Raw genomic sequence first — 202943 nt, 5'->3', positions numbered from 1 at the left:
ACATAGTTCACTGTACTACCATCTTGCACAATATTTGGTGGAAAGATTCTGGTTTACTTTGTGTCTATTACTATTTTCGTCTGTAGGGATCGGCTTAAAGGGGGCCTTTTTTTACCCAAACTTACTCATGACTCGTTTTATTCATTGCTCTTCAGCTCCTTTATACTACCCAATTCCTTGTTAAGAACCTCATGAGAAGGCCATGCTTTAAAGTGTGCCCCTCCCCCTTTCATCTACACCAGGCATCCCCAAACTGAAGCCCTCCAGATGTTTTGGCCTACAACTCCCATGATCCCTAGCTAACAGGACCAGTGGTCAGGGATGATGGGAATTGTAGTCCAAAACATCTGGAGGGCCGAAGTTTGCGGATGCCTGATCTACACCCATTCCTCTTAGGTCTTACAGGGTAGAGTGTTTAGGCAAATCAGATGGCGGCTTCCCTTTGTAATACACACTAGTCCAGAGCCCTTAAAACAAGACACGTATTTTTGGTACATGCACAGATTTTTTAAAATGGACTACTGCAGAAATTAAAGCCAACAGCAAAATAAAAACAACTTTTAGATGTTGGCTACATACAGATATTTTGGTGTTCTGAAAGGGCAGCAAGTTTATTAATTATTACAGTAATTTTTTAGTCGGGGAGAGGTGATCACGGGATTTCCTGCCACAAGCGCAGAAAATAATTTGACCAGCTTTGGATACTATGCAACTTGACTTGGGGATGGGGTGGAGAGATTTCTGCTCCGCCTGAGGCGACAACATGCTTTGTGCTGTTCCTGTTCATAAGGAAGAAACCTCATTTTCAAGAGGATGCTCGGAAAGGGGGTGGCTTTAGTTTCTGTGATGCTGGTCCAGTCAGTTATCCAGTAGATCAGAGCTCATTTAAGATCTTGTAAGTCGGCCACCCAGCACAATTGTCCCACACTCAAGTAAACAGTGGCATTACTTCCTCGGAAGCTAGAATTCCCACAATACAGTATATTTATTGTGGGCTCTTATCTTTAAAAGATGAAAACATCCCACTAGCAGGCTCAGACGTATGGATAACGGGTTAATGTTCTGACGGTGAGAAACAAGCCACCAAAATAGAGGTTTCGTAGTCTGAAGTCCACATTTCCTCAAGACAGCAGGCATGAGGCCAGATATGGGGAATCTAGCGCTCTGGATATTAGATTACTACCCCATCATTCCTGGTGATTTTGCCATGCTGATGGGATTTGGGAGTCCAGCACCACAGGTTAGCCCGCCCCCCCTTCCTTTAAGATGTCTTACTGGAAAACATCCCCTAAGCACAGTTTTCTGTGTCTATTGATGGGTCGCCCTCTAGGAAGCACATCTTCAAAGTGATGACCACCCTGTGTTTGCCCCCAGCACCTGATATGCAGGGATATACTTTCGCTGAACATTGGACATTCAGTGGCGAGAAAAACTTTGCCTGTTGGGTTTTGTCTGTCCAATGCAACTGTGGAATGGAAGCAAGCCTCTGGGAAAAGAGGCAGCCCTGCTCTGTTAATTTAACACTCTCTAGCATTTAATGTTGGGTGTGGTTTGTAGGTGGCGCAAATCAGAGATTCATGCTGAAACTCAGGGGGGAACGGATACTGGTGTGGCAATAATAGGAAATGAGATGCCAGACTTTGCAGCAGCGCAGTCCCCATGCACGTCGGCCGCAGAGGACTCGGTGAAGCAACAGCATGGAGCCTGCCGTCGAAACGAAATGGATCCTCAAAGCTGCTTTCCTTCTCTGCATTGGCTGGTGTACGTACTGGAGCTCTACTTTGGCTTGTGGGGCAGGTGTACTGATCCCAAAGGAACTGGCTTTGGCTTGTTCCTGTGTCTTTAACAGCAAGTTGATCTGCAGCAACCAGCAGGTGAACCTGTTCTCAACTTTGAGAAAAGTAGTGCCACCTGCTTACAACTGTTTTAAAAGGCACAGGAAACGGGGATGGGGTTTTTTTTTGTTAAAGTTGGAGCCATCAGGAGTGGGGCAGCTGGTTGGGCTGCAGGTAAACTGAATCAGGGCTAACAAGGGGGGCAGGGAGGGGGCTGCAGTGTTTTAGACATTGACTTAAATAAAAAGGAACAAAAACTTATGGTGCGTGGGAAGGATTGCTTAGTCAAGCACTGAAATAAGTATTTTTAAAAAAAAATATATTTCTAGTGGTATTAAGTGCATACTAAATTATAACCCCACTTTGCATTTATTTTGCCTGTATTTAAAGCCTGTCGCACCAATCCATTGTAGTTGTTACAACAGCCCTGATCTCTCCATATTGTTCGGGGCGGTGCATCGAGTTGTTGAAAGCTACCTTGAGAGATTGGGGCTAACAAAAAATGTGAGACCTTCCTACCTCTCACAACCCATATGAGGCTAGTTAATACTGCCCCACTGTGCAGGGCTGTTACCAGGATTACAGAGGCTGGCTCAAGATGTTCAGCAGACGGCCACTTCATAGACTACTGCAGTATGTAACATGTGGGGCTACCCTTGAAGACTACCCAGTACCTTCAGTTTATTCCAAAACAGGGCGGTGGGTTTGAGAACAAGAGCTGCGTGGTCTTGCAAAACATGTTGCTGCTCTTCAATGTTCACTGGCTTTCCAAATTCTGCTGAAATTGTTGGGCTTAACATAAACAGCCCTATACAAATTGGAGCGTGGAATAAGGATGCCTGCTTTCACTTGGCCCTGCCTGTTCGCTAAGGCAAATGTATCCTGACTCAGGTGCCTTCAAACCTCAGAAATCAACAGTGGCAAATACAGGGACTTTTCTGTTCTGTAGCCACAGCCTTGAAACAGCCTTCCCAGGTGTATTTAATCTAATCCACCCCCTGCAACATTCATCCAGGGCCATCTCCTAGGTTTTAGGTCAGGCATCCCCAAACTTCGGCCCTCCAGATGTTTTGGACTACAGTTCCCATTTTCCCTGACCACTGGTCCTGTTAGCTAGGGATCATGGGAGTTGTAGGCCAAAACATCTGGAGGGCCGCAGTTTGGAGATGCCTGTTTTAAGCAATTGTCAAGGTTATTTTATTCACCCAGGCTTTTAGTAAACAGAAATGTCGAGTTTTTAGTGATGCCTATTGTTTTTAAATTTGTGTATTCTTTTTCATCGCTGCTTTATCTGGCTGCTTTTACTGTATACCTTTTTTATAACCTGCCCCCCCTATTAATTGAGGTTTGATTGTAAGCCGCCTTTGATGTTTCTTCAGAATTGAAATGTGGGATAGAAATGCTTACGTAAACAAATGAGATGGTGGATTCCTGAGGTGGTCGAGTGGACTGTACCACTTGAGACCGCAAGTATAATGCTGTATTTAAAAAAAATAAAAAGACAAAAAAAAGCAGCCCTCCATCTGGACACACACAAAACTAGACCTGCAGGGGAAAGCACGAGTTCCAGCTCTTTCTCCCTAATGCAAGGGTGGGGAACCTCAGCCCACGGACACCAGGTCAAATTTCCCCAAAATCACACCAGATGTCATATGTAACACCAGCATAGCTGCCAAGTTCTCCCTTTTTTAAAGGGAAATTCCCTTATGCTGAATAGGCTTCCTCGCGAGAAAAGGGAAAACTTGGCAGCTATGAACACCAGGTGCGGGGCAGGAAGAGGCGTGGCACCTCCTATCCCTGCAGCAAACAGGACTGAACTCTCTGTGCATCGGCTGAAGGGTGGAAAACTCAATCCTGCTTGGTGGAAGTCCCTGAGAAGGCTCCTTGCGCATGGGGCACATCGTGCACCTGAACCCTGCGGAAAGCAGGACTGAACTCCCCTCCCCCTGCCCACCTTTGACAGATGGGCAGGTCATCCCCCTTGTCAAAGGCGGCTGGCGGAACGGGGGGCTATGGGAGAGAGAAAGAGCTGGGACCATTGTCCCCAAAAGCTCTACTAGACGGGCAGCTTTCATTTTGGTCCAACACTGATGGCGGAAGAGGGCAGCGGATGACGTCGTAAACACACCTCCACTTCCCACCATCCTGTAGCTGCTTGCTGCAAACACCCACCCACCCACACCAAGCATCTTATGTCTGAAGCTGTTTCCTCAGCCTACCAAATGGTAGGACCACCTCCACCTTGGCATTGGCATCAAACCAATTTTTAAGGGCAGCTGGGCTGCCTGCCACTTCCCCAGTGGGGTCACTGAGGGCATCTTGTGCAAGGGAGCTGACACGACTTCCTGGCCTCTGGCGGCTAGAGTTCCTTCAGGGAGCCAAAAGGCCGCCTCGCCGCCACAAACCCTTCCCTTTCTTTTTCCACTGTGTGCATTCTGATGCATTCTGTGAAGAAATAACGTGTCCCCCCGCTGGCACGCTAGGGAAACTCGTGGGGATTCAGGGCATTGCGAAGGTGGGGAAGAGGCCATAAGAATGGGAAGGAGAAGAAGGGTCAAATGACTCATCCAGCCATCTCTTTGTCAACGGAGAAGCCGTTTGTTGGGGAATGTCCAAATGTGGCCAACTTCCTCCCGGCCAGACATGTGGGTCAAGAGCCAAATGTATGCACGAGGAAATAAAATATGAAAACTCATACGCTAAAAGCAGCAGCGCCTGCGACGGGGGTGGGCTTGCATCCTGCTGCAGCCAGGCTATCTCCAGGAATACCGGGCATTTTTGTAGCCTTTTCGAGCAACCAGAGCCCATTTACATAGGCTGTTTTGTTGTAAAACGTACGCAGAGAGCTCGAAAAGTTGGTCGGCAGCACTATTCTTTCTCCCTCCATCCTTATTGCTGCTGGGAGAGAACGGATTGCCTCAGGGAGCTTCCTGCACATGCAAGATTTGAACAACCTGTGGAATCAAATAATTTGTAGAGTTGGAAGAGACCCTGAGAGTCCTCTAGGCCCAACCCCCCTGCAACGCAGGAATCTCAACTGAAGCATCCGTAACAGATGGCCATTCAACCTCTGCTTAAAAATCTCCAAGGAAGGAGAGTCTACAACCTCCTGAGGGGGTCTGTTTCACTGTGGAACAGCTCTTACTGTCAGGGGAAAAAAATCCATCGTTCAGCCATTAGGTTACGCCAGCTCCATGTAGCTCTCTTGGAAAGTGCCAACCACAGACCTTCCACCCCAGCATTCGGAAAGCACAGACTTCATCCAAGCAGTCAGAGGTTCCCTTGTTTCCAAAGAGCAGCATGTGAACTTCAGCTTCCTCATCTCAACTGCTGCTGGCTGTTTGTGTGTCTTTCCCCCTCCTTCCTTGAACCTTCCCTTACTATCTGCCCCTTCCATCCACTTGCAAGCTTCCCAGGCCTTTTGTCTCCTTTTTCTGGACACCTGTTGCTTCTACCTGTGGCCACTTGTCCATGTTTCCTAGAGACAATCCAAAGATTTAACTGCCAGAGACCCCTGGGAACTGGCTCCAGGCTCCCTCCCTGCCCATTCACTTGCCTTTTGGCCCAGTCTGTATAACTGTCCAGCATATAACTCTAGCAATTTCAGTAACAAGATGTAAACAAGGTTTCTCCCCTCTCCCCGAAGGAACAATGATTTACCAGGGACTGGGGTGAGTCAATAGGGACAGACAGCTGCAGCATAGGCATAATATACAATATTCACGGTGGCAAAATGTGTAATAATATATGGACACTTGGGCCTGTTTATTCAATTGGAAGCCTCCCAACTGCTTCCCGCCCCGCCACCCCAAGGCTGCTTTCAGGTGGGGCTTTTAACAAAAATGGTTTTAAGCTCAGCTTGGAACTTGGACATCTTCCACATCTGGAAGAGCAGGTGGCAGCTTGTGAAAAGGAAATGTATTCTTAGCAGTGTTGCTGCTCCAAACGCTCTGTGCCATAGCATTCTGCTACCATTTTCCACTCTAGGTTCTGCAGTCTCTTCGGATTTCAACATCACCGATACAGAGACTCCCGTGTTTTTCCGAGGTGACAAGGCCTCTCAGTTTGGCTACCGTGTCGTCCAGACGAGAGCGGACGACGGCAGGTCCTGGTGAGAACCAAACCGTTGCCGGTTAATTTTGTTCAGAGCAGCCACAGGCCCGTAAACGGTCGTTTTCTATAACTCGCTTCCCTCGTGCAGGTTGGTCGTAAGTGCCCCCATGTCAGGCAACCGGATGGGATCGCTTTTCCGCTGCTCGTATGATACAGAGAAGTGCCAGCCAGTGGTTCTCCACCACAACAGTAAGCTAAACATTTGTGTGCCTCCATTCCTCTGAAGGTGAGAGTGCCGCATCTGATAATTTTATCTCATGAGAAGAGAGAGGGAACTCTTGAGGGCATATCTGCACTACAGACTGATACAGTCCCTATTTTCATCAGTTTAATTTTGGAGGGTATGCAGAATAGCTAGGAACACTGTGTGTGTATTAATATCCATGAGACATGGGGACAAAGTCTCTTTATCTTTTATAATTATATATGTCTCAATTGTATGTCTGTCTCTTTTTTTCCACATGCCATCTCTCCTTGTCTGAAACAAAGATACCTCTGGAATATCTCTGGGACTTTCGCTGGCTGCTGATAAATCAGACTCCAAAATAATAGTAAGTAAAACCAGAATGGAATCAAATAGCAAAATAGTGCAAATCCATGGGTGTGCCTGGGTTTGCAGTGTCTGTCACTCAGAAAGGAGGTGAAACAGAGCCTGCCCCTGCCTCAGGCAGCTGATTCAGGGCGTAATTAAAGGAGAAAAAAATCATTTTAAAATGTATTAAAATTGTATTTTTACTGTCAGGGATGGGGAGAGGAGCTTGTGGGATTTTCTGCTTCAGGTGTCAGAATAACTTGACCAGCTGCGGGTGCCTTGAAACTTGACTTTGGCTTCGGAGAGAAGATATTGAGCTCAAGCAGAAAATGCCCTGACCTGGCCTTGAGGAGGAATTTATCTCAATTTGGCTGAGACAATCTAGCAGGCATCCCCAAACTTCGGCCCTCCAGATGTTTTGGACTACAGTTCCCATCTTCCCCCACCACTGGTCCTGTTAGCTAGGAATCATGGGAGTTGTAGGCCAAAACATCTGGAGGGCCGCAGTTTGGGGATGCCTGATCTAGAGTCACACCCATATCATACATTTAAAGCACAGTTATGTCACTTTAATAGCCTTTGCTCCCCTGAAAGAATCATGGGAAATGTAGTTTAAGGATGCTTGGAATTGTATCTCTGCGGGGAATCTCCTAACAACTCTCAGCACCCTTGCCAAACTACAGTTCCCAGGATCCTTTGGGGGAAGCCATGGTATAAGAGTGCTTTAAACATTTCAATAAATAAGTGTATGGTGTGGATATAACCTAGGTGAATCGGCTTAAGAGACAGGGATCTCATGGCTGTTTTCATCCTTCCTATCCACACAGGCCTGCGGCCCAACATGGGAGCGTGGATGTGGGGACTTTGATTATCTGAATGGTGTCTGCTATATCATGAGCAATTTTAACCAACCTGCCAAAGAGATCCATCCAGCTTTCCAAGGTAAGATTGGGAGAAAATTAGCTTCACATGCTTCTTAGCATATTGCATTAATAAGCTAGGTTGGGGATCATCGGTTTGGTCAAGGGGAAGAGGAGACAGTCATGCGCATGAAGTTGAACCAAGGTTGTCACACGTATTGTATCCTTTTAAGTGCTGCAGCACAGTGAGAAATTCAATATGTGCAGTTTTTCACCATTGCTGCATCTGCACGCCAGGAGAAAGTTATTCTGCAGTTCTAGCACCCCAAGATAAGCTTTGGCCCACCCCATATTGTATTTATCAGGCTATCCCCTTTGAGTTCCATGGCAATTCTCTCCAGTCAAACCATTCTTTTTGTACATTTCTCTGTAATACACAGTGGCCCAAGATGTCAATTACAAATAAGGAATTTTGACCACTGCAAATCATACTTGCACACCTCCAGAATGGTGTCTTCTACCTGCATCGTGTCTCTCAGAGGTCACTCTCCTGAAAGTGTGGATGTTTGATTTGGGGTGACTCACAACTTAGTTTGGGGTACATGTCCTCGGTTCCTTATTCATTTTGTTTGTTTTTGACTATTATTGATGTGGGCTTGTACACCTGGCAATGCCATGTCCTGGGTTGGACAAAATTCTGGAACATCTCATGTTCCCTTGGAGGTGTGGCTCTGTGATTTGTGGCAGCCCAAAGTTTAATTTGGGATGTTCAGATGCAATTCGTGATTTTTAGTTGTTACCCGAGATCATCATGTGTTAAAGACCATTGTGCAAAGGGTTCTTGACTGGAGAGAAATGTTGTGGCTCCCGAATGGGACAATCCCCACATTATGGAGACCTGCACGGTTTATTTTAGGATGCTGGGGCATATCGGCTTCCCTTCCTTGTTGAGGCTACTCATTTGTCTTTGTTTTGAGATGTCGTGGGAATGCAACCCATTTTCCACACCCATCATGCCTCTTGTCCACTCAGAGTGCACTGTTGGCGTGGATGCTGTGATCTTATTTGACTCCTCTAAGAGCATTTTGGATGATTCCTTTCGTACAATGAAGAACTTCATCCTTGAGCTAATGGCTTCTGTTTCGGAGGCAGATGTGCAGGTGAGAGCAATAAGGAGCTTGATGGCACTGCATGTGGGAAGTGACTGGGTGGGTGGGGTGTCGTTGGGATTTGCTTCTTAGGTCACACCCCCTCCATAGTTTCAAAGCACTCTTATAGCATATTAACAGTCATGACTTCCCCCAAAGAACACCAGCTTGTTAAGGGTGCTGACAGTTCTTAGGAGACCCATAATTCCCCTTTGTAAGATTTCAAAGAGGGTTCTCTCCCAGCCCCACCTGGAGATGCTGAGGATTAAACCTAGACTTTTTGCATGCAAAGTAGATGCTCTACCACTGAGCTACAGCTTTGAGTTTTACCTGGTCACAAGCCCTGCCAAGTTTGAAAGGAACTCCCATGTGGCACCGCTCTTTCTTCATCTGCTGCCCTTCATTCTGTAATCCTTCCCCTTCACTGCTATTACTGACCTTTTGGGCTGGGCTGCCCTTCTCACGCCCTCTTGTTACTACTGCTTACTTTAGAAAAATATATTGAACTAGCTGGCCCAGCCACGCGTTGCTGTGGCTCATCCCTGTGACTACCCCCACCCTGTTCCGACCCATGACCTAATCTGCCCCCTCCTCCCCCCACCCCCCGGTTCATCCCCCTGTCCCGACCCATGACTTATCCCATCCCCTTGGCCCAGTCTGCAAAGCCGAGCCGAGATGCTGTGGAGAGGGAAGCTTTCCTAGCTGCAGAACCAGTGAAGCCGTCGCTAGAGGGCACTGTTTTGCAACCTCTCCTGTGCTCCCAGCATCCCCAGCTGTCTGAGTTTTGTGTTCGGGAACAGTGGGTTTTACCTGCTTTACCTGCCATAGCTGTGACATCTATCTACACAAATAGTATGCAAACCCTCGCATATCCACATGTGAAGTTGTGTCCAAATTTGAACGCAATCGGTCAAGTGGTTTCGGTGAAAAGTGGAGACCAACAAACAGGTCCCTTTTACATTTATATATATATATAGATGGTTGGGCAGCAGGTGCTGTGAAGTGAACCACTGTGTCAGCTAGACTTATTTACCCAGAATGCTTCTGGGCCATAGCTGCAAAGTCTCCTGTATTCCCTGGGAAACCCCCGTTTTTCCAGCCCTTCCCAGCTGGAAAAACGGATTTTTTTTGTTTTTCCCCGGTTTACTTACCGGCTGGGGGAGGCTCCTTCTGCACATGTCTGGAGTCTCTGGACATGCGCAGAAGCAATTTCTGGTGTGGCGGCCATTTTGGAACTGGGCGGAGCATGCTCAGAAGCGACTTCCAATGCTGCTCTGCCCAGTTCCAAAATGGCCGCGGCGCTACTTCCGGTCTGCCGATCCCTTATTTTTCCGGCAGGAACTTGGCAGGTATGTTCTGGGCAGCACATGGCAGGCAGCTCAAGGCTGGCAGATGTGGTGTTATGCAGCACATGCCACAGTTTCCCACCACTCTAACAATTGCCACTCCCTATCTGGTGTCATTTGTCGGAGAGGAGCTCTTGGGCTTCAAAGTCCTGAATGTTGACTAACGGTGCCAAAGGGTGGAGTGTGCTGACTGTATTTTCATTGATGACATAAGCCATTCTCCAAATGATATTGATTCTTCACATGTGCATCCGAACTCCCCACTGCATGGGGAAAGAGGTGCAGTGCAACTTTCAGTTGTGATGTCTTCCAGTTTGCTGTGGTCCAGTTTTCCACTGAAGTCCACCTGGTTTTTGATTTTAATTACTACAATGCATTTAAAAGCAAGGTGAAGGAAATAGTCGACAGAATTCAACATGCCAAAGGAAATACTCACACCCCGACTGCCATCCGCCATGTGGTGTGAGTACCAGGGAAATGAGTGTTTGGGTTGGAGGAAGAGCCAGGTGCCTTTTGCCCCTTCAGACCCAAGCCAATTGCTGCCTCCTTTGCAGGGACAAAATCTTCTTACCCGAGCTTGGCATGCGACCTCACAGCAAGAAACTCCTCATTGTCTTGACCGATGGCATATCCAATGACAAGAAAACCACATTTGAAGTCGCTATACCGGCTGCAGATAAGAAAGGCATCATCCGTTATGCCATTGGGGTATGGAGTTCAAAACCATTATTGAGGCTGCAGTATGTAGATTCTGTGGCTGCACCATGCAAGCAAACAAGTGAAGGATTGGTACCTTGGGGAACCAAGTGCTGAGGTTATATATGGCGGGGAACCATTGGTAACGGGGGAACAAGATGTGTGTTCAGAAATTCCCTGTTGCTTGTTCCAGGTTGGCAGCGATACGAGAACAGATGAGCTGAACACAATTGCTTCGTCACCTAATAATGTTTTCGAAGTTGAGAGCTTTGATGCGCTCAGTGGCATTCAGAACCAGCTGAAGGACAAGATCTTTGCCATTGAAGGTCAGTGTCACATCTTTGCTGATGCTCAGTTTTGTCCAAGAGCTATAGGTGTGGAAAAGTAAAGGGAGGGTCCAGGCTGTAAAGAACTGAAGAACCTAACAAGGGAATAAAGTTTAAGTTTTAAGAATTCACAAAATAACATGGGCCACTGTGGAACAGGGTGAGTCGTTGTGTCAATCATTATTGCTAATGCTGAGGCGTCCAACAGATTCGCCGGACACTGTGCAACCTGACTCTGCCCAGCCATTTGCAAAGGAAGTGCAAATGTGGGGGTGCCATCCATGCTGAAGCCCCACAACAGAAGTACTTCCTGTACGAAAGATATTTCTTCTCCCAACCCCTGGAAAACTGCATTTGTTCTGCTCTAACATGACCATTTAGAAAGGGCAGATTTTGAGGCCAACCTTCCTCCTCTCCTTGCCCCCCCCCTCCATTCTTTACCTCTTGCCTGTCTTAATTATCTTTCGTTTCTCAAAAAGGGACCTCTGGAAACTCTTCTGGCAAATCGTTTCAAAAAGAACTTTCTCAGGGCGGATTCAGTGCCCTCCTCACTCCAGTGAGTAGAAACTCCTGTCATAAGAACATATGCTTTTGCTTAGGGTATTTATATCCCGCTTTTCAGGCAGACCTCAAAGAGCGGTTTACAAAAGACCATCCGAACAATGAGAGAGAGAGAGAGAGAGAGAGAGAGAGAGAGAGAGAGAGAGAGAGAGAGAGAGAGAGAGAGAGAGAGAGAGAAATAAAAGGGAACAATAACTTTGTTTTAGAACAGGGGTGGCCAACTTCCAAGAGATAGAGATCTACTCACAGAGTTAAAAACTAGCAGTGATCTACCTCCTTTTTGGGGTTCAGGTCAAAGCTGATGAGCTTTTTTGCTTTTTTTAGGAAGGAGGAAGGCCCATTTTGGGGGGGGTTCAGGCTGAAATTGTTGAACTTTTTTTAGGGAGGGGAAAGCCATGTGTTTTAGGAGTCCAGGGCAAAAATGTTGAGCTTTTTTGGGGGGAGCCAAACTTGTTGAGCTTCTTGGGGGGCTCCAGTGATCTACCACAGATGTCCAGTGATCTACCGGTAGATCACGATCTACCTGTTGGACGTGCCTATTTTAGAAGAAGCTATAATTTGCTTCCACTCCCTTCAGGACCCTGGCTTCCAATGTTATGAGAGACAGTGAAAACGTAATCCAATTCTATTTTCCCATTCAGTTATGCATCTGTTGTAAAATTTAAGCTGGTTCCTATGAACCCAGAGAAATGGATCTTGACCCAGGGAGAGCTCAAGGATCCAGGCAAGCAGACGAATTTAAGCGTCTCCTGCCCACCAAATAACAGAGACCAAACCAGGACGTACGAAGCAAGGCACTTTTATTTTAACTGTTGCAACAGGGTCCTTCCTCTCACACAGGAGAACAAGGAAGGAACCCCAAACAAAGATGTCTTGCCCTTAAAAAGAAATTTGAAATTGGTTTCAGCCCACCCCCCAGAAGCATCATCCATATGTCACAGAAGGGGTGTAGCCCAAGACCCCCCTCCCTAGATTCATCATAGGTACATCATGAAAGGGGAGGTCTGGTGGCAGTAATCTGAGCAGTCTGGACCCTGCCCCCTGCCCCCCAAAACCTAATCAACAAAATTGAGAGATATTTACATTTCCCTGTTTCCCAGCCAAGTTAATCACACCCTTTTGTCTGGCAGTCAGGTATCAGGATGCCAGGGATTATCACTTTAATTCCTGAGACAATGAGAAGGTTCCCCCCACCCCACTTCTTCCTTGCAGAGGAACACCTGGTCAGAGAGAGAGTCAAAATGGTGTCAGAAAGGCCTGTCTTCCTGTGCTGCTTCAGACATGTGCCTGTACATTCATGTACATGTTTTATGAACAATTATTATATATATATAGATATGACCTCAAAATTCTTATAACAATTCCCCATTTGGGGCTATAATTTTTCTTAAAAATTGTTGCCCCACAAAAGAATAACCAGATGTGTTGTTTTAGTACTTTGGGAGAAGCATTTCTCAAAAATGGTCTATGTATTACACTTAACAGGATGGTCCACCAATATTGACTGGAAAGTGCAGTTTGCTTGTTTACCCTTTTGTGTGTTCTCAGGTGTCAAAAGCTAGCTCTCCTCTGGTTGCACACCTCCAACGTGGCACAACAGCAACAATCCCTGGTGAATCCCCTTAGGGCTTTCATATTGACCATGTCGCCTGGCACTCACCATAGCTGCCACAGGTTTGGACATGTCATGAGAGAGATGCCTTTGCCTTGGGCTTTCTATGGGCCTTTATTATAGGCTCTGGCCTTGCACTGTAGGGAGTTGCCCAGTTGCTCTTAAAGGAAGAAAGCTACTTGCACCTTGGATACACTTGCCCAATTAGAACTGAAGCCAAATTAAAATTTATACAGCCCCATAAAACATGTCCAAATTAGTCAAATTTAACTCTAAAAGGGATCATTCCTGTTAAATCAAGACATAAATACCTTCATTTATCTGGTGTTTCATGGATCTTGGAGCTTATTCTTGGTAAAATGAGTAAAAACAAATTTAAAAAATGTGTAGAGAAGGTTGGCACACTGCAGAGTGCCAGGTGGGACAAGAAAATGTGGTCATAAGTTGATCTAATCTAAATACTGAACTATGCAATATCCTGATCCTTTAAAAGGCATACAATGCATGGCAATAATACAAAAAAAAAAACATTGGGACACTATACATTTTTTTTTTTTAAAAAAAAACCCAACAATTAAACACAAAATTGGTTCACCTCCCCCTCCTTGTGGAAATAACATACTGTCAGACATAGTTCAATGTTTCTGTCGAATATCACGCAACATAAGACCTAATAATTATATATCAGTTGTATGTCTTGAGGCCATCATGATCTTGAGACAATTCCGGCTGCTTTTAAATCCTAGGGCACAGAGTCTTGAGGTCAAGGAGAGAGAATGTCCTTGCAATTCACTTTCCCCCTTTGTCCCAAAGTCATTTGACACATTTCAGTATTCCTATATAACACATAATGCACAAAACCTTCAAATTATTAATTATACGCCATTTGTATATCTTGAGGCAATCAGGTGAACTTGAGATAATTCTTGCTGCTTTTGCATGTATCTCCAACAAGGGGGTTTTCTTGTCTGCCTTCGAGTCACTGGGAGGAAGTTAACAGTACTTCTATAACAGCACTTCTAAACCTTGCTGAAACGTTATAGCTTTCTAGGTCCTCCTTCTTAGGTTGTGATCAAAGAGAAAAAATGTCAATTTGGTTTCCTGTAAAACATCCTTTTGAAAATAGGCCTGCAGGGGGTTGGGGTCTGAAGATATAATTAGTTAAAAAATAATAATAATAAATAGTATAATAATGATAAAGTCAAGAAAGGGGAGAATATTCTAGAAATTTCTTCTTGGGAAGCTGCAAAGAATATAAGATCATAGTTAAGCATTTTATTCATCTAAATATTATTATTATCATTCATATTTAATTACTGCTGTTATTGTCTGCTCAGTCAGTTTAATTTACTTCACCTAGTTTGGCTGTGGAGGAAACAAAGGACAAAAATTTTGTTAATTAGGACACAATCGATAAGTTATTAACATTTTCCTTATGTGGTTCTGAATTCTCTTTGAGGTTCACGTATCTTGTTTGAAAGGGATTATTATTATTATTATTTACAGGAAAGAATGACTTAGATGCTACATTTGTATGTACAGAAAGAAAAAGTAGAAATACCAAAAAAAAAAAGATACAAAAATAAAACAAAATAAAATTTAGATTACCACTCACACAACAATTTTTACCTGGTTATTGTTAGAATAATTTCATAGACATAATGGAAAAACTGATATAATAAATGGAAGCAGATTATTTATAAGCTAAAGAGAAGCGCCAAAGAGAAATGAAATTACTGTTTGTATCTCCTCACTCCTCACTTTTTTTTTTTTTTTGCTGTGGAAGAAAAGAATTGGCAAAACACTCAATCATTGCTACATTAGAAAAGGGAGGGTTATATTAACATAGGGTAATGCTTCGGGGTGAAATGCAAATGGGAGATAAGTATCCATCCTGAGTACCTGCTAGGAAAGAAATGGAGCCTTTTGTTTGCATAGTCTGTCAACTGGTAGACAGCAATTTTCTATGAATTTCCAAGTGTGGAGGGGCTTGTTTAGGTGGCGTCCCCCCCCCCATTGGGAGATAATTTTGCATTAAGGTTCTGAAAGAATTTCTCCACACCCTGAATCTCAGTATTCTGCTGGAAAGGGAAAATTATTTCATGTGAAAATCAGTCAGGAAATGTTCCTAAAATGTACAGAGTTTTGCATGTTGAACTGGAATTGGCAGCTTCTAAACAGTTGATGGTTCTCAATGGTTCTTTATCTATTTATTTTTACATAAGGAAATTTAAATTTAAGTTTCATGTGCAAAGCATAACCTTGAACCTCTTAATTAATTTATAAACTACTCAAGAGACAGACTTATAGTAGTACTCTGCTATTTATACCTGTGGAAAGAATCTGGCATGTTAAGATTTTTGGAACTTGGCAACCACTTAACCTTGATGGACCAGTAACACACATGAGGTTGTTTTCCCTCAGTGGTTCAAAGCTTTACATTAAGAAATTTGAATAATATTTCATGAGCAGATTATAACCTTTTCGCCCCTTAGTTAAAACCTCATTTTTCTCCTCTATTTTCCTCTTCAAGCTGACATAGCCTCTGTGCATGTACAGAGTTCATGATTCGGCAGTCTATTGTACCATTTTTTAAAGTGCTGCACCTCTTGACAAAATTACCATCTGAATAAAGGAAGGGAAGGGGAAAGAGTAGATTTTAAAATAGGGTTAGATTTTACACAGAAACTCACTTTTCAGTGCTTACAAACACATTTTCTCTCCCTCCTTTTTGCAAGTTTGGAAAGGGTTGGAAGGGATCTTGAGTAATCTAGTCCACCCCTTCTGAAATATGGGGATCTCAACACTATCACTGCCCTTAGGATACACATACATTTGAGTACAGACGCCTGACTGGGAAGGAAACACAGGCTATGCCCTATCACGGAAGCACATGTGTGTACTAAGGGAAAAATAAGGAAGGGGAAGATTAAAAGTACCAACGTTATATAGAAGCCTTTAGCAAACCTTAAGATTGGATAAACAGTTTAAGAGGGAATTTACTTCCTTACTAAAACCATTCTGTCCATTTGAATCAAGGTTAAAGTGACTCAGATAGACATTTGCTGGCTATGGATCCTCTACTTTTAATAACATTTCCCTAGAAGGAACACCATATTCCATAGTCACATGGTGAAACATTACATACAGAGCACATGGCTCCCTTGTGACACAGACCTTAAATATTATGAGTTCACAAACAAACATTTTCAAGGTTACAATCTCCCTTTTCCCTTCCCGCTCCCCCTTTCTGTACAGAAAGGGGTAGGTATGCACATACACCCCACTTTTACTCTCTAGAGAAAGATTGGGAAATGTTCAAGACTTTCATATGTGCTTAAACTTTACCCCCTTAATAGAGAAAGTGATAAAAACTTATATAATCACTCCACAAAAACAACAATTACACTCTTGTTCCAACTCTGAAAACCAATAATCTTTCCTTGCCAGAAAGCAGAGCTGGGCTGAATTTCAACCCATCACCACATCAGACACATTGCCTTTCACATAGCTCTAAAATGGGGGTTAGAAGGGACCCTGAGGTCATTTAGTCTAACCCTCTAAGATACAGGATTCACAAGATTTGAATGAAAATACCAACTTTATATAGAACCCTTTAGCAGATGAGTTTTTTTCCTTAAGAGGTGATATCAGGAGCCCAACACAATTGAAGTTAAAACTAGACTCAGATAGACAATTCCTGGCTAAGGAAGCTCTACTTTTGACAAACAATTCACCTTTATAGGAATAGCTGTTCAATTTTCCTTTAGTCAATATTCCTCTAGTCACTTGGAGGAAGACTCCCTTTTAGAGCCTCTCTCAATAACAAACATTTGCACACCTCATGAAGTGAACATTTTCAAGTTTCAAAATATTTTCAAAGCATTGAGCAAGCATTTTCAAACTTACTACTCTTATTTTCCTTCATCCTGCCCCCTCTTTTTACTTTTGGAGAGGAAAAAATGGCCTTCTACAGCCTCTTTAAAACAAACCTTTACACACTACCTCCACTCTTTTAAATATTTGCCATTGTTTTTGGGTTGATCAAGCCCTTACATAAGATTATTTAAGCAAGCTTGCCTTATTATTATATTATTTTAAACTATGCATGCTTTAAAAAAGGCAGTCTGTGGGTGTCATGGCCAAATTTTACACAAACCCCTAATTTCCTAAACCTGGATTATATCTCTCATTTACTTTAAGGGGAACAATGAACTATAGCAGACACAAGGATCAGACGCACATACACTTCACAGACAACACAGACAACATGTAACATGCAAACATATATAATTTTATACCATAACATACTTTGTAGGATTCCTCACAAAACTTTTCTCATTCAGAGTTCACCAGGGTTAATTTTAAAGCGGAGATTCACTGTATGTTAAAGGAACCTCCTGGTAGCCATTTCCCCTCATCTGGGTGGTCCATAGTAAAGCGGACCCAGTGTTTTTTTCTTACAAAGTTTTTGCAATTGGTTCCCTTCAAGCTTGTCCGCCCCGGGGATTTCGTGCCAATTTAAGAGAACGAATTGGAGTGGACTTTCATCCTCAAAGTCCTTACCGGAGCCAAGCCTCAGTTGTGCTTTGCCTCGGTTGGGAGTCTGGGAAAGGAATTCCTTAGAGTGGGTTGCACCCATTTTACTTAAGCCTTTTTATACTGCAGTTCGGGTCCCCGACCCTGTTCCTGGACACTCTTAACTTCCCGAGTCTATGACTCACCCCCACGTCCTAGTGGTGTTCCTGCCTGCCGTTCGCGTGCACTAACTACTAGGCGGCCTGGTGCAGCTAAAACCCTATTGGAACCCTCCCACTGGTCATCAATTGCCTGAGGGTTCCACAGCAACTTCCCTGCCTCTTACACACTAGACTCATATCCTACTGAACGCTTGCCTACGCAATGTCAGGTCGGAACTGAGGAATACAGAGATACAGAGTAGTAGGAAAGGAACGGGCGCACTTGCAATCTCTGGTCATGGGTCATACCTAACAAAGGTCGCCATGGCAGGGGGGCGTCTTCACCCGAAGATTAAGAGCAGAGGAATAGGAAACAGAGCTGGGATAGCCAGATTCCCAGATTGGTAGAAAAGCGACAGTTTGCTCAGACTTCTGCTCAGTTTGGCAGAAGGGAGCTGGGACAGTCTTTCTGAGCTCTGCGTTTAACGTAAAGACTGTTGCCCTGGACCTCAGTTCTACCTTGTAACTGTGCCTGGCAGCCTTGCTGCAACTAAGGTCCAAAGAGGAGAGTAGAAAAGGATAGTCCAAGTGGAGAAATAGATTTTTAGTTGCTGTGGTTCTTAGCTCACCCAAGGTGTCCCCTTTTAATACTCACGACCGATCCTTTCAGTCGAATCCCGTTGTCTCCAGCTTCCAACTGGTTCCTGAAAAAAAAACAGCCTTGTCCCTTTAAACGTTGCTTCGTCCTGGGGGTCCCGCTTGGACTCTCAATTACTACCAAGTGCCTCGGGTCCTGAGGTTGGTTTACCCCCCTGCAAAAGAGGCAAGGGCGCGCTGGGCTCCCCTTCCTCAGTGAACCCGGAGCTCAAGGCAAAACTGGGTCCCCGAAGTGGTCGCCAAATTGTTGTAAAATTTAAGCTGGTTCCTATGAACCCAGAGAAATGGATCTTGACCCAGGGAGAGCTCAAGGATCCAGGCAAGCAGACGAATTTAAGCGTCTCCTGCCCACCAAATAACAGAGACCAAACCAGGACGTACGAAGCAAGGCACTTTTATTTTAACTGTTGCAACAGGGTCCTTCCTCTCACACAGGAGAACAAGGAAGGAACCCCAAACAAAGATGTCTTGCCCTTAAAAAGAAATTTGAAATTGGTTTCAGCCCACCCCCCAGAAGCATCATCCATATGTCACAGAAGGGGTGTAGCCCAAGACCCCCCTCCCTAGATTCATCATAGGTACATCATGAAAGGGGAGGTCTGGTGGCAGTAATCTGAGCAGTCTGGACCCTGCCCCCTGCCCCCCAAAACCTAATCAACAAAATTGAGAGATATTTACATTTCCCTGTTTCCCAGCCAAGTTAATCACACCCTTTTGTCTGGCAGTCAGGTATCAGGATGCCAGGGATTATCACTTTAATTCCTGAGACAATGAGAAGGTTCCCCCCACCCCACTTCTTCCTTGCAGAGGAACACCTGGTCAGAGAGAGAGTCAAAATGGTGTCAGAAAGGCCTGTCTTCCTGTGCTGCTTCAGACATGTGCCTGTACATTCATGTACATGTTTTATGAACAATTATTATATATATATAGATATGACCTCAAAATTCTTATAACACATCTCAGTCAGTTCCTCTCAATCTTTCATTCATGAGTTCTGAAAACAATGGATTTGTCTTTTTGCCATGCAGCCTCCCCCCCCCCCCATTTTCCTTTGGGTAGACTTACTCATGAATGTTTTCTGCTGATGCACAGAGTCTGATCACCATATATAGGGAAGGACTCAGTTTCTCCCCCTCCCGATTGGTTCACACCTGGGAATGTTGTTCCCTTTGTGTGTACCGGCATGTAGTTTGACTGTTTGGTTCAAGTCCTTTGCAGCTCTGTGCTCTACAGGTATCTTCCTGTAGTTCAGCTGTTCCTGTTTGTAAACTGATCTGGATTTAAATCTGTACACTGGCGTGTAAGGGATAGGGTTCGTAGGAGAATAGCTTTGAACTCGATGAACATTGAATAAATTTAATAAATTTGTGTTGTTTTTTTAAACACCACAATAATTCTATGATTACATGTAGAACAAACACCCTGCTATTTTTTTATGCAGAGTGGGGAAATGCTTTTTGCCCTAGACCAGGCATCCCCAAACTGCGGCCCTCCAGATGTTTTGGCCTACAACTCCCATGATCCTTAGCTAACAGCACCAGTGGTCAGGGATGATGGGAATTGTAGTCCAAAACATCTGGTAGGCCGATGTTTGGGGATGCCTGCCCTAGACTTTGCTGTGGTTTAGTCATTAATTGGAGAACTGAGAGAGGTGCAATTTGACTACTCATGTCTGAAACAGAGTGGGCTGGGGAGTAGAGCTCAGTTGTTGTTGTTGTTAATTCAATTGTTATATCACCCTTTATCAAAAGGTCCCAGGGCTGTGCACAACATTAAGAACACATTTTACGGAGCACTACAAAAACATACAGTAATAATAGACAGCATAATAATAATATAATCCCACAGTTTTAACAAGCCATAGATTATTTAATGACCAAAGACCTGGGTAAAGAGGAATGGTTTTGCCTGGTGCCTAAAGACATGTAATGATGGCGCCAGGTGAGCTTCTCTGGGGAAAGTATTCCACAGTCGATGAGCCACCACAGAAAAGGCCCGTTCTTGTGTTTCCACCCTCCGAACCTTTCGGGGAGCGAGGACATAGAAAACGGCCTCGGATGACAAGTGCAGGGGCCAAGTCAGTTCCTATGAGGAAAGGCAGTCCTTCAACACCGAGAAACCACCACCACCCCTGGGACTGCAGCCTGTACTCCCCTCACCTCCCAATCTTTCTTCACGCCTCCATTCCTTTTTCCTCCATCCTCTTCAGGGACATGTGGTGACTGGAGCTGTTGGTGCTCACACTTGGTCTGGGGGTCTGGAGGAACAGTCTTTGGGAGACCCTCCCCAAATCAAATTCCTGAACATTTCCATCAATGACTCCTATCTGGGTAAGTGAGGCAGCTTCTCCTCTGCTTCCATATCTAATGGCCTGCCAGGAGCTAACTCTTCCAACCAGATGTCCAAAACCTCCTCTTTCTTTGTCTCTGACAGGCTATTCGGTGGCTGTAGCTCAGCGTGGGCAGAAGCAGTTCTACGTAGCTGGGGCTCCGCGATACCAGCATGTTGGAGCTGTCGCAGTCTTTGAAAGCCAGAGTAAGCTCTTGGTGGCCTCCCCTGAAGGGGATCAGGTAAGAGGCAGACACTGGGGTGCAGATCGGTCTCCCATTCACTTCATGTTGGGTGTGCAAGTTGTAAGCTGCCTTGGAAGTTTAGTTTTAAAGCAAGGCAGGCTACCTTAACTAATCTAGAACCAGCAGAGAGGTAGGAGCACAGGAGCCAGTCTATTGGCCCATGTAGTTTGGTACAGTACTGTCTATACTGACTTGGCAGCAGTCAGCTTCAGGCAGCGGGTATTCCCATCCATGCCTAGAGATGCTGAGGATGGAAACCTGGGACCTTCTGCATGCCAAGCAGGTGTCCAATAATAATAATAATAATAATAATAATAATAATAATAATAATAATAATAATTTATTTATACCCCGCCCATCCGGCTGGGTTTCCCCAGCCACTCTGGGCGGCTTCCAACAGAAATATTAAAATACACTAATTTCTTAAAGATTAAAAGCTTCCCTAAACAGGGCTGCCTTCAGATGTCCTCTAAAAGTCTGGTAGTTATTTTTCTTTTTGACATCTGGTGGGAGGGTGTTCCACAGGGCGGGTGCCACTACCAAGAAGGCACTCTGCCTGGTTCCCTGCAACTTGGCTTCTTGCAGCGAGGGAACCGCCAGAAGGCCCTCGGCACTGGACCTCAGTGTCCGGGCAGAGCGATGGAGGTGGAGACGCTCCTTCAGGTATACTGGACCCAGGCCGTTTCCCCTCATTCTCTTAGAAAGTTTACTTCAAACACATGGAAGAGACAGAGGGAGTTGATAATTGAACAACTTGTCAAAAATCACTGCGCAGCTGCTAAACAATAAGCAGACATCATATTGATAGTGACTGGGAGTAAATCCTGTGACTATTAAAATCTGAAAAGGCTCTATTCCTGTGTTTCTCCTTTTTCTTGTGCCCCTTCTCGGACTGTTCTTTATTTGATCGCAGATTCCAGTTGACTAACTGATTAATTCTGCCGTGGGATACTCCTGTCAGTCTCAAACTGCTTCACACCAATATTCCAAGAGGGTTTGGGGCCTACATCTTTTTTTTCTCTCTCTCTCTCACGCACACACACACACTCTCTCTCTCACACACACACTCAGGGCCAAACTAGACATGAAACTAAAGATATGAGTGCCATTAGCCTGCTCTGCTCTTAAAATCTAAATAATTGGTGGGAAAGCTGTGATCCATGAACCTCATTAAACCTGCTAGAGTTGACATGGGCGTAGCCAGGTTTTTTGTTGGGGAGGGCCTTTTGTTAGGGAAGGCATAACCTCAGTCAGCTAAGTATTTTTTTATTGGGGGGCAGCTGCCCCACCCTGTCCCCTTTTGGCTACACCCATGCCTCTCAATTTGGCCCATGAACCTGTTTTGGCAAAGATTAAGCCCGCTAGTCTAATTGGTCATCTTCACTTCTGCCAGTGACAGTGTATTTCTGTTTATTTCCAGGTGGGTTCTTACTATGGGGCTGAAGTCTGCTCTGTTGACCTAGATGAAGACAGCAATACTGACCTTGTTCTGATCGGGGCTCCCCATTATTACAGTAAGAACCAAGGTGGGCTTGTTGATGTCCGCTCTATGAATGACCAGGTGAGGAAAAGTGGTAGGGTTGGGAAGGGTGGTTGGGTGGGAAGAAGGGGCCAGGAGGAGAGTGGGCCAGACTTGCTCACATCTGGAAAAACTGAACTTCTGCTCCATCCAGCTTTCATGGGAAATGTTGGGATGCAGCTCAGCTTGCTGAGTGGTTTGCACAGGGTTAATGCAGATAGAGAGGGGAATTTTAAAGATTCCCAAACTGTCTCACTGTCCTTGGATCTCTGTGCGGAACTTTCCTTTGATGTTAGACTGATAATAGCTGATTGAATTTCCTTCTTTGCACTCTTGCTTCTGTAGCTGATGGGGGAAATGACATCATAATAGAATAGGATTGAATAGTAGAGTTGGAAGGGACCATGAGGGTCATCTAGTCCAACCCCCTGCATTCTTTTGCCCAACATGGGGCTTGAACCCATGACCCTGAGATTAAGAGTCTCATGGTCTACCAACTGAGCTATCCCAGGCCAGGAGCCAAGCATGATTCTGCTGCATCTCCAGATTTAGTTAGAACTAGGAAATCTTTTCTACCCAAGTATGTCTTGCCTATAAAAAAAACCACCCAGGCCCTTCTTATTTTGCATACCAAGTGTCTCTGTGTGCGACTGCAACCAAGGTAAGCTTGCTCTCTTAACAAGGACTTGGAATGCAGTCAGTTTCCAAGCTGTGTGCTAACTCTGCAGAGTAAAATCAACACTTTTTGTTTTCAAGAAGAATTTGAAGGCCAATCTCTTTACTTCTTCCTGTGATTGGCTTCCGTTATACCTTTTCCCTGTGCACAGTCTCTTACTGGGGCCAAGCTAGATGTGATATTGCAGTGTTTCCCAACAGGTGGTCCGGGGACCCCCAGGGGTCCGCGAGCTATGCCAGAGGGGTCCGCAAGATGCTATTAGAATAAAAAATATATTAAATTTATTTCGTATGATAACAGATTTTTTGTTTTGGCCGCTTCCTGCATGAGCAGAGTCTAGCGCAAAACTAGAATTAGATGAGGCAGTAGTTCTGCTGTATGCCGTTAGGTGGCGCTTTACAAACACTACTGTTTTGCAAAGAGGCAGCGCGCGCATTCTAAACGCTCACCTCCCCAAGATGCTTTGCGCGCGTCGGCTTCATTTGTGCGCTACTGCGCAGGTACCCTGTCTTCTCCATTCCTCTCCCTCCTCCCTGGCGCGCACTGCCTCTTTGCAAAACAGTAGTGTTTGTAAACGAAGCGTTGTTTTCGCGGAAGCTACAGTTCGCGTAGTTAAAAATGGACCGTTGGTTAAAAAGTGGTTCGTTAAAACGACAAAGGCCTACAGATGAAGAGGAAGATAATGCATTTGATGTTCAAGCAAGTAAGTCAATTAATGGGAGTCCTTGTCACAATAGCTGCTCGATGAGGGGTCCTTGAGAAAATTTTGTTGGGAACCCCTGTGATATTGTGTGGAAGCAATTAACGCATACATTAAAAAATAAATAGCCACCAGGGAGGGAGGGAGGGAGGGAGAGCAGGAGTCACTTTGCTACAATGATCTCTGTCTGAAGCTGCTCTTAGCCCTGTTGCTGCTCTGAGACGTGATTTTTCATTGGGGCCACAGCAGGGGATTGAAAGGATCAACCCTTCCCAGCACACTGCAGAGCTGTTTCAAAGTGTTGAAGTCGTCATGGGTTGTATCCAGCTAAGTTCCACTCAGTGTAGAAATGGATGGATCCAAGTAAGGACTAGCATTGCGCAACCTCTGCCCACCCCCTCCGAATTTTAATTGTTTTCTTACAAGTCAATCACGGTACAAAATTGGACCTTAAATTGTAACACCAAGGCAGAGGCTGCCATCTTGAGCTCATAGATGGAATAAGATTTAACTGGGGGACTCAGGTTCACTAGTAAACATCATTGTCAGGCCCCAGGAGGCTGATTGAGGTCCATTTAATCCAGGTTCTGTGTTTTGGTTGTATTGCCTCATTGCTTTTAGAGAATGGTCTTAGCTTATCTTCCCACTGTGTCTATTTTTTTTTTTAAAAAAAAGAATGTCATACTAATGCTGCTTTAACTGCTGTTCCTTGTTCCGGTTATTGATTGTTAAATGTTGGAGTCGTTTTAATGCCAAATATATTTGCCGCCTTAAAATATGGTTATGGGAAGTTGGAGAGGGTATAACTATGTTACAGTAGTCAGTAGTAAAGGTAAAGGGACCCCTGACCATTAGGTCCAGTCGTGACCGACTCTGGGGTTGCGCGCTCATCTCGCATTATTGGCCGAGGGAGCCGGCGTATAGCTTCCAGGTCATGTGGCCAGCATGACAAAGCCGCTTCTGGCAAACCAGAGCAGCACATGGAAACGCCGTTTACCTTCCCGCTGTAGCGGTTCCTATTTATCTACTTGCATTTTGACGTGCTTTCGAACTGCTAGGTTGGCAGGAGCTGGGACCAAGCAATGGGAGCTCACCCCGTCACAGGGATTCGAACCGCCGACCTTCTGATCAGCAAGCCCTAGGCTCAGTGGTTTAACCACAGTAGTAGTAAGTGACATGTCTCCCGGCAGGGTCACCTTGTTTCCCTCCAAACGCTTCGTGGGGAGCCTGGCAGCAGCTTTGGCCATTTTGGAGCAGCACTCTGCGCTTTAGGGGACATAAGCGGGGATAGCTTTGCAGATGTGGCGATCGGAGCCCCCATGGAGGATGAAGATCATGGGGCCATTTACATCTTCCTAGGAGAAGCAGGCGGGCTGAAAAAACACCACAGCCAGGTGAGCCTGAGGATCAAAAGTGCATATATTGGAACAGCAAGTGCATATATTGTCTGCTTAACTTGTGTGTGGCAAGGTGGTCCAGTGGTTAAAGAGCTAGGCCAGGGATGGGGAATGTGTGATTCTCTTGATGCTGGGCTACAACTCCCATCGTCTCTGACCAATGGCCATGCTGGCTGGCTGGGGAGCACAGGTTTCCTATTCCTGATGCAGGCAATGCAGATTCAGTCCCTCCACATCTCTCCATTGGATTTTTATGAGCCGATTCCTGAATCCGTCTCCACTGATCATTGGTGAAATGGGAACAGTAAAGCAACAGAGTTGTTGGAAAGCAATTGCAGCCAGGTCTGGGTAGAAACCCAGTTCAATACATAATCTCAATAACCGCTCCCTTTTTGGATGGCAGATGTGATCCCCATACCACCACCCCCCAAATATTGGGCCTAGATCATCTTTGCAGAGATTAATGCAGAATCTGTACTTCTATAATAATAATAAAAACCAAAATAATAATAGATGTGACAACTTGCATCCTGTAACTAAACAGCACATTTTATAAATTCTGGCTGTTGTGGCACACACACATACACAGAATGTGTGCTTCTTCTTTCAAAACTATTATAGTTTGTCCTATGCAGATTTAATTAATGAATCGTTTAAAGAACTTAAAACAGAATTGATTAATTGGCTAATATTTTCTTAATTGGAGAAATGGGCAGGTGGAATAGCTGAACTGAGGGTGTGTCTACCTCATCTGCTGAGGATCCCTAACCTTCCTTGTCCCCCTTATTTTCTCTTTCTCTCTCCCTCAAAATATTTAGCGGATTGCTGCCAAGTCTCTCCCTCTGGTGCTCCGTTATTTCGGACAGTCCATGCAAGGCAGAATGGATCTGAGCGAGGATGGATTGACTGACCTGGCTGTTGGGGCGCTAGGAAGCGCGGTGCTGCTTCGGTAAGAATGGATGAGGGCAGTAATGGGTGTGGGTTGTGGGTAGGCCACAAAGGGCGGGACATAATTGCAATGTGTGTTCCCCAACTGCCTCCAAATTCTGCATCCTGAACTAGATTTTAAAAACCTGCACAAACCTGTTCCGTGTACTCTGGCCAACTAGCCGTCACTTTGGTGCACCTTAATGGCCAGCATTTTTCTGAGCATGGCTTGGCCTGCTGTGACAATTGCTACACCTTCCTGCCAGCTGTGATGCTGCCCCCATGTGGTGGGGAAGAAGAAGGTTCTTAATACATCAGGCTGCTGGGAGTGTGGATACGTTAGCTGGAGTCTATAGATGTTGAAAGACAAAGCGTGCTGAATATGAAGCACAGAGAGCTATGTGGAGTCTGCATGGGGCACTTCCTGCTCCAGGAAGTTAATGTGGGACTGGGTTCCAGACTGGGCCTGATCCAGGACTGCTGGCAATTTGGACAGCTGCTGGTTTGAAAAGACCTCCCCTTTTATCCCCTGCCTCCCAGATCTCGGCCTGTTTTCACAATCAACTCTTTGCTGACTTTCTCACATCGCTGGATCCCCTTGGATGACCCTAAGTGTGGAAGCGGGAATGTTTCAGGAATTGCCCCCCGTGGGAAAACCAGTCTTTGCTTCACCCTAAAACTTGTCAGCACAAAATGGACACACGGTAAAGGCGCCATCTCAGTTCTCCTTTTGCTTAGTTATTTTTCTCATTCTTTTATGAGTCCTCTCAGTGTTATTTATTTTCTGTGGACTTGTTTGTTCCTTTCCCGTCACTTATTCTCTCTGCAGGGGCTCATGATCTTATCCTTTTCCTTTAGATCCCATTCTCCCAGCCCAACTCTTGCTGCTTATTTTCTCACTTATTTTTCTTATCCATTCCCTCTTGCATTAAAAAGTACGTTTAAGATGAACAATTCTTTCTGTCTTTCATTTTCTCAGTGATTCTCTCGTTAAATTCATAGTGACTCCAGAGACTCGTTTGGCGCAGGAATGGGGAGCCCCTGGCCCTCCAGATGTTGCTGAACCACAACTCCCATCGGCCCTAGCAAGCATGGCTATGGGTCAGGAATGATGAGAGCTGGAGTTTGGTACATCTTGGACAGCCAAAATGTTTAGTTCGTTCTGCTCCTTTGATCCAATTTGTTTGTATGTTTTGGAAAGAAAATAGGTGCCCTGCAAGCTGCGATCTCATTTACTCTCCGGTCTGATGCTAAGCAGTCTCCGTCACGCCTGACGCTAGAGAATGAGGCTTCCACATTCTCAGACACCATCCTGGTTGGAACTAAGCCAATCTGTGTCGAAAAGATTCTCTATGCTCCGGTAGGTTGAAATAGGGCATCCTGGGTAATTGTAGTTTGTGTGTGTGTGTGTGTGTGTGTGTGTGTGTGTGTGGTGTGTGTGGCAGTGCTAGGAATATCTATTGCAGAATTATCTCAGCACCTCACCAGACTTCAGCTCCCAGAATCCTTTGGTAGAAGACGTGACAGCTACAATGGTCTAAAAGTGATACAGTATATGACACACCTGCTGGAGAAACACTGGTTTTTGGAAGCTCACGGTATTTAGAAACACTGGTATGGGAGTGATCGCAGCATTTGCAGGGAGCAATGTATTGGCTGGATGGAAACTTGTGATTCTTTTTTTTTTTAACTGTCTTCCAGCTCTGCCTAGATGATTCCTTCTCTCCACTTGTGCTGCAGGCAAATGTAAGGGCCGAGGGCGAACCAGATACCTCTGCAAGGAACCTACGCCCTGTCCTGGACCCTGGAACTAATTTGTCCACTGAGATCAAGGTCTTATTTCCTGGCCATTTCCCTTCAAGCCCATCTCCTAGGACAAAGCCTCCTCCATCAAAGGAATGGCTCAGCCCAGAGTATTTAGTACAGAGTTGCTTTGTTTACTGGGCAGCCCTCAAATGTTCCAAATAAATGAACCTTGCATAATCTAAGCAGATCTAGGCCTGGTCAGTGCCTGGGTGGTGGAACCTTTTGCATGCCACAGGGAAAGTATTATAAATTGTAATAATAAATACTGAATGCACAGTGGAAATAGAAATCAGTTAGTTTGTTTAACAATGATGACCAAAAGAAATACAGTGGTACCTTGGTTCTCAAATGCCTTGGTACTCAAACAACTTGGAACCTAAACACTGCAAACCCAGAAGTAAGTGCCACACTTCCATTTTGAGTGTTACTCTTCCGATTTGAGTGTTACGCTTCTGATTTGAGTGCCACAGTTCCATTTTGAGTGTTACACTGAGTTCTGTCTGTTTTTGCTATTTATTTTGTGTTTTTGTTTTTTGTGGCTCTTTTTTTGTGACTGTGTAGAACCCAGTTCAGCTACTGATTGATTCATTGTGCGACTGTAGTACATTGTTTATCGCTTTCATTTTATGGATCAATGGTCTCGTTAGATAGTAAAATTCATGTTAAATTGCTGTTTTAGGGGTTGTTTTTAAAAGTCTGGAACAGATTAATCCATTTTGCATTACTTTCTATGAGAAAGCATGCCTTGGTTTTGGAACGCTTTGGTTTTGGAACGGATTTCCGGAACGGATTAAGTTTGAGAACCCAAGGTACCACTGTAGATGAAAGGATAAAAGGGGGGGGGTTATCACAGAGAACTTGTATGCTTCTGTAGACTTTACCAAAATATTTATTTATTAATTAAAACGTCTCAACCACGCTTCATTCAAATATATCTCAGCACAAAAAACCCAAAATGCAATAAAAGCAAAACATGACCCTGGTCTGGCCCAAGCAGTGACTCCAGCCAGGAGACGGGGTTCTTGCCTAAGGTCAGGTGGCGTCTGTTGGCCACAGAGGCGTGGGGTCCCAGGGTCACGTACTGGTAATCCCATTTCAATAATTAGCCAGGAAAGTCAGACCAAGGAGAAGCCACATTCCAGCAGGGACAACGCCAGACAACCTGAGGTTAGAGTCCAGGGGGCAGGAGCAGGCCAAGCAGAGTTAGGGTTGCAATGAGGTTAGCCCATAGCTGCCAAGTTATCCCTTTTTTACAGGGATTTTCCCTTATGCTGAATAGGCTTTCTCGCGAGAAAAGCAAAAACTTGGCAGCTATGGGTTAGCCAAGCAAAGCAAGAGGGTAGATCCAGATAAGCAAACTAGCTAGAAGAGAGAGGTCCCAGCAATCCAAGCAGGTAGCACCACGGATAGCTCCAAGTAGCCTCCCGGTGGGAAACCAGACAAGACCTTGGAACACCCTCGGATGCTCATTTTCTTTTATATTGCCAGGTTCCCTTCAAGCAAGACTGCGGCCCCGATAAAATTTGTGTAGCTGATCTTCGAATCTCCTTTAACTTTTCAGGGTGAGTAAGTAGCCTATTTTGTGCCTACGAGGGTCATCCCAGTATTTTTTGCTGCCCTTAGATGCTGTGCCTCCGGACCCCTTCTCGGTTGGTTGGAGCGCGGTGCCGATAGCGCCGAGGTTGCAGGTTCAATCCCCGTATGGGGCAGCTGCACCTTCCTGCATTGCAGAGCCAACTCTGCAATGCTATGATTCCAGTGGGGCCCAGCCACTGACCTTCACCAAGGCAGCAGCGCTTGCGAACATCGCAGGAGGGGAGAGTAGTGCTGTTCTGCTCAGGCCCTGCTTGTGGGCTTCCCCCAGGCATCTGGTTGGCCACTGTGAGAACAGGATGCTGGATGTGGAGGGTCACTGGCCTGATCCAACAGGATCCTATGCCGTTACTCTGATAAGGAGCCAAGAGATGCAACCCTGCCATTCTCTCGGATGTCGCATGGGATGTTGGGTTGTGACTCTTGGCGAGTATGAAGCAGTGTAGAAGCCAAGAAATACACCAGAACATGTCTGGGTGAACCTCTTTAATCATGTGCTTGCCAGTTACTTTAATGTGCAACCTGAATGTTTCTCCCAGAATTCCCCATACACCAGGGATCCCGAGAGCCCCTCTTGGATCACACAGGTTATTGGCTTTCTTCGGGCACCTTGAGCTGAGGAGTGGGAGTCAGGTGATCTGCTTCACCAGCTAGAACAAAGTGACATTTGTCACTAGTGGTGTGAAGGTGCCCATTTTACAGAGTGAGAAACAGAGGTGAAGAGACAGAGAAACTTAGGGACATGGGAAGCTGCCTTATATTGAGTCAGACCACTGGTCCATCCAGCTAAGAATTGTCTACACCAGGCACCCCCAAACTGCAGCCCTCCAGATGTTTTGGCCTACAACTCCCATGATCCCTAGCTAACAGGACCAGTGGTCAGGGATGATGGGAACTGTAGTCCAAAACATCTGGAGGGCCGAAGTTTGGGGGTGCCTGGTCTACACTGACATGCAGGGTTTTGGACAGGGTTTTGTCTCAGCTCTAGCTGGGGATTGAACTTGGGACCTTCTGCATGCAAGGCAGATGCTTTAACCACTGAGCCATGTTGCCCAAAGGGAACTTCCAGCTTGCCCAGCGTCTAACTAGTGAGTTCCCGGCGACTGAGCAAACATTTCTCTCAATAAATTTCAGGTCAAAAGGTCTTAAACTGAGTCCAAATTTCATACTGAACTTAACGCTGAAACTAGAAAACGTGGGAGAGGCAGCGTACAACCCGCACCTTTCATTTTACTACTCTTCTGTTTTGTCCTTCCGAGGGCATTCTGTTCTTCAGGTGAGTTGGATGAATAATTAGGGGGCGGGGGAGAGTAGAAGATTGGGAAAGGTTGGAGGCAGAGGATGCCAGGGATTCTGGAAGACAGCTGAAGACTTGTGGGCAAGGAGATGAGTGTCTGATAATAATAATAAGATATAGGCCCAACTACCAATTTGTTGTTTATAAATCCCTCCTCCAATTATATATATATGTAGTGTGTGTGTGTGTGTGTGTGTGTGTATGTGTGTATATATATATATATATATATATATATATATATATATATATATATATAAGTTTCTGGAGACTTAAGCCCTGAGCATATTATCAGGAGATAAAGCAGAGAGGTTTGATGGCCACCTGTCATGTATGATCTAGTTGAAATTCCTGTATTGCAGGGGATGGGATGAGATAACCTTTGTGGTCCCTTCCAACTCTACAATTCTATGAAAGTTACAGAGCCTTGTATATTTTCCAAGGGAGGGGAAAGGAGCTTGTGAGGGGCAATTCTGAAGGGTGGGAGGGGAGTTGACTCAAGGGGGAAAGGCTAAGCAAGTCCCTTGGTCCCTGGTTCAAGACTGCAGCCTCCCTTGGCTGCTGTTCGTTTAAACAACCAACACCCCTTGAAAAAAAAGTGCATGTGACCCCATGTGCAGTTTCGCCCAAGGTGGAGGTGGTGGGGAGCCTCACCTGTCTTAAGCCCTCTTGCCTGTTAATTCTGTTTTCTGCTACTTTGTGGTAAAGAACAGAAATCTCTATTCCCCCTTTGTAATCCGTTTGTGAATTTACTTATGATGATTCATACACCCCCTCCATCCCCCATTCAAGTCCAATTGGCGTCTCTCCCCGGCCTGCCAAATGCATGGACCCCAAGGAAATGCGTCAGTTCGTCACAGCTCCTGCCGCTTCAACCCACCAGTCCTCAAGGGAGGCACCCAGGTAATGGGTGGAAGGGGAAGCCTGAGAAAATCAATGTGCAAGTGAAAAGGAATAATTGGGCCATGAGTGAGACATTGAAAGTGTGTGTGTGTGTGTGTGTGTGTGTGAGAGAGAGAGAGAGAGAGAGAGAGAGAAAGAGAGAGAGAGAGAGAGAAATTTAAGAACGTGAAAACGGTACAAGAAAGAGAACAGTGTGTTAGATTGTTGTATGTGATGCAGTTATAGGCAGGGCTGCTGTTGTTCCCCAGAAGCACAGAATTCAGCATTGCTCTTTCTATTTTGGCTCTTAAACACACACACACACACACACACACACACACACACACACACACACACACCGGTTTCTCATCCATATGCTGGGGTGGGGGATCATGACACTGGATGGCGTGTGTGGTGACATCTAAGAAGCCAGAGTCTTTTGCCTTTCCCTGTGACTGGTAGAAGCCAAATCTGTTATGTAAAATAAGCCAAAGGGAGCAGATGGGCTGCGTCTGTGCAATTCATTTTGGGTTTCCGCCAGGGCCAATTCAATAGGGCGGTGAGGTCAGATGTTTGCTGGCACTCCAAGACCAGCAGAGGGCTCAGCTCCCCAACAGCCCCTCCGTTCTCTTCTCTTTGCACAGGGAATTCAAGAAGCTCAGGAGCAGCATTGAGAGAATATTTGCACACCATGCGTCTTCCAAGTTAAAGGGAGGCATGGAAATCGTGGAACTGGTTGCCTGGCTTAACACAACATTTAATTTGGGGGTGCTGGGAGGGTGGGACGCAGAGAGCACACTTTCCTGTTGATACCAGATGCTTTTGACTCTGGACCAATGGCTTCACTGGGGTTTTGAACTGTCTCCCCCTCATTCTAGCCAACTCTCAAGACTTAAATGATCCAACACTGGCTCGATTCTACTGAGAGTGTCAGACAGTCAAGAAATTATCAGTTTTAAGATGAGAATAAATATATCTAGAGGTCCGGCATCTTCTAACCTTCTGGACCTGTGTGATCTATCAGCTGTGCCACCATATTGAAAATGGGCCTTTCTTAAACTTTATTAGAAAGTTTAAGAAAGAATGATGGCGGAGTCTCCTTCTTTGGAGGTCTTTAAGCAGAGGCTTGACAGGCATATGTCAAGAGTGCTTTGATGGTGTTTCCTGCTTGGCAGGGGGTTGGACTGGATGGCCCTTGTGGTCTCTTCCAACTCTATGATTCTATGATGAGGGTGGGTAACAGAGCCGAAATGGAAAACTCAGCCATTTCTTCCTTTTGTTCTCTCAAGGCCGTACTCCAGATTTCCCTCCGGTCCTCAAAAGGCGACTCCTGGAATGACACTTTTGCTTACTTCCACATCCGAGCACACAGGTAGCGGAAAGGCACAGCATGTCTTTGTTTGCCTCTGCGACTTCTCCTTCCCCATCACTAACTTTCCTTTTGCTTCTGGCCTTTCAGTGAGAATGAGAACGACACACTGAGCGACAACGAGGCCACAGGCCGGCTACCTGTGCTGCACCGAGTCGACGTCATCGTGAAGGGGTAATTGAACACACACACACCCCCTTGTTCCCTACGGAGAGCCATGAGGGAGGGTCAAAAGGAGGTTGCGCATTTTGGACCTTACACAACAAATGGCCTCACATACCAGGAAGGAACCATAGCACAACGGAAATGTGTGTGTTTTGCACTCCAAAGGACTCGAATTCAGTCTCTAGCATCTCCAGTTGAACAGCGGTGGGGAACTTTAGGCTTGGGGGCCAAATACTTTTCTGTCTGGCCCTTGGAGGGACACTGTCCTCCTTTGCAACCTGTGTGGTTTTGCGTGGCTGAAATATTGAACCCTGATAATGCCTCGTTTGTCTGGGCGAAGGATAGAGATGAGGGTGTGAGTGTCCATAGAAACCAGCCAATATACTATAGATTTACCCCGGTTGCCCTGCCTACTTTTGTCTAAGCCCCCTCCCACTATTGACATGGGGCCTTTGGGAGGTTCCTCAGAAGGGAATGTGGCCCCCAGGATGAATAAACCCCCCACCCCCAAGTTAAAGGGGTGCCATACACATGCGTCACAAAACCTCTTGATTCCTCTTGGGAGCAACAAAATTGATAATGTGTTCTAGCACTTGGGGGGAAAATTGCCAGGGCTGGGGGGTGGGAAATGTTCACCCCTTGGAGCCACAGAGAGAGTGAAAAATTCAGAGTGTTGTACAGCCTGAAAAGTCCCACAATTTGTCATGATTTTTAGCAAATCCAGAGTACCTTTGCTCTATCCCTGGCATCTTCCTGTTGTTGTTGTTGTTTAGTCGTTTAGTCGTGTCCGACTCTTCGTGACCCCATGGACCAGAGCACGCCAGGCACTCCTGTCTTGCACTGCCTCCCGTAGTTTGGTCAAACTCATGTTCGTAGCTTCGAGAACACTGTCCAACCATCTTGTCCTCTGTCGCCCCCTTCTCCTAGTGCCCTCAATCTTTCCCAACATCAGGGTCTTTTCCAAGGATTCTTCTCTTCTCATGAGGTGGCCAAAGTATTGGAGCCTCAGCTTCACGATCTGTCTTCCTGTTAAGTTTGGCAAAATGTTCCGTTTAATACTGGACGTGATCTCGGTGACCTACATAAACATTTGTCCTCCCCCAGGCTGGCGTCCACGGCGTACCTCAATTTCTCCACCAAGATGCCAGAGAAGAAGACGCTCATGCATGCCTTTGAGGTAATGTGTCTTGTTCTCCCTTCTGTAGACAACCACACAGTCCAAACACCAGCCCAGCCTTCTGTCGTTTCTTCCTGTGTCCGTACTTTAGAGCAAGAATGGGGAACCTGTGGCCTTGAGATGTTGGTAGATTACACTTCCCACCTTCCATGACAGATGGTCATTCTGACTAGGACTGATGGAAACTGGATTCAACTCTAGCTGGAGTACCAATGGTTCCCCAGTCCCCAGGCCCTCTAAGATCTGAGGAAGAGGCCCCAATTCCAGGTCCTTCCATTTGCGACCTGACAAGGCAGGGACCCTTCCTTTCCACAGAAATGGGTTTTTTTACAACAGTTTTTGACCACCTGGTCAATAACTTCTATCATCTTTCGGCTGATCTTCCAATGGCCCCCCCTCCCCCAATTTCCTCTTCTGTTCTGGCAGGTTAGAAATTTGGACTCGACCGCTACTCCAGTCAACGTGGCCTTTGAACTCCCCTTCAACACTGAAGTCGGATTCTCCTGGAACGTAACCCCATCCCACAGGGATGTGGTGAGTAAAAGATTTGAGGGAGGGGGCGCTCCAGAGGGGGTGACTTATAAATTAGAAGTTGTGTGAGGTGGGATTTCTGGACAATTGGGGGTGGGTGGGAGCGGGGATAATGGAATGAGAGCTGAATAGATGTGGAGGGGAGGGTGCTTTGGAGATACAGCTTGTTTGTAGCATATATAATTATTACTATTATTATTCAAATGTTTATAATCTGCACTTACATAAGCTATATGAGAATGGCCTTCAGCATATAAAATAGAAGAAAAATCAATCCATATATGTTAGGGGGAGGGAGTACAGAGTACCCCCCCCCCATAATCAAAAGTAGCTCCTCACAGAGTAGCGAAGGAAACACAGACTCTGGGGAGGTAAGTCAGGACACGGAGAGAGAGTGCCCAGGCTCAGGCAGGATGAAAGAGCCCAGACTCCACAGACGGGAGGAGAGAGAAGGGGACAAGGGGGAGAGGGAAAACATGGAACACAGACCCTTTCCTCCGGTTCCGGAATTACAAAAAAGAAGAAAGGGGAGGAGATTCAGTGTCCCGCGCCTTATATGTTGGGGGCGTTCGCGCCGAGGGGCACTTCCGGATTCTGCATCGGACTGAGACGAAATGTTTCTGCACCTGCTTCACTGTACATATCAGCACTAATAAACACGTTATGGAAAAGTAACCTGAGGAGCGTTGTAACTTGAGAGTAGTCACCAGAAACCTCTGACAATATATATCCGTTAAACCTAATTAACATCAGTAATACTGGCTGCTTAAAAAGAGAAGCCCACTTTATGAAAGCCTGCCTAAATAGTACAGTTTTCGGAAGACGTCTAAAGGAGGGCAGAGACAGTTCCTGAGGAAGTAGTGGGGAGTTCCACAGGGCAGGGCCTACCCCACTAAAGGCTCAGCTCCTAAGAAAGGCTGTCTGGACCTCAGGGGGGGGGTGAGGAACCGCCAGAGAATGAAGTGCCCCCTCAGGTGGTCCCCGTGATCAAGGTGGAGTATGAGGGATCAGGCAGTTCTTAAAGTACTTGGGGCCCAAGTTAAATCAGGGCTTTGTGAATTAACGCAAGAAATGTGGAGCTGGCAAATGAACAACAAGCGCAAACTCTCTCAGCAGTGGAATAGGATGTTGCCAATAATTGCCCCAGTGAGGTATTTGACCTCTGTGTTCTGCACAGCTTCTGGACCCAGATACAAGGGCAGACCCACAGAAAGTGAGTTACAGTAATCAAATAAAAACCAATGGTGAACTCAGACAAAATGCTACAGTCTGCATCTAAGTGGTATCAGCAGCTGGGGTGACCTGCAAGCACTTCTGCAAACAACGGCAGCAACAAAACCTTAAGGGGGGACCGGAAACCCCCAGAGGCAGCTCAGCAGATGTGAAATGCTGACCTACCGTTGAGTGAGGGTTGGGGGGCAGAATATCCTGGGAGGGAGCATGGCTGGCTAGAATACAGGAGTGCAACCTTTACCACTACAGAGTATTGCCTGTTTTCTTCCAGATAAACCAGTCCACATGTCTGATAATACCCTCGCTCAGAACAAGACACAGGGCTGAAGACCTCAAAGGACCCATCACAGTAAGAACCTGGTGGGAAATGCAGGGTTGGTTGGCTGGTGGTGGTGGTTCATAGAAGGGTGTCTCTCTTGCCCAGGACAGACACACAGCTGCTTTTGGAGTGGAAAGGACTTTTAGTAACCCTAAGGTCCTTTGCTTTGTGTGTTTTGACAGAGAGGGTGCTTGGGGGCCACTGTCTGCTCCAGGTTTCAGTGCCTGATCGCCAATCTCTCTCGGGGAGAGTGGGTCAAGTTCAGATTTTCATGGAATTTTAGCATAGACGACATCGCTAGCAAGGTGAGTGGTGCCCCCTTCAAATGGTAAGGAATATGGTTGGAGGGGAAGTTTCCATTGGAAGCTTGGAAAAATAGGACTTTTTTTTTTAAGGATTACTTTTCCTAGATCAACCTCCACACCTGACCATTTATTTATCATTTGTATTTCTTTTAAAACATTTATATACTGTTGTATATTGGACAGAGTGAAAGCGCTGCACAAAATAGTAAAACAATAAATTGAATCGGACACTCTGAAGCAGCACCTTGCTTTTGGAATCTCCCTGCTGTTGATATTTGGCAAAAGGCCTCCTTTTATTGCTGTTCTTTTAATTGATTGCAGCAGACATATAATTCAGTTGCCTATATCGGTTTAAAAAGTTTAATTGGTTTTGTGTTTTAATGCTAATTATTGTACGTATATTAGGTTGTTTTTTTTAAAAAAAAATATTGCTTTATGGGTTATAGCTGTGTTTCTGTGCATTGTTATATATGTACCCTGCTTAGAGAGTTCTCTGAGTAAGCAGTGTGTACATTTTTAGAAACAAAACAATAATGCACAATCCATCATAATATTAAAGTCCTAATACTACAGTAATCACAATCATGGACAATGCACAGGCCAATATTAGCGGCCTGTGTAAAGTGTTAAGTTTTCGGCATCTTAAAGAATGCATAAACATTCTGGTGGGGTGGAAAATAATGAAAGAGGCCTCATTTGTATTTAGCTGGCTTTGGGTTTCTCCCTGTAGCAGGTACAGAGAAGCTTTGGCCCTCCAGATGTTGCCAAGTCTTGGCCAGGTTTGCTAAGGCTGATGGGAGCTGTAGTTCAGCAACATCTGGAGGGCCTGAAGAGTCCTCACACCTGCCCCACAGAGTAGTGCCAGGGAGAGGGGAGACATTGAAGACCAAATGTTATTGATCTGTTTAATTTGCCTATCGATCCTACAGCTGACGGCCCAGAAACTCCGTCTTCGGAGCGAAGCCTCTGCGGTGGTTGATGAGACCAGGTTTTTTCAGCCAGAAGAATTTCAGTTCAGTCAGGTAAACTTGCAGGGCATGGTTATGTCATGGACGCTGTGTGTGCCTCACTGTGCAAATAGTGGAGCTGGTTACGGAACACAGAATTCAGTTGCATTGAATCATAGAAATGTAGACTCAAAAGAATTGTAGTGTTTGAAGGGATCTCCAGGGTCATATCTAGTCCAATCCTTTGCAATGCAGGAATCGGAGCTCAATAATCCCCAACAGATGGCCATTCAACTTTTGTTTAAAAACCTCTAATGAACAGGTTTTTGTGGGCCTCAAAAACCTGTTTTCAGTGCCCTGGAATGTCTGAAGTAACATTAGGGGTGCCTCTGAGGATGTGCAGAGTTCTTACTCAGCAGAATCAGCCTTCCCAAATCTGGAATGCCACACAGTAAGGTATTGCTTTCCCTGATAGGCTTTGGTGACATTTCAACACCTGATCATACTAGCAAATTCCTTTTTTGGGGGGGGGGGTTCAAGTCTGGCCCTGAGGATTTGAGGGGCACTGCTTATTGTTGTGGGCAAGAACTCTTGAGTGCTTTTCCTCTCCTTTGCAGATTAGCACTGAAGTTGAGCTGATTTCACCATTCAATCCCATCCCAATCATTGTTGGCAGTACCATCGGAGGAATCCTGCTCTTAGCCATCATCGTGGCAGTCCTGTTTAAGGTAGGCATCTCTCACTTTTGCCATCAGACAGACCTTAGAAGAGATATGGGATGTCCTGGCAATACGTAAACCAGTTTCTTTCTCTCTCTCTCTCCCCTCCCCCCTTTCCAGTTTGGATTCTTCAAACGCAATCGAGTGTCCTTAGAAGATGAAATTGCGTCAGGACCAGCTGGGTCCGGTGAGCAAACTCTTCAAGCAACCAACTAGCTTACAAGGGAAGGAGGAATCATGTGGATCTGGGAAGCACGGCCTAAGGATTCCCTGGGGAGAGAGAGGAATGGGATTTGAGAGGAGGAGTCTGGGATCCAGGTAGAATGCTAAACTTAAGAAAAGGTATGTTTTGAAGGAAAAGCACAAAGTCTGCCTGGGTACACCCTAGCAATTTTGGCTGCTTCCGGACAGGTGGCTCCTAGCACTAATAAATCATTGCTGTTCTGCTGTAATCTACAAGAGGATTTGCAAACTGATTTCTACGTTAATTGGGTTATTTCAAGTTGCCTGAGTTGCCATTTAAAAACAAAAATTCTGAGTATTCCTTAAAAACAACACAAATAAAAACGACTTATTTATTTATATAGCACTAAACTTTAATTTGTTTTTAGGCACGATTGCTCATTGCTACTCCCATGAATTGTCAGAAATTAAAAGGTTGTGTCCCTCATTAGCTATGCTTTGGAGTAGCCCCGTTGAAGTTAATTAATACGACTAACTTGGGTCCATTGATCTCAGTGGGCTTACTCTGTGTAAACCTTAGTTGGATGTGTTTAATGTTTGTGTTGGATCAGAAGTGTTTTATAAGAGAAAACAATGCTGCTAAAACGCTAGCGAGTGGAAAGTTTAGGTGGTTTTTTTTTGGGGGGGGGGAGATATCACCATAGTGTGAGACCACTTGTTAATTTAAGCAGTATGTACTTAAATTAGGAAAAAGAGATGGAGGCGACTTTGGGAAAACTCTTATTACAATATGCAGATACCCAGTGGAATGTGTTAGACAGAATAGGTTAGGTGCAAGTGTCTGGAAATATTTTGTTCTCTCTGTACCAAGACATGTTGCTTCTGCCGTTTTGAAACGGAGGAAGTTGAGGCACAATGAGCTCAGCAGAATGTCCACATAAATTAAAAGGAATATGATTCAGTCTTGTGTTGACATCTTCCTGCAATTTTCACCCTGTGCACCAAACAGCTGCAGTTTTCATAGAATTTCAGAGGAACCTGCTTTTCCTTCCTGCCTACCAAATTGCTAAATAGTTTAATTAATATGTAATTTTCTGAGGACTCCTGAGCTTAAGAGAGCCAGCGTGGATGCAGTGGCTTAAGTATTGGACTAAGACCAAGGAGACTCTGCTTCTGTTGGGCCACAAACCTTACTCTGCTTCTAGCTAGCCAACTTTGCAGGGTTCTTGTGAGGATAAAGGGTAGGCAGGCCATGTATGCAACTTTTGACTTCCTTGGATAGGGTAAAAATAATTTTGAAAATTAATATATTGTTAGGTGGTAGCTGTTCTGTGCTCTCAAGCTCCTTCCCAGGGGGAAGAAAGGAAAGGAAACCAGGTTTCTCTCCTACAATGCTTGTGAGTTGTTCTGGAAGTTAATTGGCTCCCTGCAACACCCCCCCCCCCCCGATTTAGATCAGGGGTGCCCTCCAGATGTTGTTGACCAGAACCCCTCAGTTCTCTTCTTTCAATCCCAGGCCGAATGAAGCTGTATAAAAATAAGAAGTCAGGCTTTTTAAAGATTTTATTATAAAAATGGAGGCCAAGGCACACCTGTTCACATGACCCCTTGTCACCAATTCCAAATTTTCAATCACCCAATAACTTAATCACCCTTGTTATATTTTCTTGGCATCGGCTCTGAGAAGGGAGAGGGAGGTTTTTCGAATGCGCACTCTGCTGCTGCTGCTGATTTGTGTTTTGCTCCACAAGTTCGCACGTGGGTATCGTCACAGCGTGGGCAAGCGCCACCCAGAAAGGTGGCCTTCTCTGGTGATGTATTTGCAGGAAAAAAGCCACATCTCTCTCCCACCCCAATTGTAATAAAGTTCTGATGGCCTGTACCCCAATCCCCCCCAGGAGTCTTCTCACTCATCTATCTCCATGCGCATGAAAACACTTTAAGTGCCAGGTCTTCACTTAAGCCCTGATTTAAGATGATGATTAAGCCCTCCATATGTCTCTCCCACTGGGAGAAAGGCAGGGAAGGGGCATCGCCAGATCGATAGGGATAACTGGGGCTAGATGGAGGATTTAAACTGGTCAGGGCTTGATGTCCTAATCCAGGCTTGCGCTGTGTGAAGTAATATTTTTTATAAAAGGAGAGTGCCTCTGAACAGGTACAGAGTGCATTTCCTTCACCCCTGAGAAATCAGACCATCGCCACATACCTGGGATTAGGAGGGAAGAGTTTTCAGGTCAGTGGGTGTGGCCTGCAAGCACCTATTTTTTAATTTTTTAATATAAAAAACCCAACAATTAAGCATGGAATTGAGGGATGTGGGGAGGATTAGAGAGGGGCCAAGCAGGTTGGAAGGAGTGAGAGCACCATCGAAGGCGGGTGAGTGGGAAAGGAAGGAAAAGCTTTGGCTCTGAGACTGTTCCTGGAGAGGGACGCCACATTCCCTTCCCAGCAGGTCCCTTCCTTTGGGTATTATAAAGTGCATTCGTCTTTTAATACTTTTATAGCTGCCCAAGGTAGGTCAGCAGCCCACAGCCCAAAGGAAGGCCAGGATCCCGAAGGCCAGGACGGGGGCGGCCTTTGGGGCAGCTGCCCCACAGATGCACATCCCCGTCCCTGGCCTCTGCCTCGGGGAGGGAGGGGGGGAGGTGGCAGGGCCCTCGCAGTGCAGCCAGTGATGGGAAATGAAATGCGGGTAGCCGGCGTCGGACTCCACGCTGCCGCCACTGAACTTCCAGAACTGGGTGTCCTTGAAGAAGTAAGTGTTGCCTGCAGGTGAAGAGAGAGGCAAAGGCAAAGTTGAGAACGGAGGGAACAGGTTCAGATGCAAGCAGTGAGTTATGCCTACGGCCAGCAGGGGGAGCCAGAGAGGCTCCATCTGCACTTACATACATGCAAACACACACACACACCGCCCAGAAGTCTGGGAACTGTAGTTTGTAAAGGGTGCTGAGAGTTGTTAGGAGACCCCTATTCACCTCATACAGTTCCCAAAGTGGTTTAGCAACCAGTCCCTCTTCCCAGGAAAATACAGCTCTGTGAGTTCAATAGGAGTCTCCTAATGATTTTTTTAAAATATATATATATAAAATTTAATTAAACAACTTTAAACATATCAGACTTCCCATATGTAGGTGCTGGCTGCTCTGGTTTTTGCATTCCCCCTCTGCACACACAAAGCAATATACTCCCATTTCTGTAATATTTCTGGCTACAGGCCTATTGGACACACGGGTCACACAACAGCCTATGTAAGGGGGACTCCCTACAGGGAGCCAGCCCCCATCATCCTGACGTCCACCTCATCAAGTACAGAGAGCACCAGTGGTTCTGAAACAGCCAGAGGGGGAGGAAGAGACTCGGAGGGGGAGAGAAATCAGAGTGAGGAACAATGGGGAAGCTCGGAGGCGGAGGGATGCAGGCAGACGCTTGGGGATACTGCAGAGCCAGGGAACCGACTGCCGAGGGAGGTAACTGAAAGGGCATCGCTCCTTCCGGCGCCAGAAATGAGGAGAGCACCGCAACGCAGGTCAAGGGGGCGGCGTTTTGGGGTGCCCAGACTACTTTGCTGGCGTAGGAACAGATGTACGCCATTGCCGGATTCTGATTCGGGATGAGAGGTCATGTTTTAAGCTGTCTCTACACTGTAAATAGATAGCACAATAAACTTCTTTGAAGACAAACTGGACTCAGACGGAGTTACTCTAAGTAGCCACAACGCCCCCCTGACAGCCTCTTTTAGAATTGGTTATATCAGAATGGCAGGCTTTCTTTAATTACCCTGGAAAGTTAAGAGTTCCCCATTACCACAACCATTTCCTTCTGTTAGCGACAGTCAGGGCAGTTAAAAAACTGCGGTCTAATTTTCTTCTGTGAATTTTTATTTGCAAACCTGTCCAACAAAAAAAAGCATGTGTCTTCCCCACCCCTGCAATTATTGTCAGGGAAACCACAGCCAGGAACAGACACATTTGATACTTTCCGAAAGGGAGTCGGTTTCAATGGAAACATACCCTCGTTCCAGCTGGTGATATCATCCAGGTCATTAGGTACTCCTTTCCAAAGGCTGACAGGCTTGGGGTATCCCTGTTCCACCCGACCCACCCGGTCATCATAGCGCCAGTACTGGTCCTTTTCGAAGAGGTATGTCTTGCCATTGTGAGGCCACACAAAAACAGCACCCACGACAGTGCGGGGAGGGAGGCCGAGATCGGACACAGGACGGGGGTAGCCTGGGTTCACCTGAGTATTAGTGAAAACCCAGAAGCGGGAACCTGCGGAGAAGGAGGAATGAATGAGGAAGAAAAAGGATTCATTACCAGAAGAGATTCTAGCAGCCTTATGTGAAGGATTTCCACAGAGCACAGACTACTGTATTTGTATCCTACACTCCCACCTTCCTCTCTAGTCCAGACTCCCCAAAGTATTGCTTACGTCGCAGTCAGACACAGTGAATTAATTGGGCTCTATCCCCCTATCACTCAGCAGTCCCACTCCCTTGCTTTTTGGACTGAGGAGAAATCCTGTTGCAGGCCTGTGTTAAGAGGCAGTATATAACCCCTTCAACTCAACCCCTTTGTAGAACCTGGGTCTAATAGTCAAGGCTAAATAGACATTCACATTATTTACAAATTGAATTCTGCTCGGAAGCATCCGAGGTTGGGTGTGTGTGTTTTAAATACACAGTTGTTTTCAATTTATAGTTTTCAACAGTGTAAATGCAAGGAACACTATCAGCGTAAGTATGTCAGATATTACGGCCCAGCACAAATTTTTATATGTATGCAATGTTTAAATAAAATTAGAAATGGTTTGAAAAGGAAAGCTTCTTCACAAGATTTCATCTCCCAGGATGGTGAACATGTCCACTAAGCATTTGCACCCTACAGCAGTTGTATTAGTAGTATATGCCACTACTCAGAATTCCAAGCTCAACCTCCTTGCTGCTGCAGGTTAATACTTAAGATTTCACAGTTCTTGGATTCCTGCAGCTGGATCCAGGAAGCCTCCCAATTTCCAGGATCCCAGAGAAGAATCCTGATGGGAAGTTCGTTCTCCCAGTCCGCACCCTTCTTTAAATATTCGACTCCACTCTACACTTCCAAAGAGACCAGAAGCCCCGTTGTCCATTGTCAGTGTGTCACACTCACCAATGAAGAACACAATTTGGCTGTCATTGGCCCGTTCATAGACAGCACCAATGGCCTTGAAATCCTGGGGAAGTCCGTTCCAAAACCGCAGCGTCTGCGCCGGCTCTAGAGAAACCAGGTTCTGGCTTGGTTGCAGCCTCCAGAAATGTTTTTCTGCAAAAGGGGTTATATAGGGTGCTATTAGCCAGATCAGAAACCAAATAACAGCCGCCTCTCCTAAACCCACCGTTTGAAAACTCCAGAAGGCAAACAACATGCCACAGAATAATAATAATAAAATAATAAATAATAATTTATTATTTATAAAATAATAATAATAATAATAATAATAATAATAATAATAATAATAATAATAATTTATTATTTATACCCCAGCCACTCTGGGCAGCTTCCAAAAGAAAAATGAAATAAAATAATCTATTAAACATTAAAAGCCTCCCAAAACAGGGCTGCCTTCAGATGTCTTCTAAAAATCTGGTAGCTGTTTTTCTCTTTGACATCTGATGGTAGGCAGGCGCCACCACCGAGAAAGCCCTCTTTACAAATGGCAATCAGAGCATTGTTCTTTTGCAAGGAGGTGGCACGGGGGAAAGTGTGTGCAAAGAGCACAATTATATGAACACTGGAGCATCAGAAGCTCCCTTCTGTGGCTGAGTCAGACCAGGGGGTCCATCTAGCTGCCTACACTGGCTGGCAGCAGCTGTCCAGGATTTCCAGTGGGGTTCTCTACCTGGAGACTGAACCAAGGACCAATGCCAAGCAGATCATAGAGATACGACTCTTCTCCAAGTAACCTGTGCAACCATTCGCTGTGTTTAAAAAGTCAATATTATTGGTAGCTGCTGGAAAAGGATCGCCCCTCCCATCAAACTAGCAGGAAATGGTTGCACCGCAATTCTTATGCACATGGAGTCCTCTGGATATGTTGCCCTGCAGTTCCAGTGGGCCAAATTACATGTGATTCTGGAAATCAAAGATTTGTTCTCCCAACAAAAAGTTCGGGTGCCCCCTGCCATAGCTGCCAAGTTTTCCCTCTTCTCGCGAGGAAGCCTATTCAGCATAAGGGAAAATCCCTTTAAAAAAGGGATAACTTGGCAGCTATGCCCCCTGCCCGCTCCTAAGCCAGCTAATCTGGAGTGTGTATGTGGTGTGTGTGTGTTGCTTTACTTACTCTTGAAGAAGAAAACTTCCCCACGGATGTTGGCGATAGCATCAAACTGGGCCTCACAGCGATCAGGTGATGGTGGACGTGGCCTGAAAGGGAGGGTGGGGGCTCAGAATTGCTGCTAACTGGGGATTTGCGATATCAAGATCTGGCTGGTTCTTACCCTATATTCTTCTACGCATTCATCACTTTTGAACAAAGAGTCTCAAAGCAACTTTAAACTACCCAACTGGTTACTTAACTCTGCAGCTCACACCCAAAACAGTTCACTGTACAGACAACTCTTCTTGTTCCCCTCGCAAGCCTCTCCTTGATTTTTTGCCTGTGTGTCTGCTCAAGTCTGAGTCCCAAGTCTGGCTCCCTGCTTCATGCAGCTCCTCCTCTTGTTCCTGGGACCAGTTTGAGGTTCCCCCATTGAGCAGATTAACCCCAGTTTAGCAGATCGCAGTGTGTCAAACACCTGTCTGCAACAGACCTTGACATTTCACAACTCAGCTATCAGGATGTGCTCTCGGCATTTCAGTTTCTTTCAGCTCTCCCACCTTCCCAGTTTACTGTTATATCCCCTGAACCCCCTCCATGCATGATGCCCACTTACCACTTTAGCAAAAGTGGACTGTACAAATAGGCTAGCTGGCCTTGAAGGTACTAATAGATTATTTGTTTCTCACCTGCCCCTGGAACTAACATGACTACTCTGGAATTTCAAGCAGACCTGTTGTGACATCACAGAAGTTCAGCCAATGACTATAGAGGGCCACCAATAAGCAACACTGCAGTCTTTAGGTTCCCTTTTCCTCTTAAGAACCTTGTCAGCTAGGTCATTGATATGCTCCCAAATACACAAAAAGGGAACTGAAAGCAAGAGAAAAATAAAACAGCTTCCTCGAGGCAAGTGGGCTCATTACTGAGCTGGAATTTAAGCCTAGGAGAGACCCAGATTAAGGTGCACCAGTGTAGCTGTTGGCCTATGTTGGATCTCATCAGGAAGTACTGGTAGGATATTGGGCTCTGGGGGCCTGAAAGAATCCAGCAAAGTTTCCCCCATCTCCTGCTTTCAGTCATCAGATCCTATATTCACTCTCTGACCTGACTGGCCGGTGCTGTTCATCTCCTGTCGGTTGCCCAGCCAGTATGCTACGACAGGCATCCCCAAACTGCGGCCCTCCAGATGTTTTGGCCTACAACTCCCATGATCCCTAGCTAACAGGACCAGTGGTCGGAGAAGATGGGAATTGTAGTCCAAAACATCTGGAGGGCCGAAGTTTGGGGATGCCTGTGCTACGACAACCCAAAGAAAACTTTGCTGTTGACTAGGCTTTTTGGTTTTTCTGGGTTTCTGTGCCATACCTAGTCCGTACTCCCTCACAGTTAATTTAGCTTCAAAGCCTACAGCAGGGGTAGCCTAGGTAGTACCTTCCAGATGTTTTGGACTATGACTCCCATCAGCCCCACTCTTCACAGCCCATGGGGTCCAGGATGCTGTGGGCTATAGGTCAGCAACATCTGGAAGCACCCGCTTCTTGTGGGGTTTCCATATGATAAGGAAGGATACTCACCCTTGTGTGGGTCTGTCGGGTGGCAGGTCGGGGATTGGGAGGTCTGTGGGGACTGGAAATTTTGGGATATCTGAATCTGGGTATGAACCTGACGGACGCTTACCTGCAGGCAATTAAAAAACAACAACAACGGGGGTGGGGTGGGAAACGAGTCAGAAAAAAACATGAAACAGGCATCCAAGCACAAGGTGTTCTCTGACATGGCAGAAAACGGAAGAGAGAATACATATGCATTCAGAAGGATGATGGAATAGAGAAATTGAGATACTCTCTCTTTCTAGAGGCAAAGTATAGATGGCCTTGCCTCACCTTACACAACTCTATGACAGGATGTCAAAAATAGACGCTTACAAGAAAATGAAGCAAGCAGTGACATTATGAAAGAAAAAGCAGAAACTGAGACAGAAGAAAGAGAGTGACCCCAAAGGGGTGGCATGTGGAGAAATCTATGCCCAAGACACACCTGCTGTGCTATCTGAGGTCACCTTTGTGCCTGAACTCAATGGATGATGTAGGCCTCCCCGTCTCAGCTTTGGAAGGTGCCCAGATTCTTGTGGAGGCTGGAGAAGTTCGCTAGGCCGGCCTTGTATTTCAGCAGTCGCCTGGTCAATATAGGCAGCTAGGAATTCTATGCAGGCGAGTGAGCTGGCTTGACAGAGGAGGGGCGAAGTGCTCTTTCCCTCCTCTGCTAAGCTCGCTCACTTACAATGCTGATCTAGGCCTTTAACCAGCCAGCGTGGAATTTACACCTCCTGCTCTCTTAGTAGGTTATTTGGGGGCAGGGTGTCGGCAAATCAAGCTGATAACTTTTGGCAAGGCTGCACTGGGTGTATTTGACTGCAGCCTAATTGCCAACTGTGTGTCTATGTGTGTTGGGGGGTGTTATTAAAGGATACTAAGAAAGGAAGGAAGGATGTGGCTGGAATAAGGAGAAGAAACGCTAGCCATCGAGATGGGAAGACAGCAGATGAAAACAGGAGGAGATTGGCTAGTCTCTCACCATAGATCTGTTCAATCCCCATGGCATCATCCTGTGGCAGCTGGTAGAGCTCAGGCCGCCCAACAGGCCCCTTGTAATATGGCATCATGATAGATTCCTTGATGGAAGAATGAGACAGCCCCAAGGCATGGCCAAATTCGTGAACTGCTACGGCAAAGAGATCTGTCCCTCGATCTGATATCAGGAGAAAAGGAAAAGGTTACACATGGGCTTGGCTTCTTCTCCCTGTCAGACTAGACTCTCCAATCAGGCGTTTTATTGTGGTGTATTCCTCAGCATGTTCTCGACACAACAACAGCACATCAGCGAAGGGTTTGTTCTGCTTTTGTTTGTGCTGTGATGTATCCCCAATGCGTCCCCATTCTTGCTATCCAGAGGAGCTGCAGCGCAACAAAAGCGGGGGCAAAAAAATACACCAAAGCATTTGCGGTGTGAAAAGTTACGGGATTTCAGCAGGAAGTTACTGGAATGAAAGGAAGCGGGTGCAACAGTCTTATAACTTTTGCAGGTGCAAATGGTATCAAAAGGCGGGATCGTGTCTGACCTCCTAGATCGCAACGTGAGCGCAAATCATCATGAAAACACACAATTAAAAGGATGTCTGGAGGGAGACCCTGATTCTGAAGGTACCTGGATACTTGTTGTCCGGGTCATGTATCCATGTCTCTTCATCATCGAAATGAGTGTCGCCAGAAATGGGGTGTTCTCCGGGGAAAAAGGCGTGGGCCAGGGTGCCTCCAGGCCCATCGAAAGGGTAGCTGTCTTCGTGATAGGAGCGGCTGAAGTCCACCACAATGTCAGCTTGCCCAGAAGTCTCCTCTCGGAAGGTCAAAGCTGAGGAACGGCTCCAGGCCCGGAAGGCAAGGGAAATGAGTTCCCGGACTTTATAGGGGGACAACTGGGAGGCGCGGGGGAAGGAACGGATGCTGCCGTGGGAAAAGGAAAAACGAGGGAATAAGGGAGAGGAAGGCAACAGATTGACAGGGTTGTGAGCAAAAAGATGGAACCCTGGGTTCTATCCAATGTTGGACCTACTCAGAAGAGATCCATTGCAAATGATAGGTATGACTAACTTAGGCCCATTAATTTCAGAGGGCTTACTCTTAGTTGGATGCAACCCATAAAGTGAGGGTGAAGAATCTTTGGCCTTCCAGCTGTTGCTGAACTACAACTCCCATCAGCCCTAGCAAGCATGGCCAAGGGGTAAAGAGGATGGGAATTGGAGTTCGGCATCTTCTAGCGGGCCAAAGATTCGTGACACTTGCCCAAAAAAGGTAGGAAAACGACAGGATGTCTAGAATAAATTAAAAATAGTGGGGAATGGAAACAAATCGTTTATAGTGACACAAGCCAACACCATTAAAATATTTTAGTGCAAAACCACAGGAAGAAAAGAGTAACAGGAAGTGAGATGTGGTTTTACCCACTCAACCCCACCCTCTGCTTACTGCCATGTCAAGCTGGTCTTTGTCCAGACACTGTCGCTGAGAGCATAGCGTCTCCTCCTGCGCCGCCGACGCATCAACTCCGAGGTGCCAATAATGTCAGGAAGGGAACAGCGAGGGTGGGTCATCATGTCCAAGGTCTTCTGGTCTGCAAAGGAGAGGAATGTAGGCCACATCCACACCATGCTCTTAAAGCAAGCATGAGACAATCAGAAAACGTCTCGGACCTGCGCTTTCATAGCACACAACAAGCAGAAGTGTGGATGAGCCCTAAGACTCAGCTAAGATTTTATGGTTGTGGGATCCATTTTCCCCAAACCTTTCTTGTCCAACCACTTGGAGCTCTCCATGGTGCTGCCCACCTCTCTTGCTCACTTTGGGGGGTTTTGATTCCTGCTTGGCTGACGTTGCCTATCTGGGCCTGGACTTTACCTTCCAGAACCTGGCGTGACTTTGCCTCCTGGATCTGCAACTAGTGGCTTGTCGTCCCTGGATTCTGGGCCTAGCACTTACCCTCACTGAAGCTAGAACCCTGTCCTCCAGCTGAGACGAGCTGTGCTCCAGAATTCAGCTCCCAATTCTCGTTGGAGCACCAGGCGTACTCCTGAGGAGCTCTGCCAAGGTCCCAAATACATCTTTTCTGCTGGTGACTACATTGACTACGCTGCTCTGGGCCCAACATCTCATAGATCAGGGGTGAGGAACCTTTTCAGTCTGACAGGCCTGATCTTTAGACACATGCTCCTGTCAAACTTTAAGAGGTGCATATGGGCTCTGACCACATGGATCATAATGGAAAACATGACAGACAGCTGCGAACTGGCTACGTGTCGTATGAGACAGGCCCTCATTGCGGAGGCAAGAGCAATCTACACCCGCTTAGAGACGTTTTTACTTACACTTTCCCTGGTGTGAAAGGCTGAGATCTGACACCCAAGAGACCTGCCGGAAAGAGAGATGGCAACACATCCCAACCAACACTGAGGGTGGGGAGAAGGTGTAACCAGATTCAAGTTCACCCAGTACATACCCATCGTCCCGGTCACAGGCAGCCCTGCAAATCTCTGCATTGTTCTGATGGCGCTTTTCAGTTCCTCTGGGCTTTGAAGGCGAGCTGCTCTTGGGTCTGGTTGAGGGAGGTAGCCGTAGCGGGTTAACCACTCCTGCAAGGATAGAATTAATGGGGTTTGTTAGTCAGTAGGTGGGCTTCCTGGCAACTCTTGGAACTGTGAACTATGAGAGGAATTGAGGAACTCTCAACATCCTTGACCAACTGCACTTCCCATGATCCTTTGGGGGAAACCATGACTGTACAAAGTGCTATGATACCTGTTTTGATGTATAGTGCAGATGGGGCAATACTTGGAAAACTCAATTTTAAAAAACTCTTGCTTCCTTTTTGCAGCTGGTTGGTAGATCTGGGGGTTTGAGTGAAAAAAGCAAAGTTGATGAAACAAGCCTGAAGTCTTGTTTATGTGAGTAAGAGCTGTTCAACAGTGGAATTTGCTGCCAAGGGGTGTGGTGGAGTCTCCTTCTTTGGAGGTCTTTAAGCGGAGGCTTGACAGCCATCTGTCAGGAATGCTTTGATGGTGTTTCCTGCCTGGCAGGGGGTTGGACTGAATGGCCTTGTGGTCTCTTCCAACTCTATGATTCTATGATCCTATGATTCTTGTATGACCCTGCTCAGGGCTTTGCCTAAAAACAAAAGTGCACACAGGAGACCTGGGCAAGCTGCCTGCTCTTTAGATTGCGCCAAGATCTGCAGAAGGTTCCTAAGCGCCTTCTGCTCAGCATGCTTAGAAACCTCCCTGTGCCCCATAAGACAGAAATCCTTAGAAATCCTTTGCAGACCTTGGTGTTCAATGTGACCAAGATCTAAAGAGGTGTCTGCACACCTGTGACACTGCTGGGGGATGGAACTTGAGTGTGTATCCCTGACCCCATCTGTGATTTTCAACAGTCTGTATTCAAGTGAATGCAGGATCAGAGCTTAAAAAAAAACCCCATCACATTCTATTCTGATTTAAAGAACATGGAAAGCATGAATGAGGACTCCCCCCCCCAATTATTTCAGTCCATGTTTGGTCTTCTAATTATTTTTTGTGACTGAGGAGGACAGATATTCTTGAGGGGATTCCCAACTTCCCCTTCCTTTTCCCTGAAGTGAGTGGCGCCTTTCTTGCTACTTGAGGGGAATTGAGAACGAGGAAAAAGAACTCTTTATGCCTGCAGAGGCTTGGACTCTCTGAAGGGAAACAAACAAACAAACACACACACACATACCCCGTAGCAACCCTGTATCTTTCTTAACTAAATAAAGAGGAAATGGCTTTTCCTTTTTAAAAGATAAAACCTTCTCAGGAAATTAGCACGCAAATAGTAGCCGGTGAGACTACTGCATGGTGAAAGAAATTGGGGGTCAGATATATAGCCCCCTACCCCCAAGCCATCTGACTCCTCCAACCATCACCAAATTAGAACACACCTTCCGCACGCTTTAAAACCACAATTTGCCCAGTGTTCTAAATCACATGGGGGGGGGGCAGCCTTCTTGGTGCCTTGCAAGGTGCTCGGCCCAGAAGTTGTCCCCACAACTTCTGCATTGCAGGGGGTTGGACTAGATGACCCTTGGGGGTCCCTTCTGAATCTACGATTCTATGGCAACAGTGGGATAGGGCTAAAGCACAGCCCTGTAGCTCCTCTCACTGCACCCGATTCCTTCACCTATTCTGAATAAAGGCACCATGCTTTCCTTCCTCTCTGGGCATATCTGAACTACAAAGATATGTATTAGTCTGGGACCAGCTTCATGGCCAAGGCTTCGCCCAAAGTACAGTGGTGCCTCGCAAGACGAAATTAATTCGTTCTGCGAGTTGTTTTGTATTGCAGAAATTTCGTCTTGCGCTTTTCCAATTTAAACAAATCAAAGCAAAAAAAAAAAAGCAAAAAAATTCATCTTGCGAAGCACGGCCATAGAAAAATTCGTCTTGAGAGTCAACAAAAAGATTGCAAAACACTTTCGTCTTGCAAGTTTTTTGTTGCGCGAGGCATTCGCCTTGTGAGGTACCACTGTATCTTGGAAATGGCAGTGTGTGATTAATGAGCTGCAGAATTACAGGTCCCTGGAAGAAGGCAATTTCAGCAAACGCTGGCATGCACCTTAAATCAGCCAGCCAGGTAGGCACTCCAAAATGCCCTTCCTTTTGACAGGAAGTCAGTGAAGAATGAAGAAAGAAAGAAAGAAAGAAAGGGACGAACACAAGAGCAGGAGAAAGAGTGGAAGAAAGGGGCTATTCAATGAAACCAACCGCCAGGAGATCCCAAACAGAGAAAAGGACGGTTTCCCCAGGACATTATTATATTTACTATTTTTGAAACTTGCTGTCACAAGATCGGGGTGATGACCTCTTTCAAAGAGGACTAAACAAACTCATAGGTTTATAAATGGCTACTAGTCATAATGGCTAGCTACATGGGGCCAGCCTGGTGCCCAGAGGCACACACGAGGCTCAGAGATAGTGTGACTCTGAGTATGAATTGCTGGGGCTTAATAGGGCAAGACGTCTGCAGTCTTGCTTGTGGGGATACAGGATGCTGGGCTAGATGCTTTGCCCCCTTGTTGCACCTCCTCAGAGCAGACACACTGAAATCAATGGACTGAGGATGGTCGTGCCCTTTGATTTAAATGGCCCTTCTCTGAGAAGAACTATAACACTGGGAACAACCCACAGTCTGCTCCAGCAAGGGTGTTCTTCAATTCTCAAAGAAAATTGTGAAAATGGCAGGCGTGAAACAGGGAGCCGGACACTTGACAAGCTACCAAACTCTTGCAGCTTCCTAAAGGTAAAGGTAAAGGACCTCTGGACGGTTAAGCGACGATCATCTCGCTTTCAGGCCGAGGGAGCTGGCATTTGTTCACATACAGCTTTCCGGGTCATGTGGTCAGCATGATTAAACCGCTTGTGGTGCAATGGAACACTGTGACGAAAACCAGAGCGCACGGAAACGCCGTTTACCTCCCCGCCGCAGTGGTACCTATTTATCTACTTGCGCTGGTGTGCTTTCGAACTGCTAGTTTGGCAGAAGCTGGGACAGAGCAACGGGAGCTCACCCTCTCGCAGGGATTCGAACCGCTGACCTTCCGATTGGCAAGCTCAAGAGGCTCAGTGGTTTAGACCACAGCACCACCCACGTCCCATGCAGCTTCCTTGGCTGTGTACAAACTGTACCTTTAAAGTACATTTGAGGTACGTTCTTTGTCCTCAAAGAATTCTGGGCACCTGTGGTTAACCCCTCGCAGCCTTGCAGTTCCCAGAAACCCTCAACAAACTACAGTGCCCAGAATGCTTTGGGGGAAAGAATGTGCCTTAAAGGCATACGCTTGTGTATGTGGCGTTTGTTCTGGAGGTTTCCCTGAGGAAATTGAGGACTCAAGGGGCTCTCAAGCCTCTATATGAATGCATGTGTATAAACTTCGTGAATCTGCCAAGAGTGTCCCTTGAGGAAGTTTTCCACTGCGGCTCTCAGAGTTCAAAACAAACTTTTACTCGCATAATTTGTCTCGTGGGCCTCTGAGAATGGATTCAACTGAAGGTGTTGGGAGTTTCTATTATGTTTTGCATGTTTATAAGGACTCTAATGCTTTGTATCCAAACTGGCTTTTGATGAAGTTTTCCTACAATGGGCTTCATGATCTGTCAAGCTTGTCTAAGTCTGTGCACACACACACACACACACACACTGCTAGATACAGTATACATCACTAGGGAAGGCTGGAGCCACACAGTAGTTTGTGCCAAACTCCAACACGATGGGAGAACGGCAGGCATCTGAGCGAGCAAACAGCATGGGTGGCAGATGGTCCAGGCAAGCTGCTTAATGGAGGAGAGATGCACTTCGCAGAGCACTTTGCCAAACTTCTCTGTCGAGTGTCCCCCCATCTCTGTTAAATGCTGTTACCGTGAGGTTTAATGAAGGAGGGAGGTGCTTCAGAAAACTTGTTCTCTGAAAGTGGGTCTGCTCATCCTTTAAAAAGGCTTGAGGCCAGCAATATCAATAGTCCCCTTTCCAGGCATGGTTCTGAGCAGTTTCTCCCAGAAAACCTGCTCTTTAGCGCTAAATTGGAACAAACAGCAATCCGCGGGAAACCCAATTTGTTTCCATTCACCGCTAAATGGCAGGTTTCCCAGGGAGAAAGAGGCACGGCAAACAGGGGTGTGGATAAGCCCTTGGTATAAATTCAATAACTGACACAGTTTTTGGGGGGCAAGTCTTCAGAGAAAGCCTAAATTAACAGTGGTGGCTTGCTGAACCTGTGCCCCTTGTTCACACAAGGAGCAAGTGATGTGGAAACTGTTCTGAATTGCACACCACTTCAGCCTGCTGTGGGAAGGGGAGAGGATTCGTGGATACACACAACAGAATGAAGCTTTCGTTTGTTTTCAGTTTGAAAGATTGGGTTGTTGTTTTTACTGTATTGTGCATGTAAGGTTTATACAAGCTTTTGCTGCCTTTCAATATTAGCTGACTACCCCATGGTAAGGTAACCAATAAATATCAATATGAATAAACAAATCACAAGCAAGCAAACTCTGTCCTGTCCACAATGACATGCCCGTCAACATGTCACTGTGGAAAACCGGGATGCGTGCTCCTTGTGCAAGTCACGTGATCTGTGCAAGACTGCGGCCCCCAAAATGGGATGTCCCAATTTAATCGGGGCAGTTAAGGGGTATGCAATGACTGGCAGTGGCTCTCTAGGGCAGGGGTCAGCAACCTTTTTCAGCCGTGGGCCGGTCCACTGTCCCTCAGACCATGTGGTGGGCCAGGCTATATTTTGCGGGGGGAAATGAACGAATTCCTATACCCCACAAATAACCCAGAGGTGCATTTTAAATATTCTACTCATGTAAAAACACACTGATTCCCAGACCGTCCGTGGGCTGGATTTAGAAGGCGATTGGGTCAGATCCGGCCCCCGGGCCTTAGTTTGCCTACCCATGCTCTAGGGCAGGCACCCCCAAACTTCGGCCCTCCAGATGTTTTGGACTACAATTTCCATCATCCTTGACCACTAGTCCTGTTAGCTAGGGATCATGGGAGTTGTAGGCCAAAACATCTGGAGGGCCGCAGTTTGAGGGATGCCTGCTCTAGGGTATTAGACATGGGTCTCTCCTGGAGATATCAGGGGTTGAACCTTGGATATTTTGCAAGGCGGATGCTCTGTCACTGAGCTCCAGCCCTTGGAGGAAGAGTGACGGGAAAGCCTTCTCTGCTCAACACTTTGCTGTCGGTCTGAGCTGACAGCACAGGGCTAAATGGATGGACAGCCTGCCTGGCTTGGTGTACGGCTGTTTCCTACGTAGTCCCAGAAGGGGATGCTGCAAAGACTGAGTGCTGATCTAATGGGGGAGCCCCCAGCAACATCCTCTGGGCTGGAGGGTTGGCCTGAGTGAGCTTCACAGATTCCCGATTCACCACAGCCCCCTGCCCTGCTCAAAGGGCCTTTTGTTTCGTTCCCTGAAGGCTGCTGTGGATTCCAAGAGCCGCCCCCTAGTTTCTCTGGACCCCCGTGACCTCCCCACAACCAGCCCTTTTGCACCAGTTTCCAGGATGGACTTTTCTCCTTCTGTGTATCCATCTATCTACACAGAGGCGCGAACACACACCCTGCTGTTTCCAGCTGGTGGGATATGGGTGAGTTGCCATTTTCTCTTAGAAAGGTCAAGCGGCTGGCGGAAATCATCTTCCCAGAGGAAGCACAAAATAGGTAGCCATGGGAACCAGTGGAAGGAATCCAAACCAAGAGCTGCTAGATCCCAAGATCTACTAGTTGGAAGGGATCCCCCCTCTCCAAAGAAGTGGGGCAAGCATTTTTTTTAAATAAAAAAACATGGTGCAAAGAGGAGGGAGGGTCTGACTGAAACCTGCCTGAAAGTGTATTATGAATCATTTATAATAAAAGCACTTTTGAAAATGTGCCGAACACTCTGCAATATTAATTGCGTTCATCGTCACTAATGGAGCCCACAAGCAGGGAAAGGAGGAAATTGTTCCCCAGCAACTGGTACTGTTGAGTGGTACACTGCCTCTGAACATGGATGCTCCATTGAGCCACAGCTGTTAGACCTGCCCTTTGCGAATTTTTCTGCTCCCCTTTTGAAGTCACCTAAACCAGCAACCATCATCCCATTTTGCAGCAGATAATTCCACATGCCAATTATGCGTTGTGTAAAAAAAGCAAAATAATCGTGGAAGAGGAAGAGAACAGAGCCCACCAAGTCTGGTTTGGTGTGTAAAGCTCTACAGGTACAACTCATCTAGAATATGATCCCACACAGCCAGAGATTGTTGGAAGTGCAAACAGCAGAGATCATTTCATTTGTGACTTAAGTGTTAATCCTGTTAATGTTAAAGTCAACTAGCCAAGAGGGGGGTGGTATGGTGTTGCTTAGCAACAATGCAGAGTGGCATGATCCTCCCTGTATGTATTGTACAAGATCTGAACCAAGAAAGACAAAATCTCTCTGTTCTTTTTATTACACACTATTTCTCTTCATTCTGCTCAGCAAACTGTTATCAGAACTTTTCTCTCTGAACTCTGTTTGCATTACTTAAGTGGCTTTGCTAAGAGGGATTAGGCACATTGCAAAATGTAGTTGTCTACAAAAAGGATAGCAGGAGGTCACTCAAGAAAGTGAGCCGAGCTGCATGTTGCAGGTATTGGCAGTAAAAAAAAGAGAAAGAAAACAAGAAACCCAGAGTCTCTAGCAAGTTTGATTTGGGGAAGATGGGGGAGGGGAATTCTATTTTCAGTTATGGCAATCATGCTCAGAACATGAGGGGCACGAGCATCCAACGGGTACATTTTTATGTGGCCCTCAATTTTAGTTTCAGTTTTGATTGTCTCGTGTGCTGCTTGAATGCCATAAAAAGTAATTTGAGAAAAGCACTCCTCCACAATCTGTTTAATGTGGTTTGTTCATCTGATTCATAGATGCAGGAAACCTAAAAGTTGTTGTTTGGGGGGGCGTCTAGAGAAAAATGCCCCAAGTATGCCAAAAGGAAATTTAAGGATATGATGCACACATGCCTGCCACTATTATTTTATTACTTATTGAATTTATAAACCACCCTATACCCTGGAGGTCTCAGGGAGGTTCACAGAAAAGATCCAACATTAAAACCACAATATAGATCTATAATCAAAATAAAAATAACAACCCAATAACACCCCTCCCCTGGAAAAAAAAGATGCCACTAGCATCTTAATGGTTCAAAATCCTATAGATACAAGCTTGTCTGTGCACTTGGCTCACACTGGTACTACTCTTGGAAAAGAGGCTGATGCAGGAGAAAGATATTAAGACAGCACTAGACTTCTGAACTGATCCTGGCAGCTAGAGCCACGGCTGAGATGTTTCCACTTCGTTAAAAGCAACAGAGACTTTCAAGTTTATGTCCCACTTTTCCTGGCAAGGACCTTGTATCTTTAACAATTTACTCCGTTGAAGGGTTCTGCCTGGCACCGATCTATTCAAAATGCAGGAGTCCTGCCGCCCCCAAATTTTGGTGGCAACTGTGCTCAAGCAAGCAAACGCTTTCAATGAGATAACCCTGGCAATACTGAGGAAAACTGGGCCCTGGTTTTCCATTCCAGGAAGTGCAGGTGCACATAGTGGTGCGTTCAGGGTAGGACTTTAGGGCACAGAGGCAATGAGCAGAAACTACCGGTAAGTAAAATGAGCAGGAAAGGTAAAGGTAAAGGGACACCTGACCGTTAGGTCCAGTCGTGACCGACTCTGGGGTTGCGGCACTCATCTCACTTTACTGGCTGAGGGAGCCGGTGTACAGCTTCCGGGTCATGTGACCAGCATGACAAAGCCGCTTCTGGCAAACCAGAGCAGCGCACGGAAACGCTGTTTACCTTCCCGCCAGAGTGGTACCTATTTATCTACTTGCACTTTGACGTGCTTTCGAACTGCTAGGTTGGCAGGAGCTGGGACAGAGCAGCGGGAGCTCACCCCATGGCAGGGATTCGAACCACCGACCTCCCGATTGGCAAGCTCAAGAGGCTCAGTGGTTTAGACGACAGCGCCACCCGCAGGAAGACACCTCCCAAATTGCAAATCTGGCTTGTATTTTGGAGTAGCTACTGGGAAAGAGCCATAGTTTAGTGGCAGAGCATCTGCTTCGCTGGGGATTGAACTTCTGCTTGCATCTGCAGGTAGAGCTGCCTGAAACCCTGGAGAGCTTCTGCCAGTCAGAGTAGACAGTACTGAGCTAGATGGACCAATGAGAAGACTCAGGACAAGGCACCTTCCTGCATTCCTAAGTGACCCTCAAAAAAGGAAGTTCGAAGAGTGAATGGCAACCCCACTCCTGCCTCAATAGCAGAAGAACAATTATTTGGCAGCACTAGGAGTCCTACCGGTATGTCTGGAAGCAACACCCTAAGGCACATTACCAGCTAAAGGGAGACCCCCCCCCTGCCCCAAAGAATAAGTGCATCATCGAACAACTGTACTTTATGGCTATAGATAAGGGGTGGGGGGGACAGGATACAGAGATCAGATTGCACATTACCAAGAGGCGAAAAATTATCCCTAGATAACTGAGGCAGGGGGACACAGGAGGGAGAAAACAGGGACTAACTAAAGGGATCGATTATTTCCTAACTGCAGGCAGTTTGTAACACGAAACCTCAAGGAAATGGATCGATTTTATTTATCCCTCTTTCAGGGGCAAGAGATGAAGAGAAAGGAGCACCTCCTTCACCCCACTCCCAGAGACTTTGGGACAGAGTTCAGTTCCCACTTATTGCGAACCCCTGGGCATATTAATTTTTTCACAAGCATCGACAAGTCCTTCCACAGCCCCCTCTCATTCCAGGCACCAGCTTCTTCCGAAGGGGGTCCTGGCCAGCATAACTCCTCCCCAGCTTTAACCCCTGAACCCTAATGATCTCCTAGAGAATCTGCTGTCCCAGCTCCCCTCTCCCCATAAACACCAGATCCCCCCCCAAAAAAACCTCAGGAGTCCTGACTCCTAGCACCCTTACCCTAAACCCCCAGAGCCCGCTCTTTCCTGAGAACCCAGGCTTCTTGGACTCACCAACCCTCTGGTCATCTCCTGGGTGCTGGATGGAGCTGCCCTGATCTGGGGGAAACTCGAGAGGCAGAGAGATGCCAAGAGGAGCAGCATCTTTGCTTTCCTGTTGAGGCAGTGATGCCTCCAGCTGCAGCTCTGGCCCTATACATACAGCAGCTCCTATTTCCCCGCCTCCTTCCTCTTCTCGGTTCTCTTTCTCCACTCCTGCTGAGAAAATCCATCCCATTCACAGTGCATCCCAGTTTTCCCCCAGGGGAAGCCGATTCAGAGGGGGAGGGGGATATGGAGGGAGGGGGGGACAGGAACTCTTGGGTTTCCTAGAAGGGGCAGCAGGATGGGAAGTGGGGCTCTGTGGTTTTTGCAAGGTGAGTGTAAGCTACTCGGAAGAGTTACAGTAGCCACAGGAAAATAAAAAAATTCCTTCAGTAGCACCTTAAAGACCAACTAAGTTTATATTTTGGTATGAGCTTTCGTGTGCATGCACACTGTGCATGCACACGAAAGCTCATACCAAAATATAAACTTAGTTGGTCTTTAAGGTGCTACTGAAGGAATTTTTTTATTTTGCTTCGACTCAGACCAACACGGCTACCTACCTGTAACTAGTAGTCACAGGGTTGGAGTCTGCAGTCCTAAATACTCTGGGTCAAGGGTATAGTTGTCACCCCACTTACCTGGGAACAAGCCCCGCTGAATTCAATAGGAGTAGCACTGTGGGTTAAACCACAGAGCCTAGGGTTTGCTGATCAGAAGGTCAGCGGTTCGAATCCCTGTGACGGGGTGAGCTCCCGTTGCTCGGTCCCAGCTCCTGCCAACCTAGCAGTTTGAAAACACGTCAAAATGCAAGTAGATAAATAGGAACCACTACAGCGGGAAGGTAAACGGCGTTTCCATGTGCTGCTCTGGTTAGCCAGAAGCGGCTTTGTCATGCTGGCCACATGACCTGGAAGCTATACGCTGGCTCCCTCGGCCAATAATGTGAGATGAGCGCACAACCCCAGAGTCGGTCACAACTGGACCTAATGGTCAGGGGTCCCTTTCATAGCTGCCAAGTTATCCCTTTTTTAAAGGGATTTTCCCTTATGCTGAATAGGCTTCCTCGCGAGAAAAGGGAAAACTTGGTAGCTATGCCCTTTACCTTTACCTTTTAAGGCGTAAGGTTGGTTGTCTTCTGTGGGTCTTCCTTCTCAGTCAACATGAGACTTAAGGCTTTTCCAGACTGGTTGTTGTTGTTTAAAGAGAGGTTTCTGCAACATGTCATTGACACGGTAACAGTGCATTAGTGCTGGGTTTATACTGGACTGTCTACACATCATTCTGCTTTATTACTTGTTCTGACAACTGCATATTCCCTCATTGCAGGGGGGGGGGGTTGGTCCCTTCCAACTCTATGATTCTATGATCTAGGACTTTTGATGCTTTCCCATATTGTTGTCCAGAGGGACAATATTGTGCAAAACACTCATGTGAACATCTGTGGTATGATTTCAGCAGAAAGCTATGGGGCATGCCCCAGTTTTGAAAATGATGCTGTACCTCCAGTTCGAAACTTTTGCTGGCGCAAAACAATATTGAAAGCGGGGGCATGATTTGCTACATTTATACCCAAGCCCTTCCTCCTGATGGAAAACAGACACGACAAAACATTTAAAAACATACAGCTGACCTGACACCATCATGAGCACAAATAATCATAAATGCAGAATAATAATAATAATAATAATAAGTCTGGAGGGAACCTTATACTAAATGCTGGTTTGGTTAAGCAAAAGTCAGGACACCTGGGTTCTTTGTGCCTGTAGAGGAGGGGAGGAAACAGTCTAGACCAGGTCACTGCCTTTCACCAAACTGAGTCAGATAACCAATTCACAAATCCCCCACCCTTAGTTATCACGCCGCCCCCGCCCGCCCCCCCCGTTTCGCTTTGCTTCGTTTTGCAGAGGAAACTAACACAGCACATTCTCACCTCCCTTTGCTCAATTTCTTCCTAAACTCGCTGTTTAATTTCCTGCTTCACACCTGGCTACCTCCTGATGGGACTCTAGGACATCCTAATGGAGAGAAGCTTAGAGGTGGGGGAGGAAGGCCGGGTCTGCAAGAATATGGAAGCTGCAGGGATGAATGGGTCCGAGTACAAACACCGGATTTGAAAGGCAGGTGAGTCATTACACACACACGGCAAAAGTTGCAGGAGTTTGATCCAGCATCAGCAACTGCCCTCCAGTGACAAATATATTTTAGCACAAAGCAAAAAGGTCTTTACAAAATACTCACGTGGAAGGTTGCAGGAGGAACATTTAGAAGAACTGATTACACACCCCTGAAACAGCCGCGTTGCACTATTTGGGGAGAGGGCTCCGTATACACAGACGCCCCGCGGATTCACACGTGCATGCAAATCGTTTTATCTCAGAGGCCGAAAACACCAGAACGGCCCGCAGTGAGAAGTACTGCGGTCTTGGAAGTGATAGAAATGCCCGGTCTGTCACCTCCTTTGGCTCTTCCCTACATTTCACGTTGCCTCCCACGTGTAATTGAACGTGTGCACGTGGCCACTTTCCCTTTAGTGGGTCTTGGTAAGGGCCTAAGAAGGCAACCTTTGCCTGAAACGTCTGTTCTGTCCTTATAGGACTTGCCCCCGCCCCCGTTTCAAATATTGGGGCTTAGCTTTTGAAGCTGGGAAAGAGATGATGAGAAGCATGTGCAAAATGCATTTAGGGCACCCCCGCGTAGAATTATGGGGCAGGACTCTGACGACACTCAGGACTCTCAAGCTGCTTTGTTTTGACTTTGGATAGGCTGCAGCCTGACAGGTCAAGTGCAAGGAGGAGTACGCTTACCTTACGAGGCAAAGAGGAGCCAAGCAATGGCGTCTTAGTCAAACATTAACAATGGCATTAAGAAAAAGGAAAAAGAAATCTAATCTTGACAAAGCAAAGCAAGTGAGTAAGCTAACTGCTTCCTCTTGCTCTTGTGTTTTCCAGAAGACAGAGGGACTTGCATTAAGCAGATGGCCTTGGTTGGTTGTTGTTTAGGGTCCTTAGCTCTATTCAGGCATGATTCTCTCCTCATGATAATGCTGCTCTGGCGAGAGAGCATATGCTGGTCTTTCCCCTGTTTGGGACTCTCCTACAGAGACAGGCATGTTCAAACTCTTTCCAAGGTTTGAAGGTGTGGTGGTGGCCCAGCTATTTTTGGCTTACAAACAAAGGGACTCGTGGCAAAGATGAGCCAATGACCAGCCTCTCTACTCTCTAATTTGCACAAGGGCAGCTGGGGAAATTCCCCACAATGCCCCGAAACAACATTATGTCAGGGGCATTGTGGGAAATCAATGTGGCAGCTCCCAGGCTCTGCCACCTCCGTAAGCGCCAGTGGTCTGCTGAGCTTAATGGCTGAGCTGAGTCCCTGCAGGACAAACTCCACGGGTGTTGCTTATTCTAGAAAGAGAAAGTTTCACTTGTTGAGCTTTTGCCTCACGAACCTGCGAAAGGCAGAAGGAATTTTGACGGAACAGAAAAGGTCATCGTAATGCAGGAGCCTTTCTTTACAGTTCATCTTGCCAGAGGCGGTTTTAGGGGAGTGAAACTGGTTTGAACGTGCTGTAGGGGGAGCCACAAAAAGCCAGTACAGTAGTAGAACGGAGCGTGGGGGGGGGGGCGCCAGATTTTTGCGTTGCACGGGTCACCGCTGAAATTTGAGAGCCCAACATCTGCCACTGATCTCGCTTTGCCTGCTGCCAACCCAGGTGCCCTACTGCCACCTAATTTAGAAACAACTGCATTTTGCTTCTGGGTTCTGAGGTCTTTTGCATAATTTCCTTCCAGTTAAAGCATTTCATTTCTGAAACCGGATGTGGGGCCGGAAAACAGCGCCTGCTTTCCCCATCACCTGAAAAGCTATCGTGGTAGATGTTGCTGCAGCGTCCTGTGGAATCGGAGGCGATTGCAAAATGAATCAATCCAAAGTGATAATGCCCGTGTCTAATTTGCCATAGTGCAGTGTTCATAACTGTCACAGGATTTGAATCCTACCAGCCCCTCCCCCCAAGCAAGCTGCCCAATGTTGAGTCCATCTAGCTCAGTATTTACACTGAATCAAATCTCCAGGGTTTCAGAGAAGGGACATTCCCACCCCTACTTGGAAATGCTGAAGATTGAACCTGGGGCCTTCGGTGTGCAAGGCAGGTGAAGTACCATTGAGCTACAACTGGCACAGTATAAAATCCAAAAAGCAACAAGTTGTGCAGCCAGCCGTGGTGAGGCTATTGACTGCTTCCCTGTAGTTGCGGATTCTAACCATTGCTGTACAAACGACTGCATATTTCTTGCACTGTAAAATAGAGAAGCTCAGATACTTACGTATAAAGTAAATATCTTCTTGTTGTATACAGAGGAGAAGCAGGAACAGGAAGGAGCTTATAGAGAACACCTAAATATGCGTATGATTAGCCCACAAAAATATTGACTACCTGACTTACCCGCATGTGCCTGTTTTGTGGCCTTCAAGGGAGGGAAAAACAGCAACACCCAGTTTTTGTAACCACTCATCGCATGTTCGGTTGCTGATGTGAAAGAGAGGGCAAGGCTCTTACAGCTTTACTAGTTGTAGAAGAGGGAATTTACATTTGTCGTGGAAAGTCCAGCTCCCTCTTCTATATGACTGGTAAGCTGCAGGAGACCTCACCATTTTGGCCAATGAGGCATCCTTCAGATGTTGTCGGATTACAACTCACATCATCCCTAACCATTGGCCGTGCTGGCTGGGGCAGGTGAGAGCTGTAGTCCAACAGCATCTAGAGGGCACTGTGTTGGCTACCCCAGCCAAGTCCTTTGGGGGACAGGCCTCATTCACTATCTGCAACACCCAGGGCAGCAGTTCATAAATGTACTGTAATTTTTGCTTGCTTCTGTATATAGCTGTTCAGACAGTAAAACTTTTTGGGGGGTGGGGATTGTATGCAACCAAGTTTTTCTTAGGTCGACCTACTGAAATCAAAGTTCCTAACTTTGGCTGCGTACGCACTATGCCTTTAAACCATATTTCTCCATCTCAAAGAATTGTGGCCTCTGAGCCTGTTAAGGGTTGCTGGGACCTGCAGCTTTGTGGGAGACTACAATGCCCAGAATTCTTTGAGGGAAAGAATGTGTATGCAGCCTCGGTCATGTTCATTAATTTCAGTGGAGCTACTTTGAGTAAAACTTATTTAAATACTACTCTTGGGGGGGGGGACAGACCCAAAACTATTGAAAATAAGTCTTCCCCGTTCCTGCCAATAGACAAACCATATACAGGTGAAACTCGGAAAATTAGAATATCGTCGAAAAGTGCATTTATTTCAGTAATGCATCATAAAAGGTGAAACCAATATATACCGTGTTTCTCACATTTTAAGACATGCCTATAAAATAAGCCATGGCACGATTTTCATGCGTTGAAAAAATATAAGACATACCCCGAAAATAAGCCATAGTGCTAAGTGCAGTTCTGGAGGGCCTCGCCAAAACACCCAGCAGCGTGCGCCGCGTGGAGCCCCAAGGCAGCGGGACCCAGCAACGTCCGCAGCGTGCGCCGTGTGGAGCCCCGAGCCAGCGGGACCCAGCTGAAGCGCCGACAAAGCGCCCGGCAGCACCACACAGAGTGCCCCGAGCCGCAGGAGGAGGATTCAAAGTGCTACAGAGCACTGCTGGGTCCCACTGGCTCGGGGTGCTCCGCGTGGCGCTGCTGGGCGCTTTGTCAGTGCTTCAGCGGGGTGCGCTGTTGGGTCCCGCTGGCTCAGGACTCCACGCGGTGTGTGCTGCGGGCCCTGCTGAAGCGCTGACAAAGCACCCAGCAGAGCCATGCGGAGCACCCCGAGCCAGCGGGACCCAGCAGTGCTCTGTAGCACTTTGAATCCTCCTCCTCCTGCGGCTCGGGGTGTTCTGCACAGCGCTGCCGGGCGCTTTGTCGGTGCTTCAGCGGGTCCTGCTGGCTCGGGGCTCCATGCAGCGCGCGCTGCTGGGCGCTTTGTCGGCACTTGAGCAGCAGCAGCAACTTACCAGTTAGTAAAAAAAAAAAAGACACCCCCCCAAATAAGCCATAGGCTTATTTTCTTGACTAAAATAAATATAAGACGGTGTCTTAAAATGTGAGAAACACAGGTAGATGCATGGCATACAAAGCAAGATATGCCAAGCCTTTATTTGTTGTAATTGTAATTATTTGTCGTCCCAGAGCAGGTCACAACAATTTAAAATAAAGCATTAACAAATAGTTTAAAACAAATAGCAATCCCCAGAAGAGGGTGGCGACCAATGAAGTACACAAGAGTAGGGGGGGGGGGGACCATTGAAAACTGGAGGGCACCATGTCGAGAGGCACTGGTTTAAACATCTGTAAAGTATGTTGTGCTCTTGTCTGTATTGCAGCAAATGAGTGAGATGGTCTCCGTTCGTACCTCCTACACGCACATTTCGAAATATGTCTGTGCCAGAGACCTCGCAATAGGCAAGGTGAGTGGTGGGATAGGGTCTAGACCCAGCCCTCTTCCTTCCTGCATTGCAGAAACCTAATTGCTGAAGCCGATCAGTCTGGTCAGTCAATGCAGCAGATTCAGGAGCTAGAGCTCCCCCTACAGGCTTATTCAGCTCCTTACGTTTTTCTTCAGATCATTTAAAAGGAAAAAAAAATTATACAGTACTGTACTGTATCATTTTATGGCCTCTTACGTTGATTGTATTGTTGTTCACCGCCTTGATATTTCACATGAGTGGGCAGTTTATGAATATTTTTATTAATAAATAATGAGCAAACAGGTGGTTCTCTATGCCTCTTCTCAAAGACTTCCAGTATGGGATAAAATGAATCTGGGAGAAATTTTTGTTTGTTTTTTTGGGGGGGAAATATAACAATTTGGTATGCAGGAAAACACGTCCACCCCCAGATTTGAGGGAGGAAAGTGTTGGTGTTTCACTGAGTGCGTATTCTAGGATTGCCAGTTGATCAGAAAAGAATATGCACACCCTCCAACATTTCTCTGATGAAAATAGCGACGTCCCATTCCATAATGATAATTTTACTGTTTATACCCCACAAATCTTATTGGGCTGCCCCAATAAAAACATAATAATGCATTAAACATTTTTTTTTAAAAAAACTTCCCTATACAGTATTGCCTTCAGACGGCTTGGGGTTTGGATAACTCCATACCCTCCAACATTTTTCCAATAAAAATAGGGACATCCTAAGGAAAAATAGGACATTCTGGGTTCAAATAAAAAAAACAGAATGGCTTCTCTAAATCAGGGGACGTCCCTGGAAAATAGGGACACTTGGAGGGTCTGGAATATGTCCTTTTTCGGCAGTTGGACATGCAGAAATCAGGCAGTGTGGTGATTATCAGCATTTTACTTATGTACATACTTATTTACATATATTGGTTGGCTTTGAATGTTTTCCTCTGCCACAGCTGCAGTCCCTGGTCAAAAAGTTGGCAACTCTAAGGTATCCCAATATTAAGCAATATGAAATCACAAGAATATATTTTTTTTAACGTTGAAGGACAACGCTTCAACCCGAAGTAGACAATAGGGTTGCCATTTTTTTTTACCAGCCCCTGCTCCTGTGCCTTTAATAACAGCTTGATCTACAGACATTAGCATGTGTTAATGCCATGATTAAAATGCATCCTGTATTATTTAAACATAGTTCTAATTTGTTGGCACCCCTAATAAAGCAGAAGCACAAAGGACAACTTGTGTATTTGGCAACTTAGTGAGTCAGTGCTTGTTAGAGACATTGAGGCTTAGGATATACAGGTATTGTATCCATCCTGGGGTGATAATGCTTATCTCCATGCCATAAAAATGTCTCACTTGCAGAAGAGTGCCCCCCCCCTTTCCCCCCACCCTAGGTGGTTGGAAAACCCACAGGGGGAAGCAAGTTTACCAGCATTTGTTGCCCTAGCAGAGAGCAAAGGACAGATCCCACTAAAATCCCTGCTTGCTGTCAAATTGATCTGAATAAAAAATTGGAAGGGCTTGTAAACATCTCACACTGTGGCACGTATCTTATCTTGGCAATGTATTCACGGAAATTATTTCTCTCATTCCCATCTTCTCCCTGGAGGAGGTGAAGTGGAAAGCCTGGAGCCATGACTATCGATCTATCTAGTGTGTGTTTTTACTGAGGTTTTTTTTTAAAAAAAAATTCATTGTTAAAGCTCTGGTGCCTTGAGCAAAATGGAAGGCCTGAAGGAAATGTGCATTTTGCCTTTAGGGGGCGCTGTGTCAGGTGTGCTGGAGCAGATGCTTCTGTTCCATATGCACTATAAGCCAGACCTCCTGTCATTGGGGGAACAAGGGTGTGATTGCTGTTGCAAGGCTAAGCCCGTTTGCACTTCCTAGCAAATGTACTTTTGTCTGTAACCTTAGGCTGCAATCCGATGCACACTTCCTAGGGATTTAACACAGTAGGGCTTGCTCTAAGGCACGCTTAGGCAACCCAAAGTCCATGGGCCGGATATGGCCCAATCGCCTTTTCAATCCGGCCCACGGACGGTCCGGGAATCAGCGTGTTTTTACATGAGTAGAATGTGTCCTTTTATTTAAAATGCATCTCTGGGTTATTTGTGGGGCGTAGGAATTTGTTCATTCCCCCCCAAAAAAATTATAGTCCGGCCCACCACATGGTCTGAGGGATGGTGGACCGGCCCACGACTGAAAAAGGTTGCTGACCCCTGTTCTAAAGTAAACATGCACAGGATTGCACTGTTTGTGGGTTAGGAAAAGAACGGTGATTGCTGGGTTCTCTGAGAAGGAAGTGAGAACTAGTGAGCTATGCATTAATTTTGTTCACTCATTAATTCACGATCCGAACAATTATAACGCCCAAAACATTCAATGGCCTTTTCAACGTATTTGTGGGAGCGGGGTGGGGTGGGGTGGGAATCTTATTGGTTTGTTTTCATTTTGTATTTTCTGTTCCTATTATGTACTTCAAAGTTGTGAACTGCCCTGCAATCTTTGGTGGACAAATAAAATAAATAAGTGAAAAGCTCAGAGCCGTTTCCTGAGCACTGGCAGAGGGTGGGAATCAGCAAGGTTTGCTGTTGGATGTGGTCAAGATTAGATAGCCTCTTAAAAAGGATTTGCTGTGGCTGACTTTGAATAGCTCATAATTGCTCTAGTGGTGTGTTCAACACAGGTCAACCCTTCACGCATGCACACGCACACATTTCTTTTAATCCAAAGGATTTGTGCCTTGCTGAGAAGTCATAGCTCCGCTCTGTTCTGTGGTTGTCCACTTCTGGTTTCCGTTTCACATTGATACTGAGAGAGGAGAGCGGCTTGGGTGGCGACAGATATGGAAGCCAGTTCCTATGAGGAATGGCTTCAAGGAGCTGGGTATGTTTAGACTGGAGATTATACATTATAGCCATATTGAAATACACCTGAAGGGCTGTCGTGCAGAAGAAGCAGGCAGGCTGGTGCTCTGCTACTGCAGAAGGCAGAACCAGTTTTGGTGGAAATGGCAGGGAAGCGGGTTTGAGAAACTTCCTAGCAGCTAAGCACTGTTGGGCAGTGGAACAGATTGGCTAGGGAGCTGGTGGTATTTAAGCTGCATGGGGTGTTAGGGGAGGGGTAGTATGATATCTCTGGTGGTTTGTCCACCTCTGGTCCCCACCCTGCACTCAGCTCTCTCACCTGTGGCTCCTCCAAGCTGTCGGCCTGCGACAGTGACCACACCCTGGAAACGGCTTCGACTGGCCGGCTAAACCAGGTGAGGGCAGCCGATGGGTCTCAAGTTAGGGACTTCCCCTGCACTCAAAGACAGGCTCTGGTGGATTAGGCGGACGAGACCGATAGTGGGTCTAACAGTCAAGAAGGCAGTTCTGCATGTGCTGTAGAATAAAGGGCAGATTCAGCTCATCATCCTGGGAAAGTAGCCCATCTAGGAGAAGGAAAACTCTGATCCTACAGCTCTGCTACCTTGCAGGATATCTTTGGGAGAAGAAAGGGCTTTGGAGTAAACTCCACTATACAAATCCGGACTGGAGTCCCTAAGATGGTTGGATGGCTCCTTATGTGCCTCCTCCTGGCGGCTCCTGCAGCCAAACATATTGCTCTGCTTTCCTTTGGACCACATCATTGACTACAACCCCCATGCTTCACGGCTATTGACCATGCTTGCTGGGGTTGATAGTAGTTGTGGTTCAGCCACAATCTGGAGGGCCATAGGTTCCCCACACCTGCTCCGGAGGAAGAATGGCATGTGGTCTGAACCTGAGGGAGATGCTCCTAGGCTCCGGGGTTCGGTGGAGACTTCTGTGCAGTTCTTGGCTGAATTAAATATATGGCATTTGTCTGCTGTTTGCTGCTCAAGGTCTGTTCCTTGTCCCTGATGGTTGAGCTTCTGTTCTAGCTGCATCACATTGTCCTAGCACTCAAGCGACCATGTTTTTGTACCTGGGAAAATGCAACCATATTTTCCCAGCCAGGAAATTTTTATTATTATTATATTTATATACCTCCACCCTTCATCAAAAGACCTCAGAGCAGTTCACAAGATAAAATATCCCTTGAGGTTGCTGGAGTGAGGAGACAGGTGTAGCTGCCCAAGTGTCACGGGCGTCTTTTATTTCCCTCTTCTTCTTTTAAAACATATTTAGTTATGAACAACGGAACTCTTCCCCTTCAGCCTGGCTGATTGTGTGTGTGTGTGTGTGTGTGTGTGTGTGTGTGTGTGTGTGTTGTATGCCATTTTGCCCACTTTATTTTTTTCACTCAGGAAAAAAACTATTCCAATTTACTTTTTTCAACCTGCTTACTATTATTATTAATATAAATTATATATTTAATAGGGAAGGGTTTTTTGGGAAGGTGAAAATTTGAAGCTGGGATTGCTGGGTTTATACAGAAGACAATAAAGCTGGCTTGTTTTGAGAGCCAAAGCAGTCAACCTCACAAGCCCTTTAGCCTCAGAGTTCAAATCCTAGTTATGCTGTAAATGTACAGGTGCCCTGAAGCATTCGCTTAATTCTCTCATCATCAGCCTCCAGTCTGGAGCTTGAAACTAGTAATACTGCTCTCCCTCACAGGGCTGCTGTAAGGATCACAGTTCCCCAAGATTTCAGAGAGAGTTTTCTCCCTGCCCCACCTGGAGATGCCAAGGATTGAAGCGGGAACCTTCTGCATGCCAAGCAGGTGCTCTGACAGCCACCGCTAGTCACAGAGCAGAATAGAGAGACAATCCAATAATCTGATTCAGAGCGAGCTAACTTCGTACGTTCATTTGTGATGGTGGGTGATCACTTAGGAAACAGGCTATATAAAGACACTGAGTCTTTCTCTTATTTGTATCTGACAGGGGTTTGTAAGAGAGGCAGGAGGATTCCTGGACCAGGTCCCTGCTGGCCTTGTAGAACAAGTTGGAGGCAGAACTGGGTAGTTGGAAATTTCCCAGAGCGAAGAAGGAGGAGGGAACAGGAGCGACAGGTGAGGACAGGGGAGGGCGTGAATGAGAGGAGGAGGAGCCAGCGGAGTGGAAAACCTCACCTGTCACAACCTCTGGGAGGGTGGAGGCAGGAATCGGGAAATAAACAGCGAAACCCAACCGAGAGTTGAAGGAAGGTAGAGGAGGAGGAGAAGAAGAAGAAGCAGAGAACCCAGGGCAAGCTTGTTGCTTCTTCCCTCCCGAGCTTTCCCTTTGTTGCCTCTTCATACCTGGATACCTGGAGGAAACGACTTACCTGCTTCTCCCCCTCCCCCAGAAGGCATCTTCTCTCATGGGAGAAACTGGGCCCTGGTGCCCTGGTTGCTGACTGCCTTTCTCCCCTTCCTTTTAACCTCCTCAAAGCCACAGCCCTGCCAGCGAAGGTTGGCATCCTGGCTTCCAACTTCTCCCCACTCTAACCCACTGGATCCCCCCCCTTCCCCTCCTATTTCTCCCCAGCCCCACTCCATGGCAACCACCACAGCTCCCTCCATGTACCCTGAGGAGGAAGCTGCGCTTCGGACCCCTTTCCCTCTGACCCCACCTGCCCTGGGGGACGAGTTCTATCCCTTTGGGGGCGAGCGGCAACAGACGTTTGGGGGCGATGTGGCTGCTGGGGACGGGGACCCCGAAGAGGCGGACTTGGGGTTGTTGCTGCAGAGGAAGGAGCAGGACCTGCTGCTGGCAGCTGAGCTGGGGAAGATGCTTCTGGAACGCAATGAGGAGCTGGAAAGGCGCTTTGAGGAACTAGCCAAGGAGCACATGGAGACCAAAGAGGTAAGGGGGCACAGCGGAGTGTGTGATTTGGCGGGGGGGGGGGAATGTCAGGCCTGGTCCAGGGATTCCCTTCTCGGTCAGAAACCTTCCTGCGTGGCCTTGGGTCTCTCTCTTTCACTCAACTTAGCCTACCTTGCAGGGTTGTTGTAAGGACAAATTGGGATTGCCGCCATTTATGTCACTGTGAGTTCTCTAGAAGGAAGGTGGGGCAATAGTGGCACCTGAGTTGGCGACACACAGCAGCTGTTGAACTCCAGCAGCTCTCTGCCCCCCAAAGAATTCTGGGTTGTTGTTGTTGTTGTTGTTGTTGTTGTTGTTGTTTTGCTGTGGGTGCCCCATCCTCTTTCCAAAGCGACACTGCTGCTGTTATAACATCCCTCGAAACCCAAACTCGGGGTTTCCTGACTCCTTTGCCTTACACATCACACATGGCTCGACCATGTAGGAAATCTCACATATCTCCTATAGAGCTTGGGGACAATCCTACATGCATGTGGGAACTGCTGTTGTGTGAACCTGCGGCGGCATGCTGTTTATTACATAGAAGCTCTTTCGTAACATGCGAACCACAGGGACAGAGGAAGCGGGATTGTACCAGGTCGGGCCATGGGACCATGTAGCTCAGCATTGCCCACACTGACTGGCAGCAGCTCACCAAAGTTTCAGGCAGGGGGCCTTCCCATTCCTACCTGCCAGGGTCTGAGCCTAAGACCTTCTCTGCCAGAGATTCTTCTGTTCCCTGGATTGCTGAGAAATTCCAGAGTTAAGTTTCATCGCTCTAAACCCGTTTCCCCTCTCAAGTAATCCCCAAGGTCGTGGCCTAGGGTGAAGTTGGCACAGGCAACCTCTGGGCATGATACTTGTGGCAGCTGGTCGAACCAGTCTGGCACAGAGCAGGAGGGCACCGTGGAGGCGAGGTGGAGTCGGTGCTGACAGAGTGGGTATAATTAGCCAGCTAGAGGGAAGGAAGAACAGAGAGTGACCAAGTGTAACTGAGGAGGAGGAGGAGGAATAGAAAGCGCCCAGCATGAATCACCCACAAGGAACCTCACCCACCAGCTGTACCCTCCTGAGGCCCATATATTTCTGTGTTGCTTACAGAAACTGGGTGAGAGGATGCCAGCCACTTGCATATTTTTTTATTTGCCTCAAAGGTGGAGGCCCAGGGTTGAAAGTGGGCAATTGGGCTGGAAAGTGAAGCCAGAAATTGTCCCAAGACCCTGTCATTAATAAGAGTTGCTGGCCAAATCCACAGCAGAATCCAAGGTGTGTCCAAATGGAAAGGAATCCTTTGGAAAGCTCTCCCTTTTTTGGGTGTAGGCATCTGTCCTTGCTGTCGCTGGGGGCACTTTCTCAAGAAACTTTCTCAAGCAGGACTGGCTTGCTCCAAGAGGGGAGTTTATGCACAGGGCTTGTGAATTGTGAACATGTGAATTGCCTTGGCTTTCTGGATCAGACCAGACTGTTCGTTTACAGCAGGGGTAGGCAACCTCAGGCCTGTGGGCTGGATGCGACCCAATCGCCTTCTCAATGTGGCCCATGGACGGTCCGGGAATCAGCATGTTTTCACATGAGTAGAATGTGTCCTTTTATTTAAAATGCACCTCAGGGTTATTTGTGGGGCCTGCCTGGTGTTTTTATATGAGTAGAATATGTGCTTTTATTTAAAATGCATATCTGTGGGGCATAGGTCACATATATATTATCATTATCATTATTAAACTGGAATTTCTAATCCAGATTTATATTTTAGCCATTAGCTACAATACAGCACATAGTTGCTGTTATGTAATTTCAAATATTGTTTGCATGCCACCCCAATCTCCGAGCGGCACTCCAGGGGTTCCATGCACTTATCCAGGGTTCGTGTTTCATTTGGGAATGAGACACAGCAGAGACTGTGGTGTCTTTATGATATATGATTTATTTCCTCATATATACATCCTGACCCTACGATGGAGGGGCCCACAGCATCAACACCCCAAAAGGGTCTTGTTTCTCCCATAGCCATGGCCTTGGATTCAAGCAGAAATCAAACATCATGTTCTCTCTCTGCTTTTTCCAGCCTACAACCTTTTCCCCCTAGGTCACATCACACCCAACCCTAAAAACTCTTGCTTTTGTCCTTCCAACTATTTTAAGAGTTGAAGGAGGGGCCCCACCCTCTCTTTGCTTTCTTAATGGCTCATCGCCTTTCATTTGTTTTCTTAATGGCTCCTCTCCCAGGCGATTACCTGAGAGCGAAAGTAGCCCGGTTCAGCTTTTAACACTTGTTGGGTCCAGGAATTTAGGGGAGTTCTGGACCCACAAACCCATATAGATATTTTAGACTACCTTTAAGGGCCCAAGTCCTCTCAAGGTGGCTTACAAGATAAAAACAGAGTGCAGTATAGCACAACGTATTTTATAAATAAAACCAGCGATATAGTATGAAGCAACAATTGGCCCCAAAATGTTGAACCCAGTAACAAGATATGACTGTCAATCCAACAAGTACACTCTGTGAGAAGGCCAAAGAAAAGAAGGCCAAGATGGATCTTCAGAGCTTTCCAAAAAGTCCTGCAGTGAAGGGGTCTGTGGGACCCCAAAACTACCTCCAGACACCAGTTCAAGAGCTTTCCTGGGATTAGCAGAAGGACAAGTAAAGTAAAGTAGAGCTGATAGTGACTTCAGCCAAAGTACCGGGTAACATTCCTTAGCCTTTTCATGCAAAAAAAAAAAAGCATGTGGGACAAGATAGAACCTTGTGACACTCCAAAGTATTGGCTTTATATTGGCCAATCACCTCCTTAAAAGTGGAACATGCTAAATTTCTATATCACCACTTATATAATGTGATGGCGAGTAAATAAGGCATCAGTTAAATATATTGCTAAAGGCAGGAGAAATGAAACCAAGTTTATGAGTTTCCTCAATGTTACTGCTAGCAATTTAAAATGTTGTAAAGGTAAATCAGTATTTTAGTTCTTCAGTTTGCTTGGGAGAGATTCCCCCCTCTCATTCTATGAAGCGGTGGCATAGCTGCCAAGTATCCCGTTTCCGCTGGGAAAACCCCTTTTTTCCTACCGTTTCCCGGCGGTCTCCCGTTTAGTTTTTAATCCCGATATTCTCCCTTAAATTGGCTTCTGCCGGCGGCCATTTTTCTGGTGCCGCTTTGCCCTTCTATGGGCACCAGAAAATGGCAGCACCGGCGCCGGAAGTCGCTTCCGCGCATGACCGGAAACGCGTAAAAGCGACTTCCGGTGGCGCTTTGCCCTTCTATGGGCATCAGAAAATGGTGGCGCCGGCGCCGGAAGTCGCTTTTACGTGTTTCCGGTCATGCGTGGAAGCGACTTCCGACGCCGGCGCCGCCATTTTCTAGTGCCCATAGAAGGGCAAAGCGCCACCGGAAGTTGCGTTCACACATCTTCCGGTGTCGCGCGCTGCCGATCCCGGATCTTTCCGTCCAGGACTTGGCAGGTATGAGCGGTGGAGCAAAGAAGATTTTCAGTTGATGGCTGCCCTGCAGCAAGAGGTAAAGACTGAGAAAAATCTTTCTTTTCCTCGGGAGCCGGCAGCCCAGACAACCCAGTGAGTTGATCAGGATTTATGAGTCAATTTTTATTCCACTTTGTATTTCTGGACTTTCTGGAATTTCTTTTTTGGTTTAAATGTTTGTGAAATGTGAGTTCGAACTTTATTGTTAATAAGACTTGAAGAATGCAGCCAGCTTGTTAAAATGGAGTCGAGAAAATAAACTGTGATCATATTCCACCCCACGTGACAAGTTTTGACCTTGGCAGGATTGAATTATGTCAACAAAAAAGTGTTCCCCTGAGTTCCAGCGGTCTGTTTTGACCTTAATGTGGGAAACAAGAATAGTGCTATGTCAAGAGGAGACACGACGGCAAGAGTTACAGCAAAAATTTCAGATGGTGATGGCAGAATATGATTTTTTAGGAGATGAAGCTTTTGACACTGAAAAAGATGAATGTGAGAATGACAATGATGATGACTGTGATTTGGAAGGAAAAGATGAAGATGAGGACTGTGATGATTCAACACAAAATGAAGCACACCACGAAAAAAATGATGACTTTACTCTACAAAAAGTTGGATGGAGTGCCCTGCTTTTGAGGGGGGCACGATTGGTATTATTGGAACTCCAGAACGCCCACAGGGAAGAAGGAAAAAATATGCAGAGAAGAGAAGAAATTCAGGGGTCCTGTATGGTGGCCTGGATGGCAAAAGACTGTAAACAGGGGGTGGGGTGAAGGGAAAGTGATGTTGTGATTACATGGATGGATTAACAGGTTTATAACTGGTCTGCTGATTATGGAATTTGCTGGATTGGGGGGGTGGAGCCGGTAATTGGGGATGTAAGATTAAATTGAGAATAAGTGTGCATGCACACGAAAGCTCATACCAAAATAAAAACTTAGTTGGTCTTTAAGGTGCTACTGAAGGAATTTTTTTATGAATGTAAGAAAAATTTTTCTGTTTTGTATTGTTTTTTTCTCTTTTTTTGCCCTTTCTTTTTTTTCTTTTTTCCTATTTCTATTTTTCTCTTTTTTTGGTATGACAATAGATGGTTGGATGGATGGCCTCCTGCGTACTGCCCTGGTTTGCTGGAGCTCCCTGGTGGCAGGGGGGGGCTTTGGGGTCAGGGGAGGGGGAGGACAGAAATCCAAGCATAAAATGGACCATCTCTGACTGTTCACATACATGGGATACTTCTGTGGCAGGGGAGGACCCATGTGGGTGGGTAGGAAGGAGGTGGAAAAGGTGTTTATGTATGTACCGTTTTTTTTTGTTTTTTTGTATTCTGTAAAATTAATAAAAAGTATGTTTAAAAAAAAAAAGAAGATTTTCAGTTGATGGTTACCACAAGAGCAGAAGTGAGGCTTCTCTGGTATCTTGCCAAACTTGGCTTTCTCACCAAAGATAGCATCAGTTGGGATTGAGCCAAGTAGGGTGGAGGAACCTGTCTGTTTCAAGTTCTTTCCATTTCTCACCCTTGCCACGATCTTAAATTCAGTTCTTCCCATCTCTACATTAAAAAAAGTAAGAAATCCAAATGAAAATTCATCTGAATTTTACATGTGACCTGAAGAAGGATTGATGGGGAAACCACTCTGGGAATTGTAGCTCTGTGAGGAGAATAGGGGTTCCCCCCAAAAAACTCTCAGCATCCTTAATAAACTACTGTTCTCAGGATCCTTTGGAGGAAGCCGTGACTATTTAAAGTGGTGTGATACTGCTTTAAATGTACAATTTCGCTGTGGCCACTGTGTTTTTATTGCATATGAATAATTTTATCCCTGCTTTTTGGACGCTGCCCTGGGGCGCTTGCATGAAAGGCATTTTAGAAATGTTTGCACTCAATAATCAGTGTACAGCTCCCTGTTATATTTGGCCCTAACTCTTCTCTCCGGCCTCTCCCAGCGACTGGAGCAAGAGAAGCATGAACTCCGCCTGCACCTTGAATCCGGAAGGGCTGAATTTGAGACTCGCGTGGCGGAGCTGGAGACTGACCTGACTACAGTCCGGGCCCAGCTGGGGCAGAAGCGCATGGAGCAGCAGGACACTAGCCGGGAGAGCTCGCAGGCCGTCCTGGACCTCTCAGAGCAGAACCAGCGCCTGGTAGAGCAGCTTAGTCAGGTAAGGAGAGAGGAGATGCAGCTCACAGAGATTCTTCGTCTGTGAGGGGAAGAGAGGCAAGAGGGATTGGCTGGGAAGTTGGCCGGTACTTCTCCTTTTCCTTACTTAAGGGAAACCTGTGCTTTTTAACATTTGTGCGACGGGCAGGAATTCCTTATGTGGAGCTCTCGTCAACTGCTTCCCCATGCTGGGAAGTGCTGTGTCTGTTGAATTCACATAGCATACCCTCCAACATTTCTCTGATGAAAATAGGGATGTCCTATTTCATCATCATCATCATCATCATCATCATTTTATTCTTTAATCCCCGCCCATCTGACCTCCACATGCAGCTGCTGGGTGACCTTGGGCTAGTCACACTTCTCTGAAGTTTCTCAGCCTCACTCACCTCACAGAGTGTTTGTTTTGGGGGAGGAAGGGAAAGGAGAATGTTAGCCGCTTTGAGACTCCTTAGGGTAGTGATAAAGTGGGATATCAAATCCAAACTCCGCCTCTTCTTCTTCTTCTTCTTCTTCTTCTTCTTCTTCTTCTTCTTCTTCTTCTTCTTCTTCTTCTTCTTCTTCTTTCAGGTGTCTTCTAAAGGTTTTCTAGTTACTTATCTCCTTGGCCTGGGGGGTCACATAACTGCATACCCTCCAACATTAATCCAGAGAAAATAGGGACATCCTCCCCGCGATGTGAGCTCCCGTTGCTCGGTCCCTGCTCCTGCCAACCTAGCAGTTCGAAAGCATGCAGTGCAAGTAGATAAATAGGTACCACTCCGGCGGGAAGGTAAACGGCGTTTCCGTGCGCTGCTCTGGTTCGCCAGAAGCGGCTTAGTCATGCTGGCCACATGACCCGGAAGCTATATGCCAGCTCTCTCGGCCAGTAAAGCGAGATGAGCACCACAACCCATAGTCGTCTGCGATTGGACCTAATGGTCAGGGGTCCCTTTACCTTTAAGGAAAAGCAGGACATTCCGGGATCCAATCAGAAACTGGGGTGGCTTCTGTAAATCCAGGGCTGCCCCTGGAAAATAGGGGCTCCTGGAGGGTCTGACATCGCACAGCATACCTTAGCCAACCTGGTGCTTTCTGGATGTTTGGAACAGGACTTCATGGGAGTCATCGTTCAAGACACCTGCAGGGCACTGGGTTAGCAGACGCTGATTTGGCAGTTACGTTGAATGCTTCACCCAACATGCCACTGATAAAGGCTTGGGAACAAGGCCACCAATCCAGATTTATGGGTGCAGTTTGTGTGGGTGTGGTCTTGTATGCAAATCACTAGTGGGGATGTAAGCCAAATATTTGTGGGGGCCTGGAATATGTTTGAGTGTGTGGGGTGGTGGTCCTGTGAAAAGCTGGGGCAGACGGGAGGCTGGATTGCCATCTTGTGTACATTCAGAAAAAAGCATGTGTCACAGCCTTACCGGGAGCTGCACAATCTCAGCATGCATGCAGGCAGGTGTGTGTGTGTGTGTTGTATGGTGCAGATTAGACACTTCTGCAAAATGATGACTCCCTTCCTGCACAGAGCTAGTCTGTGAGGTGGTCTGTCTTAGCATTGTACGCTTCCTGCTATTGCTGATGTTCTATGTGCAGAGAGGGGTTCTTTTGTTATTGTTTCGGAGGAGGTGAGAATACAAGGCAGCTTCCTGCTTCCATGCAAATATTAGCTCACCAGCGCCACAGAAGGAGGGACAGAGGTGCACGCCATGCTTGAAGTCCCAAGATAGAACAAGGAATTCATTGAGTCAAACAAGCCATGTGGGGTGAGATCACACTGCCATAGCAGCATCACCCAGACTGGCAGGTTTCCAGGAATGTAGGAAACTAACCGCGGGGAGGAGCTGCTAATGAGGTCAAATAAATTACGAACACTTACGAAGTGTTCTGTTTGCTGCAAAAGTCGGGTACGTGCATAATAATGAATCCAGATTAGACTTTTTTAAAAGTCAAGGGATGTTCCCTTCTGCCCTTACGGGGCTCTGGAATGGTCACTTTGATGATTCCTGGAACTTGTAGAACCAGTTAGGGCACCAACAGAGAGATGTTTGTGGTGGGGTGCCTGTTCTTCAAGTATGCAGGGCTTTTCCCCCCCTCCATGGTCCACATGACTTAATTGACATCAGAGCACCACACCCCCAACCCCCAGTTAATTTGAGCCAAGTTTAATTCATTTACAAAACCCCGAACAACTTGGGCCCAGGGTACCTCAGGGACCAACTGAACTCTTTTCACACCAGCCTAATGCCTGATGCAGACAGGACTAATCTGGATGGACCATTGGTCTGACTCAGCGTGAGGCAGTTTCTGGCGTTCTATTTCCTGCTGTGTGAAACAGACAATTAACAGCACAATACGTACTAACTATGTCTGATCAGAGGTTAGTCCAATTGAATGCAACCGAGGCTTATTCCCAGGTGTGTAGGGTTAGGATAGCAGCCTACATTGTTCTGAAAACTGGCTCCCAGGAAACATCATCACCAACTCTGGTAGCTCTTCTTTGTTTTTAAAGGTATATGCTATGTTTCTCATACCCTCCAACACTTTGAAGCCAACATCCCTGATTCCATCTTCCTGGACACCATCTTCCATTTTTTATCATGACAGCACAGCAGCCATTTTGGTTGCTGTGATCTTGTGTGATTTTGCGCCCCAGTTTCCCCTTTTAAAAAGTGCTTTTGGGGGGCATGGCACCCAAAACTGTGCATTTTCAGGCACTGCACAATAAAAAAAGAGGGATGCCCCAGTTTTTTCCCGGGACACTTGTGGGGTATGCTTTCTGCCATTGCTGGCATCTCATGCACCTTGCAAAATATCAGAAAACTTCGTTGTAATAAAATATGTTGTTTACAACTTCAAGGATGTGTTTTCCTTTAAACTTCAGGTCTCTCGTCCCCAACATGCTTAGGGGAGCCTGGGCAGGGGAGAATATAGTACACAGATCACAGAGGTGTGGGGGTTTGCTGAAAACTTCATACCAGAGGGAAAAGAGCTCTTAGCCTGAAGGGAAGGCACTCTGCATATGTTTGGTGGCATCCTCTTCTCTAATGTCACTGTATACATACCACTCAGACTGAATATTTGGTGGTGAAGGTGAATGTGCACCATACATATGCTCAGATGCAGATTGTACTTCATCACAGCCGAGGACTGAGGTCTAGTGCCGAAAAACAGGTTGAAGTGTCATTTTTTTGCCAAAACTTAACACCTGTCAACTATTCCAAAGGTCACACACCTGGAGCAGCGGCTGCAGGAAGAACTGGCCTTGTTGCGTGGGGAGCATCGGACCTTGTCCCTTAGCAGCGCTGAACACGCGGCCAGGACACAAAGCCTGCAGGCTGAGGTAAGACAGGAGATCTTCAAACTGGCAGATGGGGGAAGGAAGGCACTGGGGACAGGGAACTACTACGTTTCCCCCTCTAGCCCTCTTCAAGAAGCTGTCTCCGAAGCTGAGACCGGCGGGTTTACTGTGGAATAAGACAATGGTGGCCGAAATCCCAGTCCTTAGTTTTTGAAGTGATGCTGGGCCTTGTTGTTCACAGAAGCGCTCCTCGATTTCCCACACCTGAGTCCTAGTTGTGCAGGGGGCTAGCTGTGGCTGCTTGTGGCTACTTGGATCACCTGAGCAAAAGGACGTTCTGCATACACTCACAGAAAGCGGGTAGCATCCAACTAAAATGACCCATTGAAACTAATGGGCAATTGCCTCCATTTGTTTCAATGGATCTGCTCAGCGTACCATTAATGTTGGAGGCAGCCCCTTGCTGTGGAGTTACATGCTACCACCCAGCCTCACCCTGCCGTTAGGTTAGCAAAATGGCTGCCTTGAGATGTGGGCCATTTTGTGTGCCATTAAAGGGTGGCATTTATAGGATTTGCTGTTATTATTATGTTTTTTCCCTAAGGCTAGGGAGTGGGGTGGATCATAGATAGCTCAGTCAGTAAAGCATGAAACTCTTAATCCCAGAGTCGTGGGTTCGAGTCCCACGTTGGGTGAAAGATTCCTGCGTTGCAGGGGGCTAGACTAGATGACCCTTGCGGTCCCTTCCAGCTCCACAAATCTTTTATTTTTATGTCCCTTCTTTGGCAGGAAAAATACTCTGCTTACCTGGCCCAACAGAATAGGACACAGGAACCCCCTAGGAGGAGGTGCTACCGGTAGCTCTGAACCACAACCACTTGGTGGATCTGGGAATGAAGATCTTTGACCATTTATTTGCTTTCATGCACATTCCATGTCCTTTCCCCTAGAACCTTATGTTACAAGAGCGGAAGCGTGATCTGGAGAAGCAGACCCATCAGCTGCGGGAGGAGAACGAATCGATCCAGGCGCTGGTAGACACACTGCACAACAACCTCCTCCTCCTCCGTAACGAGAGCCGAGAGAAGGAGCTGCGGGTAACTACTAAGCTGAGGGGCTCATTGAGGCTCAAGGGTGAAAATGGGAGGTGTGGGGCAGGGCTGGCCCCTGGAACTCTTCTCAAGCCACACCCTGACGGTTTCCACCCTATGCTTGCCCTGGTAATGCCTCTTGCTTGTCTGGATGGAGGCTAGAGAGACGTGTGAGTGTGAGCCGAAAAAATCCTAGTGCACAAAGGTTGACGTAGACATTCATTGCCCCGCAATGACTTTTGCTCCGGTCAGGAGATTGCCTAAAAAGGAAACGCAGCTTTCTGGCTGGGGAAATTTCCTCACCCTTGATGCTGGGGGACAGTCAACCGAAAATAAAGACTAGGAACACGTGGCTTGTGTGTAAGAGAATGAGGAAGGCGTTTTCGTGGTTAATGCAGAGAATGAGGAAGGGAAGGACTCATTGGTAGGCGCCCCTCACAGAGGCACGCTGTTTCTGTGCCCCTCCGTACCCACTTCCTGTTTCTCCTCCCAAGATGCAGCAGGTTGAAGTGGAAGCTGAGGAGCTCCGGGCCTCCAACCGTCGCCTCCAGCATCAGGTCAAGGAGATGAAGGAGGAGATCCGCCTGCACGATTTAGACACTTCATTCACCTCCATCCAGTCTGAGATCGAAAGTAGCTTGGAGGATGCTCCTGGTGCACCGGGGAAGGCCCCTAAGGTACGGGAGAAAGGAAGTGGTGGTGGAGGGGCATCTAAGTTCACCTGTTTGTGTCACGGGCAAAGTTTCCAATGCCAAAAGAAGATTGCTGTCCATGTGCCAATTTGGGAAATGTACACTGCTGGACATACTGATCTTCACCAGTCTTTCCCACACAGCGCAAATTCAAAAACATGTCTGTTTGGAAAGGCTGAAGCATACAATCTTTTCTTCTTTCTTTCTTTTACTAAGTTTTTTTGGGGGGGAATAATGCTTGCAATCCAGAACGAAGCTGAGTTGTTTTTTTTTAAGTGGGTGGGAGGAGGAAATCACATTTAAGTGCAAATTATATCCTCCCCCTCCACTCCAAAATGCTTAGTTAAGGATGCTGTTAGATTTATAAGTGGGGGGAAGGCTGTGTTTTCGTAGCATGATAATACAGGGTTTATGGGCTCAATGGAACATGTACAGAATTACATTGCGCGATATCTTTAAAAACAACAACAACTAGAGTTGTAGCTAATGCTGGTTCTCCTCAAAGTAGACCCATTAAAACCGATGACTCTTAAGTTAGCCTTGTTCATTAACTTGTGTTCTAGTAGGACTAGAATTGGATCCAGCCCTATCCCTCTTAATACCAGTTTCTGGAAACTGCAGGAGGGGGGAGAGAGTGCTCTTGTGCGCAAGTCCTGCTTATGGCTACTGTGAACTCCGGATTTTGGACTAAATGAGCCTTTGACCTGATCTAGCGGAGCTGTTCTTGTGATCTTAACAAATCTCCTACTTCACTGCTCCCTTCTAGCCAGTGACCTGTGGCTTAGCTTTATGTCCAACCTGTAGGGGTTGTGGTTTGTTGAGCCAAGAACAAACTTTGGCTTCAGACTGTGGTTTGGACATAGAGGTAAGCCAATAATTATGGCTTGCTGCTCCCACTCACTGCTGGAGAGGAGTACATTTATAGTACCCCTTTATGTCTTACCACAAGTAGGGATGTAAGCACTGTTTCTTTTTCACTACAGTTCAACTTCCAACAAAACCCAGGTTATTCATCTTGTTGGCTATGGCAGAATTTTACATAATTGATTACATTATTGTTACGTTATTCCACACCATTCCTTTCAGGGCAAAGGAAATGCAGCGCACGTCGGGGTGGGGGAAGAGTTTTCAATTGTAAATAGTTTGTGGATTGAAAACAACAGCAAATGGTCTTCACTGAAATCATTTCTGTTGCGGACATGGGATGAATGAGCAAACATTGGCAATTTCTGCCAGAATTCTCTGACATTCCTCACTATGACACAAGAATACAACCAATATGTAAAGTTTATCTCATGGCTGGAATTTTTTTAAAAAAACCTTTAAAAAGGAAGGATTTTTTTAAACCCCACGCAAATGTGTAAAAGCTTTGTGTTCATGAACTAGTTCACCAAATGAAAGTTCCTTAAAACTGACCAATGCACTTACCCAGCTGCAATCTTTTGCCTACATCCGTGTCACCTTGGACCAGTGATTTAAGGGTACAAACCTATGCACAGTTACCTGGGAGTAAGTCCTGTTGAATTCAGTGAGATTGAATTCAATGAATAGACATGTATAGAACTATGTTGTACAATGCATTTCGAAAACATTTCAATCAATCAATATACTTTATTCGACCGATAGTCAGAAACAAAAAACATTTCTCAATACAAAGATAAACATATAAAACTGAAGGCATCAGAGGGATACATAAAAATATAAAACTGAAGGCACCAGAGGGATACATAAATGGGGTATGACCGTGCTACTAAACCTCCTACAGATAACCCACATCAAGACATTCTCGATTCTAAATATGTACATGGCTTCTGTTTGCAGTGCTGCAATTAAGCTCAGTTACACTGCAATCCAGTGAACATGGGACTTACTCTCAGGGAAACCTGCATAGGTTTGCAACCTTAAGTCACATGTCCAGAGTCACACAGATGGGAGGTTTGTGCTGTATGAAGAATTCCCATGAAAATATGTTCAGGGCATTTGAAGACTTACTGTCCTGTATAAGCAACTGCTGTGACTCACCTTCGAGTCAGTTGCGTCTTAGTGTCATTGAGATCTCTTTGGTTTATGGGAATGTATTTGGATTTCTTTGTCTGCTTTAGCTGATGGCCAATGGCACCTGCAATGGCTCCTGGCATACCCCCACAGCGGCAAAAAACTCCTCAAAGAGAGTGGAAGAGGAAGGAATTGACTATGCCAAACGGGTGTCAGCCTTGAGTCACCAGGAGCAGGATTTGCTGAGGCAGAAAGAAGCAGAGATCATGAAACTTCAGGATCAGGTAGTGTGTGCTGTGCTTTCCCCACCAGAGGATGCTATATTGTGGAGCGGCATGATTTTCCTTCTAGAAAGTATTTTTAAAATTTCTTTTCCCGTTTTCAGATTACACTACAGTATGTAGAACTCTGCAATTTAAAGACTGAGATCAAGAGCCAGAGGCGACTGTATCAAGAAAGCAACCGGGACGAAGCACTGAAATTAGCCATAGTAGATCGAGATGAGGCCATAATAAAGTAAGTTGATTGCATATTTATTCTCTCTCTCTGTGTGTGTGTATAAAAGTATATATGGACACACATATACATGCCTACTAGGCGCTGTGCCCCTGCTCACTTTGCCCCTCATCCTGCCCCGCTTGCCAATCCCCCCCCATCTCTTAAATCTTGCCAAAACCACCTCCTCCGTTTATGCCTGCTTGCTTCTATCTCCCTCCATCATGGGCCCAGCAACTCTCAGAAATCTGTCATCAGATCACAGTGCTACCTGTTGGCAGACACATGAACTGCCACGTGACGACAGCCTTACCTTTTTATTCTATCTAAGATATATACTGTATATTCCTGCGTATAAGACTATTTTTTAACCCAGGAAAATCTTCTCAAAAGTAGGGGGTCGTCTTACATGCCGGGTCGTATTTCTTATACGGCGAGTATATCCCAAACTCTATATTTTAACTGGAAAAGTTGGGGGTCGTCTTATACGCCGGAATATTTATCTCTGCTGCTATTCGGAACCACAGTACCAGCCACAGAACATCTTATTCATAATGGCTTCTTCCTTCATCAGTGATCAAATTATTGGGGTGGTGAAGTGAGGGGAAGGCAGAAAGTACCTGACGCTCTCCAGTTTCTGTCAAATTGCCTCTCCCAAACACTCAGTTCTCTTCTAAAAACCGTTAAAAGGATGGTCACAAAAAATAAGAAAACCAGACAAGTTACCCTGTAATTCAAAGGAGCGTAGGAAGCTGTTTTCTATTGAGTCAGACCACAGGCTCTTCTAGTTCAGTATCATCTACTTCAGGGTCTCCAGCTGTTTTTGGACTACAACTCCCATTATCTCTAGTTAGCAGGACCAGTGGTCAGGGATGATAGGAATTGTAGACCTAAAACAGCTGGAAACCTAAGTTTGGGAAACCTTGGTCTACTATGACTGTCAGAAGCCTAGAGGAGTTGGAGATTGCCTTCTGCACACAAGGCAGATGCTCAGTCTTTCAAGCACCGCCACCTATTTTTTGGTCAGTGTACTTCATGGCGCTTCCAGACTGGTGCTATTGATTTGGTGCTCTTGCACAGCAAACCTGCTTCTCTATAAATTTGGATTTTTTGTGATAAAGGATTTGATGGGGAAATTGCACTGGAAAGTGTAAGATAGTAACACAACATCACGTAACCTCCTTGCAAACAAATCAGAGCGAATGCTCAAAAATCAGCAGCTTTGGTCCCGGAGTAAACCTGCTGCATTCATTAAATATCCTCAAAATACCTACTGTTGTTTGAGAGGCTGCAGTGTTTACTCCCACAGGTTAATGAGTAACCTTAAAGGCAGGGAATTAACTCAAATGATCTTAATCGGTTCACAGCTGTATGCATTTCCCTTCTGCAACGTTTTAAAGCAAATGTTCTAGCTCCAGGAAACCCTTTCTGCACTGAGCTGTCTTCAGAGGAAAACCCTGTATGTCTGTTATTGTAACCCCTGTGAGCCAGAGAGGATTCTGGGAACCTCCTAGAACACTCATTCCTTCCATTTCTCGTGTAATTTGAGAATCTACCCTGGAGCACTAAGAACACTCCTTTACAGCTGTCCAGTTTAAGGGGTGATCCTAAATGGTGGCAGACATTCAGGAAAGTCCGGTCCGGCAGCCATTGATGAAGGGCTCCATGTATTACCCCCACCCCCACTGCAGGCAGTAGAGAAAGGGGAAAGTTTTTAAACCATAGAAGTGTGACATCTTCAGGCTGAACTGGGAACTGCATGTAAAACTGTTCCTTAATTAGTTACAGGTAGGTAAGCCGTGTTGGTCTGACGTAGTCAAAACAAAATAAAAAAAATCCTTCCAGCAGCACCTTAGAGACCAACTAAGTTTGTCATTGGTATGAGCTTTCTTCTATCTGAAGAAGTGTGCATGCACACGAAAGCTCATACCAATGACAAACTTGAGTTGGTCTCTAAGGTGCTGCTGGAAGGAATTTTTTTATTTTTTGTTCCTTAATTACTGAGCCTTCATCCTGATTTGCTTCCACATAGCTTACGCAGAGGTTAGATAATATATCCAGTCCTTATTGAGCATTTATCCTGATTTGTTTGTGGGGTGGTTATTCGACAAGGAACGTGCTTTCTGATTTGCTTGTGGAATGTTTACACGTCTTCCTGTTAGTTGATCATTCGTTCGTCCCACACTTCTCAGTGCATTTCTCTGTCACTTTCCAAACAGCAAAAAGATTACTGTAATTCTTATTTTAAACTGGATTGCTTGTGCTGGGGGCGGAGAGGTCCTTTAACCCACTTCAGCTAGGCAAACCTAAATGTATGGTATGTGCTTGAATCCCTCCCATGGAACAGTGACAACCTGGAGGACCTTGTAATGTACGAGGCTGTGATCCTAACCCCACTTACCTGTGAGTAAGAGCATTTCCAGACTGTCACTATTTTGGGGTGGGATTCAATCACTTACTGGGAAATTCCAAGGTGATTGGAAGGGCTTGCACAACAAACTCACTTCCCAGAAATGTCAGGGCTTTTGCAATAGGGTAAGCGAAGGGAAAATGAGCTGGAAATTGTGGGATAACACTTGCTGTGATGCAACATCATCTAACCTCCCCCAAACCAAATCAGAATGAATGATCAGTAAACAAGCCATCTGAAAGCACCCAGTGAATTCACTGAGTAGACATGGTTAAGCTTCCAGCTTTGTTTATCTTTTTGTGTGTGTCTCTATCCGCTGTCTTATCAGGAAAGGCGAAATGGAGTTGGAACTGGCAAAAGTCTCCCTGGAACGGGATTCCATGAGCCAGCAGCTATTGCGTGTCATTCGCCAGAAGATGGCCCTTTCCCAGGAGCTGGAAGCTTGGCAAGTGAGTAAGAAAAAACACCAGGAAAATATATATATATATATATATATATATATATATATATATATATATATATATATATGAAATTTAACCCAGAACATTTTAAACTGCACCAATTGTCCTTCCAGTTTATATGCTGGAAGCCGAAGGAAGCAGCCAAAAGGGCCCAGGGAACGTCATAGTAGCAAACGCAACATTTTTTAAATCTCAAACTGCAAGTCAGACAGCAGCTTTTTGGCTCCTGCCATGCTTAATAAATTCCAGATCTCACAGTGACACAAATGGGATGAGCGTGAGAATTTCTGATTCTCTCCCTGCATTCACAATTTGTTCCAAGTTTGCTTTATGGATTCATTCCAGTTCTGAACAGGGGCCGAAAAGAAAGGAAGGGAAAGAGACCGTGACAGGGTAAGAAGAGGAGGAGAAGTAGCAGGAGCAGCTGGGAGAGGACAAATAAGAAGAACAGGGTAGCAAACACAAAAATTTATTTATTTTATTTGTTTATTTGTTTATGGGATCTTTGTCCCATTTTTTCAGACAACGATTGTCTTCCAAAGCAGCTCACATCAATTAAAAGAGGGGAAGAGCCTCTACTGCCATCAGGCTCACAAACTTGGTCGCCTCGCCTCGAAAAGGATATTGTAGAGCCGGAAAAGGGCAACCAAGGGCCTGAAGCCACTGCCCCATGAGGAAAAGTTAGAATCTATGGGGCTCTTTAAGCTTAGAAGAAAGGAGAGGCGTTTTTCTTCCTCTCTCCTAATGTTAGAACTTGAGGCCATCCAATGAGGATGCACAGTAGGAGATTGAGGACAGGAAAAAAGGAAGTATTTCTTCACACAGCGCCTAGCGAAACTGTGGAATGATGTAAGGAAGGCCACCGATTTGGATGGCTTTAAAAGAGGACTAGACAAACTCACAATTTAGGAGAGCTGTTGTGGTTACATCTGCTTTTCTTTCCTGCCACACAGGATGATATTCAGTATATCATTCACCAGCAACTGCTGCAGAAGCACCAGGAAGAGACCCACCCCATCACTTCGTCGCCCAGAAGCCCGGCGGAAGGCAAGAACCCTCCTTTCTATCGCCGTGGCACCAGCATCCCCAATGGCACTGGCTTCTTCTCACTCTTCCGGAAAAGCTGAGGAGCTGGACAGGTGGTGGAGGGAATATAAACGCCAGAACTCATTGGTGGCGGAAGTGGCAGCTGTCGATGAGACCAAGACTTGAGGTGGCCAGGGCTGAAATGGCTTCTGGGCCTCTTAGCAGCTTGTCAACTAACTCCAGGCCAAAGGAATTTGTTCTCCGGTTCCATTACGTTGCTCATAATTGATCCCCTGTTCACACTCTATACACACAGAGGATACTCACATGTGTTGTAATAGGAGCAGAGCCACACTGCCGGTCCCAATAGCGGAGAGTTGAGTGCAGAGATCTGTGAGTGTAAAAGAACCAGCATGCAAGACATACTCCTTGCACAGATCTTGTGGGTAGGTGGGGGGCTAGCCCAGAACATGATGTCAGGGCGGGCCCAGGAGTTTTGTTTACAGGCATCCACACTCAATGTGCGGATATCACATGTGTATGGCTAGCCTGGGGCCACGATGTCAGGGGTAGGGTCAGGGGGTCCTTTTGTACTGGAGATGTGCTTTACAGGTGAGAGAAAGGGAGAGAGAAAGACAGGGAGATTGGAATGTCCATTGCAGTAAGGCAGAAAGCCCTATGTATTAGGAAGGAAGGGGAGAGAAAGAGAGAAGTTAATAAGGAATATGGGGTGCTGGCAGTGGAAGGGAGTAAGAAAGTAAGTAAGTTGATAAGAGTAAGTTGATGAGAAAGAAGGGGTGGATAGGAATAAAAGGTAATTAATAATGACAAGAAGTGCGGGGTTCTGCTACACCCCACTTTTGCCCTTTGGGCATGCCCACTTTGAAACGTGGCCCCCGGAGTGCTGGCCTTTGGGCAATGCGGCCCTCAGCCAGAAAAAGGCCAGCTGCCCCGTTTTACAGACTTCTATGCTCAGTGCGCAGGCAGGAGGTGCAGGATAGGATGCTGGGAGCTGGCCCAGCAGTGCAACTCTGTTCCTATTGCAACACGTGAGCTGGGTTCCTAAGAACATCGGAAGAGCTCGCTCTGCGGGATCAGGCCAAAGGCCCCTGTCGCCCAGTGTTTTGTTTTCCCAGCAGCCAGCCAGATGCCTGTGGGAAGCGTGCAAGTACTACTACTCTCCCTACTTGAGGACGTGGTATTTAGAGGCATCCTGTCTCCAGCAATGGAGGGAGGTTTCATGGCATTTCTCCGTCAGCGAGACTGACACGCTGAGCTGTCCATCTGAGTTTTAATGATAGACCAATTCCAGCACTAATGTGACTAATGTGGTGACAAGATATTTCCTTGCATTTTAATAGTCTGCTTGGAACAACTGTGGGTTCCAAGTTACGCCCTCAGATCAGCCGGTCCTGTCAGTCAGGGCCCTAAGTACCTAACAAAACGATTCATCTGAAATCGGGGCACTTGTATCCAACTGGCGATAAGAGTTACCACAGGCCACCACCACCGATTGGATGGCATCAGCAGGCCAAAAAGCTACAGTGGGGCAACTAAAAACAATCACATGATTGGATGCCGTTTCCAGTGCCAGTGGAATTGCTCGCCATATAAATAAACTAGCTTATTTTGCACCTCTCTTCATCTTTTTTAAAAAAGAAATACCTTTAACTTCCCAATGCCAGCTGGCCTCTCTGTGTTCCAGCAGATGTTCCAAGTTTGCCCAGCGAGAGCCATGATTCAGCTAAGTGGATTTTTCTAGAGGACCTTGCAGATGCAAACCTGCATTGTCGACATCGTCCAAATTTCCTTTTTGTAAAAAAATAAATAATAAATTCACTAGTCTTTTACTCCCTTTCAGACTTAAAAGCTCTGGGGCTGGGGCCGGCTAGAATAATAATATTTCCCTCCGTAGTGAGTGGGGGGAAATTAATGCTGACTTATTAGAAGTCTGGGGATAAATGGCTGACAAACTGTTAGCCACGGGAGATTAGCGGTACTTGATCGCTCTGAACGTTCTAACTGTACTAGCACTTTACTTCCCTGCGAAACCCTGGTTTGCTGTTTTTGGGGCAGCTTCCCATGCTTTCTCGTGCACTGACAGCCACATCAACCCCATACGTTTAAAGCACAACAGCATCCCCCAAAGAATCCTGGGATCTCAGTTTGTTAAAGGGGCTGGGAAGTATAGTTCTGCCTGTGGGTGGGCAAACTACAATGCCCAGAATTCTTTGGGAAGATGGCTCAGTGAGTAGAGCCATGATACTCTTGGGGTTGTGGGTTCGAGCCCCACATTAGGCAAAAGATTCCTGCATTGCAGAGGGTTGGACTAAATGACCCTCGGGGGTGTCTTCTAACTCTACAATTCTCTGTTTCTAGAAATTTAAATGTGCTTTAAATGTACTGTATATTCTGAACATGACCGAAAATGAGAGGTTCTGAAGGCGTGCCTTTCTCGGAGATTGGGCTTTCCTAAACCCTCTGTATTCAGTGGTGGAGCCAGTTACTATGAGGAGGAGGCATAAGGTGGAGCCTTGCAAATATCTCTTACAAACTCTGCACACCAGCAGGGGCACAATGACGCCCCTTCAGTAGGCGGCAGTATTACCCACGGCACATTAGGGGCCTCGCTTTATCTAGATTTTCCTTGCTGTTCATTGGGGGGGGGGGAATGATGAATAATCTGTGCCCGGTAGTGGATGACTTGTGCATACATTTATGCAAATGAACAATTATTACTTTGTCACGTGGGCACACCCAGCAGAGGGTACTGCCGTACTTTCATCTCCTTCCACCCTTTCCCCTTGCTGTTGCAAAAAATGGGGGGGAACCCCCAAACCGATACTATTTTGCCAGTTTCACTTTTCAGCTGCTTAGGACAGGCAACAATTTGCAAAGCAAAGCCGCTGGGAAGAGCCAAGACAAGAGAAAATATTTATCTACGAAGCAGAAGATGTATATTGTTATAGAATATTTTTGGCTGTATATTTTGTTAATACAAATTTAATACTATTCTGTTTATTAAATAAAGAAGTATGGTTCTTAAACCTCACGCCTCCCTCGCTGTCTGCTCTTGGGAAGCAGGTTCTTTGGGAGGGAGGTTGCGGCCTACTCACACAGAGCAGGGAATGCTGGGAAGCCTAGAGAAGGTTGGGAACCAATAATTCTAGGAAATTCTAAGGAAACAGTGCTTAAGTTTGCAAAACTTTATCTCAGCCAATTTGTAGTCAGGGATGCCGCCTGGAAGCTGCACATGCTCAAAGTTGTGAGCTGGTGACATGCTGCAACATTTTGTTATTTGGGGGGGGGGCTCACTTGTACCTTCTGAAAGCCAACCTGGAGAGATTAACAAAAATGCTGTTTCTGTTTTAATAGGCAGACTGCTTTTTCCATCACCCCTCAGCAGTGGGGGTGGGGAATAACTACGGTATATTTCCTGTTACCATCAGATTGAATTTTAAACCAATCTGATCAGAGTATTATTCTTTGGCGGTTTGTTGTTGTTTAGTCGTTTAGTCGTGTCCGACTCTTCGTGACCCCATGGACCATAGCACGCCAGGCACTCCTGTCTTGCACTGCCTCCCGCAGTTTGGTCAAACTCATGTTCGTAGCTTCGAGAACACTGTCCAGCCATCTTGTCCTCTGTCGTCCCCTTCTCCTTGTGCCCTCCATCTTTCCCAACATCAGGGTCTTTTCCAAGGATTCTTCTCTTCTCATGAGGTGGCCAAAGTATTGGAGCCTCAGCTTCACGATCTGTCCTTCCAGGGAGCACTCAGGGCTGATTTCCTTAAGAATGGATAGGTTTGATCTTCTTGCAGTCCATGGGACTCTCAAGAGTCTCCTCCAGCACCTTTGGCGGTTACTCGTAGCCAAGAAAGATTGTCTTTCATGAACACGGTCTTAACAGTGAGTCCGTAAGCGGATCCACACATCCTTCCACAGTGGGGACATAGGTTTCCGGACGGGAGTTGATCATGGTGAGGGTTTGCCAAACGTGCCTCCCTCTTAGCACGTTTCTCCCTTTCATCCTGAGTTTCATCCTGAGTTTGAGTGTCCAAATACTGTTCTCCAATTGGAGCGCTCGCGGGCCAGTGTTTCCCAGTTGTCTATGTTTAGACTACATTTGCCTTGAGAGAGTCTTTAAACCTCTTTTGTTGACCAACAGCATTACGCTTTCCATTTTAAAGTTTGGAATAGAGTAGTTGCTTTGGAAGACGATCATCAGGCATCCAAACAACATGACTAGTCCAACAAAGTTGATGTTGAAGAATCATTGCTTCGACAATGGTGGTCTATGCTTCTTCCAGTACACTGATATTAATTCACCTAACTTCCCAGTTGATGTGTAACATTTTTCGGAGAAACTGTTGGTGGAATGTTTCAAGGAGTTGGAGATGGCGTTTATAAGTGATCCATGTTCCACAAGCATACAGTAAGGTTGGTAGTACAATAGCTTTGTAAACAAGCATTTTGGTTTCCCTGCAAATGTCCCGGTCTTCAAATACTCTGCCCTTCAGTCGGGATAAAACTGCAATCAGAGAGCTCAAGCAATGCTGGATTTCCGCATCAATGTCGGCCCTTGTGGAAGGATAACTGCCCAGGTAGGAGAAGTCATCGACACTTTCCAACGTTACAGCATTGAGTTGGTTTTGTGGCACTGCAGAGGGGTTGTTTGGTCAGAGTATACTTTCACTTTTAATAGGACTCCAAGCCTGGGTCATGGACTATTTTAATTTGCATTCACTTAAACTAACATGAGCAAATTTATTTTTTTAATCTGCCAGGGAGAGATGGTGCCCCTTGTTCTAGCAAAGAGGATCCCTTGGCTTTTCCTTTCATGCCCTCCCCACTGCACACCAGCTGTGCCCATCTGGGTGGCATTTTTCTACCCGCAAGTGGGCCTAACAAGAGAACAATACGAGCATTTCTTGCAGCGCTGAGGGGGCGGCTGCAGTTGGCATCTCAACCCTGCAGAGAGGAATGCAGAACAGACAGATGAGGCAGATGGACAAAGTAAACAGAGGACGCAGCTGCCAATCTTCCAGCCTCCCCCCCCCCCCGTGCCCCAGTGGTGGAACAGCAGTTTGCGATGGAGTCCTGGGCCCTCTGAGAGACGGTGTGGTTAACTAGAGGGCAAGGAGAAGTGGCTGGAAGCTTAAGAGTCCTCCGAAGACCATTACTCCAAAAGAGCAGAGCACCTATCTCCCAGTCACTTCTCCCAAGGAAGTAGGGAGAGTTGCATCGCTGTATCACCATGCAAGGAAAAGCTGCACCTGTTGAATTTCTGCCTGCTGTGCAGCTGGGGCCTTGTAAGAAAAAGAGAAACCACAACAAGCAAACAGAAGCACCACCCCAATTCCAATCCTACTTTTCCATTCCCTACCTGAAGCCCCTCCTACTGGACTTCAAACCCTCCACACACACACCCCTTTATCCTCCTCACTGTGCTTTGTTTCTCATCAGCGCCGGCATTATTTTAAGCCATATATTATCTGTATTGGACTGGCTTTGTTTATATGCACAGGGGTGTTGCTGGTGTAAACATTAAATTTATTAGACTTGTTCGTTGCCTGTTACACGGAGGTCTCCAAGCTGCATACCGTATTACCAAATCGTCGTCGTAATTATAAATTTAATCATGAATTGAAATTAATTTAAATCATTGAATTAAATATCATTAATTTAGTAATCGCCTTCCCCCGTCTCCTTTGATCCGTAGTGCTAAATGCAGCACAGCTCTTGACACTTTTCTGCTCGGAATTTAGCCCCCCTGCTGCCTCGTTAGGTCTACTGTATATTTCCCGGCCGCGGGGGGGGGGGGGCGGCGGAGTGCGGAGTTGAACGTGCTCATTCCCTGGCAAGCCGATCCTATGCCCGATTGGCGATTGCTCAGAAATAAATATGCATTCAGCGGGATTTGCTCATAGCTGCCAAGTTTTCCCTTTTCTCGCGAGGAAGCCTATTCAGCATAAGGGAAAATCCCTTTAAAAAAGGGATAACTTGGCAGCTATGGATTTGCTTCCCCGAGTGCACCGGGCTGCAGCCTTCACGGACTATTTTCAGGCTGTAATCCTGTTGGGGCACTCGCCTCCGCAGAAAAGGGCCCTAATTAAAGTATGCCCGGCTTACTCCCGAGTAAACCTGCTGAAGGCTCTCGGGCTGCTGCACTGACCCACCCACGAATATTTATATTTTTGCTTTACGTCTATAAATTTCCATAACCCCGAGGACTGAGTTAAATTCTAATATAATAATGATAATAATGATAATAATATGTTTAGTCGTTTAGTCGTGTCCGACTCTTCGTGACCCCATGGACCATAGCACGCCAGGCACTCCTGTCTTGCACTGCCTCCCGCAGTTTGGTCAAACTCATGTTCGTAGCTTCGAGAACACTACGAACATGAGTTTGACCAAACTGCGGGAGGCAGTGCAAGACAGGAGTGATAATAATATAGGTTGCTTAAATTGGCTTCGATGGAGCTCCGATCCCCAGCCCGCCCTGTCGCCCTTAAGCCCCGCCCATTCTTTATTGCCGCCTCTCCCCACTTGGAAGCCCCGCCCGCCAGGCACCGCCCATTATAAGCCGGACCCCGCCCCCGGACCCGCCCCCTCCCGGCTGATTCCAATCGCGCCCTGGCGTTCCATCGGCCCGAGCGGGCGCGAGAGGCGGCGGCTGCTGCGCTTGGGAAGGAGGCGGAGGAAGCGGCGGCAGCAGCAGCAGCAGGAGGGGAGAGGCAGGAAGGAAGCGGCAGCCTGCGAGCTCCGCGGTCATCTGATCCCAGCCCAGCGTCCGGCCGGGAGAGGGACGGAGGGCGGCAGCCGCACAGCAGCGAGACCCGTCTGGCCTGGGGGGCCCCCGCGAGAGCCTCCCTCCCCTTGCAGATGCGCCCTGCGCCCCTTCCCCAGCCTGAGCCTCCCCTTCCCCCGATCCTTCATTGATTCCCGAGATCCGGGGTTTCCTCGTGCTTCCAGACCCGGCGCATCTCTCCCTCTCTCTGCTTCCCTGCTTCCCTTTCTTGCCTGTTTTCGTGGCTCTCCTTCTCTCTCTCTCTACCCCGCCCCAGCGAATGTTAGGAAAAGAAAAGGCTGCCAGGTCATTTGGAGAGAAACTTTAAGGTCCTTCCTATTGGCTTCGATCCCTTGGGTGGGGGCGAAACTCCCTGCTTTATTTGACCCTCGTTCTCTCCTCTAATTTTCTCTAATCTCCTCTCTCTTCTTCCCCACCCCAATTGAAAATGTCTGGTTGTCACCCCTGTGCTTTACCATTTATTCTGGGAAACAGGAAGGCTTTTGGAAGGACCTAAATTCCCCTTCTTTTCTGGTTATATATATTTTTAAATAATTTCTGTGGTCCTTAATCAGTTCATTCCTTTTTTCTTTTTTTTTGGCAGAACCACAAATTTTGGTCTGAGGATTTGTGTTTTCCCTTCTGGGTTTCCTTTTTTATTATTATTTTAAAAGCCACCTTTTTGAATAAATCTTCTGTCCTGTATTTTTTTTTAAAAGCTCTGAATTACTTATTTCCTTTGGAGACCCCAATGTCAAGCTTTTTGTAAACTGCAACACCCTTTGGCACCCCGCTGCTGAATGTGGGAAAAACAGCTCCTTTGGAAAAATATATATATTCTGTCATTTCCTGATGCTTTTTTCACCTTCCTAATCTTTTTGCTCTGCCCCATCCCATCAGAGGAAGCCTGAGGTCTTACTAAACTGTGGGCCTGTGCTACATCTGTGGACTGCCCTCTCTTTTAAAAATCCAAAAAACGGCGGATACGCTTTCGACACTGCATTCTACAGATTGTTGACATAGGAAGAAACTCTCTTGGCAGGCTCAAGCGGGTTCCTTTTTGTCATTTGACTTTAAGGAAGCAAAGATCTGGAAAGAGAAGCTTGTAACATCTGCGCTCCAAAAAAACAAACCTGGAGGGACTTTTGGCAGAAAGACAGCCTTAAACTTTCCCATTTCCGAGGAAACAACTGCGTTGTCAAATCGACCTGATCTTGCATTTGGAAGTTTTTCAGGATCTTCTGGACACGGGAGGCAGTGGGGGGAAGAGACTGGCATGCTCAACACTGTGTCCTGATTAACTGCAATGGGTCATTGAGGCAGAATAAATTTCCCACTGGAAAGTGTGGGAGTAAGTGGAGAATCCCTGCAGGGAGCGTGAAAGACACAGGAGGAGGAGCTGACCTAGCACATGAATGGCTGCCAAGGATTATGACCACTTGTTCAAACTACTCATCATTGGGGACTCTGGTAAGCATTGGCTCTTTTCCCGTTGTTCCCCAGGTCTTCCGTTTTCTCTCTCTCCCCCCAAACCCACTTTTTCATCTTATATTTGGCTGTTCTGCTGTCTTTTTCATTCCTCTTTAACTATGATCCTCTCTTTAAACTTATCTCATTCTTTTCAGTTTTCATTTCCTTTTAACACGTTTCTCCTTATCTGTTTTTTAATAGTCTTGGTTTCTTGCATCTTTTCCCTCCTTTGGTCAAGGCAGAAGCCTTGTTTCATATACACTGTATTCCAATTGGCTGATATCGGTTCAGCATTCCCTTCCCCCCACTTAAACCCATTCCTTGTCATTCTTCCTCTTTGTATTCTTGGTTTTCGTTGTCATTCCCACAGCCCTTTCCTTGTTTCTCTTTCATACCTGCAAACATTCCCATGCAAAATAAAATTGCACAAGGTAAAAAAAAAAGGTTACTTTTTAATGAATTTGGAAGTAACTGTGATAGGATTGATAGCGCTCTCTTGCCTTGTAACTTTCCCCCATTAGTATCTGGCTTTATATTGCCTTCTCTCACTGTTTTAGCATCCCATAATCCCGTGGAGACTTATCTTGTGGGAAGCTTACTCACAGTGTACCAAGAGCTTATTCTGGCTGCATGGCAAGCTTGCAGAAGCAGTTTTTTCCACGAGTCTCCGTTGTGCTAATTTATAGGATTCCCAGCATCCTTTGGGGCCTAGTTGCGCCAACCTGTGAGGGTTGCCACCTAGAAACATTCACACATAACTTTTTTCAGGGGGGGGGGGAGAAAAACAAGGTGTATGAGTTTGCCTGAGCTACTACTTGGTAGGAGAAAATTATAGTACTTGTACTAAAGCTAACCAAGAATGATGCTCCTCAAAATGGCTTCCCAGAATGCTCCTGGCTAAGTCATTCTGTATACCTGGGTATGTTTCCAATGCTCTTCACATTCATTCAAATCTAGCCTGCTGTGCTTCAGGCCCTGGTCAGCAACTTGCTCTCTTTGCATCTTTCTTAAGACCGTTTCAAACTTCAGCCACATTCATACATTTAAAGCACTATGATACCACTTTAAATAGTTATGGCTTCCCCCAGAGAATTCTGGGAGCAGTAGTATGTTAAGCATGCTGAGAGTTACAAGTCCCAGAGTTCCATGGGAAGAGGCATTAAAACACTTCTGAGAATTATAGTCCTGAGAGGGGAATAGGGGGCTTCCTAACAACTCTCGGCATGCTTAACAGAGACCATGTATTCCCCGGGGGTACGATTCTCAGGGTGGTTTAACAAGCAATGCCTCTTCCCAAGGAATTCTGGGAATTTTAATTTGGGGGAGAGGAATAAAAAGTCTAACAACTCTCTACAGCCTTAAACTACAGCTCCCAGAATTCTCTGGGGGAAGCCACGGCTGTTTAAAGCAATATCACAGCCTTTTAAATGATAGAATCATAATGGAAGGGACCACAAGGGTCATATAGTCCAACCCCCTGCAATGCAGGAATCTTTCACCCAATGTGGGGATTGAACCCACAATCCTGAGTCTCATGCTCTGCCAACTGAGCTATTGCAGCTCAAGTTGGAATATACCCCCATTGAAAGAATGGACCTCGGTCATTTCCATAATAGGTTAGTCCATACTCATTAGTATGAGGCTGGATACAACCCTTAGTAGCTTGTGCAGGGAGGGCTCCTAGTTGCTAAGCCATTGTTTAAAATGGGGGTGGGGAGCTTGTGTCCTCCCCAGATATGGTTGGACTCCATCTCCCATAAGCCAGAGCTTTCACGGCCAATGGTTGGGAATGATGGGAATTGTAGTCGAGCAACATATGAAGGGCCTCAGGTTAGCTAGCCGTGATTTTAAAGCAGTGCCTATTCACTGGGTGCATATACAACATGGTTAAGAAAGGCCTTTTAGACTTCAATTCTACACCTACTTATCTAGGAGTAAGCCCAACGTGATTCATGGGACTGACTTCTGAGAAATGCTACCTTACTTTTTAAATCCCCTCCAAAAAATGTTGCAAACCATTCTGTTCAACCCATGTAGGGCCCCGTCTCTCCAGTTGCCCTGCAGTGTTTTTTGAGTCCTGATCTCCGGCCATCAGGTCAAAAAATAAAAAATGGAACCAAAGCTCATAAACTTTGCTATCGAGTCCTGTATGCCTCATATCACATTTTCTGAGGCGGTCTTGTGAATGCTGACTTCTTCCATAGAATTGGAAACTGCTACTAGCAAAAAAATTTTTTGTGTGTATGTGTGTGTTCCCCAAGCGGCTTGCTGTCACTCAAATTCAACACGCAACGCTGCTTGTGGGTGTTTTGTACACAGATGAAAATGAGAGACAAGCCCTGTCCTGGGGTTACAAGACTTTAGTGAGGGAAGTGAAAGAAAAAACGTGGAAGAGGAAGGGGATTGATTTGACAGTGAGCGAAGAGATGAATTGATCAGGATTTACGATCAGGCTGGGGCCTGGCTGATTTCCCCCCTATTCTTTGCTTGGAAAGGACGGAGTTGTGCAACTGACCCGGCAGTCCTTGTTCCTTGAATGGGGGGAGGTGGAGAGGGTGCTTCCCCCTTTTGCCTCTGCAGTCACAGGTCCACTGATAGCTGGCATCCCCAAACTTTGGCCCTCCAGATGTTTTGGACTACAATTCCCATCATCCCTGACCACTGGTCCTCTTAGCTAGGGACCATGGGAGTTGTAGGCCAAAACATCTGGAGGGCCGCAGTTTGGGGGTGCCTGTTCTAAAGGGTGGGGGAAGAGAAGCCAGCTCCTTGCAGCTGTTCTCTGATGGCTGGAGCCAGGCCGGTCTCCTTGCTGTGGTGGTTTTCCTGCAAAGGGGTGGATGCAGTTCTCTTCTCGCTGGTAGCAAAGCAAGCTTCCCCTTCTGATCTTGCCTCCCCAGCCATCTCTCCTTCAGATTGCACATGAAGAGCTCCGCCAATCATTCCTGTGCAGCTTCTTGGCATTTAAAGTCCTTTATTGCTTCCTGCCGGGAGGCCTTGTCTCGTTTGATATATATATCTTTGTTTCATTTTTCATGCGGTTCCAGACTGGATGTGAATACGCACGTGGGAAGCTGCCTTTCCCTGCCTCTGAGCATTGCTGGCTCTCAATCAGTATTGGCTGCACTGGCTGGCTGCGGCTCTTTGGGGTTCCAGGCAGGGAGCCCTTCCCAGCCCTGCGTGGTTCTTCAGGGTTGAGCCTGGGGCTTCTCGAATTCAAAGCCCATGCTGGGATTTAAAATGCATCATAAGCCCAAAGCGGTTGAAGGAAAGAAGCAAGGAGGTGGTGGCTCTGGAAGGAATCCTGTTGGTGTAGCAGCTTGGTGCAGAGGGGGGGGGGGGAAAGGAATTGCACGATTCCCTGCCCCAGTCTGCTTACAGTCACATGTGGCAATGAAGCAGGAGGTAGAAGTGACTTGGAATTAAACCAGCACCTCTGTCTACTGGTTCGTTAAGGCAGACATAATTTACTAGCCATAGCATCAGGCTGTACAACTAGCAGGTCTGGTCGCTTGGTATATGGGAGGGGGCTCCCCCCCCCAGAACAATTTCGGAGATCAGGTGAAATTTTGGGGCTCAGAAATAGGGTTAAAAGGAGTTAGTATGGTACCAGCATTCCAGAGGCTTTTATGTCTCTTGTGTGCACCTGCTGATGTAATGAAATACCTGAAGGGAGCTAGAGCCCTCCTTAACCTTTCCCAGCTGACTAGGGCTGGCAGGCGGAAGGCCTGATTCGATCAGAAAGGGGGAAAGGGATTCACCAGCCACGGGTGTTCTCATGCATGTGTGGTACCTCTGAGGTATCCTGATGGAACCAGAGAACTAAAATTCCAATGAGTGTTCTCTGAAAAGTGTTCTGGATTTCCCCCGGAAGTCCCAAATTGGAATCGGGTTTTGTAAACAAAAGCCACGGGGCTCACCCTTGGACTGGCATTCTTCCCCATTCCTTAGGCTCCTACTTTTTTTCTTTTTCAATGAAACAATGATTTTAATTAATGACACTTTTTCGGAGACGGAAATACCTAATAGGTAATTTTCTATCCCACATGGTTATGCCACTATGGATGGACAACCATCAAGGGGGTGGGGTGTCAGGTGGAATATGCAACTTTTTGCCTCTAGCAAGAGCCTGGCTACTCTCATTACATGAATTGCATGAGAAGTAAGCCTGGTTTGGATTGATCACGAGCATCTTCAAGAATCGCTTGGAGACGTGCAGGGAAGGATGAAAGAGCTTCTTTGTTTTCCCCTTTTCTCCTGCTCCAAATCCCTGGGAAAATCCTCCTCTGAAGGTGATGAGAATACAAGTGCATAGATGCCGAGCAGAGGCTCTGATCCCCTGCAGCTCTCTCTGGGGAACCTTTGGAGCCTGCCTTTGGGGACACACAACTGGTAGCTGCTTCTCTCCCCCCCTCCTCCTGCCCCAGTTTCCATTTCCTTCTGCACATAGTCAGTGTGAGCACTGAGAATGCTCTGTCCCTATTGGGTTGCCTTCGTAGGTGTTTTGCCCTGAATGGCTGGTGCTTTAATTTTGGTACTTCTGCAAACTTTTGAATTCTCCTGTACTTGCTGATATACCATTTTTTAAATAGCCTTTCTTTGGCTACAGCCTTGTCGGTACCCACCAGCCAAGTTTGCCACTCAGTGATGCTTCCTAAGTGATCTCCAGCACCTACTGATGCTAACCCTGGGTTAACTACATATTCTTCCCTTGCTCACCTCCATCTCTTCCTCCTTTCTCTGTGGCCACTTCTTTGCCGAGTTGCAAATTTTAAGCTTCTCTGGGCAGAGACTTCATGTTTTGTGTTTCTCTGTAGAAAGCTAGGTGCAGGGATGGAAGTATAACAAGCCCACCTTGGAAGCCTTAAATGGCTCCGGGCCGTCTCCTCCCATACAAGCCTGTTTATGGGTTAATATAGAGCAGGCATCCCCAAACTTCGACCCTCCAGATGTTTTGGATTACAATTCCCATCATCTCTGACCACTGGTCCTGTTAGCTAGGGATCATGGGAATTGTAGGCCAAAACATCTGGAGGGCCGCAGTTTGGGGATGCCTGATATCTTCCATATCTTCCATGTTTCATCTTTAGAGGTACATTTGGTGGGACAATACTTTTAAAGCACTCCTATACCACTTTGACAGTCATGGAGGATCATGGGAACTGTAGTTTAAGGGTGCGCTGAATTGTAGATCTCTGTTATGGTGTCAGAGTTTAAATGAATGGTGTGGATGTGACCTGATATTTCCGTCCTGTGGAGATCTTTTTGTAAAAAAAAAGAATTGGGAACCTTGTGGTTTGGAGCATTCCCTAATTGTTGGTGCAGAGTTTAGGGTTCTTGGGCTGTTTCTAGGCAGGATCGGTGCTCCTCATTGCAGCATTCATACATCAGAACGCCAGTCCTTATTTTCCCCCTTTTAATCTGGATTAGAAAGGTTCAGAAAAGGGCAGTCATAATGATCGGTGGGGGACGGGGCGGATAGAACAACAAATAAAGGTTACAGCATTTCGGACATTTTGGTTTAGAGAAACAGTGCATAAGAGTTGACAGAAGTTGATAAAATTATGCATGGCATGAAATAAAAAGGATAGACAAAGTTTTTTCTCAGTCTCTCCACTCTAGAACTTGTGGACATTCAGTGAAGTTAATGTTGGAAGATTCAGGACAGAGAAAAGAAAGCACTGAGTTACTTTGTAAGGCACAATATGTATTTGTACAGGAGAAACAAAGGTAGGGATATATATTTTCTATATAAAAATGTGTAACGTAACCAGGCACAAAATAGTTTAGAAGTTATTTGTATGTAGTAATGGCAGGCCAAAAAAGAAAAGAAAAAAGACAGAACACCAGGTGCTAGAAATAAGATTTACTCCAGGCCTGATGTATTTTGTTAAAAAAAAAAACCAAAAATTTTCCTCAGGAGTGCTGTTAATATTAGTAGCATAACACAGGAAATTGGCTATTGAGTATAATAATGGGTTCCAGCTGATATAAATGGTTTGATATTGGGTTTTTTGGTTACTTTTGAGCCTCACTAATTGGAATTTTGGGTAGTTCTCAAATGAGTTGCCTCATTTGTATGTGTTCTGCTTTCAACAAGGTTTTGTTATACACTTTGTTTACACACCTTCAATTCTTCCATTAACTTTTTCTTTTTACAAGAGCTAGATTGAAAATTTTTGTCTGGCATATATTCAGTATGTGATTGTGTGAATGGAGGTCTCCTCAGGCATTCAGCTGAACGTGTGAATGGCAAACTGTGTAGGGTGTGTGTGTGCATGGCTGGTCTGACTCCGGTTTGGTTGTGTTTGCTTTCCCCTTGCTCAGCCACTGTATTCTGCTTTGTAAGTCGCTTTGAGCTGCTTTTGTGGGGGAAAAGTTAAGTAAATTGAATTGATAATAATGTTTCATGGGGAAACTCTGCATAGGGATTCGATTTGAATTTGCTCAAACGAGAGGAAAACTGTGTGGTCGAGAACTCTGATAATGGCAACTGTACACACATAAGTGTTACGTATTATATTTGGGACTTGCTATCCCATTTATTGGGATGCAGGTGGCGCTGTGGGTTAAACCACAGAGCTTAGGGCTTGCCGATCAGAAGGTTGGTGGTTCGAATCCCCGTCACGGGGTGAGCTCCCGTTGCTCGGTCCCTGCTCCTGCCAACCTAGCACTTCGAAAGCATGCAGTGCAAGTAGATAAATAGGTACCTCTCCGGCGGGAAGGTAAACGGCGTTTCCGTGCGCTGCTCTGGTTTGCCAGAAGCGGCTTAGTCATGCTGGCCAGCTCCCTTGGCCGCAACCCCAGAGTCGTCTGCGACTGGACCTAATGGTCAGGGGTCCCTTTACCTTTATCCCATTTCTTATATGTATTGCTTGTATATTTATAGTGCCCTGAGGAAGGATTCCTCTCCCAAAACACTTTGGGCCTGGAATAAATTTCTGGCACTTGGGATTCTTTCCTCTCTTACTGCCTGCTGTTGGCACCACGTGGTCTTTGTGTGTAGCAAAATGGCAACCGCGAGGACGTCCTTCCATTTTGGAGGAGTGGTGCAGAGAGGCCTCTTTATCTCCTCGAGGGCCCAAAGGCGTCACTCTGTATACGAAGGGGGCATGTCTAATTTGTACCCGCTTTGCGGGGAGGCCAGCATGCATAAGGAGCTTTAAAATATTGCTGTGACTCCGCTGAAGAAAGGGTGGCGGCGGAAGAGAAAGGGTGGGCTTGCAAAGCTGAGTGGACAAGACACTCTTTCGGGGTCACATCAGCAAGTGACATCATGCATTGTCACTTGGACACCTGTGGAGGTGGCCCTGCCCAGTTATGCCGCATGAGGTAATATTGACACAGCTACAACTGCAGCCTTGAGAGACGCCTCTGCCTCCCTGTCATCCAATTTCCTCCTCGGAGCACTCCCTCCCGCTCCATATCCCATTTATGAATGGTGTAGTCTACTCAGTGACTCCCCAGAAATAAATTCACTTGTATATATCCCATTTTTTCCTCTCTGCCCCACCTCCCCCCAATGCAGATTGTGTTCCCCGAAGTCATGTGAGCTAATCCAGAGTCCTCATGCCTCCCCACCCCCCATAATCCTTTGCTGCTCTCTGCCCTTGAATGGGATACAATAGCTTTGGGTGGGAGTGGCCGTCTTGAGCAAATACGCCGGTCAGGTGTGTTTGCTTTGGGTGGGGAGCTGGCAACCTTTGTTGAGGTGATTATGTTTGCATCAGAGGCTATCGAAAACAAAGCTGGGAGGATGTTAAAGATCCCTCGTATATAAAGTTTGTGCAACCTGTTTCTTCCTTTTTTTCTTTCCCTGTCCAGGGGTGGGGAAAAGTAGTCTTCTACTTCGCTTTGCAGACAACACCTTCTCTGGTAAGTGCTGCCCTCCGTTCTCACTCATTAGCTACCCGGTGTGGGACTCCCACCCGAGAGTGACCAGGGTTCGAATCCCCGCTCAGCTGCGAAACTCACTAGGTCACCGTGGGCCAGTCACAGTCTCAGCCTTGGGTTAATAAAATGGGGAGGAAGCAACCACACAGTGTTCAAAATTTGCCAGGTGCATTTTACACCTGGTTATCGACCACTTGCAACCAAGATGCCCTGGCACCGGGATGGCGCCTGATGTCTCCACCTGGGTGCACACCTGGGGATGCACACCTGGGGAGGTGCACACCTGGGGATGCTTGGATCTTGACTGTTTTCACACACCAGCAGCACATCCTGTAGAATTCTATCTGTTCTGTTTTATCTGCACCATCAGAATGAATTTCAGGAATCAAAAAGTCGTATTGAAAAATATGACTTTTGAACTGTCTGGCCCCCATATGGCAACTAGACATTCCATTTTGGCGACTGTAACCCTGGTTTAAGGAGCCATTTGGCACCTAGCTTGTAGATAGATCTGAGTTTCTAACGGTGGAGCCACATATGTTGCCTTGAGTGCTTTGGAAGAAAATGGGATAAATAAAGAGCCATTCCCATCAGGTAGGAGCCAAGACTGCCAACCTATCAAGCATATTGCAACAGCAGCCATATTCGCTCATTATTTCTACCCCTGCCTCAGGTCTTATGAAAGGGAGAGCAGAGACAAGCCCATTGTCCCCACAGCCCCTTGCACATTCCCATTCACGCAGCCCCCCCCCCTCCATGTGTTGGTGGTTGAATGTCTACAAAAGGGGCTACTGGAAAAGGCTCCCCATGTAATGTAGAACCCAGATCTTCCTGCAGTCTTAAACCACGCAGTGAGTCTGCTTAGGTAGAGCAGAGTCCTCACTGCAGGTATTCAGATGAAGCTGAGACACTTGCCCCAAGCCACCCTGTGAATCCGTGGCTAAAGGTGGGATTACCCCCTAGATCCAACCTGTATCTCATCCCAGTTTTATCCACTGTGATGACTGCAATGTCCTTTGGTGTTTCAGTCACCACAGTGTAAGTGCCCTTTGACTCCAAGAATTATGAGTTGCCTGTTTTATGGCCACCTGTTTCTATCTCTCTGTTCTACATATTTTTATCTTCCTGTTATCTGTAGTTCCCCATATAATTTTTTTTTTTTGGGGGGGGGGTTGATTTCCGACTGGAAAATTTCTAGTTTTGTTAAATCTCCCTGCCAGTATTTTTCTCCTCCTGTCCTCTGACCTCCTGCTCTAACTTTTCCCTTCCACATGTCTCTCCCAGGCAGCTATATCACAACCATTGGGGTAGATTTCAAGATTCGGACGCTCGTGATAAATGGAGAGCGAGTGAAACTGCAGATCTGGGACACTGCTGGACAGGAACGGTTCCGAACCATCACTTCCACGTAAGCAGGGCACAGATGTGGGGTATTCTGGGGCCAGGTTGGAGAGTGGTTATTTTGAACTCTTTTTGAGTGATGTGGATTGGTTCCGATGCACGTATGTGGGGAGCAAGCCGTAACAGGTGGGATATACATCCACAAGGAAAAGATGTGGAAGGATTGGGATTTCTGGTTTCAGAGCAAATAATTCTTTCCCCCCCCATGTTTTCTGGGAGAGGTGCAGAGGTTTATTCTAGGACACGGAACACATTGTATGGTCTCTCTTTCTCCTGTGACAGGTATTACCGTAACACGCATGGTGTCATCATCGTCTATGATGTGACGAACGCGGAGTCCTTTGTTAATGTCAAGCGTTGGCTGCATGAGATTGGGCAGAACTGTGACAGCGTCTGCAAGATCTTGGGTGAGTGAATCAGAGCTGAAATCCTAGCTCCCCACATTCAGTCTTCTAGCGTTCAATGGATATGTTCACAGTACACTGAAACCTAGTTATCTAAGCTGAAGGCCAAAAGATTTTCCCAAGGTGCAGTGCCAGGTCAGGTGTATGCATTAATACCACCAGATAGGTATGACCTGTATTTTAACTTTTGGATGTACCAGTGGGTTTGGGGAACAGGAAACCTAAGTACCGTATATACTCGTGTATAAGCTGACTTTTTCAGCACATTTTTTATGCTGAAAAAGCCCTCCTCAGCTTATACTTGAGTGAGGGTCCCACCTGAGCGCATTTCCAACAGCGGCAAATGCAGAGGAGGGGGAACGAGCAGCCTGAAAGCAGCCCTCCTTCCTCCTCCGCCGGTTTGTGGTGTGGTGAACCGGCTTATACTCGAGTCAATAAGTCTTCCCAGTTTTTTTGTGGTAAAATTAGGTGCCTCGGCTTATATTTGTGTCGGCTTATACTTGTGTATATACGGTTAGGTGTCCTCACATGCCCTGAAGTTTAGGCTAGAATCACAGTCAGAATCTCAGTGCATTTTGGTTAATCTAGGAGCAAATATGCACTTCTGAGCCATCGGCGGGAAGTTCATTCTGGACTGCGGTGGCTTCATTTGTGGATGGGATAGGCTGTGGAGGTGATTGCCCAACATTTTCTAAGCGCTGCACATATATTAAGAGGCAAGATGCTCCGCCCGCAGGCTCACAAGCAAATAGACATGATAGAAAAGAGAAAGGAATGGAGATGAAAGCAAATGCTGGCGCAGCCAAAGGATGGTCTCTCTCTCTCTCCCCCCCCCCAACCTGGTATGATGTTCTTTCTGGGAGGCAGCAGGGGGGGGGTATAGCCTTCAAGCACCCCTAAGTCACCTGGCTGGTGGTACACTGTGTTCTTTCATGCAGGGAGAGGGAAAGCACCGCATCCTGTGTGCAGTTGCTTGGAGTGGGGTTCAGACCATGTGCACTTAATGGATAGCAGGGTCTTGGGCAGAGAATTTCCCCCTCATCACCTCCTTCCTGATCCTGAAAAACAAACCAACAGCAACTTAAGGTACCAGGGCTTGACCTGGGACTTTCCACGTGGGAAGCATGTGCTGTACAACTGAGCTAAGGTCACAGGCGGTTTTAAAGCTTTTCTAGGGAAAGTTGTTCCTAACAACTTAAATTGGTGCAATAAATGGCTCTCTGATCTAACCTGACAATCTTGTTTCTGTTGAGCGGTTGTACTGCCTCGGCTTGGTAGCTTATGGGGCAATTTTTCTTTGAATACTCTGGTTTGGGAATTAGCCGTGCTCTTTGTGTCTATACCGCTGGTACTACCGGTATTACATTATTTCCTCCGGTAATAATTAAGACTGTTGGATCCTTTTGTTGCGTTTGATTCCGCTTCCGATTCCTCCTCCTTCCTCTTCCCCAAATTGTCATCAGTGGGTAACAAATGCGAGGACCCATCGCGGAAGCAAGTGGAGACAGCCGACGCCCGGCGGTTCAGTGAGCAAATGGGAGTCCGTCTCTTTGAAACCAGCGCCAAGGAAAACCTCAATGTGGAAGAGGTATTGGACCGGGGTGTGTGAGGGTGGAGACGGGAAGAATGGAAACACACAAGAGCAGGGATGGGGGAACCAATTTGGCCCCCCAAACCATGCCCCCTTGCCCATCGGTGAGGTCAACTGATGGGAGGATAGTGTTTAATCCTGCATTGGTTGTGAACAGGACTGTGTAGCCTAGTCAACAGGATTTAATTTTCAGTCCTCAGTGAATTAAATATCGGAACCTTAAATGAGAGGTGGGGTGGGCAGAGATTTGGAAAGGCTTTTGCAAGCCTCTTCCTTTTAAAGTTCCTGATCTTGGGGACTTGAAAGAGAAGAGGGAGGTTTGCAAAAAGTCTTTGCTCCCCTTTCAGCTCCAGAGCTTGTTCCGACCTTAAGCGTGTGGGAGCCCCTGCTGTATGTCAGTCACGAGACACAATAATGTGATTGACAGGTAGGTGCTCTCTCAGCCACCCATCCACTTTATCCTGCGAGGCAGATCCTGACAAGGATTTTGCCTGTGGAGCGAAGAACGTCCCCCACTCCCTATTAGAGAAAGGTCTCTGTGCCCAATTTGGGTTTGTGTGTATGCGTGCACACACGTTCTTGGTAGGAAAAGGCAGTTTCATCACTCTGTATTTTTCCTCTGCTACAGATGTTCAATGCCATCACAGCCATGGTGCTCCGGACTAAACAGGAAAATCTGGCACGGCTCCAACAGCAGAATGAGGTTGTCAAAATCAACAAGCCCAAAAAGAAACCCTCCGTCAAGAAATGCTGCTGAAGGGACAGCACGTGTTCTCCTCTTCCTCTCCGCCCCAAAATCCTGAGAATGACTGACTGGACTGTGGAAGGGCTGGCTGGGTGGGTAAAAATAGCTGCCGTTATGTGCACGTGTGTGGTGGGGGAAGGGGGGGGGCTGGAATCCTGGCGGGAGGGCACGGGAGTCTGTATGAACGCCCACAGCACTGGAATGGCACTCCCCTCCCAGCCCTTGGAGAGGTTGAGTTGCTGGAATGGAAAAATCTATATACTGGCACTGAAATCCCTTATTGCATTGGGGATAGAGGCAGGGAACATTGAAGAGCATTAAAAACAAATAATGCTGAAACAAATTGCATCAAGGTGATGAATAGGAGGATGAGGGGCATTCTCCCCTTCCAGAAAACAAAAACAACCTCTGCAGTGTTGCCTATAAACTCTCTTCTCATGTGTTTTACTTCTCGTCTTCCTCTGCCCTCCATTCCCACCCTGTGTTGCCATGGCGCAGTGCAGCTCAAGTATCCATTGTTGGGTCACTGTGATACGTGTGTGTGTGTGTTGCGGGAGAAAGATGCGTATTTCTTTTTAAGGGGGGGAGGACAATACAGCTGTACCTGTGACTAATGAGGGGGTAGGATGAAATGGGGGGGGGGGATCCAGTGCCGCAATTCACAATAATTCACCTAGCAATAGGGGGATTACCCCAATTTTCTTCTTGGTTTGCATTTGCTAAGAAATGTGGTCAGAATACTGTCTTGAGGCCTGGGTTAAAAACCAGGCTACAAACCTCTCCCACTTGGGTCTGGAATAGTTCATCTCTTCTTCATAACCCCCCTCCAGTCGCGGAGCAAATTGTCATGTATATTCATATACAAAACAAGGTTGGGGTTGGAAAGATCCCTGCCTTGCATTAGCAATTGGGGTACCATCCTGTCAGCCCAGCCTCCCTCCTGAAACTGAGGAACTAATCAGAAGGTGTGTACATGCCGAACCTGGAATATGAAACACTGTCTGAATCTGGGAGGTGGGTCTCCACCCGCAACTCCAAAATGGTGGGTGCAACAGGGTTGAAATTGTATCTGCCCTCCCACTTCTGTCTTTAAATATGGGGACCTTCTGACTGTGCAATACGTCTGCTTCATGAATTATTTTATATACACAAAAATGAATTATGTACATAATTAAAACATCTTGTGTTAACCCACTGCTAATGGCATTAAACCTGTTAAGGAGACACCACTGTTCAATAAAGGAATTTAGATATGAAACCACCTCTTACTCTTTTATTTCTCCAAACATGGCTACCCATCCTTTGGTGCCAAGAGGGGTTTTTTTTTGTCATATTGTCATCTGTTGATACCCTCTGGAATAACATCTTGTTTTCAGCTCTCTGGAAGTAAAAGGTCAAGATGCCTTTCCCACAAGGAAAGAGAAAATGTTAGTTGATCTTCACACAAACACTTTTTTTTTTTGGGTGGGATGGAAGTTAAAATATCAGCTCTCTGATAAAAAGGAGAAGTCCAGAAAGCCCATTTTGAAATTACTTCTAAAAAGCAATATTAACATTTTAAGTCATAGCACCTTGAGACACCACAGTTGTACTTTTTCCTAAGTACTGGCAACTTTCCTATTGGAAAAGAAAACAGCAATATGCACACACACCAGAAACGACTACACACACACTTTTACATCTAGTAGAGGGGAGAGGATCAGATTATTGCAGTCGGTTGAAAAATGATGGGTGTTCCTATGTTGCTGTAAAAACATTTGCAATCAAATGTGTTGATGCTGGATAATGATGTCATTTGTTGAAAGTCTGACAGGCCAACCGGAAAAAAATGAGTTTTGGCTTCAGACTAAGATGGGTGAAAGCTTATATTTCCATTTCCTCTTGTATTGCCCCTGCTTCTTGCTGAGGCTGTGCAGGAGAGCTGAGGGAAGATGGGATAGCCATCAATGTCCGGATACTGTGAAAGCCTGAGTTACTAGGAGGGCTCCAAAGGACCACTTCTGTACAAGGATTCCTGTAAGAATGAGGGAGGGTGCTAGTTACTGATGCAAATGAATATGCTTTCCAGGGTTCCTCTTTTCTTCCCCAGCCTTGTGCTATACTTACAGAGAAAGAAATACCTCTTCAGGCACAAGGCTGACTCCTCCAACAGGCTCTTGTAGGAAGGAAGGATGTGCCAGTATGGGGCAATCTGCCATAATGAATTCCCCATCCACAAGTACACTGTTGTGCTCGTCCTCGTCCGAACTAGCTTCTTCACTTGCTCCATCTTGGGACAGCCTAAGAGAGAGAAAATCTCACACAATGAAGCCTTGCTATTCTGCTTCCCTGACTGCCCCCCCCCCCACAAAGCTGTGGTCCCCAGTACCTCTGCTGAAGTTCTTTCAGGCGTGCATATGCCTCCTGCCACTTGGGATCTTCATCGTAGAGAGGGAAGCCGTTGGAGCTGTAGACATGGTCATTGTCCAGGCTAAGAGAGTTGAAGCGGGCAGCCATCTTGTCCTCTGAGAGGAAGTGTTTGGAACTGGGTTCCCTGTTGATGCACAGAGAGCAATGGCAAGGAGTCCAGGGTCCAGTGACACCAATCCTGTCCTGCACCAATTCATGCCAAGCTCGCTCTCCCCACTCTGCCCTTCAGCATGGCCCATCATGCACTGCAGCACACTAAGGCAAACAGGAGAGCTTTCAAACTCCATTTGGCATTTTTAGTGTTGGATACAAAAAGCACACGCTTACTTAAATGAAAATTGCATGTTCAATAGTTTATTCATTGTTCTCAGAAAACTACAACGGAATATATTTAATCAGCAAAAAAACAAAACAAAAAAACCTCTTAAGAAAACATGATGCAATTGCAACCTGTATATGGAAGAAGAAAGTGGAATATGAAGATGGAAGTTTCTAGCCCTAATCACTTCATGCACCAGCCATAACTCCTCATCTTATGTCACACTTACTGATCTCTATGCTCCAGATGACGTTTGAAAGCAAAGGATGTTGACCGGCACCTAAAACAAAAAGCTACAGTTGTACTCGAGACCCAAAGATCTCCCAAAAGCTGTCCATGGGTTTGCAGGGCCCCTCCTTCCTTCCCCACAGCACTGAATTTTCTCTTCTCCCCACCCACACCTACCCAGGGACGTAGCTAGGGGGGTGGTGAGGTGGGGCCCCACCAGGGGCGCAGGCAAGGAGGGGGTGCAAAATTGGCTAAAATATGTACATAAATATGTCTATAAATAAAAATATCGATTATTGCCTTATACTGTAATAAAAGGTTTTAAATAAGAGTGTGAATTGAATTGGGGCAGGGTTGGAGGCGAGGCGGAAAGAAGAGCTAATTTGTCCTTGGCTAGGGGGCGCAATCTGGACGGTCCTGCCAGGGGTGCAAGATCACCTAGCTACGGCTCTGCACCCACCCCGTGATCTTTAAAGCTCTTTACAGAACCAGAATGCTTGAAGGGCTGCGTACCTCTATATATACCTTAAGATCTTTAGCCAAGAATCTTCTACAAGTGTACTTGCCATCTGAGACAAGGTATAAGACAGCAGGAGTGAAATACCTCCCCCAGAGAGGCTTGCCTAGTGCCTACGTTGTTATATAGCTGGCAAGTAAATACATTTTAAATGTTTTACATTGCTGAGTTTCACTGCCTTGTTACAGTTATTTTACCTAAATTGTGTGTGAACAGCATTGTAAAGTGCCTTCAGAATATATAAATTCCTGTAATCAATTACAGTAAGTTCCCTGCGAGTTTATGACTGTAGCCCACTGTCTGCCCTTTTGCCTCTTTCCTTCAAAACAAAGCTGCAAAATAAGAAGCCCAACGAAATGGCTGCATGTTCCTTCCCTGGCATGTTTTTAAAAGCTTCCAACAGGTCGGTCACTTTTTTGCCTGTGAATAAATGCCAGAGAGGTGGGCGCTGTCAAAATCCACTTTACTCTCCCTCAACCCATCCTCAAAATGTACCGTATCCTTTCCACTTCACCCAGGCAAAAAGCCTCATTGTGCACATGCTTACCGGGACTGCTGTCTTTTATTCAAGTTCACCAAGCCCTGGCTTTGCCTTATCCATGGCATTCTGCGTGCTGTGTGCCATTGCCTGCCTGAGGGCATGGTGTGGCTCCAACCCCTGCTCCCAGCCAAGAAGGAGCAGCATGTGGATGGGCTGGTTGGAATAATTGTTGGCGATTGCTGGCCAGTTGTCTGATCCATCTGTGAGGTAAAACATGAAGGGTGTTAAGCTGAGACTCTCCTCTGTAGCGCTAATCCTGCCCTGAAACACTGCTAGTGCAAGGGAGCTGTTGAATCACACTAACCTGTGAAAAAGCTGTCCATTTTTAAAAGATTTTTCTGGAGTCTTCAGCACAATGCAAAGTGGAGCTAGTATATTGATGGAAGTGCACTGTTGTGTGTTAGAAAGGATTTGAGAGAGCATCCTAAGGTTTATACTTGGTTCATGCAGAACACTGACCAGGCCTGAAGAGCCTTCCCATTACCCTGTATATGACTGAGCATAGCCAATGACCCTCTGAAGCTGTGCACTTTAGGGGGCAATTGATATGAGCAAGGAAGCTGGTCTCACATGATCTTTTTATTAAGTGGGCCCTTTGCGTACTTTTAAATCCTATTTGCTCCTATTTTGTCTGTAAGCCACATTGAGTCTCCGCCGGGGAAAAGGGGTGGTGAATGAATGAATGAATTCCTTTGAAAAGCCACTGCATTAGACGTTGCACCTGTTGTCTTCAGGTGCTGTTCAAGCTGCTCATTTTGAGATGTAAGGCTGAGTCCCACATACAAAGCTCCTTCCTCTCTTATCACAGGGGTCTCTGCAGATGCTCTTTAGGTTTCCAACACCTTAATCAAGCAAAGTGTTTTCATCAGATAGCGGTCTTTATATTGGATATATAATTTATATTTTTCCCTTGTGCCATTAAATTGTTAAATTTGTAGATGTGTAGTTGAAGGGGAGGTCAATTATGGGTGGGTTTCTTTGTTTATTTGTATTGTAAGTGGAACAGTGTGTATGTTTACATTGCAATGTAGCCGAAACAAATTCCAAGTATGTTGGGAAATGTACTTGGCCAATAATAAATTATTCTATTCTATAGCTCTTGGAAGATGTGCATAAATTTAGAACAGAGTGTGTCTGTTCAAAGTAATACCTGATGTAAGGTTACCAGACGTCCCCGTTTCCCAGGGACAGATTTACAAATCAGTCCCCTGACAAATTCCATCTATTTAGTAGTAAGTTGAAAAGTGTCCCCAGATTCATTGAAAAAAATCTGGTAACCTTAACCTGATGGTTGTGTATGCTTCACCTCTACCATCCTTAAAAGTGTTGTGTTTTTGATTTTGAGGTTGCAAATGTGCTTACGATAACTCTGCAACTGCCCCCTTTTGTCCTAAAAGCTCATGATATAAAAAGGACAGCAGGTCGCTCTCCAGTGATCCTTAAGGCCACTTCAGGATAAAGGAAGTTTGCCTTGACCCACCCGACTAGCGCTTAGCTCTCCCTGCCAAGGTTTGGGAATCCCAGCAGCCTTTGCGCTCACAGGCAGCCATTTAAAGGCGCTCCCATGACGCCTTGCTACAGGGCTAACAGAAATACTGTACCGGAATCCCAAGATGCTTTGCGCTCGCGGAGCCTTGCCACAACTTGGTGGGCGTGTCCACTCCACAGGAAAGGGCGTGGTTATATTCAAGGTGGGGCTGGGCGCCCCTTGATTCTCTGAGGCACGTGCGGCTGCCGCTGTGCGGTGGAAGGAAGGTGACGCCAATAACGGTCGGTGCAGACAGCACGCGGGGCGGGCGGGAGGCGGGTTAAAATCCGGGTCTGGCGATAGCGTGTGCGCACGCGCCGTTAACATAGCGGCAGGGGATTTTAAAATATATACCTCTTACCGTTCGGAAGTGTGTTCCTCACGCTGGTCTTCACAACGGAGGCGCCTCTACAGCAGCCTGGGGAACCAGCAGAGTGTAAACCAGCGACCAAATTTCGTTTTCACGTGACGAGCGAGGAGGGGGGAACCTTCCGATACTAGCGCGATGTGTGCTGGGAAACGTAGTTCCTTTTTACACTCTCGGTCTATGTTGCTTTGACCGCGGAGCCTCCGAATCCCGTCGTGCCTTGCGGTTTCTCGTCGTTCCGGCTCTTTGTAATCATAGAGACGAGACAAGGTCTCAAGGGTGCGTGCGCGCCCCCTAGTGTCCGACTTTGGCATTGGCGGCGTTAAGCGAAGGATAAAGGAAAGCGCGTCGCTCCTGCACCGCCGCTGGCTCCCATTGACCGGGGCGGGTTTGGATGAGCAGTTTAACATCGCGGTCGTTTGCGTGCTTACTCAGAAGTAAGTCCCACGGTGTTCAATGGGCTTACTCCCCGGACAGTGTGCATAGAGTGTGCGCTTTGCCTGGACTAACGTTTGCTGCAATGCGGCTCCTCTTTTTGCTCCACTCTCAGCGCTCAGCATTATCAAGTGGTTTAAAATTTTATTTTAATTTCTGTTAAGTTGGTTTTCTTATAAAATCAAACTCAAGGTAGAGTGATAGAAAAAATATGTAAGTACCGCAGCAAAATTAAAACTCAAAACCAAGGTAGCTTACCATCAAAATATAAATCGTGACCATATTAAACAAGCAGTAGCAAAACAAAAGCGTTATGTTGACCCACGGGGCATTTTAAAAACTCACATTAGATCATAGCTGCCAAGTTTTCCCTTTTCTCGCGAGGAAGCCTATTCAGCATAAGGGAAAATCCCTTTAAAAAAAGGGATAACTTGGCAGCTATGCATTAGATGCAGTATTTAAATCTCCGTTTGTGGAGCGAGCCAGATGATTTGCAGCATGTATTGTGCCTTGACTTCTCCTGCTTGTTCCTCTTGCCAGATGGATATTCAGCGATCCCTGGAACTCTTGCACATGACTGTCTACTCCCAGAGCGTCTCGCCATGTGGCAAGTACTTGGCAGCTGGGAACAACTATGGAGAGATTGCCATCTTCAGGTAATCGAGCGCCTTTTAACACAGACTGTGCTCTATTGGGGGAGGGAGGAAGGATCTCTGCATTTTCTCACACCTCTGTGTTTCTTCCTCTCCAGCCTTTCTGCAGCACTGAGTTCAGAGGCTAAGGAGGAGAGCAAGAAGCCGGTGGTGTCCTTTGCAGGTAGGTGGGAAACACAGCCTCTACTGGAATTGTTATTAAGATGCGGCTCCTTCGGGAAGGCCAACGGGATATAAGCAAATAACCACAACAACTGCAAGGAGTCCAGGAACTCCCGAGATGCATTGAGCATTCATTCCCATGCCAACCTGCTTGTTTATTATGGTTGGCCATTTGTGGCAATGCCAGGAGTTCCCATAAAGCAGATCCCCAGGCCCAGCATCAGCATGCAGCATTGGCTGGGCTCCAGGAGAGCCTGCTGTGGCTAATGCTGGCATCATTTAATTAATTAATAAATTAAGGCCCTGGCCTTGAGATGAGAAGCACTGGGCTGGGTGGCTCCACCCTCCACCCAAAAAAAGCCCCCAGCCTTTGGGCTCATAGGGCCTCTACATGTATCATATTTATTGTGCATTCATGATTATTCATGATGGTATCAGAATGGTTATTCGCAGTCCTGCTTTCAATAATAATAATAATAATAATAAATACCCCACCCATCTGGCTGGGTTTCCCCAGCCACTCTGGGCAGCTTCCAACAGAATATAAAACACAATAAACCATCAAACATTAAAGACTTTCCTAAACAGGGCTGTCTTCAGATGTCTTCTAAAAGTCAGATACAGTAGTTGTTTATTTCCTTGACATCTGATGGGAGGGCGTTCCACAGGGCAGGCACCACTACCGAGAAGGCTCTCTCCCTGGTTCGCTGTAACCTCACTTCTCACAGGGAGGGAACCGCCAGAAGGCCATTGGTGCTGGACCTCAGTGTCCGGGCTGAACGATGTGGGTGGAGATGCTCCTTCAGGTATGCTGGGCTGAGGCCTTTTATACAGTATCATTGGGGAGGCATCACAGAAGAACCAATAAAGCAGAATGATGTGTGAACGATCCAGTATAAATCCACCACCAACATACTATTATTGCGCCAATGATGTGTTGCAGCCTGCAGCTGGGGAAAAACCCAACACCTCAGTCTGGAGGGGCCTGTGCATCAGTGCCATTATTCAATGCCACCGCCTGCCCCTGCCATCTCTCTCTAAAGTGCCAGTCTGGTGACCCTCTCCCCACCTTGGCATGGGTGGCTGGGTGCCTGTGTGATGATTTGCCGTGTTGACATACCTAGCATGACTCCTTTAATTTTAAGGGCCCTTCACTGAGTGGAGCAGTGGGCCGAGTGGTCACCGTGGCCTCTCCCTGTCGCAGTCCTGCCCCTGCTGATTGGTAAGCTAACCAAGGGAGGGGGCTCTCCCAGGACTGTCCTTGCCCCCAAGGCCCCCTTGAATCTGGCCACGGGCTTGCAAGCCCTCTGCAAATGTGATGGGGGAAAAATGTGTTCCTGGCAAAGTTAAACTCCGAAACTTCAGGCTGGCAAGCCGGGGATTCCCCAGAATGCACTTCACCACTGCCATGCCCAACTCCATCCATTTCAGGTGCTTCTTCTTCCCACAGCTCACGAAGGTCCTGTCTATGCCCTGGTTTCCACAGACCGGCAGCTGCTCAGTGCTGGCAATGGGGAAGTCAAGGCCTGGAACTGGAGTGAGATTGTGAAGAAGGTACGGGTGGTTGGCTCATCGGTTCCCCGCCCACGTTTCTCCTGACTTCCTTTTGACTTTGACTGTGTTTCTCTTAACCTTCTTCTGCCTTCTGCCGCAGGGTTGTAAAGAAGCCTGGAGCAGGAGGCCGCCTTATGGGTATAACTTTGATTTCCCCCTTTTCCCCTTGCCATCTTTTCTTCCTCTCTATGCATGTACAGATGACAGAAACTCTCTCTTTGCTTTTCTGCTCAGGAGCAGCTTGGAGGTGCCAGAAATCAACAGCCTTCAGCTGAACCTCAAGGTACAGTCGCAGCGCAATATGGGGAGGGTTCGGCATAGTTCACTCATCTGCCTCGGCCTCATTCTTGCCATTTCTCCCCCTTCCTCCTTCAGGATAATAGTCTTCTAATGGCTGGGGGAGACTGTTCCATTCACATGATGGATCTGGAATCTGGCACCTTTACGGTGAGTCCTGCTTCCAGCATCACAGGGCTGATGAAATGCGGGGAGAGAGGAGGTTTATTTAAGGCAGCTCTTTATCATCTCCTACAGGGGCTTCTCCTCATTAGAGTATCCCCAAATGGTTATTATAAACTGGAAATAAATCCTCTTAATCTGTCAAGTTTTCAATTTCATCAGTCAATTTCCAGACTCCCAAGGCTTTTTCCCTTGCCTATGGTTGCTGAAAACTTAATAAAAATAGCTTTTCAGGATTCTGTGTTGTTCTGCAACAGCAATAGAGTGTCATAATATAATTTCTCATTTATTCTGTAGCATATCTCTGCAACATCCAGAAAGTGTCGTACCTCCATCCATTGCAAGTCATACTCTGTTTCATCTCTCTCTGTCACAGCATGAATATCAAGGCCACACCGATTATATCCACTGCCTGGCCCTTCGAGACCAGCTCAGGGAGTGCCTGTCAGGGAGTGAGGACGGCACTGTGCGCCTTTGGGGTGAGGATCTGCAGCCCCCTTGCTGCCTGCTGTTTCTCTTCCTCAGGGATCCCCAGACTTACCCGGCTTTGGGCCGGTGCCCGCCGCACCGATTGCGCGGAGGGCAGGGGAGTGCGCGCGCAGCGGGCCGGAGGGTGGGGGAGTGCGCGCCCGTGCGCATGCATACACACACTTACTGGCGCGGTGGCGCGCTTCCAGGTCAGAAAAATCGCCGAAAATCGTTTGTGCGCAGGTGTATGGGCCTCCCCCGACCCGGAAGTGCACCGGAAATGACCTCTTCTGGGTTGGGAGATGCCCATGCGCACAAACGATTTTCTTTTTTTTAAATATATTTTTATTAATTTTCCAATTAAAACCAATTATATCACATTCATTATTTCAAATTATACACATATATATATCAATCAAACCGAATGTTATGCCAAATCATCTAGAGAATTTTTTTTGGGTTCCCATGCTTCAAGAAATTGGGGATTCCTCGCAACCGTCCACTGCCGTCTTTTTTCTAAAGTTCAAATCGTCTCTCCAAGTTCATAATAATCCAGATCTTCCCCTTACAGTCACATAGATGTTTTCCACTTTCAACCGATTGTTTCCCAGCTGCTGAGATAAATATCAAACAAGGTTTCACAGATGTTCTTTCTCCTGTGTGGGTTAATCAGTCCAGCCTCCCCATAAATCTTCTTAGTCTGGAGCTCCCTGTTGCGTCGAAGCAGCGCCATCTTAAAAAGCTCAAATCACTTTCGTTTTCTCTCATAGCCATGTAGATTAACGATCTTTATAAAATTTACAGCTTTTCCAGGCAGAAGACCCAAACATCAAACCATAAACTCTTGGTAAATTAATGGATCTCCTTGCCCTATAGCTGAACTTAGCTTCAGGTCGCTGCTCCAATTCAAAGTGCGTCACAGCTCATAAATCCTCCGAACGCGTCCAGGCACTCCTTCCGTCCGACTAGGGGGGGGGCTTTTCTCATCGGCAACTCCACATCTTTAAAAAATATGCTCAGTAACAACAGTTTATAAAGTTCAACTCACACAGTCTTTTGCTTCTCTTTCACTCCAAACAAGCCAGGACATCGCGTCTGGGAAGGTACGAAGTAACTCATATGAAGAAAAATAAAAAAAAACTCACTTCCCTTATCGCTCCGTCCCCATCAATCCTTCTTCCAGATGAAATACAGCCTTTGACTCCTCTCCCTCAGCAGCATAAATTTCTCAGCAGTAAACAGCGCTTCTTCCCCTCCTTCTGAAGTATGTCCATAGATTTAAGCCTAATTATCTTCTTTAACCATGGAAATCCCCGCCATGCAGATTAGCATCCGGGAGTCCTGGCCCTCGTAAGTGCTTTTCAGCCCAAGCTCCCCCCACTCCATAAACAGTCGGAGTGGGTCTGGGGGCATCGCGGGCCAGCGGCCCCTCTCCGTAACCCCCGGAGAGGGTAGGGGGTTGCCATTTACTCCCCTAGCAACCGCCAAATTCCTTACGAAGGTCAGAGGGATGGAAAACAGGTCCGCCATTCCTGCCGGCGGAAACCGGAACCCCGCGCACAAACGATTTTCGGCGATTTTTTCCGATCTGGAATTGCGCCGCCGCGCTGCACGCTGTAAGAATGGGCGGCAGCAGCGGGCGGCGGGGGTCGTCGTGGGCCGGATTGGGAGGCCAATTGGGCCGCATCTGGCCCGTGGGCCGTAGTCTGGGGACCCCTGCTCTTCCTTCTGTACCTCCCTCAGACTCCGGATACCTGTATTTGTTTCTCTGAGAGATTGTTTCCCCATATAATGCCTGCCCCGTGCTTTAAAATCAAGTTGGGCAGATCCTGCTGCATGTCCCATCTCCGAAGGAAGCCAAATCTGAACCCTGTCAGGGTAGGGCCTTGTCAGTGGTGATCACCCCGCAGTCATGAAACAGGCCCCTTGGTTACTTATGTTCATTGATTCAAATATGACTTTGGCAACCTCCACACCATACGTTTAAAGTGCTATGATACCTCTAATAGAGATTTTAAAAACCCTGTGAACTGTAGTTGGTCAACAGTGCAGGAAACTGTAGCTATGTGAAGTCAGCACGCTGAGCAAACCACAGTTCTCAGTATTTTCCGTAACTGTTAAAAGCGGTAGCATACCGGTACATTGTATGCTGTGGATGTAACCATCTTTGGGCATCAATCTGTGCCTTTTAAACTTCTGTTCTCTGTTCTATGGCTAATGGTCATAAGGTTTGTTTTAACTCTTCTTGGATTATATCTTAGATTCCATGTTTGTTTGCTCTTAGAAGTTTCTTGAAAAGCAAGGCAGATGTCACTCATTTAAAGCTGATTCAGAGAGTATCTTCAGAATGTTTTGGGCAAGCTACAGGGATCCCAGTGCTCCATTTTCTTCCAATCTCTTTAGATGATCAGTTGCTGACACCCCCTTTGGCTTGTGTTCTAGGCATAGCTGTCAAGTTTTCCCTTTTCTTGCGCGGAAGCCTATTCTGCATAAGGGAATTTCCCTTTAAAAAGGGGAGAACTTGACAGTTATGGTTCTAGGACTGGGATGGTGTATATCAGACATCCCCAAACTGCGGCCCTCCAGATATTTTGGCCTACAACACCCATGATCCCTAGCTAACAGGACCAGTGGTCAGGGATGATGGGAATTGTAGTCCAAAACATCTGGAGGGCCAAAGTTTGGGGATGCCTGGTGTATATGCAACATAGGAAGCTGCCTTATACTGAGGCCTGTGGTCCATCTAGCAACATGTTGTCTATAGTTAATGGCAGTGGCTCTCTGGGTTTTCAGGTGGGGTCCCTCCCATCCCTCACTGGAGATTCTGAGGATTGAACCTGGGTCTTTCTGAATGCAAACAGATGACCTGCCACTGAGCTACAGTTGACTAGACAAACCATGGACTTTATTTCTCTCTCTCTCTTTCTTTGCAGATTTACGTACTGGAGGTCAGGTTCAATCAATTGAAGTACATAAATATGAGGTAATGTAATCATCATCATCAACATCTTTATTTTTGATGTAAGAAGGCATCAAACAAAGGAAAACAAACAATAAAAGATTAGTCAGTTATAATAAAGCAAAATTAAGTATACGACTGGAAATTTTCCTGAATAAACTGTTGTTCCATAGATTTAGGTTGACTGTTGTTATATATGCATTCTCCTATAATATGTCAGTTTAGATAATGGAGCTATTATATTCCATGTTTTATGAAACCACTCAGCTAAATAGTGGTCTAATGGACCACTATACTGATCTTAGCAGCAATGAGAAAGATTAATAGCCCATTTCCAAATCACCATCCAGGATTAAACCCTTTTAGATAACCTTATGAGGTATTGCAGTTTTATCCCATTTCCCTCTGCCCCAGGGAACAGTCCTTTCCTATCCCTCCCCGTTCTTCCGTTCTCCATCTATCCAGAACATATTTTTAAAATTTACAAAGTAGAGAAAAACATGTAAACTCAGCAGCTGTTATTATCAAAGTATTTCCAACTCCTCAAAACAACAATCCCTAATAAAAATAGAAACCTATATTAACAGTAGACAACCTCACACTTGCGACCTCAGTGTTTATCGAAGAGAAACCTTTGAGGAAATGGAGCGCTTACTCATTTCCGATAACCAGCTTCACCACTTAACCATTGCTTCCTTCGGCCACCTTCCCCTAATGCTCCCCTCAACTCCCTTAGGAATGCAATAGGCCGCAGAACGGGAAGTGGATCCGTTGCCTGGCAACCGAGTCCGACTGGATGGTGAGTTCATTGACTCTTGGCTGCAGAAAGAGAACAGCTCAAATATCCCAAGATGTATTGAGCTGGGGTGCAGCAGTCCAGGAGGGAGGGAGGGAGGAGGTTGTTCACTGAGCCTTGCGGTTCTCGGATGTCGCATGGGATGTCCAGAGTCGTTGGCTTCCCCTTTCTTTGGAGCTCCCTGTTCTGCCCATATTTTCTGAAACTGGCATTGGAAGCAAGGGGGGCTGCTGACATTTGCAGTGGACAAGTGTTTGCTGCACTGGGTGGGCAAAAGGGCTCTTGCAGAGAGAGCTTTTGTCACCGGCAGGTTGTGGGTTCCCTAAGGCAGCTGTCTTTCGCTTTTTCAGATCTGGGGACCCCCCTTTAACATGAATTTGAGGGACCCATTTCTTAATGTTCCCCTTAGGTTTGCATGGTGGCTGCATCCTGCTGTTGTGACTCACCTTAGACCAGGCCCTGGCCCTACTATGGAGGGCCCTGACTTGCCGGTTTAAGACCCCTCCCCTCAGGTGTCCAACCCTTTTCCTGTTTCTCCTTCCACAGGTGTGTGGTGGAGGGCCAGCGCTCACTCTGTGGCACCTGCGGTCCGTCACACCTACCACGATATTCCCCGTGCCCCAGTGCCAGCAACAAGTCATGTTCTACCAGGACTTGGTGAGTCATCCCCCTGGGGGGCTGGGAGACACATAGCCTCCCATCTCGCTGGCTTCCTCATTCCCTTGATTCCTGCATTTCTTCCCCCTGCTCCTTTGTTGTCACTCCTTCATCCAACCTTCCTTTGCTCTTCCCTTTTGTGCTAATTTTTTTTGTTCTTCATGAAATTGGTTTCATTGCCACCCGCCCTTTCGCTCAGCACCCCCTTTCCCCACCCTGATGATCTGTCTTCCGCAGATTCTCTCGGCGGGCCACAGCCCCACCATTAACCATTTGCAGATCAGTGGGGAAGTGAAGGCCCAAATCCCTTGCATCCCACGTTGCATCCACTCTCTTTCCATCAACGAACACTCGCCAGAGCACAAGGTAAGCTCCTGGCAGGCAGGAGGGTGTCTGGCCTGCAAAGTGAGGCGGCTGGAATTCTGCTTGGAAGGGGCAGGGCTTAGCTTTGGCAGGTAGGACTGTGGACGTGGGGGAGGGGGCTGAAATAAGAATGTGCCGAGCTTCCAAGGAGCCGGGGGGGGGGCTGGTGAATGAGAGGCGGGTTGTCACTTGGGGTTGGACCTGCAGAAGTAGTGAATTTGGGCTTCGGTTTGTAGAAACCCAGAGGTCTGGACAGCCAAATGGTGAGTTTGTGGGACCCTCGCCCCCCGGCAAATGAAAACAACGATATCCCATCTTTTTGCCTTGTAAAGTGGAACTCTCTCAAGGCAGCCGACAAACCAAATTTAAAACACAGCTATGAGTGAACGGCAAATTATCTTAGGGAAAGTATGTAAAAAACAAACTTGAAGCGATATCCATGGCACAGAAACCAAAACCGCACTGGAGAACCAGACAATAATAAGGGGGTGGGCCCTAGGCCCATTGAACCTAAGAGGTTGAACGGAGGTGTTGAAAGAGCAACAGAAAGGGAGCCATATGTGCTCCATAAGAGAGGGAGTTCTCCAGTCTGGGTGCAACAACCAAGAGGGCCCTGCCCTGCATACTTGCCAGTTTTGCCTTCCTCGGCCTCCACCAGAGATCTGACTGAGGGTAGGCAGAGGCATGTGGGAGAAGATGGTCTTTTACTAGGACTGGGGTGGGGGGTGGGAACCTTTTGCAATCCAGGGGTCCCTTCTAAGCAACATTCGGAGGGTCATATGCAGGGGCAGGACTAGAGAAAAAAAGTTGGGGTGGGGTGGGCAAGGAATGTAAATGTTACCTTAGTACCCTAGGCTAGTTCCTACACGCACTCACACTCCCCTCCAGGCAAATGAGGCATTGTCAGAGTTCGAGGACGCATCCCAGCTAGGCAATAAAATAAAATAAAATAAATCACTCAAGGAAGGGTGCAAAGCAAGTCCACTGAGGGCCTGGCCTGGGAAGGTGTGTGGCTGGAGAAGGAATGTGGCCTGGGGAGAATCCCAAGGATCCAGACCTGGAGGACTGGATGTGATCCCTTGCACTGGGCTTGAGTACTTGCTGTTTTCTGATGGGCAGAACAATGGTTTTGTTTCCGTGGCTGGTGGTGGTAGAGAGCAAAGCAAGAGAGATGGGGTGGGCAAGGTTAGAAGCAGAGCCGGTGGGGCAGTGGGTGGGCCTTCTGCTGCCCCATACCCAATAAACCTCTCCCCTCTCATCTTCGCCATCAGGTGCTGACAGCTGCCGGAAGCAGCCACCGCATTGACGTCTTCACCAACTTTGGTTACCGGGCCTTTTCCCTCACCTTCTCTTAAGGCTCGGATGATTCCGTTTCCATAAACTGGTGCTGTTCGAGGAGTGCCTGGGCGGGACAGGCAGCCCCACTCGACAGGCTGCTGCGTTCAGGGATGAGTGAGCCACAGCTGGCTGGGCTGTCAGTTGGGGAAAGGAGGCTCTTCACTAAGGAGAACAAAATCCCTGGACCTGCTCGGGAATGAACTTCATGGGTTTTAAAGTTGTGGTAAAAAATGAAAGGAATTGGGAACTCTCTTTATTGTAACTAGCAATCCCCAATTCCACAGTCAAGATTAACCTTACAGGCAAGAAGCTGTTAAATCTATTTCGAGTTAAGTGCATTAAAACATATTTTTTTAGACTGAAATGTGGATGCCCTCGGAATGTTTGTTATGTCTTTGTCCTATCCTTCCTTCGAGGAAGCAGACAGAGTTCCCTTCTTGTTCTCTCAAAAATCTTGTGTAAGGTAGGTGAATCCGAGAGGCGATGGCTGACACAGTGTTCAGCTTTGTGGCAGAACTTGAACTTGGGTCTCTCCAGTCGAGCCCTCAAACCTGGGGGACAGGGATTCAAGGGCCCTCCAGTCAGGTGGACTACAACTCCCATCTTCCCTGATCATTGGCAGTGCTGGCCTGGAATGCTGGAAGTTTTAGTCCCACAGCATATGGAGGGCTATAGGTTCCTCAGCCTGGCAAGGCATCACTCCGCAGTGACTCCTATGGAGCAGGTGGGCAAGAATGTCAAGGAGCAGTTCAGATGTCCTCACTGTTTGACACGCTTCTGTGATCTTTTGTCTGACTTTGCCCAAATGCTATTCAGTTTTTTAACTCTGTGGTCATGAGGTCTGGAATCTGGAATTGGGGGAAAGCTATGGCAGAAAGGCCAGTTCCATGCTGCGTGGAACAGCGCTTGTTGGGATTTCTAGTCCTTCACACAGGACTCGGCCTTTACGCTTTGGATATTTCTACCTCCTCATACATATGTTCATCCTGCATCCTCTTCAGCTCCTTCAGATCTTCCTGGTGACTTTCTTTAAACTCCCAGAGAGCCGCCATCTTCTCCTCAAACTCTACACCGGCACAGCGGTCCTGCTGTTCGTGATCCGGCAGAAGGTATCCCACGGGGTCGGCCAGCATCACTTCGACCTCACGGCACAGGACCTCCAAGGCCAAGGGGCCATAGGTGGAGCTGCTGGATTTGTAGCGCCTGCTGAAGAGGTTGACGGGCTGCAGGAAGTAGTGCGGGAGGTTTCTCTTGGCGAGGGTGTGGCGTAGGAGCCTCAGGAGGGCTTCCAGGGAGGACAGTAGAGTCTCCCACTGTTCCTTCTGCGGGTAGATTTCACAGCACCACAGCAAAATGGTCTGCAAGAGGAAGAGAGGAAGGAAATATTAGGTCTTTGTGGCTCTTAGAGGTTCAACAGCATGGGCAGTTCCGGTGTGCTTCAATGTTAAGACAACAGGAGGTTGGGGAAAAGGAATGTGGAGGGCATCATATTGCTAAGTTTTCCTCCATTTTTACTAGAAGCAAATATAAGGGTTCCGAGGGTGTGAAAGAGGCACCTGAGGGAATGGTAAACACTGGCCTGGCGATAGATAGCACTGCTTGCATTTTGGTTATTTTAACTCACCAGTCGGTGCAGCATTTAATTAGGAGGTTCACCTTGAGATGGTAGGAAGTCAAGATTTTGCCGTACTCTGGCGTCCATTTTGTCACGTTGACAAACTTGAGCAGTCTCAAAGCTGCCCTCCTCTGCCCGCCATCAGCGTCAACATCCTCAAGAATCACAGCCTCGGCATGGCTGAAAGAGAGCCTGGGCCCAGGCCGAGATTGGCTCCGTTAGAACACAGTGTTTATGGAAAAGCAAACAGTTTAACCTTAGTTGGATGAACTCTTAATAGCCCTTAGTTCCTATTGTTACTGCAGGAGGCAGAAGTGAGATGGTATTAGAAAGAAAGGTTTGATATTTCAGTGGAAGCTTAACATGTCTTTCCTTAAGATAAAAGGCCTTTTTTTGGGGGGGGGGAACCCCTTTTATTAAACTTCAGAAATGAAAATTTAGCCAAAAAGTCAACTTTTGACTACTGAAAAAGTTCCCCATTTCTGAATGCATGCCAAACGCTACTTTTCCACCAGAGGGTAACTATTCCTTTGTGCCTTCTCAGCTGCTAAGTTTGTTTACTTTTTTTTTACCTCCAAAATCCTCCCTTGGCTATCAGCTCTGGTCCAACTTGCTGAACGACGGCTGCTTTCCGGAGAAAGCTTTTCTTTTCGTTGGCCAGGTCCCCATCCCACCAGTCGGAAAGGTGGGCGAGGTCTTCTCTCAGCCACTGGTTGGAGAGCTTGAAGGCTCCCTGGATGGCAGGGACCAGCTTCACTGGGACAGTCTCTGTCCCTTCATGGAAAACCAACTGGATGGCAGGACTCTCCAAATCCAGGGCCTCCAGTGTGATGTTCTCTGCATAGGGCACAGACAAAGCACGATTGCCCCCAGGAATTAAGGGGAAGGAACAATAAGGTTATTTAATACATTTTCCATTTCTTCAGTGCCTTTCTTGAGGTTTGGGGAGATACCTACAGCAGTATGCAGCCTACAAATGTTAACAATAAAGCAGTCATTGCATTGCAACAGTGTAACAGAAACACAGGCAAACAGATAATTGCAGCAAGGCAGTCCTTGATCAGAAATACTTCTACTTAGGTATAAAGTCTGCCCCTTATACAGAAGGATAGGTGGCAGATCTGCGATCTGGTTACCTGCCTCCACTCCAGATATTCTGTCCACAGAGCTCTTCCAATGCAATTTAAAAATATATTCACATCTGACCAGTTAATTATTGAAGGAAGGTGTTGGCAAGGACAGTACTCTGGTGTTTTTACATTTGAGGGAATTGGCAATAAACATACGTCTCAAAAAACAGACTCACGTCTCATGCTGTTGTCTATCTTGGGTATGCGGGAGCGGAAGAGTTTTTGCCGGAAAACAGGATCTAATGGTCAAGGGGAAAATTCAAGGAATGCTGCTAAGTTCAATTATATATTTGAAAATAAGCAACGGTAGGCCAAATCCAACCCCCCTGCAAGTGGCTTCTCCCAATGTGAAAATAATTTCTACATGCTTTTCGTCTTACCATTTTGCCGGGGATGGGTGTACTCTGGGGAGGCAGGAAATAAAAGTTCAAGAAAATGAGTTAATGGAGAATTGCAAATGGTGTGACATTCAGGTTCCCAACCCCCTACTCCATGGTTTCCTAAAAAGGATCATTCTGCTTTTAATTACATGACAAGCGGAAAATCACTTCAAGGGGTGCAGCTTTTCTCAGCGTGGTGATATGATATTAAGCCTGTTGAATTTCCTCCTGTTGCATAAATAATAGGGTACCTGTTCAGAACAAAGGCGGCAACCTGAATTTATTTTGGGTGGCTGCCAGGTCTCCTTAGAGGAAAAGCACCTGTAAGTCCAGGTATCTGAGGAATTGGATTGTGAGGTTTACAGACATGCTATAACGTGTGTGTGAACCCTCAGCCCAAAGGAAATGTTAGCACACCACCTGTGCTGACAAGGCTGTACCTGGGTCCAAGGTGATTTCTATATGTCGGTGAAAGTCCTCCAAGATTTGAACCGGGTCCAGGTGGTGGTGGGTGAGGCTCTCCTAGACAAAGAGAAAACAGCGGGTCACTGGATTTTGCATCCTCTTGAGTTGGAGAAAGGAAACTCCAGATCCACCAGGAGGATGAGGTGTAGACTCACGCCAGCAGAAAGCGCAACCTCGGACTACACCAGCCTAACTTAAGCTGGCATCATTTAAGGCAGTGGAAATTTTACCAGCTTCCCATAGCTTGGATTGTTCTGCCCAGCTCTAGGTGGTTTCACAGTATAAAAGGTACGGTACAAATAAATCAAGTTAAACAATCAAATCAGAAAACTGACTTAAAATGTGTGCTGAACATTCAGATATCAGAAGTTCCACCAAGTTAATGATACCTGCATGATGGTAGATTTAGTTTATATTGATATTCAGAAGGATTTTACTTAATTGTTTTGTACCACTTCAAAATGCTTATTTTTAGTTCTCTTTTTTGTATTTATGTGTGATACTTTTATAATGTCCTAAAGACTGTTTTGAAGTATGAAGTGGTATATAAACTACTACTTCATCATCCTCAAAATAACAATGGTGACGATGCCACTCTGTCGAAATCTACCTTGCACTCATCTAAGACATCCAGGTCTTCCTCGTCGTCCTCATCCTCCAGGCGCGCCGCTTGCCGGTGGCAGTGGACTTCCACGTACTTCTCCCCGAAAGCCTCCAGGTCCACAAGGACTTTGGTGCCCCAGCGAAACACGGGCACCCCTTGCTCGCGGAAAATGTAGGTCGGCAGCTTCTTTTCATAGCTGCCAGGCTCCTTGGCGATGGCCCCACTTTCGAGCGCCAGCTTGGGGTTATACCTCGCGGGGATGAGGAAGTCGAAATCGTTGGAACTCCCCTCCACTTGAAGGTGCAGCCCTTCCCTGTGGCTGCCGACCGGGATGGGGTCGTTGGGGTAGAGCCCGCTGCTGGATTCGTAGGCCCATTTGACCATCTTCTCCACCATGCTTTTCACCACCAAGAAATTCTTCCCGACCCTCCAGCCTTTATCCCCGGACAGGAAGACCCTGTCGGCGTAGAACTGCTGCAGGATCCCCTCTCTCTGGCCGGGAGGATCCCCCTCCCCGCTCATTGCCATGGATCCCTCTGCGATCCTCCTGCTGTTGTTGTACGGCCTGCCTCCCCTCCCCTCTCAGCTTTCACTTTCCCTTCCTGCCGAGGTCTTTTGCTCCTGGCTATGTTAACTATGGGAAGGATGGGAGGCAGAAACCAGCTTTTTTAACTTTCCTGCAAAGTGAAAGTGAAGCGTTTAAACTCTCCAAACAGAGATCTCCCCTCCTCCTCTTCCCCTGATAAACAATTTACAGTACGTAGATATTATTAGCCAAGCCAAGCCCATAAACTGTGCTGGGCGCTCCCACTCATTTTCCTTCCTGGGAGGGGAAATGACAAGTGGGAAGAGTTAGAAGCCACACCAAAATTTCCTGCCTGGAAGCGATTCTCTAACATAGGAACCAGGCATCATGCCAGTGGAGTTTCTACCCATTTTGCTGCCTGAGGTGGCAATTAGTTGTCTCTTTCCCTCTTCCCTCTCCCTGGCCCATTCCAGACTGGCAATGGGGCAGCAGGCTCAGCTTAGGGGGCAGGGGGCAGGTTGTGTGGCACACAGCAGCTCCATTATCATTCTGCATGGAACACTGCACCCCCTCACAAAATGGGAGGAGAAACCCACCCGCGGCTGCCTGGCAAGTGAGACACTTTTTTTTTGCCCCTTGCCCTCATCCCACCTGGGCTCTGGTGGTCTCTGTCAATCATGTTCAATTACCTCCCCCCCCCCACCCTGGACGATGAGCTTGGAGATGCTCCTTTAGGTATAGAGGGCCGAGGCTGTTTAGGGCTTCAAAGGTCAACAGCAACACTTGAGATTGTGCTTGGAAACATACCGGGAGCCAATGTAGATCTTTCAGGACCGGTGTAATACGAAATACGAACCATCCTAGCAAATTCAGACTTTAAGTAAAAACCGTTAAAACAAAGGACACATTCTATAAGAGTTGGCAATGTTTTATTGTGTACGTAGCTGATAAGGAACATGACTGGCAACCGCTATCAATGCATGGACACAATGGGATGAGACAAAAACAGGGACACGATATGCTCCATAATGGATAGGATACTAATGTTGAATAATATAGCCCTGTTATAAGAAGGGAGAAAAACCATATGTAATGTGGTGGCTCTCCTTCCTTCTTCCTTTTTGGTTGATGTGTTCTATGCATTTATATAGATAGATATAGCATGACCCTCCTTGCCACTTCACTTCCAATTCTCTTGACTTCCAGCTTTACCTTCTCCCATAATCCCTCCAAGGAAGGCAAGAAAACTTGGCTGCTTTTTTCAATATCCACAGAGACGTTGAAGGCAGATCGATTAGAGTTAGTCCTTTGAGCTGTTATTCTTGGTGTGGGGCGAGGGTGGATTGATCCCACCCTCCAATTCCTTCCTCTTTGTCCCAGTGGAACCCGACAGCGCTGACCAAAGGCCCTGAGCGGCCACTGATGTAGCGCAGGACGGTGTTTGGGAACAAAGGCTCAGCGTCAAAGGCAACCCCCAAACCAGAGCCATCCCCGTAGTCAAAGGCACGGCCGAGGTTGGTGCGGAAGGCAATATACTCCACAAAGCTTCCAAAACGGCCCAAGACTTGCACGATGCCTTCTCCAGGAAACAGCGGCATCACGGACTTGCTCCCCGAGGGGTTCCCTTCAATCCTGGACCACAGGCTGCCGTAGCGAACCTGGATGCTGCAGTGACAAGGGATGGATTGTGTTTAGTTAAGGCCACCACCTTCTGAGGGACAGTGTTCAACAGCTGCATCTCAGATAGGAACCAACGGGCAACCACTTTTGATTACCACCCAGGATTCGCCACCATATCAGGCAATTTGGACATCATCAGTTCTCAGGCAGCAGGGAAATCGCACAGGAATTTCTGGGCCCACTAGAATGAGAGCCAGGGGCTTGCATAAGTCTCTGTGCGGCACTTTGCCAATCCTGACAACAAGGTGAATGGGTCACCTGATGTCACTGTGATCGGATGCCAGGTGACTGACAGCTCGGTGGCCCCCCCGCAAGGAGGTGGGGGAGATAAGTGTCCCGGCCACTGGCCGGATGCAGTACCCCCCAGTGCTTCAGGGATCTATGAGAATCCTGATAATCAGCTGATCTTCCAGGTGAGTAGAAATAGGTCCCCTGATATCATTGTGATTTCAAGCGATTGACAAGTCTGCAGCTCCCACCTCCCTGTAAAACTTGGCTGGATCAAATTCCCCATTCCTGCTGTTTGGGGCTCTGCCCAACTCAAATCTAGTGGCAGGAACTACTCCTCTTCTCGTAGAGCCTTTGCCCTATCATCACCTATCAACAACCCAAAGAACTGAGCCTGGGTCAGATATAAATATTTGCCAAAAGCTGCTGTAAATTAATAATAATAATAATAATAATAATAATAATAATAATAATAATAATAATATATTTATACCCTGCCCATCTGGTTGGGTTTCCCCAGCCACTCTGTGCAGCTTCCAACAGAATATTAAAATACAACAATCTATTAAACATTAAAAGCTTCCCTAAACAGGCCTGCCTTCAGATGTCTGCTAAAAGTCTGGTACTGTAGTTGTTTTTATCTTTGACATTTGGTGGGAGGGCGTTCTACAGGGCGGGTACCACTATATCCACACATGGGTTTATCCACACGTGGGTTTATCCACACTTACCCAGCATTTTTCTTCTTCTTCGGTATTTACAGATGAGGCGTTACCTGGGAGGACTGATCCTGCCCTTGCTATTTACTCAGAAACATGTGCCACTGTTTTCAGTGACATTGAGGCTCCCCAGTCACTGAAGATCCCCTCTTCTAACCTCGCTGAATCTGCCACACACATTTAGCATCCCAAAAGACATACAAACCTCAGTATATACTTGTTGTTTGCCTGTATCCTCAGAGCTGTTATGGGGCCATCCAGCTGGTTGCTGGACTGGTCAAAATGTTCCCCACTGCTGCCACCATATTCTCCGGAGTAAGACGAGGAACTTGCCTGGGCTGGATCAACAAAGGGGGATGGGCAATAGGTTAACGAATTAAAAGGCGGGCTGATTTAATCTATTATCGACCCTTTTCTCTAAACTCAAAAGTCCCAGAAGCTACAACCTTTCACTTCATCCCCTGGATCATTTCGGTTGCCGTTTTCTGAACCGTTTCCAACCTAGCGGCACAGGCTGTTGCTTCTTTTAAGTCATTCCTTGGAAGCCCATTCTTTCCCTCAAAGAATTCTGGCCCCTGTAGTTTGTTAAGGGTTGCTTGGAATGGCATCACTGTGAGGGATGAACTACAGGGCCCAGAATTCTTTGAGGAAAGAATGGGCTTCAAATGAGATTTAAAGGCATAGACACAGCCTTAGTCCAGCCTTCTGATGCATATCCACCCCTTGCAGCCAACACACACACACACACACACACACACACACACACACACACACTGCTGCTGCTGCTCCTTGTTGTAAATTATCATAACATTTCTTTTAATTCTCCAGATGCAAGCTAGCCCCTTTTGTGACCTTACCTGGACTACCAGACACAACATCCCAGAGGAGGAGGCTCAGGAGAATGGACACCGGCATCTTGGAAGATGAAAAGGGGAAGGTCTGGAGGTTTAAAAGAGACAAGATTACAGCTCACATGGGCTTATCAATTTCTTAACCAGATAGCAAAATGACTCAGCTGTCACCTCTTCTCTTCTAGGGAGGGATGGTTACTAGACTGCAAATTCCACCTGCCTGAAGAGAAGCGAAGGTCCTGCTTCAGCTTCTCAAAGTGCAAACCTGGGTGCGGCAGATCAGGGAGACCTTTAATCTATTAAAAATCATCCCTGATCCACGCTCATTGGTGTCACTAAGTTTTTATAACTGGAAAACTACCACTCACATCTTGTTAATTGTTAATTGATGTATCTAATAAATGCTGTATGGTTTTCAAAAAACACATCCCCTTCCCCATTCCACATTCCCCCCTTTATCCCCCCGCCTCTTTTTTAGGTTTTCTTTTCTTGTTGATACTTAAGTATCTATAATATAATAATTGTTGTTGTTGTTTAGTCGTTTAGTCGTGTCCGACTCTTCGTGACCCCATGGACCAGAGCACTTTTCTGCAGAGGCACAGAAATGCCACAAGGTGGCAGCAGACACTGCAGAGCTGCCATATAACCTGGGTGGCAGAGCCTGTGTCTATATTAGTTATATTAGCTACTTCATAGACGTAATATCTGAATAGCAGCCTTTTAAGGACTTGAAACAACCTCATGGTGACTTTACCACCCCCACCCCCACCCCCCAGCTGATTTACATCACCTGGGTGGATTTACAGATAAGCCACCTTCTGCTGTAGAAATGATCACAATTCCCTCCAGACTGGAACGCTAACAGGTAATATTTAGCAATATTTTTATCCTGTCATTCATTTAAGAAACTCAAGGCCCTTTTATCCTCACAAGGAGCCTGCAAGGTGGGGCAGCCTGAAGCTGTGGAAACACACCATAAAGTTAAAGCACAAAGAATCCTGGGAACTGTAGTTTGCGAAGGGTGCTGGGAACTGATGCTAACTACATTTCCCATAATTCTTTGGGAAGAGGTAGAGGAAATGTGCCCTAAATTAGCTTTGCCACAGGATGCTTTGCCCAGGGGCTCCTCAAATCTAGAGATGGTCAGGGAACAAGAATTTGAACTCGGGTCCGACGTGTGGTATAATTTGGGCTGCACCACATGGGTTGTCAACATAAGCTGCTTTGCCCCAGGAGAATCATTCCCAGAGGTTGTGAAGGAAATAATTTCACTGGTTGAATTTCTGCCCCTTATGCACCAATACCGGCATCTTGCCAGAAGGAAATGTGACTTAGTCTCTAGCTGTTTTCGTAAGGAAAAAAAAAAGCCAACCTCATGCACACTATTTATGTGCATTTCCTCATTTTAAACCACAAGGAGAAGCATGTTTTGTGACGTCGCTGGAGGACAGGGAGAGGGGAATCACAGAGTGTTTTGGCTTTGAACAGAGGCCCCCTGTGAAATCATAGAGTCTGCGCCATAGAGAGGGAGTTATGAAGCAAAATCTGGTCAGTGGGCCGGATCCTGACCTCTCCCACCCCCTGCAGGTGGTTTTGACCAGCGTGTGGTACTGTATAGGGATTCCCAAACCTAGCTTCATCCAGGCAGTCTGTGGCATGTTTGCAAAAATGCAATTAAAAATAACCCAGCACATTACAATTGCTACAGTAAGCAGAAAAAAAGTGGTCTGCCATGACCCTCAGCAATTTTAAAATGTTCTGTGTGGGGCAAAATTTCGGGAACCAGTGGAAGAGAAAGTACACGACTGTAGGAGTTAAGGTTGCCAACTGACCTATGGCTTCGACTTTAGATTTGCTTTTCAATACAGGAAAAAGCAGAGCAGGCTTTTTTGTGGTGCAGAACACTCACCTGCTAACCTGCAGGTGAATATGATAGAGCACAGGAGTAGGGTGCAGTAAAAAAGTTGGCAACCTGGTGCTACTGTTCTTACGGGGAAAAAGCCATTGAGGAGTAGCAGTCTGTGTTCTTTTAAAACAGGAGACCATCCCTTCTACGTCTTCTCCCTTTGCCTCTTTACCTGTGAAGCAGAACAGTGCTTTTAAAATTGTGGTTATTTTTTGTTAAAGTGGAGTTGCTGAAAAGTATCGTTGCCACCACTTTTTCTGCTGGGGCTCCCATGTCTCCAGCCTTTGTGCAGCAGGCAAAATACAAAACAAAATATGCATATTTTCCCCCTGGAATGGAGACACAGTGCTAAGAAACTCTTAACTAGCTGAATATTTCCCTTTTTCGGGCAGCTCCCTGAGGGTGCAAGTCCCCTGCCAGGAAATAAAAGCGGCAATCTTAGCAGCTTTCTGAACTTCCAAGAAATGAAATCAGAGCAATGAAACACTTGTTGGTTTTTTCCTATAGGCGCTGCTTGTTGTGTTATCAAGCAGATTCTCACAACAGCCCTGTAAGGTAGGTCTCTGTTGCTAGGTAAAGCTAAAAAGGGATGCAGGTGGCGCTGTGGTCTAAACCACTGAGCTTCTTGGGCTTGCTGATTGTAAGGTCGGCGGTTCAAATCTGCGCTACGGGGTGAGCTCCTGTTGCTCTGTCCCAGCTCCTGCCAACCTAGCAGTTCGAAAGCATACCAGTGCTGTTTAGTCGTTTAGTCGTGTCCGACTCTTCGTGACCCCATGGACCAGAGCACGCCAGGCACTCCTGACTTGCACTGCCTCCCGCAGTTTGGTCAAACTCATGTTCGTAGCTTCGAGAACACTGTCCAACCATCTTGTCCTCTGTCATCCCCTTCTCCTAGTGCCCTCAATCTTTCCCAACATCAGGGTCTTTTCCAAGGATTCTTCTCTTCTCATGAGGTGGCCAAAGTATTGGAGCCTCAGCTTCACGATCTGTCCTTCCAGGGAGCACTCAGGGCTGATTTCCTTAAGAATGGATAGGTTTGATCTTCTAGCAGTCCATGGGACTCTCAAGAGTCTCCTCCAGCACCATAATTCAAAAGCATCAATTCTTCGGCGATCAGCCTTCTTTATGGTCCAGCTCTCACTTCCATACATCACTACTGGGAAAACCATAGCTTTTACTATACGGACCTTTGTCGGCAAGGTGATGTCTCTGCTTTTTAAGATGCTGTCTAGGTTTGTCATTGCTTTTCTCCCAAGAAGCAGGCGTCTTTTAATTTCGTGACTGCTGTCACCATCTGCAGTGATCAAGGAGCCCAAGAAATAGGTAGGAGCCCAAGTAGATAAATAGGTACCACTGCGACAGGAAGGTAAACAGCGTTTCTGTGCACTCTGGTTTCTGTCACGGTGTCCCGTTGCACCAGAAGCGATTTAGTCATGTGGGCCACATGACCTGGAAAGCTGTCTGCGGATGGACGCCAGCTCGGCCTGAAAGCGAGATGAGTGCTGCAACCCCAGAGTCCCCTTTGACTGGATTTAACTGTCCAAGGGTCCTTTATCTTGCTGCTGGCAGGGGCACGGTGAAGTTGAGACAGGCTTGCTTGTAGGCGAATGCACAGCTGAACCAAGCTTAGCCCTAGCTAAGAAGCTTCACCTGTTGAATTTCTGCCTGCAGTGCAACAGTTAAGGCCACAGGAGCAGTGCAGGATTAAAGGCCCACCTCCCCACCCTGCTTCCGCTCCGGAACTGGACTGCCTGACTCATCCACCTCTTCAAAGGAGCCCTCGCTCCCTTTTCTTCTTTCTTTTTGGCTCGAGTTCCTCTGGAATGTCTGAAATTAATTATTTTGACTAGCAAGTGGCACCGCGGGGACCGGCTTGGGTGAGAGGGGACCACCAGCACTCTTGAGGCAGCCTGGGAGGGGAATGTGGACCAGCCCCCCCCAACCCAAAAAGGGGCGATAGGCTAGGCAGGGAGGGTCGCACGCCAGAAGAGGCGGGCTCCCAGCCCGATCTCCTGGGTTCCCTCTGTGTGTGAGAGAGGGAAGGAGAGAGTCATTTGTTCTCTCCAACTCCCTCCCGACTCTCCTCCTTTCAATCTGTGATTCATTCTGTTGTTCCGGCTGGCTAGCTCCGATCTCCCAGCGCATACTGTACACACACAGCCCCACACATTCCTTCCCCATGAGTTTATCCCGTCTGAGCTTTCTCCTCCTCTTCTGCACTTCCATCTCTTTAATCTTCTCGTGGTTGCCCCTCCCGATTTTTAAATGCAATTTAAAATCATGATGCTTAAATTTATTTATTTTTTAAAGATAGGAGGAGGAGGAGGAGGATTTCCCATATTTGATGCATGTGTTTCTTCTCCTTCCTTGGAGGTTTTGAAAGCAGAGGCTGGATGGCCATCTGCCACGAATGCTTTAGTTGAGATTCCTGTGTTGCAGGGGGTTGGACTAGATGATCCCCGGGGTGTCCCTTCCAACTCTACAGTTCTATGAGTTCTATGAGGATAGCAACCCTTACACTGCAGTCCGTGAGTGTGTGTTTATTCGGAAGTGAGGCCCATTGTAATTATCAGCAGGTTCTTACTTTCTGTTGTCACCTTATTAAGTCTGTATTAATCCTTGGTCTATATATGCAGCAGAATGAGGGGATCTCAGAGTTCTGAGGCAGCAGAAGGGATACTCTCTTTATGTGTGTGTGTGTGTGTGTGTGTGTGTGTGTGTACATACATACATACAACATAGAAACAAGATCCCAAAGAATCTCCTGGACTTCCCTCCTCCCCTTTGTGGGTCCTATTGTTAATCTTTTCCTCCTGTATCTTTTATAATAAGCCAAATATTTTACCTCTTCACTGTGTCCAAAATTCACAAGTGTAATTCACCATTAAACTGGCAGAAGGGATGGTCTCATTTCACAGGCGGGGTGGGGGCTTTTCTTTTGTTGATGCTTCCTTATAGGTTTTTATTTATTTTTAAAACCCACTTTCTACAGATTATGTATCATATTAGAGAGACGGACAGACAGACAGACAGGTGCATGCACACACATCGTGCAGTGCAGGAAGTAGCCAGAGATGAAATCCATTCTCCTCAAATGCAGTGGCCATCTAGATGTTGATGGACTACAACTCACATCATCCCTCACCACTGATCGCATGAGCTGAGGCTGATGGGAGCTGGAGTTCAAAAAAATCTGGAAGGTCAGCACAAGAATAATCAAGGCTAGTTTTCCTCCAGTCTGGTACCATCCTGATGTTTGGGACTCATCAGCCTGGGAAAGCATGGCCAATGGTTAGGGATGATAGGCAGGTTGACAAAGACTCATCCAGGCTTGAGAATGGCCACTCGTTGCTGCCAAGTAGGAACTGACTCCAGGCAAACTAGGTTAGGAAGAAAATTTTAAAAAAATCCTTCCAGTAGCACCTTAGAGACCAATTAAGTTTGTTATTGGTATGAGCTTTCGTGTGCATGCAAACTTAGTTGGTCTCTAAGGTGCTACTGGAAGGATTTTTTAAATTTTGTTTCGACTATGGCAGACCAACACGGCTAGGTAAAGGTAAAGGTAAAGGGACCCCTGACCATTAGGTCCAGTCGTGACCAACTCTGGGGTTGCGTGCTCATCTCGCATTATTGGCCGAGGGAGCCGGCGTATAGCTTCCAGGTCATGTGGCCAGCATGACAAAGCCGCTTCTGGCAAACCAGAGCAGCACATGGAAACGCCGTTTACCTTCCCGCTGTAGCGGTTCCTATTTATCTACTTGCATTTTGACGTGCTTTCGAACTGCTAGGTGGGCAGGAGCTGGGGCCAAGCAACGGGAGCTCACCCCGTCACAGGGATTCGAACCGCCGACCTTCTGATCAGCAAGCCCTAGGCTCAGTGGTTTAACCACAGCGCCACCTGGGTACCTACCTAGAATCATAGAATCATAGAGTTGGAAGAGACCACAAGGGCCATCCAAGTCCAACCCCCTGCCAAGCAGGAAACACCATCAAAGCATTCCTGACAGATGGCTGTCAAGCCTCTGCTTAAAGACCTCCAAAGAAGGAGACTCCACCACACTCCTTGGCAGCAAATTCCACTGCCGAACAGCTCTTACTGTCAGGAAGTTCTTCCTAATGTTTAGGTGGAATTTTCTTTCTTGTAGTTTGAATCCGTTGCTCCGTGTCCGCTTCTCTGGAGCAGCAGAAAACAACCTTTCTCCCTCCTTTATATGACATCCTTTTATATATTTGAACATGGTTATCATATCACCCCTTAACCTTCTCTTCTCCAGGCTAAACATACCCAGCTCCCTAAGCCGTTCCTCATAAGGCATCGTTTCCAGGCCTTTGACCATTTTGGTTGCCCTCTTCTGGACACGTTCCAGCTTATCAGTATCCTTCTTGAACTGTGGTGCCCAGAACTGGACACAATACTCCAGTTGAGGTCTGACCAGAGCAGAATACAGTGGTACTATTACTTCCCTTGATCTAGATGCTATACTCCTATTGATGCAGCCCAGAATTGCATTGGCTTTTTTAGCTGCTGCATCACACTGCTGACTCATGTCAAGTTTGTGGTCAACCAAAACTCCTAGATCCTTTTCACATGTACTGCTCTCAAGCCAGGTGTCTCCCATCCTGTATTTGTGCCTTTCATTTTTTTTGCCCAAGTGTAGTACTTTACATTTCTCCTTGTTAAAATTCATCTTGTTTGCTTTGGCCCAGTTGTCTAATCTGTTAAGGTCATTCTGAAGTGTGATCCTGTCCTCTGGGGTGTTAGCCACCCCTCCCAATTTGGTGTCATCTGCAAACTTGCTCAGGATTCCCTCAAGCCCATCATCCAAGTCATTGATAAAGATGTTGAACAAGACTGGGCCCAAGACAGAACCCTGTGGCACCCCACTAGTCACTACTCTCCAGGATGAGGAGGAGCCATTGATGAGCACCCTTTGGGTTCGGTCAGTAAGCCAGCTACAAATCCACTGAATGGTAGCATTGTCTAGCCCACATTTTACCAGCTTCTTTACAAGAATATCATGGGGCACCTTGTCAAAGGCCTTGCTGAAATCAAGATAGGCTACATCCACAGCGTTCCCTTCATCTACCAGGCTTGTAATTCTGTCAAAAAATGAGATCAGATTAGTCTGACATGACTTATTTTTCAGGAACCCATGCTGACTTTTAGTGATCACAGAGTTTCTTTCTAGGTGCTCACAGACTGTTTGCTTAATGATCTGCTCTAGAATCTTTCCTGTTATTGATGTCAGGCTGACTGGGCGGTAATTGTTTGGGTCCTCTCTTTTCCCCTTTTTGAAAATAGGGACAACATTTGCCCTCCTCCAGTCTGCTGGAACTTTGCCTGTTCTCCAGGAATTTTCAAAGATTATTGCCAGTGGTTCTGAAATCACCTCTGCCAGTTCTTTTAATACTCTTGGATGTAGTTCATCTGGCCCTGGAGACTTGAATACATCTAAACTAGCCAAGTATTCTTGTACTACCTCCTTACTTATTCTGGGCTGTGTTTCCCCTGCTGAATCATCTGCTCCATATTCTTCAGGTCGGGCGTTTTTTTCTTTCTTGCAGAAGACTGAGGCAAAGAAGGCATTGAGGAGTTCTGCCCTTTCTCTGTCCCCTGTTTGCATTTCACCATCTTCTCCTCTGAGTGATCCCACTGTTTCCTTGTTACACTGTTACCTGTAACTAGAAGGTTAGGGAAAGTTTGCAAACTTTATGCTTTAACTCATCCTCTGGTACGAATAACAGGATGGTTTCTTGGTCTTTTACATGATGGGTTATACCAACTGCACCACTTGGGGGGGGGTGTAGAGGATTTTTTTACATACAAAAAAAAATCATCAAAGGAATGGGATAGAAGCATACAGTTAAAATGGAAATACTTTTTTTTCTTTAAAGTGGAGTACTATTTTGCAGGTTGGGGTAAGAGGTGCAAAGGCGGAAGACGGCTGGCTTAAGGTGATGAGTAAGTTCACAGTTATGATGATTCAACCTGTTCCAGACAGTCTGTTTATTGAGTGTTTATCCTGAGTTGTTTGCACAGAGACTAGATAGCACCAGCTGTTAATTGAGAATTTTTTTCTGATTTATTTGGGAGAGAAGCTGGGAGCAAATTCCCCCCACAATTTCCAGTCCATTTCCCCATCAATTTCTTTATTGCTAAAAGTCAAATTTGGTGGGGAGGGAAACAGGGTTTGTTACACAAGGCCTCCAAACCAACCTGATATTTATTTGTTTATTTAACTTTTATCAATGTGACAAAACGCAGATGCAAAAACTTTCCCACCATAGGCACGTGTATAAATAAGCATAAACCACTTCTAAAAAAACTAACTTCTTTGCCCTGCCACATGCAAACTCTTAATGGCAGCATTTGATTTAAACCTGTGTCTATTATGCCCAGCTATTTTTCAATGCAATTTACTGCAGGGACCTGTTTCAACATTTCTTCTCTGATAATTTTAGAGAGGTGAATTGCAATGGTTAATTCTACGATCTCCCATTGCTCCCAGGTTTTCCTGATTAATCCCATTCGTTGCAGTGCTCTCTTCCCATGTTTTAGCCTAGTATATACTTCCTTGCAATGGTTGCTGCATGTTAAATTTGTGTTTGGTATTTCACAACCCTCTCCTGTCCTGAATTTTTGGTATGTGCTTGAATCTCATCCAAAAATAGCGACAGTCTGGAAGCGCCCTTAGTAATCAGCCAGTCATGGGAATTATCCCCGTATCTGTAAACACAGCGGGGGTTAGATGTTGGATAGTATCTTCTTGAATACTGAGAGCAAGCTATTTGGATAGGGATGCCACACACGTGGAGTGATTAGCCCCCAGATTTTCCCCTTGACCAAAATAATGCCTGAAAAGGGTTTCCTTCCCAGGCAGAGGGCGGCAGAACCCAGATCACTTGACACTTCAAAAGTGGTGTCAACCCAGAAATTTTGGGAGTTGGATGTATGTTGGAGAATGTGAACCATCTCTCTTAGGCCACATTCACACCATACATTTAAAACACTGAGATACCACTTTCAGCTCTCATTAAACCATTCTGGCAACTGTAGTTTGTTAGGGGTGCTGAGAGATTTAGGAGACCAGTATTCCCCACACAGAGCTACAAATCCTAAAGTTCCCCTCAAAGACAGAGTGATTGTTCAACCACTCTGTATCCTTCAGTGGGGACGCGGGTGGAGCTGTGGTCTAAACCACTGAGCACCTGGGGCTTGCTGATTGGAAGGTCAGCAGTTCAAATCCCCATGATGAGGTGAGCTCCCGTAGCTCTGTCCCAGCTCCTACCAACCTAGCAGTTTGAAAACATGCCAGTGCGAGTAGATAAATAGGTACCATTGTGGCGGGAAGGTAAATGGTGTTTCCGTGCACTCGGGTTTCCGTCACGGTGTCCCAGCCACATGACCCGGAAAGCTGTCTGTGGACAAACAGCGGCTCCCTCTGCCTGAAAGCGAGATGAGTGCCGCAACCCCATGGTCACTGTTGACTGGACTTAACCATCCAGCGGTCCTTTGCCTTTACAGTCATACCTTGGTTTAAGTACGCTTTGGTTTGAGTACTTTCAGTTTAAGTACTCCGCGGACCCGTCTGGAATGGATTAATCCACTTTTCATTACTTTCAATGGGAAGGTTAAGTATGCTTCAGGTTAAGTACGGACTTCCAGAACCAATTACACTCATACTTCGGGTTAAGTACGCTTCAGGTTGAGTACTCGGTGGACCCGTCTGGAACGGATTAATCCACTTTCCATTTCTTTCAATGGGAAAGTTTCCTTCAGGTTAAGTACGCTTCAGGTTAAGTACAGACTTCCAGAACCAATTGTGTACTGTACTTAAACAGAGGTACCACTGTACCTATCTTCTTAAATTTGATCCCTCCCAGAATTCAATCTGATCAAAGTGGTCCTTTACTCACATTACTAAGGGCACTTTCAGACTGCTGCTATTTTGGGGTGAGATTCAACCACATACTGGCAAATTCAGGTTGCACCATTACAATGGAGAGTTTTTGCCCAGCAGTGACCTGACAGTTTGCAATAAGGAAAGTGATGGGGAAAGAGACTGGAAAATGTGGGACAATGACATTTAACCTCCCCACAAACAAATGAGGATGAAAATAGCCAATGTAGCCTCAACAACCTGTAAACGACTCAGGGTCATGTATGCTCAATAAACAGACCATCTGGAAGCAGCCAAGAACTGAGAATTAAGAAATATGTTTATCCGGTCCACAAAAAAGATATTTCGGGTGTTTGAACCCCCTGGCGCTTTAAAGTAACCGGTGACTAACGCCCCGCCCCCCCCTTCTTATTTCCAGAGAGACCAGGGCTAGTTAGGGCCAGTTGTAGCTTCATTTTCTTTTTTAAGACCCTCTTAAGATTTTGCTTTTTAAAATTGTTCTTGCCTCTTCAAGTTCTTTGCTGCTGAAGTTCCGAGCCTCGCCGCTATGAAGTTACACTTGTCAATCCCTGAGCTATATTAAGCTCTCTTACAATACAGAACAGACGTTCCCTCAGTGGCTCAACATCACCTCATTATTATTTTTAATTAAAAAAAATAGCACACACCTTGGGAATTTAAATAGAGCTGGTTCAATCTCCTTCACAGACAACATCTTGGGGGGGGGGGAACCTGACCCATTGAAGTGATTTCTGTAGCAGACTTTTGACTGGTCTCTGGAGTTGGAGGGAGGCTCAGGTGTTGAGAGCTTCCTCTGCGCCCCCCCCCCCAAGTCCTGCTCTCCCTCCCTCTCTCTCTGGCTCAAGCTGCCCCACCACCTTCAGATGACTCACTGGGTGGTGTCAGCGGACAGGCTGGTATGAACTAAGGGGACAGGAATGTGCAGCCAGCAAGGCCATAAGGGCAAGTGCAAGGAAGAGAGGGAGAGGGTGAGTCACAGGGAGAGGTTGGGGGGGGGGGAGAGGAGAAAGGAAATTATGGGGGAGGAGGGGAGGACCCGTCAAAAGGCTTTTAAAGGACAGAAATTGGGAAGTGAAGAATAAAATTATAGAAGAGAAGAGGGGGAGGCGGAAGATTGCAGAAGCATTTAATGGTTATGTGGCTTGTTTAATAAGCATTTCCTTACCTATAGGGCCTCCCCCCTGCCACAGCCTGGCTGTCTTCCAAGTGATCCCAACGTCAGAATAAAGGAAGAACAAGGGAAAGCAGTGTGTTTGGAGACACAGTGTGGTAAAAAAAATAAATATGAATCACAGAATTGCACCGCGGTTGGAAGGGTCTTCTAGTCCAATCCCCTGCAATGCCGCTGTTTCATACGGGGATCGAACCTGCAAGCTTGACATTATCAGCACTACGCTTTAACCAACCAAGCTGAGCAATGAGCATCAGGGGAAACTTTAACTGAGGCTGCAGTCCTATATATGCAAGTGGGGTATGATAGCCAGCTCGTGTACAGACCCTCATAATAATAGTAATAATTGGAGAAGCTGTAATAAACTGCAGCAAAGACGCCACTGCTCAGGGAATCAGAACAAGTTGCTGCCTGGTGTGGAAATGCTAACCTTGCAGGTGCTGCTGATCCAATGTTACAGGGTGAGAAAGCGCCACCAAAGATGAGGTGCCACCACTACTAAGGCCCCACCGGCCGCCATTACCTGCCAGACATTTGAAGGTGCAGCGACCCAGAGCAGGGCCTCCGTTGACCTTTGAAAAGAACAGGCAGGTACACCTGGGAGACTGTAGCCTTCCAGATACACAAGGGGGGGGGATGGGAAACCTGGAGGGTCTACAGTTCCCATAAATCCCAGCCAGAGGTCCTATGATGAGAGCTGGGAGGGGGCCCAGCCACATCTAAGAAGCCACTGGGTGAGATACGCCCCAGAAAGGTAATGGGGTGCAAGCACACACAATTTCCGTGAGTGCAGGTAGTCATCCATTAGACGCTGTGCTTTGTCTGCAGAGGAAGCTAATTAAAAGCAATTACAACATCCAAGCCCAGTCTTTCAAAGTGCCGTCTCCCATCTGAGCAGTGGCCAGGTTCAGACCTGCTCTGTTCCTAAGGAGAGAGCTACATCAACGTGCCTTCAGGCTATGCTCTGGATGTAAAGGAAGACAGGAAACCACCCAAACAGCTGGGTTCCCAACCATGCCCATCCAAAGGGAAGGAAGCTTCAATGATTTCAAGTGATTTGATTCTGCACTGCAAATCTGGGACCACTCAAGGCTTGAAAAGGGCCGGAGCTCATCAAATATGGCTTGATTAAATTTGCTTGCTGGAAGGAACTCAGTGACTTGGAAAAAAAAGAAAGAATGATAATATAATAGATTATGGAACAAGATCTGGACAATGTGGGAAAGAATTGCAGCGTTATAAGAGGGCTAGGCCTTCTGAGTCTGAAGCATGGGGAGTCGATAAATTTGTGTAATTTGGCAGAAGATTTGGATAAAATGTTTAATTGATATTTGTATAATTGGAAAATGGATTAGATATTTCAATTGGAAAATTTAATTAAAATGATTATTTTAAAAAAGGGGGCCAGAGCTCAGCTTGAGGTAGCCAGGGAATGGCAGGGAAGAAGGGACTCGTTGGGAAAAATGAGTTCTTGAAAATAGGCAAGTATTTTTCCTTTTTTACAGGAGTGTCCATGATCAGCGGTGGGTCTACTATGAAGCTAAAGATTCAGGGCCCCTAATCTCAGAGGGACTCCAAAAGTGACTTATAAAATGATGGGTCTAGTAGACCCAATTTGAGCCGCACAACCCCAAAGTTTGGGAGTCAGTAGTGGTGATCTGTCGTGGATCAACCCCCTTGAAGAAGCTAACAGGGGTTACCCAAACCTCGTTGCTGGTTGCGAAGGGGTCCCCATAGCAGTTCAAGCTTCAGGACCCCGAAAACTGGCTTTGCTGCCTTCTGGTTCCCTTCCTAGTCCAAGGAATGGGGACAATTCAGGCAAGTCAGACCTGCAGCCCCCCTGCCTGCAAAGTCCTCCTCATTCTCACCCACCTGACAGTGTTGTCACACGGCAAGGGACAGGGAACCCAATGGCCCTCTAAGTGTTCCTAGATAACATCTCTTGTCATTCCCGACCCATTTTTTCTACTTACAAATTTTTAGATAGGGTTGCTTCGACTTACGAATTTTTTCTCCCAATGCATTCCTATGGGATTCAACTTACAATTTTTTTCGACTTACAAATGTGCATTCGGAATGCATTAAATTCGTAAGTAGAGGTACCACTGTATATGGCACGATTGAAAAAGCCTGCAAACACCCTCTAATTCTCTGGAAACCCTTCTTAAAGGAAACCCTTTAAGAAACCAGCAGCGCTCTTGGGATTGGACTTGCAAAGGCTCATGGGATTGCTAGACGCCATTTTTCCTTGCCCCCTTAAGTGCCACTTCCGGGTTTGGGGCGACACACGTGTAAATGGGGAGTCGCCTGCATAAAACACTGCCGAATATTCAGTCCTGCCGCCACGCTTTCCTAACCGAAATAAAGCACCCCCTCTTGTTTCATCGATAATTAATTCTATTTTTTATTTAAATCCACAAACTCTGGTTCATGAAATGACACGCTGTTCCCACCCCCCCTCCCCGTGCCTGAAAATCACACCCATAAAATTAAACGTTAACGAGATATAAATAGCAGTCTCTCTCTGCTCGAGCACCAAGGACAGAGGAGAAACGGGAAGAACTGAGGGTCGTGGGGGGTCTTGTGGCTCCTTGCGTCGTGGCCCAGCCGCCACGCAAGAGGCTCGGTTGAAAAGACAGTCCCTGCTGCTCTCCTGGAGAGCCTTAGCACCCAAATAAGACTTCTCTATATACAGATAATAATCTAAGAATCACATTCATTGTTAGCCCTAAAATGCTCCACAGCGGGAAACGGCACAGTTGATGCCGTGACCTTCCTAGCAAAAAGTGACCCAGCTGGGAAGACTTGGCAGCTGAAAAGCTCTCTCTGCAGCTGACTCCCCAGCATGAAATTTCATCTCCCCAATATGGGGCATTAAGATCGTGGGGCACCGGAGGGAAAAATAGAGGCATTTCCCCCCCCCCTTTTGCTCCTCCCCTAACACTGAAAAATTTAGAGGGAGACGGAAGTGCCGTCCCAAAGGGGAAAAACAAATACTTTTCCTTTCCCAAAATGTACAGAAGGTTAAGAAGGCGGAAGGCCTCCCCACAAACCACGTTGCCCCCCCCTCCCAAGTGTGAGTTGGCATGTGTGCAAAAGTGTGAGGCCCCAAAGGGCCGAAGGAAAATGTCCTTTTCGGATTCTTCAGGAAAAGTCAGAGAAAATGAAGAGGCTGGATTTATCTTTTCTCTTGCGTTTGAAACGTCGACCAAGATGATCTGTGGGACAGGAGAGAAAAGAATGAATGTAAAAAATGGGTTGTCAAAGAAGAGTTTGGATTTGATATCCTGCTTTATCACTACCCGAAGAAGTCTCAAAGTGGCTAACAATCTCCTTTCCCTTCCTCCCCCACAACAAACACTCTGTGAGGTGAGTGGGGCTGAGAGACTTCAGAGAAGTGTGACTAGCCCAAGGTCACCCAGCAGCTGCATGTGGAGGAGCGGAGATGCGAACCCGGTTCCCCAGATTACGAGTCTACCACTCTTAACCACAACACCACACTGGCTCTCCAGTCAAAGGCATGGAGATGAAGTGGGATGTAGCGGGTGAGAGCAGACTTCCTCAATTTGGTGACCTCCAGGTGTTATTCAACTAAGAATGCAAGACGAGCCCTTGCAGGATCAAGTCAGGGGCTCATCTAGTTCAGCACCCTGTTCTTAAAGTGACCACCCAGGTGCTTGCGGGAAGCCAGCCAGGAAGACTGAGGAGGCAGAGCGCTGCTTCCATGTAAAAATACGTATTGTTAGAATCAGGATTCTATTCTGATTCTAACAATACGCCACTCAGCCATCCTGGCTATAAGACTCCCATCATGTCCAGGTTGGGGAAGGTGGGCTTAAGAGTGACTCAGATCCAAAGCATACTGGGTATTTTTGGGCCAGACACGATCTTTCAGAGTATCCTATTTCCCAGATCTGTTGTGAGGGTTAGAGAGCAGAGAGTTCCATTTACGCTGCCCTGAGAAAGGGCAGGATTTATTTACTTATCAAATAAAAAGACACACACCCCCAGGATTGAGATTTCACAAACAACCACCCAGCTTGGCCAGGAGAGCTGGATGCTGAGAGGTTGGGTGGCCATCTGTCATAGATGCTTCAGCTGAGATTCCTGCATGGCAGAGGGTTGAACTAGATGACCCGTCAGAATCTCTTCCAACTCTATGATTCTACGATCCCCACAACTGAATCTATGCCTTGTTAAAGAAAACCCTATCTGCAACCATCAGTCCTGCTAATTTAATAAATACTACCGCAAACACACATTGTAGTTTTCTCAAACTCAGTTTTGAGAAAGAGGAAAAGGCCTGGAGAAATGACCCAGCTGTCCCTCTACAGCTCTTGAGGACTGTAAACTTGGCTGTTTTTTAAGCGAAAGATGCTAAGTTAATGCAACTGGCAGAAGTGAGCGGGGTCAGGCCATGAGTGGGGTGGGATGGAGCTGTGGTTACAGATCGGAAGCACCCGTTCTTACCTTCAGTGTATCAGCGATTCCTGAGCTGAATGGCCTCCAGTCTCTTCAATTGGTGCTGGAAATAGAAAAGGCAAATTGTGAGTTTAGCAATAAGTGGGGAAGGAGAGGGTGGGAGGGCTCTGCTGTCGAGATGCTCCCAGGAAAGACTCCAGTTTAGGGTTAGATAACGGGAAAGAAGCGACTTACTGGTGAATTTCTCCCGCCGTCGGCAGCGGGCGTAGATTATGATGCCGCCTATCAAAACCGCCAGAGTTAAGGCGCCCAGAGAAGCTCCCACCAGAAGCCACATATTGAAGTTGTCTGGGAGTTGAGGGTCTCCGCCTGCCAGAGAGAAGGGAGAGGGAAGGGTTAAACTCAGCCGAGCTTCCCGAAGGCCTGATCCACTTCTGATCCCAGCACTTCCTCCTGGGGCTCCCCTCAGAGTCTCTTAAGAGTCTCTTAACAATTTGAAGCAGACTTGTCTTCAACAACATCCCCTTTTCCTTCCTGCTAAACCATTTCCCACTAGGCCAGTCGGTTGACCCGTGGCTGGAAGAGGAACGAAACGGTGCCAAAAATAAAAAGTTGCAAATCTCAGCTTCGTTTCTTTTCAAGCCGCAGGCTTTTGGGGGACCAGATTTCAGCACACACTTATGCCAGGTGGGAGGAGCGGTGGGTGCAGGGAGCAGAGAAGCAAAACAAAACCCCAAACGGAAAAATAATAATAATGTTTTTTTCAAATTCTGTTTAATACGATGAAAAGTTCTTTCTATGTACATTTGATATTTGGTCCTCCACTTCCTGGATTCATGCCAGCTTTTATGTACCCACCATGCACACACACGCACAGAGTCCTGCAGCCTTCAGTGTCAGTGCGGTGTAGGGGGCAGATAATGTTAAGATTAGGGCCTGGGTTCAAATCTCCATTCAGCCATAAAGCTTGCAGGGTGGAGCGGCGACACCTGGGCCCATCACTATATTACAGCCTGGCTTAAAGGGCTGTTGTGAAGTCAATGGAAGGAGGGCTTTGAAATAGAGAGGGGTTTGGTGCAGATCACCCTCACAGGTGGAAAGCTACCATTCCTGGTTTCCTGCCTCAATCCCACCCCCACCCCCACCCCCCAAAAATCCCAGTTCTACTCTCACAAATGGCTTTTCGATATAAGAAGTCAATGCAGCTGGAGCGACCCAAGGTTCCCGCCCCAGTGCATGATGGGTAAGGGATGGTGTCGGCCACTCACATGTGGTGCAAAAGTCATTCTTGTTTTGACGCTGGCAGACAGAGCAGTCCATGCATTTCTCCAGGTCCGGGCTCCAAGACTGGCCTCCTGGGCACACGGAAGCTGGAGGGGGGGCAGGGAGGAGAGAGGAAAGGAAGATTCAGACAGGAGTCTCGCCTGTGGAAGCACTAACACCTGCATCACCCTAACCTTCCTCACAGGGTTGTTGTAAGGATAAAATGGGGAGAGTTACATGTACCACCTTGAGCTCCTTGGAGGAAAAGGTTTATTATTATTATTATTATTATTATTATTATTATTATGATTATGATTATGATTATTATTATTATTATTATGGCTGGGTTTCCCAGCCACTCTGGGCGGCTTACAGCATATATAAAAACATAATGAAACATCAAACATGAAAAACATGAATGTTGCTAGTACATCTGGTGTGCCACAGGTGTTTTGGCAAGTCACATCCAGCACATTTATACCACCGTAAGAGTCATGACCGCCCCCCGCCCCAGCACAAGAATCCTGGGAACTGTAGTTCACATACAGAGAGCTACAATTCGAAACACCCTTAACTATAGTTCCCAGGCAAAGGTGCCAACTTGAATAAAATATGGGGGGAGGGGCGCCAGGTAAGCCCTGCCCCACATAATTGATCACATGATGCGACACATACACCATTTGAATGGAAATGCCCATCACCTTTCTGGGGGGGGGGGAATAGGTAAAGGTAAAGGGACCCCTGACCATTAGGTCCAGTCGTGATGGACTCCGGGGTTGCGGCGCTCATCTCGCATTATTGGCCGAGGGAGCCGGCGTATAGCTTCCAGGTCATGTGGCCAGCATGACAAAGCCGCTTCTGGCAAACCAGAGCAGTGCACAGAAACGCCGTTTACCTTCCCACTGTAGTGGTACCTATTTATCTACTTGCACTTTGATGTGCTTTCAAACTGCTATGTTGGCAGGAGGTGGGACCGAGCAACGGGAGCTCACCCTGTCGCAGGGATTTGAACCGCCGACCTTCTGATCAACAAGCCTTAGGCTCTGTGGTTTAACCCACAGAGCCACCTGCATCCCCTCAATTTTTTAAAAAAACAATTGGGGGGGGGGCGAAAGGACCTCAGCCCTTAGGAGTTGGCCATGAGTGTCAAAGTGGTATGAATGTGCTTTAAATGGATTGTGTGGATGTGACATCCGTGTTGGCTGGCTCTTCTGTTCTCCAAAAGCAGGTTGGAAAGGCTATAATCTAGGGAGAAATGAAGGGGTTTTTGGGGGGGGGGGCTGGGATTCGCAAGCAGGCTTCTTTGGAAGCCAGACCCGCTGGGCTCATTGCAGCCTTTGGACTCCAGAGCAAATCGTGGCTTAGGAAGGGGACCGCGCTGTAAAACGAGCCGGGGTGGGAGGGAAAGACGATTAGGAAGAAGCTGAATGAATGAAAGCAATCAAGCGACAAGTCAGAACATGAAGACACTTAACAGCTGAATGAAAAAGAAGAAAAAGATCAATACACGAGGCTCTCCTGTCCCTGCCTCCCTCCGCCCCATGACATGAGGGTCTATTTCCAGAGGGGTAGCGTCAGTAGGGAAAGGGGTGTCGTGTTTCGCCCCGAAACCTGAACCAGCTCCGAGCAGCAGCAGCAGCAGCAGGAGAGCATCGGGGGGTCAAGACTGAGAGCATCACGTGGCTATGTTGTGGCGCGGGGGAGGACAAGGACCCCCCTCCCCCCTTTCAAGTGACTTCATTGATAAAATATGCCCCGTGCAAGCGAGCAAACAGATGGCGCCGGGCCCAGAAGTGGAACGAAAGAAAAGGTGGGGCGGAGCCGGTGGGTGAGTCACCATGTGGGTCGCCTGATGCAGCGGACGTCAGATTTCTCTTCCCCCCCACCCCCCCAGGCCCCCAATTGTCCGCTGCCGGGATCCTGCTCTCTTGTCCCAGTTTTCTCACTTGTGACTTGAGGTGGGGGAGGAAACTTTCACCCGCAAGGCAGCCAATGGGCAAGCGGCGCTGGCGGAGGGGGCGTGGCACCGAACTCATGGAAATTCCAACGCGGACCAGAGTCGCTTCTGCCATTGATCTTTTCGCGGGGGGGGGGGGGGGCTCCGCGCCATTAACTCGCGGAAATCGGTGAGAGTCGAAAGTGCCTCTGGGCATGGGCAGACGGCCTTCCCTTTCCGAGGCGGGCTAGAACTCCGCCCCCTCTCCCCATCGCTTGTGCTGTGGATTAAGCCGGGCTGGGGGATCCGTTCCAAACATTGGACTCGTCATTTTCCCTGTCCCCGCAGCTATGTGTCGTTAGCAGCTCCGCTACAGACAAACATTCAACAGGTCGAGCCCTCTCTCAGACGCGAATGGTTTAAAAGGTTGCACCTGTTGAAATTCTGCCTGGAGAGCAACTGTTAGAGAAGCACAAGAGAGGGAGACAGCTTTACACCCACGCAGAGGAGTCCGTCCCTCTCTGGATGGAAACGCCGCTACGTCTAGACACAGGGCTGTTGAACGGGGTTCTGTGTGATTCGAAAGCTGACATACTCGCTTGGCCCCCTTCGTATCTGCTAACCTGGGCTGCTTTGCCATTTCACGTTCTCGGAGGGAGAGCGAGCCCAACAGCCCCCATCCCTAGCCCACCCCACCGTCAAAGATCCAGTATTCTCAGGTAGGGCTGGGACTCCGGAGTACCGCTACATTGTCAGTGTAGTAAGCCCGATGGACTTAGCAGCCGGCAGGGGAAGTTCAACCGGTGCAGCCTCCCCATCTCCATGCCCAGGAGGAGAAGTTTCACCTCCTGCCTGCCTTGGCTTTTATAGCTGTGAAGGCGGCTGGGTTTTGCCGCGGATGAGACGACACCACTCCAACCCACCCCACCGCTTCCGGATACCCCTTTACCTGGAACTGGCTCTCCCGAGGCTATCCTGCACAAGAAGGGGAAAAGCCCCACCAGGACGGCTCCCAAAGGCAGCATCTCTCGACCGCGCTCCCTGCCTCCGAGGATGAGAAAAAGGAGCGACTGAACCGCGCTGGCCTGTCTGTGACTCAACTCCAAAGACTTTCTTCGGCTCACTATAGAGACGCCCACGCAGATCCGGAAGGCCAGGATTGGCGGGCAAGGAGCCAGGACTCCTGGGTTCCATCCTTTGATCTGGGAAGGGGGCGAGGGAGGCGGGGGGTGGGGTGTCTAGCAAGTTAAAGCAGGAAAAGCTCAGAGCGAGAAATTGTGGGTTTTCTGGGCAGGGCAACGAGTCGCCTAGATTTAACCGGGGACTGGGAGGCGGGAGAGCTGGGTGCCAGGACGCCTGGGTTCCCCAGAAAGAGGGTCCCGCTGAGGTTTTGGGTTTTTCCTTTAACCCACAAAAACAAACCCTACAGTCTGTTTCATGCTGTTCCTTGATTTTGTGGCTTTTAAGTTTATTGTGCTTTGGGGTTTTCTTTCAAAAGGTACACTTTGCTTTATTCCTTTTGGAAACCGCCCGGGGATTATATGATCGAAGGGCGGTATAAAAAATATTTCTAATAAATAGACGTTAGATCAAAGGGGATCTGTCAGAAGCCGAAAGCTGCTCTGAAATGACCGCTGCTCCAGGCGGTTGTTTGTTTTAATAAGGAGACTTAAAAAGGGGGGGGGGAAGCGGTGCATAGAGAATGAATGAATACAAAGAGCTCCTGTAGGAAATGGCAGGGGGAAGGAGGTTGGGAGGGAATATTATTGGGTTAAAGGAAATAACTGGGGCTTCTGAGTTCTTTGGAAAACTCCGTCTCCGGGACTGTCTGGTCTGACAGAAGATTTAGTCACTCTCGTTAGAAGCACGACTGCTGCTTCTTGTTTTTTACCCCAACACATGTGGAAACAAATTGAAGGAGATATTTTAGAGAAGCCACCCTAGAGGAGTGTTATAAGAATTTTGAGGTCATATCTATATATATATAATAATTGTTCATAAAACATGTACATGAATGTACAGGCACATGTCTGAAGCAGCACAGGAAGACAGGCCTTTCTGACACCATTTTGACTCTCTCTCTGACCAGGTGTTCCTCTGCAAGGAAGAAGTGGGGTGGGGGGAACCTTCTCATTGTCTCAGGAATTAAAGTGATAATCCCTGGCATCCTGATACCTGACTGCCAGACAAAAGGGTGTGATTAACTTGGCTGGGAAACAGGGAAATGTAAATATCTCTCAATTTTGTTGATTAGGTTTTGGGGGGCAGGGGGCAGGGTCCAGACTGCTCAGATTACTGCCACCAGACCTCCCCTTTCATGATGTACCTATGATGAATCTAGGGAGGGGGGTCTTGGGCTACACCCCTTCTGTGACATATGGATGATGCTTCTGGGGGGTGGGCTGAAACCAATTTCAAATTTCTTTTTAAGGGCAAGACATCTTTGTTTGGGGTTCCTTCCTTGTTCTCCTGTGTGAGAGGAAGGACCCTGTTGCAACAGTTAAAATAAAAGTGCCTTGCTTCGTACGTCCTGGTTTGGTCTCTGTTATTTGGTGGGCAGGAGACGCTTAAATTCGTCTGCTTGCCTGGATCCTTGAGCTCTCCCTGGGTCAAGATCCATTTCTCTGGGTTCATAGGAACCAGCTTAAATTTTACAACAGTTGCCTTGTGGTTACTGAGTGGCTATGAAAAGACATTCTGTGCATGCTTAGAGGCACCCTCGTCTTCATTCATTCAGACTTTCCTCTGCTGGATTCTGGGAACTCTGAGCAGGTTCTTGTGGGGTGGGGGTGGGGAGGGTGTTCCAGGAAGTAGCCTTCCTAAATTCTCTGGAAATTGGGGGAAAGAATCCACTTGGTTAGAACACCCTGGCTTTCAACACTCAAAAGTTTCCCTTTCTCCATTACACGTTTGTATCACTTTTTCAAAATTAAAAATACCAAAGTCTGTATGCAACTTTGAAACCTCCCACATTGGCTTCTCGGTTCAGAAATGCATATTTGCCCCTCCGCATTCCAAAGAGAATAACTGGTACATGTGTTTTACATTAAGCAAATTTCTTTTTAAAATAAAGTGGAAGCTGTTTCCCTGGCTGTTCTACCAGTGCCAAAGGTGCCCCCACCAACCCATCTTTGAAATCCTGACTTTGCCATGCACAATTTCTCCAACACCCCCCCCCCCCAGGAAAGACACATCTATGCTTTAGGTGTCCCCCCCAAAAGTGTACGTTTTAGGTTGCCATATGCAACATTTCACTTCCACAGTGCAGAAATGCCCGGGATTTCAATAGGCAGGGCTCTCTAGCGAGACGGTTGTGCAATCCAGGAATTCCCCAGTGAAAGAGGACAAGGTGGGGGTGGGGGTGCCTGCTTGCCTTCCTGCCCAGAACTACTGCAACCAGCAGGCAAGTCCCAGTACTTGGTATACTGTACCCTCCACTTAGTGCATATGAACAGCTAGAGCTTAATTAGATGAAAGCCCAAGAGCCATTTAAAATGTAGAGGTAGGGCATGCGAGTTACAGTAAATCTTTTGCTCTGCTGCTGCTAAATAACCACAACTCTCCCCAGGTTATGCCTTCATAGGATGCTGGCCTGAGGACATGTTTACCAGCACCGGTACCTTCTACTCCAAAGATGGGGAAAATTACCGTACCTTCCAGGTGTTCCTGGACTCAGTGCCGGATTTATGTATAAGCTAAACAAGCTATAGCTTAGGGCCCCACTTTCTTGGGGGCCGCCCCAAAAAATTAAAAGGAAAAAAAACACCTGGATGTACATTTCCAAAATATAAGTCCCTCCCCCAGCAAAAAAACATATTTTAAAAGGGCATAGGATGTCAGTCAAATGAAACAAAGGCCTGGTTAAAAAGGAACGTTTTTGCCTGGCGCCTAAAGATGTATAATGAAGGCGCCAGGTGAACTTCCACAGAGGGGGAGCCACTGCAGAGAAGGCTCTTTCTCAGGTTGCCACCCTCTGGAGCTCTCAAGGAAGAGACATGAAGAAGGGCCTCAGAGGATGATCACAGGGCTTGGGTCGGGTCATACGTGGAGGGGCACTCCTTGAGGTATTGCGATCCTGAGCCGTTAATTTTAGGGCTTTATAGGACAAAACCAGCTCTTTGAATTGGGCTCGGAAACTAATTGGTAGCCAGTGCAGTCGGGCCAAGATTGGTATAATATGCTCAAACCGCCTTGATAAGCAACCTGGCTGGCAAATTATGCACCAGCTGAAGTTTCCAAATCGTCTTCAGAGGCAGCTCCACGTACAACGCATCGCAGTAATCCAGCCTAGAGGTTAGCAGAGCATAGACAACAGTAGTTAGGCTATCCCTTGTCCAGATAGGGGCGTAGCTGGGCCACCAGCCCAAGCTGATGGAAGGCACTCCATGCCACTGAGGCCACCTGAGCCTAAAGCGACAACAAATGATCCAGAAGTACCCCCAAGCTATGGACCTGCTCCGTGAGAGGGAGTGTAACCCCATCAAGAGCAGACGACCTCCCATTCATCTGTTTAATATTCTGTTGGGAGCCGCCTAGAGTGGCTGGGAAAACCCAGCCAGATGGGCAGGCTATAAATAATATATTATTATTATTATTATATTACTATTATCATCTGGTCTAGGGAACCACCCACTAACGGTGCCTCTGTCTTATCTGGATTGAGCTTCATTTCGTTGGCTCTCATCCAGTCCATTAGACAACGGCCCAGCATATCTCCTGCCCTACCTGTAAAAGAGAAGCAGAGCTGTGTGTCATCAGCATATTACTTACAACATACTCCAAAACTCTGGATAACCCCAGTCGGCGGTTTCATGTAGATGTTAAAAAGCATACAATTGAGCCTTGAGGAATCCCACATTGAAGGCTCCTTGGCGCCAAAGGATACAGTAGCCAATGGTATTGAAAGCCACTGAGAGGTCAAGGAGAATTAACAGGGACACATTCCCCCCCCCCTCTCTCTCCCAACAGAGGGCATCATACAAGACGACCAAGGCAATTTCTGGTGGTTTTGTCCTCAAAATGCTTTGCAAACTCCTTTGGGCCAAACTGCAAAAGGCCCTGCAATACCTGGGAAAGCTCTGCTGGGGAGCACAATGAGGGCGTCGCTATGTATGACGCATGCGCCGTATGTAGCGGTGCCGCACAAGCGGCTACTTAGCGGTTTGCCAGTGGCGCAGTGCCAGGATCCTCTGCTCATGGCTGCCCACCAGGTTTCTCTTACGCACAGCAACCCAGGCCATCTGAGGGGGGGGGGGTTGCAGTGATTTTTAGGAAGTCATTAGTTTGCACCAGGTGTCCTATTGGTAAGACCAGGTTTTCTGAGTGCATGTTCTGGAAGTTGGGCAATAGGGGCAGTACAGGATTCCTTTTGGTGTACCGACCTCCCCGCTGCACCAAGGATTCCCTGCCCGAGCTGCTTCAGGTCGTGTCGGATGTGCTTCTGGAGACACCTAGCTTGGTTGTCTTAGGGGATTTTAACATCCATGCCGACACGACTTTACAAGGAGCCGCTCGGGACTTCGTGGAAAGCATGGCCTCCATGGGGCTGTCCCTGAATAAGTCTGGCTCAACTCATAGCCGCCGACATGCCTTGGACCTGGTGTTTACCTCTATGGATCTTGGTGATCTGACACTAAGTAAAAGCGAAACTAACGAAGTGCCATGGTCAGATCACTACCTGGTGCAACTGGACTTCTCTGCGACCCTTCCCCTCTGCAGGGAGGTGGGACCTATTCGGATGGTCTGCCCCGGCCACTTAATGGATCCAAATGGTTTCCAGAGAGTGGTAGGGGATGTTTTATCCCATGTTGATGGCCTTTCAGCCGATTCCCTGGTGGCCCGCTGGAATGTGGAGTTAACCAGGGCTATTGACTGTTTGGCTCTGAAGAGCCCCCTCCGATTGCATGGAGCCTGGACAGCCCCGTGGTTTTCCCTGGAGCTGAGGGCGATGAAACAGTCATTGAGACGGTTAGAGCGCTGGTGGCAGAAGACTCATTCTGAATCCGACCGAACATGGGCTAGAGCTCAACTTCGAGCCTACCAAGTGGCAATGGTGACGGTGAAGAGGCCAGGATGCCCAGGTAATCCAATCAAGAAACCTAGCAGACAGAAGAGAGAGAAAAACCCCTCAGATTTCTGTTGTAGTCCGCCCCATCTGTGATGTACTGTATGTATGAGAATTGTTGTAGACCCTTCGCATCCTGATCATCACCTGTTTGATTTACTCCCATCTGGACGTCGATTATGGTTGTTTAGTTGTTTAGTCGTGTCCAACTCTTCATCGGTACACGACTCTATATACAAAAACGTCCAGGCACAGGAATAGCTTTTTTCCTTGTGCCATCAAATTGTTGAATCTGTAGTTGTGGGCGAAAGGGAGGTCAGTTGGTGGTATGGGGTTTTTTTTTACTGTGCTGTTGTATTGTGAGGGTAATAGTGTCTGTATGAGGTACATTTTTCTTTACATTGCAATGTAGTCAAAGCAAAATTCCAAGTATGGTTGATACTTGGTCAATAAATTATTCTAAATTATTCTATTCTATGATGTTTCTGGGGCTGGTCTTGAGCTACAGGGTGGGCAATTTCAAAGTCTATACAAGGGCTTGCACACCTTTGTTCTGGGTCCTCCTCCTCTCTCCAGTGTGTGTGGGGAGCACCCTGTTGCAACAGCTTTAATAAAGATCAGGCAGGCTTATAGCTGCTTTGCTTTCGTTTATCCTGGTCTGGTCTCTGTTCATTTCCCGATCCGTTTGAGCCTTAAAAGGTACGCTGTCTCCGAAGGTCGTCTTCCTTAAGAAGCTGTACCCCTTGAAGGGACCTCTCAGTATTCATGTTTCAGCCTCATGCCAGGAACACCTAACCTTAAAGACTCCCATCACCAGTTGGGGCTGGGGCTGGGGCTGGGGCTGGGGAGACACATCACACACAAGCCGGATCACAAGCAAAAAAGCATCACATCATCCAAAATATCTGGAGAGCACCAGGTTGGCAAAGTCTAGATTTTGGGGATACCTGTGTCCGGTTTAGTATGTGTGGCCAGGCCTAACTAGTACTCTTTGAACTGAACCGGATTGAACTGAGAAAGTCGCGTGCTCCTGGCTTGTCCTTTATTGGAGATCTCGGCTCCCCAAACTCAGCCTCCTGCAAATTCATTCATACCAAACTGGGCAATGGAGGTTATGGTGGGAGGGACTCGGAGTGGCAGCACCGTTTCCTATTGGCTCCTTTCACTGGCATTCATCCTTAATTCTGAGTCCTCTCCTTGCCATCCCCATTCACACGCCTCCCCCCACCACCCTGCCGGTGAGAGGTGTTTTGGCGCCACCTGCTGGTTAATGTTTCAATTGCTCCTTGTTGCTTCCACACCTGCAGACTCCGGTGTGGAGTGGAGAGTTAACCCAAGATGTGCAAATAATAATATAATGGGAAAGTGTGGGAGGGCTTTGTGTTGTTGTTTAGTCGTCGTTTAGTCGTGTCAAACTCTTGAATCAGTTGTTCCATATCCAGTTCTAACTGTAGCTTCTTGTCCCACATAGAGATTTCTCAGGAGACAGATGAGGTGATCAGGCACTCCCATTTCTTTAAGAACTTGCCATAGTTTGCTGTGGTCGACACAGTCAAAGGCTTTTGCATAGTCAATGAAGCAGAAGTAGACGTTTTTCTGGAACTCTCTAGCTTTCTCCATAATCCAGCGCATGTTTGCTATTTGGTCTCCGGTTCCTCTGCCCCTTCGAAATCCAGCTTGCACTTCTGGGAGTTCTCGGTCCACATACAGCCTAAGTCTGCCTTGTAGAATTTTTAGCATAACCTTGCTAGCGTGTGAAATGATGATCAATGTGTGAAAATCAATTCAAATGAAGATTTTCAAATTTTTCAAGTTTCCAAAAGATTGTCACCAACATTAAAAAAACAAACAAACATTGGGTTGTACACAATAGCTAATAAAATCACATTGTTACATCTGTGCCTTGAAAATGGCAGTTCATGTTGATGGTGTTCCTCCAAACATCTGGCTTTCAGAGCACGGCCAGCTGTACCGTGGAGCGAGATTAAATTTAGCAGAATGGATGAAGGTAGCAGAAATTGATGTCAGGGTGGTGCAGTGAGGCTCTTTAGAACATTGGCTCCAGTGGCCATTATATATATATAAAGGTAAAGGTAAAGGGACCCCTGACCATTAGGTCCAGTCGTGACCGACTCTGGGGTTGTGGCGCTCATCTCGCATTATTGGCCCAGGGAGCCGGCGTATAGCTTCCAGATCATGTGGCCAGCATGACAAAGCCACTTCTGGCGAACCAGAGCAGCACACGGAAACGCCGTTTACCTTCCCGCTGTAGCGGTTCCTATTTATCTACTTGCATTTTGACGTGCTTTCGAACTGCTAGGTTGGCAGGAGCTGGGACCAAGCAATGGGAGCTCACCCCGCCTCAGGGATTCGAACCGCCAACCTTCTGATCAGCAAGCCCTAGGCTCTGTGGTTTAACCACAGCGCCACCTGGGTCCCTAAATTATATATATATAATTTTTATTAAATTTTCTGTTTTGCAATTTAGAATACTCATTTAAACATCCTTAAAATATCAGTCACTTCCCTTCTTCTCTTCCCATGGTTCATTTTGCATATCATAAATCCCTGCATATTTTACATAAACTAAACCATTCAGTATTCCACCATTACATCCATCAAAATTTATTTTCACTGGAATTTATCTTAATGCTGCCCACATTTTCAAGTGTACACAATTTCCCCCCATATATTCAATAAACATTTTCCAGTCTTCTCTGAACATACCAGTATGTTCTTCTGGTTCTCTTATTCTATATGTTAAGCCTGCAAGCTGCGCATATTCCATCAGCTTAAGTTGCTATTCTTCTTTAGTTGGCACCTCGCTCGTTTTCCATTTCTGAGGAAGGCAAATGTTTTCAAGGAGTTCAGAACCGCTTTCCTGATTCCCACCTAAGTATATGACTTAACTGAGTCATTGTGCACTATAGGGCTGTTTTGTGGCTCTGCCAGTATGTTTCCGAGCACAATTCAAAGTGTTGGTGCTGACCTTTAAAGCCCTAAACGGCCTCGGTCCAGTATACCTGAAGGAGCGTCTCCTCCCCCATCGTTCTGCCCGGACACTGAGGTCCAACGCCGAGGGCCTTCTGGCGGTTCCCTCGCTGCGAGAAGCCAAGTTACAGGGAACCAGGCAGAGGGCCTTCTCGGTAGTGGCACCCGCCCTGTGGAACGCCCTCCCACCAGAGGTCAAAGAGAACAACAATAACCAGACCTTTAGAAGGCATCTTAAGGCAGCCCTGTTTAGGGAAGCTTTTAATGTTTGATGGATTTCTGTATTTTAATGTTTTGTTGGAAGCCGCCCAGAGTGGCTGGGGGAACCTGGCCAGATGGGCGGGGTATAAATAATAAATTATATTATTATTATTATTATTATTATTATTATTATTATTATGGGGAGCCGTCCCCAGCAAAGGCGTGGGAGGCAGCTCTGGGCTGGGGAATCCTTCAACTGCTCGGCCGAGGGGAGCAGCAACTGCACACTCCTCAGCCGCGCAGTTTAAAGATGCAGAGGGAGGAACAAGCTGTATCAGCTCCTCGCTTGTTTCTCCTTCTGCGCAGTGGGAGGGCAGAGTGGGATGGCGGTCACTCAGCGGTACAGTGGTGCCTCGTGAGACAAATTTAATTCGTTCCGTGAGTCAGTTCGTTTTGCGAAAAAATTGTCTTGCGAATCGCGGTTTCCCATAGGAATGCATTGAAATTTCTTTTTTTGCCCATAGGAACGCATTAATTAAATTTCAATGCATTCCTATGGGAAACCGTGATTCGCAAGACGAATTAGCTTTCTAGGAAGCGGCCCCCAAGCCATAGTTCTCACAGACAGCAAGTCCGGTCTCTGTGTCTCTTTCTAGACCAGTTCCAAGACTGACATGCTAACAGTTCACCTGCTGGTCAACCTGTGTGTTGAGCATTTGTCCTGATTTGGTTGTGGAGAGATTAGATCGAGTCAAGATCAGATCACAAGGCGCATTCGTCTTGCGAAAAATTCGTCTTGCAGAGCATTCATCTTGCGAGGTACCACTGTACAGTGGTACCTCTACTTACGAATTTAATGCGTTCCGAACGCACATTCGTAAGTAGAAAAAAATTGTAAGTCAAATCCCATAGGAATGCATTGGGAGAAAAAAATTCGTAAGTCGAAGCAACCCTATCTAAAAATTCGTAAGTAGAAAAATCCTCTCTAAACTGCATCCAAGATGGTGGACGGAGCTCCATTCATAAGTAGAAACATACGTAAGTAGAGTTATTCGTAAGTAGAGGTACCACTGTATATCACTGGTGAAACAGTGGCTGCTCCTGAGTCCCTCTGCTAGCAGCGCCCACTGGAGGGAGTGAAGAATCTTGACTTCCTCCAGCAAGTATTGCCAGCAGAGGGACTCAGGAGCGTGGCATGCTGGAAATTAACAGGCAAATTCAGGGGTGTGTGCAATGGAAGCTGATTTGGAGCTCTGGTGAAACAAACTTGCACCTCGGAAACCGAACTTTTTCCTATGAGAAAAGCGACTCATTGGAAAGTGTATGGCACCACTTGCTCGATGCAACTTAGTCTAATTAAACTCCCTACAAGCAGTTCAGGATGGATACTCATTCAAAAGACAACTGTTATCTAATCTCTCCACAACCAAATCAGGACAAATGCTCAACACACAGGTTGACAAGCAGGTGAACTGTTAGCATGTCAGTCTTGGAACGGGACTAGAAAGAGACACAGAGACCGGACTTGCTGTCTGTGAGAGCTATGGCTTGGGGGGTCCCATCCTAGAAAGCTAATGGAGGAGAAGGATCTGCTGGGGTGTTAATGCTGTGAGGACCTTCCACCTTCCATTCAGCCTGTATATATGTGGAAATAAATCTTTTATGGCAGAAAATGCCATCAGCCTCCAGTGACCTTCATTCCAAGGAGAGAGACCAAAACTCTGCTCTGCACCGAGACGTTGGTGATCTTTTCCTGCTTTGAGACTAGGGTGTGCTTAGCAGTATATAAATGCATCCAAGAAGTAAAATAAATAAAATTGAGTTGAAAACAGCCCTACCCTCTGTGGATCTGTTTGTCCCCCTTTAAAGCAATCACAGTCATCAGAGGGAGATTTACCCACTAGATTTCAGTCTCATGTGATTCCAAGGCTGTGATAGAGGTACTTATATGTATCTACTCACAGGGAAATGCATCCACATTGCAGCCAAAGCGACCTGTGTTTGATCAGCCCTGGAAGTCCACACTCCTGTTGTAGCTGCTCCTAAATTGCGGCACGAAATCCTGTTACGGTACGTTCAGAATTTCCGAGTTACGGAAGTTATCACTAATGCTATTATACTATAGCACAGAGGGCTGAGTTCTGACTCAGAATAAGCAGATTAAGCAGGCAGAAAACCAGCTTAATGTGTAATCCAATTTCGAGGAGCAAAACTGGAGCCCTGGAGGTTTCCAATCTGCTGATCGGTACTTAGCACTTCAAGCAACAGATTTCACTGTTAGGGCAAATGCCACTGGAAAGAACGGATAAGTTTTGGATCCCCATCCCACCCGTGTTAGAGATGCAAGGCTTCTCGGTCTAATATTTTCTCTTGTCCCTCTTTGGCTACTAGCATTGTTTTAACATGTCCTTGAAGTCTAGCTGCGATTAGTCTGGAAACCAAGTCCCGTGAGAAACAGCTGAAAGAGCAGGAGAGTTTAGCCAGATGGAGGCGCCACAGCGTCCTTCAAATATTTGAAAGGGCCATCACATAGAAGATGGGGCGGGACTTGTTCTCGGATGCTCCAGCGATGGCTCTCCATTTGTGGAATGCTCTCCCCAGGGAGACTCGCCTGGTGCCATTGATACATATCTTCAGCTACCAGACAAAAGCATTCCTTTTTAACCAGGCCTTTGGCTTTAAACTACCTATGGCCTATGAGTGGAATGTTTCAGTGTATCCTCCCTAATTTTAATCTATGCATTATTATTATTATTATTTTGGCAAGCCATTTTCAAAGTAGCTTTGAGCTGCCGTACCAGAAAAAGTGACCAAGAAATTAATAAATGGTCCAAAGGCAACAGCTGATGGACAGCGGATCAGACTCTTTCTCCACCAGCAGGGATGCTGTGGCTGCAAGTTTGCTGCATTGAGCAAGGGTCACTAGATGATCTCCAAAGACTGCTCCAGCTCTAAAAATCCTGTTCTTTGACTGACAAGGCTCGCTGTTCAGGAGAGCAAGCAATTGGATTCAGATTTGCTTCTTTTTAGAAGCGGTTCTGCTGCATCCCACTGGCAGAAACCTTTAATTCCCTTTAATTGCACAGCCCCATGTTTCCCGTAATGTGCTTCTTTCCCGTCAAATATCATCTGTCTAGAGAAACCTGTATGCCTCGTTCCTTGATGAAAAGCTTTTTAAAGTTTCACCTGCTCCTCCCTCTTACCTGTAAAGGCCACCTTGAATTCAATTTCATGGTAACCCAGAGTGTGACATGACCTGGGGGAAATGGCTTTTGTCAGGTGGCATATCACAGGCTTTATTTATACACATCTATACAGTCTGAAGGGACGCGGGTGGCGCTGTGGGTTAAACCACAGAGATGAGCAATTCTATCGCCTTTTCCTTGAAGTTCCTGCCCAGCTTCATCTCTCCCATCTTGCAAATTAATTGTTTTAAAGAAAACCACGTGTCGGGTGTTGGCTAAACTGGGCATCCTTTGTTTGCTTGCTGCCTTCAAATCATCTCATCTTTATCTTAGATCTTATCTATTCAGGTGGCGAATAGACTACACTGGCAACTAAATTTACAGTGCTCACCTTTATGCAAGGTGTAAATTTACAGTGCTCACCTTTATGCAAGGAGCTACAGTAGCTCCTTCCACCACATAATCCCATCCCACAGATACGAAGCCACCGGGTTGGATGGGACCCACAGAAATCATCCAAAATCATCATTACCTCCCACTCTAGAGCAATGCAATCAAATGAGTGCAGTTAATATGTGGGGTTTGTGAAAGGATCACAACACCGCTTGGCAGAGCACCTCATTTTTATGCAGGAAGTTCCTGGTGATGGGAAAGACTGACTGGAGGGACCACATCATAATATAATAATTTATAATAATAATTCATTATTATTTCCCCAGCCACTCTGGGCGGCTTCCAACACAATATTAAAATACAATAATCTATTAAACATTAAAAGCTTCCCTAAACAGGGGTCGGCCATCTTGGTCTGACTCAGTATAAGGCAGCATCACACATTCCTAGTTTCCTGAATCCTCGCCTTTGTTGGAACAACACAAGAGCGTTTGTTCTGGGCAGATTTCTTTTGCTCATTTGCAGCCTACATGTGAAAAGAACGTGCCGGCTGATGGGCGGATATCTCTTCACATTTTTACTTCCCTTTTGGGGAACGGCTGCAGCTCCATCAGAAGAGCATCTGACTTGTATGAAGAATGTCCCAGGTTCAATCTCCAGTTCAAGTTGGGAAATGCCCTCGCATGAAACCCTGGAGAGCTATCATTGTATAGCTGGACCAGAGTTTAAGGCAGCTTCCTAGGTACCATTTCCCAAAAGGCCCAGAAGTCTGTATTAACTTGCTACTCTAATTCTCCAGGCCAGAGGTTTTCAACTTTTTTTTGAGTCCACAGCTCCCTTGATCAATTGCATTTCTGTGGCACCCCTGTGGGGCTCAGGAGCCCAGTTGTGTCACCCCTTGACTGCAGAGCTGGCCGCCTCTCACCCTTTCCCAAACACCCTCCCTTGTGGTCCTCCTCTCCTCTTTCTTCTCTGCTTGGGAGTCCTCTGGGCAGCTGCTGCTGCAACAAACAGCTGTGCAAGCCTTTGGGAGGCAGAGACTTGAGAGGGCATCAGAGGAAGGAGGGAAGGAAAGAAAGAGGGAAAGTGTTGCCCGCAGCACCCCTAACCATCATTCAAGGCACCCCAGGGTGCCATGGCACACGGGTTGAAAACTATGGCTCTAGGCCCAAGCCCCTTCCTGAAGAAGTCCCACCCCCCCTTATCACACACACATTCCATGCTTGTTTCCTCAGAAGCAAGTCCTACTGTGTTCAGTAGGGCTTCCTTGTAGGCAAGTGTGCTTAGAATCGCTGCCATAGCTTCTATGTTGAGGTGGGGAACCATTATTCCAGTCCGAGGGCCACGTTTCCTTCTGGAAAACCTTTTGAGGGCCACACGCCAGATATAAACAAAGATATAAATTTTGCCTTTAGGGAATCATAGGGACAGAAGTCCCCTCAAAAAAGTTGTTTATATATGTTACAACTGCGGCTAGGATTCTCCATGCAGAAAAATGGAAATGAGCAGAGATACCCACACAAGAAGAACGGATAACTGAGGCGATGGATTATCCAGAACTGGCAAAGCTAACAGCTAAAATAAGAGAACCTAATGACGAAGGTTTTGTGGAAGAACGGAAACCCTTTTCGCATTATTAAAGAAGTGTTATTATATGATGAACGTGTGAGCAGGATTTGAACTATGAGCAACAGAAGGGATCTAAGAATTCAGCAGTTTTGTTAAGGTTTAGGATGCAGCAGAGGGAGAGGAACAAAAACACCATGGAAAAGGGGGTGGGAAGTTGGGGGAGAGTTTTTATTGAAATGTATGTGTGAAATTGGGGGGGGGTGTATTCACTTTTTTTTGCCTTTGGGCAGTAACCAAACTTTTACAGTCTTGCACTCCTGCTCTATCCTTGATCCAGGCAAGCAAGAGGCCTTATGAGAGTTCAAGGACACATTCCCAGCTGGGCAAAACAACAATCAAGGAAGGGTGCCAGGCAGGGCCAATAAGGATGTTTTTTTTTTATAATATAAGCTTTATTGAGTTTTAAAACAAGACAAACAAAACAAATATTTCAAACTAGTAGAACAATAAATCAAAAATCAAATAGCTCAGATAAAGGTTAATCATCAAACAAAAATAACAAATTAATTTATATTATTATTATACTGTTGACTTCCTGTCAACCCCCGTAGCGCAACTCATCTTTTTTTTGTTTTGCAAAATACATACTTTCCTCTTCATCTTCTTATAATCTCTTTTGTACGTCAATAAATCCAATCATACCGACATCTCTTGTACGCTCTAATATTACATTATAAGACAGTCATTCTAAGGCTGCCATGGAAATTACGTTATAACTATTATTTTCTTGCAGGTATCTCCTAAACACATCCCCTTTTTTTTTTGCAAACGCCTGTTTTGTGATTCCCCTTAAGTTATCTGTTAGTTGAGCCAAATCTACCATATCTAACAATTATAACACTAATACCAAAAGAGGGGGTGGACTTGACACATCCGTCAAATTACCGGCCCATTTTGTTATTAAATAACGATTACAAACTATTTGCCAGCATTTTGGCTGACAGGTTGAAGAGAATTCTGGTTAAAATTATACATGAAGACCAGGTGGGCTTCCTTCCAGGGCGCTTAATGCAGAACAATATACGGAACATCGTAAATATCCTAGAGTACTTAGATATGAGAATCGATAAGCCAGGCCTCTTAATTTCAGTCGACGCTGAAAAAGCGTTCGACAAGATATCATGGGAATTTATGATAGCCACTATCCAGCAAATGGAATTTGGGAAGCTTTTCTGCAATGCGATTCAGGCAATCTATACTAAGCAAAAAACAAGGATACTGGTTAACAAGAACATCTCGGAAGAATGCGAAATAAATAAAGGAACCAGACAAGGGTGCCCCCTATCCCCTTTAATCTTTATCTTAATAATGGAGGTCTTAAATAATAAAATCAGAGAAGGAGATGACTTAATAATCACGACAGAGAACCCCAAAGAGAGTATAATCAAAACATTAAAAATTATAGATGAATATGGGAAAGTGGCGGGGTTTAAATTGAATAATAAAAAAACAAAACTTATGGCCAAAAACATGTCTACGGAGGAAAAGACAGAAATTGAGCAATTAACACAGCTAAAATTTTCCTCCAAAATTAAGTATCTTGGGATTTGGCTAACACCAAAAATATTAATATTTATCAAGATAATTATATAAAAACATGGGAGCAAATAAGAAGGAATATGGAGATCTGGAGCAGATTAAAATTATCTTTTTGGGGACGTATCTCAGCAATTAAGATGAGTGCCTTACCGAAACTTATGTTTCTGTTTCAAAATATACCAATTCTAGGAGGTACGAAATGTTTAACATCTTGGCAGAAAGAAATTTCGAAATTCATATGGCAGGGAGCAAGACCAAGAATCAAACACACTCTTCTTATTGATATTCAAGAGAGGAGTGGGTTTGGCCTACCCGATCTTAAAATATATTACGAAGCCGCGTGCTTTTCATGGATAAGAGACTGGTTCTTGCTCCAAAGAGCGGACCTCCTAGATATAGAAGGATACGATTTAAGATTCGGCTGGCACGCTTATTTGAACTATGACAAGAACAAAGTTCATAAAGGATTCACCAATCACATAATAAGAGGCTCCCTGTTCAAGGTGTGGGCTAAATATAAGGGACTATTGGAACCAAAAACACCATTGTGGATATCCCCCGTGGAGGCCAAGGCGGTTAAAAAAAAAAGAATATGGGAGGAAATTGGATTACCTATAGAACATTGTTGGTGAGTGAAGAGGGTCAATTTAAACTAAGGGCGTATGAAGAAATAAAAAACAACCTAATGAGTTGGCTAGAATACCATCAGTTAAATGAAACTTTTAAACAAGATAAAAAGAAGGGATTTAATTTACAACCTACCAGACTGGAAAAAGACTTGCTGGATAATAACAACAAGATTATATCCAAAATGTACCGCCTCCTACTTGACTGGAAGTCAAGGAAGAGGCGGTGAAGGAAGTTATGGGCCCAGGATATCGGCCGCACGATAATGATTGACGAGTGGGAAGCCCTCTGGAAGAATAACATGAGATTTACAGTGTCGTACTCCATCAAAGAAAATATGTTCTAAATGTTTTACCGCTGGTACCTCACACCTGCCAAATTCTCCAAAATGTACAAGAGTATATCGGATCGATGTTGGAGGTGTGGGGAAGCGAGAGGGGATGTTATGCACATGTGGTGGGGATGCCGGATGGTTAAAGACTTCTGGAATATAGTATATGAAGAAATGAAAAAGATTTTCAGAGTAACCTTCCAAAAAAGACCAGAGGCTTTTCTGTTGGGAATCCTGAACAAAGATTTACCTGCTAAATATAGGGAGATCTTCTTATATGCGTCAGCTGCAGCTCGGTTACTAATAGCGGCTAGGCGGAAAGGGGACACCGTCCCAACACTCAAAGAGTGGCAGGGCCAATAAGGATGTGGCCTGGGAGAGTTCTGAGGGCCACATAGAGAGGGCTGGAGGGCCCTGTTTTGCCCCAAGTTTCCCACCTCCGCTCCATGCAGAGGAGCTTTTGTCGACTTCGGCTCCTCCACATGGAGGACTACGACTCCCATCGCCAGGGGCTAATGGGAATCGGAGTCCAAAACATCTGCGGGCACCGGGTTGGCTGATGCAGAGATGAGGGCAGTCAGATTTGAGAAAGCAGAGGAAGTAAAAGCCAGAGGGTGGGGATAAGGGTGCTCCATCAGGGGGATATTGAGGGCCCACATCTATGCTGTTATACTGTGTCAGCTGCGTGGAGGCGTTAGCTCTGGCAGCTATTTCCATCTCTCTCGGGAGTTTCATTTCAGCTTTCTGTGCAGGGGAGTTTCTGATAATGTGGAACCAAAAAACAATCCCTTCCCCCCCCCCTAAAGCAGAACACAAGAGGCAGAACAGATTCAAGAGGACTAAGGAGAAGACGGTGGACAAACAGAAGAACTGAAGTGTCAAGGCGACTCTAGAGCAGAAGGTAAAATTAAAACAGGCAGCAAAGTTATATTTTATGCTTCTCAAGGGGCCTTTTTATTGTTGGACACAGAAGTGGGATGTTTCCTCTCTGCACATATGGGGGAAGTGAGTGCAGGCAGGGAAACGAAAAGGCTGTCAAAGGCATTGTGTTGAACACCAGAGGGGGGGGGGCTGAAAATGATGAGCGGTTGCTTAAACAGGGCCTGTTAGGGGCCGTCCTCAAAGGGCAACACAGGGAAGTGCGTGTGGCCGTCCCAAATGGACACTGTCAGGGAGGCTCTTGCAGGACTAGTCTTGCTAACTCGCCTGCAACCCCTCAGCTCTGGCCAAATCCTCAGTCCTTTGCAGCCCTTCTCCCTTCTTCCTAGAGAACCCAGGAGTCCGGCTTTCTACCTTAACCCTGTCCTCGTACAGACTTCAGGAATCCGAAGACAGAACCCAATTCTGAAAAGACACAGGCTTGGCTTAATTTTAGCCTAGGCTCAGTCTCAGAAGAACCTAGTCTCTCTCCCTCTCCCTCTCTCCCTCCCTCCCCCCCCCCTCTCTCTCTCTCTCTCTCTCTCTCACACACACACACACACACACAGTGTTCAGTGCCAGGGCTTAAGTCCTGGAACAAAATGAATGTGTGTGTGTGTTTCTGAGCATGTGTTGAGTGCTTTTTACTCCCTGCTGAATAACTGCAGCTCCTGGCAGCCTGCATTAGGATGAGATGGGAAGAGCTGGAGTGTTTGTTGCAGATGATGATTTTGCATAAGACTCTGGAGTTTCATGGGTCTTGTTTTATAGGGTAATACTTGAGAAACATTTGGAACCAGGTTTACTGGATAAGGGTCTGTGTGCCACGACCCAGAAGCTGTACGCCGGCTCCCTCAGCCAATAAAACGAGATGAGCGGCGCAACCCCAGAGTCGTCCGCGACTGGATCTAATGGTCAGCGGTCCCTTTACCTTTACCTGGAGTTTTCTGGGTCTTGTTTTATAGGGTAAAAACTGAGAGATATTTGGAACCAGGTTTACCGGATAGGGGTCTGTGTGTCTTATATAACATAATAGAATTGTTAGAAGTACTGTACGTGTCTGAACCCACATATGTGTACCATCATTCTGCCCGGACACTGAGGTCCAGCGCCGAGGGCCTTCTGGCGGTTCCCTCACTACAAGAAGCCAAGCTACAGGGAACTAGGAAGAGGGCCTTCTCTGTAGTGGCATCTGCCCTGTGGAATGCCCTCCCACCAGATGTCAAAGAGATAAACAACTATCAGACTTTTAGGAGACATCTGAAGGCAGCCCTGTTTAGGGAAGCTTTTAATGTTTAATAGATTATTGCATTTTAATGTCTGTTGGAAGCTGCCCAGAGTGGCTGGGGAAACCCAGCCAGATGGGTGGGGTATAAATAATAAATAATAATTATTATTATTATACCTCACTCACTATGTATTCATACACACACTATCAAAGAGGTTTGCGATATTTTGTTGGAATTACAATGTGTGTCTTTTTTTGAATATGTGCGTCACCCTTAACTGTACGCCCACAAGAAGTTCTTATACAAAGGAATAAAGAAAGCTTGGTTTATTCTATGAAACGAAAGCAACAGAATAGCAGCAAAATTACAACTTAAGCAGGCAGCAAATCCCACAGCACAAACCTTGAACTAAAGCGTGGGAGAATCCCTACATATTCTCAAAAGATTACAGAAGTGAGCATGAAAAATTTGTCCCAGAACTCACACTTCTTAATAAAAGTTAAGAAATGCCACTGACTACAAATCTTAGGGTTCTTTTCTACCCTTTTCTTCATGGAGAAAGGAAGGGGCCCGGCTTAAGATAAGCAATTCTATCGCCTTTTCCTTGAAGTTGCTGCCCAGCTTCATCTCTCCCATCTTGCAAATAAATTGTTTTAAAGAAAACCACGTGTCGGGTGTTGGCTAAACTGGGCATCCTTTGTTTGCTTGCTGCCTTCAAATCATCTCATCTTTATCTTAGATCTTATCTATTCAGGTGGTGAATAGACTACACTGGCAACTAAATTTACAGTGCTCACCTTTATGCAAGGTGTAAAGGTAAAGGTAAAGGGACCCCTGACCTTTAGGTCCAGTCGCAGACTCTGGGGTTGCGGCGCTCATCTCGCTTTAGTGGCTGAGGGGGCCGGTGTACAGCTTCCAGGTCATGTGGCCAGCATGACTAAGTCGCTGTTCAGGAGAGCAAGCAATTGGATTCAGATTTGCTTCTTTTTAGAAGCGGTTCTGCTGCATCCCAGTGGCAGAAACCTTTAATTCCCTTTAATTGCACAGCCCCATGTTTCCCGTAATGTGCTTCTTTCCCGTCAAATATCATCTGTCAAGAGAAACCTGTATGCCTCGTTCCTTGATGAAAAGCTTTTTAAAGTTTCACCTGCTCCTCCCTCTTACCTGTAAAGGCCACCTTGAATTCAATTTCATGGTAACCCAGAGTGTGACATGACCTGGGGGAAATGGCTTTTGTCAGGTGGCATATCACAGGCTTTATTTATACACATCTATACAGTCTGAAGGGACGCGGGTGGCGCTGTGGGTTAAACCACAGATCCTAGCTTGCCGATCAGAAGGTCGGTGGTTCAAATCCCTGCAACAGGGTGAGCTCCTGTTGCTTGGTCCCAGCTCCTGCCAGCCTAGCAGTCCGAAAGCATGTCAAAGTGCAAGTAGATAAATAGGTACTGCTACAGCGGGAAGGTAAACAGCTTTTCCGTACACTGCTCTTGGCCGGTAAAGCGAGATGAGTGCCGCAACCCCAGAGTCGTCCACAACTGGACCTAATGGTCAGGGGTCCCTTTACCTATACAGTCTGAACATAAAAAGGAAGGGCTCACAGCATTTACAGCATTTGTTTGCTTGCTGCCTTCAAATCATCTCATCTTTATCTTAGATCTTATCTATTCAGGTGGTGAATAGACTACACTGGCAACTAAATTTACAGTGCTCACCTTTATGCAAGGTGTAAAGGTAAAGGTAAAGGGACCCCTGACCTTTAGGTCCAGTCGCGGACTCTGGGGTTGCGGCGCTCATCTCGCTTTAGTGGCTGAGGGAGCCGGGGTACAGCTTCCAGGTCATGTGGCCAGCATGACTAAGCTGCTTCTGGCGAACCAGAGCAACACACGGAAACACCGTTTACCTTCTCGCCGGAGCGGTACCTATTTATCTACTTGCACTTGACGTGCTTTCAAACTGCTAGGTTGGCAGGAGTAGGGATCAAGCAACGGGAGCTCACCCCGTCACTGGGATTCGAACCGCCCACCTTCTGATCGGCAAGCCCTAGGCTCAGTGGGTTAACCCACAGCGCCACCCGCGTCCCTATGCAAGGTGTGAGGAACACAATTTCTACCCTCCCTTCCGTACAGGTGGGCGGGGTTTGTGGCACCGAGCGGGGGTTTACCTGGATGGGTGTCTCCCACCTGCTTGGGTTGGCTTTTGACCCGTCCTCGGCCAGGGAGGACAATGGCTGGCCGGCTGGGGGTGGGGCTAAGGCCAAAGAAAAGAGGCTGACCCTTTCGACCAAGCCTCACTTGGTTTTCTTTCCTCCAGGGAACACAGTATGTTATGGTTTGAGACCAGGCTGGTACCAGGGTCACAAAAGTTCATGATGGAGGGTCTCCTGTCATTTTAGAGTTACCAGTATGTTAGTTTTCTTGCCTGTGCCATGATCTAAACCAGGCTTCCTCAACCTCGGCCCTCCAGATGTTTTGAGACTACAGTTCCCACCATCCCTGACCACTGGTCCTGCTAGCTAGGGATCATGGGAGTTGTAGGCAAAAAACATCTGGAGGGCCAAGGTTGAGGAAGCCTGATCTAAACCACAGAATAAGTTCAGATTGACGCACGATCCTATTCACAGTTTGAAGTGCTTTGAATAATATTTGGAGGATATCTGGCTGGTGTAGATACAGGCAGGAGAAATGGGGAAGGTAAAACAGAGATTTAACACGTAGATTATGATTAATAACAGTAAGATGATAATAGCCCAACCTATAGGTGAGATGCAGGGTCAATCTTCATTTTAAAGTGATGCCTCAATAATACCGGTAATTTATCATCTAAAAGTCATAGAGCAGGTGTGGGAAACGTTCGGCCTTCCAGATGTTGCTGAACTACAACTCCCATCACCCCTTCCCAATGGCCATGTTTGCTGAGGTTGCGAGAGCTGTAGTTCACCAATATGTGGCGGACCAATGGCTCCACACACCTGTCACAGAACAGTACTACAGGTACTTAAAAGGACCGGGGCACTAAATAGTCTAAAGAAATTTCAGTAGTTAAGGGTGGGAGTAGATGATCCTAGAAAGAAGCTGGACCAAATTCTGTAGGCCAGGCATCCCCAAACTGCAGCCCTCCAGATGTTTTGGCCTACAACTCCCATGATCCCTAGCTAACAGGACCAGTGGTCAGGGATGAAGGGGATTGTAGTCCAAAACATCTGTAGGGCTGAAGTTTGGGGATGCTTGCTGTAGACTCACCACCCCAATGTGCCTGGAAAAAACCTACCACCTCCCCCCCCCCGTGCTTCTCATAGGTGTGTTACAGATGCAAACCCAACAGTTTAGGCCTTTCCTTGCATAAAGATGCTGTAATGGGGGAAAAGTCGTTTGATGAATTTCTGTGTTATGTATTTGTTAAATGCACAAAGGACCCAAAAACCAGTTCTAAAAAATGTACATGTAAAAAAAGATGAAAAAGAAAAAGCAGTGCCCTCCATTCAAAACAAAACAAAAAGCTATTCTTAACTCTCTCAGCCCTCTGAAGACCTCAGAGCAACCAACTTTTGCGCAATAAAGTTTAGAAAGGAAACTCATATTTCTTTCATCTCTTCCCTTCTCTCAGCAGATGGCTGCTGTGGTCGCTGGCCTGGCTCGGCTCCTACAGCCAGCCATGGTGTTCCCTGGAAGTGAGCCTGGCTGCCGAGGCCTGGCCCCCTGGTATCTCCTTTTGGGGCTACGGCTGGTGGCCCTTTTCATCGCTGACGGGCCCTGGTCCTCTCCCAACCCCGACCTGGTTTGCAACTGGACTTCGGTGCAGGTGGACAGTCGGCCTTTCTGCAGCGCGCTCTGCTTCAACCGCCACTTTCCTGCCCCCATCTCCTCTGCGTGGGGTTTTGCCTTTTTGACTGCCCTGCTCCCAGTGGGGCTAATGGGGCTCATAAGGACCGGATCCAAGCACCAGAGAAAGGCAGCAAAGGGAGGAGACGAGGAGCTAACCGACATCACTAGTGTGAGCCACGACATGGCCGCCGGATCCAGCATGGCTCCCGGAACGATTCCTTTGCCCAACATGGTTCCGTCGGAACCCAAGATGTCCGCCCGTTGCACCTGGCCCTTGGCTGCCTTCGTTTTCTGCGTGTTTCTCCTCCTGGCCATGGAGCTGGGCTTCTTCTGGGTTGTGATATCTCTGCAGATCCCGTCGGTGCTTCGCACAACCTTCTTATGCCTTCCAGGAGCACACTCCTGCCCTGAGGCACTCGAATGTGCCCTGGCAGGCCAAGCCGACAAGCACATGGCACTGTGGGCATTGGCTTTCACAGCTTTTGTCAACATGGCGGCTTGCCTGGCCTACCTTCTCCTGACTCTAGGGAGGGCTTCCCGATGCCACAGAGCAAAATAACAGAGCCAAAGAAGAGAGCAGGGCCAGCCCATCCATGAGGCAAGGTGAGGTGACCGCCTCAGACAGCAGGATCCACAGGGGCAGCAGTTCTTTATTCCCTCATGTTCCTGAGGTAGATCTTCACTCATTTTCCCCTGGTGGGGATGGGAGCACCATTTTGTGGTTTGCCTTGGGTGACAAAATTTATTGAGCTGGCCCTGGAGAAGAGAATGCAAGAAAGTGGACTGTGAAGGAGACCAATGACATATTCCGGAACTGCCCATCCACATGGATTATTAACATGTCGGGGAACTTTTATCAGCATTTTAGTCTGAATTTCTACCAGTAAACATACATTTGTATGCAGTTTTGACTTATGCACACGTTTTTTTGCAAGGTCATCATGCATATTTGTATGCCATTTTCACTAGCATGCTCATTTTTGTAATGCATTTTGGTAACCGTTTGTTTACTACATCCTAAAATATGGACAGTACAAATTTCACTTCTCATGTTGTTATGGAAAGCGTGCATTTCATAGGCTTGCCTTTAAATCTGAATATGATTTCCCCCCCATCCTTAGTGGTGGACACCGACCAGGAGAGCTTTAAAAGGGAGGCTTAAGACAAATGCATGGGTGGGTGTGTAAAGCTATCAGCATCTTACAGCTACAATGACTATGCTCTCCTTCCAACCTCTGTGGCAGGGGAATTCCTCTGAATGCCAGTTGCTGCGAATCGCAAGGGAGGAGAGTTGCTCTTGCACAGGGGTCAGAAAACTTTTTCAGCAGGGGGCCGGTCCACTGTCCCTCAGATCTTGTGGGGGGGGCAACTATATTTTGAAAAATAATAACGAATGAATTCCAATGCCCCACAAATAACCCAGAGGTGCATTTTAAATAAAAGGAGACATTCTACTCATGTAAAAACACACTGATTCCCGGACCGTCCGCGGGCCAGATTGAGAAGGTGATTGGGCCAGATTCTGCCCCTGGGCCTTCGTTTGTCTACCCATGCTCTTGCACTCAGGCCCTGCTTTCAGGCTTCCAACAGACGTCTAGTAAGGAATCGATGCTGGTCTAGACGGTTCACTGGCCTGAGCCAGCAGGCTCTTCCTGTTTTATTATCTCCCTGTTACCCTCCTAGTTGCAATAAGTTTGCTTCTTTTCTGAAGTGGATTTGTTGCAAACCCTTTCATCTGTTTGCAGCCAAATCACTAGCATAGGTCTAGTACACAGAGAGTTCTTAACTTTCCTAGAGAGGACCCTCTGTGTGGCCTCTTCCCCTGCCTCCTCCAGGTGGGAATTCTGTAACAAAGGAGATAATCCTTTATATTTCCCTCTGCCTCCAAGATGGCCTCTCCGCCATCATGCTTCCAAGCTGATCAGATGTATGCCTGGGGTTTCCCGCAGACACACGCGGCCCATTTTGAAGCCAACTGTTGTATTTTGTACCTGATCATTTTTCTTAGCTGTATCATATTTGCTGCTTGCATTGACATGTCATTAAGCCATTTTTGTTTATCTTTCGAAAACGTGCGTGAAATATACTCGGAGTCAAGAGTGAATTTCATGCTCTTTATTCAGCTCATAGTCATCAAGGAGGAGAAGAGAAGACGAATGGCTCTTTTCCCCAAACCATCTGCTTATATACATTATTTACACAATGGGCCTTGCGTGATTGGCTACTTCAGGGCTACACCTGTGGGCCAATTATATTATGGATTGACTTCTGCCTGCAGCCTGATTGGCTGCTCCTACAGGCCAATCAGGTAGCAGATTCACTTCTGCCAGCCGCCTGATTGGCTGCTCCAGCAGGCCAATCAGGTTGCGGATTCACTTCCACCTGGAGTTGGATTGGGTAGCTCCCGCTGATTCTGAATCCTATTGTTCTAGGATTCAGCTCAGTACATAACAGTGCGGTTTGTTGTCTGCAACCGGGATGAAGAAGGGGAGGTCAGCTGACCACAAATAAAAGGGATAAAAAGGTGTAATTGCTTTATTCCTAAGATTTAGTAAGCTGCAAAACGTCTTAAGTGTTTTACCCTGCTAAAAAGGCTTCACAGCCCGCTTACTTTTCGTATTTCTCCCGCACAAGTGGGATAGGAGGATTAAATTTTAATCTACAGATTTAATCCTCCATCTCTGACATAATCCACTTTAACTGCACAAACCAACATTTCATAGAAAGCACTTTAATCCTTCCAGTCAAATACCAGCAGTCTGGAGCTGTCTTGAGTGCTTTCTTCCTCAGAGGAAAGCTCCTTGAGAGTCTCACCTGCTCCAGACCTGATGGCATCACTCCGGCCAGCTTCATGGCCTTGTTTTCCATTCCTTGGTAGTGCCAGAATGTGACATGACCTGGGAAAACTGGCTTTTGTCTGAGGACCAGAAGCAGTGCTCTCTGCGCACATGGCATAATTCAGTAGGCCACTGTGAGAACAGGATGCTGGACTAGACGGGCTGTTTTTATTTTTTAAAAGAGAGGAATTACAATGCCCCACTCAGTCTTAATTAATTGTGAACCTTGGATGCCTGTGCAGGCATCCAGGGGAAAGATAAAGTGAGGAGGGGTTATGTACACAACAGTTGTAGGAACAGCGGAGCCTGGTGCACTAAGAGGTTGTTGTAAGAAATTAAGGTCTCAAATATATAAATTAAATTTAAAAAATTAACCAATTGTCCAGTAGCACCTTAGAGACCAACTAAGTTTGTTCTGGGTATAAGCTTTCATGTGCATGCACACTTCTTCAGATACACCAAAACAGAAGTCACTGGACCCTTATATATAGTGGGAGGGTGGGGTGGGGTTTTTCTCAGAAGGGTAGTAGGAGATGGGTGATTGTCTCAATGGGTATGGTAAACCTGTTGACGACTGTTGAAGAAGTGTGCATGCACACAAAAGCTTATACCCAGAACAAACTTAGTTGGTCTCTAAGGTGCTACTGGACAAATTTTTAATTCTTTTATTTATTTCAACTGCGTCAGACCAACACGGCTACCTACCTGAATTAAATGTTCATAAATTTACAAGGCAAAACACGTGCATCTACCTACCTATCTATCATCTATCTATCTATACAGTATATATAAAAATGTTTGGGGGTTCCCACTTTGCTCGGAAACCGCTTGACCGATTGCGTTGAAATTTTGACACAACATTCCATGCGGATGTCGGATTGTTTGCATATACATAGATCAGGGGTGGCCAACTCCCAAGAGACTGCGATCTACTCACAGAGTTAAAAACTGGCAGTGATCTACCCCCTTTTGGGGGGTTCAGGTCAAAGTTGTTCAGCTTTTTTTAGGAAGGAGGAAGACCCCATTTTGGGGTGGTTTGGGTCAAAGTTGTTGAGTTTTTTCAGCGAGGAAGTAAAATGTTGAGCTTTTTTTTAGGGGAGCCACAGTTATTCAGCTTCTTTGGGGGGAGCCAATCATTTACCAGTGATCTACCATAGACGTCCAGTGATCTACCGGTAGATCACGATCTACCTGTTGGACATGCCTGACATAGATTATACATACGTCATACCTGAGGCAGGTAAAATCATTTTTTAAAGAAAATCCAGACAAAAAACAACAGAAAAGGTTGCAAAACTTCACCCTCTAGCAGCGACTACACTGGTAACTGCAGCTATAAAACCTTCCATGCCTCAAGGCCAGACTGGGCCCAACAGCCGCAACTGCCAATGGAACCGAGCCGCGAGAGGCAGCTCACCCTGGAGGCCAAGCCAGTGACGGAGCTTACGGCTCAAAAAACGCGCCGCCGGGCCAGCCCCCGTCACAAATGGAACCGCAAAAACCCCACGCCCCGAGGCCAGGCTGCTGACAGAGCACATGCTCCGAGGTCAGGCCAGGCCCAACATACTCAGCCAACTGGCGGACAAGAGACCCGAGAGGCAGCCTGCTCCCAATGGAATTGAAGCAACCATCTTGACAGGACCTTTCAAAGGTGAAGATGTCCTCATTCCACGCATTCCTGTCCATAGCTGCCAAGTACCCGGTATTCCCCGGGAAACCCCCCGTTTTTCCTTACCATTTCCTGGCGGTCTCCCGTTTGAGCTCCTCTCCCGTAAAGCTCCCTTAAATCCGCTCCTGCCGGCAGCCATTCTTCTGGTGCCGGTTTGCCCATCTATGGGCACCAGAAAATGGCTGCTGCTGGTGCCGGAAATAGCTTCTACACATGCCCGGCGGCCATCGTAGGGGTGGTCACATGGCGGTGGCCATAGCTGCCAAGTTATCCGTTTTTTAAAGGGAAATTCCCTTATGCTGAATAGGCTTCCTCGCGAGAAAAGGGAAAACTTGGCAGCTATGGCGGTGGCCATCTTGGAGGTGGCCGCATGGCCACTCCTAAGATGGCCACCGCCATGCGGCTACCCCCAAGATGGCTGACGGACAACTTCCGGTGTGACTTCCAGTGCCGCGCTGCTGCTGATCCCGTATTTTTCTGCGGGAGACTTGGCAGGTAAGTTCCTGTCATTCCTACAGATATACCATTTCCATTTAAAAGATTACAATTCCTTATTCGAATAGCATTTGCAATTACCATCAACAAATCTCAAGACCAATCTTTGAAATTCTGTGACTTGGATCTACAAACAGAATTCTTCTCACATGGAAAATTGTATGTTGGAACACCAGAAAATCTCTCTATCTTAACAAACAATGGAACAACAAAAAATATTGTCTATTAACAAGTATTGTAATATTCTAAAACTTTACAACATCAAATTTCTATTTCCATTTTTTTCAAAATTCCCACAGCAACGCGTGGCCGGGCCAGCTAGTATGTATATAAACCACATGTCTGAAATAGTACAGGAGCGCAATCCTGAAACCGTTTTGACTCTCCCAAATTGACCTCAAATGTCTCTCTGCAAGGAGGGAGGAAATGGGAAAGCCTCCCCATTGTCTTTTGCTCACCTGTCTTTAGGGCATCTTTGTGTATGAATAGGGTGAGCCTGTGACCTGGATTCAGGAATTAAAATATTTACCATCACAAAAGAATGGCCGGGCTGCCCAAGTAAAGCAATCACTGGCCATTGTCAGGTATCCTGGCAGACAGGATTTCTGTTGTAGACAGCCCCCCTGTGGAGCCCTCTAATTCTGTGATGTTTTTGGGGGTGGTCTTGAGCTACAGGGTGGGCAATGTAAGTCTATATAAGGGCTTGCACACCATTGTTCTGGGTTCCTCCTCCCTCCTGCGTGGGGTGAGTGAGCGCCCTGTTGCAACAGCTGTAACAAAGATAAGGTTTAATAGCCGCTTTGCTCCGACTTGATCGTGGTTGATAGAGTTTCCTTCCTCTGAATGATAGGTAACCTTTTAGATTCTTATATGGGTTTCCCGGTAAGCCTCGTACAGGCAGAGAAACAGGTTTACTGAATTCTGTCTTCAGGGTGAATAGGGTGTTGCCCCAGCAACCTAAAGTCTGTCCTCCAGCCAGCCTCCCCATGCCTATTTTCTTACTTACAAGCAGTCCATTAGGCTGGGATTGCTGCAATCTGAGACTGTACCTGCATGTCTACCTTTGCTCCTCCCACTTCATGCCTCTCCTGGTCCTAGGAGACAGAGGGGAGCTTCCTGCAGCAGGAGAGGGAGACCCTTATGACTCTTCACCAGCCTGACTCATCTCTGCCTATGGGTCTCCCTCCTCTTCTGCTTTTCTCTGCCACAAACTCTCCCAGCTCACTAAGCCCTGCTACCGCTTCAGCTTCTGACACCTCCCCCCAGTCTGCTCCCTCTGACCACTCATGGTTGTCCCACAACCACTCCCTGGGATCTGGGCCTTCTTCTCTTAGGGACTCCCCAGCTGGTTCCTCCCACTATTCCTCTGCATCCAACCAGTCCCCGACACTGCATATATCTGTATCTGCAAAAGCCTACAAGCTGTATGTATCTATAGCCACACTGTTTTGTTGAGCCTTATCTTCTGCAAAGGTCCGTATAGTTCAAGCTATGGTTTTCCCAGTAGTGATGTATGGAAGTGAGAGCTGGACCATAAAGAAGGCTGATCGCCGAATAATTGATGCTTTTGAAATATGGTGCTGGAGGAGACTCTTGAGAGTCCCAATGAATGCAAGAAGATCAAACCTATCCATTCTTAAGGAAATCAGCCCTGAATGCTCACAGGAAGGACAGATTGTGAAGCTGAGGCTCCAATACTTTGGGCACCTCATGAGAAGAGAAGAAACCTTGGAAAAGACCCTGATGCTGGGAAAGATTGAGGGCACTAGGAGAAGGGGGCGACAGAGGACGAGATGGTTGGACAGTGTTCTCAAAGCTACAAACATGAGTTTGACCAAACTGCGGGAGGCAGTGGAAGACAGGAGTGCCTGGCGTGCCCTGGTTCATGGGGTCACGAAGAGTCGGACATGACTAAACGACTAAACATCTTCTGCAACAGTGAACTCAATGAACCGTTCTGTTTCTGTGTGGTGACCAGCACTGGGAGAAACTATCACTGTGTGGGTATCTCCCCTGAGATTTGCAGCAGGTACTGCCTATCAGCTTCCTCCTCCTTCATCACAAACCTCGGCAAGGAAGAGGAAACATTTAGGGAATCTTCGGAAAAGCAAAACTCTGGCCTCAATCTGTGCATACAGTTAGACACCTTACACCTCTTCTTAAGGGCTGAACAGAGAGAGCTATCAAAGCAACACCGCAACACAGTCTCCCAGGAGTGCTGCCTCTCTTTTTTGCTGTCCGTGGTCACAGTTGCTTCATATCATGCATATTACGGTATATCTTCAATCAAACCTAACAAAAGCTTGCCGAAACACATCCTGATGTATACAAGTTTTTTTTTTCTTTTTTCTCCCACCTCCTTTTGGAAACAGGTTATATCTCATAAGGTGATCTGATAGATACTGGTCTGGGCAGCCTCTCCACCTGCAAGGCTTGGTAAGAAGTCTGAAAGCGGCCTGTAGAGTGGCAATACAGTAAATGCAAAATCCTTCCAAGGTGCTGTCACCTTCACCATCATCATCTTCATCATCAGTCTTTCCCAGCCAGGGCCAGCCCATTCTGTTTTGCTTCCTGCTGCAGACACAGCATTAAAAAAACCAGTTTTTCCAGCTACGGCAACACGATGATGGCAGTGGTTTTTCCTACTGTGGTAATGCCCAGGTGAGGCTTCCTCAGGTGCCACCTCACAGTGCCTCGTTCTTGGAGCAACGTTGTATGTGGCTCTCCTCAGAGACCAAGGCATCGTGGCGCAAGATCTAAGCTGGAGGTGGGTGCGCTTTGGGACTGGTAAGCCTATGACTGTCAGGGCCAACCTCATAGATTTCTCAAAGAATTGTAGAGTTGGAAGGGACCCTAGTTCAGCTCCCTGCAATGCCCACAGCCGTCCCTGAGCGGACTCAAACCACCAACCTTCTGGTTCACAGCCAGACACACTGACCCATTGTGCCACCAGAGCAGCTGTGCCAGGGATATGGGGCACAAGTGGCTTCAGCCCCCTCAATATTTTGAGGCAGGGGATGCTGCTCGCACCCCCAATATTGAAGGGGCTGCCATCCCCTGCCTCCCCAGGCATGCCAGGCAGGAGGCTTGGGGGAGGGACATTTCTCGCCCTCCACGCCACCTGTTGCGATTGCCAGAGCATCCTGGCAGGTGTGGCTCACCGTAGGGCAGGGCGTCACGTGTGTGATGTCATGCATGCGCGACAACCCCCCTAATGTGGGGCCCAAGTTGACACGCCTGCTCTGCAGGCCTATTCCAGCTTTGTCCCCATGCGCTCCCTGGATGAGTTCTGCAAGAGGCAACACCGAGACTTAGGAGGAAGAAGCTGGCAGCCACCACCCCCACCCCCTGGACTGGCTGTAAGTGAGAAAGCAGGAGGGGCAACAAAGGCTTCTGGGGCATTTCCCTGCTTGCGCCAGATTCCACTGCTTTGCCATGTGCCATCAACCCCCAAGCGGTTTTTGCCACTATGGCGAAGCAGCAGAAATCCTCCTAGGGACTGGCGGCTGGCAGCTCTTGTCTTGGGTTGAAGCGTAGTGGCGTGCAGCTGCTAGAGATTTCAACCCCGAGATAAATACTCCTAGGCATTCTCCCTACCGCCTGCAATTATTGTTTATTGGATTGTTGACACAGCCGTAAATGCACAGACCTCTTAAGATGCAAAAAGTGTGCCTTTTATTTGGAGCGGTGCCTGGTACCCATTGGGATTGGTAGAACGGAGGGCAGGGAGGTCAACAGTAGGTGGCGCTAAAGCCAAGTGCAGGCAGAGGTCAACTAATCTTCATGTTGCCTCCTTCTTCCTATTCCTCCCTAGCTGAGTTCTGTTGCGGCAGTGCGGGGACTGAGCAGGAGGAGGCCGACCATCCGGGCTGGTTGCAATTAACAGAGCAGGCAGGTGGTACTGGCCAAGGCGAGGCTGAGGTTAGTAGGGCAAAGCCCCACCTGCCCTAACAAGGCAGCCTGCACTGGTGGGGGGGGGCATCCAGGGATAGCAGTGGGCAGGTGGCTGGTGCGTGCGTGCACGCACACACACTCTCTCTGTTACTTGAGCTAAAGGTGCCCCTTGACTCAGTCCAGAACAAGTCAGTTTGTTCTGAAATTAATATTCCAGGGGGTATATGGGGAAGAGACAATATGGGACCAGCTGACGAAGCAAAAGAAGAGCTGGAGCAAGAAAAGGACCTGACTTCAAAGGCATCACAAGAGTTTTTGAATGGCTTCAGTAGAGAATGCCCAATGAAGGCAAATCTCCTTTTACTGCAGCAAATATTTACAGGTAGGTAGCCGTGTTGGTCTGACGTAGTCGAAACAAAAAATAATAATAAAAATTCCTTCCAGTAGCACCTTAGAGACCAACTAAGCTTGTCATAGGTATGAGCTTTCGTGTGCATGCATACTCTGCAGCAAATATTGATACAGAAAAGGGAACTAAAACACCATACTAGAAGCCATGAGGAGGAACCCTATGAATAAACTTCAGTCTCTGTGAAAACCACCGAGGTGTTACGCATGTGGTAGTACTGTAAATTGATATGGCTGGAGCTATCTATTCATGTTATGAGTTTGGGATGTTAGGCTATATGAAAGGACTCTTCTAATCCCTGGATCTAGCAAGTGTTAAAATTTAATCAAGGCTTCTAATTTATAGAATGGTAGAATTGTAGAGCTGGAAGGGGCCATGAGGGTCGTCTAGCCAAATGCAATGCAGGAATCTTTTGTCCAAAGTGGGGTTCGAACCCACGACCCTGAGATTAAGAGTCTCAGCCAGGCTATCCTCCTGGTGAGGAGATAGCCTGGGTGATGAGCCATTAAGAGGAACAAAGGAAAGGGACTCCGTGCGAGACGGCAAATGGGTGGTGCTCAACTTGCTGTTAGCTAGAAGGACAAAGTGAGAATTGAGACCATATATCTTAAAAACACCACCGTCACCGCTGTGCCTCATTCCCAAAGGAAACACAAACCACTTGCTTGCCTCTGGCTGCACTCTCTACCAGCATGTGGCCCCTGGAAGGGAGTGTGGCCCTCGGGCTGAAGCAAATTCCTCACCCCTTTTTGAGACGGAGGAGTGATTCTGCAAATAAGTCTATGAACGCAGAAAAAGAAGCAGAAAAGACAGGCAAGGGAGAGCTGAGATATTTCAGAACCTTTCTGAATGATAGATGGAAAACCACATGAATCTGACCTTTGGAGAGTTTGTAAGTAAACTATTTTTAACTAAACATGTGGGGGTTTTCTCCCACAGTTGAGGGAAGAGGGGAGTATTTTTTAACTCACTCCGAAAGACGTATTTTATGGGTCTAACAGCCTATATTTCTATGCTTTACTCTGCTGCGTATTTTGTCACTTTAAATCTCTGCTGGGGTTCTCTCACCCAAGGGTACTTGCCCCAAACTTGGATCTTGGCATCCAGGAATTCTCCTTTTATACATTCCCCCCACCCCCCCTGTACCAACACAGGTAGGAATAGAAATATCCTTTGACTGCTAATGTAGTGGTTGGATGGCACCTTGTACACCTCCTTCCGGCAACTCCTGCAGCCAAGCTGGTGCCAAACGTCTTGCTCTGCTTTCCTTTGGACCACATCAGTGAGGTTGAGAGGAGGGTCTTGCATGGGCATACCCAGGATCAAAACTAGGGGGGGCACGCCAGTCACCCCCCCACCCCATTGGCTGGCAGGCAATGACATGGCCAGAATCCCCCCAGGAGGCATGGTCAATGTCCACACACCCCAGAGGGAAAGGGGCTGTTTTCCAGCCATTGACGAGGCGGCACGCTTGTGCTTCTGCCTTACTGGCAGTGGTGACTAAAATGAGGCAGCAGCAGTGAATCTGCCTCTGTCAAAGGAAACCTGGACCTGGACCTGGACCTGGGATAACTTCAGCCCACACTCCTTAAAGTCACAGCGAGCACAGCACAGAAAGTGCTGCCCCACAATGCTCTGCGGCACCTCATTTGCATACATGCAGATGAAGTGCCGCAGAGCATTGTGGGGCAGCACTTTCTGTGCTATGCTCGCTGTGACTTTAAGGAGTGTGGGCTGATGTTAGCCCAGGTCCAGGTCCAGGTTTCCCTCGACGGAGGGCTGCCGCCGTTTTACTTCAGCCGAGCAGGCTGAGGCTGAGCACAGCTGGCAGTGTCCCTGCCTGTCGTGCTGTGCTCTCCCCTTTTTTGCTTCTGGGGGGGGCAGCTGCCCCCCTCTGCCCCGTGCTGGGTACACCCATGGGGTCTTGTCATCTGGGCAGCCCAGGACCTCCATACACACTGCCCAGGCTTGTGCCCTACAGAGGTCACACAAGCAGAATTCCTGGAGAGCCTGCTGTTAGTCAGTGCAGCTAAATACTGAACAAGATTATTGGCTTATTGGTCCAAGTATAAGGCAGTTTCCTATGTATCTCTCTTGTCCTTTGGAGCAGGCATAGGCTAACTCTGGCCCTCCAGATGTTTGGGACTACAATTCCCATCATCCCTAGCTAACAGGACCAGTGGTCAGGGATGATGGGAATTGTAGTCCCAAACATCTGGAGGGCCGGAGTTTGCCCATGCCTGCTTTGGAGTGAATGGGTGGTATTCCTCTAGGGCCCCAGATTTAGCTGCAGAATCCCTGTTGCCTGATCCCTGCAATAAACTGTGATGGCAATAAAATGCAACAGCATTCTCATTTTAGGCATTGTAGATAGTAAGACCTCGTTAAAGGCGCTCATTTATGCAACAGGGTGTACTGTACATGGCCTTCCAGTAAATATTTCTTCAGTGCTTTCATTACATGCAAATTTCCACAAGTTGTTGTGTCTGGCAGGGAGAAATTTTAATGCTTTCCTCCACACACCCTGCTTTATCAATCCTATTTCCCTGAATAGTTCCTGCGTCCTCCTGCATGCTTGAATTGTTATGCATTATTGAGCTGAATCATTAGGCTATTATGAGCACTCATGTGGCTATTATGTCCATGAATTATGATGTCTAAACAACCCTAGATCAACAACAGAGCTGCAGTCCAAAAGACATGGCACAAAAAGAAAAAGCGATGGGAAAGGAAGAGGAAAACGAGCAGAGTCAGGCTTCATATGGTTACAAGCTGCATAGTTCTTATGATGGCCAGAGTTAGCAGAAACAGTTGAGGGAGGGAAGGAGCAAAACAGCAGCTGGTCTCTCAGCTGAGCTGATGCATAGGATTCCTGCTGCCACAATTCTCTCTTCTTTTCTGCAGCCTGATGGAATAACAGCAGCTAGCTTGACAGACCCAATTTCCGACATTTTCCAATGTTCTGCATTTATTTATTTTTATTTTTCGTCTTAAATGAACACACGCAAACGATCCCGAAACTTTTACATTACCCGCCTGATTCTCATTAGCCTGCAAAGTCAATCTCCCAGTCAGATTCTATCACTTAGGTGACTAATTAAAAATAACAAAAAAATGCTATGACTGCTTGTTATTCTGAAACACTGTAAATTGCTTACCGAGAGCACAATTAAAATTGCATCCCTAATGACTGGACGGCAAAGAAAACATTAAGTAACAACAGTTCCTTTCCATCCGCATTGATTGATCTTTTCACAGTCCAGAAGACCTTGGTGACTGTTCTTTTTTTAAAATTATAGTCTGGCCGAGGGTTCCTTGGATCTGTATGCTAGAAACAATGTTTTTAACAGCTGGCTCCACCTCCCATCCATGCATAGCTGCCAAGTTTTCCCTTTTCTCGCGAGGAAGCCTATTCAGCATAAGGGAATTTCCCTTAATAAAAGGGAGAACTTGGCAGCTATGCATCCATGTTGTTTGCACCCTGTCAGGTGCTCCCTCTGAATGCAGCTCTGGGGCAGGGGCAGGTGTCCCAGGATATGCTGAAAGGGCAGGTTTCGAACCCAGCGCGTGAGCTGACAAAGCCTGGAGTAGCTTCTTTTTCCTGCTTCATTGCTGTTGTTATTCCTGCCCAAATGGCTAGCGTGTGTTACCCACCCATGGAACTGGGTACCTCCAGGACCTCAAACAGGGAGACCCTATTGAAGATGGCCCTCTTCCAACAACACCTTTAAGTGGAGCTCTTTCCAAGTCTGCATCCACATCGGAATCGTTTTTATGACGTTTTTTATTGCTCGTGTGGTTCATCTCTCTGGGCTCCTTCGGGAGGAAGGCTGTGATGTAATACAGGTAGATTCAAAACCGTAATCATAGCCAGGGCAATTAATAAGAGAAAGATATAGAGGTCATATCGAGAACGAGAAGCACGACGGGGAGAATTCAAGGGAGGACTTACTGTACCAGGTAGCCTGACATCTGGCTGGTTGATAGGGGATCAAATACTTATTTCACTCATTATAATGCACATCAATCTCTGACTTTTGTCTTCTGGGTTTCTGGGTTTTTCCCCTGTTGTTATTCTGTCTCTCACAGCTACAATAAACCCACCATTAAAATGATGGACTGGTCATTTCTTCGTCAGAGGGAAAACGGGGAAATTTAGCAGGGGATCAAATACTTTCCCCCCCCTCACTGTACAATTGTATTTCATTCCATTTATCTGTGGAAGGTGTTATATTCTTCCCTTGCACATTTTGTTTTAAATTTACAACAATCCTGCAAGGTAGGCTTGGCAGAGAGGTTGCAATAGGCTCGATGTGACCAGTGTCAATGTATATATGATGTCTATGTGTACTGGAGTTCCAACACAGGAGAGGCTTCCTGGTGGGGAAGAGGATGTCGCTATTTTCGTCAGAGGACTGTTGGAGGGCCTAAGAGCTGGGGTGGACCATAGGAAGGATCTTCCTTCTCACCTGCCCAGGAGGATGAAGAGCCAAGCCTTGTCTGGGAATTCAGAACATCAGAGGACATCCGCTGTCTTTGAATCCCTCTAGCCATTCTCAGTCCCTGTTTCACCCCATGGCTCAGCGCTGGAACAAATGCTTGTTGTCCCTTCGGCATTTCCAGAGATTGGGAAGGCTGGGGAAAACCTTGTCTCTGGCAGAGAGCTTGGACAGCATCAGCCAGCAGTGGTCCGCAGCCCAGAGGCAGATGAAGTGAGGTTCTGCTAGGACAGTGATGGGCAACTTTTTGAGCTTAGTGTGTCAAAATTTGCCAAAAAAACGAGCATAACTCGGGTGGTGTGTCACTTCGAGGAAAAAACCCATAATTTTGCAATATTTATAGTTTAAATAACAAAAATGTATAATTGTAATATATAATAATATAATGTATTTAATAAACCAAAAACTAATTATTTAACCAAACCAAACCAAAAACCCCTTCTTTATTACAAAGTGCCCAGAGTTGTTGAGCTTTTTGGGGGGAGCTGATAACCAAAGTTTTGGAGGTTTTTTGGGGGGTGCAAAAGTTGCTTTGCTTTTTTTGGGGGGATGCCCCAAAGCTGCGGCACTTTTTTGGGGGGGAAGAGGACAGAAATAAATGACGAATAATACCTTCGCTGGAACTAACACGCAGCACCGACATAGTCTGCCAAAGCGACAAAAAACCAGCATAGAATTGGTTAAAAAACGAACGCTGCTACACCCAATCATAGTCTGCCAAAGCGCCAGGAAAAAAAAACAGCACAGAAAGGGTTTAAAAATCCAATCTCTGGCTACCAGCAGCAGCAGCAACAACAAAAAAGATCCAGGTTTTAACAGCGGAGGCAAGCTCTAGCGGAGACAAGCTGTAGAAGGAGCGGGAGAACAAATGGGGGGACGGACGGACAACAACAACAACGTGAATGGGCCGGTGGGGCGTGTGCCAACAGTGAGTGCTCTGCGTGTCACATCTGACACGCGTGTCATAGGTTCGCCATCACTGTGCTAGGACAACCATGAACTCAACTCACCCCAAGGCAGGGGTGCCAACTGGAATAAAATATTGGGTAAGTCTCACCCTGCATCATCAACCACAATACACCATTTGAACTCCCTAGGAGTTGGTGCCTAGGTCACAAGGTGCAAGCAGATCCTGTGATCTCCCAAGGGTGCTGGGAAAAAGAACTCCCTTGGCAGCTCTTATCGCAAGAAAGAGCAACAAACAGGTTTAGCTGCTCCTGGCCAGCCCTTCCCCTTATTGATGTTGCACATCTGAATGGAGGAATTTTTTAATGGTCGATGTGCTCACATCAAATACTCATGTGCTGTAGTTGTAAGCTGCCTTGAGTCCCCGTGAGGGAAAAAGGTGGAATAATAATATTAATAATAGAGGAAACTGTGAGAATGATCAGAACAGGGAGGAAATCCTATTGAACTCGGTGGGACTTAGTTCTGAGTCAAAATGTTTCAGATTGCAGGGTAAGGCTGCCCAGTCTTGATCCAGTTCCCGGGGAGTCAGCTCCATTGAATAAAGGCGGCCTACTTCTGAGTAAACAGTGTCAGGCTCCATTTACAAAACAGTCAAACCTCGGTTGTGGAACGTAATCCGTTCCGTAATTCGACTTCCGAAACGTTCAAAAACCGAGGCGCAGCTTCCGATTGGTTGCAAGAGCTTCTTGCACTCAAGCAGAAGCTGTGTCAGATGTTCGGGTTCTGAAAAAGTTAAAAAAAACTGGATCATTTACTTCCGGGTTTTGGGCGTTTGGGAGCCGAAACGTTCGAAAACGGAGCCATTTGAGAACCGAGGTTTGACTCCTAAGAAATGGCTGGCTGCGGAAACATTGCAATGAAAGGTTTAAAAATGGACTGGTCACTTTTTCCTTCAACATCACAGGAATGGCTTTGTATGCCAGCTTCACTGTTTCCTTCATTTGTTGCAGGGATTTTATGTGCAGCATAAACCATACTCCATTTTTTGCACCTACACACACCACTTTTAATTGCTCTCTGAGATGCGGAAGGAAAAGGACAAGAGGGACATTCAGGGATCAATTCTGAAACTTGGAAGGCTTCTGGGACCGTCTCTGAAAAATTAGGACACTGGGATGGTATGCCAGATGTAAAATTTCCGGAAATTTTGAAGCTCGGGGGGAAAAAACCCCGGTTCCCCCCTGGTTTTTCCCGGAAAAAAAGGAAATTTTCAGGGGGGGGGGAAATGCTACATTAGCACTTCTTTTTTCTTTTCCAGATTGAAAGTCATTCTGTTACTTTAGAAACGTAAAATATAACTATGGATAATTTTAATGGGCATAAAATTATCACAACTAGCATATTAAAAATATAGTGTATCCAAACAATTATCACAAACAGAATTTACTTTTAAAATAATATTTATTTGTATTTGTAACAAATGGAGCAACAATCTCCTGAACTGTTTACTAGTTTATATGGAACAAAAAAAAAACTCCACAAAACAATTTTTAAAAATCCAGAAGTAACGATTATTCATATTTCCTCTCCACAGTATTTAATTCCCCTCCCCCATTTTTCCAGTTTTTCGGGGGAAAACAAAAAAGGCTTCAGGAAAAAAAAGGTTCCCCCCCCCCCGCGGATTTTCCCGGTTTTTTTCCGGGCCTTCACATCTCTAGCCCCACCATCCCTCCTGACATGGGAGCAGCAGCAGCAGCCCAGTCTCATGACTCCATCTTTGCTCTTTGCTCTCCTGCATCTTTCCAAAAGGGTGACCTGGAAAGCAGCTGACGTCATTCCTTCATTTATTGCACTCCAAGAAACATATTGACCTTGGGTGGTCACCCACTCCAAGCTCTTCTTCCCCTGCTTTAGATAAGAGGAGTGTGACCTTTCCGGGTGGTTGTTGTCCAAATGCCCATTGGATCGTGGGCCAAGGCAAATGCCTCCACTGTTTGGACAACCGCAACACCTCCTTGTGTTGCACAAGAAGCCATTGGGGCAGCTGTTCCCATGCCAACAACAACCTTGTTGTATCTGCAGCTGAAAACGTGGCTGGTGGGCAAGAAAGGACGGCGGATGGACTTGATGCAAGCTTTTCAGAGGGTGTGTCAGGGAGAGAGTGAAGCTCTATAAAAGCCAGGAGAAGCCTGGCATACCTTGAGCTCACTTGTCTCAGGATATTCTCTCACCGAGAAGCGAGAAAGCAGAGATCCAAGATGAAGTTCTGGGTGATTGGTTTGGGTCTTGCCTTCCTCTACGCTGCCCATGCCACGCATTATGACTTTGAAAAGTGTGACCCAAATAAGGTAACCACCAGCTCTGGTCTTCTGTCGAGCTCCAACCTAGCACCGTGGCAGGACAACCCCAGGGAGGGGAGAGGAGACACCATTTGGGGAAGAATTTTGCAATGTCGGATGGCCCATTCATCAATGGACACTTGATTCTATACAAATAGAAAATGTCCCAGGTCCATCAGGCTTTGGAGGGTAATAGTAATAGTACCATTGTATTCTGCTCTGGTCAGACCTCACCTGGAGTACTGTGTCCAGTTCTGGGCACCACAGTTAAAGAAGGATACTGACAAGCTGGAACGTGTCCAGAAGAGGGCAACCATAATGGCCAAAGGCCTGGAAACGATGCCTTATGAGGAACGGCTTAGGGAGCTGGGTATGTTTAGCCTGGAGAAGAGAAGGTTAAGGGGTGATATGATAGCCATGTGCAAATATATAAAAGGATGTCATATAGAGGAGGGAGAAAGGTTGTTTTATGCTGCTCCAGGAAAGCAGACACGGAGCAATGGATTCAAACTACAAGAAAGAAGATTCCACCTAAACATTAGGAAGAACTTCCTGACAGTAAGAGCTGTTCAGCAGTGGAATTTGCTGCCAAAGAGTGTGGTGGAGTCTCCTTCTTTGGAGGTCTTTAAACGGAGGCTTGATGGCCATATGTCAGGAATGCTTTGATGGTGTTTCCTGCTTGGCAGGGAGTTGGACTGGATGGCCCTCGTGGTCTCTTCCAACTCTATGATTCTATGATTCTATAATTCTATGATTCTATGTGTGCACATGGCCATTTCTGCTTACCATCTGCATGGACAGGAACTCATGATCCTCCTCAGATAAGTGCCATTATTAGAAGGGAACACTTGTACCTGGTAGGCAGCCAGGAATTTCTGCTTGGAGCCCCAGTGTTTTGCTGCACCTTCTGAAAGAGCCATCCGTCTTTTGTCTTCAGGAGTTCCCAAAGACCTGGTACACGCAGATCTTTGCCACTAACAGCACCATGCTTTCCGAGTATTTAGATGAAATGAGCATGGTGGCTGCCAACATAACAATCACGAAGGATGGAAACTTCAATGTCTCTTCCACTTTGCCAACGTAAGTTTGCCTGTTGTTTGCTGAGCTGTTGTAGCATCGCCTACAGGCAGAAGAAAACCCTGGGGTGTGGTTGCCCTGGTGAGTTCTTTTCCTCACCATGAGGTAGAAATTCTGAATTTGAACATGTGAATTTGAAGATTCCCCCGTGGTGATTTTGAGAGATGAGACGAAATTAGAGCAGCACTATGTATCCACTGAGCAAGTTTTAATTTGAATCTACCGTTATGCATCTAGTGGCCATGGAGAAGAGGGCTACTGATGGCGGCTAACTATGCTGCCAAATACCAGAATTGCTAAATTGCCAGAAATCACAGGAGAGGAAAGTTGCTATCGAGCTTGAATCCTGCTCGCTGGTTTCACATGGGCATCCGGTCGGCCACTGTGAGAACAGGACGCTGGACTAGATGGGCCATTGACCTGATCCAGAAGGCTCTTTTTACGTCCTTATATGTTAGATTCATAGAACTGTAGCATTGGAAGGGGACCAAGGGTCATCTAGTCTAACCCCCTGAAATGCAAATTCGGATTTGCGATGACCTTGAGTTGGGCGGCCACTTTCCGAGCCAAAGGTGATGAAACCTCTGTTACATTCCCTCCAAGATTTTCCCCTGGGAAAATAGGGACGTCCTCTTCCATCCCCTTCAACATTTCTCTGATGGCCTATTGAAAGGAAAAGTGGGACATTCTGGGATCAAATCAGAAACCCGGATGGCTTCTGTAATTCCAGGACTGCCTCTGGAAAATTGGGAACGTTTGGAGGGTCTGGTCTGAGGCTGGCCTGATTCAGCCAGACTTTTCTGATGTCCTTACCGAGTCCAAAGCCTCGGATTTTGCAACTGCCCCACTGCTCCTCGTGACCTGACCCCTTTCCTCCTTGTCTCCTTTCACAGGCCCTATGGCTGTCTCAAAATGGATGTGGCCTTTACCAAAGGGGAAGATGGAAGATATACCTGCTATAACGGTCTGTACGAGCGAAATCCCGCTCAGTTTTAACCTGTTACAGCCAGTGGCGGAGGAAGCCGCTTTGACACCCGGGGCAGCAAATTGCTGTGCCGGGGGGGGGGCGTCGCTACTTAATGACGCATGCATCGCTACGTAATAAAGCTGCACATGCGTGCTACGTAGAGGGGGATCACCCCCCTGCGACTTCAAAAGCCTAAACGGAGCCTCCAGCCTAGAAAGCTTCGCTCAGCGACAGCGTGGCAGGCGGGTGCCACCCTGGAGCTGGACGGGGGATGACAGTTGGCGCCCCTGACTCCCGAGCCTCCAGGTAAAAAGCTTGTTTGGCGCGGCACGGCACAGCACACCGTGCCATGCTGTGCAGAGCGGGCTTTTTACCAGGAGGCTGGAGGGGCTCGCCTTGGGAGTCTCTGGGTGGGGCACCGACTGTCACCCCCCCAGAGTGGAACCTGGGGCGGATCGCCCCTATCGCCCCCCCCTTTGCTACGCCACTGGTTACAGCCATTCATCCTGCTTCCCTAAGCAGTGTGAGAAGCCCCAGTTGGGCTCCCTTTGGAAGGGGAGAGGACGGGAAACGTAAGGCGTTTCTGTAATATTTAAGTCAATTTGCATGTTTACATGTTGAATGTGGTTGTGGCCTTCAGCAGCAGCTTGATGCTTCCCGTGGCCCGAAAATCTGCTGCAGGGCAGATGGGCCAGTTAGGCATCGCCAAAAAGGAGGACACCGATTGGCACAGCCAAAGGAAAAGGTTGCAAACCAAGCAATCGTTTTAGGGTTATCTTTAAGCCAGACTTGAACTAGACAGCCCATTAAACAGAGGACACGTTCCATAGAACCCTGGAACCACAGACCCATAGGTGGATTAGACCAAACATCCATTGAACACAGCATCCCAGTTTCCACAGCAGCCAAACAGATTGATCCCCACAAACAGTGGTGACAGGCAGCCATCTTTATGGTTAGGTAGCCGCTGAGAGCCTTATTCCCCTAGGGTTACCATATTCCAAGAAGTAAAAAACTGGAGACAAAAAGTTGTTGAGCTTTTTAAGGGCAATCGCCCAATCGCCCCTCTGCCGCCGCCGACCCCGAGCCACCCATGCCAACCCCCATAGGAGCCAACTCCGTAATTGTGGGGGCTGGGCACCCACAAAGTCAATGAGCAAATAGAGGCAGCCGGCTGGCCTCTGCGGTGCTGCTTATGAGAGAAGCAGTTCAGCTTCCCCCTCCGCAGACAGTCAGAGAATAAACCTTTTTTTTGGGGGGGTGACCCTTTTTCTCCCTATGGAACAGGGTGCCTTGCTGGTGGTGGAGACCAGGGCTGAACTTTCTCTCTCTCTTCCCCACAGCTGCATCGCAGACACACAATGTCTGCGCAGACACACAGGCCTGCATGCAATGGGTGTGACGTCACACGCACAACATTGCGCGTGTGATGTCACATGCAACACTACGTTGTGCGTGTGATGTCACACGAACTATTCAATAACACACACACACACACACACACACACACACACACAAAAACCCCCAAGTATTATCCATTCTTGTTTTCTTTTTTAATGGTTTGATGATTTAATGCGCTTTTAACAGCTTACAGCCACGAAGGACAGATGAGTCAAGTTTATTTATTTATTTTTAAAGGAAACATTCCCGTTTGTGCTAAATTTCCCCCCGATTGGAGAGCCCAATTCATTACGCATGCCTTCCTCTCTCTTTTTTTCCTCCAGAATGGGGTAAAGGCGTCGTCCTAGATGGGAAGACAGATTGTAAGAGCTACTGCGTCGTCACGGCTGTACACACACGGGATGGCGTCAAGTCCGTCTTTTTGACGCTTTATGGTATGTAGCCAAGGAGACTCCCACCCTTACCTTGAAGAGGGAAGAAAGAGAACATTTATTAAGTCATTACATTTATGCATATCACCATTCCACCCATATAATCAAGGGGATTTGCAATTCAAAATAATGGTGTATGACAGCCTGCGTCAACCTGGTCCCCTCCAGAGGCTTCGGATGACAACTCCCATGAGCCCTAGATAGCATAGCATAACTTCCAAGTTTCCCGATTTTCCAAGGACAGTCCCGGAATTACAGAAGCTACCCTAGTTTCTGATTTGATCCCAGACTGTCATGCTTGTCCTTTCCCCAGACCCTCCAAGTACCTCGAATTTCCAGGGACAGTCACAGAGTTACAGAAACCGTACTGGTTTCTGTTTGGATCCCAGAATGTCCCGTTCTTCCTTTTTCCTCCTCGCCTTGGGGAACAGTTAAAAGTGGTGTGTATAGGTGCAAAAACAGAGTCCTGTTTATCCTGAAAATAAATCCCCCACACCAAATGAAGGAAATGGTGAAGCTGGAACACAAAGCTATTCCTATGATCATAGAATCATAGAGTTGGAAGAGACCACAAGGGCCATCCAGTCCAACCCCCTGCCAAGCAGGGAACACCACCAAAGCATTCCTGACAGATGGCTGTCAAGCCTCGGTTTAAAGACCTCCAAAGAAGGAGACTCCACCACACTCCTTAGTAGCAAATTCCACTGCCGAACAGCTCTTATTGTCAGGAAGTTCTTCCTAATGTTTAGGTGCAGGGGTGTAGCCAGGATCAAAATTAAGGGGGGGCAAGGGACAAGGGGCGGGACCAAGGCACAGGGGGAGGGGCCACAGTGGGGCAAGGAAAGCCATGGTCATTCAGGGGTGAGGGGGCACCAGGATCAGCCCAAAATCGGGCTGCTCCGACCCCCTCCTCCCCCTCTGCGATCGGCAGGGGCGAGGGGGCACCAGGATCAGCCCAAAATCGGGCTGCTCCGACCCCTTCCTCCCCCTCCGCGCTCGGCAGGGGTGAGGGGGCGCCAGGATCAGCCCGAAATTGGGCTGTTCCGATCCCCTCCTCCCCCTCAGCGATCGCCGGGGTGGGTGGAGGGAAAGCTGGCTTTCCCTCCACCCGCCCCACAGCCAGCAAGGGGGAAGAGAGACATCCCTTCTAGCCGGCTGGCTGTGGGGCGGGTGGAGGGAAAGCCCCAGAGCCGCGCAAAGCGTCTCCCTTCTCCCTGGCTGGCTGTAGGGCGGGTGGAGGGAAAGCCAGCCAAACGCTTTGCGCGGCTCTGGGGCTTTCCCTCAACCCGCCCCACAGCCAGCCAGGGAGATGGGAGACGGCACCGGGCGGCGGCGGGCAGCGGGGCAGCCTGGCCAGCGGCCCTGCTTCTAGGGGGGCAACTGCCCCCTCCTGCCCCCCCTGCCTACGCCCATGTTTAGGTGGAATCTTCTTTCTTGTAGCTTGAATCCATTGCTTTGTGTCCTCTTCTCTGGAGTGAAAAGGTTGAAGGAAAAGGTCACCAATCTGCTTTAAATCCTTACCGTAAAATTTTTACTTCATTCCCATTACATGTGGAAAGTCTTATACACAATCCCTTACCTCACACATTATTATTTTTTACCACACTCATGTGATATAGGTGAGGTGGAAGGGTTGCAATTGGCTCAAGGTGACCGATGTTGACGTGTCCATGACAGCTATTTGTGTGGCAGAAGCTTCCTGATGTAGAACAGGATGTCCCTATTTTCATTGGAAAGATGTTGGAGAGGATGGAATTGTGCCCTGAACATCACCTCACATTCCTTATTTGGAAGACTTGGCCAGAAATTCACTTTTGTTCCTCCCCCCTCCCCCTCCAATATTTTCCAGGCATTTTTTAGCTGCACAAAATGCTGCCTTCTAGCAATGGGAGGTATGAAACGCATGCAAGGTTCAGGCCTGTCTCTTTTCCAGGTATTGAAAAAATTCCCACAAGAGAGTCCAAGCAGGTCTTTGCAAACCTGTTCGCAAAAATGGGCTTGGAAGAGAAGTATTTGGTACAATTTCCCCCAGAAGGTAAGACCTAAGAGAAGTTGTTCTTGCATGTCCCAGTGAGGCGGAGAACATCCGGTTGTCGGGTACTAAGGAACAGATACATAACTCCACTGGGCTTAGAAATTTAAAAACTTTCAGGGGGGCCTCATTTTGGGGGAAGAGAGATATCAGCTTCAAGAACTGTAGAAGTGAAGACTGGTGTAAAAATGTGATTTTGTGCACGTGGGGAGAATTCTCGCATCTCTTTGCCCTTTTTCTTGCACAACAAACTCACCTGTTCATTCACCATCATGTCGCCCTGTTTCCAACTTCCCCAGACAGGTCAGCCATTGGAGTCAGCCTGGCCAACGCTCAGGGATGGTGGGAGTCCAGCTGGAGGCCATTGGGTTGGGGTTGGGCTGGGTGAGTCACACACAAGCTGCCTTCTAAGCTACGAAGGCACCAGACATATCCGGAGCAATAAGCAAAGGACATTCCCCCACTTTGGACAGCCAGTAATTTTTGACGGGTGCAATAATCTTGTTTGTTGGTTTGTTTCCACAGTGGCCTGTAGAGAATAAAGGCAATAGGTGAGATTTCTTTAAGGCATCGATTCCATTTAGGGCCAAGGCATAAAGAGGAGAAGGCCCTTTTGCAAATCAATGCGGTTTGTGTTTGTGTGGTGGCAGAAGAATATGGGCACAGAAATAAATGGAAATATGTTGCTTTAACTAAATGCCCCTAAAAGGTGATGTTTGGGGGCGGGGAGAGCCCAATCCTTTGACCCACTTCTGAATGCCTCAAGTCACTACTGCATCTTAGAGAATGAGGGTGGTTGTTGTTTGTTTGTTTACTCCATGGGTAGGCAAACTAAGGCCCAGGGGCCAGATCCAGCCCAATCGCCTTCTAAATCCGGCCTGCGGATGGTCCAGGAATCAACGTGTTTTTACATGAGTAGAATATGTGCTTTTATTTAAAATACATCTCTGGGCTATTTGTTGTTTTTTTGTTTTGTTTTTTTCAAAATATAGTTTGGGCCCCCCCACAAGGTCTGAGGGACAGTGGACTGGCCCCCTGCTGAAAAAGTTTGCTGACCCCTGGTTTAACCCCCCCCCCCTATTCTGCTTCTCCATCTGATACTGGGATGATGATGATAATACATTATTATTATTATTATTATTATTATTATTATTATTATTATTATTATTATTATTTGTACCCCGTCCATCTGGTTGGGTTTTCCCAGCCACTCTGGGCAGCCTCCAACAAAGATTAAAAATATATTAAAAAGTCACACATTAAAATCTTCCCTAAACAGGGCTGCCTTCAGATGTATTCTAAATGTCAGGTAGTTGTTTATCTCTTTGACATCTGATGGGAGGGTGTTCCACATGTTCCCACACTCCTCTGCTTCGATGCAGATATAGTGGTACCTCTACTTACGAATAACTCTACTTACGAATGTTTCTACTTACGAATGGAGCTCCGTCTGCCATCTCGGACCCTGCTTAGATAGGATTTTTTCTACTTACGAAGTTTTAGATAGGGTTCCTTCAACTTACGAATTTTTTCTCCCAATGCGTTCCTATGGGATTCGACTTACAATTTTTTTTGACTTACGAATGTGCGTTCGGAATGCGTTAAATTCGTAAGTAGAGGTATCACTGTACAGTGTCCGGTATTGGGGGCGGGTGGGGGGATGACAACAATGCCAATATTAGGATGTATAAAGAGCTAAAAACTTCAGAAGATAACCTCATCTTAAACTAGATGCCTAATTTATGGGGTTTGACCATCGGTCAAAGCAAATGGATTCTCCATGCCCTCCCACCTGTAAAAAAAATTGCTATTGGTACATTGTAAGGGCAAAAATATGGCCCTCGTCGATCAATGGATAGATAATATGACAACTCTTGCAAGCAATGGACTCTTGCAAGCCTATGGATGAAGATGATGCATGGACAAATTTATTGATATTTGGAATGTATTTGTCGAAACCACAGTGACACATGGATTAACATACAATAGGTTTATCCATCTAAATATATACTATCTAGTTTTGTGGTCTTAATTGTATTTTACGCCCCCCCCCCATTGCTGTTTTCCCCTGCTTTTAAAAAGGTTTCTAATATATTCTCCCCCCCTCTTTTTTCTATTCTTCCTCCCCCCCTTTTTTATTTGCTTTAATCTACTAGAACAATCTCAATAAAATTATAAATATTTTAAAAAGTGTTGGAAGGTGGAATCTGTGTTCTTTTTCCAGCTGCCCTCATCCTTGTGCTAGCAGGGGCTAGTGGGTGCTGGAGTCCAGCAACAGCCAGAGGGCAGTGCATTTCCAGCCCCTGCCTTAGGGGTCAAGCACCAGGGAAGTCTCATATTCAGGGCTTGTCCACACTTGGCTTTATCCCATGTCTATAAAGCGCGGAGCTGAGCAGTTTTCCATTTGCCCCACTACTTTCCCCTGGGGGAAACACTCTATTGACCGCTGAATTGGAGCAAACATCCATTGGGGGAAACCCGATGGAAGCTTGCTCGGATTTGGCAGTCAAGAGTGGGTGTTTGTGGCAGGACAAGTGGAAGTGTGAGCAAGCCCTTGTCTGAAAGATGGTCATGCTGGAAAGGGAGAGAGAGGCTGCAGCCTTTTAGAGTTGGCATTAGGCCAACTTAACGCTCTTGTTTCACAACTGTTATTGTCTTGTAGGTAACAGCAGACAGCAGATCCGATGATGCCACACGCTGCTTTTCCTGCGCAATCCCCTTGCAGGCTTTGCTAAACTCCTGGGGCGGAAGACCCCTCTTGCTCTCAATAAATAGATCGAGAAACAGCACCATATATTTTTGTCTGTATGTGCCAGAAGGGCAGAAGTGGTTTAAGAGAGTGGGGAGGTGCAACCGGGCATCGTGCCGCAGAGGGTGCAGAAATAACGCTGTAGGACAGACTGTGAGAAGCACCCAATTTTAGCATCACTGAAACTGGAGAGCCCCAAGTTGGCCACTGGGAAGGGACCCCGCGTTTAAAAGCCAGGATTGTCTTCAATGCTAGTGCTATGCAGGTTAGACCCATTGAAATCAATGAGCAGAGCCAAGATTTCACCCAACTTCTACTTGACCCAACACTCCCCCCGCCCAAGGAAAACTGGTTCTTCAACACGGAATCAGATCATAAACGCCCAATGGGTTCAAGTTACAAGAAAGGTGATTCCGACTCAACATCAGGAAGAACTTTCTGACAGTCTTCTTCTTTGGCGATCATTCATAAGATAGATTGTCTTCCATGAACACAGTTTTAACAATGGGTCCGTAAGTGACTGTGGAGGCCAGTTCTGGATCCACACGTCCTTCCACAGTGGGGACATAGGTTTCTGGACGGGAGTTGATCACGGTGAGCGTTTGCCAAGCGTGCCTTCCTCTTAGCACATTTCTCCCTTGCGTCCTGAGTTCGAACAACTTCAAAGCCCATGACACCTTTGGTAAAGGCTGTTCTCCAATTGGAGCGCTCACAGACTAGTGTTTCCCAATTGTCGGTGTTTATGCTACATTTTAAAAGATTTGCCTTGAGAGAGTCTTTAAACCTCTTTTGTTGACCAACATTATGTTTTCCATTTTTAAGTTCAGAATACAGTAGTTGCTTTGGAAGACGATCATCAGACATCTGCACAACATGACCAGTCTAGCGAAGTTGATGTTGAAGAATCATTGGTTATCTTTGCTTCTTCCAGTTCACTGGTATTAGTTCGCCTTTCTTCCCAAGTATAAAAATTGTCAGAGACACCGGTGATGGAATCTTTCAAGGAGTTCTTTGACCATGGGATTGAAATTTGTGAACACTCCTTCAGTGAAGGTTTTGAAGTAGAGGTGGATAGACATCTGTCGTGAGTTCTGAGTTGAGATTTCTGCATTGCAGAACTAGAGGACCCTTGGGATTCTTTCCAACTCTATGATTCTATGATTCTACAATCTAGTCTAATCCTTTCTAAATTATCTAAGCTGGTGGTCATCCTTGCCTCCTGTGGTGTTATGAGAGAGGGAGAGCCATGCATCATTTTATAAATGTGTATCATGTCATCTCTTCTTCGCCTTCTCTCAAAACAAAAAAGTAGCTTTCTTCATGGCTGCCCTGAAGGATAGCTCAGTCAGTAGAGCATGAGACTTAATCTTATGGTCATGGGTTCAAGCCCCATGTTGGGCGAAATTGCAAGAGGTTGAGCTAGATGACCCTTGAGGTCCCTTCCAACTTGGTAATTCTGTGGGAGCTTAAGGTGAACTAACAAACTAATCAACTAATTATTTGGAATTCTTGAAATACCTGGGTATGATAATACCCCATGATTTTAAAGAAGTGGAATACTAAATCTTCTATCCAAGTACTAACCAGGCCTGACCCTGCTTAGCTTCTGAGATCAGGCGTGTTCAGGGAAGTATGGCTGTAGATGGAAGTACTAAATCTTAAACCATTCTTCCACTTTGTTTTTTTCTTTCTCCTTTATTCCTTATAATATTTGTTTAAAAAAAAAATCCAGTTGAAGGAAGATGCAGTTATCCTGGCTGGGCAAGATACCTTCTTAAAAAAAGAAGATGACTGCAAAATTGACTCTTATATATAGAGACGATGGATAGTGGGGTTGGGTTTTCCTAATTTGAAGCTTTGTTGTTCTATCATTCATCTGAAAAACATGAGTCTCGTTGTGAAAGGTGATAACTAAACCACGGACAAAATGTTTCATGCCAAAGGTTTCTTCCATATGCCCCCCCCCCTTTTCAAAACCATCCCTGTAAAGGTATAACAATAATGACGTCTAACAGTTTAAAGGTTGGAAGGAATAAGGACACCATTCTTTTAAAGATTCCTATCGATCTGGCACCCATCCCGCGCCAGTTACTGAGCTGAAGGACAAACTGGGTACTGTTAGTCGTACATGACTGCTGCGATAACAGGTGCAGCATCTTATTTCTGTGCCAATAATTATGCAATGAGTCCTTGGGCCTGCGCTGGGAATTTTATTTCCCTGAGAAACATTTCCAGCTAAAGTTCTATTATCTGAGGTTCATCCTCACCTCCACTTTCTCCGCCGCTTTCCCCAGGAAAAACCCTCAGGTTCCCACTGAATTGGACCAAACAGCAGAGGCGGCCCAGTCTTTAGGCAGAGTGGGGCCATTGCCTCAGGTGGCGGAAACCCCCAGGCAGCACTCCCGCAAGTGCCCCGCCTGCCCCACCACCTCTGCCAGCGGCAGAGAAGTGGTGCCACCATTGCCACCGATTTTCGGCTATATTGCATCCCTTTTGAGTGAGATCTCTGTGATTCCAGGACCGTCCCTGGAAAATTGGGACACCTGGAAGGTCTGTACAAGGAGTGTGTTTTGAACTCAGGGCTGATCTTGCAACTGGGTGGGAGCACAAGGGCGTACCCACCACGGGGCAAGTTAGGGCAGCTGCCCTACTCTAGAAGCAGGGCTGGTGGGCAGAGGCGGAGCACAGCCCGGCGGAGCGCGAGTTCACCATTCCCGCCGCGCCCTCCCTCCAGCTCCCCGTCGCGCCCTCAGGCAAGGCCAAGCGCGGCGGGGAACCAGGGAGCGCGGCGCGGTGGGCGGGAACGCCGAACTCACGCTGGGCTGGGCTCCGCCTCCGCCCACCAGCCCTGCTTCTAGGGAGGGGCACAGCCCGGCGGAGCGCGAGTTCGCCGTTCCCGCCTGCCGCGCTGCGCCCTCCCTCCAGCTCCTCGTCGCGCCCTCTGGCAAGGCCAAGCGCGGCGGGGAACCAGAGAGCACGGCGCAGC

The 202943-nt window shown here is 46.8% G+C and overlaps 12 protein-coding genes across 20 annotated transcripts; 7 read left to right on the top strand and 5 right to left on the bottom strand.

The window, feature by feature from the left end:
- The first annotated feature begins 1489 nt into the window (after window positions 1–1489).
- LOC118095251 (integrin alpha-M-like) lies at window positions 1490–39641 on the top strand. The gene is made up of 30 exons (XM_035136342.3): window positions 1490–1761; window positions 5823–5946; window positions 6037–6137; window positions 6438–6499; window positions 7308–7422; window positions 8373–8500; window positions 10148–10296; window positions 10389–10542; window positions 10724–10856; window positions 11336–11412; window positions 20575–20695; window positions 20799–20935; window positions 22359–22499; window positions 25024–25227; window positions 26049–26179; window positions 26698–26861; window positions 27366–27517; window positions 27859–27990; window positions 29452–29525; window positions 30691–30832; window positions 31643–31753; window positions 33022–33104; window positions 33192–33275; window positions 34371–34443; window positions 34870–34977; window positions 36479–36556; window positions 36709–36831; window positions 37761–37853; window positions 38396–38506; window positions 38618–39641. Exons 1-30 carry the CDS (start codon window positions 1698–1700, stop codon window positions 38711–38713), a joined length of 3465 nt encoding a protein of 1154 aa, XP_034992233.3. The 5' UTR covers window positions 1490–1697; the 3' UTR covers window positions 38714–39641.
- A 588-nt stretch (window positions 39642–40229) lies between these two features.
- On the bottom strand, window positions 40230–61517 carry MMP25 (matrix metallopeptidase 25). 3 transcript variants are annotated; one of them, XM_088655368.1, is made up of 10 exons: window positions 61384–61517; window positions 50030–50162; window positions 49003–49147; window positions 48185–48480; window positions 47555–47728; window positions 46555–46657; window positions 45002–45084; window positions 43831–43983; window positions 42694–42954; window positions 40230–41449 (listed from the first exon to the last, which is right to left on the bottom strand). In XM_088655368.1, the coding sequence occupies exons 2-10, from the start codon at window positions 50067–50069 to the stop codon at window positions 41202–41204; spliced, it is 1503 nt and encodes a 500-aa protein (XP_088511494.1). In that variant the 5' UTR covers window positions 50070–50162; window positions 61384–61517; the 3' UTR covers window positions 40230–41201. The 3 variants fall into 3 exon arrangements, with proteins under 3 accessions (XP_088511494.1, XP_034992235.3, XP_088511495.1); XM_035136344.3 differs by lacking the exon at window positions 61384–61517 and adding an exon at window positions 59113–59227; XM_088655369.1 differs by lacking the exon at window positions 61384–61517 and adding an exon at window positions 49899–49941 and having other exon boundaries at window positions 50030–50157.
- Window positions 61518–70684: 9167 nt separating this feature from the next.
- BICDL2 (BICD family like cargo adaptor 2) lies at window positions 70685–91503 on the top strand. The gene is made up of 9 exons (XM_035136381.3): window positions 70685–71358; window positions 76783–76998; window positions 80212–80328; window positions 81237–81383; window positions 81872–82054; window positions 84172–84348; window positions 84450–84580; window positions 87298–87418; window positions 88384–91503. The coding sequence occupies exons 1-9, from the start codon at window positions 71050–71052 to the stop codon at window positions 88555–88557; spliced, it is 1575 nt and encodes a 524-aa protein (XP_034992272.1). The 5' UTR covers window positions 70685–71049; the 3' UTR covers window positions 88558–91503.
- Window positions 91504–95087: 3584 nt separating this feature from the next.
- LOC118094345 (ras-related protein Rab-35) lies at window positions 95088–110005 on the top strand. The gene is made up of 6 exons (XM_035134637.3): window positions 95088–96716; window positions 104538–104588; window positions 105891–106014; window positions 106290–106414; window positions 107875–107999; window positions 108631–110005. The coding sequence occupies exons 1-6, from the start codon at window positions 96662–96664 to the stop codon at window positions 108757–108759; spliced, it is 609 nt and encodes a 202-aa protein (XP_034990528.1). The 5' UTR covers window positions 95088–96661; the 3' UTR covers window positions 108760–110005.
- Window positions 110001–114766, bottom strand: HCFC1R1 (host cell factor C1 regulator 1). Of its 2 annotated transcripts, none has more exons than XM_035134636.3 (6): window positions 114644–114766; window positions 112768–112961; window positions 111705–111755; window positions 111116–111280; window positions 110854–111027; window positions 110001–110761 (listed from the first exon to the last, which is right to left on the bottom strand). In XM_035134636.3, exons 2-6 carry the CDS (start codon window positions 112959–112961, stop codon window positions 110611–110613), a joined length of 735 nt encoding a protein of 244 aa, XP_034990527.3. In that variant the 5' UTR covers window positions 114644–114766; the 3' UTR covers window positions 110001–110610. The 2 variants fall into 2 exon arrangements, with proteins under 2 accessions (XP_034990527.3, XP_034990526.3); XM_035134635.3 differs by having other exon boundaries at window positions 114651–114766.
- THOC6 (THO complex subunit 6) lies at window positions 114444–124864 on the top strand. Of its 3 annotated transcripts, none has more exons than XM_035134634.3 (13): window positions 114444–114516; window positions 115632–115747; window positions 115843–115907; window positions 117357–117460; window positions 117561–117598; window positions 117695–117743; window positions 117836–117907; window positions 118296–118398; window positions 121321–121370; window positions 122083–122145; window positions 122689–122799; window positions 123037–123165; window positions 124434–124864. In XM_035134634.3, exons 2-13 carry the CDS (start codon window positions 115632–115634, stop codon window positions 124515–124517), a joined length of 984 nt encoding a protein of 327 aa, XP_034990525.3. In that variant the 5' UTR covers window positions 114444–114516; the 3' UTR covers window positions 124518–124864. The 3 variants fall into 3 exon arrangements, with proteins under 3 accessions (XP_034990525.3, XP_034990522.3, XP_034990524.3); XM_035134631.3 differs by having other exon boundaries at window positions 114444–114531; XM_035134633.3 differs by having other exon boundaries at window positions 114444–115093.
- Window positions 121372–129475, bottom strand: LOC118094342 (uncharacterized). 2 transcript variants are annotated; one of them, XM_035134628.3, is made up of 7 exons: window positions 128701–129462; window positions 128066–128147; window positions 127626–127649; window positions 127422–127484; window positions 126688–126952; window positions 126157–126307; window positions 121372–125858 (listed from the first exon to the last, which is right to left on the bottom strand). In XM_035134628.3, the coding sequence occupies exons 1-7, from the start codon at window positions 129220–129222 to the stop codon at window positions 125445–125447; spliced, it is 1521 nt and encodes a 506-aa protein (XP_034990519.3). In that variant the 5' UTR covers window positions 129223–129462; the 3' UTR covers window positions 121372–125444. The 2 variants fall into 2 exon arrangements, with proteins under 2 accessions (XP_034990519.3, XP_034990520.3); XM_035134629.3 differs by lacking the exon at window positions 127626–127649 and having other exon boundaries at window positions 128701–129475.
- Window positions 129476–130132: 657 nt separating this feature from the next.
- LOC118094346 (zymogen granule membrane protein 16) lies at window positions 130133–132780 on the bottom strand. The gene is made up of 3 exons (XM_035134638.3): window positions 132705–132780; window positions 132053–132185; window positions 130133–130885 (listed from the first exon to the last, which is right to left on the bottom strand). Exons 1-3 carry the CDS (start codon window positions 132760–132762, stop codon window positions 130537–130539), a joined length of 540 nt encoding a protein of 179 aa, XP_034990529.3. The 5' UTR covers window positions 132763–132780; the 3' UTR covers window positions 130133–130536.
- Window positions 132781–146076: 13296 nt separating this feature from the next.
- On the bottom strand, window positions 146077–152416 carry TNFRSF12A (TNF receptor superfamily member 12A). Its single transcript, XM_035137215.3, has 5 exons — window positions 152268–152416; window positions 149388–149489; window positions 148354–148488; window positions 148168–148222; window positions 146077–146915 (listed from the first exon to the last, which is right to left on the bottom strand). The coding sequence occupies exons 1-4, from the start codon at window positions 152341–152343 to the stop codon at window positions 148170–148172; spliced, it is 366 nt and encodes a 121-aa protein (XP_034993106.1). The 5' UTR covers window positions 152344–152416; the 3' UTR covers window positions 146077–146915; window positions 148168–148169.
- A 3324-nt stretch (window positions 152417–155740) lies between these two features.
- Window positions 155741–157864, top strand: LOC148683992 (uncharacterized). The gene is made up of 2 exons (XM_088654732.1): window positions 155741–155777; window positions 156496–157864. The coding sequence occupies exons 1-2, from the start codon at window positions 155741–155743 to the stop codon at window positions 157476–157478; spliced, it is 1020 nt and encodes a 339-aa protein (XP_088510858.1). The 3' UTR covers window positions 157479–157864.
- An 11099-nt stretch (window positions 157865–168963) lies between these two features.
- LOC118095271 (uncharacterized) lies at window positions 168964–175299 on the top strand. 2 transcript variants are annotated; one of them, XM_088655248.1, is made up of 2 exons: window positions 168964–169179; window positions 174035–175299. In XM_088655248.1, exon 2 carries the CDS (start codon window positions 174035–174037, stop codon window positions 174806–174808), a length of 774 nt encoding a protein of 257 aa, XP_088511374.1. In that variant the 5' UTR covers window positions 168964–169179; the 3' UTR covers window positions 174809–175299. The 2 variants fall into 2 exon arrangements, with proteins under 2 accessions (XP_088511374.1, XP_034992265.1); XM_035136374.3 differs by having other exon boundaries at window positions 168965–169179; window positions 174032–175299.
- A 13613-nt stretch (window positions 175300–188912) lies between these two features.
- On the top strand, window positions 188913–197840 carry LOC118095159 (extracellular fatty acid-binding protein-like). Of its 2 annotated transcripts, XM_035136188.3 has the most exons (7): window positions 188940–189098; window positions 191044–191309; window positions 192238–192380; window positions 193271–193341; window positions 195069–195179; window positions 197110–197211; window positions 197734–197840. In XM_035136188.3, exons 2-7 carry the CDS (start codon window positions 191220–191222, stop codon window positions 197748–197750), a joined length of 534 nt encoding a protein of 177 aa, XP_034992079.1. In that variant the 5' UTR covers window positions 188940–189098; window positions 191044–191219; the 3' UTR covers window positions 197751–197840. The 2 variants fall into 2 exon arrangements, with proteins under 2 accessions (XP_088511190.1, XP_034992079.1); XM_088655064.1 differs by lacking the exon at window positions 191044–191309 and having other exon boundaries at window positions 188913–189098.
- The last annotated feature ends 5103 nt before the right edge of the window (window positions 197841–202943 follow it).

The sequence above is a fragment of the Zootoca vivipara genome, chromosome 12 (assembly GCF_965207765.1).
Source record: "Zootoca vivipara chromosome 12, rZooViv2.hap1.1, whole genome shotgun sequence".
Taxonomy (NCBI): Eukaryota; Metazoa; Chordata; class Lepidosauria; order Squamata; family Lacertidae; genus Zootoca; species Zootoca vivipara.
Note: the sequence above shows the minus strand (reverse complement) of the source record. Positions and strands in the feature narration are given on the sequence as shown.

Excerpts from the sequence above, each read along its gene's own strand:
- LOC118095251 (XM_035136342.3), top strand. The coding sequence starts at position 1,698 with ATGGAGCCTGCCGTCGAAACGAAATGGATCCTCAAAGCTGCTTTCCTT. Across the intron at positions 31,754-33,021 it reads TCCTCAAGGGAGGCACCCAG|GCCGTACTCCAGATTTCCCT; the intron begins GTAATGGGTGGA and ends TGTTCTCTCAAG. Across the intron at positions 36,832-37,760 it reads TAGACGACATCGCTAGCAAG|CTGACGGCCCAGAAACTCCG; the intron begins GTGAGTGGTGCC and ends TCGATCCTACAG.
- MMP25 (XM_035136344.3), bottom strand. The coding sequence starts at position 59,202 with ATGCTGCTCCTCTTGGCATCTCTCTGCCTCTCGAGTTTCCCCCAGATC. Across the intron at positions 47,729-48,184 it reads CCCGGACAACAAGTATCCAG|ATCGAGGGACAGATCTCTTT; the intron begins GTACCTTCAGAA and ends TCCTGATATCAG. Across the intron at positions 45,085-46,554 it reads CCCGACAGACCCACACAAGG|GCCACGTCCACCATCACCTG; the intron begins GTGAGTATCCTT and ends CCTCCCTTTCAG.
- BICDL2 (XM_035136381.3), top strand. The coding sequence starts at position 71,050 with ATGGCAACCACCACAGCTCCCTCCATGTACCCTGAGGAGGAAGCTGCG. Across the intron at positions 81,384-81,871 it reads GCCGAGAGAAGGAGCTGCGG|ATGCAGCAGGTTGAAGTGGA; the intron begins GTAACTACTAAG and ends TCTCCTCCCAAG. Across the intron at positions 84,581-87,297 it reads CGAGATGAGGCCATAATAAA|GAAAGGCGAAATGGAGTTGG; the intron begins GTAAGTTGATTG and ends CTGTCTTATCAG.
- LOC118094345 (XM_035134637.3), top strand. The coding sequence starts at position 96,662 with ATGGCTGCCAAGGATTATGACCACTTGTTCAAACTACTCATCATTGGG. Across the intron at positions 96,717-104,537 it reads ACTCATCATTGGGGACTCTG|GGGTGGGGAAAAGTAGTCTT; the intron begins GTAAGCATTGGC and ends TTCCCTGTCCAG. Across the intron at positions 104,589-105,890 it reads TGCAGACAACACCTTCTCTG|GCAGCTATATCACAACCATT; the intron begins GTAAGTGCTGCC and ends TGTCTCTCCCAG.
- HCFC1R1 (XM_035134636.3), bottom strand. The coding sequence starts at position 112,961 with ATGGATCAGACAACTGGCCAGCAATCGCCAACAATTATTCCAACCAGC. Across the intron at positions 111,756-112,767 it reads AATAAAAGACAGCAGTCCCG|GTGCCGGTCAACATCCTTTG; the intron begins GTAAGCATGTGC and ends TTTTTGTTTTAG. Across the intron at positions 111,281-111,704 it reads CATCTGGAGCATAGAGATCA|GGAACCCAGTTCCAAACACT; the intron begins GTAAGTGTGACA and ends GTGCATCAACAG.
- THOC6 (XM_035134634.3), top strand. The coding sequence starts at position 115,632 with ATGGATATTCAGCGATCCCTGGAACTCTTGCACATGACTGTCTACTCC. Across the intron at positions 115,748-115,842 it reads GGAGAGATTGCCATCTTCAG|CCTTTCTGCAGCACTGAGTT; the intron begins GTAATCGAGCGC and ends CTTCCTCTCCAG. Across the intron at positions 115,908-117,356 it reads GCCGGTGGTGTCCTTTGCAG|CTCACGAAGGTCCTGTCTAT; the intron begins GTAGGTGGGAAA and ends TTCTTCCCACAG.
- LOC118094342 (XM_035134628.3), bottom strand. The coding sequence starts at position 129,222 with ATGGCAATGAGCGGGGAGGGGGATCCTCCCGGCCAGAGAGAGGGGATC. Across the intron at positions 127,650-128,065 it reads AGAAATCACCTTGGACCCAG|AGTACACCCATCCCCGGCAA; the intron begins GTACAGCCTTGT and ends CTGCCTCCCCAG. Across the intron at positions 126,308-126,687 it reads GCCAAGGGAGGATTTTGGAG|GCTCTCTTTCAGCCATGCCG; the intron begins GTAAAAAAAAAG and ends GCCTGGGCCCAG.
- LOC118094346 (XM_035134638.3), bottom strand. The coding sequence starts at position 132,762 with ATGCCGGTGTCCATTCTCCTGAGCCTCCTCCTCTGGGATGTTGTGTCT. Across the intron at positions 132,186-132,704 it reads TGTTGTGTCTGGTAGTCCAG|CCCAGGCAAGTTCCTCGTCT; the intron begins GTAAGGTCACAA and ends TTGTTGATCCAG. Across the intron at positions 130,886-132,052 it reads AACAACAAGTATATACTGAG|CATCCAGGTTCGCTACGGCA; the intron begins GTTTGTATGTCT and ends TTGTCACTGCAG.
- TNFRSF12A (XM_035137215.3), bottom strand. The coding sequence starts at position 152,343 with ATGCTGCCTTTGGGAGCCGTCCTGGTGGGGCTTTTCCCCTTCTTGTGC. Across the intron at positions 149,490-152,267 it reads CTCGGGAGAGCCAGTTCCAG|CTTCCGTGTGCCCAGGAGGC; the intron begins GTAAAGGGGTAT and ends CCCCCCCTCCAG. Across the intron at positions 148,489-149,387 it reads GAATGACTTTTGCACCACAT|GCGGAGACCCTCAACTCCCA; the intron begins GTGAGTGGCCGA and ends TCTCTCTGGCAG.
- LOC148683992 (XM_088654732.1), top strand. The coding sequence starts at position 155,741 with ATGATCCAGAAGTACCCCCAAGCTATGGACCTGCTCC. Across the intron at positions 155,778-156,495 it reads CCAAGCTATGGACCTGCTCC|TGCCAGGATCCTCTGCTCAT; the intron begins GTGAGAGGGAGT and ends CCAGTGGCGCAG.
- LOC118095271 (XM_088655248.1), top strand. The coding sequence starts at position 174,035 with ATGGCTGCTGTGGTCGCTGGCCTGGCTCGGCTCCTACAGCCAGCCATG.
- LOC118095159 (XM_035136188.3), top strand. The coding sequence starts at position 191,220 with ATGAAGTTCTGGGTGATTGGTTTGGGTCTTGCCTTCCTCTACGCTGCC. Across the intron at positions 192,381-193,270 it reads GTCTCTTCCACTTTGCCAAC|GCCCTATGGCTGTCTCAAAA; the intron begins GTAAGTTTGCCT and ends CTCCTTTCACAG. Across the intron at positions 195,180-197,109 it reads CGTCTTTTTGACGCTTTATG|GTATTGAAAAAATTCCCACA; the intron begins GTATGTAGCCAA and ends TCTCTTTTCCAG.